Source organism: Pogona vitticeps, chromosome 2 (assembly GCF_051106095.1).
Source record: "Pogona vitticeps strain Pit_001003342236 chromosome 2, PviZW2.1, whole genome shotgun sequence".
Taxonomy (NCBI): Eukaryota; Metazoa; Chordata; class Lepidosauria; order Squamata; family Agamidae; genus Pogona; species Pogona vitticeps.
Genome location: NC_135784.1, coordinates 87,845,791 through 88,101,302, shown reverse-complemented (window position 1 = coordinate 88,101,302; position 255,512 = coordinate 87,845,791). Strand labels below are relative to the sequence as shown.

At 41.4% G+C, this 255,512-nt stretch overlaps 9 protein-coding genes across 20 annotated transcripts; 2 read left to right on the top strand and 7 right to left on the bottom strand.

The window, feature by feature from the left end:
• Positions 1–16,036: 16,036 nt before the first annotated feature.
• On the bottom strand, positions 16,037–94,332 carry RNF145 (ring finger protein 145). The gene is made up of 11 exons (XM_072989980.2): positions 94,139–94,332; positions 78,799–79,012; positions 56,582–56,690; positions 44,415–44,506; positions 34,926–35,161; positions 27,732–27,907; positions 26,653–26,793; positions 25,700–25,882; positions 22,958–23,105; positions 21,607–21,963; positions 16,037–17,760 (listed from the first exon to the last, which is right to left on the bottom strand). The coding sequence occupies exons 2-11, from the start codon at positions 78,980–78,982 to the stop codon at positions 17,323–17,325; spliced, it is 2,064 nt and encodes a 687-aa protein (XP_072846081.2). The 5' UTR covers positions 78,983–79,012; positions 94,139–94,332; the 3' UTR covers positions 16,037–17,322.
• On the bottom strand, positions 61,573–65,618 carry LOC144586787 (uncharacterized). The gene is made up of 2 exons (XM_078385599.1): positions 62,908–65,618; positions 61,573–62,405 (listed from the first exon to the last, which is right to left on the bottom strand). The coding sequence occupies exons 1-2, from the start codon at positions 63,176–63,178 to the stop codon at positions 61,699–61,701; spliced, it is 978 nt and encodes a 325-aa protein (XP_078241725.1). The 5' UTR covers positions 63,179–65,618; the 3' UTR covers positions 61,573–61,698.
• Positions 94,333–108,205: 13,873 nt separating the features above from the next.
• On the top strand, positions 108,206–135,864 carry UBLCP1 (ubiquitin like domain containing CTD phosphatase 1). Of its 12 annotated transcripts, none has more exons than XM_072989976.2 (12): positions 108,206–108,298; positions 114,843–115,022; positions 115,982–116,073; positions 118,948–119,033; positions 119,129–119,244; positions 122,046–122,144; positions 123,400–123,437; positions 125,783–125,881; positions 127,202–127,318; positions 131,161–131,288; positions 132,390–132,467; positions 134,811–135,864. In XM_072989976.2, the coding sequence occupies exons 2-11, from the start codon at positions 114,869–114,871 to the stop codon at positions 132,460–132,462; spliced, it is 1,002 nt and encodes a 333-aa protein (XP_072846077.1). In that variant the 5' UTR covers positions 108,206–108,298; positions 114,843–114,868; the 3' UTR covers positions 132,463–132,467; positions 134,811–135,864. The 12 variants fall into 12 exon arrangements, with proteins under 12 accessions (XP_072846077.1, XP_020646882.1, XP_078241721.1 ...); XM_072989978.2 differs by having other exon boundaries at positions 108,253–108,302; XM_072989977.2 differs by having other exon boundaries at positions 108,255–108,442.
• A 3,798-nt stretch (positions 135,865–139,662) lies between these two features.
• Positions 139,663–144,851, bottom strand: LOC140704443 (ovomucoid). Its single transcript, XM_072989975.2, has 4 exons — positions 144,720–144,851; positions 142,751–142,770; positions 140,736–140,854; positions 139,663–139,867 (listed from the first exon to the last, which is right to left on the bottom strand). Exons 1-4 carry the CDS (start codon positions 144,781–144,783, stop codon positions 139,822–139,824), a joined length of 249 nt encoding a protein of 82 aa, XP_072846076.2. The 5' UTR covers positions 144,784–144,851; the 3' UTR covers positions 139,663–139,821.
• Positions 144,852–169,290: 24,439 nt separating this feature from the next.
• On the top strand, positions 169,291–175,292 carry LOC110077997 (serine protease inhibitor Kazal-type 6). The gene is made up of 4 exons (XM_020791672.3): positions 169,291–170,808; positions 172,997–173,019; positions 173,918–174,027; positions 174,919–175,292. Exons 1-4 carry the CDS (start codon positions 170,637–170,639, stop codon positions 174,965–174,967), a joined length of 354 nt encoding a protein of 117 aa, XP_020647331.3. The 5' UTR covers positions 169,291–170,636; the 3' UTR covers positions 174,968–175,292.
• A 7,183-nt stretch (positions 175,293–182,475) lies between these two features.
• LOC144586786 (ovomucoid-like) lies at positions 182,476–185,702 on the bottom strand. Its single transcript, XM_078385591.1, has 4 exons — positions 185,503–185,702; positions 184,525–184,553; positions 183,384–183,493; positions 182,476–182,684 (listed from the first exon to the last, which is right to left on the bottom strand). The coding sequence occupies exons 1-4, from the start codon at positions 185,558–185,560 to the stop codon at positions 182,639–182,641; spliced, it is 243 nt and encodes an 80-aa protein (XP_078241717.1). The 5' UTR covers positions 185,561–185,702; the 3' UTR covers positions 182,476–182,638.
• Positions 185,703–197,172: 11,470 nt separating this feature from the next.
• LOC140704125 (ovomucoid-like) lies at positions 197,173–200,930 on the bottom strand. The gene is made up of 4 exons (XM_078385590.1): positions 200,219–200,930; positions 199,226–199,254; positions 198,079–198,188; positions 197,173–197,379 (listed from the first exon to the last, which is right to left on the bottom strand). Exons 1-4 carry the CDS (start codon positions 200,274–200,276, stop codon positions 197,334–197,336), a joined length of 243 nt encoding a protein of 80 aa, XP_078241716.1. The 5' UTR covers positions 200,277–200,930; the 3' UTR covers positions 197,173–197,333.
• Positions 200,931–211,705: 10,775 nt separating this feature from the next.
• On the bottom strand, positions 211,706–214,940 carry LOC144586785 (ovomucoid-like). The gene is made up of 4 exons (XM_078385589.1): positions 214,723–214,940; positions 213,727–213,755; positions 212,581–212,690; positions 211,706–211,917 (listed from the first exon to the last, which is right to left on the bottom strand). The coding sequence occupies exons 1-4, from the start codon at positions 214,778–214,780 to the stop codon at positions 211,872–211,874; spliced, it is 243 nt and encodes an 80-aa protein (XP_078241715.1). The 5' UTR covers positions 214,781–214,940; the 3' UTR covers positions 211,706–211,871.
• Positions 214,941–240,250: 25,310 nt separating this feature from the next.
• On the bottom strand, positions 240,251–251,861 carry LOC110077930 (double-headed protease inhibitor, submandibular gland). Its single transcript, XM_078385588.1, has 6 exons — positions 250,629–251,861; positions 250,175–250,200; positions 247,041–247,165; positions 245,642–245,690; positions 242,666–242,781; positions 240,251–240,389 (listed from the first exon to the last, which is right to left on the bottom strand). The coding sequence occupies exons 1-6, from the start codon at positions 250,678–250,680 to the stop codon at positions 240,335–240,337; spliced, it is 423 nt and encodes a 140-aa protein (XP_078241714.1). The 5' UTR covers positions 250,681–251,861; the 3' UTR covers positions 240,251–240,334.
• Positions 251,862–255,512: the final 3,651 nt, after the last annotated feature.

The window sequence follows — 255,512 nt, the reverse complement described above, 5'->3', positions numbered from 1 at the left end:
GGGATTCTCAAGAGCCTCCTCCAGCACCACAATTCAAAGGCATCAATTCTTCGGCGGTCTGCTTTCTTTATGGTCCAGCTCTCACTTCCGTACATCACTACAGGGAAAACCGTAGCTTTGACTATTCAGACTTTTGTTGGCAAGGTGAGGTCTCTGCTTTTTAAGATGCTATCGAGGTTTGTTATTCGCTTTCCTCCCAAGAAGCAGGCGTCTTTTAATTTCAGGGCTGCTGTCACCATCTGCAGTGATCATGGAGCCCAGGAAAATAAAATCTGTCACTGCCTCCATATCTTCCCCTTCTATTGGCCAGGAGGTGATGGGACCAGTGGCCATTATCTTAGTTTTTTTGATGTTGAGCTTCAGACCATTTTTTTGCACTCTCCTCTTTCACCCTCATTACAAGGTTCCTTAATTCCTCCTGGCTTTCTGCCATCAGAATGGTATCATCTGCATATTGGAGGTTGTTGATATTTCTTCCAGCAATCTTAATTCCAGCTTGCAATTCCTCCAGTCTGGCCTTTCGCATGATGTATTCTGCATATAAGTTAAATAAGCCGGGGGACAATATACAGCCTTGTCGTACTCCTTTCCCAATTTTGAACTAATCAGTGTTTCCATATCCAGTTCTAACTGTTGCTTCCTGTCCCACATATAGGTTTCTCAAGAGATGGATAAGGTGATCAGGCACTCCCATTTCTTTAAGGACTTGCCATAGTTTGCTGTGGTCCACACAGTCAAAGGCTTTCGCATAGTCAATGAAGCAGTAGATGTTTTTCTGGAACTCTCTGGCTTTCTCCATAATCCAGCGCATATTAGCAATTTGGTCCCTAGTTCCTCTGCTCCTTAGAAATCCAGCTTGTACTTCTGGGAGTTCTTGGTCCACATACTGCTGAAGCCTACCTTGTAGGATTTTGAGTATGGGAAATGCTAGCGTGGGAAATGAGTGCAATTGTATGGTAGTTGGAGCATTCTTTGGCACTGCCCTTCTTTGGGATTGGGATGTAGACTGATCTTTTCCAGTCCTCTGGCCACTGTTGAGTTTTCCAAACTTGTTGGCATATTGAATTTAGCATCTTAACCGTGCCATCTTTCAAGATTTTAAATAGTTCAACTGGAATGTCATCATCTCCACTGGCCTTGTTGTTAGCCAAGCTTTCTAAGGCCCACTTGACTTCACTCTCCAGGATATCTGGCTCTAGGTCAGCAACCACACTATCCAAATCTTTCTGGTATAGTTCCTCTGTGTATTCTTGCCACATCTTCTTGATGTTTTCTGCTTCTGTGAGGTCCCTACCATTTTTGTCCTTTATCATGTTCATCTTTGCACAAAATATTCCTTTAATATCTCTGATTTTCCTGAACAGATCTCTGGTTTTTTTTTCCTATTATTTTCCTCTATTTCTTTGCATTGTTCATTTAAGAAGGCCCTCTTGTCTCTCCTTGCTATTCTTTGGAAGTCTGCATTCAATTTTCTGTAACTTTCCCTATCTCCCTTGCATTTTGTTTCCCTTCTCTTCTCTGCTATTTGTAAGGCCTCGTTGGACAGCCACTTTGCTTTCTTGCATTTCCTTTTCTTTTGGATGGTTTTTGTTGCTGCCTCCTGTACAATGTTATTGTTGTAATATCAATCTGTAACATGCCTTTCTCTTTAAGGGTTAACACTGAAAGAACCTCATGTGTTTCCTGTGACTAATTAGGCTTATAAAATTAGTCTGTTTTACCCTCTTTCACACCCTCTATCTTGATGATGCGAAGATACGGAGCAAGGCAGAAGCTTTTGTGTTTGCCTGTCGGCGTTACCTAAACTGCTGTTGCTTACTCTGTTCAATTACTTTGGTATGTAATATACTTTTAGTGTTGTATTTATTTCTTAGGGACTCCCGTTTACCCTTCCCTAAGAGATTTAGATAAAATATATTTGAACCACTTATCTCAGTGTCTTGCAGCCTCATTATTTTTCTCAACAGTTATGAGCCTCTATCCAAAGTTCTTCAGGCACTCTGTCCACCAAATCTAGTTCCTTAAATCTGTTCTTCACTTCCACTGTGTATTCATAAGGGATGTGGTTTAGATTATACCTGACTAGCCCAGTGGTTTTTCCTACTCACTTCAGTTTAAGCTTGAATTTTGCTATGAGAAGCTGATGATCAGAGCCACAATGAGCTCCAGGTCTTGTTTTTGCTGACTGTATAGAGCTTCTCTATCTTTGGCTGCAGAGAATATAGTCAATCTGATTACAGTATTGCCCATCTGGTGATTTCCATGTGTAGAGTCGCCTCTTGTGTTGTTGGAAAAGAGTGTTTGTGATGACCAGCTTGTTCTCTTGACAAAACTCTATTAGCCTTTGCCCTGCTTCGTTCTGAATTCCAAGGCCAAACTTTCCTGTTGTTCCTTTTTTCTCTTGGCTCCCTAATCTAGCATTCCAGTCCCCTAGAATGAGAAGAACATCTTTCTTTCGTGTCAGTTTTAGAAGTTGTTATAAGTCTTCATAGAATTGGTCAGTTTCAGTCTCTTCGGTTGGTGCATAAACTTAGATTATTGTGATGTTGAAAGGTCTGTCTTGGGTTTGTATTGACATCATTCTATCATTTTTGAGATTATATCCCATTACAACTTTTCCCACTCTTTTGTTGACTATGAGGGCTACTCCATTCCTTCTATGGTCTTCTTGCCCACAATAGTAGATATGATAATCATCTGAATTGAATTCGCCCATTCCTGTCCATTTTAGTCCACTGACACCCAGGATGTCAATGTTTATTCTTGCCATCTCCTGTTTGACCACATCCAGCTTCCCAAGGTTCATAGGTCTTACATTCCAGGTTCCTATGCAGCATTTTCTTTGCAGCATCGGACTTTCCTTTCACTTCCAGGCATGTCCACAGCTGAACATCCTTTCGGCTTTGGCCCACCCACTTCATTAGCTCTGGAGCTACTTGTCCTTGCCCTCTGCTCTTCCTCAGTAGAATGTTGGACGCCTTCCGACCTGAGGGTCCCATCTTCCAGCATCATATCTTTTAATCTTTTGTTTCTGGTCAGGGGGCTTCTTGGCAAAGATACTGGAGTGGCTTGCTACTGCCTGCTCCAGGTGGATTGCGTTTAGTTGGAACTCTCCACTATGACCTGTCTGTCTTGGGTGTCCCTGCACAGCATAGCCCATAGCTTCTCTGAATGACTCAAGCCTCTTCGCCACGACAAGGCAGCAATCCATGAAGGGGATATGGATATGGGAGTCCAACTGTATAGTAAATACAGTTCATTAGAGACCAAAATGTTACAGGGGAGAAAAAGGGGGGGAGGGCATTTGCACAGAGGTCATTACGTTCCATCTGCCACCCCTTCATTGGTTAAGCAACCAGATATACACCCAATTTTGTAGCCAGTGGAAGATAAGGGGTGCAGACATGAGTCTGAAGAATGGGGTGGACTCATTCTGTAATCACTCTTATTCAGTCATATAAGCAAACAGGAGTCTGGCCATTATATTTTTAAATAAATATATATATGAAAAAGAGACCTTGGGGTACATTTACAGCTCTGACAGATGTTTACTGATGTCTCTCTTCCTATCTTCAGACATTCCTTACATGGTGGAAAGAAGATGAAGCATTTCTAAGCTAATAGCCCCTTTCCTGATAGTGTGCATGCCTCTGGCCCTGCCCTCGCAATATACACACATGCAGAACAATGCTTGCATCGTGGTATTAGAGAAGGTTGGAAAAAGTCTCTGGTCTTCTTGGCCCATACTGCTGGAAACCTAAAAGGTTAAATGATCTGCCTCTGCATTAGAAGTAAGCAAAGTGTTGTGCCATGTTGATTTGAATGTGTTTTTGGTATTGATTTTGTTTAACATTTTTAGTGTGGTATGTGAGAGTTCGGCTGGACGGTCATGTGGTACTTCCTCATTTCTAATAACTTCATCAGACACAGACACCATTTACAATGGTAACAATTGAACATTTGTTTTATAACTGTTGAGTAAATAGTTATCATGAACTGGAATGCAGTCTTTCTCTCTTCCCTCCAACAGGGCGGGAAGGGGCTTCCATTCTTCTAAAATGAAAGGTTTCCCAAAACTCAAGTTCCATGGGTCCGGCTGCTTGATAGGTGACCATTCTTTCATTGTCATCCCTCTCTGTATAGGCAACAGGGGCACAGATGTCTCTCCCAGGAAATCTTTCCACTTGGGTTGCTCCCCGGGGTCCAATACCTCCCAGGTCTTCTCAATTCTGACCTTTCTTCATCTCCCACACTCGCCATCCACTCCTTTCCCTTCTCTCTTATTCCACCCTTTCTTTCTCAGTCTCTTCCTCCTCTGTCTCACCTCCGCTTCTCCCCAGTAAGATCATCTAGGAGGAATCACCCCTCTCCTTCTATGGTCGGCTTCCTCCCTGGGTACTTTCAGCCTCTCCCACTTATGAGTCCAAGGATCTTGTAGCCAGATCCATTCCCAACCTGGAGATAGTGTTTCTCCTTTTCTTATTTCTTCTTCTCCCCCTGCTTCTATCTCCTCCCTCCCTTTACTCCCCTTTCCCGCCTTTTCTAACTGCTCTCCCCTTACTCCCATCTCCCCTCAAGCTCTGGGACACTTCTTCATCTTCCGCCTCTTGGAGGGACTCCTCTGAGGTTTTCTCTGAAGCCACCATGAGCCCAGAGTCCCCTCCTCTCTGTCTCCTTTGTGAGAATGGATGATGCTCCAGCAAGCGGTGACACCGTCTCACCTCCTGGCTCACATGGTAGCTGTTATTTTTAAAATATTTGTATACTTACTGATTTTAGTTTTAGATTTTGTCTTTTCAAAATGAAAGTCACCATGGGTCCTCCTCCTCCTCCTCCTCCTCCTCCTCCTCCAAAGTATTTTTCCCCCACCTTTCTCCTTGAAAAGGACCCAAGGTTGCTTACAAGAATGAAAGACAACATTTAAAGTTAAAACAATGTGTATATGACAGTAGTTGGATGGCTACTGCATTTTGGACCTGATGAAGTTTCCTGACACTTTCCATCGGCAGCCCCACATAGAGCACATTACAGTAGTCCAGCCAGGAAGAAACAGACGTAACTGGTGTACTGGTTTTAATTGTGCAAAAGCACTCCTTGCCACTGCCATGACCTGGGCATCCAGGCTCAGGGATGAATCCAGGAGCGCCCCCCAACCTGTGCACCCCATCCAGTACTGGCTGCATCCCTGTTCCTTGATCTGCCTTTTGACTGACCAGGAGCACCTCTGTCTTGTCTGGATTAAGTTTCAATTCATTCACCCTCACCCAGTCCATTATTGATACAAAACACTGATCTAGAGATAAAGCAGCTTCCTTGGATTTAGTTGGCAAGGAGAGGAGAAAGGTGGGGTAAAAATAAAATAAAATAATCACTAGAACTGAAATTGTGCCATTATTCAAGATATGTGAGCGAGAAATAGGACTTGGAAAGGAAGAATGTATTCATGGCTTAGCAGTGCAATCACAAAACAAAACAAGGTGAGAAAAACTCCTCCTAGGATTACCTGATATGTGTTTGTGTTTAAGAGTAGGCGATAGGCTTGTGTTTAATAATCTAAGAAATGCTCATCTCTTTCTGTTTCTAGCAGAAGTACGGAGCAACTAATACAATTTTGGTGGCAGGTCACAAATAAACTGGAGATAAGTAGTGGCATTTATGTTATCATTCTAATCAGTGCCTTTCACTTGAAAAATAAGCAGAAATCTCAGAAACTTCAGGTTACCTAGAAGGACATCCACTTGCTGGACAGCTCAGTGGTTTAGGTAGCCAGAGGTTGGGAGTTCAATTCCTCACTGTGCCTCCTTGGCAGGGGCTGGACTTGATGATCCACAGGGTCCCTTCCAGCTCTGCAGTTCTAAGTTGGTGATGATGATTATAGTTCATTGTTTTGCTTCCAAATACCAAAGTATGACCTTGGATGATCTGCTAAATGTTACTTTGGACTATTGGATCCCTTTATGGGGAGAAAGGCGGCCATAGTATAAATAAGACAAACAGATTTATAAGAAAAACTGCCAAAAATCAAAGCAAAATATCTTCATAAGGAACAATATTCTTTAAAAGCTATCAGCAAGTGAGGCAACACAAACACAGACGCTAAGAAGTGCAGCCTTGGCCCTATGCTGTTCCCCAGGCAAATATGGCAGCTTAGTGTGGTATAGTTCAATCTGTGCAAAACAGGGAGCTGTAGCGCTCATGAAAGCTGGGGAATTGTAACTGGATGCCTGAAGGCAACCCCCAGTGCCAATATCAGTTACTTGGCAGGTATTGCACCCAGTTGCTTGTGGGCAACAGAGGCAGCAGGTAATAATGAAAGATTGAAAGCATTTAATAGGAGGGGGAGGGGAAGCAGTGAAGTTTATTTATTTTATTTTATTTTATTTTATTTATTAAATTTATACCCCGCCCCTCTAGACCATGTCTACTCGGGGCGGTAAGTTTCATTTCCAGTCCACTTCACACATATGTCAGTGCAGTCTATGCCCTTCAACACACACCATGAAAGATCTGGTGCTAGATGCCCGACATGCTTTTGGTGGTGCCTGTTATTGGGTGAAAATTATGTGGTGAATTCATTAGTGGAAGGAAGGAAGGAAGGAAGGAAGGAAGGAAGGAAGGAAGGAAGGAAGGAAGGAAGGAAGGTTGATTGATTGATTGATTGATTGATTGATTGATTGATTGATTGATTGATTGATTGATTGATTATCAGATGCAAGGAAGAAATGGGGTCCATGTATTTTAAGTAAAGGTGGTTGTTTTATGACACATCAAGATGATGGTAGGTTGGTTCCTGTGAAATATCATTTGCAAAGTAACCCAATGGTGGTGGCAGGTGTCGCACTGTTTTCCAGTGGGAATGTATTTCATGGTGCCTGTGTGAATCCACTCCCTGCCCCACTTGTCTCCATTAGGAAAGAAATGTACTGTATTGCATAGTAGAAGGAATGAAGTCATCTCTAGGACAGGCACAGTTCTTGGCCTTTAGGGGAGGCAGGAGGACCCCTCTCAGGTTCTCTGGAAGACACCCCACAGAGCATGCCAATTCAGGCCCAGCCATCAGTGGTCTATTTAGGCCCATGGGTTATTCAGGAGGAGGACTCTGTAGAAGGAGCGTCATCCTGAGAGCGGAGTAGCACTGCTGTCGTATCTGTTGACTCCTCAACAACCTTCGGCTGTTTTTAGGATCGCTCAATTTTTTTCTGCCGTGCAATTGGTCTGTTTTTTAAAGCTCACCTGTGGAAAAAATTGCATTACAAGTGAAGGGAAACAGAACTGCAAATAAAGTGTTTGCACTTCAATTCCAATTTATATTTTTCAAAGCCAGGACACTGCCAAACACACTTGGTGTTTATACCGAATGCGATATAATAAACATACCATTTTATTACATTTCCTCCAAAGCCTCAGCTATTTGCATCTGAAGGAACCACGCACCACTTTAAACTGGTCTCCAAAACCATGGGGCCATCTAATGGTAACAAGTGGTAATATTTTTTAATGTAATCCCTCGTTTAGTTCTGTCAATGTTTTTTTAAGTGAGTGTGACAATTATAGAAATAGAGGAAAGTACACAACTCAAAATCAGTGAGCTTTAGGTTCAAACTCTTCACAGCATCAACCTGTTAAATTCCTGGGGATGCACGTGGACTTTTAGAGATAACTCATACATTGTTCACATAATGCTTTCTCCTTACAAACCAGCATACCTGTGGATAGAAGGGAGGATGTATTAGCTCAGTCACAGACATACATGCTAGACATAGATGAGTCTTTCACTTCAGCCCACTTTATGAAAAAAAAAAGGGAGTAATTTCTTTTTCTTCACTGAAATCCCCAAATATGACTATAAAAATAAATAGATCAGTGTCATTCCAATGCACTTCTGCCTCATACTTCTTAATTCTTACACCCATTCCATCCTACTTCAGCATTAACATGTCACTTGAATAATCATACAGTATATAAGTAGGCAAGTCTGATGTGCTGTCTTACAGAATGCAAGATCTGAAGGATAATCGTGTTTGATCTTCACATACGCTTTTCCAGGAGATACAACTAAGGTCAGTTTGCAAACCAGAATTAATGAAGATGGAATTCCTGAGTTACTTTTCATAAAACACACAAATCTCATGCTAATTTTGTGGGAAGAAGTCATAGGATGGTTGGGGGTTAGTTTCAAAAACCTCAAAAATTCAAAAGTGAAAACATTTGAAAACATTTCAAGAGATGATTTACCATCACATGCTGATGTTTATGACTGAGAGAGAGAGAGAGAGAGAGAGAGAGAGAGAGAGAGAGAGAGAGGGCAGGAGGGCAGGCATAGGATTTCCTCAAGATTCTTGAGGGCAATTTGACAAAACAAAGTTCATTCTAATGTTTTTCTTTACTGGTGACTTTTGATATAATTTTTAAAGTATTTTCCAGATGACACATTTTTTCCAACTGCGGGAGAAATATAGTATCTAGCTTAAGATCAGTTTAACTGTACAAATTGACTTACTGTTTATGTTTTTAACAGATAATTGTTATTATTTTGTGTGAGGTGGGAAATAGTTTATACTTACATATTTATTCTTTCTCAAGGACATCAATATCCTACAAGAACATATAAAGATTAAAACCTCAAGGAAAGTAATTTTTAAAATCAAGCAATACAAGATTCTGTGTTTCTCTAGGTATTTCTTCCAGACGTTACATCCCTCAGATGGGAGACCAACTCAAGAGGACTTCAAACTTCTATGTAGCATGTACCAGATAGTTATACAGGTAGTAAGTAAGTACTTCACAGATGATGAGGCTTGTCCATCATCTATAGTCTGGTGCAAGACAATAATCTGGAGGTTTTTGTTACACCTTTTTCAATACTTGTTCATGTATTGTTGTAGATATGGGAAACAGTATAGAAATAGATTAAATAAATAAATAAATATGGATTCTGCTGTAATAAATAGAAAAAAATAAAAAGAAATAACAGGCAAACTCATTTATTGGGCAGTGGCAGGATTGGAGTGAGAAGAGGGTCACTGAGAAATAGGATACTGTATATCTAAATGTTTGACAGTTTGCAGAAATACAAATTTGTTTTGGAAATATGAAGGCGAGTTCTCCTTGAAACAAAAACTTGGAAAAGTTACTTCTTTCAACTGTAAGTTCCAGAAAACTTCATCGGCTCTGCAGTCTGGAGGATTCTGGTTGTGGTCGGTAAAAAAAAATAACTTGCCTGGGTTTTGCCTAAACATTTCAGAAAGGATGAAGCACGCGTTGTGTCCCCAGACTGTTGAGTATCAGCTGGAGTGAGAGAGAGAGAGAGAGAATGGATGGATGGATGGATGGATGGATGGATGGATGGATGGATGGATGGATGGATGGATGGATGGATGGATGGATGGATGGATGGATGGATGGATGGATGGATGGATGGATGGATGGATGGAATGCTCTCCTTCAGTCTAGAATCTCCTGGAGGAAGTTATGCTTGACTCACCTACTTAAAAGCATTCTTGTCAAGAAGGGGTGAAGTGATGCTGCAACATTTCGCTTGTTGGTTCCACTTGTTTGATTAATGAGCTGGACCATCTATGAGGGATTCAATTTTTCCAGCTCCTAGAGGAATCCCTGAAGACTAGCATCTTCCCTTTCAGTATGGAAACTAGCCATCCCCACCCTAGGACTTCAGGTGATAAGCAAATCTTCCAGTAAGAACTGTCCAACAGAAGGTAGGTTTCTGGATTTACCCAAGGGCTTGTCAAATTAGATTTAGCAATAATTTGAATGGAGAATAAAGGAAGGACTGTAGCATCTAATAACATCAGCAACCTCTTTCTTGTCTTCCTTTAAAACAAGTCAGACTGTTTAGCATGCCTTGGGAAAGTGATTTGACAAAGATAAAGACAATAAAATGGACATATATAGCTAAAAAGAATTTGCTTCCAGTCTTCAAGGCGGGTGGCGGGGGAGATTGTTCCTTAGTATCACAGGCAGCGATTTCTTATTTTGCCTTACTTATCAACACTCGCTTCCTTACAGGCAGGGCCTCTGAGAAAATAATTTCCATCTTAAAAACAAACAGAAGCTGGGACAGTTTATGGAGGAACCCATCTTTCAAGGACATTTCCTTTCCAACTGCACAAGACAAGCTCTGAGCAGGAGAAATAAATAAAAATGTAATCCCCCTGCATTCCAACTGGGACTTCTGTTTTCTTTTCTCAGCTTTGAAGGCAAAAGCTAGAAGAGGTCTTGGAAAAAGAAAACATTTTCTCCAATCTGCAAAGGAAGTTATGTCCACCATATCTCTCTTCCTTTAAGCAAGGCCTGAAAATATCACGGCCCCTTCCCCTTTGGACTGTGTTTCACATCTGTTCCGACAAAAAGCTTTGATATTTAGCAGTAGTCATACCAGCGACAAAGGTTCAGAAAGTAAGAACAGAATACTCCTCAGCAGGGTATGCTAAAGGTCCCTTAGAGGGATAAACATTCCACTGGCCCTAACTTTACAGCTACTGATGTGTGGGATGAAGTGGGCGCTAATCTAATTCCCAGAAGACCTGATCCATTTAGGCCGTGGTGAGGAATACTGGAGTTTGCAGACCAGCAAAATCTGAATGGCCACACTTTGCTCAGCCCTGATCTATAATTAAAATTGGCAAGTTCTTAAAGTGTTTGTTTGAATACAATGAAAGACAGGGGCCCACCCAAGGCAGAAAGCAAAGGATGAGATCGGGCATTAGCCTGATGTTGTTATGCACCGTCAAGTTGCTTTAAGGTGACACCATAGTCTTTGTTCTGTTTGCACTCAGGCAGTAGCTCCTATGAACATTTAACATCCAGATAATCAGATTTTAAAGGTATGGGAGATGTCTAAGGAGTGGTTTATCATTGACAAACCTGCCTCTGCCCCATGAATTTCCATGGCTGAGTTGGGACGTAGGTTTCCCAAATCCCAATCTGACACTCAGTCCACTACACCAGTGGTCCCCAACCTTGGGTAATCCAGGTGTTCTTGGACTGCAATTCCCAAAAGCCTTCACCACAACAGCTATGCTGGGCAGGGTTTCTGGGAGCTGCAGTCCAAGAACTCTTGGTTTACCCAAGGTTGGGGACCACATGGGCTCTTAGGGCTTTTTACTATCTTCTGCATTAAGGAGGGGACACAGTCCTGTCTGATTAATTCCCACTGGCAGGAGGTTCTCAAGGTCTCAGGGTGAAGAAGGATCATTCCCATCTGTCTCACCTTTAAGGTGGCCATTTGTTCCATAGAGAACACCCCTCTAACTGAAAGGGGAAAGGGGTGTGTGTGTCTCTAAGTGATCTGTCAAAAGTTGACCGCTGGACAGCAGACCGAAGGGCAGAAAGTCATGCTAAGAGGAGATGGAAGAGTTGCTACAAGAATAAAACAAATATCTGGCCATCTTCACTGTCCTCTGTCCTCCACCTTGGCCACAGAGCATCCTCATTTTATACATTCAGGAGAAAGTTAACAGCACGGGCCAAGTATCTGCATTCCAAGGTCCCGGTCCCATCCTCCATGAATCCTCAAGACCATTGATCACACAGTGCATCGAGGAAGCATTTTTCTTAATACTGTATGTTTACCCTGAAACACCAATCTGTAGTAGCAAAGAGACATAATCAATGCCAACAAAGGTCAATTCACTTTGACCAGCAGCTGTCTCTTGCCATAGGTGTAGGATAGGTGAAGAACAAATGGCTGGCCTGAATCCTGGAAAAATGAATGCCCCGTAAGAGAACCAGGAAGAAGATAATTGGTCTACACTGACTGGACAGCAGTCTTTCAGAAGGAGCAAGTATGCGAGGCCCCACCTTTCCCTAGGTAGGGTGATTCCCACACTTCCGGCAGCAGAATGTGAATGGCATGAAATCAAGTGCTCACCCACCCATCACTGGTTCAGAGGGCTTTTTACAAGCTTTAGCTAGTGCAATAAGCTTAGCCACAGTCACCCATGCACCCCTAAAGCTGGATTACTGCAATGTATTTTGCAGAGGGCTGGGCTTGAAGCCAGTACAGAAAATAATGGCTAGGATGCTCACTCAAGTGGTCAACCTCAAGTAAGCAGACTCCATGGGTCACCCAAGCAGATGGCACTAGCTTCCAATATGCTACCAAAACAGATTTAGGGCTTTGTTCTTAAAACTCTGAACAACTTGGGACCAGTTTAGCTGAATGTCATCTTTCTTCCATATTGTTCTGTCCACCCACAGACATTAATGGATGAAACACTCTTAGAAGTGCCAGAGGCATCAACTGCCCACCTGGCAATCACAAAAGAGAGGGTGTTTGCAGTGATGGCATCTGTGCTTCCTAATAGTCTCCCTTGGGTGTAAGTCCAGTCCTGACAATCATTGCTTTGTCATTTGCTGAAAACCTATTGCCTTAAAAAGCATTTCCTGACCATTGCAAGATTGGATTTTGAATGCTTCAGATCTTCATCTAGCTTTATTGTTGCTGATTTTTGTATTCTTTTATTCTGCGCTGTGTTGGATATACTGTATGTCCCTTTTATTTCACTAAATTCCACCAGTATGCATGAAGTGCCAGATCAAACCAGCAGAGGGGGCTTGACATCAGTTTATGTGGCATGGTTAAATCACTTTCCCAGTTGTATTTTTTACAAGCACCTCATCATTGTTGTTTTTAAGCAGAGTGTTTTTAAAAACCAGAAACAAAGAAACAAATAAATAAAACTACTTCGTAGCTATGAAACAAATTAAAGTTGATATGGTTTTTGCTTTTTAATTAGAGATTTTATGTTTTTATTTTTATGTGCTTTAATGTTGTGAGCCACCTAGTGTGTCCCTTCACTAGGAGAAAGGTGGCCTACAAATCAGACAAACCGCTCCATACATCTACAAATCTGACTTAAGATAAGCATCTCAGGTGGCAGAGAAGGAACAGATGGATCTTGTTGTACTCTGGCTCCCGCTTCAGCCGCTGAGGCGGTGGGCAAGGGCCAAAGCAGATAAATGGGATCTGCCGGAAAGTGAGCAGCCACTCTACTCCATTTCTCTACACAGTCTGATCCTATATATCAGGGGTGGGCAATTAATTTCTATAGGGGGGCCACATGAAAAATCTGAACTGTGTTCGGGGGCAACCGATCAACTTGTAGACAAAAAGCTATAAATGGTTTTGATGTTCAATTTGTTCAGTGAGAGAAATCCAGTCTGTCTTGGGCTTGAACACCGGACTGGAGCGACAACCAGCGGGCCAGACAGGAGCAGCCCGCGGGCCGTATGTGGCCCTTGGGCTACACTTTGCCCAGGTCTGCTATACATGACCATGCAGTTCACTTTTCTTTCTCACCTCAAAATAAATAAATAAAATAAAATAAATCACCCACACAACCCACCAGCATCCCATGCCTTCTGAATGTGCTCCCTAGAGACTGGGATACTCTCTTCTCAGGATTTTGAAACCGTTTTTGAACCTCTGTCACAACACTATCATCAGGCCTGTTGATGCCTCCTGTTTTGTGTATGAATGTAGATTTGACAACGTAAGGATAAGTAGCATCTCTATTGAGGGCCAGTGAGCCACTGTGGTGTAGTGGACAGAGTGACAGACTAGGACTCAGGAAACTCTGGGCTTAAATCCCCAATAAGCCAAATAAACTCTTAGAGGGGTGGCAATGATAATGCCACCCCTTACCTATCTCAAATGCCTTGAAAATCCCATTAAGGTTGCTGTAAGTCAGATGTGACTTGATGGCAGGTAACACAACCTGACAACATCTCTCTTAGATTATGTCCTGTTAGGGTTAAGATGGCAGTCTTGGCCTTACTGAAATGGAAATAATCCTGCTTTGCTTCACAGAATTGTAAGGATAAACCACAGCCCTGTCCTTTCTGCAGGGTCTTCGTTTGATGGAAACAAGCTAGGAACTTTATATTGAAAGCTACAATTCGCCATGCCTCCATACTTAGCCTTGAAACGATATGTAATGTCCACCACAAGCTTGTAATGTAAAATGTAGACTGAAGATGCCACTGGAGATTTTCATCCTTACACTGACTACCACAAAGGGGATGAGAGAAGGAAAGGTATAATATAGTTCTGAAAATTAATTTGACTAAAAATAAAAGATCTGGCCATTTATATTGGGTTGAACACTGAATGATTTGTGCTAGGCGACCAAAGTGTAGTTTTTATGCGAGGTAGTGAATAGACGAGGAGCTTTGTATTCGTCTCCTGAAGGAGACGAATATGAAGCTCGCCACCACAGGTGGCCAGTCCAGTTGAACCCTCCCCCTCAAACCAGGCATCCACTTATCTCTTACAGAAGGGCACAGGCAATCGCAGAAGTCGGGCTGGGGCTTACCTGCCTCCCTGTGCTGCTAACCAATCAGCAGCTAAGCAGGGAGGCTTGTCATCCCCTCAGGCGGGTTACTTCCATGATTGGCATGGCATGAAGGACAACGGCCCCATGTGCCACAAGCAATAGCTGGATTCCCAGTTCAGGAGTGGGAGGGTCCAATCAGACTGCTCAGTTGAGCTGGCAAGCTTCATATCTGTCTTCCCCTGGAGACGAATACGAAGCTCCCATCTCTAGCAGTGAACATATATCTCGCTCTTATCAAGCTGCACTACAAGCAGAGAATCATACCATGTTCCATTATCATTGAATGTAGAAATGTAAACCCTGTCCAGGCACTACAGAACCTATTGCTATGATCATGCTTCCCCCTCTGTTGTTGCATTCTTCACAGTGACAGACCTGGCTCTGAAGGAGGGAGGTTCCTGCTTCCAGGCAGGCTCTGTACAGAAGCAAAAAACCCTGGAAAACCTGGGTTTTGGCTTGCATGTATGTGACCAGGTCTGTCCTCTCAAGAACCAGTGCCGTAACTGTGAGGAACACAAATGAGAGGGGCGGGTTAGTTACTCACCTTCAAGAATGTCCCAGCATCAGGATGGATACCACCTGCATAGGACTTCACTTGCATACGTGAGCCAGCCCATTTTTTTTCACACTGAGAGAAGGGCAGGGCTAGGGAGTCACCTCTGAGCATGCTGTGTACTGCCTGAATAGGGCTCTGGGGAACCAAGAAAAAGAGTCTAGCCCAGCCCTGCCACTAATACATCGGCTGTATAAACAAGGAGTTCTATTTCTGTACAGTCCCAGAAACCTCCAGCTGACCAGAGACACAATCTTCACAGTCTGGGAACAATTGTCTTTGAGACAATAACCCCCTTTTCAAAGCTCAATGAGAATTAGGTTGGACTGGTGGTGACAAATATAAGGAGAGAAATATCATTTTGTGATATTTCTTAAAGAAACACTTACCAGGATATTTTCAGCGGTTTTCTCTGTGTATGGTAGCAAAACACGCCAGAAAGTAATTTTAAAAAACCCCAAAGTTCAAAGGAGCCTGCTGGAACAGGTAGATTCTATTTTAGGTGTTACATTCTACAGTGAAACTGTGGCCAGGCAGCCCTACTGACTAATGTGTACCTCGGGCAAAAGAACAAATGTATACCTAACCTCTCGCCTTGTGGAATAACAGGGCATGGGAGAGGTTAATTTTTTGGACTGCCACTTCCAAAATCCCTGAGCCAGCATGACAAGTAGTGAGTCTTCCAAAATCCATGTAAGAAAGGAGGCCACCTAGCTTTTAATGTTAAGAGATGGCTTCCAACTCTTCATCCCAAATGGGTCAAACCATGGGCATAGGTCAAGCTCGTTTATTCACAAACATGGTTTGTGAAGAAAACCTCTACAGTGGACTTACAGACAGCTCGACTTACAGACTTTTCGAGTTACAGACTTCTCTGGCCGCAAAATTTAGGTTTGACTTGCAGCCAGAGAATCGAGTTACAGACCAAGAAAAGAACAAAAGGGAACAAACGGCTGGTTACGGATTAATCGATTTTCAATGCATTGTAGGTCAATGGTGCCTCAACCTACAGACTTTTCCACCTGCAGCCACCGTTCCAATATGGATTAATTCCATAAGTAGAGGGTCTACTATACTATGAAAGAACAAGGCAACCAAATGTAAAAAATAAAAACAGAAATAAAAAAAATCTTCAAATGTAGTTTATTGAGACATTCAGCTATGTCTGCCAGTCTACATCCAAACCCACTACCAAAAAAATAAAATAATGAATGTCCACAGGTCACATTTGGAACAACAACTCTTGAAGGGGGGAAAAACACTTTTGAGCACCAAGCCTAGTGTATAAATAAGTGACTGGTTCCTTTTTCATATCAAAATTCACATAAAAAAATTGCCAGCTTCCAATCCCACCCCCGCATCGCTAGCTCTACCTGAAAGCCATGATGAATGTAAAAATTTCAGTACACACACATTGTTGTCAAAGGAGAAAAAGGTGCAAATCCTATTAACAGCTTCAGGCGCGGCATTTGCGGCATTTGATCATACATTTAATGTACTCATTCCCAAAGGTGCAAATATTGCCAGGAGATTTAATACTGTGTTTGCTTTAATTCAGCTACCAATATACTACATGGAACTGAACAGCACCAAGGGGCTTCAATCAGTGACCTAAAACTCCTCCCACTTCTCCCCTGGACTCTTTCGCAGAGCAGAGAGAGAAAGTTCACTGGAGCTCTAGTTGATTTCACGCAGCCCATTCTGCTCAGAATGTTCAGTAACCAAAAGGAAGGAAAAAAAGAAAAAAGAAAAAAAAGAGAGAGGGATCCTAAACATTAACGCATGGACGACTCCATCATAAAAAGTCAAGAATTGCTATAGATTACATGGATGCAAATGCCCAACCGAACATGCCCAAGCACCACATCCGACATACTGGAGTGCTGCCCTGTTCAAACACAATCCTTCTACTTGATTTGTATAACTTCCAGCTTCTTCTGGAGTTTTGCCAATATCCTTGACTGAGCTCCATTCATTGCCGAAAGACGAGGCCAAGGATACAAAAACAAAACAAAACAATTTTTTTTGCCTCTTCTATCCTTCCGTTTTATTCCTCTTTCTAGTATCAGCCACACTGCCTTTTGTCTCACCTGACTCTTTCAATCCCACCTCCATCGATCCTTGTGTTTCTAGCCCTTCCTCCACCTATTTCCCTTCCAGAAATACTTAGTTTTTTGATTCCCAAACTCTGCCCTTCTACAACAGGGTGGCAGATTCTAAAGTCGTTTCCAGTGAAATCCACTGGCAGCCCTGTAAACCAAGCAGCTCACAGAAATCAGCATGGGATCTCATAAATACATTTTGGCCAGCATTCTGAGAGTTAAACCTGTTCATGACAGTAAAAAGGGTCGGATTCTGATAGCTAAGCCAGGAGGACCCGGAGTGCTTATTCATGTACCAGCCTCTCCTAATTCAGTTCTGGATGCAACCTCCTCCCGGGTCTTGCGTCACAGTCTCTGCCTCGTCTTCAGCCAGCCCTTTTGCAGCCACCTGTTGCTGGCTGGCCTCCCTGGCAGATGCATCGTCCAGACTGACAGAGCCATCCTTGGCATCGGCAGGGTCCTGCCGGGAACCTAGCCCTTTGACAGCTTGTTCACTGTCCTCAGCTTCACGGCCTGGCCTCTCCTGGCGCTCCACGCCATGGGGCTCAATGGCTTCTTGCTGGGCAGTATTTTGTGCTGCTTCGGGATTTGGTGGCGGCATGGGCTCCGATCCCAGTCCCAGAGTCTGAGTGGTATTTTTAAGTTGGCAGTGACACAGAGGGCAGGTTTCTTGCACATAGAGCCATTTCTTAAGGCAGCCCGCATGAAAGAAATGGCCACAAGGTGTGATGATTGCCGACTTCATGTCCTGAAAGGGAAAAGCACAAGAGACACATAAAGTCCAGTTGCAAATGACAACTCCTAATGCTCAACAAGGCCCAGGTAGACTAGTCAAGGAAAGCCACGGTGACCCAGCTGGCGAAATCAACTGTTATTGTTTATTCACAAACAGAGTAGACTTGCTTAACACCCATCTGTGTTAATAAAAGAGAACACAAGGATTGAAATATTGTTATAGGAAAAGGTTGTGAGGGTTAGACCAGGGTTACGAAACCTCTAACTCTCCCAATGTTTGGAGTCGCAATCCTTGACAACCAGCTGTATCATTTAGGATAGTGGTTCCCAATCTTGGGTTCCCAGATGTTCCTGGACTCAAATTCCCAGAAGCCTTCACCACTAGCTGTGAAGGCCAGGACTTCTGGGAGTTGCAGTTCGATCAATCATACTTATGCTTAGCCATGGTTAGGAGAAGCAGTATACTGTACCATTTTGTATTAGTTCACCACGGTAGCTATTAAGATACTTATACGCATAAGCCCTGACCTTGACTCACATAAGGAAAAGAATGTGTTGAATGTGTTGTTACAAGAATTAAGGAAAACAAGAATGGGGTGAGATGGGAATGGTTCCACATGAGACAGCAAGGAGAGAAGCCTAAGCATAAAACAGTGGGCAGAAGTCAGTTGTACCAGCCAGATGAGGAATGAAGATAAGGTCAACAATACATGATTAGTAAGATATATAAATGCTAAAACATCTGTAAACTCTGAGACCCACTTGTCAGGTATTAACCCATGTGTACTCCTTATTTTGCAGAATAAATAATTACATAATAACAAGTTATTTTAAAGGGGGTATTCAAACTGTTATTTTATTTTCTCAACTCCAAGGTTGGAAAACACTGATCTAGGGTTTCTGGGAGTGGAAGCCCAAACAATCAGAAGGTTCCCCGTTCTTGGTGAATTTTTGGGCAGTGTAATAGCTACACAGAATGCATTGGGTTAGGAGCTACAAGGCACAGCAGAACTGTGCAGATCTGCACGGAACAGTAAGAAAGTGCTCATCCAGTTTCTTACATTATCAATTTTCACTTTAAGTCATATCAACGGTCCATTCACCATAGGGGTAAGCAACTGGTGCTCTTTGGATATATTGAACTGTAACTCCCATAAACCTAAATCAGGGACCATGGGGGCTGCAGATGAAACCCATGGGGGGTGCCAAATTGACCATCCTGGATCTAGTCCATCCAGCTAGCCAGTTCTATATGATCTTATTCTGTTAACTGAAATATTTGTTGTTGTTTAGTCGTTTAGTCATGTCCGACTCTTCGTGACCCCATGGACCAGAGCACGCCAGGTCTTCCACTACCTCCCAGAGTTGGGTCAAATTCATGTTGGTCACTTCGATGACACTGTCCAACCATCTCTGTCGTCCCCTTATCCTCTTGCCTTCGCACTTTCCCAACATCAGGGCTTTTCCAGGAAGTCTTCTCTTCTCATGAAATGGCCGAAGTATTGGAGCCTCAGCTTCAGGATCTGTCCTTCCAGTGATGCCCAGCAAAACATGATGCCCAGCAAAACAGTGTCTCCAAGTTCCAGGCAACCCATTGGGAGGATACACTCAAAAACCCCTATGAGATCCAAATGAGGACACTTTCCCTGTCAGGTTCTTGGCATAAACTATCTAACGACATAACCAAAGCAGTTTCTGTCCCATAAAAAGGCTTGAACACAGATTCCAACTGATTTAGATAATGCACCATATCCTGATAATCTCATTTTGCTTGAGATGCCACCACATTACTTGCTTCATCACTTTGCCAAAAAAGGAATATTGATGATTGCCTTAAGATTATCTCAACACAGTGGATTTTAGAGAGATTTTTATTTAAAAAAAAGAGTTCTCACTCTGTCCAAGTTCACATTATTTTAGCAACAGCTGAAGCGTATAACCACTACCCTTACCTGTTCATCCAGTCCCCCTGGTCACTTTTACAAGCTAGGATGGCAAAGGGCAAGCGCCTGCACCTTTCAGCATTTGTAGGCAGTACATATTGAAAAGAACCACTATAGCTAAATGCAGCAGCAACGAAGGCTACAATCACTGGACCTGGACCTGTATTGATTGTGGCATCCAAATTAAAATGGATCCAAATGATTTTATCTGCAAAGCATTGTGCAGATTGGTCATAATGAGCTGTCAAGTGATCCTTACTCTCTTCTCTTGGGACAGAACATAATATGCCCCTGATCACCAGGAAGTGCTCTGTGGGGTGACTCTGTGCAAATCCATTACAGAAGCAGTGGCAAGAAATTAAAAGGCTGTTCCTTTAAATTAATTCTAGCCATTTAGGCAAGCCTATGTAATGAAGTGAAAATTAGTCAGGAAGTGACTTTTTCGTATTATGCTTTAAACACCTTCTGAGAGGGTAACTGGTTGTGTATACCAGTGTTCTTATATGAATAATACATTAAAGGCTATTTGAATCAAGCCTTCCATGTGTGTTTTAGTTTCAGTCTAGGGATTGTGAATCCTTAGCCTTACAGGTTTCTAACAGCAATATGCTCTGCTTATATATAAGGATCCAGATTTGATGGTAACGCCACTTGAAATAAATTTAAACAGGAATCTATGGGTGTCAGGTAGTCTTGCTGGCTAATCAACAATTTATTGTTTCCAGACCGTAGCCCTCCCTAAATGGTGGGTCTGATCCCTAATCTCATGCAATACTTTCTGAACTCGCGCTGAGGGCTGCACCCTTCCAGACATCATGGTTAGAGTGTCAATTGTGGGACTGTGTGGTTTTCCTGCATCTGGGATCATGCTGTGACACCAAAGCAGCAGGCCTTAGCCTCCCTTGGAACTGGAAAAGGACCTGGGGATTATCTCAGCATTGCACTTTGTGGCAATTTCCTCTGAAGCCCCTAACCCCCCCGGCCTTCACGAGGTTCTCGCTCTTCTTCTTTCTTCAGGTATTACTGCTTTAAAACCTAAGTCATTTATTAGATCAGGGAAGTTAATATATGATTAATATTCAATAGATAAATCACAGGCTGCTAATCACTTATATTTGAATCAAATTAGTCACGACTTCTAAACTCTTTTAACTCTCTGTTCCATTCGTCGTTCTTACAGATCTCTAACTCACTCTTAGTTCACTTTTAAGTTTCACACAGTCTCTCTCTCCCAGAATCTCTCACAGACTCCATACACAGGTATATATATCCAGCCCCCTCCCCCCTTGGCTCCGTCCACTCATTGGCTCCTTCTTCACTATTCTACCGTGACGGACAGGTGAGGGCAGGGCTGTTCACTACACACATGTTGGGAAAGAGTGAGGGCAAGAGGAGAAGGGGCTGACAGAGGACGAGATGGTTGGACAGTGTCATCGAAGCGACCAACATGAATTTGACCAAACTCCAGGAGGCAGTTGAAGACAGGAAGGCCTGGCGTCCTCTGGTCCATGGGGTCACAAAGAGTCCGACACGACTTAACGACTAAACAACAACAACGAGAATGGTTCAGTCTTCTTTCTCACAGATTTAACAGCTGGGAGGAGGAGTTTGGAATTTGCACTCATCAGGTGGCGGCAGCAGTGGCTGCTGCAGGAAGTGGGCACATACCACACTCTGGCAATTATTCTTCTACATCATGTAACATGCAATGTGAGCATATACCTGGAGCTTGCTTCATTTGATTTTTCACTCCTTCGCACGAAGGAGCCAGGCCATCCTGCCATTTGCAGTGCTAACCTTGTAAGGGTCTGAACTAAGCAATTTCCCAGTGCAGTACATTGATGGCCCAGTTCAACATACCATCTTAGCCCTTCATACAAAATATTACAAGGGGGAGACCGAGTTCTTCTCCATACCTGGTAGCAGATGGCACAGATATCATTGTGTTGTTCCAGCTGGTCTTTGGTAGCTGTGGGCAGGGACTTGATCTTATTCACAGCATCCCTGCGGAGAAGAAAGCTTTTCCATCCCAACTGAGCACGAAGCCACACATTGTAATAGGAATGAATGAAGATGATCATGGAGCCCATCACAGTCCATTCTCCAAAGATGGTTTCTGATACGCCATAGGCCACAACGCAGAGTGCCACCAGGAATTCTAACAAGCGATAGGTGCCGTTCACATAGTAAATGACATCGTCCATGTTTTCCACAGGCTCTTTCCTGAACTCCTCCACCATAAACAAGACGTAAATGAAAAGTGTTCCAAGTACCTGGGAAGAATCACATCACCTAATTAACAGGCAAGCTACAAGACTGCAACTTTTCAATATTTAGTTTGCCCGAGTTTTAGGAGATGCCCAATTTGTAAATAAGTACTGTAATGTGATGCACATACTACAACACTCCCAGAAATTACTCCCTTCATTCAAACTGAATACCTCCAAAGAGCTGGATACGACATTGGCAGCTGTCGCTGTTTGTGGTCCTTAAACTGGTGAAACACCTACGTAACTCATATCAATAAACAAAATGGTTGTATACATTTTTATTTAACAAGACACAAGTGCGACATTTTGTTTGAACACTTCCATGTATTTGGGATGGAAGACTGTATCTCAACATCCAGAGTTTCAACACTCACATTACAATGTGTTTAGGATTAATCCATAGCCTAAAACCAGCTGCCAGTCCCAACCAGAGGGGACCAACTGAATAGCATTTAAAATAAATGTTGACCTACCACTCAGAAATTGATTTCATATATCAACTTGAGTTGGAATTAGCAACTGGATTTAATCCCATATATCTAATATTACTGCCTGCAGAAAAACTATTTTAATGCACTGATGCTGTACTTTTTTTAAAGTGTGCTCTTAAATTGGTTACTAACTCTATAGTGTTCTAAAACTATAATTAATATAACTGCATTTTAACATCATAACTTCTTGCCTGATTTTTAAAAATCTACTTGCTTTTTATACTTGTACCTGTTTTAAACTAGTTCTTAGCTACCTTGAGTCCCTAGGAGAAAAATGTGCTAGTAAGTCAAATAAGTTAGAATTTCAGAATTATTGCATGCACTGTGGCAGCCATTGATCCCTTGTAATCTATGCTGTATGATCAAATATGCTTCAACAGGAATACAAATCGTCTTACTTCATAAAACAAAGATGACAAAGATGGGAAATTCTGCTCTGATACTTTTATTCCGAGAGATAAATCATCAAGAAGCTATTATGCACGAAAGTAGCTATTGTGCCTTACCTGGAGAGAGGTGAGAATGCTGCTAGAAATAATGATTAACAACCAGAAATCCATGTGGAAAAACTGACAGATCATGTAGGCCATGTATGCTGGGAAGACCAGTAAGAACAAGCACAGACTCACTGCACGAAAATGTTTCCAGAGGCTCCTGTAAAAACAAGGCCATTTAAACAGTTGGGTTTTTTTAAGTGGGCTTTAAACCACACACACACACACACACACACACACACACACACACAGAGAGAGAGAGAGAGAGAGAGAGACAGACAGACAGACAGACAGACACACACACACACACACACACACACACACACACACACACACACACACAGGTCAGATGTAACACATTAGGCATTCTTTAAAGTGGGCTATCACAATCCCTACAGAACATTTTGACTGGAGCAAGAACATTGTAACCTTTTTTCCTGAAGATACAGAACTGTCAAGAACAAAAAGACACCATTTTTTTGAGAAACATTTGTGAACTTCAGGGGCAATCCCACAGTGACACCAGTAAATGCAATAGTGCTAGCTCCAGAGTAAGTTCATCAATGAATATTGTTCATATGAGTTGCTTGAGAATGCACACAGATATCATCTCAATTTCAGAATAACAGCTTACATTCAGCACATGTACAGTTCTGTGTATATGACCTGACTCATGATTTACATGTTTGAACATATGAGGAAGGAAAGTACTGTATGTTGCCAGTGTCCCACTCTGTTCCTCTTTTCATATTAATGTAAGAGTCTTAAAGGCAGAGTGCTCACTAACCATGGAGTCTGTCTCTATAGGGGTCTCTGGGTTACACCCAGTATTTGTTTATTCATATGGAAGGCCATTTCTTCACCTAGACAGTGAAGTGACAGAATGCTATATTCCTTGCATTGGTAATGCAGTATTCAGATTTTTTTTTTTATTAACCAACATTAGAAATGAATTTTAGGGCCCTGTATAAAATAAGTTCTTTTTCTCAAATTAAAGGAAATCCTCATATTAATGCTATAGCATCTTCTGGCAAGAACCCACCCAAGGAAACTATAGACAGTATATGTCAGTAAAATAGAGTTCTTACTGCTTTTGACAGTCAGCCTTCCATTTCAGCTGGGGAGAGAGTGTTCCTATAGCTTTCAGAGCATGATTATTAACTTAGTAACAGTGTTGCGTTGCTTCTTACTCGTGATCTCATTCAGCTGAAGACAACTAATTTAATTTACATCCTCCTGAAAGAGTTATTACTCCTCAGGAGTAATGTATGCATGAAATGCAGAAACCCAGATACATCTACCAGGAAAAAAAAATCCAGCACTGACTTAAAACATATCTTGCAGGAGGACTGACATATCTTTTTATCAATCATTCATGCGACTATCAGGGTAAGATATCAGGATCTTTACATTTATAAAGCCTACACTGAAGCACCATCTACAGTCTTGCCCAGATTTTCTTTTCACAGTCTGGTTTGAACAGTGCAGAGCGGATTGGCACTGTTCAAACCAGTCTGCTGCCACTGGGTCCAACTTAGAGAAGCCAGCTAGCCACCGTCCAGCAGCTCTTCCCCCCCCCCCTCTGCTGATAAATTTAGCATTAACTTGGTGCAGACACCTGCGCGGGTCACAAGTAATCTCTAAGTGAAACAGACAGGGGATATAAATAAACTTTCTCTTACTTAACAGGTCTCTTTGGCCACAGAGAAAAAAGTGGAAGGCAACCTGCTCAGAAGACTGGCAAGGTACAAGAATTGTTACCACTTAGCACGGCATTTAAACCCCCCCCCCCCCACCTCCAACTAATGAATTGGGTCATAAAGAAACACCAAACTAATTTTGGACTCTAAACAATTTCAAGTTTCAGCCTTTCTTTTTAAGTTTCTTTTCTCTCTCTCTCCTTCTTTCTAATTTATTGCATTCTGCTGCTATCCCACATTCTGATGCGTAACCACGCACATCCAAATTACCTATTCTGTTACATCTTCTTATTCCTCTCTGTGGGTGATTTCATCCACACTGTACCATGATAAATGAACTCAATGGATTGTTTCACAAAGGTGTACAACAAATACACAGGCATCCGTGTGCTACAAATACATTTTGGTAGGTGTTTAGAAGAAGTGATGAGTCAACTCTCATGACATTATGGTAACAGCGTATACAAATTTCCTTAAAAACTCAGTAACTGCTAAGCCTGAGAAACTATTCCTTTGTATCAGAAATAGTGCCAGGCAGAGCAGACTAAACCTCACTGAGTAGGCTGCATATTTTACATGTAAGGTTATCTCCTGTTGCAAAGATTTTAAGCCTCCCAGACAGGGACAATTATTTCAGGTGTAGACAGGATTGTGTTTTGGGTTCCGGTGGTTTCTCCTCTACTCACAGACAGCAGTTTCTTGTCCCTTTTCTTGGTTTAAGACAAACCACTGTATGCTATTCCATTTCCCAAACTGATAGAACTATAGCCTGCGCTTGCTCTGCAAATCCCATAGTTTGTCCTAAAGAGGCACTAAACAGTGGCTTGTCTCAAACCAGCAAAGAAACTGTCTTGTGCAAGAGAAGGAAAGGGGCACATGACTTTGAAGCTCATGAAAAGTTTGTTCTTGCAGCACAAGCACAACACGAGATGCCAAAATGAGCTCACAATTTGCTGCTTCTGTTTCGCTTAAATGGCCCACAATTTAATGGACTTACTTCCAATACCACAAAAAGTGAAAGACAGACGCCAGCATTAGGGAATACACGTCTTACTTGTCTCTTGAAGCTCCCAGAGCGAGGACAATGGGATCGGCAATCTCCAGCATGGACTGCAGGATGGATGCCACCACAATGAAGAGGATAATACTGAGCAGGAAGGCGCGGTGAACAACTTGCAGCTCAATCAACCCAGTTTGCACAGCCAGGATCAGCAGTGTAACTCCTTCTGTCATCCCTCTTTGCAGTTAAAAATTAAAAAAAAGGATAAGCATCAAGAGTCAACCCTTGAGAGCTTGACTTGACTCAATTCTAGTACCACACTACTAACATGAAGCTGTCTTCTTACACTGTTCAGTGTTTCTGTCTTTTGTACACACTCTCAGTTGATGGCTTTCCTATAACCAGGCTGTGCATATCAGCTGTCACCTTCAACTCCCTAACAGAGGGCTGGTTTCTTGATTTCAAGTCTCTTTTCATAAGCTCCCTGCATAGCTCTGGGCAAGTCATTATATTTCAGTGTTAGATATTCCCCCTACAAGCCTTGTAGTAGGGTAGTTAAACTGCAATACTGCAGTGAAGGCTCTGCTCATGACCTGAGTTTGATCCCAATGGGCTCAGGGTAAATCCCAGAGTAACTGGCAGCCTTTTGGTATCAAGGTTGGGGTGTAAAAATTCCAACCAAGCTCCCAGCATCCTTGAGATTGCAGCCTCAAGAGGACTGAAATTACCTCTCACAGATATGGGCCATCAATTTTGGGCCTCTTGTCTACAATTTTTTGCAGTATCCATGAAAGGGTTGTGCTCAGCTTGAGGAAGTGGAGTTTCCCCACAAAAGCTTGCAATTTGTATGACTGCGTAGTGCTCCAATAAAAGGTATCAGCCACTCAAATGTCCGATTATTAAAATATCTCATTCTAGTGTGTGAGGTACATGCCTTAAAAACTATGCTGTACACCAGCAAAGCTTAATATATGAAAAATATTGTATGTCCTTGCCATGCAGTTTACCTATTCATAGCCGGGTCATTCATGAATGCTCGGTAGCCTTGCAAATAAAACTTGCAGAGGGTGAGGACGCCAAGTGCCACGAAGGAGACGGTAAACACCAATCCCAGAAGAGAATAGGGAGTGCTGCAGCATTCTGCAATACTGCGAGGGCAAACATCCAGAGAAATAGAGAAAATAGATGAATTAAAAATGTTGAACTGTTATGGTACATTCAAAGACTTATGGCATAGATGTGAGAGGTCCGTGCCTCCATGGGACTTACAGTCTGTAGATCTAGCAGAGTAAAATGAGTCTAAAATGTGCTGACTGAGAACAAACCACACATACAACATGTAGCAATGCTTATCATAAGGTGATTAACATTGGGCTCTGTCACTATCTAGTAAAATTAGCACGCTCTTGGGCTGCTTCTCTACTGGCATTTCATGATAAATTATTATTTAAGAATCCAAAAGAAAAATGAAGTCTTCTTGTTCACTCACTGACATTTCAATTTTTCGTTAAAAAAAGTCAATAAAAAAAGCAAAGCTAAACACAGGCATTATCTGCATCACTTCCCATTTGGCCAAACATTAGAAACAGGTTGCTTATTGGTAGTTGGGAATCCATGATTACTTGCCTTATTGTGTAAGTTTCTACATCTGTTCTTTCTTTATTGAGTCACGGGCTGTACATGACTCTAAAGACGGGATGGACTGGATGCGCACATGTGTGTTTTTTTTTCATGCTGTTATTTTATTTGTAGTGTTAAGATATTTCTCTGCCACCCACTTTTGGTACCTCTGGCTCGTCTGTCTGACAACAAGCCTTCTCCGAGATCTCCCCATAGTGCAACCTCTAAATCATTTCACCGCTGAGGAAAAATAAACTAAAACAAGAACTCCCAACACCCCCACTTTTTCTAGATCTAAAAATGAGTCCTGTAGTTAGGCATGCATATGCCCTGTGGCGCATGATTCATCCCAAGTCTAGCATTTTGATGGTGGTGGCATGCACGATCCTACCTACAGCTGCCTTCTCTTCTCATTTATAGCAGTTTTTCTGACAGCAACAAATGGAAGATTTTAGGAAATCTTTACCTGGTTAGGAAAAGAAAGAGGAGCCTCTCCCGTGAGGCAGGTTGATCCCGGGTGCTGAAGTAAGAGTAGATCTGAAGCGCAAACAGTACAAGCCAGAAGACCATGAAAAGAACGGGCACCACCAGCTGGTTCCACAGAGACATTCCGAGGGCAAGGAGGCCGTACACTTCAACCACCTGGACAAATGGAAAGAAGGGAAGGTTGGGTTTATTTATTTGCTTCCTCCTCTTCTCTCCTCTAAAACCCTCAGTTACAAAGGAAACATTCAGCGTATTCTTCACTCGGAGTGCAAGTGGCGGTGGAAGAGTTTATAATGCTTCAGAATCGGAAAAAGAAATCAGTAGACACCAACTCTTTGTTGCTACGGTCTTCCTGACAAAGTGCTTTTAAAAGAGCAGGCACGGTACATCAGAGCCACCACCTCCTCTTTTGTTTTTGTTCTTTTGCTGATTAATCAACATTGTAATGCTAATTATCAAGCTGCATACATGGCAGTCTTTTGGGATAGTTGTGGTATTCACAGCACACTTTTGTGACTTGATACTTTATTGACCCTCGCCCCCGCCCCACTAAATAATAATAACAGGTGACTCTCATGCTCAGTGCAGTTTCCACTGATACGGAAATTTCGTATACCTTTGAACTCTGTAGTTCTCTCCAAGCAACAACAGTACCAAGGAAGTGTGGAAATAAACTAAAGGAAAATAAAAGCAAATTGTTTTTTTTTCTTGGATGTGTAACAATCTATGGGGGTTCGACTCAATGGTCTCCAACTCAATTATTCTGTGATTCTATGCTTGGCTTTATGAGAGTTTTTGAATAGAAACATGATTTGAGATGCTACACAAAACATCCAGGAGAAACTCAGGGGAAAAGGGGGTGAGGCTGTTTTCTTTGGGATCCACTAGATTTTGAAAAAAATATGTTCAGAACTGCTTGTTTACATGTTTGTCTGAACACACATGAAGACCTTTCCAGCTTCTTCAGAAATGCTTCCTTGACTGAGGGACAAAGATGCACACAAGTCATCAGAGAGAACTCAGAACCAAAGTAACTAAGGTAAGTGTTGACTCACCAAAGTCCCACTGAGTCAAAGAGTGTATTCCACTCAACTAGATAGATACAGTGGTGGTCTGTGGAACTAATGTTATCACTCCAAAGAACTGCAGTGCACTAGAAAAGACAGCTGCAAGCAATGCACAATATGTAGATTCAAAATTCTACTTTGGTGCATTTTTTATTCATCTGGCATTCGAAGAACTCTATTGACAGCAATGTCACCTCCAAATTTCAGAAGGAAGCCTACGAGCCACATATTGATTTACGCTGAATTAATTCAAGCTGAGCAAAGGCAACTGACCCTGCAAGCGAGAGCAACTGGAATACAAAGTCAGAAAATCATTTGTTCAGCCAAGCTTGGACAAGATGGGACAAGACAAGTGCTGAAGGTAGCCTACACATTTGCCTTAGCTTATGAATGCACACACCTCATTTGGAGTTTTTAGTTTTCTTATAAAGACCCCTATTTCATTGTCACCTTTATAAGCTTTCTTATTTCAGAGGAAGATTCTGATTATAACATGTTATCAGAAAAGTTGTTGTTCCCTCAACCTACATTACATTAGATTAGAACCTTAATACAAAACCAGTGCAGAACTACAATTATGTTCTGAGTGTAAGAAAATTGTCTGAGACATAATTGAGAGCCAAAATTCAACTTAGTGGCAATCACCTTCTTTTATAACACTATTTTGTTATCTGAAGAATATATTACACACTGCTATTCTTAATCACAGCTCACTTTTTAATCAGATTCTCCATTATACAAACAGTAGGTTGCAAATACCTTCCAGATTGTTCACACATCGTGAATATGTTAATGCCACTATCTGTACAGAGAACTGAAGCAATGAGTACTGCTTCTCAAGGCCCGTTCTTCAAATGCTCAGGGAATTTAGGATTTCATGACGGGGCTTCGGATTTCACACACAGATAGTGTTAGAAAGACAGGTTATATTTACTGCCTTTAAATTAATCAGAACAGAGGTACTCTAAATCATTTACAACATATTGGCCATAATGAGACTTTCTGGAAAGGCCTTGCGGTGTGATTCATTTACTTCTAGAGGCATGTTGGAACGTGGCTGCCTGTAGAGGGGCCCTCTCAGTAATTACACAGCGTCTCTAATTTCTTCCCCAAAGAATCGTGTCTATGTCCATCTTTCCTCAGGTTTCTGAGGAAAGGTATGTTGTTTTTGTTTCATCAGGCAGATGGAATACTATAAAAGGAATAAATGTCAGGTTGCATAGCGTCTTGCTGCTGTTACTGTAAAACACCTACACACACAAATAAAATGTAATAAATGCACAATAAAATGAACTCCCCAAGTGCAATGACTGTTTTGAAACTAGCCAATAGGACTGCATCAACGCTGCTCTTCAAATACAAGGGCAGGACACAACAAATAAAATGAAACTGTGAAGAAAGGAAGGAGAGTAGGAAAGTCTGCCAGTCTCTCTGATCCAATGTAAGATGTCTTTGTGGTATTTTTCATCCCTTGAGACGCAACTGTCACTCCTGAGGTAACGGGGGGGGGGGGGAGGGGGGAGAGGACATTATTTCTTCCTTCATCCTGCCAGAAGGCTTATCAGTCCAGTTTGGTAGCTTCTTTGATAAGGGCCCTGCAATTCCCTGGGAGGGTCTGGTTGATATATATGATTTAGCATTTATATTGCAGGCTGTGTGTTTCCAGTCTCCAGAGAATTTTACATCCCTTACCTTTGCATCCTGCTAAGAGGTTGCCTAGCCCAAGGGACAGGCCACGGAAGTCTGCCTCTGCTGGAGCTCACTCCTTTTGTCAGATTCAGCAGTGGCCCCCATCTCCTGCAGCCGACCTACCAGTGCCATTCAAAAATCTCCTCCAGAAAGTTGAAAACCAACAGCAGATGGAGAAAGTCCCCATGCTGCCGGAACAGGGCACTGAAGTATGTCATTGAATCTTGGCCAGTGTTGTGTTCAGAACCCAGAGACGGTCTGAAGCGAGAGAGCCATATCTAAGGTCCAGCTAATGAATCTGTGGCTATGGGTAAGATGAAGAACAGGGCCCTTCCATCTCCCAGCCCACACTTGTTGAGGGAATAAAGGAAACTAGCAGAATCACAGAATTGTAGAAAAGAATCAACGGTCTACTACCCTACCAAAGCAAGAAATCCCACAGCTAAAGCCTCCCTGACATGTGGGTGTCTACCTTTTGAGGAAGTCTGTCCCACAGAAAAAGTATGAACACGTGTCATCTAGATGCTATCTTAGAGCTCTCCTTCACACAGCCTGCCCACAATTCAAGCAACAGTAGATGTGGGGCCTTTGTGAATGAGATCATAAGAGTGTAAGCCACCCTAGAATGCAGCCCACATCACGACAACAAATGTAAGACTATTAAGATCCAATATTAAGTAATCCCATTAACACATTATCAAGTGATGACAGTCCCTATACTTAATGTTTAATTGGCATATTAATTTCCCTTTAGATATTGGGAATATAGTTCATTCTTTGAACTAAGAACGGAAAGAGCTTTGCCTTCTTATGCCCATTTTTGCACACTCGCATATAAAGAAAGACTTGTTACCAGAAACAGAACAACTTGTTAATTAACAAGTTGATGGTTATTTATGTCTCTTCAATGCTATAGCTGCATTCGAAAATGCAGGAATTTAATTATTAGCTGTTTCAGTGTTTCGTTAACTTCACAATTTCGTAGATACATAGTATTTGGGGGGGCAAGGATTCACCACATACATACGGAGGGAGGAGAGAAGGGGCAATGCTTAGGAACAGTTATCAGGCTTCAGATCCAGCACAGTGGAATTTGTGTTGAAATGTGACATTGTGTTTAGTGAATATTTCACAAAGGGAAAAAAACAGTTTAGGTGATGAAGATAATAGGAGCACTGAGACTGCTACTAGTTCATTGCATCAGGCAAAACTGAAATATACTGTATAGTATGTAACTGCAGTACACTTTGCAATAATCAAATTAGCAGTCTTAGGTCAAGCTAATACTTAGATTCATCACTCACAAAACCAGAAAAAAAAAATGCAGAACATTTCACATCAATTCCAACACACTTGTGTGAGCAATTAATTTCAAGTCACCAAGACCTGAGTAATTTTTACACACTCTAGCCATAGATGCAACTGCTGAAGAACTAAAAAGAACTAATGAAAGTGTTCCCTGGAAATGTCCACTAAATCATAACATATCCACAAGATCCTCTACCACCACAAGACATACCATGAGCTTCTTCTATTTAGACAAACTGGGAAAGTCTAGACAACCCACCATATTGCATATTGGTACTACCACTGTTGGTGTATCTGGATACAGACGTTGTTCTCAAACCATAAATCTCAAAAAGCCCTGGCTATGTAAGAAATAGCTGCCAACTTCTCAAGGAAATAATAGTCCATCTACAGCTTTTCCGATGGCACCATCGTAGTCATGATGGATGTACAAGCACTTCACAGATATTTCTCACAAAGAGATATCTACAAACCATCTACCCCAACAACAACAACAACAACAACAACAACAACAACAAACGACAACAACAACAAAACACTGACCATGCCACCAAGCCATTTTACAAGCACACATAGCTGTTTTATATGCACACATGATATCTTTGGAAATGACATGTGTCTCCAGATCAGCTATGGGCCCATGGCTGGCTGCACAGTATGCAAACATATTCATTTCTGATCTGGAACAATGCTTCCTCAATTCCTGTATCTAGAAAACTCTCCTCTGAGATTCATAGATGACATCTTCACCATCTGGATTTACAGCATGGAATGCTGGAGAAATTGCACAAAGACTTAATAACTTTGAGCCTTCCATCAGTTCAAGCCTGGACCAGTCCACACAAGTATACTTTTAAGATACCACGGTGCAACTGCATAAGGGATCTACCAACACTATTGTTACACTGGAAATTCACCAACAATTACATACATACATGTTTTCAGCTTCCACCTAGAATGTGCCGCCAAGTCAATTCTTACAGCCAAGCTCTCTAATATAATTGGATTTACTCAGAACCACAAGGTTCAAATACATGGAGTTAAAAGAGGCAATCCTGAAACTGCAAACCCCACTCAACATTGTGAAAAAGCAAGCTGACAGGTCCAGGCTGGTGCCTAAGAACAAACTGTTCCAAGACAGACCCAAGAGAAAGAATGTAGAAAAAAAGGAATCACCAAGGAGAACAACAAGAACTGACTAGATAAACAAGTTGCAGTGCATCTCTAATTGCCTCAACAGAGATCAAGGCTTCTTAGAGCACTACATATATTAGTAACTCAGCTTTCTATAATATTGTATAGGTATAAAACAGTTGTCTCCCTTGACAAACTCTGGTCCCTGTGAAAGAAAGGTCTATTGATGTTCCTGTGATAGTCAGGTCTATCATGTTGGCTAGGACATGCTAACTGAAGAGGTTAATAGTTGGATAGTCCCTTTCCCTCTGTTAATGAGCCATTGCCACTTTCTTTATTGCTTGTATTATCTCACATGGTCATAGGGATATGTTTAGGTATAGAGGACATGGTATTGCACTCATATCCGAAGAAGTGTATTCTAATCATCATCATCATCATCACCATCATCTTAGAATTGCAGAACTGGAAGGGGTCATAAGGATCATTGACTATAGCCTCTTTCAAGGGGACACAGTGGGGAATCAAACTCCCAACTACCCAAAAAAACACACCTCACAATGAAATAAAATTGTTAGTCTTTAATGTGGTGTAATATTTTGCCTTTTCCCCTCTTTTTCTCTTTCCTAGACAGACAAACATGGCTAATTCTTTGGATGTTTAACTATTATTAGTTATTAATTTATTTAAAATATTTATACTCTGCCTTTCTTCTCAAGAGCACCCAAGGTGACTTAAAATATTAAAACAGACAAAAAAACTAAAATAAAATCTTGCAATATTAAAAGAATGAGAAGATATCAAATTAAAAACTAGAGGTTAAAATTAGTTGCCAGCCATTCTAGAAAGGCATTTAAAAAAAAAAACCCTCTTAGTGTAAGAGAAAACAAAAGATATTTCAATACATTTTACATATTAGGTTGTATTCTGCATGATGATGAATTTTTAAAAAGTAGTTCAGATGGTATTTGTAGTACTTCCAAATGCAGTTTTTAATTGAGCCTGTCTGTCTGCAGCACGGAAGGTTGCGGAAAGCAGCAGAAAGGAAATGGCAGGTGTTCTCAAAGGAAATTGTTTAAAGTCATAGGAAGTCACTAAAGAAGAATCAAAGGCTTCCTTCTAAGGCAACCTATTTTAACCTATTTCTTCTTTGAAACCATATAAATAGGGGTGGGGACTGTGGGGAAAATTCTCCTTTTGCATAGAGATTAAATGCTTCGCACAAATGTCCTGCATGAGATCTCTTTCAACCAATCTCCTTCAAGTGCAAATTGCCTTTTCGTTTAACTAATTTCCCTTGCAACAGCCAGTCACAAAGCCTGCCTGGAGAGGAAGGTCTCCACCTACTTATGTAAGGACAACAAAGACGGGGCCAGCCTGGCCTCCTGTGGGGGGGGGGGGGTCTCAGAGTTTGGGAGCAGCAACAGAGAAGGCAGTTCTCACCAAATGCACTTGTGAGGGTGGCAGGACTGAGAGAAAGGCCTCTCTGGTTATTTTTTTAAATACATAAAGATTCCTTAAGGGACATGTGTAACCCAGATCATTTTCTGTGCTGGCTGATTTAAAGGCTCAAAATCTCTCTTCAGAGGGTGCAGAAATCAGTAATCTGCAAAGTAATTCCCATACTCCAAAGTACCTTTTCAGGCTTTTCCCATAGATCTTTTTCATTTATTCTCCAAAATCTCCCATATCTCATCACATCAGGTTTTATCTTGTACTCTCTTAGTGGTTTAGGTATCTGGTTGGGGAGGCAGAGGTTGGGAGTTCGATTCCTCACTGTGCCTCGTTGTCAAGGGATGGTCTTGACGGTCCATAAGGTCCCTTGCAGCTCTGCAGTTCTAAGATGCTGATCTAACTCTCAGAAGTCTGAACACTGGGAGGAGCACTTCATTTCCACTTACGCCATCAACAGAAGTTATGAGAAGTACATCAGGCCAACAAATAAAGCCAGCTTCCTTTTTTGAAGCCTACATTACCTGGACAAGTTCTCTATATGCAGATTTTGCCAAGTTGTACGGGACCAGAAGATTGGATGCCAGAAAATAAAGGACTTCCAAGCCGGTGAAAATCATTGCAAATTTGTTAATGATAACAATCGTTTCCAGTGGGACCAGGCAAAGCCGTGCCAGCAGAGGGAGCATGTGAGCAGAGAAGAGCCAGATCTGTTTGGTTTTCATGACACAAGAGCAAAGGGTGCATACCACAAGTTGACCTGCAGAATGAACAGAGAGAGAGAGAAAACCACAGTATCATTATGGGGCTCCTTTCCTCTGAACAGTCAGCAAACAGTAAAACATCTAGAAGACAGCCTGAAATGCATCTTCTGGAAATACACTGAGCTTTTTACACTGCAATGACAACAAACAACCAAGTTCCAATTCGGATTCTTTTTAAAAACTGCAACACTGCTGAATCTAAAACTTTGAAATCTATACGCAAATCTGAATACATTTCCTAAGAATTGCTCAGCCAGTTGACAATGTTTAACAGAAGCAAAACAGCTGCATACTGGGTGAAGACATACAACAAACATAACAAAAATAGAATGACATAGTGATTCTAAAGGCCTGCCTGACTCATTACAGGCAAACTACAGAGGTGTACATCCTGCAGACAACACAATCTTAAGTAGAGCTGACCCAGAATTCTCATTCAGCTTGATGGCATTTACTTTGAGTGGAGGAAGATCACTCTCGTGTGCAAAAGGTTTCAGTCTCTAACCCCAGGCATCTCCATGATGGGCTGGAAAAGACCCTGCCAGAAGCCGCAGAGGGGAGACTGCCAGTAGACAAAACTGAGCTAGATGGACTGTTGGCCAGCTGCCTTCCCATGTCGATAAGTGTGCACAAGACTGCAGTCCTACAATCTGGGTACTGTAGAACTAAACTGCTGTCTGCTATGTGACCTTATAGTGTATGTATAGGCTTTTAAAGAAGAAACATTTACCATGGTAGCTTCTGTTGCAGATGCAACATATATAATTATTACAACATATGTAATTATTATGAATGCATGAATCACATTCCATCATGACCAATGATATCACTCTAATGAAGTATGTTGTGCTAGTCAGAAGGCATTAAACAAGAAGATTAATGTGCCTAAGACACATCTTACTCCTGGCCTATGAGGTCATATCCAGTATATTTTTATGAAGTCGCCAGGCTTCTAACTTTAATAATTAGAAGGCGTCACCCATGCCTCTTGCTCAATAATAACTTGAAAATATGGCAAAACATAAAAGGTAGAGAAGCCAGGCAGTGAAACAGAAAATGACAATGATGTACTGAATCTTAAGGCAACGTGTTTGGACTGCTAGGACTGGGTCTTTGTCTCGCACTTTTTCAAGAAGGTAGCCAGGATCCACTTCATTCTGGGCAAGGCTCCTTCCAAGTCACCAGGATTCTCTTACATAATCAGAAAAAAAACCCAACCATAGTTAGAGAAACAGGAGAACATCTAGACTGAATAACTTTCTAAGGCCTCTCACCAAGTTTTATATCCAAAGAAGCATGATGTGTTACTAAGATGGATATGGCAAGTGTGTTCTCTTAACCACTTTATGCATACATGTAAATGATAGCGCAAAATGAAAATATTTCTAAAGCGCTTGACTTCAACTGTATTTATAGTACTAGAACGCATTTTAAGGATAAACTGATTATTTTTGGCTACTAAACAACAAGCGACAATCCCATTTGTTCTTGTGTTGAAAATGTTTTAAAATTATTTGTAAAAGAATATTTTTTTTAAACAGGCCGATATTGGGAGTGGGCAGCTTTTGAAGAAATAGTTTCATTTAGATATGTCAGAGGAAAAAAAATGTTTTTCAGATAAATCAGTTCACATTCATGTTCCAATAATGAAGGTTGCAAAAATCAGTTCACAGAAGTGATAAATGCCCCAACTGTGGAGACATTTATTTAGAAGACAGTCTTATAGGCTTTTTTCTTTTTTAAAGGACTGAGTGGTTTGGCCTCCCTCTCCTCTCTAAAATCTTATTCTGTTCTTCTCATGTGCCAAGAAACCACATGTAGCAGTACACTACAACTGTCTTAAAGCATTACACATTAAGCCTTTAAAGGGAATAAAATCCTTATGAGCTAAAATCCATGCCATCAGTGACACAGGAGCACCAAATTGCCTATCATTGCTTCTCCCCATCAGGCTGTGCAATCTTTCTTTCCCCAGGTGGTGATCTATGCCACTCAGTGGTATCTATGAAGAGTTAGTGCTGGCATCTTCACAGAGTGCTGTCCTCTGAAGACGCCGGCCACAGAGACTGGCGAAACGTTATGAAGAACAACCTTCAGAACACGGCCAAAGAGCCCGAAAAACCCAGAACAACCAGTTAGTGCCTAAACTCATCTTCTAATCTCATCCAGAAAAATAGGATGTTTCCTCATTTCTATTCATTACTGAGGACTGGCAAATGTTCCAGTTAAAGGTGCAATGTATGACCTTGAACTTAATAATGTCAGATTTGCATCCCATTAGTAACTAGAATGCAGAATATAGCTCACACAATATGGGTGACAAAGCCAAGCATGAGAATGAGTAATCTAAAAGCAAGAGATCAAACTAAAGTAATTAAGCAAAGAAACCAATTTAACAATTTCTTGATTTCTTCTCCCATTGCTCAATTTCATATATTTTTATTTGCAATTGTCCAGTCTGAGGTACAACTTCAAAATCAAATCTAGGGTACAGCAATAGACACACATACACCCACATATTATATAGGAAGATCACACCAAACAGTTAAATAATTGCAATATATAAAATAGAGAGAAATTGAAGTATCTGTTTAAGATGTTCAGCACAACTTCTTCAAAACATATGCACTCATAACTTCCCTGAACTACACATACCTCCCTTTGCTTTCAGGTGCAGCACTTAAGGTAGGGCTCTGAAGTGTTATCAGAATTTCCTGCATCACTCCTAAGATGGAAAGCTCTTCTGAAGTACACTTGAGATCTCATTGCCTTCTGCAGTGAGAATAATTGTCAGAATAATGGCGGCTGGTTTTCTGCCTACTAAAAAACCATGCTCCCAATGAGCTGCACCTTCTAGCTAATCACTGAAAAGTGTGTGTAAATCCTCATTTGTTTTGGCCTCATAGGCAATGGGGGAGAACGACATTATTGTCCTTGCTCACTTTTGATGGAGTTTGCACATTGGTGAGAACACTGTTTTGTGCAAAAATTGCCTACTTCGCACACTTTCAGATATTGCCCTTTTCACATATTGTCACTGGCTGCTTAGTATGCTTCTGTGTTTGTGCTTTGCTTCAAAAGAGAAGGTGGCTAAAATCTTTTACACAAATGACAGGGACCTAGAGGTCTGTTAAGAGTTCTTTGTCTCACTCTCAGGACCTTAGCATCCCTCTTTGAAGTGCTTGCTCTGTGATAGCCAAAACTGATAAGAAGAATTAAGCAAGTATTTTTCTATCTCTGCTGATGAAACGCTGATCTCCTCCCCCACTCCTAAATTTTTAAGAAACAACATTCTGCCTTCAAGGAAAACATAAAATGTGGCTCTGTTCATATTTTGTTTTCCAACAGTAGGGAGCACTGCTTCAGAAACGGACGTCAATCTTTTAAGCCATCCAGGAACATTTTCTTAGTACGTATTCAGACATAACTGCCGCTTCTTAATAAATTACATTTTTGTAACATTACATCTTGACTAGAACAAAACCAGAATAATCTGCACCTAATCTCCTTTGCAATTCTATGTGAGGTTTATCAAAATCGGTCAAGAAAAAGACTGGTTAACAAAAATTAATAGCAAATGCCCACCAGTTAGCCATTGCCCTCATGTGCACTATAGAATTATCTATGAGCAAGTGAGTGAATAGTCTATGCTCCTGTTATCTAGCAGCAAATCTGACTCAGAGAGAGAGAGAGAGAGGAGAGAAATAAACATTGTCTTAGGCAAGTTAGGTGTAACTCTTAGCTAGCTAACAGTTGAGTACCTTTTTAAATGCGCCTTTCACTACTAAACTATTATGAATGCTGGGAATTAAGATTTTAAAAATTATTTGCTCTTTAATTTTAGGATAGAAACCATGTGTTTTAATTGTCAAGTCCTTGCCCCTCAACTATGGCACTTCAAGACTTTAATCGCAGATGGAGGCTAGTTTGCATTGACTTAGCTTATCATTATGTGAACTAAAAAATATCAGCACAAAACACTTGTACATTTTGACTTTTTTAATTGTCTCACTTGAGAAAATATAAACAAACATCCCAAATGTAAATATCATTGCTGTGTGGACACTGGAACAAGCGGAGACAGATTTGATAATGAAAAGCTGTTCTGTTTCATGTACAGTACTTAAACAGGCTACTTTTGCAGAATTAATATCCTAACAGATTCTTGGCCGTATCTCTAGCAGTCTACCTGCCGACTCCCACAAAATAAACTTAACGTGTTTATAAACATGTTTTTTAAGTGTGGGGGGAAAGTATATGGCCAGAGAGAAGAGGAGAAAGAGACTCTGTGTGTGTGTATGTATGTGTGTGTGTGTGTGTGTGTGCGCTCGTGTGCGTGTGTGCGTGCGTGCGTGTGTGGTGACGCTGGAAACTTTCTTGACCACACAGCAGAACTGCTGCATGTAAACAGCTTCCTTGTCAGCCAGCTCTGAACCTCACCACTCATGCAATGGTCCCATTGAGATAGCTGCTCGGGTTCCAATCTAGACAAACAAGTAGGTGCTAATCTAGATCTGAGCCTGAACATTGCAATGGACAGAGCCATTCATTCATTCATTCATTCATTCACTCATTCATAATATTTTTTACCCCGTCTTTCTCCTTAAAAGGACCAAAGGCAGTTGGTATGTGGTGGTAGGGAGTTTCTGCATATTCTCTGATGCATGGACAATGGTGCAGGGTGCAGTTAGCCCAGGTTGCCATGATGTAATAATAACAAAAGTTTTTTTTTTTTGGTCTGGTTTTGTTTTTTGTAGAGTCCTAGGAACTGCACCATGACAAGCTAAAACTCAGAACTCTTAGCACAAGGTAACCAGTTGCAGTGTTACCAGTTTTGGAAAGAAGGGTAGAACCAAGGTTATGAAGCTGATTCAAATAAACAATGGGGAAAAACTTTATTTAAGGAAAGGGAAAATGCATACAAAGGCTCCTGGTAATGTGAATCAACATATTAGCCCCTGAGTCCAATAAACAGTAACTGGAAGTTTATAAAAGTTAGAGCTGATGGCATTTCATAATCACCCCATGCCCTACCCCAAGGTGAGAAGTTCAATTGACCCTCAGTCAAATCAGTAAACTCTCACAAAACCAGTAATGGTTGAAAGACCATACAACCTTTTTATTCTTAATGCCAAGTACATTTGATGTTTTCCTCTTAACTAAATGTACATCTCAGCAAATGTAAGATGGAAAATGGATGGGAAAATACATTTGTGAAACTGAAAAAAAATAATTACACATTTTCAAAATTGCAAATGTCCCTATTCTTTTGTTTTCATAAGGCCAGAAGCAGTGGGTGTTGAGAAATTAGCTCATAAAGGAGAGCAGTGTCACCTTTCATTGCTGCATGAGAACAGATTCTGCAGAGAAAACTTTCAAATTTCCAGCTCCTTCCTCAAAAAGCACCAAATATCTATCAGTACCAAAACAAAACAAAACAAAACAAAACAAAACAAAACAAAACCCAGAAAAGTGAGGCTTCTTCAGGAAGGCCACATGCCACATTTACGGTAAGTGAGCTGTTAAAAAATGTATTGTCAGAGGGTAATACATGTCAAGCCAACTGACTCCTAGTCAAGCCGACCAAACCATTCCCATGAAGGGGAGCAGACAAATGGCTTTGAAGCTGTAGGGCTGCAACATTTTTCCCTTTTGAAAGATGGCTCATTAAAAGTCAAGTTGAAGACACAACAAAAAAATATATTTGTGAAACAAGCAGTCCCTGGAGTACACTAGCAAATTCTTTGAACCAGCTGAAATTGATTTTTCCTTTCTATAAAGAACTGAGTTCGCTCATTCATTTTCATAATATTTATATTTCTGTTCTGTGCTGAAATATAAGATGACTAGGATATTTAGTTATTGTGGATTGGAAAGTTATTTGAAAAATTTCAATCGATCATTTAATTTTTAAGCAGCAGCATACTAAACAACTCAACAGTTAGGATGCTTCATACACAGTAAACCAGGAGTAGATAATTTTCCCATGTCTGAGTGCCCTCATCTGCCCACCCCTGGTCCTTAAGAAGACTGGAACCAAGCTCTCCACCCTCAAAATATTTGTCTGTATTTTATCTCCACTGAAAAAAAATCGCCTTTGCACCTTCTAGGTACCCTTGAGTCCCCTTATGTTCTTGGACTAAAACTTCCAGAAAGTTTCACCAATAGTTGTGTTGGCCTGGATTTCTGGGAGTTGCAGTCCAAGAAGATCTGGGGAACCAAGGCTGGGAACCACTGTTCTAGAGAAAAGCAATACACTGTTGAAGACAAAGTGCTGGACTAAGGCTCACAACACCTGGAGTCAAAATCCTCACTTGGTCAGATTCAACAGGGCTTTGTTGCAGCGAGAGTGGTCGGATTTCGGGAGGCTCCTGAAACTGACCGATACAATTCGGTTTCGACCCCTCCAAACTTGGGGGGGGAAGGACTTTCGCTAGGAGAAGTGAAAGTCTGAAGCAACAGAACCTGACTGAGAAGTGAGGTGGCCCAGGAGATTCTTGGATTGGACTCTTTGGCACAGAACTCTGAATGCCCCAAGACAGAGAGCGGAAAAGTACAGGAGGATTTTGGAAAAACAATCTTCACCAAACTTGAAGTGACTTGTTTTACATATGGAACTGCTAAGGACCTAATACAGTGAAGAGACTGGGTGTAATCTGCAAGAGAAAGTGACTAGACTTATATCTGGCCAGACCAGCAAACACTCCCCCCCCTTTCATTTGAGGCTTGGTTGAAAGAGAAAGGAAGAGGGAGGGAGAAAAAACAGTTTTGCTTATATTGTGGTAATAAAACCCGAGCCCACAGGACAATATAACTACTGTATAAACTACTGATGGATTGAAATCTGTGAAGCAGCCAGAAACAGTCTTGGGAAAAGCCCTTCCTCCTGCCAACCTTCTGCCCCAAGCTACTATTGTGAGTAACTACTGTGGTCACTACCTGCTAGAAAGACATCCAGATACTTAATGGACTGCACCAGATGAAAACAGAGATGGAACAGCTATTTGAACAAATTAAAGACACAGGGACACAAATGGAATTTACAGTGAAGACAGAGAAAGAAATGAAACTACGACAGAGAATCAATCTTTTAAAACCACACACAGAGCCAGACAATTTTATTCTTAAACCCCAGAAGGTTCTAGAAGAAAAATGTGAAGATACAAGGCAGCAGTGAGCCAGTTTGTCAGTCCCCCTTATGGGGATGCCAACAGCAGAAGTGCAGCAAATAGCAAAGTTTACTATGAGCTTCGATATGAAAAGGAAAAGAATCGAGATGATGGGACTCATGCTGTGGCAGATGAGGCAAAGGAGACAATATATGGAGTGGATGAAGCTCTTGAGAATGGATGAGTGGTCCATAAGATGAAAAAAGAAAGACAACATAATAAGAGGGGCAGAAAATATTGGTTAGAATATGCAGATAGAGTAGTGGAGATAAACATTGTTAAATTTAAGAAGGTATTTTTGGTGAAGGAATACAGTGGGGTCTTGACTTAAGAACGGCTCGAGTTAAGAACATTTTGACTTAAGAACCACCCTCATAGGAAAATATTGACTTGACTTACATACTTAGATTTGAGTTACGAACTGAAAAAAAACCACGTGGGAGGCAGGGAAAGTGCAAAATTTGAACTGTCAGTTAACTGTTGGCCAGTGAAAAGGGTGCCTGTCTGCTTCCTCACTCCTCCCACCGTTTAGAGAGTGGATTGGGAGTCTTCAGACTGCCTGGTACTGCCTGGACTGTATTTTCCCTGCCTTCCCTGAACCTTTCTTGACCTAAGACAAAAAGAAACAAAATATCCCCCTCTAGTGGCCGAAGGCGGAATAGCAGCTTCCCATAGTTTCTATGGACGGAAAAGAGCAGATACGGATCAAATGGTTCTCAATGCATTCCTATGGGAAATGCAGATTTGACCTGAGAACTTTTTGACTTGAGAACCGCCTTCCAATACGGATTAAGTTCTCAAGTCAAGACCCCACTGTAGATGATACAATAAACACAAACTAATGGTTATAACAGTGATTTAGAGCAATAGAGCAATTTAGAACAATAGATATAGGATGGCAGAATAATATTAAACCTATAAAACTAGTAAACCTAAAGATAAAAAGAAAGAGAAAGTCCAAGAAAATGGAAGATTAGAAATGATAAATATTATGGAAAATTGTTATAATATTTTTCCCCTCTTTGTATGATTTCCATCTTTTAATACAATTGTATAAGCAGATGTAAGACTACTTTTCGCTCTCTGGAATTTTACCCTTTCTTACCTTTCCTCCCCTCTTAGTTGACCCCCTATTTGTATCTTAACCCCTATCCCTATGAAAATGAATAATAATGTATTATCTCCCCCAAAGGAATTTTTAAAAAAATTCTCGAAGGCTTCCACAGCCAGGATCTGATGGTTGTTGTGGGTTTTTTGGGCTCTTTGGTCGTGTTCTAAAGGTTGTTCTTCCTAACGTTTCGCCCAGTCTCTGTGGCCGGCATCCTAAGAGGACAGGAGTCAGAGCACGGACAGAGTTCTGACTCCTGTCCTCTGAAGATGCCGGCCACACAGACTGGTGAAACGTTAGTGAAAAAAACCTTCAGAACACAGCCAAACAGCCCAAAAAACCTACAACACCCCCCAAAAAAATCCTCACTTGGCCATAAAAAATCCCCTACCTAAGGAAAAATGAATAAAAACCAAAACCAAAATCATTGGGTATGTGTGGGGTAAACATCTCACATACCTCAAAAACCCTAGCAGGGTTGTCATGAGTCAGAAGAGATGAGGACATTTTTTTTTAATTTATGGAAAAGGGTTTGGATGGTGGCAGATGAGAGGTGAGGTGGAATGAAAGTCCCCCTCCCCAAAATGGGGACTATTGCTATAGTACCTGGTGTTCACTCCACACAGCTGAGCTGAGATCACAGTGTGGCAGAAGAAGAAACATGAGCAAACAAGGAACACCCTTTTAAAGATGACTGAACAAAACGTTTGCCGAAGACTGAGGCAAATTGGGCAAAATCCCAACATGGCTTATGAACTGTGCAAATCGTTCCTTTATTACAGCTTTCTAGTATTCAAAAAGGTAACATGCAGTTGCGGTCCATTATAGCAAAGGTAGAAGAAAATGTTCTTCAGACTAGTTATGCTTTTGGTGATATAGTTTTATTACTAAATGTCCTAAGCAACAGTATGTTATTCCAAAATAGCAGCAGACTTTATTTCTTGGAAGACAACAATATATATGGATACTCACCAATTAAGGCTGTCATAAAACGATTCATGGAAAGAGGTTCTAAATACATTGGCCCTTCATAGCCAGATTCCAGTTCGCTCCTCACATAATCCCTGAAGAACACAATGAAATATATTAGCATACCTTTTAAAAATGGAGGTGAATAATCTTTTAACTTTATAGATGAAAGACCACTCTCTGTAAGCAGTTTTGCTTTATAGAGAGGGAAAATGATGCCAGGCATGTGCTAACTTCACACAGAAAATACTTCAAGGTTCAAACTGATTTTCATGGATTATTCCTCCAGCAAATTGAACTGTTACCTTCTCCCCTTGTTAGCACTACAGGGCTTTGTGAATTTTCCATACAAGCATGTACAGAAAACCAATCATGTGCTTGCCTGCTCACTTTGTACACTCCTCCCTTTGTGTGCTCAGTTTCAACACTTATATGGCAGCTTGCAAATGCAATTACTATACATCAGACCTGGGCAAAGTGCGGCCCGCGGGCCACATACAGCCCAAGAGGCGCTCCTGTCTGGCCTGCCTGTCGCTGCTCCTGTCCGGTCCGCCCATCACCGCTGAGTGAGCCGGAGCTCCAGCTCCGATCACCCAGCACAGCAGTAATCAAAACTTGTGAGATCCGACGCTGGGATCTTGCAAGTTTTCGCTGTTACTGTTGAGCCGCAGGCTGCCAGAAGAGATCCTTGCACAGGCGACATGATGGCACATCACATCACCTGCCCAGGATAGAAGACTGTTGGAGAGGAAGGCCGCGGGGGGAACGAAGGACAGGTGAGTTAGTTCAGTGTTGGGTCCCCCCCCCCCCCGTGGTGAACGAATTAAAAGGCTGGCATAGTTAACTCCCTAAAAAGTTCAGTCTTGTAGTTCATTCACCACAGGACCTCACCCAATGGGGGTCTATTACTACCCACAAATTGGGGGCCTATTACTACCCACCCCCAAACACAGTTCAGATTTTTCTTGTGGCCCCCTACAGAAATTAATTGCCCACCCCTGCTATGCATGAACCACAATAATTGCTGTTTAATTTCTGCTTACTAGTCGAGGAATGAAACCAAGATATCAACATCTAAGGCAGTGAAAAGCAAGAAAAAGGGAGCATGAGAGCAGGCACATCATTTATTTTCAGAGCAACTACAGCTTTTTGGTCCAAGATGATTATATCTGAACCTGGTCAATGTTAAGAGGAAAAATTATACAGCTGGCTATTTCACCACAATTGTGCATGTCTGGAAACCACTCTTACATCCAAGCATCCTAAAAAGTGGTGGTCGCTCAGTCTTTAGAAATGGTGATATACTCATTTTGCCAACAAATTACTCTAGAAACATTCAGCAAAACATTCTATGTGAAGCAGTCTTCAGGGAATCTGTAAGTGAGCTCATCTTTGAATTTTTCTTCTTGTAAATTAAACCATATGCCGTGTCTTTTGTAAGTCTAGAAATTTATTCAAATTGAACGCCAGCCATTGAAAAGAGAATTACAAAAACCTGATGTTTGCAACTAGCTCAGCCATCCTATTATATTTTTGAAAATGATGTCAAACTTATTTTTTTCTTTTAAAAAAATCAGCTTTATGACTCATGCTTTCTTCTTGTTTTGAGAGTAGGAGCACAAACATTGAAACTACTGCTCTACCATCAAGCAGAGCAACTTTCATGTAAATATGACATCTGTATCCCAATCAAAAATATTAAATATTGAAGGTGCTGCAGCTTCAAATAAAGAAGCTTTGAAACCAAAAGGGTTGGACAAGACAAGGGAAGACAGCACTCCTGATCACGTTGGCTAGAACTGACAGTCCAGAAACATCTGAAGCCATATTTTTTTCCAGTCAGTTCTTCCACATTACATACAATCTTTTATACTGTGTACAGTGGAATCTTTACTTACAAACATCCCTACCTATGAACAATCCAACTTACAAAGAGCTCCATTCGCAAAATTTTGCTTCTACTTGCGAACGGAGCTTCAACATACGAATGAAAAAAAGGCAGGGGAAAAGGGCGGGAAATTTAAATTTGCTAACCGTTGGTGGCGAAGACGCTGCTTCTTTGTAGCTCTTTCGCCTCAATGGTTAGGAAAAGGGAGGCTCAGCCTCCCGGGCTTCCAGCGTTGCTGCCGCAGGCTTTCCCGGGGCTCGTCCCAAGCGCCATGGTGGCGAAGAAAGCGTGCTGCGCAGTGGGGGAGAAAGGCACCACTTGCAGTGAGCCCTGAGAAAGTCTCAGAGACACCCTGGCCTGGCAGCAGCAGCTGGAGCCCAGGAGGCCTCCTGGCAGCGGCGGTCACGGCGATGGAGGTAAGGAGCTGCCTTTTGCTTCTTTAATTTTTTTTTTGTCTTTTTCAGGGTGGGATTGGGCTGGTGGGGTTATATTTGTTTATTTTTGGATTTGTTTTGTTTTTTTGCAGCCCCAGGGACTTGCAGTGGTTTTTTTGGGGGGGTATTTTTTATTCTTCGGTCGGAACAGATTAATCGGTTTTCAATGCATTCCTATGGGAAATGGAGCTTCTACTTACGAACGTTTCAACTAACGAACATCGTCTGGGACAGATTAAGTTCGTACGTAGAGGTTCCACTGTATAGTTCTAGAACCTTTCTCTCTCCTACATCTAAGGGAAAACATGTATAGGAGGCTAGAATTTTAAGCACAGAACAGTAAGATGCTGTTGAACCATTCTCATGTTAACCCTCATTAACACCTCTCAAGTTTTTTTCCCTCTCTTTTGACAGAAAATTGTGATCTATACATTATTTCCCTATGAATGGAGATCAACCTGAACAACAAAACAGCTAGCAGGAAGAGTACTGAGCGCATGCCTCTTTAGCAACCCTCTATGCTGTTTAAGATTACAGCTCACTCCCCCAAGTCTGTTTTTCCAATGAGGGACAAACAAATGAGGGGGAAAATTTGTGGTACTAGATTGTGAAATTTGATCTTCACCCCTGAGAGAAGAATGTGATCTTCAAAAGCCTGGCTTGCAAAAAACAGAGCAATATAACCATTAAACCAAACAACTGATGGAACAGTTATGAGCTATAAACCAAGAGAGATACCAACCTTTGTCTCTATTCAGCACTGAGAGATACAATATTAATTTTATTACTTGTTTATGCAGGCGTCTCTCTAGTCCATTTATCCTGCATAGCCAACTGCATAGCCAACTCTAATTCTGTTCTTGGACCTTTGCCAATCACAGAGATGGAGAGGGAAATACTCTAGGTTTGCTCAATAGCAGTGTTTTCTTATGCACTCGCCACACATTACGTTTATCTTCTACATGACCAAACTGAAGTATTCTGAAGTAGTACACACTTCAAGCATTTCTTCCATATACCTGTGACACGTTTGCTACTTCACTGCAGATATTTAAGTAATGACTTGACACAAGTACATGGAGATTATGCTGAAGTGACTCTCTTTAGGTCACAACCTGAAATTAAAATGCATGAGACGACACAAAAAAATCTAGCAAATCGGTTGTGGTGGTACATGTTGTCCTTCTTCCCTCCTTATTACACACTTTCTCTGTGTGTTCCTTTAGCTAAGAGTCAGTGATCTCACATTCGGGAAATCCATTTTGGGGGTGGGCAGGGAGGATTTCCTATGAGCACTTTTATTCCCTACCCCTGTTTTTTTTTTTTAATTTCTCCCAAAAGAAGAGGAATATTAACACTATTATCCAAATGAAATGACTGCAGCTGTACGTGGGGCTGCTGTTGAGCAGTATTCAGAAATTTGATTGAGACTGCAATCCTATACTGTAACTGCCTAGATCTCGGCAAGCCTCATGGAATTCATAGCTGTAGTTTTAGAAGAGGTAGCCATGTTAGTCTGTGCTGGCAAGTTAGGCAAAAGCAAAACAATTTTTAAAAAATAAATAAAGTAGTCTACTTCTTCAGCCATGGCCACAAAAGCTCACATTAAAATATAGCAATTAGCCTTTAAAGTGCCACAACATTGTTGTCACCTTCATTTATTTATTTTTTGTCTGGCATGTCATGGCATTCAATGAGACTTCTAACTTCAGATATCTAATCTTGGGCATAACTTTCGGATTGGATGCTGGAAACCAATAATCAAAAGCTTCATTTTTCTCCCCTGCACCTCCGTTTTACATTCTGAGACTCTCTAAGGCTCCTTTTTTGACCTGGGGAACCTTTGGGAGTTCAAGGATGGTGACGGGAGTCTTGTAAGTGAAGAATTACTGCCAGATTGCCAGTGGTGAGCAATCCCCATCGCAATGGCATACAATGTGCAGTGATCCAGCAGCAATTTTTTTACTTAGCCCTCTCTGTCCTGAGGCTCCCAAAGGTTTCCCCAGGGCAAAAAAGGAGTCCTACAAAGCCTGATAACCTTTAAAAAAAGGGGGGGAGGAAGCTTTTAATTAGTACAAATTACATTTTTCAGGTGCCTGATCCAAGTCATGCCAGGTGCAAAGTTACAAAAGAGAATTTTGCCCATTGTATTGTTAGTCAAATGTACATTAGAAAATATAGTTATTTTGCTCAGTGGGACTGGCCATCTGACTGCTGGTCCCTTTCCATCACTGTCTGTCCATCTCCAGTCACAAGTCAAAGCGATGGCGCGTACCTTCAAAGCCCTGGATGGCTTGGGGCTTATGTACATGAAGGACCAACTTTCCCTTCAAAAAAGCTGTCTACATACAGTGGTGCCTCGCAAGACAAATGCCTCGCAGGACAAAAAACTCGCAAGACAAATGGTTTGGGCAATGGGGGGGGCGGGGTGGTTGATGATTCACAAGACAAATGTTCCTATGGCCGTGCTTCGCAACAAGAATGGTTTCCGTTTTTTGTTCCTGCCTCATGTTTGCTGATTTGTAAATATTTTTCTATGATGTTTAAAAAGTTAAAGTTTTTTGACTGAAATTTTTAAAATCATCTGCACAATATTTATGGCTTTAAAGAGCACTTAATAAACCCTTTGTAAACCAAATTTGACTTTTTTTCTGACTTTTTTTACCCAAAGGAACGCATTAATTAGATTTCAATGCATTCCTATGGGAAAACGCGTTTCGCAAGATGAATTTTTCGCAAGACAACATTAACCACAGAACGAATTAAATTCATCTTTCGAGGCACCACTGTATAAGAAAACCTTCAGAAATTCTACTGTGGATAATCATGCCTTCTGAAATGAAGGCAACAGCAACTGAGCAGGAAGATCCTCACATGCCTCTGCCCCAGAATGCACCCCTACAATGGAGGCTTCCTGTGTTCTTTCTAGCACCAAGCCTAGATCTCCCCATCATGCCTTGCAGAGCTTTTAAACAAAGGCTGAGGAACATGTGGCTCTTCAGATATCCTTGGACTTTCAGCTACCAGCATTGCTGAAGCCAGAAAAGAAACGGCCAGTGCACAGAAAGGAAACAAGCTCACTGCTAAAAACTGAGATCTTACTGAGTCTGCCCAAAACTGGGATCCTGAGCTGACTCTCAATAATAAGACAGTCAAAAAAGTTTGGCAACCACTGCCATACTCATATCTGTAACAAACAGGTATAACACAGGGGATCAATACTGGCTCGAGAAAATCCACATCCCTATGCTATATGGATCAGGATACTTTGTCATTCCAGTTCCATGCATCCAGCACTCTTCTCTCATTGTAATAGCCATTACAGCAATAATACATGCAAAACTCCTTTAGATATTTCAGGAAAAGCCACTAAATGATGTTTCCAGTATAGCAACAGCTAAACTGCACTCCAAATTAGCTAAATAATAGCGCTACTTATTAAACTGCCATTAAGGAGCACTTGAACACATGGATTTAATATTAAAAAATATACATCTTGCTTCATTAGCACTTCTTTTACCCTGTTATTGCAAATAGGTTGCTGATCAGCCTCATGGAGGCATAACGCTATTATGTAAAAGAGGTGGTGGAAAGAACTGCATGATACTGCAGCCAAGGATGCATTAATGAAGTCTTTGAGCATAACCCTGCCCTTTATTGCAGGTAAGAGTTCACAAGGAGGAGGAAGAGGCTCTGCAAACCCCGCACTGTGTCCCAGAGATCATGGGCAGTGGAGAGATTGGCAAACCAGCCTCTGCTATCCCAGATACCATCCTCTGGGAAGCAAACAAAACTTCCTTGCTTCTTTGGTCTGCTCAACAACTAACACTAACTCATACACAGACCACAGCCTGACCACTCAAACTGGCAGCTTGTGAGCATGACCCCATACATTTTCCCGGATGTGTGAAACAGGTAAGTCCGTTATCTGCCCACAGAGGCTATACAAAGATGGCAAGAACTAACAATGACAGAGAGTAGTAACCTTGCTAGAAGAAAATGTAAAAATCAGGGGGGCAAACCCCAACGGAAATACACAGGGCATGCACTTAATGGCTGAAATTCTGTTGTCTCGTGTAGGAAGTCAGAAAAAGAGTAGGCCCACTGAAATCAATAGAAATTATAGTGGAGTTGACACTCTAAATTGACAGGTCTACTTTAGTTGTGGCTTTCTACACCAAGCAACAGGATTTCAGCCAATGGAACTGTTACATGCTATGCAGGTTTGGATCCTGAGAAATGTAGGTTCAAGGGGTTATCTATTTATCTAAGCCTCTTGAGGGGAAAAAAAAACTTCTTAGCAGTCAGATAGTTTGAGGAGGATGTGAAGAATTGCCAGAATTGGACAGTGTCACCTTCTGGAAGTAGGATTTGCCCTTCCTCAGTGGTGCCTCTGCTTGAACTTCAGCCATCCCCTTCTTCCTCCTTATGCCACATTATGCAGCAGGGCGCCCTGACCTTTGGGAGAAGCTTAGTTGGGCAACAGAGATGAGGATGATGTGAAATGTATCTTTCCCCTAACCCACCCTGCCAGTGTGTTTGAAGATTCAATTCAAATCATCAATAAAGAAACTTATAATGTTCTACATCAGGTCCATGCACGAATATTTCAGACACAGTCTGACAAAATGTTATTCTTCAGCAGTGACAATGGTAAATCCAGTCATCATTATGCACAGTGAGTAATACTACCAACTGATAAAGGTGCTTGAATTTTGCATGTAGGAAGGCAGCAGCATCCTTGCCTTTATATGGAATGAATGGGGCCTGATTGTGCTCCCACTTTAAGACGAGAGGACTCTTTTAAAACAAGCACACAAGTTTAACCACAATTCCAGTGTGGGTTGCTTCTTTCTTTCTAACACCTATACATATTATTAGATGCCAAAATAGTTGACATCGTCATGCATAGAGGAGACAGGGTTACCATATAAACAGCAAATTTGCTTTGGAAAAAAAAAGACAGAAAAGAGCTATCTGGCATGATAAAGAAAGAAGAAAGAAGATATGAAGAGAGGAAGAGGACAAATAGATGGTGATCAGATTGTCCTTCATAAAGCACAAAAGGGAACAAGAAAGGAAACCACAAGCATTAAATAGAATTATCCAAAATGGGAGATAACCTATTGTAGGAGATCATTTTAAGAGGTCTTCACCTGCTGAATTGGATGGAACAATATAAGGAGTAAGGAAAGTGAGCAAGGCCGAGGATGTATAAAAGTGAAAGTGAGAAAGGGCTGGAGTTTTGAAAAGGAAGGGCTGGTCTCACAAAAAGACATGGATAGTTAAGATCAATTTCAAACCTGTGAGGCTGAGGAAGAGGCCACATCACTAGAAGTAAACAAGTAAACAAGGAGAAAGGCATCTGGGCAGAAAAATAAGCAACTCTCTTGCCACAAAATGTTTGAAATTTGAGAGGGAAACATCAGAGACTATTTTTGGAAAAGTAACAATTATGGGGTATAAAAAGAGACTGATGATCTAAATATATATATAATTAGGGAAAAATAGGAAAGTGTGGTATGGAGAGGAAAATGGCACTACCTTGACAGAAAAAGAAAATTCAACATTTAAAAAGCTTAATGAATGAGCCAGGTTTCCACTGTGAATAAAGCTGTGATAAAAGAGAAACTGGCAAATGCTTGGGATCAACATGACTGCTGAAGGCAGACTTCTGAGCATGTCCTATTTTGTCAATACTTTGATAACGACGAATCCGCTTGACAATGAGGTTTTTGTGATCGCTTTTGCGATCGCAAAACAATGTTTTAATGGGCAAAATTTGCTTCCCGACGATCGGTTCCCTGTTTCGGGAACCAATTCTTCACATTACGACTATCAAAAGAACTGATTGTCAGGTTTCAAAATGGCCGCCCACTGTGTAAAATGGCTCCCCGCTGTGCTTTAGGATGGATTTTTCGCTGCACAGGCATTGGAAAATGGCTGCCCTATGGAGGATCTTCGCTGAACGCTGAGGTATTTAGCCCATTGGAATGCATTGAGTGGTTTTCAATACATTTCAATGGGCTTTTTTATTTCGCTTGATGAGGATTTCACTTTACAGCTATTTTGCTGGAACAGATTATCCTCGTCAAGTGAGGCACCACTGTACTTTTGAGTATTACACTTACTATGTAATCTCTACATGAGGTTAGCAGAACCTCGGCAAGAACAGCTTTATCAAAACAGGCTGACAAAACCAAAAAGTATTTCCAGACACAGAAGAGACATATTAACATGCTTCCGTGTGCCTCTGTATAGCAGGCAACCCGCCTCCCCCATATATTTTCATATAAGGCACTGTGGGTTGAGGTGAGGTACTGACAGACTGGCAGCTCTTGGTCTAACCATGTTTGAATTATTCTAATCCTCCTTGCCCAATCTGAAACCTACCATCTCTGAGCATATTCGGTAGCCCCCATTTTGGAGCTTGCTGTAAACAAGGGACTTGGCCCACACATCGATCCATGGAGTTTGGAACTTCTTTTCTGAATCACTCAGTAATGCACAACCTGATGAAGACTTGTTTAGAGTAAAACAAGAACAACAACAACAGTCTCTCTGTGTGAGATTTTAGTGGTCTAGTAAAGGCATTGCCCACCCTTGTCTTTGGCTTACATACAAGGGCCACACAGATTTCTTTCCTTTTATTAACTGGCTGTAGATTAATGGTAAATATGGGTTGCCATTACAATGAATTATAGGTCAATGCAAAATAGAAATAAAAGGTTAAAAAAATATGGTCACACCTTAAACACTAATTTCTATATTTTTTAATGTGAGCTTTTGTAGAAAGTTTCACTTCATGAGACATCGGATGAAGTGGACATGCCCACAAAAGCTCACATAAAAAAATATAGGAGTTACCCTGTTTCCCTGAAAAGAAGACCGAACCTGAAAACAAGACCTAGTATGATTTTTCAGGATGCTTATAACATAAGTCCTACCCCCAAAATAAGCCCTAGTTAAGTGAAAGCCCACCCTCCACTATTGTGCAGCAACCAGAAGAAGATGACGTGACTGTACAGTGGTGCCTTGCAAGACAAAAACAATTCATTCTGTGAGTCCCTTCGTATCGTGAAAATGATTATCTTGCGAAGCGCGGCTTCCCATACAAATGCATTGAAATTGCCTTCAATGCATTCCTATGAAACACCTCGCAAGACGAATGCTATTTTTTCATCTTGCAAGCATCACTGCAAGACGGGAAAAAAATCATATTGCGAAGCACAGACATAGGAAAAACCATCTTGCGTTTTGCAAGTTTTTTTGTGGCACGAGGCGTTTGTCTTGCAAGGTACCACTGTATTTGAATAAACATAGATTGTACATGAAAAAAATAAAGCATCCTCTGAAAAGAAGCCCTAATGCGTTTTTTGGAGCAAAAATTGATATAAGACCCTGTCTTATTTTTGGGGAAACAGGGTAGTCTTCAAGGTATCACCATATTTTTGTCTTTTTTAACTTTTTGTTTCTATTTTGCCTTTATCTATAACACTTTCACAGACTAACATGGCTACCCCTTCTACATTACAGTAAATAAACATAAGTCTCATGTTCTCTCCCCCACACCCTCAGCAGAGCCAGGGAATCTTAAGTTTTCAGGTAACTACAATTTATTGTTAAGTCTGAACCCTAAACTGTGAATAACCCAAACTACGGCTCATGAATATAAGCTAAATTTAAATATTCTCATCTACTGTTCACTTGTCTAAGCAAACCAGTATTAAAACTAACCATAGTTCGTTCATGATAAAATAAAATAATAAACTGTGGTTTGTCAAAAACAAAAGCAAATATTTCTAATCTCTGCTTTATGGCCATAGCAGATGAGGAGAGTGATGGAAAGACTGTGGTGAGTCTGGGACTCATTTAGGTGATGAGCCTAGCACCTGAGAATAGATTATGTGACCAAGAAGAAAAATGGGCCCAGTTTCAAATAGGACAGAAAGTATTAAAACATATTACCTAGGGAGTTCTTGAAAAAGCCAGAAAAGAAAAAGAAGTCACATTTTTTCTCAACTTACTTTGCGAGTATTCATTTTAAAATTCTGTCTTGTATACAACAGTATAATTAGCAGAACTGCCTTGTTTCTAAAACCATTTACTTTTTAGTTTCAGTTCCAAAACATTTGCTGGAAGAGAAATTCTGTTGATTTTGGAAGTCAACAGACTATTTTCCAGACAACATTTTAAAATACCAATTTGACCACACAGAACCCTGAAAAGAACTGGCTCCGATTCTAGATTCCATTTATTTCCACTCAAAAATCTGCAACAAAAAGTTTGTCAGCTTCAACTCATAGTCTAAATTAAGAGCTAAATCCTTCTTGAAAGAGCTGAATATAAGCAGAGACATTCAGAAGGCAAATAAGAGCTTTATTATAGCCAATTCTCCACTCTCAGCTATTATCTAGCTTCAGACTTCAAGGTCTGTAAAATCCTTATCTTAGCGACCAAACTACAAACTAATATGTAAATATCAACAATAACTGCCATAGCATTTACACTTTATGCTCTGGCCACCTTCCCAGCTGCCCTTTCCCACATTTCTGTTGAATAATGAATCCAACGGCAGGTTCACAAGCAATTATCATGCTTTGGCTTAATATACTGCTTTGCCTAAAGTAATTTTAGTGGTTCAACAGCAGCTCAGCATGGTTTTGCCCATGCCATTACCATATATGAATTTCTTGTTCTCAAAGGGAAGATTTCTGGAATTAAAAGTCACTGCTTATATGTCTAGTCATGGGAAAAAGGACATTCTGTAGTACAGGATCATTCCTTCAAGTGCCTCACCCTATGCCTGGCCACCACTGAAGCAACCTACTACATTACACATCATTTTTTCCCATTCCATCCGAGTACAGTGGTGCCTCGCTTAACGAGCGCACCGCATAACGACGAAATCGCACAGCGATCCGTTTTTTCGGATCGCTAATGCGATCGCTTAACGTTTTTCCTATAGGGCACAATTCGCTTTGCGAAGACCGGTAAGCGTTTCGCTTACCGATCTTCGCAAAACGAAGCCAGACGATCAGCTGTTCGGCGGCCAAAATGGCCGCCGGAAGCCCGGAAATGGCCCAAAATGGCCACGCGCAGCGTTTTTGCGCCCTCGTTAAGAGAGGCGAGGGCGCGAAAATGGCTGCCGGCCATTACGAAGCTTCGTTGAACGGTGAGTATTTGGCCCATCTGGAACGCATTAAACCATGTTTAATGCGTTCCAATGGAAATCCCTGCCCCGTTCAACGATGCTTCAGCATAGCGAAGGTTAATCCGGAACGGATTAACCTCGCTATGCGAGGCACCACTGTATTATTATTTTTAACAGGATAATGGCTTATTACAGGTCTCTCTCTCTCTCTCTCTCACCCTAATCTATAACTCAAGGTTGGTGTCAGGATAAAATGGAGTGGTAGGAAACAATATTCACTGGCTTAAGATCCTTAGATGATACAAATTTAAGAAACAGATGCTCTTGTAAATATTGACAGAGCTACGAACACCAAGAGTTAGTGCAGTTCAGTGGGCTGGACTGGGCTGGATACAGAGCTAAGGGACTCCTAGGAAATCACCTGGAAAATGTGGGGTTGAGAGGACTATGTGCCCTTCCCACCGTGCAGTCTGGCACAAGCTACACAACCCCAGAGTGCCACCAAGAGGAGGCCTGGCAAACCATTTCTGAATAGCTTATATCCACCACAAGTTAGAATCAGCTTGATGGCATATAATTAATATTTGAAAAACAACAACAACAACAACAACAACAACAACAACAACAACAACAACAACAACAACAACAACAACAACAAAAGCATAGAGGGAATATCAGTTCCTGCTAGGCTTACCTGGAGATCTGATGTCCAGCATACAACAACACTGCAGTTAGAAAATACAAGTAAAGTTGAACCAGGTGTTGTCTGGGCAAGGTTAGGAGCACAACACTTAAGATATAACCTGGAAAAGAAATGGAAATAATTCACAGCTAAATGCATGATTCTTTACAGAAGATTTTTCATTCTTTTCAAACTGAAAATTGAAGACCATGGTTAATAGCAATTTTTTTAAGGGCATGCATCTTAACATCTTGTTAAGAGGCTGATAAAAGGCACACCACACCAGACCTGTGACTGGGCAACATTTGGTGCTGGACTACAACTCTATTTAGCTACCAAAGCAAAGGGTGGGGGATGCTGGGAGTTGCAGTTCAAGAGCTGGAAGTCCATCGGCTGACCATGCCTGTGCATCTGGACATCCATAAAAGATCACCTGTGAAACACACCAACCTCACTTTATACAGACGTGTTGCGGGAAGGGAAGAGAAGGTCACCTCCTAAACTCCTGCATTAAATTAAAAACACTCCTCTTTCAAGCAGCGTTGGCTTGTTCTCTGTTCATTTATTGAACAGTGTTACTTGTACCTTCCCACCAGTTAAAAACCCATAGAGCCTTAATCTGTGAGCATTTAGAAGAAATATAGAAAAAGCAGAATTAGAACAAAGAATCTTATGGCAAAAAAGGTCAACGTTGTTGTCAACTACAGTTCATTTCATCAGCTACAGGAAGTGTAATGTTAAACAGGCAAGCATAGAAACGGACACCAAATATATAGGACCACAAAACCCATAATTTTTTTGTCAGCATTTTCAAGATGCCTCAATACACTTTGTTGGTTTTCTCACAGAAGACATATGGCTACCACTCTGGAAATTACAGTCAACCCTCGACTTACAAACGGCTCAAGTTGCAAACATTTCGACTTACAAACCACTCTGATAGAAAAATATTGACTCGACTTGCACACTTAGATTCGAGTTACAAACCAAAAAAAAGTGTTTGAGGTGGGGAAAGCATGAAGTTTGAACTTTCAGTTAACCGTTGGCCAGTGAAGAGGGTGCTTATCTACTTCCTCGCTCTTCCCAGCGTTTTGAGAGTGGATTTGGAGACAGTCTTCAGACTGCCTGGTACTGCCTGGTACTGCTGGTATTGCCTGGTACAGTGCGGTACGGACTGTATTTTTATTTTTTGGCGCTTTTTTAATTTTTGATTTTTGGATTTTTAAAAGGTGTTCCCTCCCTCCTTTGCTGCCCCCCCTTTCCCCAAAAGGTGTTTGTATTGGCTTGTCTTGATTTAAAAGGTGCTTTTCAAGGTGATCTGTTGTCTGAAAGGTGCTTGGTTTTTTCCAGAAGGTACTTGTCTTGGCTGAAAATGTGCTTTTCAGGGTGTTCTGTTGAAAAGGTGTCTGTTCCCTCCTTCTCTCCCTTATTTCTTTCCTTTTTTTAAACCTAAGTCATCTTAGGTTAAAAGGAAAGAAAGAAATTCTGCCCCTAGTGGTAGGAATGGATTAACCGGCTTTGCCTTAGTTCCTATGGGAAATGCCCCTCAACCTAAGAACCAAAAACAGCCGGAACAGATTAATTGGTTTTCAGTGCATTCCTATGGGAAATGCTGATTCGACTTACAAACTTTTTGACTTACAAACTGCCTTCCAATACAGATTAAGTTTGTAAGTCGAGACCCCACTGTACTGTACTGAAAAAAACAACTAGGGTCTCCATTCTTTCACTTGAGACAGCATTTTCCTGCCAGTAAGAGAAGTGTCTTCTACCCTGGAAAAGTAACCTTAATTCTGAAAAACAGTAAACCAGAACCCAATTTTGAAACAGAAGACTTTGTAACTGACTTATTTGCCTACTCTCTGCTTTGCATCACCCACATGGATATTATAACAGCTACTCAGCTGTAGATGTCTGGAAAGAAAATGATTCTGCCATATGTATGCCAGTCATTAGACCATATACATAAAATTCCTTAACATATTGGGTCCCTTTGAGGAGAAGGCTGGCATAGAAATATTTTAAACAAATAAGTTACCCATCTTCTTCAAATTACTTATAACCAGAGAGCAATAAAAGCAGATTACAGTAACCATCTGAGGATTCATCATAAATGGAGGGTCCATGTGACTGCTTTCTCCCTGCAAACTGACAGCTACCAATCGCCTATGGTGATGATGATGGTAAAGGCCTCATTGAAATGTTATTTTGAAAGCGGCCTTCATTTTCCACAGAAATACTTTTAAAATGTCAAGGTTTTTGGAAGCAAAGCCTAATTCCCACAGACAATAATATAACAGAATGCACTCACACGCAATGGCAGAAGGCAGCAATTACATACGAGTAGTTCTTACAGCATCATTCAGTCTGTTCATTGTATAGAATGATGGAGGGCAGGGTTTCACTTAACTGGGGCTTATTTTGGGGAGTAGGGCTTATATTATAAGCATCCTGAAAAATCATACTAGGGCTTATTTTCAGGATAGGTCTTATTTCAGGAAAACAGGGTATCTGAAGGGCTACCTAAAGCAGGGATGGACACCAAGCAGCTTGCAAGCTACATGGGACCCCCACACAATATTTATGGCCTGAAAACCCCCTCCCATGGAAATATATGTACTGTATTTAAAAAGCAAGTGAAAATTAGTGCCCAAATGTACTACAGAAAAATCAACGATTCAGCTTCTAGTTAACTTATTTTCACTTTCTGAGTGAGTAAACATTGTTTGTTGTTGTTTAGTCGTTTAGTCGTGTCTGACTCTTCATGACCCCATGGACCAAAGCATGCCAGGCCCTCCTGTCTTCCACTGCCTCCTGGAGTTGGGTCAAATTCATGTTGGTTGCTTCAATGACACTGTCCAGCCATCTCATCCTCTTGCCTTCACACTTTCCCAACATCAGCGTCTTTTCCAGGGAGTCTTCTCTCCTCATGAGAAGGCCAAAGTATTGGAGCCTCAGCCTCTCAGGCTTGATTTCCTTCAGAATGGATAGGTTTGTTCTCCTTGCAGTCCAGGGGACTCTCAAGAGTCTCCTCCAGCACCACAGTTCAAAAGCATCAATTCTTCGGTGGTTAGCCTTCTTTGTGGTCCAGCTCTCACTTCTATACATTGCTACTGGAAAAACCATAGATTTGACTATGCGGACCTTTGTCGGCAAGGTGATGTCTCTGCTTTTTAAGATGCTGTCTAGCTTTGTCATCACTTTCCTCCCAAGAAGTAGGTGTCTTTTAATTTCGTGGCTGCTGTCACCATCTGTAGTGATCATGGAGCCCAAGACAGTAAATTCTCTCACTGCCTCCATATCTTCCCCTTCTATTTTCCAGGAGGTGATGGGATCAGTGGCCATGATCTTAGTTTTTTTGATGTTGAGCTTCAGACCACTTTTTGCGCTCTCCTCTTTCACTCATTAAGAGGTTCTTTAATTCCTCCTCAATTTCTGCCATCACAGTAGTATCATCTGCATATCTGAGGTTGTTAATATTTCTTCCGGCAGTCTTAATTCCGGCTTGGGATTCATCCAGTCCTGCCTTTCACATGATGTATTCTGCATATGGGTTAAATAAGCAGGGAGACAATATACAACCTTGTCATAGTTTGGCGGCGGATGAAATTGGCAATTATAGACCCGTCGCCAACGTTTCTTTCCTAAGCAAGGTGGTCGAGAGGGTGGTGGTCGATCAGCTTCAAGCGCTCCTGGATGAAACAGACGCCCTGGATCCATTTCAGTCGGGCTTCAGGCCGTGCCATGGTACAGAAACGGCATTGGTCGCCCTGTGTGATGACCTATTGAGAGATGCCGACAGGGGCAAAGTGTCCCTGTTGATTCTCCTTGACATCTCAGCGGCCTTTGATACCATTGACCACGGTATCCTCCTGGGGAGGCTCTCCGAGTTGGGAATAGGTGCTCTGGCATTGGCCTGGCTCCGTTCCTTCTTGGAGGACCGTCCCCAGAGAGTTCAGCTTGGGGAGAGAGTCTCGGCCCCGTGGAGCCTCAACTGTGGGGTTCCACAGGGGTCGATTATCTCCCCAATGCTAATTGACATCTACATGAGGCCGCTGGGTGGGGTCATCAGGGGGTGTGGAGCTCGGTGTCATCAGTATGCTGATGGTACTCAGCTCTACATCTCCTTTCCACCCACCGCAGGAGATGCCGTTCTGTCCCTTCAGCGCTGCCTGGGGACTGTACTGCAATGAATGCAGGAAAACGGGCTGAGACTGAACCCGGACAAGACGGAGGGGATTGGGGATTTGGGAAACTCCATCTCTTTTGGGGGGGTGACTCTGTCCCCCAAGGATGGGGTCTGCAGTTTGGGGATCCATCTGGACCCGGCGCTCACCATGGAATCACAGGTGGCGTCTGTGGTCCGCTCCGCCTTTTTTCATCTCAGGCGGATAGCCCAGCTGTGGCCCTACCTTGATGTGGGGGCGCTCACTACCTTGGTGCATGCGCTCGTAATCTCAAGATTAGACCACTGTAATGCGCTCTACGTGGGGCTTCCTTTGAGGCTGCTGCGGAAACTACAGGTGGTGCAGAATGCGGCGGCCAGACTACTCAGTGGAGTCAGAAAACTCCAACATATCTCACCCACTCTGGCCGCATTGCATTGGCTGCCCATCCGATTCCGCATCAACTTCAAAGTGTTGACGCTTACGTATAAAGCCCTAAACGGCTTAGGGCCTCGATACTTGGCGGAACGCCTACTCCCACCAAGTTCTACCCGTGTCACTCGAGCGAGCCAGGAGGTGAGGCTGAGGAGCCTAACGCCGAGGGAGGCCCGGAAGGAAAAGACAAGAAATCGGGCCTTCTCGGCGGTGGCTCCTCGCCTTTGGAACAATTTACCTCCTGGGATTCGTGGGGCTCCCTCACTGGGTATCTTTAAGAATCAATTAAAAACATGGTTGTTTCGGCAGGCCTTTCCTCCAGACAATCCCTGATGTTCTTCTTCCTTTCCTCCCCACTGGTTTTTTTTTTCCTTTCTTTGTAAAGTTTTATTATTTATACTGTTTATAGGCGGGATATAAATAAAATAAATAAATAAAATAAATAAATACTTCTTTTTCCAATTTTGAAGCAATCAGTTGTGCCAAATCCAGTTCTAATTGTTGCTTCCTGTTCCACATATAGATTTCTCAGGAGATAGATAAGGTGGTCAGGCACTCCCATTTCTTTAAGAACTTGCCATAGTTTGCTGTGGTCCACACAGTCAAAGGCTTTTGCATAGTCAATGAAGCAGAAGTAGATGTTTTTCTGGAACTCTCTGACTTTCTCCATAATCCTGCGCATGTTAGCAATTTGGTCTCGAGTTCCTCTGCTCCTTCGAAATCGAGCTTGTACTTCTGGGACTTCTTGGTCCACATACTGCTGAAGCCTACCTTGTAGGATTTTGAGCATAACCTTGCTAGCATGTGAAATGAGTGCAATTGTACAGTAGTTGGAACATTTTTGGCACTGCCCTTCTTTGGGATTGGGATGTAGACTGATCTTTTCCAAACCTCTGGCCACTGCTGAGTTTTCCAAACTTGCTGGCACATCGAGTGTAGCACCTTAACAGCGTCATCTTTTAAGATTTTAAATAATTTGGTTGGACTGCCATCATCTCCACTGACCTTGTTGTTAGCCATGCTTTCTAAGGTCCACTTGACTTCACTCTCCAGGATGTCTGGCTCAAGGTCAGCAACTACATTGTCTGGGTTGTCCATGACATCCAGATCTTTCTGGTATAATTCCTCTGTGTATTCTTGCCAGCAATTCTTGATGTCTTCTGCTTCTGTTAGGTCCCTACCATTTTTGTCCTTTATTATGTCTATCTTTTCATGAGAAGTTCCTTTAATCTCCCTGTCACATACAGCACTGATGGTACCTGTCTGTCATGGGTTTGGAGGGAAAGTTCCATCCTATGGGGAGTGGAAGGCGGGACATCAGGGGGGAGGAGCTGTACTGTATATATTTGGGGGAAGTCCTTCGTAAGAGAGCTGACGTGGAGAAGTGGAGTTGGAGTCTGTGGGTCAGACTGGGTACAACTGTTCGTCAGATAGTACATACCTGATAGGTTCAGGTTTCTATCTAGGTAGCCAGAACGGATAGGTTCAGGGTCTGTGCGTTACCTTAAAGTGTTCCGTGGGAACCAATCTGTTGTATGTGTATGATTGGGACTATACCAAGTTCCAGTATCCTATTTACCTGATCCTTTTATTTACCCTGTTTGTTTTTTCAATAAACCTTGTTCTCTTGTTTATTAAAATCCATTCCTGGTCTGGGTGACTTGGTAGAGCGAATGGTTGGTGGCAGCATAACTACAGGGTGGGATACTCCAGTAGGTCTGGGGTTGCTACACTCCCCAATTTTCTTGAACAGATCTCTGGTTTTTCGCTTTCTATTCTTTATTTCTTGGCATTGTTCATTTAAGAAGGCCCTCTTGTCTCTCCTTGCTATTCTTTGGAAGTCTGCATTCAATTTTCTGTAACTTTCCCTATCTCCCTTGCATTTTCTTTCTCTTCTCTTCTCTGCTATTTGTAGTGCCTCATTGGACAGCCACTTTGTTTTCTTGCATTTCCTTTTTTTTGCGATGGTTTTTGTTGCTGCCTCCTGTATAATGTTACGAGCCTCCATCCATAGTTCTTTGGTCACTCTGTCCACCAAATCTAGTTTCTTAAATCTGTTCTTCACTTCCACTGTGTATTCATAAGGGATTTGGTTTAGATTATACCTGACTAGCCCAGTGGTTTTTCCTACTTTCTTCAGTTTGAGTTTGAATTTTGCTATGAGAAGCTGATGATCAGAGCCACAATCAGCTCCAGGTCTCGTTTTTTCCGACTATATAGAGCTTCTCCATCTTTGGCTGCAGAGAATATAATCAATCTGATTTCAGTACTGCCCATCTGGTGATGTCCATGTGTAGAGTCACCTCTTGTGTTGTTGGAAAAGAGTGTTTGTGATGACCAGCTTGTTCTCTTGACAAAACTCTATTAGCCTTTGCCTTGCTTTGTTTTGAACTCCAAGGCCAAACTTTCCTGTTCTTCCTTTTATCTCTTGACTCCTTACTTCAGCATTCCAGTCCCCTAGAATGAGAAGAACATCTTTCTTTAATGTCAGTTCTAGAAGGTGTTGTAAGTCTTCATAGAATTGGTCCATTTCAGCCTCTTCAGCATCGGTGGTTGGTGCATAAACTTGGATCAAAGTGATATTGAAAGGTCTTTCTTGGATTCCTATTGAAATCATTCTATCATTTTTGAGATTGTATCCCAGTACAGCTTTTCCCACTCTTTTGTTCACTATGAGGGCTACTCCATTTCTTCTATGGGATTCTTGCCCACAATAGTAGATACGATAATTGTCTGAATTTAATTTACCCATTCCTGTCCATTTTAGTTCACTGACGCCCAGGATGTCAATGTTTATTCTTGCCATTTCCTGTTTGACGACATCCAGCTTACCAAGGTTCATAGATCCTACATTCCAGGTTCCTATGCAGTATTTTTCTTTGCAGCATCAGACTTTCCTTTCACTTCTGGGCACGTCCGCAGCTGAGCGTCCTTTTGGCTTTGGCCCAATCACTTTATTAGCTCTGGAGCTAATTGAACTTGTCCTCTGCTCTTCCTCAGTAGCATGTTGGATGCCTTCCGATCTGAGGGGCTCATCTTCCAGAGTCGTATCTTTTAGCCTTTTGTTCCTATCCATGGGGTTTTCTTGGCAAAGATACTGGAGTGGCTTGCCAGTTCCTCCTCCAGGTGGGTCGCGTATAGTCAGAACTCTCCACTATGACCTGTCCGTCTTGGGTGTCCCTGCGCAGCATAGCCCATACCTTCTCTGAATTACTCAAGCCCATTCACCACAACAAGGTAGCAATCTTGTTTTTACCTTATTTTAGCTGGTTTAGGAGTTAAGCACTGTTTACTGCTTTTCTTTTTGTGCAAAACTGCAGTTCTGAGCCTTAATTGTTTTAATTACATGAGAAAGTTTTCAATCACAATATTTACTTTTTGAAATGTAATTTCCTTCCTTGTTCACTGAAGACTCTCATATCCCATTATATCTTGATGGCCAATGACTATTTAGGCATCAGAAAAACACAGCTTTGATTTATTTGTATCCAGCTGCCTAAAGAATCCATAACCCTGAAGACATGTAATAGGGGAAATAACAATCTCCAAGGAACACAGAAGGAAGCCAGGAAGATAATACAATGCTTGAAGACTTCCTTGTGCAATTAAGTTCAGGAACGTCAGTTTTTAAACACAAAGAAAAGCAGTAAACAATGCTTAACTCCTAAACCAGCTAAAATTAAGGTAAAAACAAGCAGTAAATTGCTAGTATGGAGCAGACGGGAAAGGCTGAGGAGCACCTGCTACTGCTGCTTCTCCTGATAAGAGAACATAAATAACAACATTACAGTGGCAGAGCATGTTGATATTGTTTAAATATAATTAATAAGTAAATAATTGGTTTTTAAAATTAATCTAGTTAGCCAGTTGGGCACACCCTTCTCACTTTGGCCACAAACCCCACAGGAGCGTGGTCTCCAAGCTGCCGACCAAACTAATAATGGACTCTTGGTCCCCCTAAAATTATTCACCCAGGACTCACTGGGACAAAAAAGAGATGCATGAAATCATTTCTCCTACAAAGGTGTCTCAAAAAGTGATTGGGGCAGAGGTATTGGGAGAGGGGAGAGTTAAACTACCTGTCATTTCCCTGACTGAAATGTTCCTGAAATTGCTATTAGGGTGTGTGACAAATCGAAAAAATGGCCAAGGAGGGCTAACCCCACTTTCTCTTTAGCTTTGTATTAAAATATGTCTAAAACCACATCATCTTTAGGATATCCTGTTATAGCTCTTCCATACAACTTGGGTCAGCAAAACCAAAAGTAAAAATAATTTGGAGAAGAAAAAATGTTTATTTGTAACAAAACACTCCGAACCAATGCTTCATTCCTGATCCAATCTTCCTTCAAGCACAGCAGGATATTTGTTGAAAAAGCAGCTGATGATGCATGTAATCTTCAGAATATTTCACCACGCAAAGCAACCAAAGAATCGATAGTTCATTCAGACTCACAGTACTGGATTATTCTGACTAACTGAATACCACCAGCAAAAGTGCTTAATTCAGTTACTCATCAACAGAACGAAGTTTTTCATTTGTAGTTCTAAAATAAGTGGTTAGGATAACTTTATTTTCTATTTAAAGGGTCAGAATTTTTTTTAGGACAAATGGACACATTGCTGAAATGGGTAAAGATATTTTCTTCTGCAAGGCCTTTTTAGAAAGAAAGAAATTACATAAAATGGCTTTCTTGAAGGCCTTTCATGTTTAAAGAGATTCTCTCTTCACACCTGTCGCTTCTTGTAAGTAAAGCAGTGGCAGAGGGAGCAGGATCAGCTCACATTTCTTTATTCGTTCATTCCTTTCCTTCCTTTCCTTTCCTTCCTTCCTTCCTTTATATGCCTCCTTTCTCCCCACAGATGACCCAAGACAGCTCACAACAATTAAAATAATGTAACATAAAGCAGTTCCAGAGGGAATAAGGTTAGTTTGCTCTCCCTTCTTGTGTGTTTGTCTCACACAGACTGTAAATAACTAGATACTAGACAGACACTCAGATAATGTACCTCCAAGGAGGACTGTAATTTTATGGCTGGCAGCTCTAGTTTCTAATAACAGGGATTTCCAGTCCTATTGTGTTAGGAGAGAGATGCTGATCTAATGCATCATAGTACTTTTGCAGTGTTAGTGATCTTTAATAAGTCTTTAATTCAGGAATATCCAATGAGTACGGGTGGCATGTGTAACACCTGGGTGCTTACATAGAAAATGCAGTTGTGTTCAAGCCCTTTTGCCTTTGGTATTATTTGCTCCACATTCATCATCCACCTCTATCGTAACTGAACTTTATGGGGTGTTTGTGCCACTTTAAAAAATACTTCTGCAGATTTAACATAAAGAAAAAAGATAGATAACAAAAAAAATTTGAACTAAAAAAAGAGAAACAGAAAACAAATATATTACTAACAGCAAATAAAAATGACTATAAACTACTGTAATTTTGTTATATGAATATAGTTATAATGATGACTACATATATCTCAAGTTAAGCATATAGATCAGTGTAGACCCACCATATATCGAAGTAAATGTCCTCATGAAGTTGGTACCTATATGATATATGCTCAAACATAGCTAGTGTTAGAAAACCTTCCTATCATTATATAGCAGATAGTGGGCACTTGTCTTTCCAAGATTGTAGAAGTCTCTTAGCCACCATAAAGGCCCGTAAAGTCCTTCTTCATTGTCCCTTTATTAGACCGCATAGGACAGTGATACATTTTAATAGAACATGAACATTTGCAAACATCAGAGTTCCCCAGTTCCAAATGAGTATGAGAAATGACTTCAAATCAGGGTGGATAAAATTTTTAAAAATCAAATTGATTTAAATCAAATCCACCCTGTTTCACACCAAAATAAATAAGTTACTGGACAAGACCACGTCATATGTCTCAAGGAAGCACTCCCAATAGTATATCTCCAACATCCATTCAAGTTTGACAACCCCTTCCTAAACGACCACTATGGAATTCAATATACTCTGAATATTATTCTTTGTTCAATATAAAATCTAAAGAGATATCCCATATAGATTTGTATATGATTTCCCATTGTTTAGGTTGTATGTCACCTTCTAATTTTCCATTCCATATCTCTCTAAGCTCTTGAACAACTTACCAACATCTATCAAGCATTTATGCACCAAAGTTACAGGATTAGGTTTCTGTATGGATCCATCTTTATAGAAAGCCCAATTCCCTGCCAAAGCCTTATACTGCTTTTCATTTGTCAATAGTTTCCTAGCCTCTCCTTTCTGAAATGTTGCCAGATTACTTGTCTTGGAACTGCTCTCTGACGTGATCTGTTTTCATACAAAACACCAAAGGATGGGAGTGAGATGAAATGACACATATGCTGAGAATGGGAGCAACCTGCTTCTACAAAAAGCAACCTACGTACTCTTCTGAACCCTGACATGTGTCTGAACATTTCTTGGGGACATCTTTCTGCTGTATGTCATATACATAAACACTGCCCTCCCCAAATACTGGCAGGAGGAGGGAAGCCCTAGGGAATGCTTAAATTGTAAAGAACATGCTTCTGCAAAGCTCTGCATCTATCCATCTGAAACCTGACTCAATTCTTCTTGGAAGAAAACTGCTGCTGAAAATTCCACACAGTTCTGCTAAGAAACAAACAGACATTATAGGGAGTTCCCTTAAAAAAACAAAACCAGCAAAACAAAAAACAAAAACATGAACACTGACATCATGGCAGGCATAATTACCTCTTAATGGGTTATGGTGCCTGCAAATTACATCTCGTTCTACTGAAGAGGCAAGAAATTATAGAAATTCGTTGATTTCCAGACATAAAGATTTGGACTTTTTAACAAAAGCTAAGAGCCAAGTTGAACTGAATCAACCTACTTTCCAAACATCTCTATGTATATGTGCTGGAGGTGGGGAGAGGGGTGGATAGGCTCTGTTCATATGCATCTTTGTACCTTTGTGGCCTTAGTGCTTTGTGTTAGGAAAGGTCACAGACTCTGTGTCAGTGTACATGTGTTTCCTGGAGCATAATATTTTTTCCCTTAGGGAAATGTGTGACACAGGTTCAAATATGTGATTTGGCATTTGAGCTTCAAGTCCAACCTCAACCTTGTAATCATTTCCTCGGTACAAAGCATTTACTTGTCTCTCATTGCGAGTCCCACATAATTACAGTTATTTGTGATGGGACCCATGACATTTTCCTAAATTTTGAAAAGCACCTAAGTAAGTGTCAGGAGATCCTGGTGTAAAAGAATGCTGAGAATGACAGAATATGACTTTCTAGAGAGGTAGCTGTGTTAGTTTCCTTCAGCTACAAGAAAATCAAAACCAAAAACTATTATGACACCTTTAAGATAAATGCATTTCTGTACGTATTCAGTGTAGAGACTGCAATTCTCTTCCTTTTCACTGTGAATCCAATGTATGGATTACAATCAATGTTCGCTCTAATTTTCAGCCACACTGGACACAGCTCTGCCCTCCTTGCACACGACTTCACCCACATGCATACGGACCTCGCACCCACCCACCCCGAATGGTGTTCCATCACAACCAGAACCAAAGGGGCTGATACTGACTGCTGTGGGTGAGCAGAGGACAGAGCCCTCCATAGATTGGGGAGGGCAGAGTCACACGGGCACTCGCCGTAGAGGGAACCTTGATTACAATCCACTTCCTCAGACATTTAGAATAAAGAACACCATTGCATCCCCTCCCATATTTTTAAAAGGACAATATGATGTAGTCTATGATTATATTCCAGACGATGCATATCTACTATTATAGAATCACAGAATAATTCAGTTGGAAGGGACCTATAAAGCCACTTCCAACCTCCTGCTCAGTGCAGGAATCCAGATCTGACAGATAGCTGCCAAATTTTCTCTTGAATGCTTCCATCACTGGAGTGCTCCCAGCTCCCGAGTTCATGGTTCCATTGTCATACTGCTCTAACAGTTAAGATGTTTTTTTCCTGATATGATAGGGTACTGCACCAAACACAGATAGCTGCTATGCTTCTCCTTTCTTCTCCCTGCTAATTCTGCCTGTCATTTCTGATATTTTTATGTGTCTGTCCCTACAAAACGCTACGTATGGCACATGCTGTTCTCCTCCTCCCACTCACGGTATTCTCACAATAAATGTGTGAGGTAAGCTCAGCTGACAGGGCATGACTGGATCACAATCAATCATTTGATGAGTTTCATGTCTGACTGGAAATTTGAACCTATGTCTTCCACATCCCCATCTGACATTTCAATCACAACACATCCCACTGGTTTACTGAGAGTTAACTTGGAACACAGACGCTTAGAATTCAATGAGTGGAAATCTACGGTATGAACAAATCAAGAAAGAAATATATTGTCAAATGTGTCTCTCAGGCAAGAACTACACAGGCAATGTTCTAGGAAAAGCCCCAAAACAGTGGAAGTAGCTGAAGGCAACACTGTACTGGAGTTGACTCTAGTTACACTGCTCCCCTACGTACATATAGAGAAGGATGTCACTATCAACTGTCCTGTGGAAGGAATAAAAAATAAGCAAAAGAGGCTATGGCAATCCCAGCTGCCTGCCTCTGCACCTTCTTCCCAGTCATCAGCAGGGCCTGAGTTCATCTATTTCAATTTTCCTCTACTGTGATTTATTAGTGGGCTCTGTTTTTTTACAAGTGAGTCAACTCAGCAAAATCTGCAGACTCAAAAGTGAATAATTATAAAGTGAAGAACTAATTGCCCTGATCTCTGTGTATTCAACAAAGATACAGACTGACCTTGCCTACATACAACGGAGTGTTCTAAGGGTCTGCAGTTGAATTTTGCAAAATTCCTGATCATGCAGAGGGAAAACCTAAATCTACATAGCATGTTCACCTTCACCTGAATAAGTGTATGTGCAAGTAGGAACAGCAGGCATGATTCTGGCACATACACACCCACCCAATAAATTTAGTGTGTGGACAATTCCTGTGTGTAAAGTTTCAGTCTGATCAAGTCACAAACTTAAGCTGCAAGCTAGACCATACTCATGCCCTGAAGAATGGGGCAAAGCCTCTTCATAAAACTCAGCCAAAGCAAACCATTAAAAATGTACAATACTGAAATGAATGGCCAAAGCCAGAAGAGTCAAGGTCACTGCAGCAGTTTTTGTGTGACAATCCGGCTGCTTTTGAGCTTATGCCAATATCTCAGCATTCACTGTACTTTTATGCTTGCTGCAGTTGTAAAGTCACAAGAAGTCAAAATATTTTCTAAGCATTATGTTGTGGATTTCTCTCTTATTCTGCAGAAGCCCCCTGTTCACACAGCCTTCACTACAACAATCAACAACATTGACATCCTAAAATGATTCTATGATCTTCAACATGTTAGTGATATGTGGCAACACCTGCCCAACACGTGATAGTTTTGAGCTTTCTATAGCCTCTCAATCTTTTCTTCTCAAGGCTAAACACTGGCTTGCTACCAATGCTGAACCACAGAACTGTAGTGCTGGAGAGGACCCAACACCTTGTTGATGCAGAATATCCACAGCTGAAGAATCCCTGACCGATGGCCATTTGCCCTCTGTTTGAAAACCTCCAGTGAATAAGGGCCCATCTCCCTCTGAGTTTCCACTGTCAAACAGCTTTTTCCATCATGTTGATCCCAACGTATAATCAAGAATGCCTCTCTTGTAATTGGAGTCCACTGGTTCAGGTCCTGCTCTTTAGAGCAATAGAAAACAAGATTTCCCCCTATATTCATATATTCTAAGGCAGCCCTTTGAATACATGAGCACAGCTACAGCATTTCAATTTCCTCATCTCACAGCTCCCTCAACCATTCCTAATAGAGCTTAGTTTTTGGACCATTTACCGTCTCGGTCATCTTTCTCTGGACACATGCCAGCTTGCTAATATCTTTTTAAAAAAGAAAGAAAGAAATCTGTGTTGCCTCAAACTGGAAACAGCTCTCTAGATGAGGCTTCATCAAAGCAAAAAATAAAAATAAAAAAGTAAAAATAAAAATAAGAAAGAGAGAGAGAGAGAGAGAGAGAGAGAGAGAGAGAGAGAGAGAGAAGCACTATTACTTTCCTTGATCTGAAGAGTACACTTTTTGAAAGTACAGTAAATCTCTACATATGAGCCTCTGGGATGATTGCCTCCGGAAATGCGGTTTCGCAAGCACAAGCCATTTCAGTACCTTTCTTTACAACAGTTATGCTACAGAGGAAACTTATAGTGTGCAAATAAGAGATACTGGGAGACTGGAGAACTTTCCTTAGATGGAAAATGTAACACTTGCACACTACATCAACATACAAAACATGGGAAGACACAAATCATTTACTCAGCAGCACTTCCAAAGATATGCAAAGCCATCCTAAGGCAGCAGTGATAACCAGATCAACAGAGTGGGCATATTCAACCGTTGCAATAAGCTTGGATGCTGTGATAACCTTGGCTTATCAAATTGCCATTGTCAAACCACTTCTCCTTTTGGTCCACAGACCAGGGCGGGTTAAAATACATGATTTTTTAAAAGAAGATTAAAATAATGAACCTTAAATGCTAGGTTTGAAGATTGTTTGGAGTGAAATACATCTGCAGGAGGCTCCAAGTGTGAGAAGGTAGGGACAAGCAGAAAAAAATGAAAGTGAAACCTGAGCAACTTACAAAGTTTGGGATCTTTGTGCACACAGTTGAAGTTTTTTTTCTTTTTAAAAGATATTTTGTTTAACCACTTCAGTTAATAAACATTGATGTTTAAGCAAATACAAGAATATGCACGCTATATAATATTCTTGTTTTAGTTAAATAAAACAAATTGAAACAACTAGTTCTTGAAATATGAGTGATTAACCTATTAAACTAAAATCAGTTCTGATATCGTTGTTTTGCTAATTTGACAAGTTATTATTCTTCTAAATATGAAATCTTCATTGGTTCAAGTATTAAATATTATAAGTACCAGCAAGAACAAGTCTGTACATTTAAAAATCATGATTTACATAAAGTCTTACTGACTAGTGATTTAAATCGTAATTAAAGTGACTTGATTTAAATCAAATCCACCCTGCCACAGACTGTTTATCGTGATGCTTGTACCCAGCAATCATTAGTACTCTTTCTTGTCCTTCTCCTAACGAGCCAGCCCAGGGTGGTGGTGGTGGTCCATGACTTATTTTGACATTTGTTCATCTAGTTTTCCAGTGAAGAATATCAAAATGACCAAACCAAAGATCAAAAGTCCATGATTTGTTTACCTGAAGGCAGGAGTAATTGGCAGTCAAGAGAGTATGCTCGTTCTTCTACAATAAGCTAGAATTGCAATGGAAGGCTGGCTTATCACAATGTTCCTGAACCAGTCTATAGCAGACTTCTCTGCTGTTTCAAACATGATCAATCTGTATAATGCTTTTACTTGGGGCACCAGACATTCACTGCTAGTCTTTACAATCCCTATTCTGTGCAACTACATGACAAAGGTAACTATCCTGAATGACAGGGTTGGCAAACCATAAAAACTCTCTAATGGCTTGCACAGACAGATCTTATCCACCATTGCTCTACAAACACTCAACTCTGGCTACAAAGATAATATATTATCCAAGCTATGCTGTTCAATAGTTTCTTTCAATTATTTCTAGCTGAAGCCCATTACTTCTGAATTGTGGTTTCTAAATGACTAGGATGTGTGAAATCCCTCTCACTCAATTAGCTTAGGGAATTGCATATCAAGAGGAGTCAAGCTGGTGAACCTATCACGCTGACTGACCAAATGAGATTTCCTTAGTCAACATTCCTCATTCTTCTTCTTGTTGTTGTACTTTAAACAGCACCACACAGATTTTATCAACAAACAAGGACAGAGGAGGGAACCGAAACAGATTCCACAGTGAGTTCTGAATGCCCAAAGAACACTTTGGATCTCAAATGCCTTCTCATTGTATTAAATTACTAATTTTCTGCACATATCTCAAGCTAGTGATTGATACCAGAGTTCTTCCCTCCATTGGTATGAGAGAGAGAGAGAGAGAGAGAGAGAGAGAGAGAGAGGACCAAGTCATAAGATTATGAGTTCACTTATAAATAGCTACTCACTAAAATAGAACATCTGAAAATTAAATCTGTCACTCAGTTGAATGTCTGAGCATGGAACAGACAATGAAGAGGTCTTTTAGAAATGTTTAACCAGGACTATTGCTCTCTATCCCCGAGCACACTTCCTGTATGCATGACAATGGGTGAGAACTTTGATTAATGTTGACCAGAGTGAAGGACATGATGTCCCCAATCTTAATTTCCCCCCCCCTCAAAAGAGCCAGATGCCAAATACAGCTAAGGTGAAGTCAAACGCCTGAATGTCTTCCTACACGTGGAAAGCGAGCCTACTGTAGGACTCAGAGGCAAGCAGGGGGAGAAGAACAAGTTGGTAAAAGAAAGAGGAAGTGGCTGAACCATGGAAGACAAGCAAGTTTCAAGAGGACACTTGTTACATATCAAGCAAGGCTTCATCAATCAAAGCTGGACAAAAGTTCTCGTGGTCAACGTAAAAATCAGATTGGAATTCCAAACTGTTCTTTATGGACGCGGCACAGCTGGTGTGGTCAGAGCACCCTTGTCCAATTTCGGCTAACGCACCAATTGTGCTCCTTCCTAGGGAAGAAGAGTTTGACCACAGTGATTCATGGCTTCTGGTTAGACTACTGTAATGTGCTCCATGTGGGACTCTCTTTGAAACATGTTCAACCAGAGATGCTGCAAAGTGTGGCAGCAGAAAGCAGACTACTACGTATGTTCCTAAGGGTTTGTAGCAACCATATGGTCTTTAGGGGGCATATTATCATCTAAAAAATAAAAATAGCCTACCACCTGAAGGAATATGGACTGGTGAATCTAAAACATAAGAAAGACAGGGCTTTCGTCAAAGCGGCTGCTCAACTGTGGAACTCCCTTCCACAGGAGGATGGGCTGGCTCCATTCCCTGATGACCTTCTGGCAGGCAGCCCAGACTATAGTTCGATATTGCCTTTGGCATACAGTATGTAACTGGCTTTTAAAACTGTCTTTCAGAGTTCTTTTAAATGGTTTTTACATTGAGTTAAATCCTTTTTTAAAAAAAAGAATATTTCTTTAATTTTTCAGATCCCATTGCATTGGGATCTGAAAAGCAATTAATACTTCTACCACATAATTAATTAAATAAAGGCCTGAAGTAGCAGAGATCCTTAGAAAACATTTAAAAATAACTAGCAATGAAAAGCCAAACTTTAATTTCAACAATTTACCTTTGACAAGATAGCTAATGTGATATGCTATAAATTACAATGAGCTTCATAGTGTTTTATATGGTGTTCAAGATCAACCCAACTCTGTTCAAACAGGCATATAACCAATTCTTCTCCTAACAATTGCAAATAACCAAGAAATCTGTGCAGGCAAAAAAAAAATGGCTGGGGTGGTTGGAGAAATTGCTCCATTTCTCCCCAATCTCTGTAGTTCTCTTGCTAGCTGCCGAAAAAAGATTTTCTCTTCCTGTACAACCCACACAGAAATACACTAGGCTTGTAGAAGGGGAACAGATTAGAACAGTCCTTCTTTAACACCTTTAGAAGGATCTTTGGGGGGGGGAAGGAGCTAAGAGGACAGCCTTCCTGTCATGGCCTTCCTACATATAGTGCTGAATACCCATCCAAACCCGACTGGAACTACCAGCTACTAACCTTTAAGAAAGAGGCAATGTACAGTGTATAAGACACCCCCACTTTTCTAACCCAAAATTAAGAAATCTAAGTGGGGCTTAGCAAGTGTTGGGGGAAAGGTATCAAAGCACTGCAGAATTGCTTTGATCCCTGCTTTCCCCTCCACTTGTTTTTTCTCTCCTGAGCTTACTTCTATGTATAAGACAACCCTCAATTTTTAGTCTAAAGATTTTAGACAAAAGTATAGTCTTGTACATTGAAAAATACGGTGGTGGTGGTGATTACTACTACTACTACTACTACTACTACTACTACTACTACTACTACTATATTAAATATTATCTGCAGGCTAATACCTTTTGTTGTTACAATGCTGCACTTAAGTGCACCGTAAGCAATTTTAATAGCACACAATTTCTTATAATTCTCCTAAAACCATACTTACCATGAAATCCCCTTTTCCTCCTCTCCTATTGTGTTCTACCCATCATTGCATACCATAAAAAAACACATTTATATCCCACCCTTTCACTTTTTTTCTTTGTGCAAGGGAACAAACCAATCGGAAAGACTTCTATTAATTACTGCTGGGAAATGGTGGTTAATGCCAGAAGGCTAGAAGCCAAGTTCAAACTCCAACCTAGTATCTTAGCTTGTTCTGAAGTCATTACCTTGATTTCCCTTTGTGGAGAAAGCTCAGGATTATAGTTAATGGGCAGTTTTCTTATTTGCACAAAGGAAGAAGTGAAGAGGTTGGGGACATGGCCAAAATACTCAGCCATAGCTTGACTAATGACTGGATCAAGAACACCAAGCTAGCTTCATGACCCAGAAGGGATTTGAAACTAAGTCTACTCACTGATACTCTTGACACCTTTTCCTGTTTGTACCTTTTCTTATCTGCAAAGCTTGGAAAGGTTACTCTTTTGGACTGCAACTCTCAATCTCCTCTAGCCAGCCCACTTGCATGATTCTAGGTTGTTGTGCCCGAAAAACCCACAACAACCACTTTGTCGTTCTGCTTATTTGTTTATATATTCCACCAAGAGCTCTCTCCATGAAATTCATGGTTATTCCTGCAGCTACAAGGGTATTATCATATTCTGGCTAGGTGTAACCAGGCAGAATATGGGCTGATCATGGCAGAACCGTCAAGGGAAGGAGCGGGATGGGAAAAGAGGGATTGAGTTCTTCCATACAGTCCTAAATACCCTCTTCCAAGTCAGATGTTAATCTGCAGCAACCAAAAAATAGTTAACATTTAATCTGTGATAAAAAATCAATATGCCACAGGCAACAGACATGTAAACTGTTAATTAACACATGGCCACAATTGTGAGATTAAAACAATTCCTTGTCCAAACCAAATAACACTTGTTATTTACACACTTAACTGGTCATAGCGGCACAATCATTATTCGCTGAGCCAGGTTTTACGAAGAAGTGCTGCCAAACGTAACGGAATGGCAGTATGCCAGCAATCCATCCTCTGGAAAGCCCAGGCGGTGTTCCTCCTAAATAACTGATAGGCACTGCAGAACTGCCAGTCTTTAATGAACTTCATTCCCACAAATACTGCTATAGCAGCAATGTTCCAGAACAAAGTGAAGGAATTCTAAATTAGTTTGAGTCACTGTTGCTAGGGGAGAGATCAGGGTTCACCTGTGTCCCTCTGCCATTTGTCTGGCTACTTAACACCGACTTAACAATGTTTACTACCACGGCCAGTGGCTGCAAAATCAAAGACATCTCATGAGTAGCCTCACCCTGGGGCACAGGAGGCCCCAGTGCTCTTTGCAATTGGAGCTTCCCATCACAGCTTCATGCCCTCATGTTCCTCTTTCTTCCAATGCCTCTGAACCCTTCCACTTTTATTTTGAGAATGAGCCTAAAGGAATCATTTTCAAGGTGCTGTGGACCTGGTGGCCACTGCAGAGCCATCCGAACTGGTACCAAAAGAGGAAGGCCCTTGAAATAATAAAGAGATATTAAGAAACAATACACTGGGTGCCAGATTTGTGGGCCGTCATGAGATGTGGACCCAAGCAGTTGCCCAACCATGACAGCTGCTGATGCCAGGCCTGCCTCCCTAGGTAGAATATCCAAGGATCAGGAATGATGAGAACTATAGTCCAACATCTCGAGCAGCCATCCTCAATCTTCTTTAGTCATGGCCATATATACAATATGAAAGAAATATAGGATTGGATAAGTCACATAATGATCTTTATAAGGTGATGCACAAATAATTGTTTCCAGTCTGTGGCTCCCTTCAAATATTTCAGGGCACCATATGGCTCCTGCTGAGAACAGCTGATCTAGAGGACCTTGTAAGTCCATACTACAGTGGTGCCTTGCATAGCGAGCGCCCCGTTTAACAACGAATCCGCGTAGCGATGCAGATTTAGCGATCGCAAAAGCGATCGCATTGCGATGTTTTGAATGGGTGAAAATCGCATTGTGATGTTTCCCCAACAGCTGATCGGCAGTTCCAAAATGGCCACTGGATGAAGAAAATGGCCGCCCGCAGCATTTTCGCACCCTGCCCTCGCTTACCGAGGCGGCGAAAATGGTGGCCATATGGGGAATCTTCGCATAGCGGTGAGTTCCCCCCCCCAGGAATGCATTAAACAGGGTTTAATGTGTTCCTATGGGGTCCCCCCCCCGCATAGTGACGTTTCCGGATAGCGACGATTTATCCGGAACGGATTATCGTCGCTATGCGGGGCACCGCTGCAGTCCTAGGCCAGGTTTATTGTCTGAAAGCATTTGATACAGAATAACATGGCTGAAGTTGAGCAGGTTCCATTTTAGTCAGCAATTGAACTGACAATTTTCCAGGAACCTAAGGTATACTTTCTAAAGCAGTGGTTCCCAACCTGGAGCCTCTTGTGTTTCAGACCATCTTCCAAAACTCTCAGCCAGCATAGTCAATGGTAAAGGACATGTAATCCAACAATGTCAAGGATCCAAGGCTGGGAATCAGTGGTCAAGCACTCTACCAATATTCCAAGAAAATGAATTAAGTTACTTCTTTCCTTCCATTTAACCTCATGATCTGCACTTAAGGCAGTAGAACAGAGCTAGTTCACACATGAGAGATATTTACCCAATAAAGGAAACCATAGTTTTAGCTTACAAGACCCAAGCATTAGTATTATTTCCAGGGCCTTTTGAAGGTCATAAACTCATAGGGAACCCATAAGTCATAAGCATTAACATAAGGCACTTAATCCTACTTAACAATGCACAGTGGGATTATGAGATCGCTGAAAGAGAAATGAAGTTTAAAGACTACTATCCTTTAAAATGTGCAGAAGCCAAAATACAGCAAATCAGTTTAACTTTCCCCATAAATTTATTTCTACAGAGTCTAAAGGCCAAATAAGAAAAGTGCTCTGATGAGAGAGGAAAAAAAACAATTCACAATGTATTACACAAATGGGAGAGTCACCCTTAGTCAGCACAACCCATCGAGAGGAGACCTGGGAGCAGCAATCCAACAGCACCTGAAGGGCTACATGTGTCCCTGTATTAAACAACAGTTCAACACTATGGGAGTGAGCCTGGGCAAGCCTTTGGCTCCATTTTGTCTCCTCAGGTTTTCTCTGGCACATCCGAGAGACAGAGTTCAGAAGCATTTGCTTTCATTCCAAACTGCAAACTGCTGTTTTTTCCTAATAATGAAAAATGTGAACAAGCAGCTACCCTAACCGTTAATTTTGGACTCATCTTGTTCAGACAAAACCATAATTTAAACCAACCACAGTCTGCTGCAATTCAGACACAGTCACAAACTAGGAACGGCACAACCACAAATTCCAGCTAAAAGCTTAGCAAAGCCCTCTTTGGATGTTTGGAATTTTCAGAGGGAGGATTTCTCTGAGAATGTTAACAAGACAGCAAACACAAGCTCTTCTCCATTCACAGTATACTTACCCACATAATGCATATTAAGAGCCAAGTACTTGTACTGGAAGAGAGGATTATTGTTCAGGCTACTTCTCTGGATCTGCTGGAAGAAGGAACTGACATCCCATCTGTACAAGACGTCCAAAAGCATGATGCTCGGGACACGCAAGGCCACGTTCAACATAGCTTCCAACTTCTCCTTTGCAGCCATTCTGTTTCCTATTGATGAATATGTACCACCCTGTATAAGGAACAGAAATCAACAAGTACATTTCAGCATACAAAAAGCATCCATGACATCAAAAGACAAGAAGCTGTTTTCTACCAAACTAGGCTATCGGCATAAATCTAGTCAGTAATTGGGCTGAGTAGAGCTTGCAGGAGTGGGGTGGGGCAGGAGGTGGAATCCTTTTTATATCCCAATTCCCAGAATCCCCCATTCAGAATTCTGGAAGCTGTAGTTTTAGAAAGTAACATTTCCAAGCTCTACTCTCCAGCTGATGAGGAACAGATCTTTCTCATCACTTCTTATTAAATCCCTTAATGAAATAAAGTGGAAATCCAGTGTGGGGCTCTCCAGCTACTGAGGAACAGATCTTTCTCGTCACTTCTTATTAGATCCCTTAATGAAATAAAGTGGAAATCCAGTGTGGGACATTCAATGTGCAAAACATGTGCTCTCTCATTGAATGATGACCCTTCCCCACTTCCTGCTAGATCACCCAACACTTTGGTCTAGCTCAGTATTCTTTCTGCTGCCAACTGGCAGCTGGATTCCTCTACAGGCCACAAACAGGGGAAGTAATGACTCAGAAAGACACTGTCTCTAACTTGGGAGGTGCCACTGAGCCATCGTGATTGCCTTTTTATTATTATTAATATGTTTCCTCTTTTAGCACAACACATCTTCTGAGAGTCACCTGTACATTAGCATTTTTTTTGTACATGGAAAATGCTGAGAATCTATCAACAGAGGAACAAATTTTGCTATCTTGTAAAAAATCTAACAGTCAAAATTCAGCAAATTCCTTTTTCTGTATATTCCAGCCAGTAATTGGGTTTTAACACAGGCAATTTCCACACTATGTCTTAAATCCACTTCTTTGCATAAAAAGTCTATTCCTAACTAGGAAAAAAAAATCTCCACCACAATTCTCAGGGACATATGCCCCAAGCTGGCTGGCATGCATACACATACCCCATCAGTCATGGCAGGCACCCTTTATTTGATGGCTAGGAACAGGTTGAAAATTATATGATGTTTGCTAAGCATGAGAATTTCAGCTTGTGTGTCAAACAAAGGAGATCTTCCAGTAATAATTGGCAACAAGAGCAGAACGATGGATAACAAGGGTTCTGTACATTTTGTTCCTTTCTGTCTGTATTTGTGACGTGCCTGAGAAATTCATCCTATCGTTGACATTCTAATTCACTATAAAGTCATGCAAATGAACCCTTCTCTCCATATTCTACACCATATCCACTTTCAATGTGAAGTGAACCCCTCTTTATTGCTTGATAGAATAAGAAAAAAATGGCCTAACTATTCTAGAATAAAATAACACATCTCAATGATGTACTCATTTATGTGCAGAACATGGAATGACCATGCTGTCTGAGGGATTCTGGCGGCTGAAATCCAAATGGCCACATTTTCAATCTGTGTCTACACGAGTGCTTTAAGAGCTACCTGGGTATACACTATCTCCATTTATTTATCTGTTACTCTTGCATGTTTTGTTCTGCAAACTAGCATGTCTGCCTTTTTTCCTTTGTAAGTAACTCAATATTTCTTTGGCTATTTTAGCATGACCTCCAAATCACTTACTTGCCCTTTGATAATAGGGGTCTGAAGATTGTTAGAAAGAACCTGGGACCTTAACTCTGCCTGCAGTGACCTGTATTAACAGAATCCATACCACAATCTGACCATCTGTTACAGTAGAGAGAAAAAACAGTTCACATTTCTGGTGGGCCTCTTTCTCTCTGCCAGTTTCTAGCTTTCTTGCAAAGAGTACAGTACTTGAATAGATAGTATGGTATACTGTATATTCATTGGTATGAATCAGGAAGGCATATGTTCTGTTTTTAAGCACCAGTGCATATTTCGATTACCTGCTATAGACAAGTCTTTAATTTGACCCAACAGGGTTGTCCTTTACATTTTTCTGCTTTGAGAAATTGTCTTAGTTTGCACTCTCATCCTGCGTCCTTTTGGTGGTTAAATATGATTTCAGCCTTCACTGCTGTCAGTCTTCGAGTGACCTTATAAGACAGTGGGTCCCCAAACTTGGATAAACCAGATGTTCTTGGGCTACAACTCCTAGAAACCCTGGGCAGCACAGCTGGTGCTGAAGGCTTCTGGGAATTGAAGTCCAAGAACACCTGGGTTACCCAAGATTGGGACCCACGGCTATAAAAGATGCTCCAGAATTCGAGAGAATTCTGCAGTAATTAGGAAAACACTGTATGAGTAGGTGTTGAAAAGCACCCACTTCCATAAGTGTATCATTCAAAAATAAATGGAAACTGGTGAACAGTAATATTTAGATACCTTTCCCCCTTTAATTTTAAAAACTCTCTTGCATTGGTTAGTTTTAAGACTGCACACACAAATAACTGCTATGTAATTGAAGTTACTTTGCAGGATGTAACAATTTCTAAATATAGAAAAGCTTTTTCAAGGGTCTGACTTAATGTTTTGCCCTCAGTATTGCTCCAGGGTTGTTTCAGGAGAACTTTATGACAGAACTGTATACACTCTTGTGGTGATAGTATTGGTGTGTATGTGGTTCTATTCTTTTTATAGAGATCAGCAAAAAAAAAAAAAAATTAATTACCCCACAATTGGTTTCTATCCCAGGCAGGTATTGTTTTTCATTGCAGTTGAAGACAAACAGGTGACAGCAAAGTCTGCAAAATTCTTAGCAGCTGCTATCAAAATAAGGATTAATTCAACATTCCGAATTCTTACTTCTTTACAAATGTTAGTTACTTGATCTTATCCAGTTTTGTTAGGTATCAGAGATGAGTTATGTAATTTCTTCCTGGTTTTTTTCCTTTTCTTTTTGGTGTGTCGGTTTTATCCTTTGATACCAAATGATGTACTGCTTGCAAAAGCCTGTGGCTGACAGAGATAAACAAACCTGAATGTGAATTTATCTCAAATCACTGAGAGAGCTCCTGTCGTGACAGTTTCTCTCTTTTTCAGAATTCAGCACTACTAGGAGTTGTAACGCCCATAGCACCATGTAGCACAGCAAGGCTGTGACAAAAGAGATGTTTAGGCAACAGTTGCATTTTGGAAAAGTTGCATTTTCGACCAGAACTCCTCCAGACAGAATAATAAACCCACCCTCACAGAACACCCAACTCCCTTCTGCAGATCCACAGAAAGGAAATGCTGGCAAAATTATTTTTAGTGGATTCTATTTTATGTGTCGATGTGAAGTGAGTGTGTAAAAAACTACCTAGAGAAAGCCTTAGAATTTTTAGTAACGTAAGCCCTTACCAAATGTCAAAACCTCGTTCAAATCTACACCATTGAATCTAAGGAAACTAGTACAGGAGCCTATCATGTAGTTATAGCTATTCTGTATTTATTTATTTATTTGTTTGTTTGCTGCACAATTTGAAATTATGGATGTATACGAAATATAGGTAACATTAAAAATAAATTCAAGTGTTAAGATAATTAGACTACTTTTGAACGTAAGCAGGTTATTTCGATAGGGTTATCTTGGCCATTTGCTACATCTTTTGTACATATAGTGGGGTCATAGATTGCATGCACTATGGAACGTCCTCCCGAGGGAGATTCGTCTGGCGCCAATGCTGATGACGTTTCGGCATCAGGTCAAAACCTTCCTGTTCCATAAGGTTTTTAATTGAAATAATATCATCTGTGGGTCCTGATGGCAGTTTTTAGAGCACGGTATTTTTAACTGTATTTTAATTGTTTTATCTTTTTATTGTATTCAAATCGGTGTAAGTCGCCCAGAGGCCTTTGAGTAGTGTGGGTGGCATATAAATAAAATAAAATAAATAAATAAATGTTACATTGATTGAATTTCTCCACAGTCACAGAATTATTGTCCTGTATCTAGGTAGCCCCATTTTAATTGACTATTTCATTTTCCTACTTTGCAAAATATTAGAAGTTGTAGCCATACTAAGATATATTTCTGCTCCCATGTCATACCAAAGAAATCTTGGCACTAAAATCATAATTTACATTAACTTTTCCTGTGAAACCAAAAAAATGTTCAATTCGCTAAATACGAAAAGCTGCTGATAGTAGTATCCCTACATAGGGAGAGGCATATGATGCTTGATGGCAGAAGATAGACAGCATCTTTGTAAATTGCAATTATGTAAAGGGAATAAGCAAGCCTTCATAATCTTGGGAGAAATGCCTATTCCAATACTAGCCAATTGACAAAGCCGTATGTCTCATTTGCATGTGACTGAGATGGAATTAACCCTTTGACCAGCTATATATGTTCTAAGAGCAAGTTATGTATTTGCTAAAGATGAGATGAATTAGATGAGTTGGAAGAAAAATGGTGCTTTCCCCACCAACAGCCTTGACATTTATACTAATCACCAGAATAATAACAACAAAACCCTACTGAGGTGATTAATTTTTTTTATAAAAACCCTAATTTTAAATTGGCAATTATTACTGTAGTTTCTTACAGCATAAAGGTCAGGGTTTCAATATATTTGAATAGTGCAGTTATATATTACAATGGGGTGGGCAACCTCTAAAGTGACTCATGGCCACCCACAGATCTTGAAGGGCTGAACCCACCTACAGTACTGAAAAATATATTTTCTTTTAAAATGACTTTTTGAACTGAAAAGTCCACATAATTTAGCAGCCCAAACTTTTTTTTTAACATTACAGAACTTTTTTGGTTCATGTAGTGTGCCTTTGAGGGCCTTTGGGAGTCATGCTTTGTCCACCCCAAAAGCAGAAGTAAGGTATGTTGATAGCAACTATTAAAATACTGAGGTAAAATGTTAGATTCAATTCTGCTAAGTAGCAAGAGACCATTCTTGAAGCAGTACCTATTTTAAGGAATATCTGATAAGATTTCACCATGAGCAATAATAGATAGTGATTTGCCTGGTTAATTGACTACAGTGCTAATTGTAGACAAAGATGCAGGATATATGTGTACAGTACTTCTTCTTTCTTCCATACTACCTGGCATATCCATCTCCCATGAATTTAGTATGACCTAAATTCTCTGCCTTAAAAACAAGGCACTTGTATGTGCATGATGATGTAGGCTTTGACCCATGGAAGATAGCAGATTGTACAGTGTTAGTGGTCTTTAAAAAGTATGACCTAATCCATCATTCCTTGGACACAGATACTCAGTTGAGGTGGGATGGTAGTGGATTTTTTTTTTAAAATGGTTAAATATCTCACTTGCCTTGACAACTCTATTAGGGTTGCTGTAAGATGGTTCTGACTTGACAGCACATACAACACACAACACACCAATAATCAATTCATCATTCTTCATGGCTCCCCCCCACACCTTTCTCCCATGAGTAGAAGTTGTCAATGTATTTTACAAACAAATAGATTAAAAACACAAAAAATAAAGCATTATTCTAATACTTATTAATAAAAGCATCACCCATCCAGTGAAAACCTCCGCTGTAGCAGATAACCTGAACTGCCAAAGGCCTGCCTCAATAAAAAGCTTTCTGCCTATTGGTGGCAAAACAGGGAGGAAGCCAAGCTAGACTCCCTCCAAAGCAAATTCCAGAGCACTGGGAGTGGTCGCCAAGAAAGCCCTAAGGGATGCGCCAATATTTCATCTTTCAAAGTCATTGTATCTATTGAAACACAGAATTGAAGTGCAGAATGAGAAACAAATATGCTTTTGCTACTGTCTTAAAACATGTAACAATATGCAGTCAACAGGGAAGAACTAAGGCAGCAAAGGATATTCAATTTAGTACAGTGGTGCCTCACAAGATGAACGCCTCACAGGACGAAAAACCTGCAAGACGAATGGTTTTTGTGATTGCTATGGTGCCTCGCAAGACGGCTTCTTCTATGGCCGTGCTTTGTAAGACTAATATTTTTCGCAAGACCGATGTCTCGCAAGATGAAAATAATTCATTCATCTTGCGAGGTTTCCCATAGGAATGCATTCCAATGCATTCCTATGGGAAGCCGCTTTTTGCAAGACAAAAATTTTGCAAGACAGTGCTATTCGCAGAACAAATTACATTTCTCTTGTGAGGCACCACTGTATTTTAAAAATTACTCAAATGAGACATAATAATGGCTCAAATATTTGTTAGGAGACAAGTCTCTGTTCTACAGATTTTAACCTAGGGGATTTTAACCTAGGGCATAACAAATTTTAACCTAGGTGATCAAATTTATACAATTCCATTCCTCCAAAATATATCAATGCTCACTAATTTACATGACTTTCAAAAGAAATCAGAAATCTTCATAGATTATTTTCAATATATGTGCAGCCTTCTATTCTCTTAAAAGGTCAGAGTAGTTAAACTCGTTTAACAAAAACATTAAGCGGTCAATAACACTAAATGATGACTATGCTCAGTCATAACAAAAACAAGATGGCTGTAGCAGTAAGTCCAAACTCAGCACCAACCAATTAGAAATTAAAAGCCTGTGTAAATAAATATTTCGATTGCACCAATATAGATAAAGAGAGATTGTTATGTCCATAAACAGTAGAACCCTGCTGCTGCCTTCTGCTATGGAGAAACAAGACTAGCAGGTCTATTACTAGCAGGTTCTGCTTATGAGCTTGCCACAGCCTCTGGCTCACCACTGTCATGGAACAGAACATGTGACAAGATAGTTCTGTGGTAGGACCCAGCCAGTCCATTTTTTCAATTGCATATACAATAATGAATACTCATCACAAAGTTCCAGAAACTAGTGAGATAAGCATTAAACCCACCCTGTCCAGCATCTCTCTCTGGCAGTCTATTTTTCCTGGCATTTACGGAAGTTTAAAAAGCCAAGAACTGCAGTGAGTAAAGATAAGGAGGAAAGACAGAAACTGGTCAAGAAGCCTCTGATCGCTACGTGTGGTTCACGTGCTACCAGCTGGATGCCCCACGTATACTTAATTCCAGTCATTCCTACTACTTGGCAAATATTTGTAACTCATTCTTCCATGCAGGATCAAAACTAGGGTATATAGAGCAGAATTTGGATTAATCAAAGAGAGGTGTCAGGACCCTATTCAGGCATTATAGTCATGCAGCCCCTGGCTGTGTGATATGTTTTAATTTCGGAGCTCATGCAAGGAAAGACTCAACAGTATCCTGCACAAGCAATTCCTTTTTCCACCCATCACAGCTCCATCACCCGACAACTATCCAATGGCTGGGAGAGAGGTGCTGGAAGCTCCCAGCTGGTGGTGCCGAGGCCAGAACAAACCAACACTATACTGGCCATCCACGGAGTCTCAGTTGTGGTGCTCTCCACCTGAGAGTCCGTGGAAACCTACTGGCAGAACTTGCTGCTCTGTCAGCATTATACTGGACTCAAGTTTAAAAAAAACCAGGGGAAATCTTTGTGTTGGCTTGGTGACTATGATCTCCTGTGCTTCATTATCTTCACATTTTAAGATTGAAATAAAAAGGGATTAACAAAGGAAGCATCCACATAGCAATACTGTAGTTATGATATTCTCAGAATCTGCACCACATTCCAGCTCATTTTTTCCCCATTTCTGGCAGCTCTGTACTGTTAAATGATGATCAATGCATTTCAGAAGGTGTGCAGTCTGAGCTATGGATTTTAATGCATTCAGTACGTCTGAGTATGGAATGGCCTTTTCCAGAAAGCATTTCACCATGGGATGGGAATGAATTAACTTCTTAACTACAGCAGCAAGTTCACCTATGATGGAAGGAGGCATTCTCGCCGTCAAGGCAAGCACATTAGTCAAGGTACCATTTCCCAATTGAGCCTAGAGCAGGAGCTGGAAACTACAATTACTGAAGCTGGATAAATTCATTAACCCATACATGACAGCCTGAAGCTGGGTTGTCCCTCTCCCTTGCCTCTTCAGTATTTCTTAAAGGAGAATCCCTGCGGGGACTACTTACTGTATGGTGCTGTATGTCAAGAGGAACTGCTTGGTATTCAAACTGTGATGTGGGTGACTTAATCTACATCCCTAATAAAACGTGAAGCTCACGGGATAGTCCTTACATAAGTCTCTCTCTCTCTCTCTCTCTCTCTCTCTCTCTCTCTCTCTCTCTCAGCCTCGCCTACCTGACAACATTTTCTCCTCCAAATAATCTTGCAGAAGTGTCACATTTAAAATATTTTTGGCCTGACCTAACTGCTGGGGCTGACGAAAGAAAAACAACATGTTCAGGGGATCTTCGCTTGCTTCAGACATGATGAAGATGTACCATTTAACACATATAGCTAAGAACTGGTCTCCAATGGTGGCCCTGGAGGCAAACAGAAATCCAATCCACAGATTTCGACATAACAGGAAATGACAGATTGCGTGAATCAATCTCGTAGTTAGGGAAGGGTATCTAAGCACAGGGACAACCAGATGATAAATTGTCTTAAATGTCAGTCAGCCACTCACATTACTGTATGTGAACCAGCTGCAAGCATGCACATCCTAATGGTAGAAATTGTACTGCCCCTTGTACAATTAGGCCAGTAGTTTCTAGGTATAGGCTGATGGTTTTAATGAGATCTTGAGAATATGACAATAAGTGTGCATAAACTTGTTGTTTTCAGACGTGCAAACTAAACAGTGGGATATCAGAATAGCTGCGCTTGCCTCCAGGACCAGCACAGGAAATCAGTTTGTAGCTGTACAAACAGGTACCACTGGAATTCATGTAGGCCATGAACTGCTGGATAGCTCAATGGTTTAGGTATCAGGCTGTGGAACCAGAAGTTGGGAGTTCAATTTTGCACTGGGCCTCCCTGATAAGGGCTGGATTCATAAGCTCCATTCTGGCTTTGCATTTATAAGATGATTATTCATTCAATGCCAATGGAAAGCACAAGAAGGTGAACAGGTCAGACTTTTCCAACTTGCTGAGTACTGTCTACTCTGACTGAGAGCGACTTTCCAAGGTTTCAGCCAGGAGTCTTTCAAATCAACATTTGTCTATTGTAATATACCTTGAAGACCCCTATGATGAGATATGTGCTCACGAACACTGGAGGGATGATATGTGGGGGAACAAGCTTGTCTTACAGTACATGCTTTGAAGGCAAGAATGACAATGCTCTAAGTTCTAGAGCATTTTTTCTGCCATTCCCATTTTCCTGTTACAGAGACGCGACTAAATTTTAGTCATTTGTGTTAAATGAGCCACAATATATTCAGAAACATACTACTTGGGCTTCCCAACTTGCCTTCCACTGGAATGTATTACAACTGGCATTATACATTGAAGCATTACTAAACATTATAAATTTTTAAAAGCATTGTAAAAATGTTTAATGACACCTTCAGTGACTTACTATTGTTATTTTTTTTTCTGTGACATGGAAACTAGCCAATATTAGGCCAGAAATCCAATCCTATGGGCCTCTGTAGCAATATCTGAGCATCTGGGATTTTGCTACACTAGGACAACATGAGGAGTTGTAGCAATCACATCTACGATTCTGTACCTTTAAGACAGCACAGCTATATAAACAACAGTCATAACTCACAGATGTCACAAAAAGCAAAGCGGGTACGCCCACAATGAATTGGAAGAATGGATTGGATGGTATAGGCAGGATTTCTCTTATTCAGAACCCTAAAAATATCCCTATCTAGCTAGTTAAAGCAACATCTTTAACCTCTAGTAGCAATCTTTTGTAATACAATTGAAATGGATGATTCTTTGCGGCTATCTGATGAGTGTTCTGCCTGTCTGCCTCACACTATCTCTCTGTGAGGATCAAAATAGTAGTCTCAACAGCACAAAAGGAAACATGCTCTTACTTGAACAAAGATTTGGAAGAAAGAACTTAATTTACTCTAAAGGATCAGATAAACTGTGTCTTAGCATAAAGTGGGAAGATACAAACTATATCTACTACAGGAAAATCTGCTAACTGCTAAGGAACAGTTTCATCCCTTTCTGACACATGCTTCCTGTACCTAGGTCTGGCAGTAGACAATAAATGCAATAGAGAAATCAGCAAGCTGACCAACAGACTACTGACACTATTTTCCAGACAAGGCTCTGAAATACTTCGACTCAATGAAAGCCACCACAGATCCACTTTTGACTGTGCCTGTCAAGTAAGTGAAATATTTCAGGTCTCTAAGGACGCTCCTCTGACATCTTCTCCCCTCTGAAAGAAGGCAGCTCAGAGAAAAGAATTCTTGGGGCCATTTCACAAGCTGCATTGAAGATTCTGATGTATGCATCCTGAAAAGCTCCTTGCCAGTTGTCACTACCAGCAGCTTGTCCAGCAAACTGCAAGAGAGGGAGATGAAACGGGAAGCAGGGCTATTCCACCAATCCAGCAGAAAGATTATGTAGGTTTTCTCCCCTTTCTTCTCTCTTTCCCATCCCCTTTTCCTTTTGGGTCATTTCCTTACAGACAAGGATTACAGTACTTTGCTTTTTGTCTGGAAGCCTATCAGCTAAGCAGTAGGCTAAAAAAATGCTTTAAATAATTAATTAATTAATTAGCTACCTCTTCTAAGACCTGAATACTGTATTTCTCATCTTAAACTTTCCTAAGGCATGAATGTGTTTATTTTTCATGCTTTAGAAGGGTGAAAGTTTAAGATGAGAAATACAATATTCAGGTCTTAGAAGAGGTAGCTGTGTTAGTCTGTGCTAGCATATTCAAGTCTGTATCTAGAGATGTCAGAACCATCCTAGGAAGATGGCTAGGCATTCACCTTCACTAAGAGCTGATTATTTCACCTGGTTCTCATGGAACTTTATTGGGTTTAACCCCCTTCACAGTGTAACTGTCTGGATGAAGCAGCTCACCAAAGGGTACAGATCAAGCTTCTTGGACAAACTTTAATGTGGCTAATATAATTTACATACACAACAAATTCAGAAAAAACAAGCATAAGTTGGTCTTTCATGCATCTCAGAGGACTTTCTAGACATGCTGAGAACCCTCCAATCAGGTATGATGGGAGTTATGATCTGATCTATCTGAAAGGAGCCAGATTGGGGGAAGCTAATTTCAAGTTATAAAAGTTCCTACATATGGACTCTAGAAGTAACATGAGTTCAAGAACTCTTGTCTTAACAAGCAAAGAGCAAATAACTAAATAACTAACTAACTAACTAACTAAATAAATAAATAAAAAAATAAAAAAAATAAAAGTTCAGGATGCAGACCTGGAAGTACAAATCCAGACATTCCACAAAGTTCAAATGAAAAGTGGGAAGAGTACAAAGCTCTATTTTAGTGTGCTGTACAACACACCTGTGATCCTGCAAATATTTGCGGCAAATGACTTTGGAGCATATTCACACTGACATACGCAAGTGACTTTATGTAAATGAGAGGATATTTTACAGATTTCAATGGTATTCTCAGAAATCATTTCTATAATGAATGTGCTGAATCTTGAGCATTACTTGTCTAAAAGAGAGGTGGACATTGTGCAGTCCAACAGGATCTGTCTGCCCTGCTCTATTTGAACTTTGGAGGGTTTTTTATTTAAAAGATGTTACTTTCACCAAGGGGATTCTGGCAACATTATTTCTCTCTCTCTCTCTCTCTCTCTCTCTCTCTCTGGTCATTCCCCCCCCCCACCAAGTGTGGGAAGTATTGGCCCACTGACTTGTAGAGGAGGACAGAATGCCATCCGCACAAAGTGCCTGGCCTGGCCTGCAAAGGTCTCAAAGGATCAAATATTCTACGGTTTCATGAAGAGGATTTTAGCAACTATAAAATTTAATACATACACACATATCTAGATCTATATCAATGTTTAATAGCACCATTTTAATCTTATATTTAGTATTCAAATCAAGCACACACATATTTGGTTCTTTTTTTAAAAAAGTCACTGCAGTCGAGTACTTGGAATTAAATTGAGTATGACTGCATCACACAATGCATTGGTTCAACAGAGTGACTTGAATAAAATAACACTAATCAGAACTCTAAGAGTATGAATAGCCAAGAAGACTAACTATAATAAACAAAATTCAAGGATTCAATGGAAATTCTGCTGAGTATGTTTACTCAAAATATTGTAAAATGCAATAAAAATGAGACCTATTTTAACAGTGCAAGCAAGCTCTTCATTTGAAGATATTCTCCTCAGAGACATGAGATGTTAAAGGAACTGAAAAAAGCTATTTCCATCACCTTTAAGGAGGGGAAACCACCTTCTGGTATCTGTTCAAACATATTTGCTCATTTTGTGCACTTTTGACTTCTCTCCTTATTTCTGTAAGCTCAGGGACCAGACAGAAAAGCATATGGACAACTCAGAGCTGTGATTAAACTATCTGGTTTTTTTTTTTAAAAAAAAATGTGTGATGTAATGCTAAGAAACAGCTAGCTTCTCCCCATTGGGTAGTCATTCATCCCATGTGAGAGTACAGTAATAGGTTGCCACTTTTCTTTTTAAAAGGACCCCTGGGTTTTTATAACAGCTACAACACATGCACAAACACAGCAAATATTACTTTTACAGTATCAAAACCACATTTTCAAAAGCTGCTCTTCTGCTTTCCCACAAAGGTCCCTGAACGCAGGAGTGTTGCTGGGGAAAGAATTAGCAACTCTGCTTCCTTATTAATTTGACACAAACATTTCCTAACTATAAAACAGACAACTTGAAACCTACCAAACCCCTCCTCTCAAGAATAGCTGATGATATGCCACAAGCTAGAGGTGTATCACCAACCACAAATCATTATCATTATGTATCATCAAGTCAATTCTGACTTACAGCAGTCCTTTCAAGTGTTTTCTAGGCATACTTGAGGAATGGTTCACTATTCCCTTCTTCTGTGAGTTTGTGTCTTGCCCAAAGTTACACAGGCTGGCTATATTCCCACAAGACAAGCATAGTCAGGAATTGAATTCCAAACCTCTGGGTTCACAGCCTAACCTAAGTCACTGAGCTATGCAAATTAATATTTTCAGAAATGTAAAAGTTAAGCCACCATTCTCTGACGATCTCTCTCCTTACATTCTACACTGTAAAAACATTACTTCTAAACAACACAATGGCCAGCCTGAACCTATTATTGCAAGTTCTGCTAAGTAAGGTGGGTTTACTCGCAAGAAAGTGTATACAGAATTGCAGTTTTGCAGTCTGCAGTAAGAAATAAAGGGGGGGCAGATTAACATAAACTCTGTACTGTATTATAGCTCAACACTGAACTGAATTACAGTACTTTGCCTCTGCTACATCTTAACAATTCAAAGTCAACATTAAAATAGATGTCTGCATTTACACATTTATAAAGAAACATTGCATAGAAGCTAAAGGAATGACTCTTGTCCCAAATGAAATGAGTTTCACAAAAAAATGCATTACTGAGGGCAAATTAGCATGGGAACAAATGGTTAACAGGTAAAGTACACTTTTCTAAAAAAAAAAAAAGTGTAGGGGCCTGTTACATTATCTTAGAGATACCAACCCAACCTGCTTCTCTCGCACACACTCATGCCTTCCTTTCCTGTACTTGCTGGAGGACAAAGTAATACCCGACATGGAGGCAGCTTTCCAATAGCAACCCATCTGTCAACCTACACTGGGGAAGTGGAACTGAACTGCAGTCCTAAAGAGGTGTTTAAAACACACACACACACACACACACACACACACACACACACACACACACACACACACACACACACACACACATACACACACACACACACACACACACACACACACCAGTATCTGCACCTAGATATATTTTACAGGTTTTAGTTTGAGGGAAAGGGAGGTGCATAAAAGAATGGAAACAGGTGACATCTGAGAGACACATACACAGACAGACAGAGAGCCTGCTTCATCAGACTGAGATAAGTCTTATGTAAGCATTTGTTTTAGGTACCATGAAGCCTGTCTATTTCCCTCTTATTTATTTAATCCTGGGTTTAGCACCAAGTTGTGAAGCATATTTTTTTTGAGGTGGGAGAAAGATTCCCAAGTGTCCCATGCTTGCCCTGCCTGATCAAAAAGCAAGCATAAGGCGCCAAAAAGTTAACGCCGATGACCTCACGGGTTGATCTCAGGGAAGCCTTTAGCGGTGACCAGATCAAGAGGCTTGAGGGGCTAACCGGGGTTTACATCCGCCCCGCTGGCCAAGGCTGGAATGTAAACAGACCGAGAACCATATTAAGAGGAAGCCTGAGGCCCACCAAGGCTGACCATCAAAGCCAGCGGCAGGGGGATTTCCACCACAGCCGGAGGGCGCCTTTGGGGAAGGGGGAGGCCGACCTAAACTCTCTCACACACACCCCGCAGCGGGCTTTTCGGACATAAAAAGGGGTCCCCCCCCCACCTCAGGACTTGTTCCCTTCTCTCCAGGGCCATGGGCACCCACCTCTCCCCCTCGCCCGCCCGCTGCGGACTGCAACCCAAGCCTCTGCAACGTCTTTGCTGCGGATTCCGCCCCCGCCGCTTCTCAGCTCTCCCCCCCCCCGCCCCGAGAGGAGCTCAGCCGCGTTTGAACTCGAGTAACCCCGGCCCAGCTCGCGGGGCCAAAAGCCCGGGCCGCCGGGCAAAGCCAGCGAAGGCACGAACGACTTCCCAGCACGGCTCGGTGTGCCAGTTTCGTGGGTTTTTCTCTCTCTTTTTTTGGGGGGGGGGGAGGGAAGAGAGCAGGAATGAGAGACTACTAAATGGCTTCTCAACTCCTTAAGGGGGCGGGCAGAATGGCTAGGAGGAGGGGAGCGCCCCCCCCCAAGCATTCCAAGAAACCCCAGCAGGCCGGCAAGGCAAGGCAAAGGCGAGGCACCATCCATTTCCACGGGGGTTTTGGGTGGGAAAGGAGGCGAAGATGGAAGGCGTGGGGTGGAGAAAAGCCCTTCGGGAGGGAAGGAGGGCAGGCGGGCGGGCTAGGATTTGAACATGCCTCAGAGGCACGTTGGCAAACAACTAGGAGGTGGGGGCGGGGAAGGGGGAGGCTCCTTGGGCAAAGAATCTGCAAAGACCGGAGAATTAAGGGGGTGGGTGGGGGGTGGATTGTACTGGGGAGGGAAACACGGGGAAGACGAAGGGATATAGAGGGCCATATCAAATAGGAGCCATGGAGGAAAGGGTCTATGTGAGGTAGGATCTCTAAAGCAAGCGGAAGGGGAGGTTCAAAAGGGGGAATCAGGATCGCGGTGGGGAGAGCTTTTGTGAGATTCCTCCATTACCTGGCCGTGCGATCTGTTGCTGCCCCAAGCGGGGTGTGTGTGTGCGTGTGTGTGTGTTGCTTTCTGGTTGCTCCTTCCTTCTCTCCCTCAGGGCAATAGCTGCCGCGGCTCCCTGCCTGGCCTGGCCTGGCGTAGCGGCAACCGATCGGCTCTTTCGAACAGCATCGTCGTCATGGTCGTCCCGTTATGGCTCCAAGCGCCGGTCCCCAGCGAGCTCCCTTTTCCCCTTATTCACGGGCACCCACGGCCCTTCCTCGCCGCGGCGCTTTGCGCCTCTTGCAAGAGCTTCCAAGATCGGCGATCGCCGCCGCCGCCCCCCAATCCTGGCCACTGGACGGCGCATGCGCCCGGCGCCGCCGAGACAAAGTAGCAGGCTCGGCCAGGAAACTGGGGAAGGGCGGGGAGAGAGAGAAAGAGCCATCGCTGGCGGGCCCTCTCCTGGGGAAGCCGGTGCTTACAGATCCCGTCCCCGCACCGAAGGTGTTGGATGGTCATCATCATCATCTTCCACAGAATCCCTCCGGCTGCCTCTCATTCAGAGCCCTGCGGCCATCTTCCTGCTGAACACTCATCCCTGGGATGTAAATCCCCCCCCCCCAGAACGAGACACGGATCTTCACGGTGGCAGAGATACTCTCCTCTGAAGGTGCCGGCCACAGAGACTGGCGAAACGTTAGGAAGAACAACCTTCAGGCCAAAGAGCCCGAAAAACCCACAACAACCATTAGATCCCGGCAGGTTCCCCTTCAGTTCGTTGGGGGGTAACGATGAAGTTGCGAGTGGAGGATTTCAGCAGATGTGTCTTGGAATGCCTTTGAACGGAGTGGGACTTCATCTATTATTGAGCTAGAACTGATTGATTGATTTTTTTTTCTCTATTTCACCGTGTTTTTAAAGTGTGGTAATTGTTTCGATTGACTGTGAGCCGCCTTGAATACCCTATGGGGAGAAAGGCAGCATATAAATAAAATAAAAGTATTGTTTAGTTTTCGCCTCACCATGCCTCCCTAAAAGTACAAGAAGAAATAACAAATCATTTTTTTAAAAAACAGATTTAAAATAATTTAGAAAGCCAATTTTTAAATGGAGCTGGCCTGACTTCCCTTCAGACAGGAGCTGCACAACCAGAGTGTAGCTGCAGGGAGAGCCTCTGTTGTAATCCACGAAAGCTGGTGCTGAAATAAATCTTTTATTCTTTAAGGCAACACAATACTTTGGGGTTTTTTTAAAATAGATTTGTTTTGTCTTTTATAGATATGCTGAAAACAGTCTTTGAAAACTGGGGCCAAGTCAATAGTTGTGACAAAGCATGCAAAGAATTGTGCTAAGGATGGCACTTCCATTTCTGTGGCTGGTAGGAGCAAATCCTTCTGATGCCAGGTCTCTTCAGAAGCTAGGCAAGAAAGCTTTCCTTTCTGCCTTGTGCAGCAGAACACAGGAAATAAGTACAGTCCGTGTGTTGGCACTGGTGCACAGGATCTGCATTTTATATTTTTCAAAGTCCCCTCAGCTGCTCCCTGTGTAGACTTCTATTTGCCTTTCGCAGGGCACTAGTAATGATGAAGAAGCAGTATTCTTGGTCATTTCCTGAGAGGTAGTGAGGCTTGTTTGTTCAAGCATCAAGAAAAACAAACATCTTGGGGCATTTTTATGGCTGGCAAATTTATTTCAGTGTGATTCTAATCCGTTTCTTTACACAGAGTGAAGAAGACAATTGAAAACCATGAGTAGCTTTGGTGGTGATTGTTTTAGGATAGGAGAAAGCTCCACAGTGATGCATTTTCCATTTGTTCATTAAGATGTGCGTTGTGTGTGTGTGGAGGAGCTGTGTATATGTGTGTGGGGGGTGGAGAAGGGAACCTAGGGGTGAAGGACATTAGGTTTTCTTTCAAGTATAGTATATAAATGGTCAAGCTGTTCTTTCCTGTAACAGCTGTAGCACAAACAGATTTATGCAGCAGGTGCTTTTATGGAATCCTGTGGGACATAGGGAAGAATCAGGGTGGATAAAAATATATGATTTTAAAAATTAAAATTGATTTTTAAAATGTAATTAGATTTTTTTATTTGAATCACATTTTAGTTGTCAGAATGCTTCTTTTTTTAAAAAAAAAAAGCTGTGATGCTAGTTTTAATTTGAAATGTGTTATAGTTCAAAGGAATAAGGATAATAAATCCTGTTTCTGTATTGTAAGATAATTCATTTATATAATATTTTCTAAAATGTTTTGCAAGTAAGGCCTAACAGTTCTTGAAATGGCCTTAATTATATATGGTCTCATAGTCTTTTGTATAGTTTATTCAATTTAATCTTTCTGTCTCCCCTAGATGTCAGGCTGGTAGATACCATCAGAAAAATCTGTTCTCAGACTGGCTTTTTGTCTCCAGAAAATAATAGCACTCTGTGGGATAAATAGTAACAAAACTGATTAGCCATGTTTTCCATCCATAACTGACCTTAGGTGTGGAGCCCTTTTTTCTCTTCCTAACAGGGAGACCTAACTAGATCTCTAGGATGGCTTTCTGTATTTTCCTTGAATGCTTCTGTTCCCTTTAGAGTTGACAACCCTAGCTATTATCCCTCTGCAACTTTGCATAGATAAAATCAAACACTTACTTCTTTCTTTGAAGTGCATGCTTTCAGACACTGGAAGTGTGAATGAATAGAAGATTATTGGAGGTAGAGATCCAGGCAGGAACATTGTGAAAAAATGTGATTTTTTTTTAAATGTGAAAAAATATCAAACCGATTAACTTGAGTCTTTCTGAAGAGTGATTTAAACTTTGATCCACGGTGGCAGGAATCAAGTAGGGTTGGACTGCTTCACTATTCGGACTCTGAAGTCCTATATATGATTTAGAAAAGGCTCAGGTTCACAACCTTTATGGCTTTTCCCCCCTTTACATAATGATGTATCATTTGTCTTTTATAGGGAATTCTGCAGACATAAGCTCTAATGTGATATTACTGGTAAATCAAGGTTCTGCCCACAAGCTAGCATTTCTATTTGCCAGTGAGATTGCTGTTGCATTTAATATAGCTGTGTGATTGACATGGTTACTTCTGGGAAAGTGCCCATAACATCACTGTTGATGGCTCACAACTGCCCCAAAGCAATGACATGCCATCTTAGAACCTTATTTTCTTGCTCTGCTGCTTTTCTTTGAAGGATATGCTTTTTTTTTGTTTCACCCTCCAGCATTGAAGTGCTTGTTTCCCATTTGTATTTGTTGCTGTTTAAAGGAGCAGACAGAGTTGTTGTCTCCCACAAACAGTAAATCTCCTGCAGTCACAATGCCCCCCCCCCCATCTTTGAATACTTGTCAAGCAGTCACTGCGTGATGGGGTGCAAGGATATTGCAAAGACAAGAGGTATTACAGTCATTTCTAAAGAGTCATTCCTCTTTGCAGAAATCTACTCAGAGCAAGGATTTGTCAGCACTAAAGGTCTTGTTCTTCCTCTCCGCAAGCACAGTCCTTAAGGTCTTGAATATGTGAGTAAAAATTCACTGTGACTGTACAGTAAGAAACCCTGAAAACTGATATGTCCACTGGCAACCAAGAGGTTCAGGATACTCCAGTAGTCCAGTGAGTGCTTCCTTCTTCGTGGCAAGTTCACATGTGTCATTTATAACAACAAAGAACTACACAAGAATAGTGGAGCAAGTGGGGGCGTCATGTGGGTTGGAAGTGACCAGGTGCAACTCAGGTTGTCCTTGAGAAGATGCATGTCTTTTTGTGGGGAAGTGGAGGGAGAGAGGACCTCCATAGGTTTCCTAGACTGTCCTTCACTGTTCTGTGTGCTGGACTCCTTTCAACCTTAGATTACTGTCCTTGGGTTGCTGACACTGCTTACTTTTTCTCACACCTTTTCTCTTGTCCCTGCCTTGGTTCTCTAGAGATGAAAGGGGCTGCCAGTGCACCTGACATCCCCACCTTAGTTAGCTAGAACTAGGGCTTCTATCACTTGTTCTATCCCAAGTTTATTTCTCTAATAAACACAAGCTTTGTTTTCTGAGAAGTGTAGACATGATTCCTTTACAATGGGGGAATCCTGTTCAGGTAATCATTCCAATCCCAAAGGGCTGAATCCACAGCTTAATGTTGAATCCACACTCTTTCTCCAACAATATATAAGGACTGCACAGAGAGAAATATAGAAAGAACTGTGCTGGATCAAGCCATAGGGCTATCTAGTTTAGTAATCTGGCTATACAGTAGCCAGCCAGTTACCTGTGAATTGATTACAGGATGCTAAGAGTTTCTTGAATAGAGAAGATTACAAAGAAAGGAGTAATGAAGCAAACAAAGACCAAGAAATAAAAACACATAAAATGCAGAAATCTGGAATATGTTGTTCATATAATGAAAAAAAAAGTACAGATTGTTACAACTGACCGTTGAAGGAAAAGTAATCAGAAAAGAATCGTAGAGAAAAGAACTTCTTGGCTGAGGGAGCTCGGAGACTGGTTTGGATATAACACAATAACATTGTTTAGTGCTGCTGCATCCAAAGTCAGAGTAGCTGTGATGGTGTCCTGCCTTTGGTAGGAGATGAACAGGAATAAGGTTATCTGGAGGTTGAGTCATGGCAACTGGACTTCTTTCTCGTTAGGTTGAAACATTTCACTACTCATCCAAGGAGCTTCTTCAGTCTGAGGAGAGTTGGTAGGAGATCCCTGATATATCCTCCACATTGGTTACTAGAGTTGGGGGTATCTGCCTGGCAGGAAGCGGGAGGATGAGTCTCGCTGCCAGATAGAAGAGTGGCTTGCAGACTGCAAGCTCCAAAGTGATAGGAAGGGAATGCAGAGCCCACAGTAATAGCAGAAGATGAGTGGACAGTCCAGCCCCAGGGGGCTGGGCCCTCATTATGTTCATCTGTGTGGGGGTATTCTTATATGAATACCCCCATCTCTATTGGTTACACTTCCCCCTGGTCTGAATAGACTTGTTAGAATTACAAAGGGCTGGGGGTGAGTGGCCATGGCTGCCAGATGGGCAGTATATAAATAAAATAAATAATCCCACTTCTGCAGTCCTTCTCCACCCATTATCATGGGTTGTTAACAGTACTGTAGTTAACAGTGGTCTTTCTGTGTGAGATAGTGTGTTTATTGTCCAGCAGGCTGAGGCAAAGAGGCAGTCCTGAAACCAGCAAAACCAGGGGGCTGGACAGGGGACAGATTGTATTTGTCTTCAGGGTGGAAGGAATTGTCACTCTCAAATTGGTCTCTTCAGCCACACTAGATGCTGTACCAAGTCCTCTATTCAGAGCATGTTACCATAGTCTCTTGAGACTGAAGGATGCCTAATCTAGTGTGTCTAAGGCCTCCACCCATTGAGCGAGGGATTTTCTATATGTACATGCCTTAAGACACAATCTGTCTCCTATTTATCGTGCTGCCCTTTCATCCATCCCCAGAAAGATTAGGGCCACTCACACCAGAAAGACCTATTCAGGCCAGGGGGAAGTGTAACTAACATGGACAATATATCAGGGGTCTCCTACCAACTTTCCTCAGACTGAAGAAGCTACTTTGATGAGTAGCAAAATGTTTTAACCTAACAAGAAAGAAGTCCAGTTCCCATGACTCATCTTCCAGATAACCTCACCTGGATGACTGAGAATCTTCACAGAAAGAATGAGAGGAACCATTAGTCCCATCCTCCTTGAATTTGACTAACTCCTTTTCAAAGCCATTCCAAGATGGCAGCTATCTCTACATTTTGGGGACTGAATTCTACATTGTAACTGTGCAGTGCATGAAGTTATTTATCTGCCCTTTTCAGGAGTTTGTTTAAAGGATTGCTCTCCTTTGGAAGTCTCCATTGGGAATGAGATGGTAATAAAACACTACAGTACTTTGCCTTCAGATCAAATGTGCTTCTGCTTGCCCCTTCAAAACATTTTAGTTGACAGAATATACATGAAGCTGTTACTCTAAATATGGCTTTGGATCTTTGTTTGAGATTCTGGATGGTCCTCCTTTCCCCTGACAAGGCCTATTTTGGGACAGGAAGACTGAAGTTTGACCTTTTCCCTGCATATGTTCCCTCTGGAAACCCCTCTTATTTGAGTGGTTATTTAACAGCAAACATGGCATTTTCTAGAGCAGGGCTTTAACTGGAAAACATGGTGCAGGGGCTAATACTGTTTATATCCAATGAAAGTTTCTCTCTTCTTGTAGAGCTGCATAATATACATATCAATATGAACTCAGGCATGGCCAGATGTTTATACTGTTTATGCAAGTACCGAGAAGGGAAGCATGAAATATAAATCTCCTCTACAACTTCCTTTGTTATATGCTTAGAAAGACATGCACCTTCTTACTTTACACTGGAAAATGGAGGGGCAGAGTTCACTCTTAGAAGATCTACTTTTCTCTTTTAAAGCAGAATTATGAGTTTGATCAACTGAAGTCAGGTACACAGTAGTGGTAAGGTGGTACCAGGAATAAGGAGTAGGTACCCCTGATCCAGATCTTTGTTTTGGTTGATGCCTCCCACTGGCCATGCTAGCTGGGGAATTCTGGGAGGTGTGACTTTGTTTCTTAAAAAGCACATTTTCCAAGTCTGTCTTTGGAAAGTTGAGAGCTGTTTACAGTTCTTTCACATCAAAGTTCATTACTATTTCCCTGCCTCTCCAGCATGTCCTTCATTCCGTGAGCATAATTTAAGATGGGGCTTCAGAGCTGTTGTTAAATGGTTGGGGCTTAGGAGGTCTTGCCATGTCATGCCAATAAGATCTACCCATGTGTTTTGATTTATCTTCTGCCTGTCTGCTCCTGGATTAAAATGTGATAGGGCTGCAAGTCTTAGAAGGACACAGAAAATTATTTTGGGCACAGAAATCCAGAAATATGTCTATGAGAAGATAGAATGATTTTTGCATCTCCCCCATCCCTGTGTCTTCTGTGTTCCTGAAATAGTATCTGTTTGATAAGAAAAATGTCTCAAATATGGAGAGCATTTTTAAAAAACAAAAAACAAAATAATAATTTAGAAACACATACATCTTCCAGTAGAGAATTATAGCCTTATTCCTGAAAAATCATGCATATGTCAAGCATTTTAAAAGCTTCCTGTGGGTCTCATGTTGTTGCTACAGTGCCCACAGTTATAATTTATCCCATTATTAACAGAGCTTTATAGAAATTGCATTTCTCAACTTTCAGCCATCAATTGAGACAGAGTCACTCTCAGTCTCAGAAACAAAAGCTCTGTTGAAGTCTAAAGAATAAAAGCTTGGAGTATGCAGAGGAATCTCATTAAAACTTTCAAAAGGTTTTCTCATAATGGAGAGATAATGTGGCGGCCTGATGACAGTTGCTGGACAAAAGCCATCACCTTAAATTGGTCAGAAAATTAATTCCTTTGAGGAATTTTGAAAGCAGCAGGAACAAATGTTATTAGAGGAAACACAACATATCCTGAAAGTGGATTGAGCAAAAGGCTTGAGTTCTCCATCAAGTTATTTCACGATGAAACATTAAAAAAAACAAACCCTAAGTCCTGTACAGTATTTATGGTACACTTAAAATATGCAGATCTGAAGGACTCATGTATGCCACACATATGAAAAGCTACTGTGTTTCCCTGAAAATTAGACAGGGTCTTATATTAATTGTTGCTCCAAAAACACATTAGTGCTTATCTTCAGGGGATGTTTTATTTTTTCATGTACAACAGTCTACATTTATTCAAATACAGTCCTGTCATCATTTTCTGGTTGCTGCACAATGGTGGAGAGCGGGGTTGCACTTAATTGGGGCTCATTTTTGAGGTAGGGCTTATATTAGGAGCATCCTGAAAAATCTTAATAGGGCTTATTTTTGGGGAAACGGGGTGCTTGTTTCAACTGCAATATCCAATCCCACAAATTCAGGAGATTATAGCACAAAAACATAACATTTCCCATTTCTAAGGCTGGCTGTTTCAAGGGTCTGGACTTACCCTACCCCATGCAGAAAAAGTTTTCAGAGCAAATATTCTTGAATGCCACAGGAACCATCCACAGCCACCCAGTGACACCTCTCTCACTACTGTTGTAGCTAGGAGGAATGCATTTGAATGGCTACAAACTCCTCCACCTTGGCTCTAATCACACCACCTGAAACAATGAGATTGCATTCAGTTCCAAAAAAAAGTGAAATCCCAAAGTGTTTCCTTTATTTGCCAATGTAGTTACCCCCTAAGAGGTGGAAGAAGAATGCACATGGTTCAGGTACTGGCTGGTGCTGTGCCTCCTGATGCTGTTCAAGCTCTCCTATCTATTTTGAGAGTACTAAATCCAGTGACTTGAAACATTCAGATCATTTTCATATTTGTAAAATGTAACTATTGAGTTACTGTTGCAAAATGGGAAATAAAATGTTTTAATTTGTTACTACAATTGTAACATGACCTCTGGAGTTACATTTTATATTTTATGCCAGACACTCGGTGATCAAACATTTTGAACTTGTCTGCATTGGAATTCCTCTCCTTTCTGACTTGAAACATTCAGATCATTTTTATATTTGTAAAATGTAACTATTGAGTTACTGTTGCAAAATGGGAAATAAAATGTTTTAATTTGTTACTACAATTGTAACATGACCTCTGGAGTTACGTTTTATATTTTATGCCAGACACTCAATGATCAAACATTTTGAACTTGTCTGCATTGGAACTCCTCTCCTTTCTGCTTCACTTGTCTTAACAGACTCCAACTAGAGTTCTAGTCCAGGAGAAATAATTTTCGAAAGTGTGAGCTTTTTCATTTTGCTTTCTATTTTCCACAACTTCTCAGGTGGGTGTGGGAGCTTATACTTTGCTTTCCAAGCAAAGGAAAACCCGTGTTCTTATATATGATTGGATATGTGGATGGTAGGAGGATAGACAATCAGGTAAATGTCTCCTCCTTTTCTGTTATTTACATTCAGAGGAACTCCTGTTCTGGGAGCTGTGGCCTCAAACAAGCCCTATTGCTGATGTAAGCTCCATAAAGCTCAGTCATCTTACTGCAAGGTAAAGAGGTATAGGGCTGCAATCAAAAATACTTTTCTCTGTCAGAGAAACTAGAACAGAGGTCTTGGGGCAAAACAGTCCTTTATGCAAGAATATCTGAAAGCAACTGGATAGCAGAACCGTTAACTGCTTAAGTAGAAAAACTATACTTTATGCACATACAGATTTTCCTTCCACCCATTTATTTATATTTGTTTTCTGCAGAGAAAGATACGAGTACAGACACTCAGATAACGATACTGACACTCAGGGTGATAGACTTTCATTTTGAATTTTATACTTTGCTTCAAAGTAAGGACATAAAAATTCCCATGCCAAATCAGATGTACTTCAGTTCATCTACTAGTCCAGTTTACATCACTACAGGAGTCAAATGCCTCTAAAAGGGCATCAGCATGGAGATAGCCAGTTCTCTTTTGTTTATGCTTTGCTCTTATAATTGGGAGTACACTGTCCTTCAACACGTTTAATTTATATAAGTTAAATTTTACACAGCTTTGTTTTATCCTGATTCAGTATATATGTGGTATGCATGTAAAAACATTATCAAGATAGATTATTGGTATTCACCAAGGAAGCATGTTATTAGTAAGATATGATAGTAAGAAATTGAGATTGCTAAAAACAAAAGAAAAAATGTGTCCTTTCTATTCCAGCTGTATTTGCATTAATTCAGTATTACATTAAAAAGCTTTAGGCCCTAACAAACCCACTGATATATGCACATTCCTCCTGTTTGTGTGTGCTGCTCTCAAGCAGCTGGCCAACAGGAAAAGTAGTTCTTTACCCCACATAAGTTGCCCACCCTTGTTGGTTTTCTAAAGACATCTTTTTTAAAGACATCTTATTAAGTCTAAACTTGTTTCACTGGTAAATAGCTAAGTGGCTTAGGTATTTGGCTATGAAACTAGAGGTTGGGAGAGATTCCCCACTGTGCTTCCTATGAGTAAAGCCAGCCTATGTGGCCTTGGGCACCTATCCAGGCTTTGCCACTATGATACAGAATAGTCCCAACTTGCACCAGTATGATCCTCATGAAGAGGATGAAGGTGAAGATGTACTTTAGGTCCTTAAATTGCAAGATGTTAATGATAGGATGTTTTGATGGTCATAAATTTATAGGCTCATCATAAGCCAGAAACAAACTGACAGCATGTAACAACAAAAACATACATCTATAGGTAATACTGTTATAATTTTAGAATGCTATAGCTTGCCTGACATAAAACTACAGTACTGATAAGTGGAGTTGCCAGGTTACAGTGTGCTGACCAAAATCTCAGGGAATTGCCGTGCTTCCCCAGGTCTCCAGGCAGGGTGACAAATCTGGCTGGGTGGTTCTAGAGAAAAAGTTTGATTTTATCATGTGTGATGGCTCATCCTCAGCCCTAACCACCACCAGGCTAAGTGGTGAAGATACAGTATCTGAATGCAGGCTGTACACATAATATTTGTGTAAGAGCTGAACAATATGCAATTATTAAGTGACTATTCCCTGTGATTTCACAAAGACCTACTTCCTGGACTCAGGTTTTAGGCCTGGTTTCTCAGGGAATTGAAAGCCGTTGATCTGGCAACACTACCTTTGAGGCAATTCATGTTCCAAGGTAGAGGGGCGCTTCATCCCTCCTTACAGCATTAGTCACCTCTGATGAAGCTCTTGTCCTAAAAGGGATACTCATTCCAAAAGAGAATCCAGTTCATAGGAGTTTTTCCTGTCAGGTTTTTCAAAATATCTTATTTTTCTTTCAGCATAAGACGTCTCCTGAAATATCCTGTCCCCACTGCCACCCACCAGGACTTCATCTCTCTCATAGAGAGCAGTAGTTTAAACAGCAGTTTGAAAATATTCAACATTGTAACAAAAAGAACAAGTTTTATTCTTGCTATAATAAGGCATGCTATTTGGGGGCTGCGAGATAGACTAAATACATATTCCCCATGAGCAAAACTACAGATGTAGAACATAGAATGAGATTCAATGCATTTTCAAATACACAAATTATGCTAGGACTACATTACAAGTGCCATCACTGTATTGTACATAGAATTTTGGTATGCCAGTTGCATATTACTTCCAGATGCAGCACCTGTCCTCCATCATTTATGTTAGTGTAAACTATATCTTAAATTAAGATATCTATGCTTACTTGGGATTACTTATCTAAATACAGTGCGGTTACTGGAGAGGGGGGCACTTCAGGAAACCCCATTGCCTGATCCACAAGCTACCCATGCTTCTGAAAGGGAGTTACAGCTGGTCTGGAATACAGGATTCAAATGCCTAAAGAGGTCTATCCTGAAAGAGCCTATGATTGAGTTCTTAAACAGCTGCACCAATTCCCACACAAAGTTTCTAGTACTGTACTGTGTTTGATCTTTAAAGCTCCATTCAGCCTTGATGCCAGCTACCTGAAGGAAAATGTTTTCTTTGAGAGGTTACTACTGAGGTTACTACCAGTGTCAGAAATCCATTGAGATGCAAAAGAGAGGACAGCTGGCTCAGCAGCAGTGCCCTGTTTACGAAATTACCTGCCTCTGCTCACTTAATCATCTTTCTTTTTTGAGTTATGATTATTTTCAATTACCCTCTTTAGAAATTTTTCCTTACCTGAAAATCCCTGGGAAAATAAAATTTGTTTAAATGTTGTGATCTGAGTGTGCTTTTATACTATGTTAGATCATTCTAAATCACATCCAGTGTTATTACATTACTGAATTTCATCCTTTGTAAGCCAATTTATTACAAGGAAACAGTGCAGAAATAAAATAAAAGCCAGTAAGAGTGCTTCCAGATGGACAGTTCCTAGTGTTACCAATCAAAAAGCATTGATTTTTTTAAAAAAATGTGTCAAATAAAAAGACAAAAGCAGTTCTAGAAAAATCATAAAGGGTCATGACATTGTGTGCCTCCATAAAAGTCTGCGAATAAGGCAGGCTGATTGTGCAATAAAACTGCATCTAGAAGTATCCTGAGTCTGAATAGGTCTCAGTGGGATTTTAGTCTTTCAGAAGTACACATTGGATTGTAGCTCTATGTGAGAGTCTGAGCGTCATATTCTCTTTTACAGAAGCAAATTACATCTGGGATTTACTATGGCATAATGTCATAATAGAACTGGGTTGTTAAATAGCAAGTAAGCATACAGTATGTACAGTATAGCCGCCAGGGTAATCCAGGCCTTCTTGGACTGCAACTCCCAGAAACCCGGCCAGCACAGCTGGCGGCGAAGGCTTCTGGAAACTGTAGTCCAAGAACACCTGGATTACCCAAGGTTAGGAAGAACTGAATCTCTAAGAGCCTCCATTTGTTTCTTAGTTATATTGCCCTTCCCCTTTCCTTCAGTGAGCTCTTGGTACTTGACTTTCCTTTTCAACAACAACATGCTCAGAAAAACCGTTGGGTCAGAAGACAGAGAGCCAATCCCAACGTTACCCAATAAATCTCCCAGTTCCCAAGTACAGTAACCACTACACCACACACTCTGGAAGTTGAGTCGTGGCAACTGGACTTCTCGTTAAGTTGAAACGTTTCGCTCCTCATCCAAGTAGCTTCTTGGGTCACAGATGAGGAGCGAAACGTTTCAACCTAACAAGAAAGGTCCAGTTGCCATGACTCAACTTCCAGATAACCTCGCCCGGGTGACTGAGATCCCTCTTCACATATAAACTACACGGCACCGTTTCACGGAGCCTTCAAACGAAGGCATGTTATTCCTGAATGTTCCTTCGCACAAAATGTTTCTTGAACGTTACCGAAAACACCTCAGAAACTGGATTGTGCCCCCACCCCAACCCGCGGTCCCCTGGCAAGGGTCGTTGCCGAGCTGCGCCCCCCTCCCCCTAGTCCTCGTTATGCCGCCCTCTAGCCGGGAGTAGCGCATTCACACGTTCTCTCGCTCGTTCCGCGGAGCCCTAGGCCCCTCCCCGGCCTCCCGTTCTCGGCGTCGTTGCCCAGGAAACAACTGTCCCTGTATGACAGCGGCAAAGGAAGGTCGGGTCAAAGGTCACCTTCCTCTGCGGGTCTGTGTTTGTTTACGTTGAGGTGGCCTTCGTGTTATGGTTCCGTAAACCTATACCGTGTAGAGGGAACTCGCATAGCCAGGATCCAAACGGGCCGGCCCCTCCCCTTCCAGGACGCGGCCGAAGGAGGACTCGAAGCCTAGCGGCGCGTTTGAAGAAGCGGACCTGAAGCCGCCAGAGCTGACACTGAAACACAGTCTAGTCTTTTAAGATGCATTTCAGCACCGAATTCGGGCTCAAAGGCAGTTGTGGGTGGCAGGGGATGTAACGGACCACTGCAACAGTTTGAGGTATATTGTTCTCGGGAAATTTTTTGGTTAGAAAGTCATACTAGCCTCAGTTACACCTCTAATCTCAACTAATAGTAATACTGGGCTACACTGAAGGTTTGTTTTAGACACTACTTTGTCATTCATACACGTCAACAACATTGGCTCATACTGTGAGGTTGCTGCAAACTCCTTTTTGCCCGATCCCCCCCTTCCTACAAAATGAAGAGCCAATTTCTTTGGCATACTATCTGTTTCGAACTGCATCCCGGCAAAACTGGCGGGGACTGGTCTCCAGGCAGCTGCACCGTAAAAGTCCTTTGTCCAGCCCGTCCCCAAACCTGCGCTACGCTGCGAGGTTACTGCGGATTTTTTTAGCACTCGCTGACGTTGCAGCGCGTTTGTAAAACGCTCACCCTGAGGCTTGCTAACCTGCAATACGACGGGGTGTCTTGGCATGGAAAGCAATCTTGCCTAAGCAGGACTGTTTTTGGAAAAAAAAATGTATTCGACACTTTCAGGATGCTGATAAAAGTTTTCACACACGAAACCAGACCTGATTTTTAAAAGAGAAAAGAGTTCTCTTTCTTAATGCTTTTTAATCGGGGTGCAGGAGGGAACATGCTGCCGCCCTGGAACTGAAGGCTTAGAGATTTTTTTGCCGCCTCGGGGGACGTTTAAAAATGGATCCGCCAACGTGAACTCGAAAATCATGCACACTGGGGCTGGGACGTCTCACTCTCTCATTCTTACCTCTATGTTTTCAACCGACCCGCTCGTCACATTCAGGGATTTCACCGAGGACTTCCGGTTCGCGCGGGGCCCACTTCTGGTTATCGGGACGATCGCTTGGTGGGTGAGAAGGGGCTGTGGTCCTTCTTCTTTGCTTGGTGGAGCCGGAGCTGATGCTGCTCTTGCAGGCCCAAAAAGAGAGCGAGAGAGAGCGAGTGTTCCTTCCCGTTTTAGATCACCAGAGGCCGGTGATGACATTAAGGGGTAAACCTTACAACCAAGGAGTGTCCTATAGTCTCCCCACCAGCAATGGACGTGGTAGCCCAGTCTCTGAGAGGTCTCTTATGCTGTAACGGCTGTAGATAGTAATTCGAGGGTTGTTAAGCCCTATTGCGCTTCTTTCCAAGGAAATCTGCATTTAATGGGGTTTTAAGCTTTATATTATATTAATTATATCATAGCACTCTGCCTTCACAGGAGTGCTAAAGTGAACTGATCTATGTTTCTTGTACTATAGCACATACTGCAGTATTCTTGTGGGTAAGAGGTGATGGAGAAGTGCATAAAGAGAAAGTCCTCCCTGGTGTGGCTTGTTCTGTCATTTTGTTTCTGTTTCAGGAAACATAGGAGGTAAGACGGTTAGAATGTATCAGCCAAGATTGCCCGCACTGGCTGGGAATTGCTCTCTAAAATTTGAGACAAAAAGGCCACTCCTGAATGATGTTGTCACAAATGGAACAGGGGATGTTTTTCCATGCAAACTTGTCTCCATAACTGAACTGCATCTGAAAGGAAATGTTTCCCTGGCAGGTGTTTTCAATGAACTCAGTAGAACTACAAGATCAGGATTTGCCTAATCTGATTCTTAAAACTGAAAATACTTTACTGAAACAAGGTATAGTTTCTGAATTCAAGTAAACTTTTAGAAGACGGATAGGCAGCTCCCATAATCCTTCAGCATTGACTGTGCAGGCTATGGCTGATGGGTGCTATAGGCCAAAAACCTTCACAGGACTATGTTGTAGGACACAGTGGTCCAAAATCAGGGTTGGGTAATATCTTTATAGCATTTCCTAAAATATCCTTAAAAGAGACATTTCTGAGTCCTCAGGAGCCTGTGGGATGATAGGTATTCCTGAATCTGAGGTAAAATGAGAAACATAAAAGTTTGAAAATAATCCTGGCTAGATGTTAACTCTAAGGTAGAGGATGCTGCAGGCTTGACAAATCGGCTTGAGGTGTGATCAGGTCCCTCTTCAGAGATATAACTAGAGGGCTACAATTACCCACATGTGTTGTAGGACATAGTGGTCAACATCCTGTTGCTTAGCATCGTCAATGGCACTAAAGTAGGCTCATTGAGTCATTGGGGATGTGATAAGTGAATTCCTCTGAATTGCATTGATTCAAATGGGTCTACTCTTGTGATTTACTTTAGTATAATAAAGTGGCAGTTAGAGTAGGCTCACTTGAATCAGTGGAGCTTATGGGGTTGGCTCCTTAAACCCCCATTGAGGTGGTGGGCTTACTCTGGGGCAATTTACTGCACCAAACAACAGGATTTTGGTGAGTAAGTATCTAATCTTATATTGGTGGTTTATGTATGTCTTATTGTGTATATCCTGAAGTTTAAGGGTACCCATAATATCAATCACTTTGTAGCTCTGTAGGAATTGAGAGCATTGTTCACTGTGGTAGCAGAATAGAAGTATGAGAACAAAATTGTTGAATTTTAGTTTTTTGGAGGAACTCATTGCCTTACTCATTAGTCTTGGGCACCCAGGGTGTTCCTGTTTTTATCACTGATTTCAATCTGCAAGTGTTTGCACTATAGTGTATATAGCAGCTATGCAACCTTGAGAAAGCTGCATGGTTCTGGAGTGCCACCAGGAGGAGGGTCTAATAACCATGTCAAAATACTTTAAAACTACAGAAAACTGTGAAAGGGTTGCCATCAGTCAGAATCTTGATGAAACATAATTATTAATAGTTGCCTGCAAGCTAAATAATTAACTCTCTGGTTTTTTTCTAGTAGTCCACATGGATATTGCACTTTACAAATATATTCTGCCAGGTGCCATCAAGTCTTTCTTAACATATTGAGATCCTGATAAGGTTTTTAAAGTTTGTGAGATATTTAAGCAGCAGTTCACCATTCCCATTTCCCACAGAGTTTTCATGTTTATGAAAATTGTTGTTGTTTAGTCGTTAAGTTGTGTCGGACTCTTTGTTAACCCGTAGACCAGAGCACGGCAGGACCTCCTATCTTCCACTGCCTCCCGGAGTTGTGTCAGATTCATATTGGTTGCTTTGATGACACTGTCCAGCCATCTCATCCTCTGTCGTCCCCTTCTCCTCTTGTCGTCACACTTTCCCAACATCTGGATCTTTTCCAGGGAGTCTTCTCTTCTCATGAGATGGCCAAAGTATTGGAGCCTCAGCTTCAGGATCTGTCCTTCCAGTGAGCACTCAGGGTTGATTTCCTTCAGAATTGATACGTTTGTTCTCCTTGCAATCCAGGGGACTCTCAAGAGCCTCCTCCAGCACCACAATTCAAAAGCATCAGTTCTTCGGCGGTCAGCTTTCTTTATGGTCCAGCTCTCACTTCCATACACTTCCTCATCCATGACCCAAGAAGCTACTTAGATGAGGAGCGAAATGTTTCAACCTAACGAGAAGTCCAGTTGCCACGACTCAACTTCCAGAGAGTGTGGTGTAGTGGTTACTGTACTTGGGAACTGGGAGATTTATTGGGTAACGTTGGGATTGGCTCTCTGTCTGTCTTCTGACCCAACGGTTTTTCTGAGCATGTTGTTGAAAAGGAAAGTCAAGTACCAAGAGCTCACTGAAGGAAAGGGGAAGGACAATATAACTAAGAAACAAATGGAGGCTCTTAGAGATGACCTTGGGTAATCCAGGTGTTCTTGGACTACAGTTTCCAGAAGCCTTCGCCACCAGCTGTGCTGGCCAGGGTTTCTGGGAGTTGCAGTCCCAGAAGGCCTGGATTACCCTGGCGGTTATACGTACTGTATTTTTCTGGAGCTCTCTGGCTTTCTCTACAATCCTGCGCATGTTAGCAATTTGGTATCTAGTTCCTCTGCCCCTTCGAAATCCAGCTTGTACTTCTGGGAGTTCTTGGTCCACATACTGCTGAAGCCTATCTTGTAGGATTTTGAGCATAACCTTGCTAGCGTGTGGAATGAGTGCAATTGTACAGTAGTTGGAGCATTCTTTGGCACTACCCTTCTTTGGGATTGGGATGTAGACTGATCTTTTCCAGTCCTCTGGCCACTGCTGCATTTTCCAGACTTGCTGGCATATTGAATGTAGCACCTTAACAGTGTCATATTTTAAGATTTTAAATAGTTCGACTAGAATGCCATCACCTCCACTGGCCTTATTGTTAGCCAAACTTTCTAAGGCCCACTTGACTTCACTCTCCAGGATGTCTAGCTCAAGGTCAGCAACCACACTATCTGAGTTGTTTGGGACATCCAGATATTTCTGGTATAATTCCTCTGTGTATTCTTGCCACCTCTTCTTGATGTCTTCTGCTTCTTTGAGGTCCCTCCCATTTTTGTCCTTTATCATGTCTATCTTTGCACAAAATGTTCCTTTAATATCTCCAATTTTCTTGAACAGATCTCTGGGTTTTCCCTTTTCTATTATTTTCCTCTATTTCTTTGCACTGTTCATTTAAGAAGGCCCTCTTGTCTCTCCTTGCTATTCCTTGGAAGTCTGGATTCAATTTTCTGTAACTTTCCCTATCTCCCTTGCATTTTGTTTCCTTTGAGTTGCCTCTTGTGTTGTTGGAAAAGAGTGTTTGTGATGACTAGCTTGTTCTCTTGACAAAACTCTATCAGCCTTTGCCCTGCTTCATTTTGAACTCCAAGCCAAACTTACCTGTTGTTCCTTTTATCTCTTGACTCCCTACTTTAGCAATCTAGTCCTCTCGAATGAGAAGAACATCTTTCTTTGGTGTCACTTCTAGAAGGTGTTGTAAGTCTTCATAGATCTGGTCCATTTCAGCCTCTTCAACGATCGGTGGTTGGTGCATAAACTTGGATTACGGTGATGTTGAAAGGTCTGCCTTGGATTCCTATTGAAATCATTCTATCATTTTTGAGATTGTATCCCAGTACAGCTTTTCACACTCTTTTGTTGACTATGAGGGCTACTCCATTTCTTCTACAGGATTCTTGCCCACATTAGTAGATATGATAATCTGAATTTAATGCGTCCCTTTTAGTTTACTGACACCCAGGATGTAAATGTTTATTCTTGCGATCTCCTGTTTGACCGTATCCAGCTTACCAAGGTTCATAGATCTTACTCCATAGATCTTACTTCCAGGTTCCTATGCAGTATTTTTCTTTGCAGCTTCGGACTTTCCTTTCACTTCCAGGCATGTCCGCAGCTGAGCGTCCTTTTGGCTTCGGCCCAACCACTTCATTAGCTCTGGAGCTACTTGTCCTTGTCCTCCGCTCTTCCTCAGTACCATGTTGGACGCCTTCTGACCCGAGGGGCTCATCTTCCAGTGTCATATCATTTAGCCTTTTGTTTCTGTCTATGGAGTTTTCTTGGCAAAGATACTGGAGTGGCTTGCCAGTTCCTGCTCCAGGTGGATTGTGTTTAGTCAGAATTTTCCACTATGACCTCTCCGTCTTGGGTGTCCCTGCACAGCCTAGCCCATAGCTTCTTTGTATTTACCAAAATACAAAAAGCCAAGGAACACTTCTCCTATGACTTAGGCTTCATAAGAGAATTGCACATAGCATGAACTATTCCATTAAAATGTCTCTAAAAATTTCTTCAAATGTACTTTAAAATTATTTTTGGAAAGTAGCTTTAAAAAGTTATCATTATGCTTAAAGTAATTTTAAAACTACTTGCTTTATTAGTTTTACTGTAACGTGTAACTACTTATCATTTACTCATTACCCAAAACTAATTAGTAATAATTTTGATTTGTAATTGCCTACAGCCAGGTTTTAACAAGAAGATAGAAAGGCAATTTTTTATTTCTTATAGAGTAGTGAGGGCTACACTGGTAACATCCAGCCTATATTACTTTAAAGCAAACAATTAGATAATCTTACAGTCAAGCATTCTGCATTGGCTGAAATGAGAATGGTCACAGTGCAGACTGGAAGTGCAGGCAGGCTTGTCTGTATTATATCCTGATTGTTATGTGTTGTGTTAAGCTTTCCTCCAGGAATCATGTTGCAAGCAGACTTAATTAGACCTTTCAAATGAACTTTTCAATGGTTGGCTGCTTTTGGTATAATGTGTCCTGTAGGTGGAGTATACAAAGCACTTATTTGTGATTAAAAGACTGTTTGTGTATTCTTACTCAGATCTTAAGTGAGAAAGAATCCGTTTTATTTGCTTGCTTATTTTATTAGCAGTTCTGCATATAGGCAACTTGTGCTGGCTGTTTAGTTACGGGTACTGTATTCTTTCTTGAGACTTCTGAGCCTCCTATGATGCTGCATCAGTTTTGGTGCTGGTTTGCATATGGACAGATTACAGTATCAGAAATGCAAATGTAGTACATTATTACGATTGCTTCTTATCTTCTCCCAGCCCTAGTCCAAACTCCCCTCTGGCTATACATATTTACCTGGAAGAATGCCTGGTGTGGGGAGCTTGTGAGTAGATGTGTATAGGATTGGACTATATAAATCTTCCTGTTTATTTGTTTAATTTGTATACCACCCATCTGGCTCCAAATGCCACACTGGACAGTTTACAACTGAATAAGACAGTAATAATATTTATATAAATGTTTTATATTTTTAAATAAATTATATATGTTTTATATTTGTTTATAAAAATTTGCAAAAAGGTATTTCTAGGAAATCATCAACTTTAGACAATAATACTATTGCGATATTTGTACATTTCCTTTCTTGTGCTACAATTTCAGGCTTGATTCATACTTACAATATTCTAGGTTCCAGTAATATGTATTGTGAAGCTTCAGATTTGTTTTTATATCTGTGCAAATCAGTAGGTGAATTTTCTTTCAGATTTAGTCCAGTTGTTTCATTTGGAGCAGCACTATTGGTAGTTATCTCTAACTGTTTCCCATTTTTCACCACATTAAGATATGCATCTAGTAGAGGCAACATTTAGAAGGCATTAATTCATAGGCCTGCCATAAGTTGAAAGCAATTTATATAAATAGCTGTGTTAATCTGCTGTAGCAAAAACAACCAATTTTATCTTAAAAACTAATATAGTTAATCTGGCACAAGCCTTTGTAGATCTAAGAAATGTCCTGCTAGGTTCTTAAAATCTGATCCTCTGTTTGTGTAGAATTCAATGAGACGTGTTTTCAATTAACTTGTACACAATTTGAGCCTGAGCATAGACATTTATTTAGATCTCCAAACTTTTGAGATTGAGGGCCACACTGTATATTGCTCACATTTTTGAGGGCCATAGGAACATCTGTTCGTGCAGCCGCCCCCCTGCCCACACATACGTCTACCCACCCACCCACCTGAAGGGAACGGGCTGGATAAAACTGCAAGGTAGGCTGGATGTGGCCCATGGGTTGCAGTCTGGAGACCCCTGATTTAGACCGTTGTTCCAAGTAGATCAGAAAACAAGATGGAGCTCTGAAATTCATTGACAATCATTTCTTGCTTGCCCACAGATTTATTTTGAACATATGTTGCAAACATGGCTGTCTCTCTTATTATAAAATGGGGTGGTCAAGAATTTTTGATAACCACCTTGTCGGAAGAGGATACAGTGCTGGATTTGAAGCAGTCTCTCAAAGGACTCACTGGGGTACTACCAGAGCGCCAAAAGCTTCTTGGACTTAAAGTGAAAGGTATTTTTCTTTTCCCATTGTTTTCATCGTCAGATGAGATTGTTAAACCAGAGGTTGTTGCTAAATGGGTAAGATGTTGAGACATATCTATACATGTCTACTGAATTAATTTGACATAGGTTTTAAGTATATCCTATCGAACAGATTGGATGAGTTCAGTCCTATGTTAACTAATGGAAAGGTTCACCAATGTGTTAACACACATCTGCAAAGGAAGAGTGGAGACGTGGAAGTACTGTTAAGTGATGGTATGTGTACACTGTTTAAGAGAGAGGCAAAGTCCCACCCAGCATGGCTGAAGATTAAAGGGTGTGTTGCTCTCAAGTCTTCTGTAGTTCAACATTTATGATAGGGATGCCAGGTGGTAGGTGACGTAGAATGAAGTGCTTAGCACTTATCATTTGGGATAGGGTTACCTAAGTTAAATTTGCAACTTGGACATAGAATGGTGGTATCAACAAAACATAGTAGAACTATATAAAAGAAATTCTAGGAACTTTGATCTATGTGACAGTGGAAAAACTTGCCAGAACCAAAGAGGCCAGCCAGAAGTGATTTTTTAAAAGGTCCAACCAAACTTTATATGGCAAGATATTTCCCAGCTTGACTATGACCATTGGGAAGGTCCTGTCTCTAGGATTTCAATTCTAGTCATCCTTTTTTGTGAACTGCTCTGGCAAAAGGTAATCTTGGAAATAGAGGGCATGACCTAAAACGAAAGAAGAATGCTTGAAAATCCCAACTTAACATAGAAAAGCTAAGTGCTAGCATATGGATCCCACTAGTGTGAATGTGTACTAGCAGACAACTTGTTCATTAAGAGACAGTACTTTTATAATGTCCTTAATATGTCAGTGTTTACAATTGTTGTATTGTGAGCATGTGAAAAGAGGGGAAAAACAATTTCAGAGACAATTGTTTGTGTTCACAGAAGAAGCTGTAATCTCTGTATTTTCCAGGCAAACCAGCAGAGAATGACGTAAAACTTGGATCATTAAAACTAAAACCTAATACTAAAATTATGATGATGGGGACTCGTGAGGAAAGCTTGGTAAAATACCTTTTTGTATTAAATGCACACACAAATTTCTACTGTTTAAAATACACTGTGTAAAAATCTACTTTTATTCCCATAGACTGTTGGCAGCCTTTAGAAAGAAGTCAATCAAAAACCTGACTGAAAAAATACATTATTGCTTCAGTGCTGTCTTCAGTAGCTGTTTCCATGTTAATGTTGATCTTCTTGCTGATTTATTGTTGTGCTGATTGTAAACTATTTAGACAGTCACACTATATAAAAACCCTTGTGCAAGTCCATCTCAGTCTTCTCCATAATTCCTCTCTCACTGTTTAAAACATTATCTTCTTAAAACACACTCCTATCCAACCCAGGGAGCTGAGGCTTGGCTGAATTGCATTCAAATCCCTCCCATCTTGGGGTTGTTGGAATTTAGTGCCCTGGCCTAGCTTTGTGCCAGCTCAGTGGCAGAGAGTTCTGACGTGTGTGTGGATCCATCATAACTCAGTGCCTCCCCTTCTCTGCCGCACTTTTGGTGGTTCTGCTGGCTGATTTCAGCCACAGTGCAGCAGTTGTGACCTAAGACTCAAGGCTTGATCCCACTGACAAAACTCCATGCTGTTTTACTAGGTTATCCTTTTTTTAAAAAAGAATAAAATTTTAGCATACACATGAGAGGCATGCACGGGTGGAGCACTGTGCCAGGGCAGTGAGTTTTTCTGCTCCCCTGCCAGAGGTCCATTTATTTTGGGGCGGATTTGTGAACGTCCCATCCTCTTCAAAAAAATTCCTGCTACCAGCTGGGCAGGAGTTTTTTTTAAAAAAAGAAGCACCAGGTGCGCTGAAAAGTCAGTGCTGGACTCCTTGCCCCCATTACTTGCTCACCCCTCACTTGCCTGATTATCCTCCTCCTCACTTGTCCCTCCCACTTGATCACCCCCTTCACCTTCCTGATAACGCCCCCCCCCCGCTTATATGCTGCCTTCTCCCTGCCTGCCTGGTTGCTCTTTTGCCTGTCTGGTCTTCCCTCCCCCCACATGCTTGGTGCACACTCCCTCAGGCACCCATCCACAGCCTCACCCCTTGCCTCTTTCCCTCATATCCTTCTCCCCTTCTCTTTCCATTCTCCCCAACGGCCCCCGTTGGACACACTTGATAGGAGATGGTCGCAGCGATAGTGATGGCAGTGGGGAGCACGTGGTGGCAGCAGGGAGCCTGAATCAGCAGGGTGAGGATGCACACACCACCACAAAGGTTTTGGATTCAGGCTTAGTCCAAATCCAAGAAAATGATCCCTCGACCAGTTTATCCCAGCAGTGGGAACAGGCCCTCGGTTTTGTTAGCAGATATGAGATCAGCCAACATCAAGGGGGTTATGCTGGTAACAGAAGTTTCTGCCTCTTCCAAACCCACTGTAGTCTGTGTATCTTTGAGTGTAGGCTACACTGGAAAGTTCATAAGATTTAGAGCATGACTGCAGCATAGAAAACTGTAGATGCCCAAAAGTGTAAGCACGTGCCTTTTCACTTGCAGCTTCACTCATGAGATTCCCTTCCCCTTAACCTCAAAAACCCCTGTTTGTTAAACTCTCTCCATGCTCCTGGCTTCAGTTCCTTGACTGTATTGCTTAGAGCAGTGGTCCCCAACCTTGGGCCTCCAGACGTTCTTGGATCTCAACTCCCAGAAATCCTGGCCAGCAGAGGTTGTGGTGAAGGCTTCTGGGAGTTGTAGTCGAAGAACATCTGGAGGCCCAAGGTTGTGTACCACTGGCTTAGAGAACTTCAGAAATATTTTCCTTTTTTTTCTCTCTGGCTGTAACAAAATTTTTTTCAATACAGTTAAAATGTGTAGAAAATGTCCTATGTTTTCCTCTATGGCTGCTTTCACTTTCCAGTTCATCTGGCTATATGACTTTGTTCTTTTTTTATTATCGATGCCAACTTTAATTCAGTTTATACTGTCTTCTTGAACAGAAACCAAACTATATTTTGGCTCAGCATAAAGTATGGCTCATATTTCTGAAGGTGCAAACATCTAGCAAAAATGTAGATTTGGGGCAGGGAATGATGAATCATTGCCTAAATGAGGCCCTTCTAAAGGTGCCATCCCTGAAAGAAGTGAGGGGGATGGCATGCCCCCCAACTTTGGAACACCCTCTCTATAGAGATCTGCATGGCTCCGACACTTTTGGCTTTTCAGCGCCAGGCAAAAGACCTTTCTGTTTAGCCAGCATTTTAATTAAATAGTATCCTTTAGCTGGCCATATGAGCACCAGGAATTATTAATGATAAATTGACTTTTAAGATAGGGTATTATTATAATATTGGGTATTTTTAATGGTTTAAATGTTTTTCTAAAGTTTTAATATTGTTGTACGCCGCTCAGAGACCACTGGTAATGGTGCGGTTAAAAAGGTCTTGTAAATAATTAAATAAATAAATACACCCATAATAGCAAGTTAGGATTCTGGTTCATCATGTCTTACTATGAACCCAGAGAGTCAGTCCTCTTCTCTACTCCTACTTAGAAGAACAGATGAACAAACGAACAAAAAATGTTCCATTTATGTGTCATTGGAACCTGGGACCTAGCCTTTTGTGTTTTTTACAAGCCAGGGTTATAAAACAGGGTTTGTACTTGGTTTACAAATCGTGGGTTTTTTTGGGAACTACAAACCAACATCCTAGGGTCTGATGACATGTGAAGCAAACTATTTTGGTTTGTTTAGCCAGTCTTGCTAGCAGAAAGAGCCAGACAGGTGTGAACAGGATGTATATGCTAGCATGAAGCACATTCACAATAAGCCAGTATTCTTTTCAAATGTGTCCATTTCTGGCTTTTGTGCAACACATTTTTGAGGAGAAAACCCTCTAATTGTTCCCTTCCTTTTAATTACCTTTAATACAGGAAGATGTCCTTGGGCCACCTCCTGATAATGAAGATGTTGTTAATGATTTTGATATTGAAGAGGAAGTTGTTGAAGTAGAGAACAGGTGAATTGTTACTGTGTGGAGAAATAACTGAATGATTTCTATATAATAAAATAAAGGTGTAGCAACCATATATTATTCATGTTATTTATATTTAGGGAAGAAAATCTACTAAAAATATCCCGTAGAGTTAAGGAGTACAAAGTGGAAATATTGAATCCGCCACGAGAAGGAAAGAAATTGTTGGTTCTGGATGTTGATTACACACTATTTGGTAAGTGATATATCTTAGGTTCAGTTTTGTTCTGTACTCAGTTTAGTTTTATAACCAGCTTATTTGTTTGATTAATTTATTTCTATCTCTGTTTATTCTTATCCTTATAAAGTAGCTTCTAATATAGTATTTGAAAAAGAAAAAATGTCAAAGCAAATCATTTAACAACCAAAAGGAATAGTTACTCTCTCCATTGCAATAACAAAATTTGCAGCATCTTGAGGATGTATGTGCAGTATATTACAGAAGTAAGTACACCCTCTCACATTTCATAAATATTTTAGTATAACTTCATGCGACAACACTGGAGAAATGACACTTGGCTATAAGTGAGTATATAGCTTGTATAACAGTATAAATGTGCTGTCCCCTCAAAATAACGCAACACACAGCTGCTGGCAACAAAAGTGAGTACACTCCTAAGTGGCAATGTCCAAACTGGCCACAAAGTGTCAATATTTTGTGTGGCCACCATTATTTTCCAGCACTGCCTTAACCCTCTTGGGCATAGAGTTCACCAGAGCTTCACAGGTTGCCACTAGAGTCCTCTTCCACTCCTCCATGACGACATCACACAGCTGGTGGATGTTAGAGACCTTGCGCACCTCCGCCTTCCATTTCAGGATGCCTCACAGATGCTCAATATGGTTTAGGTCTGGAGACATGCTCGGCCAGGCCATCACCTTTACCCTCAGCTTCTTTAGCAAACCAGTGGTCATTTTGGAGGTATGTTTGGGGTCATTATCATGTTGAGATACAGCCCTGCTGCCCAGTCTCCAAAGGGAGAGGATCATGCTCTGCTTCAGTATGTCACAGTACATGTTGGCATTCATGATTTCCTCAATGAACTGTAGCTCCCCAGTACCGGCAGCACTCATGACACTCCCATTACCATGCTTGACTGTAGGCACGACACACTTGTCTTTGTACTCCTCACCTGGTTGCTGCCACACGTGCTTGACGTCATCTGAACCGAATAAGTTTATTTTGGTCTCATCAGACCACAGGACATGGTTCCAGAAATCCGTGTCCTTAGTCTGCTTCTCTGCAGCAAACTGTATGTGGGCTTTCTTGTGCATCATCTTTAGAAAAGCCTTCCTTCTGGGATGGCAGCCCTGGAGGCCAATTTGATGCAGTGTGTGGCATATGGTTTAGCACTGACAGGCTCACCCCCACCCCTTCAAACTCTGCATCAATGCTGGCAATGCTCATATGTCTATTTCCCAAATCCAACCTCTGGATATGATGCTGAGCACTGGCTCTCAACTTCTTGGGTTAACCATGGCAAGGCCTGTTTTGAGTGGAACCTGTCCTGTTAAACCATTGTATGGTCTTGGCCACCGTGCTGCAGGTCAGTTTCAGGGGTTTGGCAATCTTCTTATAGCCTAGGCCATCTTCATGTAGAGCAACAATTGGTTTTTTCAGATCCTCAGATAGTTCATTATCATGAGGTGCAATGTGGAACTTCCAGTGACCAGTCTGAGAGAGTGAGAGCGATAATACCTGTTCCCCTTTCACACCTGAGACTTTTGACACTAACGGGACTCATGACACCAAGGAGGGAGAACGGCTACTTGGGTCCAATTTGGACATTGTCACCTAGGGGTGTACTCACTTTTGTTGCTAGCGGTTTAGACATTTATGGCTGTGTATTGCGTTAGTTTGAGGGGATAGCACATTTACACTGTTATACAAGCTTTGTACTCGCTGCTTTACATTGTAGCCAAGTGTCATTCATTCAGTGTTGTCACATGAAAAGACATACTAAAATATTTATGAAATGTGAGGGGATACACACTCATGTGATATACTGTATGTATTGCGCAATATGCTTTTGTGGATTCATTTGATGAACTAGTGTTTGTTGTACAAGAAATCTTGGTCTCTTAATATTTTTCATTACCAATGACTATTATTCATCCATTTTTACTGAATCCCTGCTAGATAGACTCAGTATGTGTTTTTAGGATATATATTTCCTTATACTTACGAGGTTACTGTGAGGACCAACGTATGTAGAAAAACCTGATTTTTGGCAAAAACTTTGGGAGATTCTGAATATTTGGACCAGCTACATAGAGAAATCTTGATTCAGACTTCTGTTAACATGTATGGGAGCCTGAAATCATTGGCTCTGTCCAGTCTTCATGTTCAAGATTATGGTTAATAAACTGTAATTAAATTATAGTCCTCTGTTCCATTTGTAATGAAAAAGTGTAGCTGCTTAATTAATTAGTAGGCTAACTACAAATTGTATGCTGACACTAATACATAGAGGAAGAACGTGAAGAGGCAGGATGGGATAAGAACACGCATAGTAGCAAGCTGGAAAAATGATATACAGAAGGGACAGAGTTCTTGTTGCTTTCGACCATGAATGGGATCATTTATTTTTCATGTCATCTGACATTATTGCTCAGGTGAAGAAACTTTTCACTTGTCTCAGATCATGTCTTCATTTAAACTGTGCTGGGGAAACCTTTGGCCAAATATCTTCTGTATGTACAATTCTCTTTTTCAGTCCAACCTGTAGTGCTGCACACCTGGAGCTCTTCAAAGAGGTTGAAAAGATTAAAATTCTTGCCTCTCAGGGAGCAGGGGTGGGCCAGATTTAGCCATTGTGCTTCCCTTTCTTTACCAAACAGTTGATTTGTGAAGTTTTAGCCTTACTGCAAATCCTCCAGGCAGTCCAGTTTTGGGTGTTCTATACATATTGCTTTGGGGTGGGGGGGTAGGTCTGTAACAGAGCACAAATTAGAAGAAAATGCTGAACCACTGAAATAGGCTGAATTTCTTCTCAGACCACAGGTCATGTGCAGAAACTGGGGTTGAGCTGATGAGGCCATACCTTCATGAGTTCCTGACATCTGCTTATGAAGATTATGACATAGTTATTTGGTGTAAGTTGTTTACCTTGCATATCACAATTCTTCTGATGTCACTGCTATTGTTATTTACAACACAGACATCCCCTTTAGAGATGTCATCAGATTCCATGGCTCTTGATGCTCATCTTTTCTCCTCTGTTAAATTCCTCAAGTCACCTGTCTGATCTCATTTGGCAGTCGTAAGAGGTGATTAAATGGAAGCTTTAATTTGTGTAGAATAGTAAGCACAAAATCCCTGTGCACATGCAAACATCCACCATAACAACTGTGATATAGCACAGTATTCTCTGGGGAAAGTTGCTCATGAACCTTTTCTGGCAGTTAATGTGTGCTGCAATTTAAAGGGGTACTGTAAGCCAAGTAGCCCTTGGGGATGCTTAGTGGACTCTTTAGCCATTTCCCTCTAAATGGTGGATCCCCATTTTTCTCAGAGACTGTTTACGAAACTTCCAATAATTTAATTTCAGACAAGATTTGTTATATTGCATTGTGGGAATGTGTGTGTGTGTGTAGATGAACAGAATAATGCAAATTTGACTTTGGAGTATGTGCAATTATGTGCATGGTTCTGCGGGTCTAGGCTGTGAGATGCAAAATGCTGGCTGAAATCTATCAGTAAGCCTCGACTAGATCCACTGAAGCAATGAAATTTAATGGAGGAGTTGACTCACCAGATTCTCCACTGATCTGATGGGCCTACTTTAGTTGTGACTTCCCACTAGACTTTAGCCACTGTATAGGAGTTACTGCACCAGTTTATTAAGATGCAATTTGTTTTGTGTTCTTGTTTTACAGAATTAGCTCTAGTCTTTCCCATTGATCCTACTTTTGTCAAACCAAATGGTTAAGCAGAGTATTACTGTGCTGCACATACATATTTTAATTTGTTTCTCATTAGTAAATAAAATGCCACGTGCATTCTATTTCAACAAATTTAGAGTAATTCATGGTGTTTTTTTTTAAAAAAAAACTCCTCTGATACAGGGTCGTGTGGGATTGGCAAGTGACTCAGTTCACACAATCAGTCTGCTTGAACAGATTAGATGACCTGCTTGCCATGAATAAGGAGTGAGTTGAGCAGAACTAAAAACCATTACAGGTTATAGGGGCATTGCTGTATCTTAAAAAGATTGGATTATGTAGTCCATGAATAACAAGTAACTCATATTTAGGAAATGATTATGTGATAGGAAAAATATGTTTTAATAACAGCATGTCTATTCATCTGTGCTTATACGCTTCAAAATTCCTTTCTCCTCCTTTTCAGCTGCTACTAATATGAAGTGGATTGAAGCTAAAATGAAAGTAAGTTCAATGAATATGTGTTTTGGCTCGTCTATGAGATTTGTTTGCTAGACTTTTCTTTGAATGCTCTGTACCCAAAAAGTGTGAAGGGTCTTTTAACTGTAATGCAGAATTCTGTGGCAAGTGCTAAGGTGGCATCATCACATTTGGCTTGGATCTTAAATTCACATGAGGGGACCTTTGCTTTTCGGGTGCTCCTACTGATGGATCTGTGAAAGTAGGAGGGTGTTTCTGATGATGCCCCAGAAGCCCCACTCACCACTTAAAAACCGAGGTGAGGGAACTTCAGATCACTGAGGACTGTGGAGAGAAAGAAGAGTACTGGGTGAAAGACTCCTCCCTTTGTTGGATCAGTGCCCTTTCTGTGAACACAACAGGCCCTTTCATTCACAGAGACAACTCAGATGTCCCAGTCAGTCGGAACAACTCCCTGATTTGTCTTGAGAAAACTGTTCCACCATTCACGTAGGGCATTTAGTTTAATAATGATGTAAAGAGCAAATTTGCCTATGACATCATGGGGACTTGTATTTTGAAAGAATGTGCCTGGCAAAGTCTCTTGTTTCATCTTATTACATCTCTTGTTTCAAAGAGATCTTCAGCTGCTAGGTAACTGCCAAACTGAGAACCATAAAAACACAGCCCTGTATCCTTTCCCACCAGACTCTTTGCAGCATTTCTGTGGCAATTTTTCCCAAAGGGTCTATAGGTGGGTAGGGAGCAAGAGAGAAGAGGAAATTTGCTTCCCTCTGCTCTGCTCCTCTCTCCAGTTCATGTTAATTGCCTGCCACATGTGGTATATTCAGTGGCTGAAATTCTATTGTTTAGCATAGTAAGTTGCAACTAGATTCCTTTTGAATCAGTGGAACCTGTGGAGGAGTACACTCACCAAATCTCCACTGATTCAGTGGGTTTACTCTAATGTGACTTATTATGCTAAGCAATAGGACTTCAGCCAGTGAATTAATGTAATATGCCCATGGTTTTCAAGGGCAGTTTCCCACGGTGGACCTGCACTGATAGAACAGTGGAATGCAATAGAAGAAAGAGGAAGCGATCTTATCTCTCCTCTGCTGCTCCTCGTGTGCTCCCCAACTGGCAAATAATGTGTGTGATGGTTCTTGTCTTAGCAAATATGATGTATGAAAATTTACACTCCTGCTAAGAACATAGGACGTTGCTTTACATTGAATCAAGCACTTGCATATGATAGTTCAAGATGATGTTTGGTATAGGCCAAAATCCTGTTGGGCATGGTCCATCCACTCAATAGGGATGACTTCATTGGTAGCAGCAGATTGCCTTGGACTGAACGTTTCCTTTTGTGATTTCAGGGTGCACATGACTTTGTATACAAGCCCTACTTGCTCCAAAAAAAAAAAAATTAAGCATTTAATCAGCAACAATCTGCTGCTGCTATTGATGCCATTCCCCACTGTATAGTTAGAGCTGAGCAGCAGGATTTCATACACTGTAATGTAGGTGTAGGAAGCTCAATAACTAATACGATTTTTTAAAACAAAGTTGCCACAGCACTGGGATTTTATCAATTAAGTTGGTAAGTTTATCAGGTCTGAAATACTGTGGATGGCTATGAGCTTTTGAATGTAAAAAGCCCAGTTTGGTTCCCTGTGCAACATGCCGCTGAGCCCAAAATGTGCTCCTTCCATACCAATATCCAACCCCCATGATCTGAACACACTTTACTTTTGGAAGCATTTTTCAAAAACTGAAACAATACTAAGCTGTACAGCTGCAGACAAGATTTTTTTCTAGCCCCAAATAACTTGTTTTCCTTTGGAGATTTAGTTTCTAGAAGTAGCTTCATGTCCCACAAAGTTAGTATATTTTTAAATAGCAACCCCTTTGAATTCTTGAATGTCATTTTCTCGGACAACCTATCTATTTTACTATTGCTTCTGAGGCTGAGTGTAATGGGAAGTGAAATGGAAAGTGAAATTAAAAATTAAAAATGGCAGTTCTTTCTTTGACCAGAATACTGTAGCTTAGCAAAGGCAGATAGTTCAACAGCTTTCATGGGTAAGAATGCTATCTTGTTTTTTCTTGCTATTTCAGAAGAACAAGACAGATCCAAACCTGCCTTTTACACAAAGCAACTATTTTTATGCTCTAAGATTGCATTGAGTCATAGCAAGTTGTAATATAGCTTTCACCCCATCGTAATAAATCTCCTTGGAGAGTAGAGTAGATGTCTATTTTTAGCATGTCCTGTTTTTGTCCTTTAGTGTTGTCACTTAACAAGGTTAGGCTTCAGAAGTTGCAGTGGTGGAGTACCCAGTGTGCAACATGTCATCACGTTTTGTTGCTGTTGTTTTGTATTGCAGGAGCTGGGAGTGAGCACCAATGCAAACTACAAGATCACCTTTATGTTGGACAGTGCTGCCATGATAACTGTGCATACTCCAAGACGAGGATTAATTGATGTAGGGACATTTCCCCCCCCCTTCTATATGGGATTGTTTTCTTTAGGTTTAGAAGAATAACATACACTTTTCTAAAAATGCAGAATTCTAATGTCAATGGCTATCTATTGCAACATCTTCCTTTGAAGCAGAAATCTTTGCTCCTCAGAATCCTTCCTTAAAAGCTTAGTGTAAGCTGTTTAGACCTTAAACAAGCTGTGAACAAGTACTGTGGAAAAAAGTCTCCAAAGTAACAGTTTAATCTTGGCAAGATGCCTGAGTTACAACAGTCCTAGATGACTTGAATTAGTGTGCTAAGCCATGTGCAATAATAGAAATGTAGCTTGGTTTCCTTACTTGAGTCTTCTGAGGTTGCCCAGATCAAGAGTGACAAAGTGTATCGAGACAACTTGAGTAACCAAATGAATCTCTAGGGAACTTAAGAAATCAGATTCTTTTCTCACATGCAGCTTGGTATATTTGCTCAGATCTGTTCTTCAGGAATCTTACTATATGAACCATAGTAAACTGCATGCTGAGGAGTTTACATAGGTTTGATCTTGGTGATGATGGTGAACTGCATTTGAGAAACTAAGCCTACTTTAGGGAAGCATTAGAGATAGTCCTTCCACAGATGTATCTAAAATGTTCCTTAATGTATAGCAACCATTCACAATAGGGGGCCCCAGAGGTCCTGGCACATTTGAAGGGGGCTGCAGACTGGAAACAAGTATTCATACACAGCTTAGAAGGTTTGCTATGCAACATATACAATCCTGATTCAGTCTATATTTCTTTCATATTGTGTTTATTGCTGTGATAAAAAAAAGGTTGAGAAGGGCTGCTATAGAGCAAAAAGAAGAGCAACGCTAGTTTAACTTGAATATTTTTGAACTCACTTTCTTTCATTTCATGAAAATTAAAATGATTTTAACACTTTTGTACTTTTCTTCTGAATGTGTAACACAATATTTTTATTAAAAGAAACTGAAGTTATCACTTGCAGCAAAGCATCTCCCTCAGAGGTAGTGGAAAACCTACATTTATCCCAGGTCTTCCTTAGATCCCCCATTTTCAGGCCATCATTCCTTATTTGCAAAATGGAAATATTCCTGTGCAATCCTGCCTGCTGGATCAGTATTTAGCTTCACTGAATTAAGTGGAGTTTATTCCCAATTGATACTGTTACAAACATTTTCTTTTCCAAACATTGATTTTTTTAAGGTGTGGAGAAGAAAGATAGTAAATAACTTTATATGGCAACATTAGAAAAATAAATAATTGACTCTGGTGTTGAGATACTATTTTACATCATCATTTCTACTGGCTTTGCTTTCATAGGTGAAACCTCTTGGGGTCATATGGGGCAAATTTTCAGAATACTACAACAAGAAAAATACTATTATGTTTGATGACATTGGACGGAATTTTCTGATGAACCCCCAAAATGGACTAAAGGTAATCTCTAAAGTTCTTGCGAAAATGCTGTCTGTGTAAAGGATGATGTTCAGATAGGTTCACATCTGGAAAGTTATGTCAAAGATAAGGGGTTTTACTCACTTATATTTCACTCATTGGACACATCTGTCATCCTGTCTGCACTATTGGTATAGGATTGTAAGTTATGCAACTTGGACAATCACACCACTGTCTATGTGTCTCCTTCCTCCATCTTTGCAGTTGGTTTTGTCAAGATCTGTGGTTGCTTACAAAGTTTTTGATGTGACAGTGTTTGAAGGAGCTGCAAATATCTTGCTATAGAGGGCGAGTTCATCGTTTAGTAGAATAATACATTAAAACAGCATTCTGAAATGAAGAGATGATAGTTGGAATTTATTTCATGCATAGTGTCCAAAGAATTTTACTTCTCTACCCAGAAGTATGTTATGATGCATTGGGTGGAATTTATTCTCAGGCAATTAGCCATAAGGTTGTAGTCTTATCTACTACAACAGCTACTATATTTATGCCCATTGTGCTCAGCAAAAATTGTCTTCAGTGGAAATCGTTTTCCTGTTTGTGACATTAGTGATCAGTTAAAAGATGGCTTAGGGTGCCTTTGCTGTAATAAAAAGCCAGTGAGAAAGACTTTTTCAGGGGCTTGAGAAATACCTTGGTCAGATGGGGAAAAATTTGATCTGAATGAAATTAATGTACTGTGTGTATCAAGTTTTGAAGTGGCTGTCAAAGTCATATGTTAATATTTTTCTGTCCCTGTATTCCCTGCTTCCCAAATATCTCAGGGCTTTTGGGAAGTGTTGGTCCTAGAAAAGATGTCTTGACTCTCATGATGCTAGTTCTTGTCCCTGTGAAATCTCCCTCCTTTTTGAGAAATGGTAAGAGGCAAGTGCAAATTGCTTTAAAAGTACTGCTCAACTGGATGGAGACTTGACAAAGTGTGATGCTGACAGAATGGTATCATTGCCTTCTCTTGGGAAAACAAGAGCCAGCGTGCTGCTGAAGCTCAGGCTTTACTGACAGCAAAACAAATTGGAGGTGACTGTTTATGAGAAATGTTGCTATAGAAGGAATCAAGATCAGATCTTCTACCACAGGCAACAGACTTTAATCAACAATTCCATGAGGGATTAACTTATTGTCTGGAACCCTTTGATAAATGTGACAAGCAGTGTGTTGGGATAAATTTCATAAGCCTCTCAGAAGGACATGGTCACTACTGCATATTGCTACAACAGCGATGTAGTGGTCATCCTACTTACACGTGTTTTTTCCCCTAAGAATTAAGCACACATGGGTCATTTTGTATCCTCTTGAAAGGAGTAGCTGAATCCGCAGGCCAACAGCAATGTGGGATAAAACAAAAGGCTGTAATACCAAAGAGTACCAGCAGAGTACATGCTCTGAAAAGAAAGAGACCCAGGTCCTTACTCATTCAACTTAAATCCCACTGGGTCTCAAATATCGTATTTTTTGCTCCATAAGACGCACTTCCCCCCCAAAAAAAGTTTGTGTGTGGGAAGTTTGTGTGTCTTATGGAGCGAAGCTGGCAATTTCACCCCACTGGCCCTTTGGGGGGAGCCTCGCAAGGGTCCGTGTGAGCCTTCCAGGACCCTTGCAAGGCTCCCACCCACCCCCCACGGGGCCAGCGGGGGCAAAATCGCCGGCTTCTAGGACCTTTTCTGAGGCTTGAAAGGCTCAGAAAAGGTCCTGGAAGCTGGCGATTTCACCCGCGCCTGCCCCGTGGGGGGGTGGGGGAGCCTCACAAGGGTCCAAGTGAGCCTTCCAGGACCCTTGTGATGCTCCCCCCACCCCCCACGGGCCCAATGTGGTTAAAATCGCCACCTTCAGCAACTCTTCTGAAGCTTCCCAAGCCTCAAAAGAGTCCCAGAAGATGGCGATTTCGCCCCCTCTGACCCCCAGGGGGGCAGGGTGAGTCTCTAAAGGGTCCTGGAACACACTCTAGGACCCTTTAGAGACTCACCCTGCCCCCCTGGGGGTCAGAGGGGGCGAAATCGCCACCTTCTGGGACTCTTTTGAGGCTTGGGAAGCTTCAGAAGAGTCCGAGAAGGTGGCGATTTTGCCCCCTCTGGCTCCCGGGGGGGGGCAGGGTGAGCCTCCAAAGGGTCCTAGGGTGTGTTCCATAAGACGGACCTCTCCATAAGGCTCACCAAATTTTTAGGAGAAGAAAACAGTTATTAACTGTTTTCTTCTCCTAAAAATTTGGTGTGTCTTATGGAGAGGTGCGTCTTATGGAGCAAAAAAATACGGTGCTTGGCAGGGGAGATACCGTGATGATGAGGGGGTCTCAAGTGACAGTGTTGTGGCAGACCATTGCTTGGTTTCTTCAGATGCCCTGACAGTCTCAGCAGACAGTATAGGGTTGGTTATAAACAGTGAGTTGTCTTATGCAAAATCTTGAATCCTATACCACTTGTGGTGCAGTGGTTAAATTGCTGTACTGCAGCCAAAACTGTGCTCATGACCCAGGGTTCAATCTCAGGTAGCCGGCTCAAGGTTGACTTAGCCTTCTATCCTTCCGAGGTCGGTAAAATAAGTCCCAGTTCGCTGGGGGAGGGGGGAATGTGTAGCCTGCCTAATTAACTTGTAAACCGCCCAGAGAGTGCTTGAAGCACTATGGGGCAGTATATAAGCAGCACACTTTGCTTTGCTTTGCTTATGCAGTCACTATCTAATTGCATTTGATTACCAGTGGTTGAGAGGAAAGTTCCAGTTGTGTTGCCCTCATACATGTGGAGGATAACAGGACCGCCACTATGATAAACAGTTTAAAGCAATAGAAGTATACAGTATAACCAAAAGAAACAACAAACAAAAAATTATTTAAAACAGATCAGAGGATGCAACTTATTGCTGATTGAAAAGTCTTTGCCCTCTAGATTTGCATATGCTGTGTTTGTTATTAGCCAAAATTATTGCCTAGCACAGTGGTTCTTAACCTTTGTTACTTGGATGTTTTTGAACTGCAACTCCCAGAAACCCCAGCTAGCACAGTTGGTGGTGAAGGCCTCTGGGAGTTGCAGTCCAAAACTCCTGAGTAACCCAAGGTTAAGAACCAGTGGCCTAGCATAGCAAATTGCATTTGAGTAAACCCATTGAATCAACTTCTGCATGAGTTCCATTGATTCAAATGGGCCTACTCTAGCTGTGACTTGCTATGCTAAAGTCCTTTCTTTGCCTCACCTTAAAGGGCCTGTTGGAAAACTGCTGATAGCTGATGGATTTGCCTATGGTCCGCCCCTTTAAACAAGGCAAGGACACACACACACACACACACACACACACACACACACACACACACACACACACACACACACACACACACACACGGTCTATTAGCTACAGAGGCAATAATGTAGTTTCTCAGTGCAGAGTGCCAATGTTCTGAGCTCCCATCACAAGAGAGGCCTGACAAACTTTTCAAAGCAAACAAAGAATTTACTAATTTGAACAGAAAAGATCTTGAGCTGTGGATGTTGTTGGAAGTGGCTCTGTCACTTGTAAAAATATTATTTATTTATGGTCCAACAGCTTGATCTATTGAGCTGCAAAGTGGATATGGATAGCATACAGAAGAATGATAAAAAAAACTCAACCCCTAAAACACATCCTTGCATGGAATCTGTAGGAGTTGCTAAATGTCTGTGTAGGCATCTGCTAGAAGAGAAGGGTGCAAGTTGCCAGGATTTAGGAAGGAGCAATAGCCAGAGAAACCTGTGCTACAGAATAAGGTAGCCTAATCTTTTTAATGAATGCTAACATGTTAGGTTCAATCGGTCTTTTTTAAAGTGTCATTTGCACCTGTTTTTTTTCCTCCACAGATAAAACCCTTCATGAAAGCACATTTAAACAGAGATAAAGATAAAGAGCTTTTAAAACTTACTCAGTATCTCAAGGAAATAGCAAAATTAGATAACTTTTTGGAGCTGAACCACAAACATTGGGAAAGGTAAGGACTGAAATGCTGTTACTGCCTGATGCTGTATCACAGCTGGGTCAAATGGCCCTGCCTCTAAGCCTGAACAAAATGGTTATGAACGTTAACCAGAGGTCAAGAGACATGCATTTCCTGTAGCAATTGTTACGAGAACTGCAGTCTCTGGCCTTCATTGACAATGTTAGAATATATTCTTAAAGTGGCAGCTCAGTTTATTTGACATTTTGCTTTTCTAGATAACAGATGTTTAGGGAAGCAGAAAGGATAGTTGTCCTATATTCAGGCGAATGGGAGTTTCATTCATGGACACACAGCCAGCCATGCATGCTAATTTTGCCCACTCACTTCTAGCCTTGTATTAAGCAGCGAAGTCTGGAAAATGATTGAGCTTGGAAACATTAGTTCTGGACTAAAAATCTCAGAATCCCTAGGCATTCAGGCAAGTTGACTGGGAGATTCCGAAAACTGTCATTTTAAAAGTGTCTTTCCCAGTTTTTGCTCTGACTGTATATCGTTACAGCCCTTCCTGGAACAGGGCTTTCCAATCCCCAGGAAGTGTTTTAACTGTGTACAGACAAACATATACACATGAACTCTTGAACAGAGTTCAAGCACTACCACCCAGAACAGTGCTATGTACTAATAGGGTGATATGTAAATATATGTAATGAAGAAATATAAATGTGTGAAATTTTCTGAAATGGCTTTTATTCATACTTTTCCACTCAATACAGGGAGTTTTAGGAGGTGAACACAGAGTGGTTGTTCTGAATTCCTGAATACACTAGGGCTGAAGCCATAATACTGTACAATGAAATAACCAAAACAATTGGTGTAACCATTGTGCCTGTTACCAGGGCTTTGCCATATCATGTAATTTCATACATTTATATTTCTTTATTTCATACATTTGTCTACCACCCTATTAGTGCATAGCACTCTTCTGTGTGGCTAACAAGCAATAAAATCAAGTAACAAAAAAGAAATCAAACAATGGAAATCATTAAATCAAGAACAAATGACATCAGCTAATATCACAGCTGATAAAAGGAGTAACCACAATGTTCTTGATGGCTTCTGATGTCCTCAGCAGTGTATGTGATTTTTTTTCAGATTTGGGTTGGAGATGCCTGCAGTTCTCAGAATTCTACTAACTGCAAGCAATATACATGGTGTGGCAATCTAAATTTGGTACTTGAGATTTACTTGTACCCTTACTGTCCAGCTCCTTCCTGTCCTGGATCCTATATAGATGTGGTCTCTAGAGTTACTCACTTCTCCCCTTACCTGCAGGGAGCTCCTTTCCTCCCTCTGTTTGTACTACCATACCGTAACAACAATTGAAAAAAGGAGAAGACAAAAAGATTGATAGGTCCATTACATTAAACAAGCTACTCCACAGAGGAGAGCTGGCTTCATAGAGACCCTGTGAAATAAGGGTCAGCTGGCAGTGGTATTTGCACTACTCACTGCAGCAATAAGTAAAAAAAGAAGCAAAAAGGGAGATTGTTGTGGGGTTTTCGGGCTCTTTGGCCGTGTTCTGAAGGCTGTTCTTCCTAATGTTTCACCAGTCTCTGTGGCCAGAGTGCTGTCCTCTGAAGATGCTGGCCACAGAGACTGGTGAAACGTTAGAAAGAACAACCTTCAGAACACGGCCAAAGAGCCCAAAAAACCCACAACAACCATTAGATCCCGGCCGTGAAAGCCTTCACAAAAAGGGAGGATTTGAATGGACCCTGAAACCCTCATTGTTGTGAGATCATCAAAACTCAACATTGTTGTGACATAAAGGTCAGCAGATTTATCCATTGTATGCCTGTACAAAGCTCTTCTATACAAATTTACTCAGTATTCTTCCACAAGTCATACACACTCAGTTCTAACAGTTAAATACTAAAAAGTAGATTTTAGCTAACTGACATCTGGAGAGTGATGGAACTCCCTTATTTTGTCCAGCAGCCCAGCACAATGTTCAGGGGACTTCTTGGGCTTCACTTGTCACTCACATTTTCCTTTGGCACCAGCAGCTCTGTCTGTTGGCACTGTGTATGCTTTCCATTCCTTTTTCCTCCATTCAAATAGCTGTGATGCTTTTCAAATGTATCAACACTGTAGGTGTAACAGTTTGCACCAAGTGTGACCAGAAATTCTTCAATGCATCCTGTAGTTGCCCTGTAATTACAGGGGTACCTCTGATTCGGCCAATTTTTGTACTTTGGTCAGAGGATGGTGCCCATCTGTAGTGTTTTGAGATCTCAGATACCAGGTTGCTGAAATCCATCTTTACATACTTGGTGTGATTGTACTGGTTGGATCTTAAATTGAATGAAAATGGTAATTTCAAAGTTTGCTTCCCCTGCTACAACATTAAGTTGTGCTATCCACTCAAAGCCTATGGAATCATGGAGAACTCTTTTTCGGTGATATAGGTTTTTAATGAGGCTCAGCCAACAATTTATGGGACATCAGATTTTGTGTATGTCATTTTTTTTTTTTTAAAAAAAGATCCTTCTAAATCAAAGCTGCTTCTATTTTTCTAAGGCTTACAGAAAATGGAAAGTAACAGTGTGCGTATTTCAGTATTTGTTTCAGCAAAAGTGTCACTGTCTTGCATTGTCTTGCCCAGATCATCTTACTGTATAATCAGTATGTCAGTCTCTAAGACACAAGTAGGTAATTCTAGACGTATATATAGGCTACAACTCCCTCGACATTGGCTATAGCATGTGTAATGTGTAGGGCTGCTAGGAGTTTTAGCCCCCTCTCCGAAAACTCAGAAAGGCCATTCTAGATACCTAGGATTCTGTTGTTGTTGTTTTTTTACCACTACATAGATTTCTGGAATATAATTATCCATCCAATTGAAAATTTACACCATCGTAAGTGAAATGGTGTAACATGGGTCAGTGAATAGCCACTAAGTATGCCCTTGATGGAATTCTGAGTCATTGAGTACTAAACCACACAGTACTATGTGAATTTGTGGACTACACCTCCAACAGTGTGCAGGAATTTCTCCACCTGACTTCTGAAGTCTTTAATCAAGAAAACAAAGGTGTTTTCAAGACTAATGAATTCAGATTCCAGCAACCATAGAATTATAGAATGATGAAGGTGGAAGGGGCCTATAAGGCCATTGGGTCCAACCCTCTGTTCAGTGCAGGAAATCAAAGGATATTTGCCAGGTGGTTGCCTACATTTCTCTTGAAATTTCTCAGATGACCATTGTCATCCTGTGCAGAAGACAAGGGAAATGGGTTGGCCAGGGATTAAGGTCTGTGGGAATTGCGAGGGATTATGGGTAGTCTCTGCCTGTTAGGCTCTGTATGGAATCCTCTACAAAGAAACACTACCAAATCCATAATCTCTTGTAGTCCTGCTTCAGGGAGGATATTTACTTGGACTCTGACCATCATGGTAATAATTCTACAGGTTGTAACAGCACAGTATTCTTGACTATGTACTACATGTTAATGCAGTTTCCTCAAATGTCCAATCATATTATAAATATTGAATATTTGGCTTTTTCTTTAGGTACCTTTCAAAGAAGCAAGGACAATAGCTTTAATTTGTGACATGGAAACCAAACAGAACATAGAGACCCTCTGACCTCTCCTCTTGTCTAATCTAGAATAAAGTAGTGCTGGACACTGACTTAAAGAGCAGAACGACTGCTTATACCTGGTCTTCCCTTTGGTTTGCTCTAGTTCTGCGTGTCTCTCTCTCTCTCTCTCTCTCTCTCTCTCTCTCTCTCTCTTTCTCTCCCCCTCCCCCTCTTTTTTGAAGACCAGCACTGACAGCAGAATGGAAGACTGGCTCATCTTTCTTGCATTTATTTCGGATGTTATCATTTAGAACCATGTCACTTTTACTGCTTCTGTAGTATTCTCCAAGTTTTAAGAGGCCATGTTTTTCTAACGGAGGAGGGGGATGGAACAAATGTCAGACCAAAAAGAAAAAGAAAAGAAAAAAACACTTCCAAACAGAGATGTTTATTTTGAAGCTACTTTTGGCATTCTCCGTTCTTGGAACAATTTCCTTTTCCTGTTATGGTATTTAAATCTATGAATTATAAGCTGTCTAATTATGTATTAATATGTGAAGTTGTTTCCTTTGTGCAAGACAGTTTTAAGGAAGGCAAACACCACTAGAGGGCGAATGTGCCTTTATGTGTAGATCTCGTCTGTGAAACTGTTAGGAGAGGAGGAAGAATAAAAAAAAAATACTTTAATGTCTGGTTGAAAAGTATTCTTTTCTTCTTAATAAAAAATATTTCTAACCAGAGGAAAAGTTTACACCTGAAGAGAGCTAAAGACTGAAAGAGCTCAAAGCACGAAATTAGTTATACTTTGTCAGGATACAAGCTCCCTTGATCGCAGTACTCAGCCACAGCTGTTCTAAAGTATCACGCAACTTTAACCTACACTGTGAAAGTGTGATGTGCTTACTGTCTCGCATTGCTGGCAGTCCCTCATCATCCCATTCTTGCATTTGAAAGGCAGCCTTTCAAATCCAGGTAGTTTGTATTGTTCTTAAGGAACTATAGAGGCTGCGCCAAGAATAATAAAAAAATGCTGTTTCTTAAAAACTATAGTCTCTTGTTCTCCAATTTCATTGTCATGCTCTCAGGTTTCTCTTAATCTTCAAAAATGGGGCCATGTTACTCTGTTTCAGCTCAACAAAAGAGAAAATAAAAGTTTTGTAGCACCTTTAGGACTGACAGATTTTAGTGTGAGCTTTTCTAAATTGTAGTCCAGAAAAAAATCCACAAGAGCTTGTGTGACAGTAAGTATGAGCTTTCAAAGTACCACAAGACTTGTTTTCTCTTTTTCAGTTTTGTCTGATATGAAAGAGATAGGATTTTAATTTGTTGTATTAGTTCATGATGTATAGGATACTCCTTAATAGCATCTACCAGGGTAAAGTGTTTAAGATTCTGTGGCAGCCCATGAGTTTCCAGGAAGGCAGTACTACTTAAACACAAGGTGTTTGTCTTGTTTACATGGTAAAAAGCTAGTGATGTTTGCTGCTGAAGCAGCAAATACAGTGGCCACCCTGATTGTTGACTTATAATACATAAAGTATACAGGTCCCACACTTAAGCTTGTGAGCACCTCCTTTGCATGTTAAAAAGTGGCAATTTTGTCTCTATGGTAAATCTGATAGCTCATCCATTGCTGCCCCTGGAAGTTATTCACCCTTGTTGTAGAGCAACAGGAAATGTGATAAAAATGGTAGATTATCATAAACACTGTGTCATGTGGTGAATAGAGTGATGGACTAGGACTCAGGAGACCTGGGTTCAAATCTCTGCCCAGCCATGGGAACTCACAAGGTGAAACCCCTATAAACATTGTTGTAAGTTGGATGTGACTTGATGGCAAATAACACACATATCATAAACACATGATATGGTAATTGATATGGCCATTCATGCTGTGAACCTATGGATATAAGAACTGCTGCAAGATGATTTTCTAAAGTCAGCTATGTGGAAATGGGAATATAGACCAAGGTAGCCTTCCCCTTCTGAAGGGGAAGATATGGAGGCAGTGACAGGTTTTACTTTCTTGGGCTCCATGATCACTGCAGATGGAGACAGCAGCCACGAAATTAAAAGATGCCTGCTTCTTGGGAGAAAAGTGATGACAAACCTCAACAGCATCTTAAAAAGCAGAGACATCACCTTGCCAACAAAAGTCCGAATGGTCAAAGCTATGGTTTTTCCTGTTGTGATGTATGGAAGTGAGAGCTGGACCATAAAGAAAGCTGACCACCGAAGAATTGATGCCTTTGAATTGTGGTGCTGGAGGAGACTCTTGAGAATCCCCTGGACTGCAAGGAGAACAAACCTATCAATTCTAAAGGAAATCAACCCTGAGTGCTCCCTGGAAGGACAGATCCTGAAGCTGAGGCTCCAGTACTTTGGCCATCTCATGAGAAGAGAAGACTCCTTGGAAAAGACCTTGATGTTAGGAAAGTGTGACAGCAAGAGGAGAAGGGGATGACAGAGGAAGAGATGGCTGGACAGTGTCTGCGAAGCAACCAACATGAACTTGGCACAACTCCGGGAGGCAGTGGAAGATAGGAGGGCCTGGCGTGCTCTGGTCCATGGGGTCACGAAGAGTCAGACACGACTAAACGACGACGAGCCTTCTGTATTCTTAAGTGAATAGGTATTCTCCAGGTGGAATGTAGAATTCTGTGGAAACTGCCAGGGAACTTTTTTTTCTTCACAATATCAGTACCTTTTCAGCTTGACTCATTAGTGACTCGTGGTAGTCACATCTAACTCATTAAGCCCATTGAGCCTAATACAACAGTCCATTCAGATGGCTGGCACTTTTGTGTATAAATTTAATTGGAAGGTGAAAGGTTTCAGATGTTATGAAGGGTGATTACAAAATAGCTTCTTGAGTCAGATGCCTTTCATTGAGTTAATTGCATGTAGGAGCCCTTTGCCTTTAGGTAAGATTGAATCAGTTTTTGGATAAATTATAATAGGAATGTGAACATGCACATCACTAGATGTCCTATGTGCCTGAGCTCTCACTAGATATCCTACTCTAGTTGTCTGTGAACATTATCAAGCTGCCTTTTTACTGAGACCATCTAACCTACTATGATCAATTTCTTTCAACTGAAAGTGGTTACTCAACACTTTGGGCAGAGACTTTTCCCATCTTTTCTGTCTAAAATAGATTAACTGCAAATGTCAGAGACTGAACATGAGGACTTCCTACATCACTTGATATGTTGCTTTAATAATTGCCCTATAGCTCTCCAAATATCTCCCTGCCCTGCCCTTGAACCTGCAAAAGTACTGTTCTTGTTGGTGAGCCTGTTCCACACGTGCTCAGTATGATAAGAAATCACTGTTTTCCCTTTTGAAAGACCTTCAGGACTAGTATTTTGTAAGAATACAGTCTATTCTTACAAAACAAAACAACAACAAAAACCAGGTGGGGCCAACCATTCTCTTTCATGATAAGCAAGATTGGCCTTTGCAGTCTTGGGTTTTCCTGTTTCTGAATAGGGGATAAGACACATTTGCTTTTTAAATAAAAATATTAAATGATAAATTATAGCAAAATACTTTTAGAAAATCATCCCCAAATTTGGCACAGAGCAAGTGCAGACTGTCTTGTACAATTGTGCCAAATTTGGTGCTGATCTGAAACCCCGTTCTAAAATTGTACATTTTTGTTTGGCCTGCCCTCATTTTAAGAACTGTTTTATAGAATGTTGATTTGCCTTGCCAGCACAAGACTCTCATGCAGCAATAATTCATAGAAAAGTTGAAGTACACTTAAAATAGTTGCTGCCTTTTGAATAGCAGCCACATAGGGCTTAATGGAACACTGAAATTCTTGGATCTCTTTAGGAACACTGACAGTGGAAGTCAGTATCAAAGCAACAGATACCAAATATGATTGTCTTAATTCCTTCAGAGAGATTAAATATTAGTATCCAATTATTGCAGGGACCTTTATTATAGAAACCTAGTGTGGTGGTGTAGGTAGAATAGAACTCAGGAGACCTGAGTTAAAATCCCCACTCTACTGTGGAAAAGTGTGTGTGTGTGTGTGTGTGTGTGTAACAAGTAAAACTACTCCATAAATATCTCAATTGCCTTGGAAGCTATAGTGCAGTCAGTATAAGCTGTTTCCAATTGGACAGTGCACAACACACAACTTTTATTCTTCTCTTCAGTCATGTTCTCAGAATGACTTACAAAAATGATTAAAATGGTAAGATGAAATTGTACTAAGCTAAAATGTTGCAAGCAAAAGAAAGAATTTTAAAAACTAACAAATTCCAATGGATTATAAAGCAACATTAGTAACATTGTTCCTGAAAATCCTGAAAAAACATAGAAAATCCCTCTGCCTGCTAACTTGAAGTAGATGACAACTAAAGCTTTCAGAAGAAAGTGTCCCACAACTGTATTACTACTGAGAACTTTGTCTCCTAATTATTCATCTCACTTCAACTGCAGGAAGCAACTGCAGAAGACTCATTGCTGAAGATCTGAAGGTGCAGGGCAGCCTCTTGCCACTCTTGGTTGCGGATGGTTTTGGAGTGCCATTACATTCTGTGTTCTTGAAACTAGCCTTCTAGGCTTGGCCCCAAATAGAGCAAGAAGTTTAACCTATCACTCTTTGAAATACATGAACTAGTTCACATTGCCATTTAATTAACCTCCCCCATTAAACCATGAGGTCCAGAATCTAAGTAATGTAACCACAATGCTGTAAAGTATTCCATTCCCTTGTTTAGGCACAGATTTGATGTACCACCATACATGTTTCCATAGGAACAGCAGTAGAAACCCCTTTCTGAATCCTATTGAGAGCTTTTTATTGAAAACCAACAGATTGGTCAATTTGATTTTTTAAAAATTTTATTTTAAACCAACAGACCAGTTTCATTTAAGATCAGGAACAGCTTGAAGAGAATATGGAGTCAAGTGGGATAGAATGGCTCATGGAGAGAAGAGATTACTGCAAAACTTGTTTCCTCACAGACGGTTAACGGCAATGGCTCAGCATTTCCCATAATGCTTAAAATGAATCTTCCCTTGACTTGCCCTGAGAAGAAAGCAAGAAACCAAAAATACTAGTATTAATACTTAATGTTTGTGTTTCACTCATGCTCCTTAACTGTGACACTTCATCCCTGGAGATGGGAGACTGATGATATATGAATGGTTACATCTCCACAGACTCAAATGTTGATAGTACTGTATAACATTTAAACCAGAGCTGATGACGGAGTATTTGTAGGGTGCACCATTTAACCCCTGCCCTGGATATACATGTGGACTGAGGCAGATTCTAGAAATGAACATTTATTTCCAAAATGTGAAGCTATATAGTTACTTTAGTCTTCCAGGAGTTATAGTCCAAAAACATCTAGAGACCCAATGTTGGCAATCACCGTTCTAGACCCTCCAGAAGTGTTCCTGCATGATGGTGGGGGGGACCATAGCCAGCAGGGAACCAAGCAGTATCAAAGAGTCTCCTGCCACCTCAAACACGGTTGCCGTGCCATGCAGAACCCAGAATTGTCCAGGGATCTTGCTCACTTGGGGACCCTCCATTCATATACAAGACTCTTCTCTTCCAACCAGTTTTTCATTTGGGTGAAGTGATGACTGCGGGGGTGGAGCTTGTGCACACCTTTCTTTGCATGTTTATTTCATCCAAGTATTGAACACTGAATAGGTTTTAGATCAATTTAACATTCTTGCTGAGCCTTAGCTGGGGTCAGCAACTTGTGGCCCTCCTGATGCTGTTGCTTTCTAATTCTCATCAGTCCATATAGCATGTCCAGTGGTCAGGGAGTATGCAGTTATAGTTTAACAGCAGCTGCAGGACCACAGATGCTTTAGCTTTGAAATGTGATTTAGTCTTTGAGGAGGAACACACTATTTAAGAGCAATATTTTGGTACTTACACCACCGCGCTGCAAAAGAGACATTTGTTGATGTATGTTTGGCCGTTGACACCACAAATTGGGAAATACTCCAAGGTACATCTTGTAGGTTTGGGCTTCTGGTAACCATTGCAATCGAACTGTATAATGGATAAAATCTCTCTTAAAAATCTTACAACTTTTCAGAATCCTTATTTAACTACTAACTTGAGCTCTTACTCCTGTGAAAAGTATACTATATTTGAAACAAACATTTTATGGTTTGAAAATGTTTGAAACAAACATTTTATGGTTAAAAGTCTTGGAACAGAACACTGTAAGTAAAATGTTATGGATTAATGTTTGATAGAAAGAGGGCAGCTAAATTTCTCATTAGACTTTTTGCCAGTATCCCACTGCATCTGCAAAAATCTGCAGCCCCTTTCCCTCTTGCAGCCCCACCCCGATGTATCTTAAGAGCTATTTCCAGAGACCTGGAGCAGGTTTCCAAAACCACAGAGAGCAGCAGCTGAAATAGCAGGGGGTGAGACAAAAATGCAAATTCTGCTGGTGTCAGATACCACCTTTAGGGCTTGTTTACACAGGCTCTTTACACATCTAAACTGCGTATTCGACCACAAGCAATCCCATTTGGTTCGCTTCCTTCTACTGGGAATTTCTGGTATCACGAAGTGGCTTGTGGCACAGTGGTTAAACTGCAATACTGCAGCCAAGCCTCTACTCATGACCTGAGTTTCAAAACCTGAAAAATTCCTCCTAGAAGCAGGAAGAGACAGGAGGGGACAATGAGGTGCTTCCCCCCTTTTTTTTCTTTGATTTTTTTAAAGGTCTAGTTGAGATTCTGCCCGCAGCTGAATCCACCACCAAGATTCAATTCCCCTCTTTCTCTAATTCCTTTAAAATGCTGTCAAAGGTAAGCACTATCACTGCATCTCATGGCAAGGAATCCTATTAGCAAAGCCTTTTCTGAACTTACAGGCAGTTGACATTTTTAGGCAACTCTTTATTTAAACTCTCTTTTATCTCTTCTGTCTTAATTCAGTTCTGCAGAATCAGACCTTCTTTGCTATTAACAATACATAAGGCATTCCCTGTAACTAAAATCCATTTGCATATTCCAGTGGCAAGAGAGTAACTGAACATATAAGCAGCTGTCCCTACTAAATCTGTACATTGTAAATCCACGAGTCTTTATTTTAGCTCCATAGAGGATCTATATTTTAAAAATGTGGGTGTTTATTGTTATACTGTAATAATCAAAGTATATTATACTATATACTTGAAAAGAGTCTACTGCTAAGAGATGAGACATAAGATAATGGAGAATGATTAAATTTTACCCCATTGTGTTCATAATGCATTGGATTACATTGGGACAGAAATTACTTTTTCCTGCTTACTAAGAGTAGCTGGATTCTTCAATGGGACCAATAACGACCAAATCAACAGTATTTTATTTGACAGCTTGACATACTGGAAAGCAGAACAATTTGCAGTTTTAAATTACTGGGAAGCAGCAAAGAAATGCCATGCTGACTTCAACACAAAATATTGCTTTGTCAGAGTCTTAGCAGAATGAACTGATGTATACCTTTACATTATGAGATACAGCCAGAGTCCTTGATCAGTGTCTGTACAGACATATAGTACATGGCTATGAATTCACAGTGAAAATATGAAGTTCAAGATTTGGGACAGAGCATGGGAAGCTCACTGTTTTGGATGACACTACCCCAAAATCTTCTTGGGAAACGTTTTGGGTATCAGGGTCTTAAATGAAAACCTCCCCAATTTTCTCAGACTTTGCTGCTCAAAGGGCCACTTCTTTCTCTGTGATCTTATCAGTGAGATCAGGTGTATGTGAATTCCAGGCATAGCAGCGATATCTGAAGCACATAGTATGGATTCGCGTGTATGACAATATGATCACACTAGTATTAAGCTAGTTATATAATACACAGCAATCTTGCTCATGAATCTTATTGCTATCTAAATGATTGAAAGGAAACAGCAGTGAAACCAACAGATGGACTCACCAGGGGTTCATGAGGTACACCTGCAACAGAGAAAAGAAGAGAAATATATATATATATTTATATATTCACAATCTTTTAAACTAAATCAAAAGCTGTGAAAAAGTTGTTCTGTGATTGTTCCTGTTGTGACATGATCACCACCACCATAAATAGCAAGCCACAGTAACGCATTGAGAGTCATTGGGCCTGAGAAAACCCTTGGAGTCTCACGATGCAATAGTTAAACTGCAGTCAAGACCCTGCTCACAACCTGGGTTCAATCCTAGGCTCAGGTAGCTGGCTCGAGGTTGACTCAGTCTTCCGTCCTTCTGAGGCTGGTAAACTGAATACCCAACTAGCAGGGGAGAGGGGGCATGAAACCTGCAAAAATAAAAATTGTAAACCTCCCAGAGAGAGCTTTCTGTATTATGGTGTGGTATATTAGCAGCATGCCTTGCTCTCTCTCTCTCTCTCTTTTGCTTTTACTTGCATATTTTAAGGGGTACCGTGTAAGGCTGATTTCCATGGTCATTTCTAATATGGTAGTTCTCTGTCCTTTATGCCCTTCTGGGGGCTAACACTATACCGCCTAGAGTGGTCTATTGACTAGATAGGCGGGATATAAATAAAATAAATAAATAAATAAATAAATAAATACCAGGAAATGGTCCTTAGAAGGCCCGTGACAGACACAGGTGCATGCATGCCTTCACATTTGACACACTGCAGGAAATACAGGGATTGTCACTGTGCTCATTGAATGTGTGCACCATCAGCCTCCACATGGCTGCTGTTGCGTGCGGTCATAAAATCAGTCTGGGAAACAATAAGCCAATACCTGAAAAGCATTACAGTGTCAGTATGACTGTGCAGATGTCTTTGGGAACAGTAAAAAGGGGTTATCTATTCACCCTGGTGCTGCTCTATAAAGATTTCTGTGCTCATATCGGCTTGACAAGTGCTGCTTGGTAATTAGTCAGAGCAAGCCCTCTAGTTTTGGTTTAAAACAATTTGCACAGTGGTGGGAGCAACTCCTTGCACTTACTGCCACTCGGCAAAGGCTTATTTTTATGTTTGACATAATGAGTGATTACTATGGCTATGACTTGTTATTTCCCTCTTTCTCGCAACATCTTAGAGAAGCCACTACAGATCCCATCACAGGATAGAGGCAAGCACATATTTCCTCCCTTTCCATATCAAGCCTTTAGGTATGGATATCTTTCATAAAGTAGGGGGAGTCTTTTGTGCACTTAGGAAAACCTGTCTGTATATCCCAAATATTATCAAGATTGTGTCACTGCGATCCCAGGAAGGCAGCCCCAGGGCCATAGGAAAGAACGGATCTCTTCTAGAGGACTGTGATAAAACCAGATGCAGCAGCAACATTAGATGGGGAGCAACAGTCTCAGTTCCCGTGCCCGATCCTGGCCTGTCCCATGATCTCGGCCCTTCTCAACCACCACAGAACTTTCTGCAGTAGTCAGTGCTGAGTTTATATATCAGCTAAGGAAGCTTCAGACCTGCAATGCCTTAGGGGTGTTTTCTGCTAGTTCCCTGCACCTTTAATATTTTACCCTAAGTAGTGGTAAAAATAATAATAATAATAATAATAATAATAATAATAATAATAATAATAATAATAATAATAATAATAATAATAATAATAATAATAATAATAATAATAATAATAATAATAATAATAATAATAATAATAATAATAATAATAATAATAAAGCCCCATCAATTGCAATGAGAGATGTTCTGTCATCTTTCGGTTGCGGATACAAAATAATTGCATGTGTTGTGCAAATACTAGGGTCCCCACTTCTGCCTTTCTTTTTCTCTCATATACCCAGAAGTCAGTTTTGCCATTTTGGCAACTCCATCCAATATTTCAAGAATCACTCTTTTTGAGCTGCATGGTCTAAGAGCTGGCTACATCTAAGCAAAGGCAATGGGTATTACATGGTTCTCAGCGCACACTCACCTGAGGCAAAGAAGCTGCACAGGAGTGCCAGAAGAAGGAAGGCTAGCATAGTTGCCACTTTCATGATGCCTAGAGTGTAAATTCGTGCTGCTGATGCTTTTTTGAATGTCCACCTTTCAGATTTCTCCAAGTTGTGGCACCCAGGTATATATAACCAAGAAGCCCTATTTCCCTCAAGCTTGTGGTGATGAAATCTTGCTTTCTCCCCTAATTAGGAGCAAACAATAGAAACCCAAGGTGTTTCTGCTCCTGACCAATTTGTAGGAACAAGTGAGACAATTACATGCTGCTTTGTTCTGAGTCTTGAAAACATCTGAAATATATAATTGAAATCGCTTGGCCATTTCCCATGACATGCAGCTGAGAGAATTGAAAGCGAAGGGTGGGGAGGACCCTCCCCCAACAAAAACACAGCATTGCTTACAGCTATCTAGGTGCTGGGCTGTCACAACAGCATTTGACAGGAGGAACCATACTCCACATGCTGATTAAGAGTGAAAGCTATACAGAAGCAACCCGCTTGGGTGTGTGCGTCATAAATGCCCCCCTCTGCCAATCCATCAATGAGAACCAACGATCTAATAACCTAGTTCTGAAGCCTGCTGCCGAGCAAGTTGAATGCTGGGTTCTAAGGGCTGATGTTGTGTCCACTGGCAGAAATGACACAATTGACTGCAGCCCAATCTTGACCCTTGATGTGTGTTTGATTGTTCAGGCTAATTTGATGTCCAGCCTTGGTAACAATGTATTGGTTTGCTCCATATCATCTTGCACGTCATCATTTTGTAATCATCTTTCAGATGCAATCAGCTTTCTCAAGGTGTTACTGAGCAGCTCTTTAACATTTGGAGATGAGTAAGCCACTTGCTACAGAATAACGGGTAAAATACCGAAATCCCTTTCCCCGAAACAGCTAGTCCTTTCTCATCCTCCTGGAGAACAGCCTTCAGAATTACAGTAGCGTAAAGAATCAAGCCCACACAGTGCCATAAGCAGGAAGTGTAACAGACCAAAAGCAAAAACAAAATTAAAAAAATAAAGAAGGCAAAACCATTGTAACATCTTAAAGACTAACTGCTATATTTTAATGTGCACTTTTGAGGACAAGTGAGTAAGTAGGAAGAACACACAACAACAACAACAACAACAACAACAACAACAACAACAACAACAACAACAACAACAACAACAACAACAACAACAACAAATGGAAAGGTCTGGTCACCTAAAGAAGTAAGCCAAGTCAAGTTAATTCTGTCTCATAAGAACCATTTATTGTCTCTCTACCTCATGTTGTCATCAGTTTAGCTAAAGATTATGCACCATAAGGCCTGCTAAAACACAAATAGAAAGCAGGTTGCCCACTTTTTAGCCCCCTTGAATGTGAAGAAGGTTGTATCCAGGCTTAGTTACGTTAAAGTAATCACCTAAGGCCCATTTGTTCCAGCAGATCTTCTTTGCTAATAATTCTCACCAGGGACATGTGTGGCAGATGAGATTATGTGCTCTACCACTGGTGTGGGCTTGGTCAAGTTGCATGGTCCCAAAGCATCCTAAAGATGTCTCCACACTCTTAATTTAGTCCTCACACCTTAAGCCTGATCTTGTCTGAATCTCTCCTGAGCTGTAACTTTATCTGCTCCACGCAACTAAACATGCAGCTTTTTGACAACAGACTTGATGGCACAGGACTATAAAGAGTATTCTCCTTGACAAAAAGAAAGTTGTCTGGCAAAGCCTGACCTGTTTGGTGGGTTTGTTCAGTCCTAAGAAGTTCTTCAGTTGGCCCGCTGTTAGCCTTAGAAAAGTGGCTGAGTTGGAAAGGGATCTCAAAATTATCTCAGCCCCCTTCTCATGACAGTACTGGACTTTCAATGCTGGAGAAGGAGCCAAACAATAAATGCACACAACTACGTGGATGGAGTATAAAATTTGACACAGTTTTATTGGTTATAGCTGATGAGGCATGGCACAGCGCAGGGCACTGGATGACCCATGTGCCATCTAATAAACAAACCGACTCCCCATGGCATTCATTTTACCTTCCTCTACCTGATGTGTTTCTTCACCAAATGACAACTATCTGCAAATCCTTGCATTGGCTTCAGACCTGCCTTTTAACTTCAAACAAGGACTCCTTCCCCGTGAATATCCTTTTCACCGAAAGCCACCAAACAGCTAGTGTTCCATTCCCACTACTGTTTAATTACTGCTACAGACAGGGGCCTGAATTTACACTGCTCTTCTCTAAAGAGTAAGAAAAGGGAACCCAAAGCCTAACTTTCTCATAAGCTTCTGTCGTGTTCTGCATAGAATTGGCCATCTACAAAAAATTATCTGTTTGAGCACTTCTGGGCATTGGGAGTGGGCTACCGACTGTCTTCTGTATGCCTTCCTAGCAGTGGTTCGGATGACACGACCACCCAGCACATTTCAAGCATATCAGCATGAGGAAGGCTCATCTAGTATCTTAGGCTTTCCTCTTAAGAATCATCTTTGGGAATTTGGATTCATTCACACCTTGTCACAGTTCTCTTCATGAACCCCTAGCAGATGCACCTTCCACATGACAATGCCTTTTGTGTGATTTGGCACTGCAGGAAAGATGATCTCTTAGTGAGGCAAGACAGTGAGGTGGCTTTCTTCCATTTCATCCAGAGTATTTTGACCTATTATGATCTTCCTTTCAAGATTTTATATATCAATATATTTATCAATATTGATATTATCTGCACTGATAGGCATGGCTGGTCTTTTGACTGTAATAAAGGTTTACCTATCTATCTGTCACTGATAGGCCTTGCCAATGGGTTTCATTTCCTATTCTATAGCACCCCATCTCCCTTTCAGTCTGGGTTTTGAAGTGGCATGCAGTTTTAACATGGCTCACAATTTGGACAGTTTCTAGTTTGCCAGAGCACCTGTCTCTCTCTACACAGTGCATTCATTTGAAAGAAATAATCTCCTCTTGCTAAGTAAGAAGCTTGGTGTTTCCTTGGCATAGAATAGAACTTAAACTCTTGCTAGTCCTTGTTTTTGCTGGCATTGAAATAGACATATCTGTACAACCATGGGAAATTGCAGGCTTTCTGACACAGCATCAGGCAGTACATGCACGTGCATAAAGTTCTATGAAAACAGCTTCAGGAGTTTCTGGGCACCTTTGCTTGGCAGACGTATAAAATCTATGTGAGATTTCATAAATTATCTCTATGATGGCCTGAAAGGGTAGTGTCAGCCCTACCAGTATGTCACAGAAAGGATCACCAATGCTTTCTCTTTGTAGGAGGAATTGCTCAAGGAGTTTCATCTCATTGTGGTGATTGCACTCTCTGATACAGGCATAACACGAAGGCTTATTCTGGCGCTACAGGAGATTTAGTATTTAGAATCATAATACCCTAGATAAATTGACGGAGAAGGGGATAACCAAGACCCTCACCTTTCAGGATTTCCTCCCCAACCATGTATCTTAAAAAAAACAAAAACAAAGAAAAAACCCAACAAACCCTTTCTCTTCCTATCTCCCTATGACTGAAGTCCGTGTAATACCATGCCTTCAAATTCCATCCTAAAGAAATGATCAAAAAGAATACCATGGCCAGTGATATAAAAAAACCGGTGAGAGGCCCAGGAAAAATCAGTGAGGCTTTAGTACTTATTTTATGGTGGGGTTTTTTCCTTTTTTTAAAAAAAACTTATTCTATATGGCTTGTTTAACATGCTGGTTTCTAAATTTAATAACAAACTTCTCAGCATACCTTTTCTTTGCTATGCATTCTTCCCCCCCCAAAAAAAATGTATGCTGCTTATGCATACATTACTATTCACAGTATCATTGAAGCTACCAACATGAATTTGACCCAACTCCAGAAAGCAGTGGAAGACAAGGAGGGCCTGGCCTGCTTTGGTCCATAGGGTCACGAAGAGTCGGACACGACTTAACGACTAAACAACAACAACTATTCACATGAACATTAAATACTGTTCCCTCACCTCCCGAAGGAAGGAAGAAAGGAAGGAAGGAAGAAAGAAAGAAGTAGCAGTGGTTAGCAGTAATAAAAGCCCTCAAGTTTCCACAGTACTGCCTCAAGAGAAATGAGGAGACTTTGTGTCTGCTGGATTCTGAAGTCCTGTGCTTTGTCTTCCTCTCACTAGGAAAAGCGGATGAAGTCACCAAGAATAAAAGCTGAACAGTTGACTGGGAAAACAGATTAGAGGACATGTAGCTACTCACTTCACTTCATATATTGCATCACCATCAATAAAATGGTCCCGTCTTCCTTCTGTTTCTCCTCTGCTAGACAGTGATTATTGTGAAATAGCTGAAGTTCATTTTTTCAACCAACTAAGCTCAGCATCACCCTGGATCCTACTTCTGGCCACTCCACCTACATTTGTGTTCTGTTCTCCGCCTTACTCCTCTGGCCTGTTTCATCCCACATTAAATGTCACATACATTTGGGAAGTGTGCAAAAGACTATAATGAAAATTGTTACTAGTAACAAAGCCAAACTGTACACAAGCAGTAGCATCTTGAGCTGCAGTTCTCACAGAATCACAACTTTTCATGTGGAATATTATTCATTAAAGAAGCTTAACACATTAAAAAACTTCTGTGCATATTAAATCAGCATATCGAGAGACATTCATTTCCCCTGAGAAACTGAAAGATTTCTGAGGGTAAGATATTCTTCCTGTGAATTCAGTGAGCCAATAATCTGAAGAAGTTCAGTCCAACAAGACCAACAAAAGGCAGTAGCCTCTCCTGCTGATCTTCCCCAGCCACTACTATTCAGAAGCAAGCTGGCTTTGCCCCTGGAGACAGTAATTAATAGCGTCTATTAAGAACTACATTCTAAATGGATGGAGTTTTGAGCTTCAGTGGATGGGCAAAGTTCCTTGCAGGAAAAAAGGGTTTAGGAGCCTACAGGTCTTTACACATGCTTGCTCAAGATGTGTCTTGCTTCCCAGAATTTTTGATTTAGATCCATGGAAGTTCACCCCGAAATAAATCTATTAGTCTTTAAACTGCCACACTATTTCTCCTTTTTTCCTCTTTGCATGTCTTCTTCCTCCTTTAATGTTACCAACATTATGCTGCTAAAGTACTTGATAGAGTGTCCATACATTACAACTTAACCATGCGGTAGTGTAAATTGAGGTCTTAATAAATATTCATTTCAAACATTCCAGCATGTGAAAAGCTAGGCATTTTGAAAGTACCATAATTTCTACCCAAGACTGATTTTGCAGTCTTTTAGAACACATGGGACCAACATGAATTTGACCAAACTTTGACCAGACCAAACTCCGGGAGGCAGTGGAAGACAGGAAGCCCTGGTATGCTTTGATCCATGGGGTCACAGAGAGTGGGACATGACTTAAAAACTAAACAACAACAACAAGGGAATTTAATAATTTTGAGATTCCAGGAAAAAACAATTATCACCCCTTCTTAGAACTGGAACAATTTGGGAAATAAAAGGGAACTGTTTCAAAAGTCTGTAAAAAGAGAATCTTAAATGTTCCAAATCTTTCCAAATGAATTCCCTATGGGGAGAAAGGTGGCACATAAGATTAAAAAAAATGAATAGATAAATGACAGTTGCTTAATCTATAGGATTAATTTTTCATTTTCGGCAAAACCCAAATTGAAGATGTGATCACACAGGCATATTTGGGACCCTTTGTGGTGTGATCTGCTGCAAGCAATTTCCTATCACCTGATATATGGGAGTGATTCAGCCCAATCCCAATCCTTGCTCAGCAGTAGGGCTACTAGTTTTGGTGCCAGGCTGGAATGATTTCCCAATGGATAAAAGGGAGATTGCTCCTGGCAAAGTGACCCCTTTCAGTGCAAACAGATGGATATCTCTCCCAGCACCTGATCATACCCTTAGCCAATATTCTTCCTTTTGCACGAATATCAAGCTATACAGTCATGGCCAAAAATATTGGCACCCTTGCAATTCTGTCAGAAAATGCAATCCTTCCCTCAGAAAATTGTTGCAGTTGCAAATGTTTGGGTACTCACATGTTCATTTATTTGGTTTGGGTTGGAACAACACACACACACACACACACACACACACACACACACACACACACACACACACACACACACACACACACACACACACACACACACACACACACACACACACACACACACACCAGAGAAGAAAAGTCAAATCTGATACAATCTCACACAGAAACCCAAAAATGCAATGGCCAAAATTATTGGCCCCCTTAACTTAATATTTGGTAGCACCTATGGGAAAAAATAACTGAAATCAATCACTTCCTGTAACCATGAATGAGTTTCTTACATCTCTCTCCTGGAATTTTGGACCACTCTTCTTTTGAAAACTGCTCCAGGGCCTTCAGATTTGAAGGATGCCTTTTCCCAACTGCTGTTTTGAGATCTCTCCACAGGTGTTCTATGGGATTCAGATCTGGACTCATTGCTGGCCATTTCAGAACTTTCCAGTGCTTTGTTTGTAACCATTTCTGAGTGCATTTTGAAGTGTGTTTCAGGTCATTGTCCTGCTGGAAGACCCATGACCTCTGATGGAGATGCAGTTTTCCGACACTGGCCACTACGTTGTACCCCAAAATTCTTTGGTAATCAATAGATTTCATGATACTGTTCACACAGTCAAGGCATCCAGTGTCAGAAGCAGCAAAGCAACCCCAAAACATCTTTGAACCTCCACCATGTTTGACTCTAGGGACTGTGTTCTTTTTTTTATGCCTCATTTCTTTTTCTGTACACAGTGCCATGAAGCTCTACTTTTGTCTCATCTGTCCACAGTACGTTCTCCCAGAAGGATTGTGGTTTTGTCACATGAGTTTTGGCATACTCCAGTCTTGCTTTTTTATGCCTTTGTGTTAACAGTGGTGTCCTCCTGGGTCTCCTACCATAGTGTCCCTTTTCATTCAGATGGCAACGGATAGTGCGAGCTGACACTGTTGTACCCTGTGTCTGCAGATCAGCTTGAATTTGTTGGGAACTTAATCTGGGTTCTGTCTCCACCATTTGAACAACCCTTCGTTGTAATTTTTCAGTCATTTTGTTCTTCCGTCCACGTCCAGGGAGGTTAGCTACAGTGCCATGGGCTAGAAACGTCTTGATGATATTGCACACAGTGGACACAGGAACATTAAGATCTCTAGAGATGGACTTGTAAACTTGAGATTGTCTATGTTTTTCCACAATTTTTTCTCTCAAATCCACAGACAACTCTTTACACTTCATTCTTTTTTCCATGCTCATTGTCAGACACAACACAAAGGTTGAGTCAACTTTTCTCCATCTTTACTGGTTTCAAGTCTAATTACTATATTGCCCACACCTCTTACTTGCGAGAAGTGTGTCTAAATACAAATTAAAGGAGCATCACATGCTAGAAAAGCAATTATTTCTTACAATTTGGACAGGGTGCCAATAATTTTGGCCAGTGCATTTTTGGGTTTCTGTGTGGGGTTGTATCAGATTTGACTTTTCTTCTCTGTATTTTTGTGTTGTTCCAACGCAGACCAAATAAATGAATGTGTGAGTACCCAAACATTTGCAACTGCAACAATTTTCGGAGAGAAAGGTTGCATTTTCTGACAGAATTGCAAGGGTGCCAATATTTTTGGCCATGACTGTATATAACATACCTTCAGAGCTGTCTGGATAGCTCAGTGGTTTAGGTATCTGGCATCTGGTGGCAGCAACTCCTTCCCTACCACCAGACTATTTTGATCTATCCTTAAAAGAACAAAGGAAGATATTTCTGATAAATTCAGGAGAGATAACTGTTAAACTAATGAAGCAAACTATCTTTCTTGCAAGAACAGAGACTTGTTCTGCTTAGTATTATTGATATAATTCAGCTAACATTTTTGTTGGCTTTGGCACTGGAGGGAGGAAAAGCAAGGAGTGAGTTTCACTTATATTGGTTTAGGAGCTCCTCGAGGCAAAGTCTCCATTTATTGCCTCACTCTTTGCCTTTCAGCTTCAGCTGCCAACATATTGCACAACAAAAGTTCATCTTACAAGCTCTATGAACCATTGTCTCTTGTACAAACACATAAATGTCACTCTTTTGGCAGCCTGCTTGGTCTTGTTCCTGTGTGGTGGTAGCAAGTCTTTCCCTACCAGCAGACCATTCTGAGGTATCTTTGAAAGATCGAAGGAAAGATATTTGTGATAAATTCCAGAGAGATAACTGTTAGATCAGTGAAGCAAACTGTCAAGAATAAAAAGAAAAATATGAAGGCGGGGGGGGGGGGACAGAGAAAACAAATCATATACACCGGAGTGAATAAAAGAAAAAGCCAACAACACTGGGTGCAAGTATACATCAATTTACCTTGCAGCGTGTACTGGAGTTGTTTTTGATGCATTCCCCCCTCAAGTCTGTGACATAGTACTAATAATGAGTAAGTCTGCTCTTTTTTTCATGAAATTTCATTGTTTTTGTTCAGGCAGTTTCCATGGCCATAGATATGCTTCTGGTCTTTGCTTTAGTGTAGTGGCTCCCAGCCTTGGGTAATCCAGATGTACTGCAACTCACAGAAACCCCAGCCAGCACAGCTGGTGGTGAAGGCTTCTGGGAATTGCAGCCCAAGGACACCTGGGTTATTCAAGGTTGGGAACCACTGCTCCAATGCTTCGGTGTTTTTCAGGCGAGTTCTCTCTTTCACAGGTATTCACAGGCTGATGACTGTCATGTAACTACTCTGAGTCTTCTGGAAAGGTCTTCAGTATTGAAGACATTGCCAACCAGATGTGGAGGCAAATACTCTCCTCCCTTTAAAAAAAATATGTAGAAAGCAATGGAACCTTTAGAGGGAATTGACAAGATGGAGAACTCAGCTAAGTGCATTGTATTATGTGCCATCAGGAAATAGTATACTGAAAAGTTCGTTACCAGTAACAAAGCCCAAACATTGATCTGCATAAGCAGTAAAATTAGTAACATTAATTTAGTTAAAATGTATTATTCTATAGCACTACAGTGAGACCAAACTGCTGGAACATGTCCAGTTTGGAAATAGATTGTAGGCTATGATTCATCAACCAGGAGACACAAGTGACAGCCCTTCAGCTCATGGGAAAATAGCTGCCAGTTAAATTCCTGCTCCTGTACCTTCATCAACAACTGGACCATTACTGCAATAGCTCCTGCTTGGTACTGCTACTGTACTTTCACATTACTCCTCACCCTGCCAGACACCCGAGTTACAGCTGGCTCTTCACCCCTTCAAGAACTTTTCAAAAACAGCTTTGATGAGGTTTCTTAAAGCATTACTGACTGTGCTTAGTTAGCTGTGAAAGGCTCAGAGCAGACAAAGTACAAATCTCATCTAAAGAAAGTCTACAGCCTAAACTCCAGCCAGTCAGATACGCTCACAGGAGTAGAACCACCAGGGAATCGGAAGAGTTGCTAGAAATAAATAGTGTAAGTACCATGGCAGCTTCTTCTTTTTAAATAGGAAACTAGGCCATGAAGACTTCCAGCTGGGTCTTTCTCCAGGTGAGCCAAACTTAGGTTACCTGTAGCAGTGGTACCCAATGTTGGACCTCCAGATGTTCTTGGACTACAACTCCCAGAAGCCTTCACCACCACCTCTGCTGGCCAGGATTTCTGGGAGTTGAAGGCCAAGAACATCTGGAGGCCCAAGGTTGGGGACCACTGACCTGTAGGGTCAGTCTCCGAGGTGGAACTCCAAGAATGGAGAATTCTGGGAGCTGAAGTCTAAAAAATCCATATAGCACATCCCTGTACTTCCTCCACATAACATACTTCACAGGGGTCAAAGTCAAAAGAAGGAGAAACATAAGATGTCACCTTTAGCTCCTTGGAAGAAAAACAGAACATAGATTACAACAATGTTGGAAAAAAAAAACCCATACATGGTTACACTGGAATATTTACTGCATAACCTAGGAAGAATATTGCAGACTATTATGTCTCTGATTTCACATCTCATTATTTAGTAGGTAGTTTTAAGTAGAACAAAATGAATGGACAAATCAAACCAAAGTACAGTCTACTGTACTTTGGTAGATGACCCTCTTGAAAAGATGATAATGCTAGAGACGATTAAAGGCAGCAGGACAAGACAAGGGCTGCAAAAGAGATGGGCCGACTCAATAAAGCAAGCCATGGAAGTCTGCTGCATTTTGGGGTACTTTTTGTACCAGCCAGTACAATGTAGTGAGGCAGAAATGGTCCCATGCCATTAGGGTCCCATGCTCACTTCTCAGTGAGTTGAGGAAACCCAAGACTTACTAACCCAACTTGAATCTCTTATGGCATTCCCATGTGGTCAGAAAATAGAGTAGAAGTTTCCCAATGCATTTTTAAAGAAAGTGATCCGGATGAAGGTTAAGCCAGCTTTGACAACTTGCAGTTGTCCAGATGCTGTTACATTGCAACTCCCCGTATTCCTTGCTAAAGTTGACTAGGGTTGCAAATTGTCCATATTGGCTTAAAGCAGGTTTCTTTTTAAATGCCATGGATTCTTTTCTTATACCAGTGTGTAAAAGAGTGTTTTACTCTATTACACACCAGGGAGTGATCAGTATAAAAATCAGCAATCTGATAACTGTGTGTGATTGTAATACTAGGAAGGCTAGAGCATCTAGACAGGGTCAAATCGAGCTGATGCCAATGCTTCGATCTTGGATGTCTCCAAGAGACTGTGTTGAAGCTTCGTATTAAAAAACGTGTTGCTGACACAAAGACCATAATAACAGGAAAACACCAGCAAGCATTGGCCATTTTCATTCATCTTCCCAATGCCAAAACAGTTTAGACAAGTGGGCCAAGAATTGTGATCAGCACCAACTCTAGCATTAAAGTCTTTGAGAATGAACAGTGGTTCTCTCTTGGGGATTTTTTTGATAGTAAGCTACCAGATAGTAGTAGAATTTGTCTTTGACTTCTGTTGTGGACAACAGTGTTGGTGCATATGCACTAATGAGGGTGACCAGTAACGCTGATGAGTGGAGCTGCAGAGACAGGATTCTTTCACTCTCCAAGTAGGTGGAACAATGGATCTTAGCAGAGTATTTCTAAGTGCAAAGCCAACACCATATTCCCTGGTCTCATTCAATGGTTTTCCCTGTCAGAAGAATGAGAATTATTTTTTTTGGTTGACAGATCCAGAGTCTGGCAATCTCATCTCTTGCAGGGCAACAATGTCCATCTGCAGCCTACTCAGTTCCATGTAGATGACAGCTGTCTTGCGTGTGCCCTCTATTTCCTGCAGGTCACCAGAAAATCCAGGGGTCATTCTCTGAACATACCAGGTGCCCAACTTTAGGGCAGAAGTTTTCTTATGATTGTTGCATGGTGCAGGGTTATTGATCTGCTTCTTGGCTTTCACCTTAAATCTCATGCACCCCATGGGGTTAACAAACTGTGACGAGGCAGCACCTTACTGGCTGGGGGCTGCCCAGCTTAAGGTGAGTGGTAGCTACCTAGTGAGGTGCAATGACCTCTCCCATGGTCGGAAGTAGCCCCTGACATCACGCTCTACACCAATCAAGCAGAGACTTATAACCGGTAAGTGCTCCTTCCAGTGTTGATGCTTTATGCAAAGCTGGAGTGTCCTCTCCAGAGCATGAAGCCTGGGTAAAATAATATGGAGGATAGGATGTTACCCAAGCAGCAAATCCCCCCTCTCCACATCACTGAAATAGTCCAATGGAAAGGCAAGAGCCAATATGGCTGGTTCCAGCAATGTCGTAGGAGTTGCTAGAACATCACAAACTGCCACAAGGACTTTGGCTCTGGATCTTGCCTCAAGGTTTACTCCTGAGGCCTTTTCCACCAGTGGATATAGCCACAAGGCAGTGGAGGTTTGAAATTGGAGTTTTCCTCCTCTTAGATGGGCTGCCTTCCAAGGCTCATGAGTCCCACCTACCCAGGTGCATAGATTAAAGTGCTTTTGGGGCATGGAAAGTTTAGAAGGGATAGAAAAAGAAGGGGTGGAGAAGAGTTCAGGTGAAGTGGAAGGGGAAATGGAAAGGAAAGGAGTTTCGAAGGGGCAGGAAGGAAATGGGGTGGCAAGGTCCCTGGAAGGGGTGGAAAGGAAAACTGTCAACAAAGGGATTGTATCACATGAAAAAGAAAGGAAGACCACATATTGACATCAGCAAGACGTGTGATCAAAGAAAAGTGGAGGAATTTGCCCAAGCACTTGGGGAAACTCTTCCAGTCCTGGCTGATACAAATGCACTTGATAGGAATATTTCAAGAATGCTGTTTATAACATCACCTTGTCTGCATTTGGCATGAAGACCAAAAAGATGGCAGACTGGTATAAAGCCCATTCGGAGGAACTGATGCCAGACATCGAGGAAAAGAGAAGAGCTCTAGCAACATACAAAGCCTGTCCTAGTGAGTACAATTTGCAGGTTTTTTGATTTGCTGGAAGCAAAGTTCTACAGGCTGCCAGGAGATGTTCTAATGATTATTGGTCTCAGCTCTGCTCTCAAATACAGATAGCAGCAGACACAGGTAACATCAAAGGAATGCATGATGGTATCAAGCAAGCTTTAGGTCCAATACAGAAGAAATCTGCTCCCTTGAAGTCTGCTACAGGCGTCATCATCCAGGACCAAGGACAGCAGATAGAACGCTAGGTGCACCACTACTCTGAGCTATATTCTGCAGAGAATGCAGTAACTAAAGAGGCGTTCAATAACATTGAGTGCCTGCCTGTCTTGGAAGAGTTGGACAGCAAACCAACTTTAGCACAAATAAAAGAGACTGGCGAAACATTAGGAAGAACAACCTTCAGAACATGGCCAAAGAGCCCGAAAAACACACAACAACTATTCTAACATCTGGCTTTGACAACATGGATTCTGTCAACAAAAGATCAGAAGTTTCATTTGTCATCAGCAACATGTTGAAGGAAACTAGATAGTGTTCACTTTTGCAGCCATGAAAATTGTATTAATCTTTGAGAAATATATGAAGAATTTGCATAGTCATTTGATTGACAGGGAATGTTGATACATACATTCTTATCTTAGATATTGTTCTTGTGGACCACAATTTATTTATTTATTTATTTATTTATTTATTTATTTATTTATTTATTTATTTATTTATTTATTTATTTATTTATTTATTTATTTATTTATTTATTTATTTATTTATTCTATTTATATCCCGCCTATCTGGTCGTTATGACCACTCTATATATGGTCAGCATACTCTGAAGACTCAATCCCACATGGTCCAGAGTGAACTCCACTTGCTCCTCACTGAAAGACTAGTTGCCAACTTTACTTGTATTCTGGGCTCTAAACAAAAAGGAAGCTGTAAAATTATTGCTACTCAAGACCTTTGTACTCCCTTAGTTCCACACCCAAATGTTACTATGGACTCTTTCATCATAAAATCTGCAGAAACATTTGAGCTGTGTGTGTCTACATATATCAATATGCGAGGAAGGCATGAAAAGACATACTGCGCCTACCAGCACAATCCAAGACTCACCTACAGCCTGGGCAATTGCAGTCACCTTGGACAAACCCCATTAAGAGGATCATGAAGGCCCTTGGAGGTTTCCTGCTCCTCACTCTGATGATGTTCTTCCTCTACTCAGGTGAGCTGCATTTCCCATGGCAAGGTTCCCCTTTTTGAACAGATTTGCTTTTTACAACTCGATTCCCATTATACACTTAATCTCAGAAAGGAATGACAATAATCTCTAGACATTCTCAAGGCCTTTTCTATATGAAACGTTTCAAAGGTTTCCATACAAATATCTGAATTAATTACTGGAAGACAATTGTCCGAATGGGTTGCCTCTGTCACATGGAGATACTTTGTATCTGTGCAGTCCATTCTTCAGTGTTCTTGCCGCTCTCTATGCTGTGAGCACGATCCTCTTAAAGCCAGCACTGACCTTTCCTTTCTTGATAGCCTCCACATGGTAACTGTGGTGTCCTAGGTTTCCCTAAGGAGAACCCGGCACTCGGTCAGAGAGTTTGACAGGCCACTTACCTACCACCTTTGTCCAAGACCTCAGCAGTGCATAGAGTAAGCCCTTTCAACAAGTCTGACCTTAAAAGAACACTTTACTCTTAACCAGTACTTTGCAAGCCCAGACACATGGGCTTTGTGATTCCTTAGAACTCACAACAGCTCAGTTAGGTAGGACTCTTAAAGATAGCTAGTTTGTGGCCCACTCCACACCCTGGATTTAGCCAGACCCTGCTGTTTAAGAGACCAGTCCTTTTGTAGAATTTTTATAATTAATTTTTATTAGAAAAATAGAGCTTCATAGAATCACTTTATATCGCACAAGCTTTAGCATAAAGAATATATTCAAAGATTATTACAGTTAAATAAAATAACTATTTCCCATTAAAATAATAAACACTACTAAGCTGAACTAAGCTATAGTGGGTTAGCTCCACCTACTTCTTTCTCTTTACTTACATCATCTCTCAATCAAGCTCCTTTCTCTCCCATCATCATGGAATCGAAATCCAGAACAGAACAACACTCAAATCTCCATTCACATAACCTATCATCCATTTTCTATATTCTCTAACTCCTCCCTCCTTTTTGACAATTCTGGCCGTTAACCAATTAGCCTCAAGGGGCTGTAACTCCTCCCTCCTCCCTTAATTCCCATGGAAGTCCTGGTGTTTTATTTCTTCAACAATTAACTCGGAATGTTGAGTCTTCCACGGGCCTCTTGGTTTGGCCTTCGGGCTTATCTCGAGCCACACTGTAACAGTCTTCAGAAAAACATTATCAAAGCACTTAGAAAAACACATTCCAATGTCTCTCAAATCATCTTCACACAGAACATGTTTGACTCCATCTTACATTTCTCTGACTACATATCCCATCATCATGACAGCAACTATAACCTGTTAAGGGAGACCAAGTGGACTTTGGAGCATGCATCATACAGCTAAAAGTTCCACTGATCTATGGGATTGGCTTCCAAGTAGATTTTCAATCAGTGGCATGCTTATTTTGACTTGCCTATTGATGAAAGAATTATCCAGAGATCTGTCTCTCTGTCACCTGCCAGTCACTAACTGTAAACAGCTATTACAGTCCAAAAGAGGAAAGAGAGGCAAAAGAAATGGTAGATGAAATTCTGAATTTCTATGAGCTGCTGGGGTGATTTTAATTCCTTTTCCATTTTCACCCTTCCGTTCCCACCACCTTTCCTTCTGAATCATACTAATAGGAAGGGAGTAAACTATGTACACTTCAGGTTTACATCCTTGCAGGAAATCCATCTTTGCTTACAAACCTCACTGGAACATAATGGAGAGGGCTTTCTGGTAAATGGCACTGTACTTTGCTTGCCATCTTGAGAACAGTAGGATGACCAGACCATAAGATGCCTTTTAGGTTTCAGCCTAAGCTGCAGGCTGGTGAACCTCACTGTGACTCTCAGTCTAAAGTCATTTTCTTGTATTGAAACGAATGTCTCCCATTGAACTCTTATGGATTTACTATAGTTACACATAGGATGTTTTGTTTTCAGATGCTGCTGTTGAAATGAGAGATCTAACAGTGAGTATTCATTATGTATTCTTAGCTTAGAGCTAACTTTTGTACTTCTGACCCTTCTAAATTAGAACAGAAATGGTTAAAACTAACTAATTGCATGTATTGGTTGAAATCCTGTTGCCAGGACTTAAGTAAGGCAACAGTTTCATGTTGATGTAAAACAGCATAGGGGACAAAAGAGGTCCCTGAAGGACCCCACAGGCAAACCCCACACCACCTTCTGAGTTCTCCCTTCCAAGAAGGACCAGTGCCCTTGTAGAACAGGGCCTCCACCCGAGGGAGACATCCCTCCCACCCGAGGGAGACATGGCCCAGGAGGATACCATGGCCAATTACTGCAACATGTCATGATGGTATCTCAACAAGGGACAGAACTGCTAGTTTTATGGTGCAATTGTGTGATGGTATCTTTTACTTAAAGATATGGGTCTGTCTGCTTAACTCAGTGGAAATGACTCAGCTGTCATAGGATGATGTTCTGAAACTCAACTATTTAATTATTTCTGAGAAATGGTAACGTGAAGTCTTTTTTTTTTTAAATGTAACCGTAATTTTAACTATGTTCTGAAGTTCTTTATCCAAGAACTGGGTTTCCTGCATTCAGAGTGATCTTTTACCACTGTAATACTAATCACAATTAAGGCTGAGCTAGCATGGTGACGGAGAATGTTAATGCTTTCCAGCTACTTTCTGATCAAGAAAAAACTAATCCCACTTGCATTGGCTTTGTCTATAGGTCTATTGTCGTGGGTATCCAAGACAAATATGTACTATGGAGCATGAAGCTCATTGTGGTTCCGATAACAGAATATACAGCAATAAGTGTATGTTCTGCAACGCATATGTGTGAGTACATATTTCATTCACAAGGTGCATCTGAAAAGAGGAAATACCATATTTTTCTGCATATAAAACAACAATTTTTCCTTAAATAATTAGACAACAAATTGAGGGCTGTTTTATAAATGGAAGGCAGCCGCTTTTCTGTGTCTTTTGCGAAGCCACAGGGCTTAGCAAAAAGGGAGGGAAGGCTCCCTTCGGATAAAGCAGCTGTTTGGGGTTAGAAAAGGGGGGTTCGTCTTATACATTGGGTCATCTTATAAACAGAAAAATGCGGTAACACTGCACTGTATACTGACTATTTAAAAGAAATGTTACAATTGATCCCAGTTTTAAGAATGTTTACTTTGAAAGAATGTCATGATCAATGAAGCTCAGAAGCATGTGTTGTGTCTGTGTGTGGGGTGTCTTTCCACCTTTTGGTGCCACCAGGAAACATATCAGTAGTGAAAAAATTGAACAGATTTCACCTTGCCTTGTTCAGAAGGTAATCCAAAATGGTGAACAGCCTGGGTCCAACTGAAGATGAACCAAGTCCAAACCACTTTCAGCCTAGTGATGCTGGAGATTACCTAGGCTTACCCTTCCACAAGTCTCACTGTTTGCCAGTATTGCAGCTGTATCCCTGAATTTGAGAAAGTTTAGATCTAGAGGGCCTCTGTTCTTCCCTCTAGTTACAAGTTAGTTACAAGCCATGATGAGGATGTATAATCTCCAGGCTTAGAAGGAAGGTACCACAAAATGCCAGATGCAGGGGAGGGGTATCAGGAGACAGGTCTCTAGTTGTCTCATGTGCTCCCAGAGGCATCTGGTGGGGCCCCTGTGAGATACAGGAAGCTGGACTAGATGGGCCCTTGGCCTGATCCAACAGGGCTCTTCTTATGTTCTTATGTAGCTGAATTTAGGCATCAGAGCAGGTCTGCCACCAGATCACTTTACTGACTCTACACAGATGGCTGAGATCAGGTGGCAAAAGAGGTTTGTGCCTAATGCCAAGTTTTCCTACTCTAACACTGCCATGTAAAGTTTTCTTTCTGTTTACTGAATAATGTGAACATTTGCAATTTCTAGATTCTCATACTGAGTTCCTTTCTTGACTTTCTCTCACCAGTGATAGTGGAAGAAGACTTAGACTGAAAGACTTGAGAGACTGCTGATAATCTGAAGCTGCACAAGAATAAGAATGTTTATGATAAAGAAGAGCCATCCCTCTTTATCTCTTGCTTACAGAATCACTTCTTTCTCTTGTTAACTGATGTGAATCTTGCAGCATTTTTATTTAATTTATCAATTAATGATCTAAACTGTATTATCTATCTGGGATAAAATACATTTCATACATTAACACATATATTCAAGATTATTTCTTCCTTTTTTGACATGCAGCATAAAAACATTGACTTTCAGTGTGAGTATCTCATCAGACAGAGTAAGGAAGCAGGCTTAAGGTAAAAGACATTTACCTCTCCATACACATTCTCTGAAGTACAGGTGGGCACAAACCAAAAAATGAACCAGGAAGGTCAAGGAAAATCACTGGTTTGGTTGGTTCAGATTCCTCCAAACCGGAGAACCTGAACTGACATGAACCACAAGCTTTTAAGCATTTCCCCGAACCTCCTGGTTCGTTCCTGCCACCCCCACAGCCTGCCCCAGCCGTCTTCCCACTGCCCCATCACCTCCCTACCTTTTGGTGCCATTTCTTCTTCCTCCTCCTCCTCCTTCACTGCTGCCATCTTGAGAGCCTGACTGGCTCCTGAGGCTGGCTGTCTCTAAGAAAAGAAAGAAAGAAAGAAAAAAGCCTGGCTAATATTATGATTATTATTTTTAGAGACAGCTTGGCTCCCTCCGCACATGCGCACCCGCCATTCACCACAAACCACAAATTTCCGAACTTTTCCTAAAAGGGCCATGAATCAGTTTGTTGGTTTGTTTGGGATTAAAAAAGAAGAAGAAGAAGACAGGCCGGTGGCTGCCTCTAAAAAGAAAAAGAAAAAAGTGCAATTGGTTCAGTTGATCCAACCCTTAGCTGAAGCACCTGGGTCTTTAAAAACTAAAGGGTGAAGTTGCACAACTGAGAAGTGGAGCCCCACCCAGCAGGGTTGAAAATTAGTAAGTACGTTGGTGGTGACCCAAAGTAGCTTACAAAAGAGTGTTTTAATCCACAAATACATACTAATTAAGATGTAACACTACAACACACCAATATTTTCAAAAATTATTTAAAAACTATAACCAGATTTTTTTTAAAAAAATCCACAGCCCTCATCCCAGTTGCCTACTGACTACCCAAAATTCTCTAAAGAAATAGGTTTCCAATTGCCAGCAGAAGGAAAGGGGGTAGGCAGTCAAATCTCATAAGGAAAGGCATTCAGAATATCTGGGTGCAGCCACAGGAAAACTCCTCTCTCAAGCCCTCACTAAATGTGCTCGCAAAAGTGGTAAGTCTTTTTCTTTATTACAAGGGTGGGTGATGTCAGTGTGCTTAGGAACCACATGCATGCCCTCAGACCTCTACTGTGGGCTGCACCAGGCCTAGAAATGGTGAGATAGATAAGCAAGAAAAGAGAAGCACCTGGACTGGCATGTTCTATTTTTATTTGGAGATGAAGGATCCCTTCCAAAGCCCCTAAGCTTGAGGGTCTTGGGAAGGTAAAACTTCATTTGATGTCATGTATATTTCTAGAGGATTTTTAAAATGACAGACAGACAGGAAGGAGTCCCCCTGTCACAATCATATCTGTTAGGTTTAGAGTATTACAGTTATATGGGGCACCAAGTAGGATCTATCAAGGGAATGTATCAAGCAGGCTTTAGTTCCAAAATGGAAGAAATCCATTCCTTTGAAGTCTGCCACAGATGTGATCATCCAGGACCGAGCACAGCAGATGGAATGCTGGGTGCAGCACTACTCTGAGCTATATTCTAGAGAGAATGTAGTAACTGAAGAGGTACTAAATAACATTGAGTGCCTGCCTGTCTTGGAAGAGCTGGACAGTGAACCAAATTTTGCAGAATTAAAAGCGGCCTTAGATTCCCTCACCTCCGTCAAGGCACCTGGAAATGATAACATCCCTGTTGAAGTGTCGAAGTGCCGTAAAGAGACCATAACCACCGAACTGTATGAAATCTCTTGTCTTTACTGGAGCGAAGGTGGAGTACCACAGGACATGAAGGATGCAAATATTGCCACATTGTATAAGAACAAAGGAGACAGGGGAGACTGCAATAAGTACCATGGCATCTCTCTTTTCAGTGTCGTAGGGAAGCTGATTGTTGTGCTGAAGAGGCTCCAGGTGCTTGCAGACAGAGTCTATCCAGAGTCACAGTGTGATTTCGAACTAATAATCCACTACTTACATGGTATTTTCCCTCAGACGGGGAACAATGACAGCCACTCTTTGCAGCCTTCATAGATCTTACGAAGGCCTTTGATTTGGTTAGCAGGGATGGCCTTTTTAAAATCCTTCCCAAGATTGGATGTTCACTTTGACTCCTTAACACATCAGGTCCTTTCCTGAGGAAATGAAAGGCACTGTAATTTTTGATGGCTCAACGTCAGATCCCTTTGACATCCGAAGTGGAGTGAAACAGGGCTGTGTCCTCGCGCCAATCCTGTTTGGGGCCTTTTTTGCTGTCATGCTGAAGCATGCTTTTGGAACCACATCAGAAGATGTCTATCTCTGGACTAGATCAGATGGAAAGCTCTTTAATCTCTCTAGATTGAGAGAGAAGACCAAAGTCCAGCTAAAATGCATGCAGGACTTCCTCTTCATCAATGAGGCAGCAGTTGCCCATTCTGCTGAAGACCTCCAACAACTCATGAATCATTTTAGTAAGACCTGCCAAGATTTTGCATTAACAGTCAGCCTGAAGAAAACACAAGTCATGGGCCAGGGCATGGACTCACCTCCCTCTATTACCATCTCTACACAAGAACTAGAGGTTGTTCTTGACTTCATGTACCTTGGCTCAACAATCTCTGACACTCTCTCCCTAGATGTCGAGCTAGATAAATGCATTGGCAAGGCAGCTACCATGTTCTCTAGATTCACAAAGAGAGTATGACTTAATAAGAAGCTGATGGCACATACCAAGATCCAGGTCTATACAGCCTGTATCCTGAGCACACTCCTGTACTGCAATGAGTCCTGGACCCTTTGTGCACGGCAGAAGAGGAAGCTGAACATGTTTCATATGTATTGTTTCCGATGCATTTTTGATATCACTTGGCAGGACAAAATTCCAAATAGAGTAGTCCTAGAATGAGCTGGAATTTTTAGCATGTATACATTACCGAAACAGCAATGTCTACGTTGGCTTGGGCATGTCGTGAGAATGGCTGATGGTCAGATTCCAAAAGATCTCCTGTATGGAGAATTAGGGCAGGGAAATTGCCCCAGAGGGAGACCGCAGCTGCAATACAAGGATATCTGCAAGTGGGATCTGAAGACCTTAAGAATGGACCTCAAGAGATGGGAAACCTTGACATCTGACTGATCAGCCTGGAGGCAGGTGGTGCAGCATGGCCTCTCCTAATTTGAAGACACTTGTTCAGAGGCAAAGAGGCAGCCCCCAAACCAGCAAAATCAGGGATCTGGACAGGAGACAGATTGTATTTGTCTTCAGCGTGGAAGGGATTGTCACTCTTGAATTGGCCTTCTCAGCCACACTAGAGGCTTTTCCAAGACCTATTCGGACCAGGTTGCCATAGTCTCTTGAGACTGAAGGATGCCTACACTTCAAGTAGGATCTCCATGTCATCGAAGCTAATGGGTCTAAGTACTTTGCTGAGAGCTTGGGGGGTTGGTGGTGTAGAACATCTTCTACTATCAAAAGCTCCATGTTCTTGCTAAATCCAAGGAAAATGTTGTATTCAAGCCAGAAAATACCTCAGAAAAAACCTGTAATTTGAGCTGAAAGCCCATCAGAGAGGTGACTAAGGCAACTTTTCTGGTTAATGAATTCATACTTCAAAGGAATCCTGTGTTTAACTTTTAACGACCAAAGAATTATGTTTGCACATTCTCAGAGTGAAATAAGCTCTTGTTGTAATATGGGACCTTTTTATTAGTTAAAGATTACCCTTGTTGCTCTATGTTCATTGCTAACATATCCTTTCGATATGTTTTAAATGTTTTGATATTTTAATTTGTTTTATATGGCCATTTTAATTATTAGTTGTTGAAGAATTTTAAATTGTTATTTATATGCTGTTTTTAATTCTTGTTCTTTTAAACGATTTGTGAGCCACCTTGAGTCCCGCTGTTGGGAGAAAGGCAGCACAGATATTGATGCAATAGTAGGAGACAAGCTTCAATAAATTAAATTAAATTAAATGAATATTTTTCTGCTCTTGGTTGTGAAATATTTCTGAAGTCTGCTGCTGGCCTCAGACACCTGGGACTCCAGTAAACAAGAATCTGGAGTAAGAATTGTCCCACCACCAAGAAGACAGCTATATCTCTCTCCAGATCTCCCTTGAACTTCCACTTGCTCTGCCAATATTTATTGTCCTGGGGTGGAGAAACTCTTAATCCAGGGCATCCTGGAATCCCAGGCTAGATCAATGAATAAATCTATTACAAACATATTTTAGAAGCTAGTTTCAAAATTCTGAGCACAATTGCCTGGGGCATTCTAATTAAGAATAGCTCACAGTTGCTAATTCTGTTGAGTTTAAATCCCTTATTCTTTGCCCTTCCTTATCTCAGCAGATTTAGTGATTTGGTTCTATTAAAATCAAGTTTAGCATGTTTTGAAATGCTATAAAAAAGAGTGTAAGCATGGTTTAACATGAGGTGTAATCAGTTTTTTTACTCCTCTGCCAGAGGTCCATTTATTTTCATGTGGATGTGTAATTGATTCATTTAAATTAATTCATCCTATGTGAATGCCTCTGTCCATGTTAATTTTTAAGTAGTTCTCCCACTGGTTGGCTCTCACAGCCACAGCCCTGATGTTGTTTTATTTTTATTTTCAAATTCCTCCCATCTGAGACAGTGCTATACCAGATAGCTACAATAAAAAAAATTAACAATGAAACCAGAGGTTTGCTCTGTTTTCTGTAGGGCCCACTAGTCATCTGTTTGATGGCATGTCAAGAGCTGTTCAGCAGCCAGACAGGTGCTTTCCAGCTCCCTGCAGCAGTTCTCTTACCCCGGCTTAGAGCCAGTCTCAGAGGGAAAGTTGGAACAGCCACATTTTGGCCAAAGAATCAGGAGTGTTAAAGAGGGCTCCTCTCTTGGGCCTGGCAAAAGTTCCTCTCTCTTTTTTGGCTTGGCTGCCTCCTCTTTGGAGCTCAAGACTTGGGAAACCACTGACCTGGCTGGGAGGAAGGGAGGAAGAAAGAGGAAGTGGTGTTGGGGTTATGGTGTTTTGCCTGCCTGTCTTCCTGCTGCCAGTTCTGGGGTTTGAGTGCTGGCTCAGTCAAGAGACTCCTCCTTGGGTTAATCTTGCCTTATCCATCCCTCCACCCCACTACCTGGGACTGGAAGAAGTTATGAATGAATGAACAAAGGGATTCCTAAATACTTAACAGCTGGGCTTCTTCTCCACCCTCCCACTTTTAATTTAATGTATTTTTTTCCTAGAGCACCACAACATGGATTAACAGTGCCGTGACCCAGATTCACCGTGATTAAAATGCCGCATGACTGCCACATGACTTAAAACCAATGTAATTAACACCAGTACCCTATGTCAGTTTCTCTGCTCAAATTGGGACTAGCAGTAGGGTACTGGGGTGAGTGTTTTAATTCACTCTTAGTTGCACTTACAAAAATCATGATGGAGGTATCAAAGAGTTGCTTAGTGCAGGGCTCTGCAAACATTTTAGAGTCAGTGATCACATATCCGCATGTGGAAGAAGTCAGGAGCTGCATGCTGCCAAGCAAGAATGAAGCCCAAGTCAAGAATTAACATACCAGACCCATAAAAATAAACTGACCCATAAATAAATAAACTTCTCCCCACCCAAGTGATCTTGATTAAAATTGTTATTTCCCTTGTGGAAAACATTTATAGTATCTTTGCTACATCAGGATTGTTTGGGGACAATGTTGAAAGTCTTGTCCACTCCTCCCCACACTGTTACAAATCCAGACCCAGATCCTTGACACAGGTAACAGATCCAAGATGACCATCCCTTCTCTACTATTTTGCTGATGGCCATTCCTCTGAAAAGTGAGGAAAGGGGAACGGATGGCTCCTGGGGCACCATTGATGGACTCAGGCTTCTTTTGTGCCTTAAAGGAATCAACTTGATTAGGGAGCTGCCAGTGTAACCAAGGGGCCTATCTTTTATCCTGGAGCTGCTCATTACAAGACTTGCCCAAGACAAAACATCAAGACATGACTCATAACCTTACACAATGAGTTGGGGGAAAAATAGAACATCACTATTCTTGCATAGATGTGTTCAAAATAGACTGTTTAGAAACATCTTAGGCCTTTTCACTATTATAGAATCTTTAATGGGCATGGCGACTGCTGAGAAATTCACAAAACCTTGATATTTGACAGTATCCTTCTTTTAGAAGCAGCTTTGGGTAAAGAAATGTTAACTATTTGTTGATCATCACAGATTCATCAATGGAGAGATGCAAAGGTTCATATTCTCCAAAGGAAGAGTCTGATTTCGACCCATGGCACAGGAAAGACCTGAAAAACAGGAGCTGCAGTGTCACATGTCCTGACGTACTGGAAAACATTTGAAACCACCAGGCTGATGGTAATTTCCCTTGCCAATTTGCAGGAAGTTACCACTTACAAAACTGCAGTGGATTCTATGGCAATTTGCAACAAGAGATGGATTTCCAAAAGATAACGCAAATGTTGCAAAAGCAGCATGCCCCTTTTGCACAACTCAGGAAGTCAGTCCTTAAAAATCACTCGTTGATGGTCAGAGTTCATAGCTGCCCAGGCGTTCTTGACTACAGTTCCCAGAAGTCTTCACTACCAGCTGTGCTATCTAGGCTTTCCAGGAGTTACAGTCAAAGCACACCTGGATTACCAAAAGGTTGGAAATCACTATGCTATAACAACAGACGTGCCTCAGTTGGGGGGCCATTTTTAAAGATTTGCCATGAGCCCAAGAGTGCATGGCTAAGGGAGTTAGGGCTAAAAGGTTTCATTTGGGCATTTGATTTTTGCAGATGGCATGCTGGGAACAGAATTGCTTCTCATGTCCTCTCCCTTCCAAGAGGACATAGGGGACTTTTATATATATTTAAATTGGTCTCTAGAATCCTCAAAGGGAGTTTTTGAATTAACCTTTTTTTTTAAAAAAAAGAAAAGAAATTAAATCCTTTTTTTCAATTAATAAGAACACACTGTAGTAAACTGTGCTGCAGACAACCACTTCATTTGTGCACAGTAAAAAGAAAATCGAATGCCCAAATGAAACCTTTTAGCCCTTACTCCCTTAGGCATGCACTCTTGGGCTCCTGGCAAATCTTAAAAAATGGCCCTGAGCCACACTAACACAGTGTTGCTCATCCCTGACCTATACTGGCTATCTTGTGGAAGGCACCCTTGAAGTCTGTGTTTTCTTTGACAACAATGGGACTGCCTGACCTCCTTATTCTCCAGGACCCAACATACTGTAGAACACACTCTTGCTCTAAAGTTCAGCAGATTGAAGATAACAGGGAGTTAAGGGATCATTTCATGTCACTTGACCAGTGAATTCCAGCTGAAGAGCAATGTAGAAATGCAAAAAACAGACAAGATCCCCCCTCTCTGTTTAGGTTTAGATGGTAGTGAGCTGGGCAATTTCAGGAGTGATCAATTAAGATGTCTTCCCTCTGGAGAATTAGGGATCTCAATATTTTCCTGAATTTCCAATCATGTTCTGGAGAAGGTTTAAGGACCTGAAGCTCCTAGTGTCCCCCTTCTCTGGATTAAGGCAGATGAAATTCCATTGTTCATCTTACTATGCCTAATGGAATGATGGAATTATACTGTCATGAGAAAGAAAGAAGATTCTTGGTAGATATGATAGAACAAGAGACAAGCACCCATTCTTTATCTCTCTGCATGGCTGCTTTACAAGCTTTGTAATTTACTTCTACTTGTGTACAATCATACAGTACCAGCACATGAACTGACAAGTGATGAATGGAGTTCTTGGAGATGGATACCCAGAGAGAGAGAGAGAGAGAGAGCGAGAGAGAGAGAGAGAGAGAGAATGAGAGAGAGCAGATCTATTAGAAACCTTTCGTAATTGCTGGGACGAATGCCACCTCTTTTAAAGGATGCTGTATTATGCTGTTCCTTAGGGGAAATCACTGGATATACCAATGTACCATTCTTCAGCAATATAGTCAAACAGGAGATACCATTCTAGCAATTAGCTTTCCTGGATCATATTGCTTCTTCTTCCCATGTTGCATCCTTTGTACAGATATGTAAACTGCAATTACAACACTCACCACATTCCACTGTAATGTCAAACGTCCATTTTCTTGAGGTAGGTAGGTTTCATAATCAGTGATTCAGGTACTTGCATATATATATGAAAGAGGCTTGGCTGAGATGTGAAACATTACCACCAACTGTCACTGGAAGCTGCAAAACGTCTCCTCAGAAGATTGCCAGCAGAGACTCAGTCAGGATAACACCCTCTCACACAAGCATGAAAGTGGCATATATTCTCCTGGCCCTGACCCTGTTTGTCTTGTACTCAGGTGAGTCCATGTTTCGGTTCTTCATCCCACATATTAAAACAATAATCCATGATCCTTCTAAGACAGTGGTGGGCAACCTGTGCCATTAGACAGCAAGACTCAGGAGGCCCCATCATCCCTGCCAATCCTGGTTATGGCTGATGGAACTGCAGTTCAACAATATTTAGAGGGCTGCATGTTGTGCACCCCTTTTCTAAGGGATTCCTCATGCAAAATGAGGCCAAGTATTGAGAACCATAGTGAATGCAGAGGCTTTCAAACATTAACACCCTCTTCTGCCTGCACCAATCACAATGGTTTTGGATAGCCATCCCACATGGTTGCCACAACATTCAGATTGTCCTTGGGTAGAATTAGATACTGTACTTAGGTGGAGGTTAATCTAAGGAGCAGTCCCTGATTTCAGACAGAGGAGAGTGCAACATCTTTAAAAAGTAGATTAGTATTATCAATAGATTGAAGATTTTCACTGACTTTGATGGATTCTTTTTGTTTTTATTTTTTAAATGTATATTTTATTCCTTTTTATAGAGATAGGGGTTACGGTACAAATAGGGGGCCAGGTAAGAAGGGGGAAAAAGTAAGAAAGCATAAAATTCCAGACAGTGAAAAGTATTCTTACATCTGCTTATACAATTGTACAGTATTAAAGATGGAAATCATACGAAGAGTAAAAAAAAAACTATTTTCCATAATATTTATCATTACTAATCTTCCATTTTTTGGACCTTCTTTTTCTTTTTATCTTTAAGCTTACTAGTTTTATAGGTTTAATGTTATTCTGCCATTTCATATCCATTATTCCAAATCACTGCCACAACCATTAGTTTGTGTTCATTTTATCATGTATTACTTCACCCAAAAATGCCTTCTTACATTTAACAACATTTATCTCCACTGCTCTATCTGCATATTCTAATCAATATTTTCTGCCCCTCTTATCATGTTGTCTTTCTTTTTCCATCTTATGGACCACTCATCCATTCTCAAGAGCTTCATCCACTTCATATATTGTCTCCTTTGCCTCATCTGCCACAGCATGAGTCCCATCATCTCGATTCTTCTCCCTTTCATATCGAAGCTCATAGTAAACTTTGCTATTTGCTGCACTTCTGCTGTTGACATCTCCATAACGGGGACTGACAAATTGGCTCTCTGCTGCATTGTATCGTCACCTTCTTCTTCTAGAACCTTCTGGGGTTTAAGAATAAAATTGTCTGCCTCTGTGTGTAGTTTTAAAAGATTGAATCCCTGTTGTAGTTTCATTTCTTTCTCCATCTTCACTGTAAATTCCATTTGTGTCCCTGTGTCTTTAATTTGTTCAAATAGCTGTTCCATCTCTGTTTTCATCTGGTGCAGTCCATTAAGTATCTGGATGTCTTTCTAGCAGGTAGTGACCACAGTAGTTACTCACAATAGTAGCTTGGGGCAGAAGGTTGGCAGGAGGAAGGGCTTTTCCCAAGACTGTTTCTGGCTGCTTCACAGATTTCAATCCATCAGTAGTTTATAGTTATATTGTCCTGTGGGCTTGTTTTTTTTATTGCCGCAATAGAAGCAAAACTGTTTTTTATCCCTCCCTCTTCCTTTCTTTCAGCCAAGCATCAGATCAAGGCATGGGAATGGTTGCCAGTCTGTCCAGATATAAGTCTAGTCATTTTCTCTTGTAGATTACACCCAGTCTCTTCATTGTATTAGGTCCTTAGCAGTTCCATGTATAAATCCTGCTGTACTTTTCCGCTCTCTGTCTTGGGACATTCCCAGCTCTGTGGCAAAGATGATGCCCACTCAGTTCTGCTTCCCGATTGCAACTTCGAAAAGAGGCCAATCCAGGAAACTCCTGGGCCACCTCCCTTCTCAGTCAGATTCTGTTGCTTCAGACTTTCACTTCTCCTAGCAGAAGTCCTCCCCCTCCCCAAGTTTGGAGAGGTCGAAACTGAATTGTATCGGTCAGTTTCAGGACTTGCTGCAACAAAGCCCCACCCTAATTGATTCTTTTAAAATGTCCTGTCAATAAACAGCATTTAACTTAATTTTGTATATTGTGAAACATAACTATGTGTTCTCTGAAGGAAGTATTACATAAAATGTGTTTCATTTTTCTGTGATGAAGAGAATGTTCTCCAATGGGCTATTATTTGGTATGCAAGGCTGAGTTACACCTTTGACACATTTCTTGTTTTTATTCTAGCTCCTGTCATCAAAGCCAAAAGGGTGAGTACCAGTGATGTCTTCTTATTCCAGTGCTTCTCACACTAAAGTTTTTAAATATATGTTTTCCTTGCCAGAAAGTCCTGATACTTGGTACCTCATAATCTTTTATCTAAATCACTGAGGCTTCATATCATTTACTTTGTGACAATAAAATAAGTCTTGCAACCCAAAGCCAAAGAAGACTAAGGGCTTGTTTACATTTACATTTGTCTCACAATAAGCTCCATTCTAAATTGAACCAATCTTGTGGTAATCACATAGTATTTGGATTTGTGTGTGGCACTCACACAGTATTTGGGTTTTCCCTCTTGAGAAAATGTCTAATCTTTTTTAAAGCTGCTTTGTCTCTCAGTTGAGGGGATACACTGCCTTTTAGAATCATTGCATTTGACAGTGTTGTCCTGTGTCTTCCCACTTTGTTCTCATGATGTCCATTCACCCCTGCTGCTGTGGAAAGGGAGAGGGGGAGGGGGAGGAGAGGGAGAGAAAAGGGAAAATATCCTACAACAGGAGTGGGGAGTGGTTGTAAAAGAAGGACAGGCGGTGTTCTTCCCTTCCCTTTCAGACTCCCTGCTTTCTTTCCATGGCTTGTGGCTCTTGTTGCTGGTGCTGCCACTCCCACCACCTCCACTGGTTACCCAAAAGCACAATCTGCAGCAACAAAGGGGTTTGCGTATGTGGAAACAACTGAAATAAATCAGGCGGAATGGTATTTTATGTTGCTTTTCAATCAGAAGACACACTTCCCATGCAAAATAATTCATGCTTCCATTTATGTCATAGAGAAACCTTATTTTAAACTATTTTTTAAAAAGGAGAATGTGATACTGCAGCAGTTCTTATTGTCAGTAGAATCAAGCCCTAGTTGGCCCTTAAAATGGTGTTGTTTTCTTTTCAGGTTAATTGTTTTCGCAAGCCGGAAACTGTGTGCACAAAGGAGTATAATCCCCACTGTGGTTCTGATGGTCAGACTTATGATAACAAGTGTTTTTTCTGTAATGCATATATGTGAGTATAACTTTCACTTATCATGCACCTTCAGAAAAGTTTCTCTACACAACCCCTTATCTTGCAGTCTACTTTACATTTCAGTTAGGTTGTGCTATTCTCCCTGCAAATATACTTATGATGGCAACAAGCTATCAGTCATAAGAATTGGAATGTTTTGTGTTCTTGTTTTTCTTTTTGCCAACACAGCTTATCATAGGCATCCTTCAGTCTCGAGACACTATGGTAACATGCTCTGTATGGAGGACTTCGCTGCTGTATGCGAAGCTGGAGTGTCCTCTCCAGAGCACAAAGCCTGGGTAAAATAATATGGAGGATAGGCTGTTACCTAAGCAGCAAATTCCCCTCTTCACAATGCTGAAATAGTCCAATGGAAAGGCAAGAGGCAATACAACTGGTTCCAGCAATGTCACAGGAGTTGCCAGACCAAGAACTGCCACTGGGACTCCAGCTCCAGATTTTGCCTTGAGGTTTACTCCTGAAGCCTTTTTCATCAGTAGATATAGCCACAAGGCAGTGGAGGTTTGAAATCAGAGTTTTCCTTCTCCTAGATGGGCTGCCTTCCCAGGCTGACGAGCCCCACCTACCTGGGCCAACTCAGCTAGAGAGTTGGCAATTAAAAAACAAAACAAAACAAAACCCCACTGCACACACAGATATTTTTAGTTAACACCCTTCACTTAATAATAGAACTGCAGAGCTGGAAGGGACCCTATGGACCATTGAGTCCAGCCCCTGTCAACGAGGCACAGTGGGGAATTGAACTTCCAACCTCTGGCTCTGCAGCCAGAGACCTAAGCCACTGAGCTATCCAGCAGTTCTAAACCTGTTGACATAAGGAAATCTACAACATCTGGATTTTCATTCTGTTTTTTGTTTTTCTCTCACCAGAGCAAGTGGAAGAACACTTAGACTGAAGTACCATGGAAAATGCCGTTAAATATGAAGATGCATAGGACTAAAACCCGGAATAGCCGGCTCACTTGATGTTTCAGCCAAAGCCTCGCAACAAGGAAATCCTTCGGGTTCTGCTTTGTTTTCCAGTGCATATCTTCAAAATGTCTTATTTTCATTGGCTAAAAGCCTATCAGTGTGAAGGGTTTGTGTAACTTCACATAGCTAATTAGAGTTAATTGGTGAGATACTGAGACATATCTTGGGTGTATGTCTGGTCAAATGAGCAACAGTGCAGATCTTCTTCAAACACCAATAGGACTCTGTCCATTTATTAATAAAGCAAGCTAAGCATCCTGCTCTACCATGAAGTATTTCTTCTGGATCAGATTTCTCTCCCCTTGTGTTGACTTTATTTCAGGACCATGCCTGTTGGGATACAATGGACTACTGTCAACAAAGAATCCATTGAGTCTGGTACTGTACAATGGAATGACTTTGTAAAACACCTGTGGTGCATACAGGTCATTGGTATGGTCCACCATAGCTTTCCAAGGTGCTACCTCTGCATTAGGTGTGGGAGGAAAACCATACTTTTTCTCCAGGAGAATTGCCTTGCGACAGCTGGCCATCTGGCAAGTTTCAGGAGCACAATTTAAGAGGGGAAGATACAAACACAGATGTGCTTTCTCATGCAGCAAACATGGGGTATGATAGCTATTGGGTAGTCTTTCAGGGACCTTAACCTAAATGGGAAAGATCTTACACGCAGCAAACCATCCCCTCATGTTTATTTCCCCATTTCAATCATGCATGTCTGCCTACATAGCTTATTCATGGAGGGGAGACATAAAATGATCACTGCTAATGGGGAGATAGGTTTATACTGCCAGAGTGGCACCGTTTTTAGTAGTGTGTTCGAGAAGCTCCTTGTTCCAGTCTCAGCAGTCAGGAAATTCAGGCAGGGACAACAGACTTCTAGCACTTTTTCCCCTGTGAAGAATGTTATGTGGAGGAAGTATGAAAGTATGACTGGTTTTGTTGTTTATTTGTTAAGTCATGTCCAGCTCTTTGTGACCACATGGACCAGAGCACACCAGGTCCTCTTGTCTTCCACTGCCTCCAGGAGTTGGGTCAAATGTATGTTAGTAGCTTTGATGACACTGTCCAGCCATGTCATCCTCTGTCGTCCCCTTCTCCTCTTGCCTTCACTCTTTCCAAACGTCAGGGTCTTTTCCAGGGAGTCTTCTCTTCCCATGAGATGGCCAAAGCCTCAGCTTCAGGATCTGTCCTTCTAGTGAGCACTCAGGGTTGATTTCCTTTAAAATGATGAAATAAAACAGATTAAATATAAAAAAATTAGACACATTAGAAGGATATATTAGCAATGAACGTAGAGCAATTAGGACAATTTTTAACTAATATAAAGTCTATATATTACAGCAGGAGCTTCTCTCATTCTATGAATCTGCAATTCCAGTTGCTGGTGATTGGTCTTCAGGACTTAACGCACAGATTTCCTCTTAAGTGACTTCATTAAAGTGAAAAGTTGCCTTATTCAAGTCCCAGCAATGTTAATGGACTTTCAGCGCTCATTACAGGTTATTTCTAAGGTATGTTTCTAGCCTGAATTCAGCAGCTTCCCTGTATTTATCAAGAACATGAAGCTTCTGTTAGTAGAAGAGGTTTGATGAATACTGTACACATTACAAATCCTGCCTTTGTTTAGCATATTTAAAATCGATTAAAAAAATTCAGACTACACAATGCACAGGGAAGCATGGATTATTTTTTACTAAGTATATTTTTGATCGGAAAGCAAGGTGTTTTAATCAGCCATTTATTTCATTTCCTTGTGAAATCTATTTATTGTGAATTGTTTCAAGCACATGTGAATACCCCTGCCAATGTAAATTGTGCCTGTGGAGTTTGTCAAGTAACGGATGCCAGGAGCACAGGTTTCGGGCTGCAGGGAAAGTATGCAGTCTGAGTTGTTTTATTTTTTTTCTGTCTAAAATAACAAATTAGTTAAATAACAAAATAAAACAAATGGATTATTTAAAATAACACTGGCAGCGGTGAGTGGCTGTGAGAGGCAGGAAGATATTGCAAACTCATTCCATTTGAGGCTTTGTGTTGCACCCTCCACCTTGCACTTCAAGCCAAAGAGAATTATGGAATAGAATTAGAAGAATAGGATTGGCTTGTGCCCCAAGGCAAGCAGAAAGCATAGCTTAGGTTTTTAAAAACATCAGAAAAGAGAGCCAGCAAAGAGAGAAGAGTTGGGTGGGGAGGAAGTGCTCCCTTCTTCACAATCCTAGAAGCTGCTAGGCTTGTCAATTTATCTGAACAATTTTTATTTCCTCTTGTCGGACGCAGCTGCCCATTCCATTGCTTTGTCTCCTTCTCCATCCCCTCTGTGTGTGTACATGCCTCTATCTCTTTGTGAGTGAGTGCTCAGCTTCAGGGAAATCTTGCAGTTGGATTTGTTTTATTTTTTTCCTGTCTGTCATATTAAACTAGTGCTATTCCAGTTTGAAAGAAATAATAATAAAACATATTTAAAACAACATCACAGGAGCTTGGGTCTTTTAATTTTGTGGCTATTCTCACCATCTGCAGTGATCATGGAGCCCAAGAAAGTAAAATATGTCACTGCCTCCATATCTTCCCCTTCTATTTGTCAGGAGGTGATGGGACCAGCAGCCATGATATTCATTTTTTTGATGTTGAGCTTCAGACCACTTCTTGCGCTCTCCTCTTTCACCCTCATTAAGAGGTTCTTTAATTCCTCCTCATTTTTTGCCCTCAGAGTGGTATCATCTGCATATCGGAGGTTGTTGATATTTCTTCAGGCAAACTTAATTCCAGCTTGGGATTCATTCAGTCCAGCCTTTTGCATGATATATTCTGCACAGAAGTTAAATAAGCAGGGAGACAATATATAGCCTTGTCATACTCCTTTCCCAATTTTGAACCAATCAATTGTTCCATATCCAGTTCTAACTGTTGCTTCCTGTCTCACGTATAGATTTCTCAGGAGATAGGTAAGGTGGTCAGGCACTCCTACTTCTTTGAGAACTTGCCATAGTTTTTTGTGGTCCACACAGTCAAAGGCTTTTGCATAGTCAATGAAGCAGAAGTAGATGTTTTTCTGGAACTCTCTGGCTTTCTCCATAATCCAGTGCATGTTAGCAATTTGGTCTCGAGTTCCTCTGCCCCTTCGGAATCCCGCTTGTACTTCTGGGAGTTCTCAGTCCACATACTGCTGAAGCCTACCTTGTATGATTTTGAGCATAACCTTGCTAGCGTGTGAAATGAGCGCAATTGTACGGTAGATGGAGCATTCTTTGGCATTCCCTTTCTTTGGGATTGGGATGCAGACAGGTCATAGTGGAGAGTTCTGACTAAACGCGATCCACCTGGAGCAGGAACTGGCAAGCCACTCCAGTATCTTTGCCAATAAAACTCCATGGACAGAAACAAAAGGCAAAATTCTTAGGGGGTGGAGATTTTCAGAGTTGCCCCTACCGGGCTTGGTCATTTGAGGAGGGGACAGGGCTGGGTTTGTGGAGGGGACAGTGGCACCCCCACCAAGGCTTTATTGATGTCTGGCTGCCACACCACTGGGTACACTGTATTTCACTGTCTGTCCTGCGTTAGAGCAGCCCAGCATCAGTCATGGCTGGAAACCCCATGGGCACACAAAGTCACCCCCTCAGGCAGTGGAAAGGGGGTTTGAGGCTGAGACTCCACCCTAACCCCACTCCACCTGAAGGCAATGTGGGCAAGGCCCTTGCTGCAGGTCCCACGTGGTTGCATCCCAGCATCTGCCACCTGAGGCAGCTGCTTTGCCTCCACATGTCACAAGGAGAGAACATGCAACTGGCTGCCTCCCCATTGCTCCCTGGAGGTGCAGCCAGCCAGCTGATCCTATCCAGGTGGCCAGAGAGCTGACCACTGTTAGCTACCGAATAATGACATGAGTGGGGCTACCGAGGTCTGAGTCTCTGGCTGGCCCTGCTATTGATGACCAGATGGGGAGACAGGCACAGACACACCCTGGTGCATTGGAGCTGCAGTCTAGGGGGCACAATAATTGCTTTGCCCCTGGTGCTGGCAACCCATGTCATGCCACTGCTCTGATCAAAATTGGTGACTGCTGCATATCCACCATGCCTACTAGATTATGTTTTCCAGTACAAGTTAGAATTGCAAAACAGGAGACCACAGGATCATATATGCCGGTTGTTCTTTGCAAAACCATATTTGAGTAATGCGTTACATTTTGTGGTTATTTCTGCAACTGTGGCAGAGCAATTTACGATCACAGTGTGTGTGCAATGGGGAGGAGATACAACTCAGCAAATCAATATAATCAACAATATGAGCACCTTAGTGTCGCGGTTTGGTATCTGTCCTGAGGCATTTTGGCACACAGATTTACCAGGAGGTCAGAGGGGAAGGCCAAAAACAGTCAAGAAGGTGCCTAGTACAAGGCAGACGCACCAGATTAGAGCATCATAAGTCTTGCCAGCCATACCACCATCGATACTACCACCACACACACTGAGCTGTCAGTAAACTATTTAGACCCATTAGCTTCCATGAGCTGGAGATCTTACTTGGTGCCCTATATAAATGCAATACAGTACTCTAAACATAACAGATCTCATTGTGACAGAGGGACTCCCATCTCTCTCTCTCTCTCTCTCTCTCTCTCATTTTAAAAACCTGTATCTCCCTTTAGAAGTCTACAAGGCAATTTGAATACAATGAAGTTTTGTCTTCCCAAGTGGGACCTTTAGAGCATCTACTAAAGCAGATCAAGAAGATAGAGGTGTTGATTCCAGTTTGGCTGAATTCTTCTCAGAGGAGGGCCCTGGAACAAATGACATAGAGGAAACTGAAGCCACTGGTGATCCAGGTGTCACAGAGGGGGTTGCAGAATCCAGGCCCAGAGTCTCAGAGGACTTGCTTCCAAACCAAGAGAATAGTGTCGGACAACAGCACAGGTCACACAGGAACCAGTGCAGTGCCTGGCTCCAAGGGAGGTCTTCTTGGAAGAGCTGAGCCCTGGTGGGCCACAGGTCAGCTTAGCTGTGGAAGGCTCAATTGAAGCCCAAAGAAATTATTGCAAGTGTTCTCTGCTAGTCCCAGAAATCTGACATTCCATCAGAATCTTGAACCTTTTGACTGCAGGTGAATGACTTAGTCCGTATCTTGGTTTTCTTTTGTGTTTTTGCCATTTTGTTTGTTAGCTTCTTTTATCTTCAGGCCACCTGGCCTTGACATTGCTCCAAATACTGTCCCAACTATCCTCTGTTTCAGCGGACAACCTGGTAGGACTATGCTTTATGGCACAACTTTGATTATTATTTTGGCTTGCATTTTGATCATTATTTTGCCTACACTAGAGAACAGAACATGCCCATGCTATATATTTATTTCCACATATCAGATGGGACAGGACTGTGATTGTCACGACAGAGCTGTCCTTCAGAAATTATGTGGCATATACAGTACATACGGAAGTCCCCCAAGGCGGGAACTGCCTTGCAAATTGTGTGCATAATGTGGTGCTGGTAGGGAGAATCTCTGCTCTAAGAGGTGGGGATGCATTACATTTTAGTCTCTCCAATCCCAGGTTGTGCTGCCAGCTTCCCATATAATGTTATTCATTCGGCTGCCTGAGTTTGGTCTCATGATACTGGGCAAAATGAGTAACTTTGTACTGTTTATCTGAATTAATAGCTTGCAAAGTCTCTGTCCTGTTTTTCCATATACTTCATTATGATGCTCAAGCAAGATCCCCGTGCAAAAAAAGCATTTCACTTTTACAAAGTTTGCCTTTTGTAATCATCATCATCTTAGAAATGCAGAGCTGGAAGGGATCATATTGGTCACTGAGTCCTGCTTCTGTCAAGGAGGCACAGTGGGAAATCCACACTCCCAATTTCTGGCTCCTCAGTCAAATACCTAAACCACTGAGCTATCCAGTTTTCTATTAGGACAGGCACATCCAGACAGCAGGAGCAGACTTACTCCCTTTGCTGTACATTTGGCACAGTTTTCATCAACAAAAGAAACAAAATTGCTAGACACCCCTGGATTAAAATGCAGCTGATGCTTACATGCCAGCAGTGTCTCCAGGTGCATAAAGCCATGAGGGTTCTGCCACAAAAACTTGCAGCACAAAATGGTAAATGAGTACAGTGCTCTAGCCAATTAGCGATGACGACCTTGTCAAAAATATTCCCTTCTGTTCCCACTCTACTCCTTCCATTTTAGTCACATAGTCTTGAATTACTTGAAAGTAAGGGGTCCCAGGTGAAGCTGTAGCATCCAGGACAAGAAACCGCAGAGGAACAAAGTGCCTCCAAATATTTGGACCCTTGAGAGAGAGTAGCAGGAAAACACCCATAGCTCTCAGAGCACACACTCTGGGTGGTCTGGAGTGCAGTATAGCAGTTTATGCACAATGCCATGAAGGTCCCTGAAGCGGCAGGAAGCTCAGGCCTGGTGTCAGCACAGGAGGCAAGGGCTTTTCTGAGCCCAAGTGTGAAAGGAGGGTGTCCTGGTGAAGGTGTGCTCTCAGTGGGGGGGGGGCTTTCTCAGGAGCAGGAGCCATTTTGGTAGTGAGAGTTTCATTGACTCAAGTGCCCTCCTCCTGAGGACTTCATATGCTAAAGGCCTAGGGCAGAATTCTTTGTAGAAGTGAGACCAGTGCAGTTTCAATAGTCACTGTTTTGGGACAGAAGAGTTACTAGAAACAATGTCTAATGATATTTGGGCTTTGCCCACCACAACTTAAATTTCTGACTCCTGTTGTGACTCCTGTGCTGTGTGTGACCTTTTACAACTTGCTTGTCCTTTTCTACTTAGATTGAGCCATCCTTCTAAGACATCCTTGAGCTGTCCCACATCTTTCTGGCTCAGTGGTAGGGCCTGCATTCTTTTTGGCATGCTCGTTGTTTAGCCTGTTGAACCAGGAGATAGCAGCCTCAGCTTTCAACTGCCTATCATGGCTGCAGATTTCGAGGGAGAGTAAGAGAGGGAGGGAGGGAGGGAAAGGAGAAAACAAAACCACACTGATAAAGGGAGTGAGGAATGATGTAATTTTTTAAACTTCGCCTGACCCTCAAACAATCAGAAATGATTAACTGCAGCTGTTCAGATTTCACGGGATTGTTTGCTATTTGGATGGAAGGAACATGACAATTTGCACCTTGCTTCTCCCCCCCCCTCCCCTGGTCTAAAAAGACTTTTTGTAGCCTTTTGATCCACTCTACACCCAAAACAGCCAGCCTCGAAAGGTCCTTAGGCCCTTCCAATAATGTGTGTGGGAATAGAAGATCTTTTACTCTTTGCCTACTTCCTTATTCTGCCTAATGAAATGGCTACCCTGTGAGTAAATGTTTTTATCCTGCACACCAGAAAAACAGAAAAGCAGTAACTTGGAATATATGTGTTAATGGACGGCATGTATTTCAAACTTTAAAATGCTATAGAGAATTATTTGTTTTTTAAAAAGAGAACCCAAATAGATAATGCTGTTTAGATCATTTATTTATAAATCAAATAAAAATGCTGGAGGGTTTTCATCAGTTTACAATTGAAAGAAGTGATTCATTTCTAGTGATGCTGTAAGCAAGGGATAAAGAGGGATGGCTCTTCTTTGTCATAAATGTTCTTATTCATGTGCAGCTTCAGATTATCAGCAGTTTCCCATATGTTTCAGTCTAAGTCTTTTTCCACTCCGACTGGTGAGAGACAGCCAAGAAAAGAACTCAGTGTGAGAATCCAGAAGATGCAAAGTTTCACATTATTCAATAAATAAAAAGATTACTTGGCACTGCTAGGTTAGGCTAGGTCAGGATTAGGCACAACAAGCCTTTTTTGCTTGAAGAACTCTCTTCTGTCAACTGAACTCGGACATCTGCCAGTAGAATAAACTGGTGGCAGACCTGCTCCGCTGCCTTAGTTCAGCTAATAGAAGAGGTGGGGGTGGAGAATGGGCAGAGAGAGAGAAAAGCAGAGGTCCCCTAGATCTTACCTTACTCAAATTCAGGGATGCAGCTACAATACTGGCAAACAGTGAGGCTTGTGCAAGGGTAAGCCTAGGTAATCTCCAGCATCACTAGGCTGAAAGTGGTTTGGACTTGGTTCATCTTCAGTTGGACCCAGGTTGTTCACCATTTTGGATTGCCTTCTGAAGAAGGCAAGGTGAAATCTGTTCAATTTTTTCACTACTGATATGTTTCCTGGTGGCACCAAAAGGTGGAAAGACACCCCACACAGAGACATACACACGCTTCTGAGCTTCATTGATCATGACATTCTTTCAAAGTAAACATTCTTAAAACTGGGATCAATTGTAACATTTCTTTTAAATAGTCTGTATACAGAGCAGTGTTGTTCCCTCTTTTCAGATGCCCCTTGTGACTGAAACATGTACTCACATATATGCCTTGCAGAACAGGCACGTATTGCCATATGTTATGTTATCGGAACCACAAACAGGGACATACTTCGAAGTACATATTTCTCTTCGAGACTGATGACAATAGACCTATAGACAAAGCCAGTGCAAGTGGGATTAGTTTTTTCTTGATCAGAAAGTAGCTGGAAAGCATTAACATTCTCCGTCACCATGCTAGCTCAGCCTTAATTGTGATTAGTATTACAGTGGTAAAAGATCACTCTGAACTGTGAATGCAAGAAACCCAGCACTTGGGTACAGAACTTCAGAACATAGTTATCATCATAGTTACATTTTTTTAAAAAAATGACTTCTCAGAAATAATTAAGGAGTTGAGTTTCAGAGCATCATCCAATGTCAGCTGAGTCATTTCCACTGAGTTAAACAGACAGACCCATAAAGATATTTTTACTTAAAGATACCATCACAACTGCACAATAAAACTAGTGATGATGTCCTTGTTGAGATGCCATCATGAGATGTTGTAGTAATTGGCCACGGTATCCTCCTGGGCCATGTCTCCCTCGGGTGGGATTAGGAGGCCCTGTTCTACAAGGGCACTGGTCCTTTCTGGAAGGGAGAAGGTGGTGTGGGGAGGGGGGAAGCAACTCTTGTTTGATGCCGTGGCCATTGGCCTGTGAGGTCCCTCACGATTCTCTTTTGTCCCCTATGCTGTATCAACATGAAACCACTAGGAGATGTTGTCTGGAATTACTTATTATAGGAAGAAAAGAGTTACATCGCATAAGAATGATGATGTCCCCAGCTGCAGCTGTTTTTCAGAAATTAAACATTTCTGATCCTCTCCCAAATATCCCAAGGCTTCTGTGGGATCCCTTTAATTGTGGGTAAATTATTGGGAGCTGCAGAATGGAAAGTGAAGTGTCAATTTTAAAAATAGTAATTCCAGCAGCTTCTCCATGATGGAGTTTAGACCATTTCTGTTCTAATTTCGAAGGGTCACATATTCAGCAAACCTCTTTATGTAAATCCAAAAGTAGTCCTTAACATTCTCTCATACTCTGTCATATAGAAAAACAGAATGTGTGGCTTTCTGCAACATTAAACTGGTATCCATTTGTTTAAGCTACTGGAGGTAAGAATACATAATGAATACTCACATCCGTATATGTTCCTTCAAAAGTGGCATCTAAAAATAAAACATGCTATGTGTAACTATATATTGTACAAAAAATCCATAAGAATTCAATGGGAAGCATCCGTTTCAGTACAAGAAAATGATTTTAGAGAGTCACAGTGAGGTTCACCAGCATGCAGCTTAGGCTGCAAGCTAAATAGCATCATTTGGTCTGGGCATCCTACCATTATCAGGATGGCAGGCAAAGTACAGTGCCATTTACTGCAAAGCCCTCCCCATATGTTCCAGCAAGGCCTGTGAGCAAACAGGGATTTCCTGCAAAGATGTAAACCCAAACCTTACATAGCTTACTCCCTTCCTATTGGTAGGATTCAGAAGGAAAGTTGGGGGGGGGGGAAATGAAAGGCTAAAAATAAAAAAGGAATGAAAATCTGCCCAGCAGATCATAGGAACTCTATCATTCCTTCAGCCCACTTTGCCTCTTTTGGACTGTAATGCCTGTTTACCCTTAGTGACTGACCAGGTGACAGGAAGACAATGAAATCTGTGAGTGATTCTTTCATTAATAGACAAGTCTAAATATGCTGCTGCTTGTTTGCATAAGACTGATTGGAAACCTACTTAGAAGCATTGATCAGTGGAACTTGTGGCCATACAATCTGTCCTTCAACTTCCATTCGGTCCCATGTGGAGGTGATCAGGAAAGGCTTTAAGAGGATTGTGCTCCCAGCATAGAGAGTGGCAAGAACACTGAAGAATGGGCTGCACAGATACAGAGTATCTCCATGTGACAGAGGCAACCCATCCGGACAATTGTGTTCCAGTAATTAATTCAGATATTTATATGGAAGCCTTTGAAACGTTTCATATAGAAAAGGCCTTGAGAATGTCTAGAGATTATTGTCATTCCTTTCTGGGATTAAATGTATAATGGGAATCGAGTTGTAAAAGGCAAGTCTGTACAAAGAGGGGAACCCTGGCCATGGGAAATTCAGCTCACCTGAGTAGAGGAAGAACATCATCAGAGTGAGGAGCAGGAAACCTCCAAGGGCCTTCATGATCGTCTTAATGGGGTTTGTCCAAGGTGACTGCAATTACCCAGGCTGTAGGTGAGTCTTGGATTCTGGTGGTAGGCGCCTTCCTCGCATATTTATATATGTAGACACACACAGCTTAAATGTTTCTGCAGATTTTATGATGAAAGAGTCCTTTCCAAGGTAACATTTGAGTGCGGAAATAGGGGAGTACAAAGGTCTTGTGTTGCAACAATTTTGCAGCTTCCTTTTGGTTTAGAGCCCAGAATCCAAGGAAATTTGGCAACTAGTCTTTCAGTGAGGACCAAGTGGGGTTCTCCATGGACCACGTGGCATTGAGTCATCACAGTACATATATATTGTGGTCCTCAAGAACAATATTCAAGCTAAGAATGTATGTATCAACATTCCCTGTTAATCAAATGGCTATGTAAATTCTTCATCTATTTCTTAAAGATTGATACAATTTTCATGGCTGCAGAAATGAGCACTATCTAGTTGCCTTCAAATCTGTTGTTGACGTCAAATTAAACTTCTGAGTTTTTGTTGACTGGATCCATGTTGTCAAAGCCAGATGTTAGACCTTGGTCCCTTCAAAGGGGAATAATGAGATAAAGTAGCACACAAGTGAATGTGATATTTCTTTTCTATTGTTGATTTAAAAAAAAAACAAATTAGCAATATTGGCTGAATGTACAGGAAGTCCAGCATTGTTGCGATCTATGTTCTGTATTTCTTCCAAGGAGCTAAAGGTGGCATCTTATGTTTCTCCTTCTGTTGACTCTGTCCCCTGTGAAGTATGTTATGTAGAGGAAGTATGACTGGTTTTGTTGTTTATTGATTAAGTCATGTCCGACTCTTCATGATCCTATGGACCAGAGCACACCGTCTTCCACTGCATCCAGGAGTTGGGTCAAATTCATTTTGGTAGTTTCGATGACACTTTCGAGCCATCTCGTCCTCTGTTGTCACCTTCTCCTCTTGCCTTCACACTTTCCTAACATCACAGTCTTTTCCAGGGAGTCATCTCTTCTCATGAGATGGCCAAAGTATTGGAGCCTCAGCTTCAGGATCTGTCCTTTCAGTGAGCACTCAGGGTTGATTTCCTGTAGAATTGATAGGTTTATTCTCTTTGCAGTCCAGGGGACTCTCCAGAGTCTCTTCCAGCACCACAATTCAAAAGCATCCATTTTCCAGCGGCCAGCCTTGTTTATGGTCCAGCTCTCACTTCCATACTTCACTACTGGAAAAAGTATGACTGGTAGGGATGTGCTATTTGGATTTTTTAGACTTCAGCTCCCAGAATTCTCCATTCTTGGAGTTCCACTTCAGAGACCTACCCTATAGATAACCTAAATGTGGCTCACCTGGAGGAAGACCTAGCTGAAGAAGCAAAAGTAGGATACAAGTTCGATATTGATACAAAGCTTATTTTATTACAAAATGAATTTGAGATACAAAATATCTTTGTTATATTGCAAAATAATCACTACCATATCTAGCAGAGGAGACACAGAAGGAAGATAGAGGCTTTTTTGTTATGAGAGCAGGAGCAAGGCATGAAATTAAGTTCAATATCTGGATTTCTTCTGGTGCGATTCAATTTTTCAGTTTCAGCATTGTCCTCAGTACTTCATCCAAAGCCCTCTACCACATCTAGTGTTGTGAGGAAGGCAAAGCATAGAATGTGAGAATCCAGAAAATGGCAAACTTCATTACTCATAAAACAGAAAAAAAATATATTACTGACTAGGGTCGGGTGAAAAATACAGGAGCTGTTCAATTGTTGCTATATTCCATACTCGCTTTAGCTACTGATATTTCCCTTCTTCAAGCATCATTGTTCACTGGAGTCAGAAAATGCTGTGGAACTAAGTTTAAGAACTGAATTTTAACAGGAAACTGTTTGCCTTAAACAGAATATAAACTCAGGAACAAATGTGTGATTGCATGAACATGTGTGTGTTGCTTTACAAGTGATTAAGCAGCTGAGAAAAAACCTCTTTTGTGCTCACCATGAAGATATCAAATGATGTTAACAAAAGATAAGAAGGGAAAGCAGAATTGTAAAACCTTGCTGATTTACATTAAACCCTTCAAGATGGAATATTGACAATTTAGAATCAAATTAGTTGAAGCAACTAGCTCATGTTTAGAAGTGGTAATCCCTCAAGTGGTAAAAGATATTTGTGTCTGGAGCTGCCTTCATTCGCTTGAAACATGTTTTCCCAACTCCGCCCCTTCCTGGACAAAGACTACCTCAGGACATTGGTGCACTTATAGGTTATTTCCCGCATCAACCACTGCAATGCTCTCTATGTGGGGCTTTCCTTGGGTCTGTTCCACAGACTGCAACAGGTCCAGAACATGGCAGCCAGACTAGTGACTTGTGTGCACAGGTTTGATGACATCTTCCCTGTCTTGGCTCACCTACACTGGTTACCTGTCACCTCCCAAACCAGATTCAAGGTTTTGTTGATCACCTATAAAGCCCTTCATGCTTTCTAAAGTCCACTTGACTTCACTCTCCAGGGTGTCTGGCTCAAGGTCAGCAACCACACTATCTAGGTTGTCCAGGATATCCAAATCTTTCTGGTATAATTCCTCTGTGTATTCTTGCCGTCTCTTCTTGATGTCTTCTGGTTCTGTGAGGTCCCTCCCATTTTTGTCCTTTATCATGTTCATCTTTGCACAAAATGTTCCTTTAATATCTCCAATTTTCCTGAACAGATCTCTGGTTTTCCTTTTCTATTATTTTCCTCTATTTCTTTGCATTGTTCATTCAAGACAGCCCTCTTGTCTCTCCTTGCTATTCTTTGGAAGTTTGCATTCAATTTTCTGTAACTTTTCCTATTTTGTTTCCCTTCTCTTCTCTGCTATTTGTAAGACCTCTTTGGACAGCCACTTTCCTTTCTTGCATTTCCTTTTCTTTGGGATGGTTTTTGTTGCTGCCTCCTGTACAATGTTACGAACCTCTATCCAAAGTTCTTCAGACACTCTGTCCACCAAATCTAGTTCCTTAAATCTGTACTTCACTTCCACTGTGTATTCATAAGGGATTTGGTTTAGATTATACCCGACTAGAAAGCAGAACACCGAAGAATTGATGCCTTTGAATTGTGGTGCTAGAGGAGGCTCATGAGCGTCCCTTGGACTGCAAAGAAAACAAACCTATCAATTCTAAAGGAAATCAACCCTGAATGCTCACTGGAAGGACAGATACTGAAGCTGAGGCTCCAGTACTTTGGCCATCTCATAAGAAGAGAAGACGCCTTGGAAAGATCTTGATGTTAGGAAAGTGTGATGGCAAGAGGACAAGGGAACGACAGAGGATGAGATGGCTGGACAGTGTCTGCGAAGCAACCAACATGAAATTGACACAGCTACGGGAGGCAGTAGAAGATAGGAGGGCCTGGTGTGCTCTGGTCCATGGGGTCACGAAGAGTCGGACATGACTAAATGATTAAACGACGATGATACCCGACTAGCCCAGTGGTTTCTCCTACTCTCTTCAGTTCAAGCTTGATTTTTGCTATGAGAAGCTGATGATCAGAGCCACAATCAGCTCCAGGTCTTGTTTTTGCTGACTGTAAAGAACTTCTCCATCTTTGGCTGCAGAGAATATAATCGACCTGATTTCGGTATTGCCCGTCTGGTGATTTCCATGTGTAGAGTCGCCTCTCGTGTTGTTGGAAAAGAGTGTTCATGATGACCAGCTTGTTCTCTTGACAAAACTCTATTAGCCTTTGCCCTGCTCTGTTTTGAACTCCAAAGCCAAATTTACCTGTTGTTCCTTTTCTCTCTTGACTCCCTACTTTAACATTCCAATCCGCCAGAATGAGAAGAACATCTTTCTTTAGTGTCAGTTCTAGAAGGTGTTGTAAGTCTTCATAGAATTGATCAATTTCAGTCTCCTCAGCATTAGAGTTTGGTGCATAAACTTGGACTATTGTGATGTTGAAAGGTCTGCCTTGGATTTGTATTGAAATCATTCTATCATTTTTGAGATTATATCCCATTATAGCTTTTCCCACTCTTTTGTTGACTGTGAGGCCTACTCCATTCCTTCTATGGGCTTCTTGACACAATAGTAGATATGATAATCATCTGAATTGAATTCACCCATTCCTGTCCATTTTAGTTCACTGATGCCCAGGATGTCGATGTTTATTCTTGCCTTCTCCTGTTTGACCACATTCAGCTTACCAAGGTTCATAGATCTTACACTCCAGGTTCCTATGCAGTATTTTTCTTTGCAGCTTCAGACTTTCCTTTCACTTCCAGTCAGGTCTGCAGCTGAGTGTCCTTTCGGCTTTGGCCCAACCACTTCATTAGCTCTGGAGCTACTTGTACTTGTCCCCCGCTCTTCCTCAGTAACATGTTGGACGCCTTCCGACCTGAGGAGCCCATCTTCCAGTGTCATATCTTTTAGCCTTTTGTTACTGTTCATGGGGTATTCTTGGCAAAAATACTGAAGTGGCTTGCCAATTCCTACTTCAGTGTTTAGCTGGAACTCTCCACTATGACCTGTCCGTCATGGGTGTCCCTGCACGGCATAGCCTGTAGCTTCTCTCAGTTACTCAAGCCCCTTCGCCATGTCCAGGGAACAATCAATGAAGAGGTTTTGACATATTATTCCTTATTTAATTTATCAATTCCAGATTTATTTATTTATTTATTTATTTATTTATTTATTTATTTATTTATTTATTCCCCACCTATCTAGTCATTTTGACCACTCTAGGCGACTTACAACATAAAATCTGTGTGCCTTTCTCCCAATAGTGGTACCCAGTGATTCACAAATCATTAAAAGAACAAGAGTTAAAAGCATGATATAAACAACAGTTTAAAAATTATTGAACTATGAAAATTGAACTGCTGGATAGCTCAGTCATTTAGGCATCTGGCTATGAAGCCAGAGGTTGGAAGTTTATTTACCCACTGCACCTCCTTCAAAGGTCTGGACTCGATGATCCATAGGGTCTCTTCCAACTCTGCAGTTCTAAGATGATCATATAACACAGATTAAATATTTAAAAAATCATTTAAAACACATTAAAAGGATATATTAGCAATGAATATAGAGCAATTAGGACAATTTTAACTAATATAAAGTCTATATATTACAGCAGGAGCTTCTCTCATTCTATGAATCTGCAATTCCAGTTGCTGGTGACTTCAGGACTTATGCACAGATTTCTTTTGAAGTGACTTCATTAAAGTGAAAAGTTGCCTTATTCAAGTCCCAGCAATGTTAATGGACTTTCAGCTCTCATTACAGGTTATTTCTAAGGTATGTTTCTAGCCTGAATTCAGCAGCTTCCTTGTATTTATCAAGAACATGAAGCTTCTGTTAGTAGGTTTGATGAATCCACATAAAAATCCTGCCTTTAAATTGTTTTTAGCATATTTAAAATCGATTAAAAATTTCAGACTACACAATGCACAGGGAAGAGTGGATTGTTTTTTTACTAAGTACTGTATATTTTTGATCGGAAAACAAGGTGTTTAAATCAGCCATGAGTGTGTCATTTATTTCATTTCCTTATGAAATATATTTATTTTGAATTGTTTCAAGCACATGTGAATACCCCTGCCAATGTAAATTGTGCCTGTGGAGTTTGTTAAGTAACAGACGCCAGGAGCACAGGTTTCGGGCTGCAGGGAAAGCATGCAATCTGTTTTAATTTTTTTTCTATCTATAATAACAAATTAGTTAAATAACAAAATAAAACAAATGGATTATTTAAAAGAACACTGGCAGCGGTGAGTGGCTGTGAGAGGCAGGAAGACATTGCAAACTCATTCCATTTGTGGCTTTGTGTTGCACCCTCCACCTTGCACTTCAAGCCAAAGATAATTATGGAATAGAATTAGAAGAATAGGATTGGCTTGTGCCCCAAGGCAAGCAGAAAGCATAGCTTAGGTTTTTAAAAACATCAGAAAAGAGTGCCAGCAAAGAGTGAATAGTTGGGTGGCGAGGATGTGCTCCCTTCTTCACAATCGTAGAAGCTATCTGATCAATTTTTCTTTCCTCTTGTTGGATGCAGCTGCCCCGTTCCATTGCTTTTTCTCCTTCTCCATCCCCTCTGCGTGTGTGCATGCCTCTACTTCTGTGGATGAGTGCTCAGCTTCAGGGAAATCTTGCAGTTGGATTTGTTTTATTTTTTTCCTGTCTGTCATACTAAACTAGTGCTATTCCAGTTTGAAAGAAATAAAAATAAAACAAATTTTAAAACAATATCACAGCAGCAGTGGCAAGTGGTTGTGACAGGCAATCTGCATGAGGGTGAGTGGGCACAGCACAAAGCCTCAGATGCAACCATTTTAAAAGCCCTCAATTGATCTACAGCACAGTTTAAAAATGTATTAAAGATTTTCCCAAGAGAATGCACAAACCACTCCAAAAACCATGTGACTATCATGGGATTTGATTCATTTTTATAGTGTAACCATGCCTTTGTTCACCTCTCTGTGATTTTAACGGTCTTCCAGCTCTATTTACAGTTTATTTCTGACAGAGTTGATAACATGCCAGGGGGCACTAATGATTACATTTTCCAGAGAGATGAAGTTGCTCAATGAGTTACCAAGGAAGGAGACAATATTTGATAACAGTTATATTATATCAAGATTGTTGCAAGATATATACATACAGCTTTGTCCTTATTGAATCCAATGGTCATACACAGAGTTCAGTCCATAAATCAATTCTATAGTCAATGTCCTTGTAAATCAGTTCAGCAGCACTTCTCCTCCTCCACGATCCATGACACCACCACACCAGGACACCACCACCACACCAGCAGATTGTGTGTGCTGTGAGGCTGCTGGCTTTATTCCAGGTTCAACCAATCCTTGGTTTCTCTCACAGCTGATACAAGCCTTACTACTTACATCTTGTATCTACACAGCTGTTTAAATCATTGCTTTAGAGTCTTCCTTTACATAGATCCTAACAAATACTTACATAATATAGGGCTCTTTACAACTGTTTTACAAAACTCTATTAACAATTCCCATCATGTTTATATCAAACCTGTCAATTTCTGAGATATCCTTCAGGCCTGAATCCAACATCAATGTGGGATTTATTAAGAACATGGAGCTTCTGTTAGTAGAATAGGTTTGGTGAATAACATGGTTCACAGCCACATTTTATGAATGCATACAGCGGTTAATCCCAGAAGGAGTGTGGCTGGAAGTGAGGCTTCAGGTACTGGATAGCTTACTGTTGAGAAAGTAAGTTGTTCTGGATGCCTCATTTAATTCCTTCCAGCTTGAAGGGACATTTGAGACTACCCAAGGACCAACTGAAGGAGAAGATACACATCACAAACTATCCTGCTCTGAAACCATCCCGCCCTGCTCATTTTGTTTCTTTCTCTTTTTTTAAATTGACAATTTAGGATAAGGTAGGGAATACAAAAAGTAAGGCAGGATATGAGGGAAAGGAAAAGGAAACAGTGGGAGGAGAACATAAAATATATTGTCATCCAATCTATTCATCTTGCCATAACAACTCGATTTTCCATTTTTCTACTATATAGGTGTCCTCCAGTTTCTAACTTACATTTACATCCTCATTTTAATCTATGTTATTCAAATACCATCTGGTGATTCAAGCCATTTATATAATAAATCCCATCGTTCAGTTGCCTTTTGTGTTTGACAGTCTGTCAGCACTAAGATATCCATTTCTGCAGCTTCCCGTATCTTCTTGATAAGTTCCTCTTGTTACGGTATCACCGATTTCTTCCAATTTTTAGCATAAAGAATTCTGGCTGCAGTGACTATGTATATAACTAAGTAATTCTTCGTCTTATCTATATTATTTTTCCCCCTCTGCCCCATCCAGGATGCTCTCCACCCTATTTTGCCCTCCGCCGTTTGTGTTTTTGCCATTTTCTTTGCTAGCTTCTTTTATCTTCAGGCCACCTGACCTTGACATTCCTCCATATATTGTCCCAGCTATCCCCTGTTTCAGCGGACAACCTGGTAGGACTATGCTTTATGGCACAACTTGGATTACTATTTCGGCTTGCATTTTGATCATTATTTTGCCTACGCTAGAGAACAGAACATGCCCATGCTATGTATTTATTTCCATGTATCAGATGGGACAGGACTGTGATTGTCACGACAGAGCTGTCCTTCAGAAACTATGTGGCATATACATATGGAAGTCCCCCAAGGCAGGAACTGCCTTGCAAATTGTGTGCATAATGTGGTGCTGGTAGGGAGAATCTCTGCTCTAAGAGGTGGGGATGCATTACATTTTAGTCTCGCCAATCCCAGGTTGTGCTGCCAGCTCCCCATATAATGTTATTCATTCGGCTGCCTGAGTTTGGTCTCATGATACTGGACAAAATGAGTAATGGTTGTTGTGGGTTTTTCGGGCTTCTTGGCCGTGTTCTGAAGGTGGTTCTTCCTAACGTTTCGCCAGTCTCTGTGGCTGGCATCTTCAGAGGACAGCAAACTGTGCTTTGGGTAAGGCTTGAGAGTGGAGTATTTATGGCTGTGAGAAGGCTTGTTTGTGAGAAGGCTATTGTCCTATCAGGAGATGGTTAATTAGTATGTTTTGTTATGTTTTGTTGTGGCTGTATTGTTTTGATAAGGAGGGGAGATTATCTGTCCCTGCAGTTGATGGGTGTCATTAGCTGGTGTTTTGTGTGTAGTAATCCCCTGACCTTGTGGCTGGGTGGAGTTCGTTGACCTTTTGCACTCTGTGTTTTTGAGAGCTGGGAGCCAGGTTTTGTTGAGTTTCAGACTTTCCTCCTTCCGGTTGAAGTTTTGTTGATGCTTGTGGATTTCAATGGCTTCCCTGTGCAGTCTGACGTAATGATTGCTGGTGTTGTCCAGTCTTTCAGTATTTTGAAATAGAATTTCATGTCCAGTTTGTTTTAGGGCATGTTCAGCTACTGCAGATTTTTCTGGTTGTTTTAGTCTGCAGTGTCTCTCATGTTCTTTGATTCTGGTGTGGATGCTTCGTTTTGTGGTTCCAATGTATACCTGGCCACAACTGCAAGGTATCCGGTATACTCCTGCAGTGGTGAGGGGGTCCCTTCTGTCCTTTGCTGACCGTAACATTTGTTGTATTTTTCTGGTGGGCTTGAATACTGTTTGTACGTTGTGTTTTTCCAGAAGTTTCCCCATGCAGTCTGTGACCCCTTTGATGTATGGCAGAAATACTTTGTTTGTGGGTGGCTGTTTTTGTTCTTCAGTTCGGTGTTGTTTTCTTGGCCCTAAAACAAACTGGACATGAAATTCTATTTCAAAATACTGAAAGACTGGACAACACCAGCAATCATTACGTCAGACTGCACAGGGAAGCCATTGAAATCCACAAGCATCAACAAAACTTCAACCGGAAGGAGGAAAGTCTGAAACTCAACAAAACCTGGCTCCCAGCTCTCAAAAACACAGAGTGCAAAAGGTCAATGAACTCCACCCAGCCACAAGGTCAGGGGATTACTACACACAAAACACCAGCTAATGACACCCATCAACCGCAGGGACAGATAATCTCCCCTCCTTATCAAAACAATACAGCCACAACAAAACATACTAATTAACCATATCCTGATAGGACAATAGCCTTCTCACAAACAAGCCTTCTCACAGCCATAAATACTCTACTCTCAAGCCTTACCCAAAGCACAGTTTGCTGTCCTCTGAAGATGCCAGCCACAGAGACTGGCAAAACGTTAGGAAGAACCACCTTCAGAACATGGCCAAGAAGCCCGAAAAACCCACAACAACCATTAGATCCCGGCCGTGAAAGCCTTCGCGAATACAAAATGAGTAACTTTGTACTGTTTATCTGAATTAATAGCTTGCAAAGTCTCTGTCCTGTTTTACCATAGACTTCATTATGATGCTCAAGCAAGATCCCTGTGCAAAAAAAGCATTTCACTTTTACAAAGTTTGCCTTTTGTAATCATCATCATCATCATTTTAGAAATGCAGAGCTGGAAGGGATCATATTGGTCACTGAGTCCTGCTTCTGTCAAGGAGGCACAGTGGGAAATCCACACTCCCAATTTCTGGCTCCTCAGTCAAATACCTAAACCACTGAGCTATCCAGTTTTCTATTAGGACAGGCACATCCAGACAGCAGGAGCAGACTTACTCCCTTTGCTGTATATTTGGCACAGTTTTCATCAACAAAAGAAACAAAATTGCTAGACACCGCTGGATTAAAATGCAGCTGATGCTTACATGCCAGCAGTGTCTAAAGGTGCATAAAGCCATGAGGGTTCTGCCACAAAAACTTGCAGCACAATATGGTAAATCAGTACAGTGCTCCAGCCAATTAGCGATGCCCTTGTCAAAAATATTCCATTCTGTTCCCACTCTACTCCTTCTATTTTAGTCACATAGTCTTGAATTACTTGAAAGTAAGGGGTCCCAGGTGAAGCTGTAGCATCCAGGACCAGAAACCAGGGAGGAACAGAGTACCTCCAAATATTTGGACCCCTGAGAGAAAGAGTAGCAGAAAAACACCCATAGCTCTTGGAGCACACTCTCTGGGTGGTCTGGAGTGCAGTATAGCAGTTTATGCACAATGCCATGAAGGTCCCTGAAGCGGCAGGAAGCCCAGGCCTGGTTTTAGCACAGGAGGCAAGGGCTTTTCTGAGCCCAAGTGTGAAAGGAGAGTGTCCTGGTGAAGGTGTGCTCTCAGTACGGGGGGCTTTCTCAGGAGCAGGAGCCATTTTGGTAGTGAGAGTTTCATTGACTCAAGTGCCCTCCTCCTGAGGACTTCATATGCTAAAGGCCTAGGGCAGAATTCTTTGTAGAAGTGAGTCCAGTGCAGTTTCAATAGTCACTGTTTTGGGACAGAAGAGTTACTAGAAACAATGTCTAATGATATTTGGGCTTTGCCCACCACAACCTCTATTTCTGACTCCTGTTGTGACTCCTGTGCTGTGTGTGACCTTTTACAACTTGCTTGTCCTTTTCTACTTAGATTGAGCCATCCTTCTAAGACATCCTTGAGCTGTCCCACATCTCTCTGGCTCAGTGGTAGGGCCTGCATTCTTTTTGGCATGCGCGTTGTTTAGCCTGTTGAACCAGGAGATAGCAGCCTCAGCTTTCAATTGCCTATCATGGCTGCAGATTTCGAGGGAGAGTAAGAGAGGGAGGGAGGGAGGGAAAGGAGAAAACAAAACCACACTGATAAAGGGAGTGAGGAATGATGTGATTTTTCAAACTTCCCCTGACCCTCAAACAATCAGAAATGATTAACTGCAGCTGTTCAGATTTCACGGGATTGTTTGCTATTTGGATGGAAGGAACATGACAATTTGCACCTTGCTTCCCCCCCCCTCCCCTGGTCTAAAAAGACTTTTTGTAGCCTTTTGATCCACTCTACACCCAAAACAGCCAGCCTCGAAAGGTCCTTAGGCCCTTCCAATAATGTGTGTGGGAATAGAAGATCTTTTACTCTTTGCCTACTTCCTTACTCTGCCTAATGAAATGGCTACCCTGTGAGTAAATGTTTTTATCCTGCACACCAGAAAAACAGTAAAGCAGTAACTTGGAATATATGTGTTAATGTACGGCATGTATTTCAAACTTTAAAATGCTATAGAGAACTATTTGTTTTTTAAAAAAGAGAGATCCCAAATAGATAATGCTGTTTAGATCATTTATTTATAAATCAAATAAAAATGCTGGAGGGTTTTCATCAGTTTACAATTGAAAGAAGTGATTCATTTCTAGTGATGCTGTAAGCAAGGGATAAAGAGGGATGGCTCTTCTTTGTCATAAATGTTCTTATTCATGTGCAGCTTCAGCATGATCTCAAGGATTTCAGTCCAAGTCTTCTTCCACTCTGACTGGTGAGAGACAGCCAAGGAAAGAACTCAGTGTGAGAATCCAGAAGATGCAAAGTTTCACATTATTCAATAAATAAAAAGATTACTTGGCACTGCTAGGTTAGGCTAGGTCAGGATTAGGCACAACAAGCCTTTTTTGCTTGAAGAACTCTCTTCTGTCAACTGAACTCGGACATCTGCCAGTAGAATAAACTGGTGGCAGACCTGCTCCGCTGCCTTAGTTCAGCTAATAGAAGAGGTGGGGGTGGAGAATGGGCAGGGAGAGAGAAAAGCAGAGGTCCTCTAGATCTTACCTTACTCAAATTCAGGGATGCAGCTACAATACTGGCAAACAGTGAGGCTTGTGCAAGGGTAAGCCTAGGTAATCTCCAGCATCCCTAGGCTGAAAGTGGTTTGGACTTGGTTCATCTTCAGTTGGACCCAGGTTGTTCACCATTTTGGATTGCCTTCTGAAGAAGGCAAGGTGAAATCTGTTCAATTTTTTCACTACTGATATGTTTCCTGGTGGCACCAAAAGGTGGAAAGACACCCCACACAGAGACATACACACGCTTCTGAGCTTCATTGATCATGACATTCTTTCAAAGTAAACATTCTTAAAACTGGGATCAATTGTAACATTTCTTTTAAATAGTCTGTATACAGAGCAGTGTTGTTCCCTCTTTTCAGATGCCCCTTGTGATTGAAACATGTACTCACATATATGCCTTGCAGAACAGGCACGTATTGCCATATGTTATGTTATCGGAACCACAAACAGGGAGATACTTCGAAGTACATATTTTTCTTCGAGACCGATGACAATAGACCTATAGACAAAGCCAGTGCAAGTGGGATTAGTTTTTTCTTGATCAGAAAGTAGCTGGAAAGCATTAACATTCTCCGTCACCATGCTAGCTCAGCCTTAATTGTGATTAGTATTACAGTGGTAAAAGATCACTCTGAATGCAGGAAACCCAGTTCTTGGGTAAAGAACTTCAGAACATAGTTATCATCATAGTTACATTTTTTAAAAAAAATGACTTCACGTTACCATTTCTCAGAAATAATAAAGGAGTTGAGTTTCAGAGCATCATCCAATGTCAGCTGAGTCATTTCCACTGAGTTAAACAGACAGACCCATAAAGATATTTTTACTTAAAGATACCATCACAACTGCACAATAAAACTAGTGATGATGTCCTTGTTGAGATGCCATCATGAGATGTTGTAGTAATTGGCCACGGTATCCTCCTGGGCCATGTCTCCCTCGGGTGGGATTAGGAGGCCCTGTTCTACAAGGGCACTGGTCCTTCCTGGAAGGGAGAAGGTGGTGTGGGGAGGGGGGAAGCAACTCTTGTTTGATGCCGTGGCCATTGGCCTGTGAGGTCCCTCACGATTCTCTTTTGTCCCCTATGCTGTATCAACATGAAACCACTAGGAGATGTTGTCTGGAATTACTTATTATAGGAAGAAAAGAGTTACATCGCATAAGAATGATGATGTCCCCAGCTGCAGCTGTTTTTCAGAAATTAAACATTTCTGATCCTCTCCCAAAGATCCCGAGGCTTCTGCGGGATCCCTTTCATTGTGGGTAAATTATTGGGAGCTGCAGAATGGAAAGTGAAGTGTCAATTTTAAAAATAGTAATTCCAGCAGCTTCTCCATGATGGAGTTTAGACCATTTCTGTTCTAATTTCGAAGGGTCACATATTCAGCAAACCTCTTTATGTAAATCCAAAAGTAGTCCTTAACATTCTCTCATACTCTGTCATATAGAAAAACAGAATGTGTGGCTTTCTGCAACATTAAACTGGTATCCATTTGTTTAAGCTACTGGAGGTAAGAATACATAATGAATACTCACATCCGTATATGTTCCTTCAAAAGTGGCATCTAAAAATAAAACATGCTATGTGTAACTATATATTGTACAAAAAATCCATAAGAATTCAATGGGAAGCATCCGTTTCAGTACAAGAAAATGATTTTAGAGAGTCACAGTGAGGTTCACCAGCATGCAGCTTAGGCTGCAAGCTAGATAGCATCATTTGGTCTGGGCATCCTACCATTATCAGGATGGCAGGCAAAGTACAGTGCCATTTACTGCAAAGCCCTCCCCATATGTTCCAGCAAGGCCTGTGAGCAAACAGGGATTTCCTGCAAAGATGTAAACCCAAACCTTACATAGCTTACTCCCTTCCTATTGGTAGGATTCAGAAGGAAAGTTGGGGGGGGGGAAATGAAAGGCTAAAAATAGAAAAGGAATGAAAATCTGCCCAGCAGATCATAGGAACTCTATCATTCCTTCAGCCCACTTTGCCTCTTTTGGACTGTAATGCCTGTTTACCCTTAGTGACTGACCAGGTGACAGGAAGACAATGAAATCTGTGAGTGATTCTTTCATTAATAGACAAGTCTAAATATGCTGCTGCTTGTTTGCATAAGACTGATTGGAAACCTACTTAGAAGCATTGATCAGTGGAACTTGTGGCCATACAATCTGTGCTTCAACTTCCATTCGGTCCCACGTGACATAGGTACCATGTGGGGGTTAACAGGAAAGGCCTTAAGAGGATTGTGCTCCCAGCGTAGAGAGTGGCAAGAACACTGAAGAATGGGCTGCACAGATACAGAGTATCTCCATGTGACAGAGGCAACCCATCCGGACAATTGTGTTCCAGTAATTAATTCAGATATTTATATGGAAGCCTTTGAAACGTTTCATATAGAAAAGGCCTTGAGAATGTCTAGAGATTATTGTCATTCCTTTCTGGGATTAAATGTATAATAGGAATCGAGTTGTAAAAGGCAAATCTGTACAAAAAGGGGAACCCTTGCCATGGGAAATTCAGCTCACCTGAGTAGAGGAAGAACATCATCAGAGTGAGGAGCAGGAAACCTCCAAGGGCCTTCATGATCGTCTTAATGGGGTTTGTCCAAGGTGACTGCAATTACCCAGGCTGTAGGTGAGTCTTGGATTCTGGTGGTAGGCGCCTTCCTCGCATATTTATATATGTAGACACACACAGCTTAAATGTTTCTGCAGATTTTATGATGAAAGAGTCCTTTCCAAGGTAACATTTGAGTGCGGAAATAGGGGAGTACAAAGGTCTTGTGTTGCAACAATTTTGCAGCTTCCTTTTGGTTTAGAGCCCAGAATCCAAGGAAATTTGGCAACTAGTCTTTCAGTGAGGACCAAGTGGGGTTCTCCATGGACCACGTGGCATTGAGTCTTCAGAGTATGCTGACCATATATATTGTGGTCCACAAAAACAACATCCAAGCTAAGAATGTATGTATGAACATTCCCTGTTGATCAAATGGCTATGTAAATTCTTCATCTATTTCTTAAAGATTGATACAATTTTCATGGCTGCAGAAATGAGCACTATCTAGTTGCCTTCAAATCTGTTGTTGACGTCAAATTAAACTTCTGAGTTTTTGTTGACTGGATCCATGTTGTCAAAGCCAGATGTTAGACCTTGGTCCCTTCAAAGGGGAATAATGAGATAAAGTAGCACACAAGTGAATGTGATATTTCTTTTCTATTGTTGATTTAAAAAACAAAAAACAAATTAGCAATATTGGCTGAATGTACAGGAAGTCCAGCATTGTTGCAATCTATGTTCTGTATTTCTTCCAAGGAGCTAAAGGTGGCATCTTATGTTTCTCCTTCTGTTGACTCTGTCCCCTGTGAAGTATGTTATGTAGAGGAAGTATGACTGGTTTTGTTGTTTATTGATTAAGTCATGTCCGACTCTTCATGATCCTATGGACCAGAGCACACCGTCTTCCACTGCATCCAGGAGTTGGGTCAAATTCATTTTGGTAGCTTCGATGACACTGTCGAGCTATCTCGTCCTCTGTTGTCACCTTCTCCTCTTGCCTTCACACTTTCCTAACATCACAGTCTTTTCCAGGGAGTGTTCTCTTCTCATGAGATGGCCAAAGTATTGGAGCCTCAGCTTCAGGATCTGTCCTTTCAGTGAGCACTCAGGGTTGATTTCCTGTAGAATTGATAGGTTTATTCTCTTTGCAGTCCAGGGGACTCTCCAGAGTCTCTTCCAGCACCACAATTCAAAAGCATCCATTTTCCAGCGGCCAGCCTTGTTTATGGTCCAGCTCTCACTTCCATACTTCACTACTGGAAAAAGTATGACTGGTAGGGATGTGCTATTTGGATTTTTTAGACTTCAGCTCCCAGAATTCTCCATTCTTGGAGTTCCACTTCAGAGACCTACCCTATAGATAACCTAAATGTGGCTCACCTGGAGGAGGACCTAGCTGAAGAAGCAAAAGTAGGATACAAGTTCGATATTGATACAAAGCTTATTTTATTAAAAAATGAATTTGAGATACAAAATATCTTTGTTATATTGCAAAATAATCACTACCATATCTAGCAGAGGAGACACAGAAGGAAGATAGAGGCTTTTTTGTTATGAGAGCAGGAGCAAGGCATGAAATTAAGTTCAATATCTGGATGTCTTCTGGTGCGATTCAATTTTTCAGTTTCAGCATTGTCCTCAGTACTTCACCCAAAGCCCTCTACCACATCTAGTGTTGTGAGGAAGGCAAAGCATAGAATGTGAGAATCCAGAAAATGGCAAACTTCATTACTCATAAAACAGAAAAAAAATATATTACTGACTAGGGTCGGGTGAAAAATACAGGAGCTGTTCAATTGTTGCTATATTCCATACTCGCTTTAGCTACTGATAATATATTTCCCTTCTTCAAGCATCATTGTTCACTGGAGTCAGAAAATGCTGTGGAACTAAGTTTAAGAACTGAATTTTAACAGGGAACTGTTTGCCTTAAACAGAATATAAACTCAGGAACAAATGTGTGATTGCATGAACATGTGTGTGTTGCTTTACAAGTGGTTAAGCAGCTGAGAAGAAACCTCTTTTGTGCTCACCATGAAGATATCAAATGATGTTAACAAAAGATAAGAAGGGAAAGCAGAATTGTAAAACCTTGCTGATTTACATTTAACCCTTCAAGATGGAATATTGAGAATTTAGAATCAAATTAGTTGAAGCAACTAGCTCATGTTTAGAAGTGGTAATCCCTCAAGTGGTAAAAGATATTTGTGTCTGGAGCTGCCTTCATTTGCTTGAAACATGTTTTCCCAACTCAGCCCCTTCCTGGGCAAAGACTACCTCAGGACATTGGTGCACATATAGGTTATTTCCTGCATCAACCACTGCAATGCTCTCTATGTGGGGGTTTCCTTGGGTCTGATCCAGAGACTGCAACAGGTCCAGAACATGGCAGCCAGACTAGTGACTGGTGTGCACAGGTTTGATGACATCTTCCCTGTCTTGGCTCACCTGCACTGGTTACCTGTCACCTCCCAAACCAGATTCAAGGTTTTGTTGATCACCTATAAAGCCCTTCATGCTTTCTAAAGTCCACTTGACTTCACTCTCCAGGGTGTCTGGCTCAAGGTCAGCAACCACACTATCTGGGTTGTCCAGGATATCCAAATCTTTCTGGTATAATTCCTCTGTGTATTCTTACCATCTCTTCTTGATGTCTTCTGCTTCTGTGAGGTCCCTCCCATTTTTGTCCTTTATCATGTTCATCTTTGCACAGAATGTTCCTTTAATATCTCCAATTTTCCTGAACAGATCTCTGGTTTTTCCTTTTCTATTATTTTCCTCTATTTCTTTGCATTGTTCATTCAAGACAGCCCTCTTGTCTCTCCTTGCTATTCTTTGGAAGTTTGCATTCAATTTTCTGTAACTTTTCCTATTTTGTTTCCCTTCTCTTCTCTGCTATTTGTAAGACCTCTTTGGACAGCCACTTTCCTTTCTTGCATTTCCTTTTCTTTGGGACGGTTTTTGTTGTTGCCTCCTGTACAATGTTACGAACCTCTATCCAAAGTTCTTCAGACACTCTGTCCACCAAATCTAGTTCCTTAAATCTGTACTTCACTTCCACTGTGTATTCATAAGGGATTTGGTTTAGATTATACCCGACTAGAAAGCAGAACACCGAAGAATTGATGCCTTTGAATTGTGGTGCTGGAGGAGGCTCATGAGCGTCCCCTGGACTGCAAAGAAAACAAACCTATCAATTCTAAAGGAAATCAACCCTGAGTGCTCACTGGAAGGACAGATACTGAAGCTGAGGCTCCAGTACTTTGGCCATCTCATGAGAAGAGAAGACGCCTTGGAAAGACCTTGATGTTAGGAAAGTGTGATGGCAAGAGGACAAGGGAATGACAGAGGATGAGATGGCTGGACAGTGTCTGCGAAGCAACCAACATGAACTTGACGCAACTACGGGAGGCAGTAGAAGATAGGAGGGCCTGGCATGCTCTGGTCCATGGGGTCACGAAGAGTCGGACATGACTAAACGATTAAACGATGATGATACCCGACCAGCCCAGTGGTTTCTCCTACTCTCTTCAGTTTAAGCTTGATTTTTGCTATGAGAAGCTGATGATCAGAGCCACAATCAGCTCCAGGTCTTGTTTTTGCTGACTGTAAAGAACTTCTCCATCTTTGGCTGCAGAGAATATAATCGACCTGATTTCGGTATTGCCCGTCTGGTGATTTCCATGTGTAGAGTCACCTCTCGTGTTGTTGGAAAAGAGTGTTCATGATGACCAGTTTGTTCTCTTGACAAAACTCTTTTAGCCTTTGCCCTGCTCTGTTTTGAACTCCAAAGCCAAATTTACCTGTTGTTCCTTTTCTCTCTTGACTCCCTACTTTAACATTCCAATCCGCCAGAATGAGAAGAACATCTTTCTTTAGTGTCAGTTCTAGAAGGTGTTGTAAGTCTTCATAGAATTGATCAATTTCAGTCTCCTCAGCATTAGAGTTTGGTGCATAAACTTGGACTATTGTGAGGTTGAAAGGTCTGCCTTGGATTTGTATTGAAATCATTCTATCATTTTTGAGATTGTATCCCATTATAGCTTTTCCCACTCTTTTGTTGACTGTGAGGCCTACTCCATTCCTTCTATGGGCTTCTTGCCACAATAGTAGATATGATAATCATCTGAATTGAATTCACCCATTCCTGTCCATTTTAGTTCACTGATGCCCAGGATGTCGATGTTTATTCTTGCCTTCTCCTGTTTGACCACATTCAGCTTACCAAGGTTCATAGATCTTACACTCCAGGTTCCTATGCAGTATTTTTCTTTGCAGCTTCAGACTTTCCTTTCACTTCCAGTCAGGTCTGCAGCTGAGTGTCCTTTTGGCTTTGGCCCAACCACTTCATTAGCTCTGGAGCTACTTGTACTTGTCCCCCGCTCTTCCTCAGTAACATGTTGGACGCCTTCCGACCTGAGGAGCCCATCTTCCAGTGTCATATATTTTAGCCTTTTGTTACTGTTCATGGGGTATTCTTGGCAAAAATACTGAAGTGGCTTGCCAATTCCTACTTCAGTCGAATTGTGTTTAGCTGGAACTCTCCACTATGATCTGTCCGTCTTGGGTGTCCCTGCACGGCATAGCCTGTAGCTTCTCTCAGTTACTCAAGCCCCTTCGCCATGTCCAGGGAACAATCAATGAAGAGGTTTTGACATATTATTCCTTATTTAATTTAATTTATCTATTCCATATTTATTTATTTATTTATTTATTTATTTATTTATTTATTTATTTATTTATTTATTTATTTATTTATTATTCCCCACCTATCTAGTCATTTTGACCACTCGAGGCGACTTACAACATAAAATCTGTGTGCCTTTCTCCCAATAGTGGTACCCAGTGATTCACAAATCATTAAAAGAACAAGAGTTAAAAGCATGATATAAACAACAGTTTAAAAATTATTGAACTATGAAAATTGAACTGCTGGATAGCTCAGTCATTTAGGCATCTGGCTATGAAGCCAGAGGTTGGAGGTTTGATTACCCACTGTACCTCCTTCAAAGGTCTGGACTCGATGGTCCATAGGGTCTCTTCCAACTCTGCAGTTCTAAGATGATCATATAACACAGATTAAATATTTAAAAAATCATTTAAAACACATTAAAAGGATATATTAGCAATGAACATAGAGCAATTAGGACAATTTTAACTAATATAAAGTCTATATATTACAGCAGGAGCTTCTCTCATTCTATGAATCTGCAATTCCAGTTGCTGGTGACTTCAGGACTTATGCACAGATTTCCTCTTAAGTGACTTCATTAAAGTGAAAAGTTGCCTTATTCAAGTCCCAGCAATGTTAATGGACTATCAGCTCTCATTACAGGTTATTTCTAAGGTATGTTTCTAGCCTGAATTCAGCAGCTTCCTTGTATTTATCAAGAACATGAAGCTTCTGTTAGTAGGTCTGATGAATCCACATAAAAATCCTGCCTTTAAATTGTTTTTAGCATATTTAAAATCGATTAAAAATTTCAGACTACACAATGCACAGGGAAGAGTGGATTGTTTTTTTACTAAGTACTGTATATTTTTGATCGAAAAACAAGGTGTTTAAATCAGCCATGAGTGTGTCATTTATTTCATTTCCTTATGAAATATATTTATTTTGAATTGTTTCAAGCACATGTGAATACCCCTGCCAATGTAAATTGTGCCTGTGGAGTTTGTTAAGTAACGGATGCCAGGAGCACAGGTTTCGGGCTGCAGGGAAAGCATGCAATCTGTTTTAATTTTTTTTCTATCTAAAATAACAAATTAGTTAAATAACAAAATAAAACAAATGGATTATTTAAAATAACCCTGGCAGTGGTGAGTGGCTGTGAGAAGGAGGAAGACATTGCAAACTCATTCCATTTGTGGCTTTGTGTTGCACCCTCCACCTTGCACTTCAAGCCAAAGATAATTATGGAATAGAATTAGAAGAATAGGATTGGCTTGTGCCCCAAGGCAAGCAGAAAGCATAGCTTAGGTTTTTAAAAACATCAGAAAAGAGTCCCAGCAAAGAGTGAATAGTTGGGTGGGGAGGATGTGCTCCCTTCTTCACAATCGTAGAAGCTATCTGATCAATTTTTCTTTCCTCTTGTTGGATGCAGCTGCCCCATTCCATTGCTTTTTCTCCTTCTCCATCCCCTCTGTGTGTGTGCATGCCTCTACTTCTGTGGATGAGTGCTCAGCTTCAGGGAAATCTTGCAGTTGGATTTGTTTTATTTTTTTCCTGTCTGTCATACTAAACTAGTGCTATTCCAGTTTGAAAGAAATAAAAATAAAACAAATTTTAAAACAATATCACAGCAGCAGTGGCAAGTGGTTGTGACAGGCAATCTGCATGAGGGTGAGTGGGCACAGCACAAAGCCTCAGATGCAACCATTTTAAAAGCCCTCAATTGATCTACAGCACAGTTTAAAAATGTATTAAAGATTTTCCCAAGAGAATGCACAAACCACTCCAAAAACCATGTGACTATCATGGGATTTGATTCATTTTTATAGTGTAACCATGCCTTTGTTCACCTCTCTGTGATTTTAACGGTCTTCCAGCTCTATTTACAGTTTATTTCTGACAGAGTTGATAACATGCCAGGGGGCACTAATGATTACATTTTCCAGAGAGATGAAGTTGCTCAATGAGTTACCAAGGAAGGAGACAATATTTGATAACAGTTATATTATATCAAGATTGTTGCAAGATATATACATACAGCTTTGTCCTTATTGAATCCAATGGTCATACACAGAGTTCAGTCCATAAATCAATTCTATAGTCAATGTCCTTGTAAATCAGTTCAGCAGCACTTCTCCTCCTCCACGATCCATGACACCACCACACCAGGACACCACCACCACACCAGCAGATTGTGTGTGCTGTGAGGCTGCTGGCTTTATTCCAGGTTCAACCAATCCTTGGTTTCTCTCACAGCTGATACAAGCCTTACTACTTACATCTTGTATCTACACAGCTGTTTAAATCATTGCTTTAGAGTCTTCCTTTACATAGATCCTAACAAATACTTACATAATATAGGGCTCTTTACAACTGTTTTACAAAACTCTATTAACAATTCCCATCATGTTTATATCAAACCTGTCAATTTCTGAGATATCCTTCAGGCCTGAATCCAACATCAATGTGGGATTTATTAAGAACATGGAGCTTCTGTTAGTAGAATAGGTTTGGTGAATAACATGGTTCACAGCCACATTTTATGAATGCATACAGCGGTTAATCCCAGAAGGAGTGTGGCTGGAAGTGAGGCTTCAGGTACTGGATAGCTTACTGTTGAGAAAGTAAGTTGTTCTGGATGCCTCATTTAATTCCTTCCAGCTTGAAGGGACATTTGAGACTACCCAAGGACCAACTGAAGGAGAAGATACACATCACAAACTATCCTGCTCTGAAACCATCCCGCCCTGCTCATTTTGTTTCTTTCTCTTTTTTTAAATTGACAATTTAGGATAAGGTAGGGAATACAAAAAGTAAGGCAGGATATGAGGGAAAGGAAAAGGAAACAGTGGGAGGAGAACATAAAATATATTGTCATCCAATCTATTCATCTTGCCATAACAACTCGATTTTCCATTTTTCTACTATATAGGTGTCCTCCAGTTTCTAACTTACATTTACATCCTCATTTTAATCTATGTTATTCAAATACCATCTGGTGATTCAAGCCATTTATATAATAAATCCCATCGTTCAGTTGCCTTTTGTGATTGACAGTCTGTCAGCACTAAGATATCCATTTCTGCAGCTTCCCGTATCTTCTTGATAAGTTCCTCTTGTTACGGTATCACCGATTTCTTCCAATTTTTAGCATAAAGAATTCTGGCTGCAGTGACTATGTATATAACTAAGTAGTTCTTTGTCTTATCTATATTATTTTTCCCCCTCTGCCCCATCCAGGATGCTCTCCTCCCTATTTTGCCCTCCGCCGTTTGTGTTTTTGCCATTTTCTTTGCTAGCTTCTTTTATCTTCAGGCCACCTGACCTTGACATTCCTCCATATATTGTCCCAGCTATCTCCTGTTTCAGCGGACAACCCGGTAAGACTATGCTTTATGGCACAACTTGGATTACTATTTCGGCTTGCATTTTGATCATTATTTTGCCTACGCTAGAGAACAGAACATGCCCATGCTATGTATTTATTTCCATGTATCAGATGGGACAGGACTGTGATTGTCACGACAGAGCTGTCCTTCAGAAACTATGTGGCATATACATATGGAAGTCCCCCAAGGCAGGAACTGCCTTGCAAATTGTGTGCATAATGTGGTGCTGGTAGGGAGAATCTCTGCTCTAAGAGGTGGGGATGCATTACATTTTAGTCTCTCCAATCCCAGGTTGTGCTGCCAGCTCCCCATATAATGTTATTCATTAGGCTGCCTGAGTTTGGTCTCATGATACTGGGCAAAATGAGTAATGGTTGTTGTGGGTTTTTCGGGCTTCTTGGCCATGTTCTGAAGGTGGTTCTTCCTAACGTTTTGCCAGTCTCTGTGGCTGGCATCTTCAGAGGACAGCAAACTGTGCTTTGGGTAAGGCTTGAGAGTGGAGTATTTATGGCTGTGAGAAGGCTTGTTTGTGAGAAGGCTATTGTCCTATCAGGAGATGGTTAATTAGTATGTTTTGTTGTGGCTGTATTGTTTTGATAAGGAGGGGAGATTATCTGTCCCTGCGGTTGATGGGTGTCATTAGCTGGTGTTTTAGGGCATGTTCAGCTACTGCAGATTTTTCTGGTTGTTTTAGTCTGCAGTGTCTCTCATGTTCTTTGATTCTGGTGTGGATGCTTCGTTTTGTGGTTCCAATGTATACCTGGCCACAACTGCAAGGTATCCGGTATACTCCTGCAGTGGTGAGGGGGTCCCTTCTGTCCTTTGCTGACCGTAACATTTGTTGTATTTTTCTGGTGGGCTTGAATACTGTTTGTACGTTGTGTTTTTCCAGAAGTTTCCCCATGTGGCCTGTGACCCCTTTGATGTATGGCAGAAATACTTTGTTTGTGGATGGCTGTTTTTTTCTTCAGTTCGGTGTTGTTTTCTTGGCCCTAAAACAAACTGGACATGAAATTCTATTTCAAAATACTGAAAGACTGGACAACACCAGCAATCATTATGTCAGACTGCACAGGGAAGCCATTGAAATCCACAAGCATCAACAAAACCTCAACCGAAAGGAGGAAAGTCTGAAACTCAACAAAACCTGGCTCCCAGCTCTCAAAAACACAGAGTGCAAAAGGTCAACAAACTCCACCCAGCCACAAGGTCAGGGGATTACTACACACAAAACACCAGCTAATGAAACCCATCAACCGCAGGGACAGATAATCTCCCCTCCTTATCAAAACAATACAGCCACAACAAAACATACTAATTAACCATCTCCTGATAGGACAATAGCCTTCTCACAAACAAGCCTTCTCACAGCCATAAATACTCCACTCTCAAGCCTTACCCAAAGCACAGTTTGCTGTCCTCTGAAGATGCCAGCCACAGAGACTGGCAAAACGTTAGGAAGAACCACCTTCAGAACATGGCCAAGAAGCCCGAAAAACCCACAACAACCATTAGATCCCGGCCGTGAAAGCCTTCGCAAATACAAAATGAGTAACTTTGTACTGTTTATCTGAATTAATAGCTTGCAAAGTCTCTGTCCTGTTTTACCATAGACTTCATTATGATGCTCAAGCAAGATCCCCGTGCAAAAAAAGCATTTCACTTTTACAAAGTTTGCCTTTTGTAATCATCATCATCATCATCATCTTAGAAATGCAGAGCTGGAAGGGATCATATTGGTCACTGAGTCCTGCTTCTGTCAAGGAGGCACAGTGGGAAATCCACACTCCCAACTTCTGGCTCCTCAGTCAAATACCTAAACCACTGAGCTATCCAGTTTTCTATTAGGACAGGCACATCCAGACAGCAGGAGCAGACTTACTCCCTTTGCTGTATATTTGGCACAGTTTTCATCAACAAAAGAAACAAAATTGCTAGACACCCCTAGATTAAAATGCAGCTGATGCTTACATGCCAGCAGTGTCTAAAGGTGCATAAAGCCATGAGGGTTCTGCCACAAAAACTTGCAGCACAATATGGTAAATCAGTACAGTGCTCCAGCCAATTAGCGATGCCCTTGTCAAAAATATTCCCTTCTGTTCCCACTCTACTCCTTCTATTTTAGTCACATAGACTTGAATTAGTTGAAAGTAAGGGGTCCCAAGTGAAGCTGTAGCATCCAGGACCAGAAACCAGGGAGGAACAGAGTACCTCCAAATATTTGGACCCCTGAGAGAAAGAGTAGCAGAAAAACACCCATAGCTCTTGGAGCACACTCTCTGGGTGGTCTGGAGTGCAGTATAGCAGTTTATGCACAATGCCATGAAGGTCCCTGAAGCGGCAGGAAGCTCAGGCCTGGTGTCAGCACAGGAGGCAAGGGCTTTTCTGAGCCCAAGTGTGAAAGGAGGGTGTCCTGGTGAAGGTGTGCTCTCAGTACGGGGGGCTTTCTCAGGAGCAGGAGCCATTTTGGTAGTGAGAGTTTCATTGACTCAAGTGCCCTCCTCCTGAGGACTCCATATGCTAAAGGCCTAGGGCAGAATTCTTTGTAGAAGTGAGTCCAGTGCAGTTTCAATAGTCACTGTTTTGGGACAGAAGAGTTACTAGAAACAATGTCTAATGATATTTGGGCTTTGCCCACCACAACTTAAATTTCTGACTCCTGTTGTGACTCCTGTGCTGTGTGTGACCTTTTACAACTTGCTTGTCCTTTTCTACTTAGATTGAGCCATCCTTCTAAGACATCCTTGAGCTGTCCCACATCTTTCTGGCTCAGTGGTAGGGCCTGCATTCTTTTTGGCATGCTTGTTGTTTAGCCTGTTGAACCAGGAGATAGCAGCCTCTAGCAGCCTCAGCTTTCAACTGCCTATCATGGCTGCAGATTTCGAGGGAGAGTAAGAGAGGGAGGGAGGGAAAGGAGAAAACAAAACCACACTGATAAAGGGAGTGAGGAATGATGTAATTTTTAAAACTTCCCCTGACCCTCAAACAATCAGAAATGATTAACTGCAGCTGTTCAGATTTCACGGGATTGTTTGCTATTTGGATGGAAGGAACATGACAATTGGCACCTTGCTTCTCCCCCCCTCCCCTGGTCTAAAAAGACCTTCTGTAGCCTTTTGATCCACCCTACACCCAAAACAGGCAGCCTCGAAAGGTCCTTAGGCCCTTCCAATAATGTGTGTGGGAATGGAGGATCTTTTACCCTTTGCCTGCTTCCTTACTCTGCCTAATGAAATGGCTACCCTGTGAGTAAATGTTTTTATCCTGCACACCAGAAAAACAGAAAAGCAGTAACTTGGAATATATGTGTTAATGGACGGCATGTATTTCAAATTTTAAAATGCTATAGAGAACTATTTGTTTTTTTTTTTTAAAGAGAGATCCCAAATAGATAATGCTGTTTAGATCATTTATTTATAAATCAAATAAAAATGCTGCAAGATGTTCATCAGTTAACAATTGAAAGAAGTGATTCGTTTCTAGTGATGCTGTAAGCAAGGGATAAAGAGGGATGGCTCTTCTTTGTCATAAATGTTCTTATTCTTGTGCAACTTCAGATTATCAGCAGTCTCGCAAGTATTTCAGTCCAAGTCTTCCGTCACTCCAACTGGTGAGAGACAGCCAAGAAAAGAACTCAATGTGAGAATCCAAAAGGTGCAAAGTTTGACATTATTCAATAAATAAAAAGATTACTTGGCAGTGCTAGGTTAGGCGAGGTCCGGATTAGGCACAACAAGCCTTTTCTGCCACAAGAACTCTCTTCTGTCAACTGAACTCGGACATCTGCCAGTTGAGTAAACTGGTGGCAGACCTGCTCTGCTGCCTTAGTTCAGCTGATAGAAGAGCTGGAGGGGGAGTGGAGAATGGGCAGAGAGAGAGAAAAGCAGAGGTCCTCTAGCTATAATACTGCAAACAGCGAGGCTTGTGCAAGGGTAAGCCTAGGTAATCTCCAGCATCACTAGGCCGAAAGTGGTTTGGACTTGGTTCATCTTCAGTTGGACCCAGGCTGTTCACCATTTTGGATTGCCTACTGAAGAAGGCAAGGTGAAATCTGTTCAATTTTTTTCACTACTGCTATGTTTCCTGGTGGCAAGACGGTGGAAAGGTACCTCCCCCCACACATTTCTGAGCTTCATTGATCATAAAATTCTTTCAAAGCAAACATTCTTAAAACTGGGATCAATTGTAACATTTCTTTTCAATAGTCTGTATACAGAGCAGTGTTGTTCCCTCTTTTCAGATGCCCCTTGTGATTGAAACAAGTACTCACATATATGCATTGCAGAACATACACCTACTGCGATATGTTTTGTTATCGGAACCACAATGAGGTTGGTACTCCATAGTACATGCTTCTTTTGGATACTCATCACAATAGACCTAGACAAAGTCAGTGCAAGTGGGATTAGTTTTTTCTTGATCAGAAAGTAGCTGGAAAGCATTAACATTCTCTGTCACCATGCTCGTCGCCGTTTAGTTGTTTACTCGTGTCCGACTCTTCGTGACCCCATGGACCAGATCACGCCAGGCCCTCCTGTCTTCCACTGCCTCCTGTAGTTGTGTAAAGTTCATGTTAGTTGCTTCGATGACATTGTCCAACCATCTCATCCTCTGTCGTCCCCTTCTCCTCTTGCTGTCACACTTTCCTAACATCAAGGTCTTTTCCAAGGAGTCTTCTCTTCTCATGAGATGGCCAAAGTACTGGAGCCTCAGCTAGCTTTGCCTTAATTGTGACTAGTATTAGAGTGCTAAACGATCACTCTAAATTGTGAGTGCAACAAACACAGTACCTGGGTATAGAACTTCAGAACATAGTTAAAATTACGGTTACATTTTTTTAAAAAAAAAAGTCTTCACATTTCCATTTCCCAGAAATAATTAAATATTATGTACTGGTCCTTCCTGGAAGGGAGAAGATGGAGTGGAGCAGTGGCCCAGCCGGGGGGGGGGAGCTACTCCTCTTTGATACCATGGCCATTGGCCTGTGGGGTACCTCACAACCCTCTTTTCTCCCCTATGCTATTTTACATCAACATTAAACCACTAGGAGAAGTTGTCTGGGATTATTTATTATAGGAAGAAAACAGCTAATTATCTATAATCTTGTTCCCAGAAGTTAGATTGCATAAGGATGATGATGTCACCAGCTGCAACTGTTTTTCAGAAATTAAACATTTCTGATCCTCTCCCAAATATCCCAAGGCTTCTGTGGGATCCCCTTCATTGTGAGTAAATTATTGGGAGCTGCAGAATGGAAAGTGAAGTGTTAATTTTTTTTAAAAAAGTCATTCCAGCAGCTGCTGCATGATGGAGTTTAGACCATTTCTGTTCTAATTTCAAAGGGTCACATATTCAGCAAATCTCCATTTGTTTAAGCTACTGCAAGTTGAGGTAAGACTAAATAATGAATACTCACATCCAGATCTATTGCTTCAACAGTGCCATCTAAAAACAAAACATGCTATGTGTAACTATATTGTACAACAAATCCATAAGAGTTCAATGGGAAGTATCCATTTCAATACAAGAAAATGACTTTAGAGTCACAGTGAGGTTCACCAGCATGCAGCTTAGGCTGCAAGCTAAATGGCATCATTTGGTCTGGGCATCCTACCGTTCTCAGGATGGCAAGCAAAGAACAGTGCCATTTCCCGCAAAGCCCTCCCCATATGTTCCGGGAAGTCCTGTGAGCAAAGAGGGATTTCCTGCAAAGATGTAAACCCAAACCTTACATAGCTTACTCCCTTCCTATTGGTAGGATTCAGAAGGAAAGTTTGGGGGGGTTGGGGGGAGAAGGAAAGGCTAAAAATAAAAAAGGAATGAAAATCTGCCCAGCAGATCATAGGAACTCTATCATTCCTTCAGCCCACTTTGCCTCTTTTGGACTGTAATGCCTGTTTACCCTTAGTGACTGACCAGGTGAGAGGAAGACAATGAAATCTGTGAGTGATTCTTTCATTAATAGACAAGTCTAAATATGCTGCTGCTTGTTTGCATAAGACTGATTGGAAACCTACTTAGAAGCATTGCTCAGTGGAACTTGTGGCCATACAATCTGTGCTTCAACTTCCATTCGGTCCCACTTGACATAGGTACCATGTGGGGGTTATCAGGAAAGCCCTTAAGAGGATTGTGCTCCCAGCATAGAGAGTGGCAAGAACACTGAAGAATGGGCTGCACAGATACAGAGTATCTCCATGTGACAGAGGCAACCCATCCGGACAATTGTGTTCCAGTAATTAATTCAGGTATTCATATGGAAGCCTTTGAAACGTTTCATATAGAAAAGGCCTTGAGAATGTCTAGAGATTATTGTCATTCCTTTCTGGGATTAAATGTATAATGGGAATCGAGTTGTAAAAGGCAAGTCTGTACAAAAAGGGGAACCCTGGCCATGGGAAATTCAGCTCACCTGAGTAGAGGAAGAACATCATCAGAGTGAGGAGCAGGAAACCTCCAAGGGCCTTCATGATCGTCTTAATGGGGTTTGTCCAAGGTGACTGCAATTACCCAGGCTGTAGGTGAGTCTTGGATTCTGGTGGTAGGCGCCTTCCTCGCATATTTATATATGTAGACACACACAGCTTAAATGTTCCTGCAGATTTTATGATGAAAGAGTCCTTTCCAAGGTAACATTTGAGTGCGGAAATAGGGGAGTACAAAGGTCTTGTGTTGCAACAATTTTGCAGCTTCCTTTTGGTTTAGAGCCCAGAATCCAAGGAAATTTGGCAACTAGTCTTTCAGTGAGGAGCAAGTGGGGTTCTCCATGGACCACGTGGCATTGAGTCATCACAGTATTCTGACCATATATATTGTGGTCCTCAAGAACAATATTCAAGCTAAGAATGTATGTATGAACATTCCCTGTTAATCAAACGGCTATGTAAATTCTTCATCTATTTCTTAAAGATTGATACAATTTTCATGGCTGTAAAAGTGAGCACTATCTAGTTGCCTTCAAACTTGTTGTTGATGACAAATTAAAGTTCTGAGTTTTTGTTGACTGGATTCATGTTGTCAAAGCCAGATGTTAGACCTTGGTCCCTTCAAAGGGGAATAATGAGATAAAGTAGCACACAAGTGAACGTGACATTTCTTTCGTATTGTTGATTTTTAAAAAACTGAATTAGCAATATTGGCTGAATGTATAGGAAGTTCACACCTTTTGAACACACTCTTTTACACATTGATATAGGAAAGGAATCCATGACATTTAAAAAGAAACCTGTTTTCAGTGGAGTCAGTTTGATTAGTCCTTTCAATTTGTTCTACCTAAAACTACCTGCTAAATAATGAGATGTGAAATCAGAGACATAACCATAGCTGGGAATAGTCTGCAATATTCTTCTTATGTTATGCAGTAAATATTCCAGTGTAATCGTGTATGTTTTTTTTTTCCTAACAGTGTTGCAATCTACAGTATCTTCTGTATTTCTTCCATGGAGCTAAAGGTGGCATCTTATGTTTCTCTTTTTGTTGACTTTGTGCCCTGTGAAGTATGTTATATGGAGGAAGTATTACTGGTTTTGTTGTTTATTCGTTAAGTCATGTCCGACTCTTCATGACCCTATGGACCAGAGCACGCCAGGCCCTCCTGTTTTCCACTGCCTCCAGGAGTTGGGTCAAATTCATGTTGGTACCTTCGATGACACTGTCCAACCATCTCATTCTCTGTCGTCCCCTTCTCCTCTTGCCTTCACACTTTCCCAACATCACAGTCTTTTCCAGGGAGTCATCTCTTCTCATGAGACAGTCAAAGTATTGGAGCCTCAGTTTCAAGATCTGTCCTTCCAATGAGCACTCGGGGTTGATTTCCTTCTAAATGGATAGGTTTGTTCTCTTTGCAGTCCAGGGGACTCTCCAGAGTCTCTTCCAGCACCACAATTCAAAAGCATCAATTCTTCAGCGGTCAAACTTCTTTGTGGTCCAGTTCTCAATTCCATACATCATTACTAGAAAAAGTATGAATGGTAGGGATGTGCTATTTGGATTTTTTAGACTTCAGCTCCCAGAATTCTCCATTCTTGGAGTTCCACTTCAGAGACCTACCCTATAGATAATCTAAATGTGGCTCACCTGGAGGAGGACCTAGCTGAAGAAGCAAAAGTAGGATACAAGTCAGATATTGATACAAAGCTTATTTTACTGAAAAATGAAATTGAGATACAAAATATCTCTGTTATATTGCAAAATAATCACTACCATATCTAGCAGAGGAGACACAGAAGGAAGATAGAGGCTTTTTTGTTATGAGAGCAGGAGAAAGGCATGAAATTAAGTTCAACATCTGGTTGTCTTCTTGTGTGGTTCATTTTTTCCTTTCAACATCATCCTCAGTGCTTCACTCAAAGCCCTCTACCACATCTACAAAGACTACCTCAAGACATTGGTGCATATACTGGTTATTTCCCGCATCAACCACTGCAATGCTCTCTATGTGGGGCTTTCCTGGGGTCTGATCCAGAGATTGCAACAGGTCCAGAACATGGCAGCCAGACTGGTGACTGGTTTGCACAGGTTTGACCACCTCTTCTCTGTCTTGGCTCACCTGTGCTGGTTACCTGTAACTTCCCTGTCACCCCCAAACCAGATTCTAGGTTTTATTGATCACCTATAAAGCCCTTCATCATTTGGGACCACACTGGAGGACAATGGCAGTGCCTCTGTGGGGGTTTGGAATCACAGTTTTCCTTCTCTTAGATGGGCTGCCTTCCAGGTCTGAATGAGTCCCACCTATCTGGCCTGTTCCCTCAAGGCAATGAGGACCATGGCGGCGCCTCAGTGGGGGTTTGAAATCAGAGTTTTCCTTCTCTTAAACAACAACAGTGCACGTAATGACACATTTAACATACCCTCTGCTTTGCCCCTGAGAGCAGCCTAAAATGTATTACTATACATTTATTTAGCCAAATGTTGTCCACAGTTATATGTAAGCATTACAGAAATAACATTCATTGCTGTATGTTCGGTTACTGGAACCACAAATTGGTCTGAACAGCATGTTGCATACTTATCTGGGATAGCTGTGGCAGGAATGCTGAGGAGAAAACAAAGGCATGTTTTCAAGCCTTTCTCCTTCAGGCAACAGGAACACGTTGTTATCATAAACTTTATCAAAGTGAGTGGAGACCGAAGGGCATTTGCCATGGCAGAGGTGTATACCCAGCCCTACAACTGATTGATTGATTGATTGAAAATATTCCTATCCCACCTTTCTCCCCAAAAGGAACCAAGTTGCTTCCTTGGAGGATGTTCAGAAACCCCCAAACCTGCTGTGTATCTGAATAAAGGATGTATAGATTTGAGCCCTGCTGTGTTCCAACCACTTTTCCCCTACATCTATTCTTTATCTCTGTGTTTCCAAATCTCCATTTTAAAAAATAAATCACATTACTCTGTATGGGAGAAGTGGAGAGAATTCATATGACTATGACCAGGGCTCAGCTATGCAGAACTCCAGTTCCGTGACCTATATGCTCAAACATGCACTTACTCTTCCACAGGCAGACCCACACTCATTCCTACAAGTGGAATAATGTTTCAAAAAAGTTTAGAAAGCTGGGCTGAATGGGACACCGAAGAAAAGGAAGGATACTTCAGAACACTAAAAGTCTCTCTAAACAAACAAATCTTTCTCCTTGCCCTACAGCTCTGAGAAATGGCTGCCAAAGTGGCTGTGAGACGAGATACACTGAGCCCTCTCTTGTTCTTCAGTGGCTGAAGCGTCATGGGGAAATAGGGTGGTTTTAAAAGGGATAATCTGTTAGTCGCCTTCCTTTTTGGGGCCAGCAACTCAGTCTACGATTTTACTTAAAGTTTTCTTTTTCCTCAGTTCAGATAGTTTACCGTCTGTAAAAACCAAGTCGAGTATGATGAATCTGTGACAAACCCAGACCTACTGGGATCTGCCACACGTTAACTAAGCTGCCACCAACCATTCCCTATAAGAAGTCACACAGACCAGGGATGGATTTTTAAACAAATAAAAGAATAAGGTTTATTTAAAACAACACACAGGCAAAATAAAATGATCAGGTGAATAAGATATAGTAACGTGGCTTAGTCTCATTCATACAGGCACACAGTTTGGTTCACACAGAACACTTAACTTGAAGCACAGACCCTGAACCTATCAGTTCTGGCTAACCAACAGACACCTGAACCTATCAGGTTGGTACTGACTGACACACAGTAGTACCCTGTCTGACACACCGACTCCCACACCAGCTTCTTCTTCCCAGCTGCTGCTTCGTCTCTCAGCGTCTAAACTTCTCCACACACGCTTCACATATATATACAGTACAGCCCCTCCTCCTGATGTCCCGCCTTCCACTCCCCATAGGATGGATCTTTCCCTCCAAACCCATGACAGACAGGTAACATCAGTGCTGTATGTAACAGAATCTACTCTTGATATTGCTCAACTCCATGTAGGTGATAAGCAGCTCCTTGCTCTGGCACAATGGGTAAGGAAAAGGGTCTCCATTTTCTTTTCCTCTCTTTGGCAAACTTCCTGTATTCTGGAGGGCATAGGAGATACTTAACCTCACAAGTCATCCACAAAAATCCATCTCATCACAAAATTATATACTGTCCTTGACTTAAGGTGACCAGGTACTGCACAACAGATTGTGGGCAAATCTCCCCCTCTACCCCCCCAAATTTCCAAAGTAACATATTTCTTTATTGTATGAATCTCCTTTGTCTAAGGAGATCCCAGTGTCTTGTTTTATAGTTGGTCCAAATCAGACGGGAAGAAAAGAGAAGCCACCCATTCTGGAAACAGAGTCTATGATGACACTGTGTGGCAAGAAATTGTAACACAATGAGACACAGAAAATGTCTCTTTGGTCATCTCATTTTATTTTAAACCAAAGAAGATCTCTCACTGTGGGGTGAAAATAAACATTGCCTTTTGAACACAGCTCCAACATGGCAGGCAAACAAACAGGAGTATTATATGCCACCAGTGAGAAGATGCTTGTTACTTTGACACTATTAACATTTTAAAATAGTACAATGAAGGCGAAAAGCATATTCTTATCTGCATATATTGAGAACAGCACTTTTAAAACATTGTTCAAGGTAATTTTGGGGTGGGGACTTTTACTTTTTAGGCACATTTTTCTTAATGATAATTAGGGTGGTGGAGATGGTAATGACGATGGTGTAAAAGCTCTGAGTCATGGCTAAACATTACATTGAGAAAAAGTACATAAATGTAATATTTTAAATAATGCTCTATGCTCTGAAAGAAAGCAGTCACATCCAAACCTTCTTTGTCTTCATTAAAGTAAGTTCTGATTTAGGTCCCTCTGAATGTATTTTCTGGGTGGTGAGTGGACAGTGTTCATCACGGCCTAGAGACCATGAATGAGTCAGTGGAACAACAATTAAAACATTTTGACCCTAGCTGCTGTTACTTCTTCTTCTTCTTCTTCTTCTTCTTCTTCTTCTTCTTCTTCTTCTTCTTCTTCTTCTTCTTCTTCTTCTTCTTCTTCTTCTTCTTCTTCTTCTCCTCCTCCTCCTCCTCCTCCTCCTCCTCCTCCTCCTCCTCCTCCTCCTTCTTCTCTTACATTACAAAAGCTATCAGCTCTCCTGTATTTTTACCAATATAATAATAATAATAATCACATCCTATCAAGTCAATTCTGACTTACGATGACCCTTTCCAAGTTTATCTCATGGTTACACAAGATGGCTCTTCTCCTGGGAGGCACAGTGCAAAGTCAAACTCTACAGCCAGATGTCTGATTCACTGGGCTATCCAGCCCATCTTTTAAATTGATATACCAGCCTCTAAAGGTACCAACAAGGAACCAAGCAATAGTTTTAGAGTCTTTCCTCCATTTTCTGGAGGCAGAATACACCCAAATCTTTGTCTTCTGCAGTCCCTTATGCACCCTGTCTCTGTGCTGAACCAATTCTTTCTAGGAATGTCTTCCCATCATTTTCCCTTCTTGCAACTTCTTTTGCTGAATGTGAGTTTTAAGGCATATGATTGGGGTAGGGGGGTTAAAGCTTGGGTATTCAAATGTATTTAGGTGAAGTCAACAAACAACAAATTTTAAATAAACACAACTGATTTCTCAGTTTCTTGGAGATAATTTTCTTTGCCACAAATTTGAATATCCTTTATCTGATAGTGTATTACATATTTCAAAAGGTAATGCACAAAAGGGAATGTGCAAAATTAAGATAATATCATTGATTGACAGAAACTTAAAATGAAGATTATCGGGGCAATTCAAATTATTTAGCAAGTTGACAATAACTAATTGAAGGGGGTGTTTCTTAGACTTTTCAACTCCCCTTTTCTGAAATTTAGTCTTGCTGGGACTTCCACCTATATACACAGAATTGCACCCAAGGTTTACTTTTTATGTTCCAGCAGCCACGCGGGGACCACCAGAAACATGGACTGCTTTTTGTTTTTGTTTGTTTTGTGTTGATGTTTCAAGTAGGATTTTATATTTACATGCAGCTTATCACATGAATTGTTACATGGAGGGCAACAGACATCCGTGTCATGTGGTTCTGGAAACTGGCAATGATGGAGTTTCCTCTCTCCAGCTGTTAGTATCAAGTTCACACATCAAACATTTGCATTTTTTAAGGACTTCATACATGGAGTCATTTCTTGAGAAGTGAAGCAGCTCTGAGAATGCTGATGGATCACTGTGTTCCTCTGCGGCATGGAAGACATTCTATGGCCTGAGTTCCTAATGGCTTGTTTGATGAAACAAGGTTCCTTTACAATATGATGAATGACTCACCTGAGTACAAGGCAAAGAGTGCCAGAGCAAGGAGCAGAAATCACACCATCTTATGACTGTCTGACAGAATGTGGTCCACTCTTTTAAGGAGATACCTCTGAGAGTCTACAGGCAAGATAATGTTTTCTGTCTCTGCTACGTCTTCCAGATATGTACCCATCAAATACATATATCGATAGATATATCTGAAAACTAAGGGAGTGAGGAGTGATGTAATTTTTTAAAAACTTCCTTCTGACCCTCAAACAATCAGAAGTGCTTAACTGCAGCTGTTCAGATTTCAAGGGATTGTTTGCTATTTGGATGGAAGGAACATGACAAGTGGCACCTTTCTTCTCCCCCCCCCTCCCCTGGACTAAAAAGATCTTTTGTAGCCTTTTGATCCACTCTACACCCAAAACAGCCAGCCTCGAAAGGTCCTTAGGCCCTTCGAATAATGTGTGTAGGAAAGGAGGATCTTTTACCCTTTGCCTGCTTCCTTACGCTGCCTAATGAAATGGCTACCCTGTGAGTAAATGTTTTTATGCTGCATATCAGAAAAACAGAAAAGCAGTAACTTTGAATATATGTGTTAACGTACGGCATGTATTTCAAACTTTAAAATGCTATAGAGAGCTATTTGTTTTTTTAAAAAAGAGAGATCCCAAATATATAATGCTGTTTAGATCATTTATTGATAAATCAAATAAAAATGCTGGAGGGTTTTCATCAGTTTACAATTGAAAGAAGTGATGCTGTAAGCAAGGGATAAAGAGGGATGGCTCTTCTTTGTCATAAATGTTCTTATTCATGTGCAGCTTCAGATTATCAGCAGTTTCCCATATGTTTCAGTCTAAGTCTTTTTCCACTCCGACTGGTGAGAGACAGCCAAGACAAGAACTCAGTGTGAGAATCCAAAAGATGCAAAGTTTCACATTATTCAATAAATTAAAAGATTACTTGGCAGTGCCAGATTAGGCTAGGTCCGGATTAGGCACAACAAGCCTTTTCTGCCAGAAGAACTCTCTTCTGTCAACTGAACTCGGACATCTGCCAGTAGAATAAACTGGTGGCAGACCTGCACTGCTGCCTTAGTTCAGCTAATAGAAGAGCTGGAGGGGGAGTGGAGAATGGCAGGGAGAGAGAAAAGCAGAGGTCCTCTAAGATCTAACCTTTCTCAAATTCAGGGATGCAGCTGCAATACTGGCAAACAGCGAGGCTTGTGCAAGGGTAAGGCTAGGTAATCTCCAGCATCACCAGGCCCAAAGTGGTTTGGACTTGGTTCATCTTCATTTGGATCCAGACTGTTCACCATTTTGCCTTCTGAAGAAGGCAAGGTGAAATCTGTTCAATTTTTTTTCACTACTGCTATGTTTCCTGGTGGCACCAAAGGTGGAAAGACACCCCACACAGAGACACACACACTTCTGAGCTTCATTGATCATAAAATTCTTTCAAAGTAAACATTCTTTAAACTGTAACATTTCTTTTAAATAGTCTGTATACAGAGCAATGTTGTTCCCTCTTTTCAGATGCCCCTTGTGATTGAAACATGTACTCACATATATGCGTTGCAGAACATACACCTATTGCCGTATGTTATGTTATCGGAACCACAATGAGCTTGTTCCTCCAGAGTACATATTTCTGTTGGATACCCACTACAATAGACCTATAGACAAAGCCAGTGCAAGTGGGATTAGTTTTATCTTGATCAGAAAGTAGCTGGACAGCATTAACATTCTCCGTCACCATGCTAGCTCAACCTTAATTGTGATTAGTATTACAGTGGTAAAAGATCACTCTGAACTGTGAATGCAAGAAACCCAGCACTTGGGTGCAGAAGTTCAGAACATAGTTACCATTACAGTTACTTTAAAAAAAGACTTCACATAACCATTTCTCAGAAATAATTAAGTACTTAAGTACTGGTCCTTCCTGGAAGGGAGAAGGTTGTGTGGAGTGGCAATGGCAGCAGTGGTGGGTTAAGCAACTCCTGTTTGACATCGTGGCCATTGGCCTGTGGGGTCCCTCACGGACCTCTTTTGTCCCCTATGCTGTTTTACACCAACATGAAACCACTAGGAGAGGTTGTCTGGAATTATTTATTATAAGAAGAAAAGAGTTAATTGTCTATAATCTTGTTTCCAGATGTTACATCACTTATGGATGATGATGTCCCCAGCTGCAGCTGTTTTTCAGAAATTAAACATTTCTGATCCTCTCCCAAAGATCCTGAGGCTTCTGTGGGATCCCCTTCATGGTGGGTAAATTATCTGGAGCTCCAGAATGGAAAATGAAGTGTTAATATATATATTTTTAAAAAAGTCATTCCAGCAGCTTCTCCATGATGGAGTGTAGACCATTTCTGTTCTAATTTCGAAGGGTCACATATTCAGCAAATCTCTTTATGTAATTCCAAAAGTAGTCCTTAACATTCTCTGATACTCTGCCATATAGAAAAACAGAATGTGTGGCTTTCTGCAGAATTGAACAGGTATCCATTTGTTTAAGCTACTGCAGGTGGAGGTAAGAATACATAATGAATACTCACCTTTAGATTTCTTGTTTCAAGAGCGGCATCTAAAAAATAAAACATACAGTACTATGTGTAACTATATATTGTACAGCAAATCCATAGAAGTTCAATGGGAAGCATCCATTTCAATACAAGAAAATGACTTTAGAGTCACAGTGAGGTTCACCAGCATGCAGCTTAGGCTGCAAGCTAAATGGCATCCTTTGGCCTGGGCATCCAACCATTCTCAGGATGGCAAACAAAGTATAGTGCCATTTACCAGAAAGCCCTCTCCATTATGTTCCAGCAAGGTTTGTAAGCAAAGAGGGATTTCCTGCAAAGATGTAAACCTGAAGCTTACATAGCTTACTCCCTTCCTATTGATAGGATTCAGAAGGAAAGGGGGGGGGGAATGAAAGGCTAAAAATGGAAAAGGAAAGAAAATCTGCCCAGCAGATCATAGGAACTCTATCGTTCCTTCTGCCCACTTTGCCTCTTTTGGACTGTAATGCCTGTTTACCCCTAGTGACTGACCAGGTGAGAGGAAGACAATGAAATCTGTGAGTGATTCTTTCAGCAATAAGTGTAAATATGCTGCTGTTTTTTGCATAAGACTGATTGAAAAGCAATCTACTTAGAAGCCAATTCCATTGATCAGTGGAACTTGTGGCCATACAATCTGTGCTTCAACTTCCATTCGGTCCCATGTGGAGGTGATCAGGAAAGGCTTTAAGAGGATTGTGCTCCCAGCGTAGAGAGCGGCAAGAACACTGAAGAATGGGCTGCACAGATACAGAGTATCTCCATGTGACAGAGGCAACCCATCCGGACAGTTGTCTTCCAGTAATTAATTCAGGTATTTATATGGAAGCCTTTGAAACGTTCAATATAGAAAAGGCCTTGATAATGTCTAGAGATTATTGTCATTCCTTTCTGGGATTAAGTGTATAATGGGAATCGAGTTGTAAAAGGCAAATCTGTACAAAAAGGGGAACCCTTGCCATGGGAAATGCAACTCACCTGAGTAGAGGAAGAACATCATCAGAGTGAGGAGCAAGAAACCTCCAAGGGCCTTCATGATCGTCTTAATGGGGTTTGTCCAAGGTGACTGCAATTACCCAGGCTGTAGGTGAGTCTTGGATTCTGCTGGTAGGCGCAGTATGTGTTTTTATGCCTTCCTCGCATATTTATATATGTAGGCACACACAGCTTAAATGTTTATACAGATTTTATGATGAAAGAGTCATTTCAACATTAACTTTTGAGTGTGGAAAAAAGGGAGTACAAAGGTCTTGAGTTGCAACAATTTTGCAGCCCAGAATGCAAGGAAATTTGGCAACTAGTCTTTCATTGAGGACCAAGTGGGGTTCTCCATGGACCACGTGGCATTGAGTCTTCAGAGTACGCTGACCATATAGATTGTGGCCTGCAAAAACAACATCCAAGCTAAGAATGTATCAACATTCCCTGTTAATCAAATGGCTATGTAAATTCTTCATATATTTCTCAAAGATTGATACAATTGCAAGAGTGAACACTATCTAGTTTCCTTCAATGTGTTTATTTATTTATTTATTTATTTATTTATTTGATTTATATCCCGCCCATCTGGTATATTTATACCACTCTGAGCGGCTAACAACAACATATATACAAGTGTGGTAATGTAAATCCATAAGCATCGATTATTAAACAAAACATACCAAAAATCATAAATGATAGACAGATAAGAAAGAGAAAAATAAATTAAATTAGATTAAATGCTGGCAGGAGAGAAGGCCTGGACATAAAGCCATGTTTTTAGTTGAGTTTTAAATGTTTAAATGTTTTAAATGGCCGCACGAATCTCGGGAGGGAGATTGTTCCAAAGGCGAGGAGCCGCAGCCGAGAAGGCCTGGTTTCGTGTCTTCTCCCTTCGGGCCTCCCTCGGCGTCAAGCTCCTCAGCCTCACCTCCTGGCTCGTGCGGGTGGTCCGGGTAGATCTTGGTGGGAGAAGGGTTTCCGCCAAGTATCGAGGTCCCAAACCGTTTAGGGCCTTATAAGTGAGCATTAGAACTTTGATGTCGCTATGGAAACGAATGGGCAGTCAATGCAGTCTAGCCAGGGTAAGAGAAATGTGATGGTATTTTTTCCCTCCATGTAGAGTGCGTTGCAGTGATCTAATCTTGAGATTAGGAGCGTGTGCACTAAGGTAGTGAGCGCCCCCATGTCGAGATAGGGCCGCAGCCGGGCAACCTGCCAAAGGTGGAAAAAGGCGGAGCGGACAACCGATGCCACCTGTGTTTCCATGGTGAACATCGGGTCCAGATGTATGCCCAAACTGCGGACCCCACTCACTGGAGCCAGGGTCGCCACCCCAAACGAGAGAGAGCCAACCAAGCCACCAGCCACTGGGGCCCCCACCCTCAGAACTTCCGTCTTGTCCGGGTTCAGCCTCAGGCCATTCTCCTGCATCCATTCCAGTTCAGTCCCCAGGCAGCGCTGGAGGGACAGGACGGCATCACCTGCAGTTGGTAAAAAGGAGATGTACAGCTGGGTGTCATCAGCATACTGGTGACACGATGCTCCACACCCCCTGATGACCCCAGCTAGCGGCCTCATATAGATGTTAAACAGCATTGGGGAGATAATCGACCCCTGTGGAACCCCACAATTGGAGCTCCACGGGGCCGAGACACTCTCCCCAAGCTGAACTCTCTGGGGACGGTCCTCCAAAAAGGAATGGAGCCAGGCTAACGCCAGGCCACTGATTCCCAGCTCAGAGAGCCTCCCCAGGAGGATACCGTGGTCGACGGTATCAAAGGCCGCCGAAATATCGAGGAGGACCAACAGAGACGTTTTGCCCCTGTCAGCCTCCCTCAACAGGTCATCATACAGGGCGACCAATGCCGTCTCTGTACCGTGGCGCGGCCTGAAGCCCGACTGGAACAGATCCAGGGCATCTGTTTCATCCAGGAGTGGCTGAAGCTGGTCTGCCACCACCCTCTCCACCACTTTGCTCATGAAAGAAACATGTTGCTGATGACAAACGAAATTTCTGATCTTTTGTTGAGAGAATCCATGTTGTACATGGAGCTGATAAGTATAATAATAAATTGGAAAGTTACTTGAACATAATAGAAACTATTGATTGAAAGGTACACATATATACATAAATTAATGCTGTTAATATACCGTCAGCAATTCTGGTCATTCTTGGATTTAAATGGTTGATAAGTACATATAACTATTTAATTAGAAATGTTCACGTTGATTATGAAGTTATTGTAAGATATATGTATATATATATATCTTTTTTCTCTTTAAAATATTGATTTTTGTTGATTGCAAAAGCATTGATACTCTGCCATATAATTGGAGTGATAAGGGTGCAGGAAAAATAATCTACAAATTTTGTTGTTGCTGTTGAATAACTATATTAAGACATATTGTTAACAACTTTGGACTTTCATCTATATAGGTAATAGATAAGCATATATAACTCTTAAACTAGAATGTTTCATGCTAAATACAATAATAGAAATTGTTGAGTGGAAGATGGATATTGGTCTAAGATTATAATTCAGATAATGTATGTACAGTGGTGCCTCGCATAACGAGTGCACCGTTTAACGATGAATCCTCATAGCGACACGTTTTTTGTGATCGCTAATGCGATCGCATTGTGATGATCTAAATGGCCGAAAATCACATTGTGATGATCGGTAAGCATTTCGCTTACCGATCTTCGCGTTGCAATGTTCTAAAAACAGCTGATCGGCGGTTCCAAAATGGCCACCGGGTGCACAAAATGGCCGCCTGCAGTGTTTTCATGCGCTGCCCTCGCTTACCGAGGTGGCGAAAATGGCGGCACTATGGAGGATCTTCGCTCAACGGTGAGTTTCCCCCCATAGGAACGCATTAAACGGAGTTTAATGCGTTCCTATGGGGTTTTTCTCTCCATTTAGTGACGATTCTGGATAGCGACGTTAATCCTGGAACGGATTAATGTCACTATGCGGGGCACCACTGTATGTTAATCACTATAAATCAGGAAGGTTTGTAGTGAACTTAATATTCGAAGCATTGATATGAAATATATATGCGTATATATACATACAGATAAAGAATGGAGAATATAGTATGGCTTAAATATGTTAGTAGGGCAATATGGTTTAAGTAGTCAGAACTATATATTGGATATGACTGTATGGAAAACACCTCCCCACATATATGTTTTTGCCTGTTTTGTATGTTTGTGATATTAAAAAAACATTCTCTGTTAATCAAATGGCTATATAAATTCTTCATATATTTCTCAAAGAGTGATGCAATTTTCATGGCTGCAAAAGCAAACACTATCTAGTTTCCTTCAAACCTGTTGGTGATGACAAATGAAACTCCTGATCTTTTGTTGACAGAATCCATGTTGTAAAAGCCAGATGTTAGACCTTGGTCCCTTCAAAGGGGAATAATGAGATAAAGTAGCACACAAGTGAACGTGACATCTCTATTGTTGATTTAAAAAAATTAGCAATATTGGCTGAATGTACAGGAAGTCCACACCTTTTGCACACATTGTTTTACACACTGATATAGGAAAGGGAACATGGCATTTAAAAAGAAAACAGTTTTCAGTCAATACAAGTAATTTGCAAACCTAGTCAACCTTAGCACGGAATATGGAGAGTTTCTGTCTTAACAGCATCTGAACAACTGGAAGTTGTCAAAACTGGCTTAACCTTCATCCAGATTGAGTCCTTTAAAAATGCATTGGGAGACTTTTACTGTATTTTCTGAGCACATGGGAATGTCATAAGAGATTCAAGTTGGGTTAGTAAGTCTTGGGTTTCCTCAACCCACTGAGAATTCTAGTGCCTCCACTGAGGATGGGGGGAGCAACCTTCTGACACTAGAATAAGCCACTTCTGCTTTTTGCATCATGACACAGCCCCCCCCCCCATGGCATGGGACTTTTTATGCCCCACTACATTGTGCTGGCTGGTACAAAAAGTACCCCAAAATGCAGCAGACTTCCATGGCTTGCTTTATTGAGTCGGCCCATCTCTTTTGCAGCCCTTGTCTTGTCCTCCTGCCTTTAATCGTCTCTAGCATTATCATCTTTTCAAGAGGGTCATCTACCAAAGTACAGTAAACTCAGTTTAGTCAATTTTGCTCTTGGAGGGAGTCAGTTTGATTTGCCCTTTCAATTCGTAATACTTAAAACTACCTGCTAAATAATGAGAAGTGAAATCAGAGACATAACAGTAACTGTGAAATAGTCTGCAATGTTCTTCATAGGTTATGCAGTAAATATTCCAGTGTAACCATGTATGGGGTTCCCCCCCCCAACATTGTTGCAATCTAGGTTCTGTTTTTCTTCCAAGGAGCTAAAGGTGGCATAAAGGTGGAAAAGGAATAAAGATCTGATTGGAGTCAGTTTTTGAATGGACCGGGGCTAACAGGCTCAAACTGAACACAGGCAAAACTGAGATTTTGCTCCTGGGGGTCTTCTTGGACAGGGGGGGGTGAGGGGTGGGATTTTCCCTAGACTGGGTGGTGTTGTCCTTCTGGTCAGCAATCAAGTCTGTAATCTAAGTGTGCTGAGGGACCTGGTTCTATCTTGGGATTCCCAGGTTATGGCTGTGTCCGGAGCTGCCTTCATACACTTGAAACATATTTTCCCAACTCCGCCCCTTCCTGAACAAAGACTACCTCAGGACATTAGTGTACACACTGGTTATTTCCCGCATCAACCACTGCAATGCTCTCTATGTGGGACTTTCCTTGGGTCTGATCCGGAGATTGCAACAGGTCCAGAATATGGCAGCCAGACTGGTGACTGGTGTGCACAGGTTTGATGACATCTTCCCTGTCTTGGCCCACCTGCACTGGTTACCTGTCACCTCCCAAACCAGATTCAAGGTTTTGTTGATCACCTATAAAGCCCTTCGTGGTTTGGGACCACATTCCTTGGCAGAGTGCATTTCCCTAAGGCCATCTACCTGACCCACTAGCACTTCCCAGGCCATGATCCTCCAGGTAGCCTCTCCAGGGAAAGGCCAAGAAATCCTCTACCAGATGTAGGGCCTTCTTTGTGGTGGAACTGACTGTTGGTGGAACTGTGCCTGGTCCCCTCCCTCCCCTCCTTTGAAATATCACTGAAACCACTGCTTTTTTGGCAGCCCCGCATGACCCGTTCCTTGCTGCTCTGCATGGTGAAATGCCCATGCCATATTTCATTTTATATTTCCACCACTCAATGTGCTGATTGTTACAGTATTTAGATGTTTTTATTTACATTTATTGTTTCAGTTGATTGTAAACTGCCTGAAGTAGTGCTTTTGTACTAATGGGGTGGTATAATTAATGAATGAATATCCCCTTTTGGTTATTTTGAGCGGGAGAAGCAGCCTCTCTGTGTGAGAAAACATCTTGTGATGCCATAAAGCCAAACACATTTTGTTTGGTATACATTTTTGTGGATGGCAGCCTTGGAGAGCTTACTCAGGCTATAAATGTTTAATAATAATAATAATAATAATAATAATAATAATAATAATAATAATAATAATAATAATAATAATAATAATAATAATGATGATGATGATGATGATGATGATGATGATGATGATGATGATGATGATAATAATAATAATAATAATAATAATAATAATAATAATAATAATAATAATAATAATAATAATAATAATAATAATAATAATAATAATGCCAAATAAAACTGACTAGTCTTTAAGAAGCCACTGGCAATGGTGCGGCTAAAAAATATTGCAAATAAATAAATAAATAAATAAAGAAGCCATAGGACTCTTCACTGGTTCTGTGGCAAAAGTCTACGTCGCAATGTCTGGGCTTACAACAGTGCTAGTTAACAAGAGATGGCTCCTCAATAGCTCTGCACTAAGGAAGGATAGGCTGTATTTCAAACAAAGTGTGGATGGTGACAGTAACACAAACAAGTGGACACTGAAGAGACGGTCCCACAGTAGTTGACTGCATTTTAAATTTTGGAGCAAATAGTTGGTACTATTTTCATTGGCCTGCAGCACAGAGAAAGGATTAAAATCACCATTTTAATTGTTCCCATCTAGAACATTTTTTTTAAAAAAAACAAGAGTGCATGCAATTGGATTGTACAGCATGTTGCATACTTCTTTGGGATAGCTGTGGCAGGAATGCTGCAGAGAAAACAAGGATAGTGACAAAATATCAGAAGGAAGAAAAATTCTATTGTCTTAGAAATATACTTTAATAGTATTAATTCCAAAACCTAATATTTAACAGACCTTGGATGTTATAGACCTATTTCCTTGATAAACCAAGATGAATGTTTTATGGCAATATTAGCAAATAGAATGAATAATTTTATGCTCAGTATATTAAAGTGGATCAAACTGGTTTTATAGTAGGAAGACAGACGGTAGATTTGACTAGATGGGTTTTAAATGCAATAAATGTTATAGGTAAACAAAAATAAAAAGCTGGTACAATAGCCTTGGATATTTTTAAAGCCTTTGATTATGTGGAACGGCCAATAAAGATGTTGGTAGAGATATAAGGATTTGGAAAATGATTTAAAGGTATAGTTTGGGTGTGAGAGCTGGATAGTGAAGAAAGCAGACAGGAAAAAAATTGATTTGTCTGAAATCTGGCACCAGAGGAGAGCTCTGCAGGTACCCTGGACTACCAGAAAGATGATCAAGTGAGTGCTAAATTAAAGCAAGCCTGAAAAATGTCTGGAGGCAAACTTGACAAAACTGAGTTTGTCCTACTTTGAGCACATCATGAGAAGACAGGATTCTCTGGAAAGAACAAGCAGTATTTGAACACATTGGATTCTCTCTCTTCCAGCTACTGAATCCTGATCCAGTTAAGAATAAGGCTGTTTTTACCTTAATATAATAGATGTTTAAACTCAATGGCCTGTATCCCATTCAGTATTTACCGTACATGGAGCTGCAGCTCCACCTGGCAAATCTCCTGCAGGAATTTAATGAGGTACCAGTCACTGGCAGCTCATTAGTTTGGTGCAGAACTTGCAGTGGAGTTCTGGGTTCATCAATATTGAATAGGATAATTGGCTATATTCCTTAAAGAAAATGGTCTGTGTATCACCAAAAACAGTTGAATGGCAGATAACAAATAAAGATCACAAAAAAGACATATAACTCATTTAAACAGAAGAAAAGTTTGGCTAAATTCCTTTAGCTGTACAGCAGAAGTGCAGGGATTCACAGAGCAGAATACCTTCATATTCTACAGAGTAGTCTACCCCTTTTCTCATCAACTTGCACATTCAGTCTCAGTAACTCAGTCTGAGACATTAGTAGTAGAAAGAATAACATGTTAATTAGAATTGAACAGATCAAACAGCAAACTGACGAGCATGATTGCTTTCAGCAACAAACTTCATCAGACTCAAGAGATGGAATGAAACAATGAGCAGAGAGGTAGGGCTCTCTTTGAATTTAAAAGCAGAGAAGGAATGATTGGTTAGTGCTGGATTGATTGATAGTCACCAAGCTCAGAAAGCTCCTTCCCAGCCAAACAGACTAAAGGCAAAATGCAAGTTTCAAAAACTCCAACACAAGTTTTGCTATGGCTAGATTAAGTATTTGGCCCAAGTCAACTCTCTTGCTAACCAGCTGTGTTTCAAAACTACTGAAAAAAATTCAGAGACTATAGACTATATGCTACTTTGCCATCTTGTTAATCAGGAGATATCCTGCTTTGTTTCATTGTTTGAGATGGAAACCTTCAGATCTTGATGGAGACAGTAAAAATGTTTGCACATCTATCTCTAGGGGCAAAACTGTTGAAAGTGAAGCTGCCCTACTTTGGGCACATCATAAGAAGGCCAGATTCTCTTGAAAAGATAGTACTGGTGGATGGCAACAGGAAAAGAGGAAGATCAAATATGAGATAGATTGACTCCCTGAAGAAACCACAGGCTTGAATTCGCAGGAGCTGGGTTGGACTGTTGAGGAGATTATTTTGGAGATCATTCATTCATGGAGTTGCTATAAGATGACGTATAACAACAACTTCAGTCTTGAGCATTATGTGCTGTGACAGACTGTTGGTGCAGGGACATCTGCTGCTCCATATCAGACAGAGACTTGTTCTCCCGCCCCCTGCATGGAGTGGCCAGCCGAGCCAGGAGACGGCGGAGCTACTTCTGTGATTGGCGAAAAAAGTGGGAGGCTGGCGGCCCATTGGTGTGTGAGTGGATGCGCTGGTTCCAAGGGCCAGACTGGCATTAGAGATGGGAATATTTGTACAGTATTCATTTACGAGTGCGAATATCCCTATCTCTATTCACAATCTATGAAATACCCAGAGGGGGAAAAAAGTAGCCTAAGGGAAGTGCTGACACTCATTCCTGTTCCCATACCCAGAAAGCATTGTTTGAGCAGGGAGGGGGTTTGTTGTGACCTGAAATAGTCATGTAGGAAAGGAAACTGGGGGTTTTCTTGGCAAGAAGTCACTAGACTTCCTACAACAGCTTTTCTAGCATCATATGCTATGGGGAAATGGTAAAAGAATTGGCTTTATGTGTTTGTTTCTTTTTTCCCCCCAGGCCACTTTTCTTCCAGTGAGTAAAGTCAGTGTTGTTAGAGGTGCAAGGGTCTCTTTCTTTAGATGAAATCCTGTGTTTTAGAACATACAGCTCCAACTTTAGTTCTCAGACATATTTCATCCCCTCCCCCAACCACAGCTGACAATGGCTCTCCCTTCTTGGGGTTTTCATTTTATTTATAAACCATGCTTGGAATGAATGGACCTTCAAATAGAGGGGTATCCTCTGGAAAGTAGGGCATTTGAGGTCACCTTGAGGAGAGTTGGTCCTGTGGTACAGAATTGCTAATCCACTTGGACAGGCTACAGTGCTTGCATATGGTGGTGTGGAATGAAAATAGTAAAGGGTGGATGAAGGATAAATTTGAGCTGCTCTCTGAATGGTGATAATTATGGGTCTTAGGCTGCCTATATATACAGTACAGTATTTTGATGAATGGATTGGCAAGGTGCCTTCAGTGGACTCTCACCCAGACTTCCTACACTTCTGTCCTTGCAGCCTACAGCCAGCCTGCCCATGAGTCAGACTGAAGTGATCATCTCGGGCAATGGCATGCTGGGGCAGTGACAGAGAGAATTACCACCACTCTTTTCCCTCTGTCTCAGCCAGCTGCTGTCACCAGCCTCTTTCTTTTCCCCTTTCTACTGCTGCCCTGCCCAGGTTATACCCTGGCTGAAGTATAACCTTTCACCCCACAACTCTCAGTGGGAGGAAGAAAGAACGAGGTGGTGGTGGTGATGATGCCTTTCTCTTCACCACCAACTGCCTGCATGTCCCACTTGCTCCTGAGCTGGGTCTGGAAATAATACCTTCTAACCTGGTTCCTTCGGGTTGATGTATTATGGAAAGAGGTGGCCCCAACAGTTCTCTACACAATTCTAAATGCAGCATATATCTTTAAATTTGAAATTTATTCCTTTTAATAGCTTTTTTTAAAAAACTTTCTTAACTCCTTCTCCTTCCCATGCCTGTGCCTAGGGGAGTGGCAACGAAATAAAAGGGAGGCTTGATTCTGCCTGGGACAATGATGAGTAAAATAAGCCTCTGCAGGCAAATGGAGGGGTTTTCATGGCCATTTATGACATGAAGGTGGTCCCACCACCCTCACAGGTGCCTTTGGTGGGGACACAGGAGAGGACCTTCTCTGTTGCTTCTCCCAGACTCTGGAACTCCCTCCTACTGGCATTATCTTTACTTCTGCAACCAGGCAAAGACCTTTCTCTTCAAGCAAGCTTTCTTTCAGTGACTGGCTACCTGAGTTTGATTTTTAGATGGATTGACTGTGTTTTTAATACTGCTTGTGTTTACCATTTGCCACTTACAATTTAAAGTGGTATTTGTTTCTTTCTTTTAAATATTAGTACATGTTTTATCTTTAGCTTTAATATTACATTTTAGTTGATATAAGCTGCCTTTTTATACTCGTTAGTTTTAGCTTTAAATATTGTCTTTCAATGATGTAAGCTGACTTGGGTTCTTTTTAAGGAGAAACATGGGGTAAAATATTTTAAATAAATAAAAATATATCCTCAGGTAACAAATTTCAGGAAGTGATGACCTGTTCAAGGTTGCTAGCGATTTTCTGTTTTCAGTGAGAGCAAACTCTCCTGGCGGCTGCCAACTGGCAGGGTGACTCCCTCATTCTGCCTTTCTGCCTAGAGTTAGAGAATTAGATCATAAGTTCAAAGACTTTCTCCGGCCAATCCTAAGTGGCAATTAGGTAACTAGTGTCCTGTCTGAATTCTCTCAACATTCTGTGTAAGCTTGGTAGTTAATAAAGGAAGTTCTCAGGGCATTGCCATGGGACTCTGCTGGCGGACATTCATTTTCTCTCTAAAGCTAATTGCTTTCCTAATTGCCTGTGATCACCCACTTTCTTTGTTCTGTGATCACCTACATTTGGCGCCCAACGTGGGACAATCAAACAGGCATGAAAAACAAGTCATTAAGCAGAGGATTCAAACAGACTTTTGAAAGGGAAATCAATATTGCGTGAGGTGTAGGCAATCAACACAGCTCACCAGGCCTGGCACAGGTTTCAAAACGTGTCTCCATCCTTAATAGGATCCCGGTGAGTATTCAGTGAATAAACAAACATGATGGGAAATGCCCTTTCACCACTTCAAAACAGACATAAACAGGAATTAATTTATCTCTTGCGCAGAGAGGGTCATCATGATGTCTCTGATCAAGTGGAGGATTTATTGAGAGAAATACATCAGTTTCCTGCTGAGTCCATACCTATCACAAAGGCTATGAAACATGCCATACATCAAATTAATGCAGCATTGTGAAGCACCATGGTACACGGCATTCCTTCTGTTGGTCCCTTGCTGCTGGTTGTTCTAAACATTCTCCAGCTGCCTGCTGGGTTGTTGTGCAGCCCCCAATTTGTCAAGGCCAATGCTACAGCAGAACGGCTTTATTTACCTAACACTGCTCCTCGAAATGTTTATTTTACTCTTAAGTGCAATTGCAGACCTTGTAATCAAGGGATGCCATTATGCCAAACAACTCACACGTTGGGATATCCTGTGTTGTTCCTTACTGATTTCCAAGGCTGTTTCTGATAATTTACTCTCTTCGTCATTACCTTATCACGTTGCTTTTTCAGACTGTGTTGCTGATATGTGTTTCAATCCTCCTCTGTCTTTAAAAAACCTTCTAGCTGCTAAATCAGAACCTTTTTTGCAGCTCACATTCGATCTCATACTGGATTCCAAGATGCTATCTCAGAAGGAAATCATTGTGCAGACTCTGCTCTTCATTCTTTGTGTTCCCTTTTTTCTAATCCCATTGACAGCCATTCCTTTTTTCACCAAAATGCTAAACAACTCTATAAATTTTCTATTCCTTTTTCTCAAGCTCGAGACATCATTTCCTCCTGTTCCATGTCTCCCATTTCTTTTCCTTTTGATACTGTTAACCCATGAGGAACAGATGCCAAATCAGCTTTGGCAAATGGATGTCACTCATGTTCCTTCCCTTTCTCCTCTTTCTTATGTCCATTTACAGGCTACTGTGGAGAGAACACATTGCTCTTTTTTCTCCTTGCAAAACAAACAAAAAACAGAGGGATCAAGCTGCAGGATGTTCCAGATGTGGTGTCAATCACATTGTTCACACTAAATCATTTAACTGTCTCTGCAGGTCAGCACAAGCTGTCGCCAGTAGAGAAACACTTTTGTAAAGAAATCCCTATGGAACAGCCACTGGTGACTTATAAGCAACCTCCTGACCCTCAGTGGGAGGGTCCAGCCCCTTTACTAACATGGGGTTGCAGCTATGCTACTGTGCTTACTCCCACAGGTCCTTTGAGGATCCCAGCTTGGTGTGTGAAGCCTTATCATGGAAAGAATGAGTTGGCGTCACAACCTGCAGGACCCCATTCTGGAATTAAATCCAGTGATGATAACCCTAACCCAGATGACTGTGTGTTGTCGAAAGTGCCCAACCAGACCTAAAAGCACTCATCCCAAAGTTACCTGGTGGATGTTAAAGACACTGAGTGCTGATGAAAAAAGAACTCAAAATCAGCAGCACATCCCAGAGACTTTTGAAACTTTTTAAGCAGCTATTGTCTCTCAGCTGAATGCTAACTCTCTGATGCTGTTGTGCTGTATTCTCATTCTTGGAACTGTTCTAATAGGTTTCGCGGAGGCTTGAGAGGATTTTCATGCCCATCTGCAATTTAACTTATGGGAAAGGCTGGTGGAAATTGTGAATGTCTCTCACTTCTGCCCGCAGGAGGCATATGCTATGCATGGACTACTGGGAACTTGCTTAATTTCTGCCTGTAAAGAACCCTGGGACATTACTAATGACAATTCATTAGGTCTATGGTTTAATGCCACTGTCGTTAAATACCCCAATTCTCATGATGGGGGTGAATAACAAGAATGCTACCCATTGATGCTTTTTTTCTTTACACCCCTTTTGTAGCAACTAATGAAAACACTTCATGTGCCAGAGTAGTCAACTGTGCCTCTGACACATGCATTTCTACAACCAAAGCCACATGGAATTTTACACATGCTGTCAACATTTCTTATAATTGGGCACATATCATCTTACCTTCAGGGTGGTTTTTTACATGTGGTCAACATACTTTTAGCTACATTCCAGCCAATCTGTCAGAAACACAATGCTGCCTTAGTAGATTAGCAATCAACTTAATGCAACCTTTTGCTTTGAGAACTCCTCGACTCGGCTGAGATGGGAAAGCTATCTCTTGATAGTACTTGTAATGGTAAAGTTACTTTGTTATCCAAAGCAAACTATGTTTCACTGGCTGTGTCATTTGTTGGCGTTTTTGGCCTTGCTGTTCATAATTCTTGCACTCTTGCCAACATTGTGTGCACCTTAGCTAAAGCCATTAACCTCACTTCCACTGCTATTGTCCTGCTGAATCAGGAACGACAACTACGTGATGCTATTTTAGACAACCGAGCAGCATTGGATTATCTCATGTTGCGTAATCATATTGGTTGTGAGTCTTTTAATAATCTCTGTTGCTTTAATTTATCTGATAATAGTCATGCAGTGAACAATCAGCTTCCTCAGCTGAGACACCTCGCCAATAACATACAAGTCATACTTCCTTCCTGGTTGGACAGTTTATGGTCACGGCTGCCCCACTTTGGATGGCTTCACACTTTATTAATGTATGCAATTATGCTTTTCATACTCCTTGTAATTTGCTGTTGTTTTATTCAATGTATACCAACCTTCTTTTCCATAATAACTACCTGTTGCAAAGCTTCGCCTTCTCGCCTTCACCATAACGATTTATATGTAGTTCACAAATACAGTGGTGCCTCGTTTAACGAGCGCCCCGTTTAACGATGGATCCGTATAGCGATGGCTTTTTTGCCATCGCTTTTCGGATCACATTACGATTTTGCCTATGGGGAAAAATCGCTTTGCGATTTTTCCCCATAGGCACCATTTTCCCACAGCTGAGCGGCAGGAGCCTTGGAAGGACCACTCCCGCTGCTCAGCTGGGGGAAAATGCAGGCAGTAGCCTCGGAAGGACCCTTCCGAAGGGTCCTTCCGAGGCCACCCCCAGGATTCGCCTGCGGATGCCTGAAAGGCATCCAGATCCTCCCACCCTGCCCCCGCGGCCGGGATCCCTACCCTCGCCAGGGAGGGACTGATCCAAGCGGCGGCGGCAGGATGGGAGGGGTCCGGATACCTTTCAGGCATCCAGGGCTTGGATCTGCCCCCGGCCGGCTTCCCCATCCATGGACAGACTCTCTGGAGTCCGTCCATGGATGGGGTAGCCGGCCGCGACGCGGATCACGGCCGCCCTCCTCCCAACCCCTCACCCCCTTCTCCGACACAGCTGCTGGACTTTGGAAGCCGCTTCCAAGCCCAGCGTCAGCGGCGGAGATGAGGGTGAGGGGTGTGTCGAGAAGGGCCAGGCTCGGGTATTCCCCGAGCCTTGCCCTCCTGTCAACCCCTCACTCCCTTCTCCACCACTGATGCTGGGTCTCGGAAGGGGCTTCTGAAACCCAGCGGCGGCGGCGGAGATGAGGGTGAGGGGTGTGTCAAGAAGGGAAAGGCTCGGGTATTCCCCGAGCCTTGCCCTCCTGTCAACCCCTCACTCCCTTCTCCACCACCGATGCTGGGTCTCGGAAGGGGCTTCTGAAACCCGGCGGCGGCGGCGGAGATGAGGGTGAGGAGTGTGTCGAGAAGGGAAAGGCTCGGGTATTCCCCGAGCCTTGCCCTCCTCTCAACCCCTCACCCCCTTCTCCACCAGCGATGCTGGGTTTCGGAAGGGGCTTCTGAAACCCAGCGGCGGCGGCAGAGATGAGGGTGAGGGGTGGATCGTCCAGAGCCGGGAGGAGGGGGAAGGCTCCGCCACCGGCGCTCGGACGTGCTGGCCGGCATTTTCCCAGCCAGCGCTTCCGAGAGGCCTCGGGGGGAACTGCCGCTCGGACGTGCTGGCCCCGCTGCCGGCAGCCACCCCGCGCCACCTACCCCAGCCGTTCTCGGACGCCTGGAAGTCCGAGAACGGCTGGGGTGGGCGGCTTCAAGCGGTGGCAGCGGCTGCAGGGTGGGGGGGTGTCCCGAAGCCTTCCAGACACCCCAGACACCCTGCAGCCGCTGCCGCTTGAGCCCGCCACCCAGCTGGGGGGAAAGGCCGGCCGGCTCTTGGGAAGGAGGGTGGAGGAGGTCCCCACAGTCCTCCCCAAGAGCCCACCGCCCAGCTGATCGGCGGTTCCAAAATGGCTGCCCGTTTGGTGCCTCGCTTACCGAGGCAGCGAAAATGGCAGCCCTATGGAAGATCTTCGCTGAACGGTGAGTTTTTGCCCCCTAGGAACGAATTAAACAGGGTTTAATTTGTTCCTATGGGGTTTTTTATTCCGTTCAGCGATGTTTTCGTATAGCGACGTTAATCCTGGAACGGATTAACGTCGCTATGCGGGGCACCACTGTATATGAAAGAATATATGCATTTGCTTAAAAGAAAAGAAAAAGGGGGATGTGGGAAAACCCTGTTCAAGGTCACTAGTTGTTTTCTGTTTTCTGTGAGAGCAAACTCTCCTGGCGGGGAGCAGTGGCTGCCAATGGGTGGGGTGACTCCCTCATTCTCCCTTTCTGCCTAGAGTCAGAGAATTAGATAATAAGTTCAAAGGCTTTCTCCGGCCAATCCTAAGTGGCGATTAGATAGCTAGTGTCCTATCTGAATTCTTTCAACATTCTGTGTAAGCTTGCCAGTTAATAAAGTTTTCAGGGTGTTGCCCTGGGGCTCTGCTGATGGACATCTGAATGACAACTTCTTCATTTTCTCTCTAAAGCTAATTGCTTTCCTAATTGCCTGTGATTACCCACTTTCTTTGTTCTGTGATCATCTATAATGGAATAAGTCCTTTGTTGGTGACTGTGTAACCAATTAGCATTGTCTTAACAAATTAGGCAGCAGACACGGTCTACCATAATATTTTCAAGTCCTGTGGTTGAAGCCCTAACACTAGATAGAACCTCAAAACCGTGTCTAGCATAGCAGAGGAACAACAACAATAACAACAGTAAATTAATTTATGTGAAACATGGTGCAACATTAAAAATCCAGACAAAGCACTGCTTTAAGCTAATTTTTTAATGCTGGATTGCATCTCCTGGTGCAATATCTGTTTTCTGGAAACAAGACAAAGAAGACCTGTGTTTACTCCTCCCTGCATTTTCCCCCATGCTTGCGGAATAAAGTGCCTCTGCTCTTCCTACAAAAAAAGAGAAGCCCATTATTAAAATTAAGTAGCCGGAGTTGTGAAACAAAGTTACCCTAAGGTGCACTCATAATTGATGAGATATATTAATTAATTGATTTATTTTAAATATATTTAACCCACCTCTCTCCTTAAAAAGGACTGAAGGAAGCTTACGACAATTAAAAGACAGTATCTGAGATGAGTAACAAACAGTATGCAATGCTAAAAGATTCAGTGAATACAGTACCAAAAAACATAAGCAATAGCAAAGTGCATTTAGTGCAGTTTAGGTACAACCATCCACTGAATTTTTTTTCCTCAGGCAATCAGTCTTTAAAGGAAAGCTTGTCTGAAGAGAAAGGTCTTTGCCTGCTTGTGGATGGACAGCAAAGATGGAGCCAGTCTGGCCTCCGATTGGAGGGAGTTCCCGAGTCTGGGAGCAGCAACAGAGAAAGCTCTCTCCAATGTCCCCACCAAAGGTACCTGTGAAGGTTGTGGCACTGAAAGAAGGTCTCTCCAGATGATCTTAACACATGAGTAGGTTCATTAAGGGAAATGCGATCCTTGAGATAGCTTGGATGCGAGCTGCTTAGGGCTTTATAGGTTATAACGTAAAACCATCACTCTGTGTTCTGTCAGAAATACATTGACAGCCAGTGGAGCTGCTATAAAAAATAGGGGTTATGTGATCCTTGTGTCCAGCTCCAGTTAGCAATCTGGCTGCTGCATTTTGGACCTGTTGAAGTTTCCTGACCCTTGCCATAGGCAGCCCCAGGTAGAGAGCTACACTGAGTCCTTTCCTCTAGCAGAACTGTTTCCTTTGGTGGAAGAAATGGACACCGCTAATGAGAACTGTTAAAGTCTACCTGAGCACAAACCAATATAAGAAATACAGCAAGATGTCTGGGAGAGAGAAAAAGGTCTGAGAATCCATGCAGATTTTATTTTATTTTATTTACAAAGGTTGATAAAAAGAACATCATCTGGATGTAGGGAACTTAAAGGGGTATAAATACACTGACTGGAAAAACCCTTTGTAAACAAGGAAACAACTTCAGAACATAATCTGGCTGACAGTAGGGTTCTGAGATCACATTTTAATTTTTCTCCATTGATTAAACTCCATTAATCTATTGGCTATATATTATATTCAAATTCTGGATAATGACTGAATTAGTTAGCTGTTTCTCATCCTTGCACAAACATACCAAAGTACTAACAGGTACTGTGTTTCCCCTTAAATAAGACAAGGTCTTATATTAATTTTTGCTCCAAAAATGCAGTAGGGCTTATTTTCAGGGGATGTTTTATTTTTTTCATGGACAACAATCTACATTTTATTCAAATATTTTAATTAATTATTGTGACGGCTGCGATGACGTCACCTGCCTATCAATGGTATGCTGGAGCTCTTCTGCCTATAGCGGGGCAGGAGGTGGGACTCCAGGAGGTGGAGCTGTGTATATAAGGGGGGTGAGTGAATGATGTGAGTCAGTTTTTGAGAGTTAAGAGTTATGTAGAGTTAGAGTTGAGAGTTATGAAGAGTTAAGGTCTGAGTGATAGTGTGTATGAGGGGATACTTTATTATTACTGATTGCCTTTTTATTTTAGTTGATAAAGTGATTTACCATTCCTTCTGTTGTTATCAATAAAATACAAGTTTTTATTTTTAAAATCATACATTTGTCTGAAGAGTCTTATGAAGGAGTGGTTGGTGGCAGCATAAAGAAAGTGTGAAAGAGAGAGTGTCCTGACCATTGTGACGTGAAAGAGGAACGTCACAAATATTTAATTAGTTATTTAGTTATTTAGTTATTTAGTTATTTATTTATTTATTTATTTATTTATTTATTTATTTATTTATTTATTTATTTTTTTATTTATTTGATACCCCGCCTATCTGGTCATTGCGACCACTCTAGGTGGCTTCCAGACAATATAAAGAAAGTATATATATATATACCGAAATAAGAAAAGTAAAACAATATAAAACCATAAACAATAAACAATAAAATACAGTTATGTCATCTTCCAGTTGCTACACAATGGCGGAGGGTGGGGTTTCATTTAATGAGGGCTTATTTTGGGGGTAGGGCTTATATTACAAGCATCCTGAAAAATCATACTAGGTCTTATTTTCAGGTTAGGTCTTATTTTCGGGGAAACAGGGTAGATGAGGAAATCCCTAGCAATTTCTTCAAGTCACCTTTCAATTCACATCAATCCAATTCATATTATTCAGTTATTACTTCAGTTAATTAGAATATGTTGACCACCTCTATACTTACAAGGCTGAGCTGCAGAAAGTGCATTCGTTACCATATGTTTTGTTATCAGAACCGCATTGAGGGTTATAGTTCATTGTACACATTCCTGGGTGTGAAGAAAATCGTCGGCAGAAATCCTACAAAGAGTCATGGAATTCTGAATCAGTCCTCCTGTTAAACAAGACTTAGCCCACAATCACAAAATAAGCAGTGCAGTGACGACTATGAGCAGCAGATTGCCACATAGGTTTATTCGTTCCATGGCGGCACTGTTAGTTACCTTTATAGTCATTGCTTTTCAAGGGGTTGCCAAGCTGCTTTACTCTGTATTACTTTCTTTAGGTTTAGTTCTTTCCTCTACAACAGTGGTTCCCAACCTTGGGTCCCCAGATGTTCTTGGACTGCAACTCCCAGAAATCCTGGCCAGAACATCTAGTGGTGAAGACTTTGGGGAGTTTTAGTCCAAAACATCTGGAGGCCCAAGGTTAAGAACCACTGCTCTACAACATATGTTTCACATTGGGTAAGAGTATTCCATAGGCAGACGTATGCCATACTTAGTGTCAGCATGCACAAAAACAGTTACGTACTTTGAAATAAAAAGTTACTTTTGAATTAGTCTCACTTCTTTAGGCAATGAAATTTGTTTTCACTTAGTTCTACACTTTTTCCATTTTTTTCCCACCTGGTTCATTGAATGAATGCTGAATAAATGAAATATTTTTGGTGGCTATTAAGGATTACAATACTTATTTGAGGGCAACAGATTCCTCAGTTGATTTATATTGCTTTCTCCTTTTTTGGTCAGGAACCTCCTAGCTGAGAAAACATTTCCTTCCCTTATAAGAACTACTCTCGCAAGATTCTGTTTCTGACCTTGTCACATTAAAATTAAATTTGTATTTCTAATATACGCATGGAAGAAATCTGGAATAATACGAAACATTGCAGGACTGTGGTTATTGCATCTAATTCAACAGACAGACACAGAGACACACATTTTAGGCCTTAAATACCTGAGGTAAATGGCCATTTTTGTCCCTCGATTAAAGGAACAGGTAAATAAGATGTTTTGGAAGTGTCAGAATGAAAATGACTATGTGAAGATCAGTTAATTACACTTCTCTGTCCACAAGCCAGTGATTCTTCCTCCCGAGTGTCTAAGCTGTATTGATAAACCTGGCCTGTAGGAGCCAAAACAAATTCAGTGACTCTGCAAAACAATCTGCTTGCATCCATAGGAATGTCATAGGATTTGCCACCTCTTGGCATGAGGGAAGAACAAGCTTTTTTGAGCAGAAAACAAAGACAACTGGTTTGTAAACAAAGGAGAGGAGGAGATGATCAGGTGCTACACTAAGGGAATCTCACACATAGGTCTGTGAATTTCTAGATTTGAAAGCTCACTTTTCAATTACATTATATTTATTAAAGCAAATCCATATGGCAGCATGAACCTGAACCCTCAATTGCTTGACAGCAGACATTACATTTTCCACATTAATTATCCCAAGGGTGAATTTTGATTTTAGGTCTAAAGTGTTTTCAACATGCTCAACACCTAGTGTGGTCTACTTAATAGTCTGTGACTGTTTAAAACTATACGTGGGCAGTACCACTAGGCCAGCAAAAAAACTGAATACAAGAGCATAATAATCACACATAATAAATAAACAAGTGAAGCACTATTCGTTAGTCACTTTACAGAAACAGATGTCAAGGCAAACAGCTTTAAAATGTAAGTGAAATAGAAAAATGAAGAAGCAAGTACTAGAGCTGGAAATGGTATGGATTTTTAGGTTAAAATCACTTATGCCTAATGGCCTAGATGCTAATGTGGAGTTTACATGGTTTTCATGAATTATGGGGGCTTGTCTGTATTTCCTATTAGTTGACAACTATTACTTTAAGAGTCACTATGAAAGAAGTTTAACAGCTGCATGGTTATGCCTTGAAAACATTTAAAGATACTGTAGGTGCAAACTGATTAAGAGAGAGGTTTTTTCTCCCTGGGAAGTTCACTTGTACTGACGTTTGTGAGTATATAGTAATAATAACAACAATGATTTGAATTAAGTATTTTATTGAAGGTGTGTGGAATGCAAATTTCTATTTTCTATACTTCAGATTATTTGTGGGTAATACTGAGTCCTAGCACTTTGATGAAGAAAACTGAAATCAAGCTTCTTAGTTAGCAGCAATGGACCAAAGCAACACTAGATTCTGAAGAAAAATTGAGAGAATTTTTAAAAAAAAGCTCTCAAGGAAACTTCAAACCTAACAAGACATGGACTATATGAATTAGGCACCTCTATGAATGTGTTTAGCATTTCTCATGAACTATTTTCTAGACTTCCCAGTGGATATGTATGTATCGATATAGGAATTATACACATCATAAACATACTAGCCTTGAGAAATATTCCTGGCTTCTCTGTGTCTGTATATATCTCAATTAATGTGGTTTGAATATTATAAACTTTAATACTCTATACATGACTCATTTTTATAACATGCATGAGAATTGAAGCCCAGCACAGAGCAGGAAAAAGTTCTCATTTCTGATGTGCAGTGGTAAGTGAGGGAAAGATCCTATCTCAGACAAATAGTGGATGGGAGATGAAACCTGTTGACTGGGAAGAAAGGATCAGGGTCTGGGAAAGAGGGTGGTGGGCTTGACAGGGAAACTTAACCACCTGAATCTAGCCAGAGATTCTCAATGCCTGATATCTATTGATTTTGCTCTCTGCACATATTCTTGCATCTCCAGTCCTTATGGATATACAGTAAAGTCCCCATGCCTGCACGGGACTCCCATCTCATTCCCTAAAACACAAAATGATTTCGGCATAAAAACTGTAAACACCCCCAGAGTAGCCTGGTAGCCAGACAGGCAGTATAATGGTCAAATAAAATAAATGAATAAATTGCAATAAAAATTTGCCATTTGAATTTGGAGAGCTTAACTGCGAACCATTTATTTGTTCGCTGACTTACCGAAATACATTGGTTGTCATGTTTCTTAGCAATATTTACTCCGGATTCCCTGAATGAGGGAAAGAAATGAAAGATAAACTTGCCATTACTTTAAAAGGCTTTATGTAGGTGCCTAGAGGTATAAGTGCCTATCTACACTGAGCATTTGTTAAATTTTCATTCCTCCCTTGATACAGGCTCTACATCCATGTGATGCTAGGCTGAAACTAGTTTTGAAAGAGTCAAAGAGGGACCAAAACACCCAAAACTTTGCTTAAGTTTGCTCCAGCATGCAGTCTGCTCTTGTGGACACCAGTACCATGTTGATGTGAATATGTTGTAGATGTGTGTCATATTTTTTTTTGAGTTGCCCTTATGGGTGCCTTTCTCCCAGTCTGTTTCCATCCCTTCATGCCTCATTGCTGTTCCTGTTTCTTGTGATAACAGCTCCTGCCCGTGTTCTGCTTTTAAAATGTTTTCTTTAATGTTGCAATATTTGCACCACAACACACAAGTTAAAAAAAGGAAAAATAGTAAACCTTAACATTGCAGAAAGCATTGCAGGAAAAAGGTGAAGATTTGAGAAGGATAAGCAGGGCGGGAAGGCAAGAAGGACTGAAGTAATTGGGGAGAGAGCAGAAGACATGTGAGCTGCTCCTGTGTTCTGCTTTTTTATCCCCCCCCCCCGAATATTATCACTTTAAACATAAAAATAAGAACCTTAAAATTAAAATGAACAGCAGAGAAGCCATGAGGAGTTGCGAATGGTGGGTCAGTGCAAGAAGAAGGGAAAGGGAGTGAGTGAGCGAGAGTAAAGTAGGTGTGAAGAGGGTGGAGAAGACTGGTAAAAGGGGAAGGCAATTTGTGTTGGGTGTGAGACCTCAGGCAGCAATTCTAGATGTGTGTAGACAGTGGGTGCTGGGATGCACTGCGTCATTCCAGTAGTTCCAGCAACAAAACCTTCCACATGTGTGGATTCCAATACTGGCATGATCTATTCAAATCTTTAGTAAAACCCCACCAAAACAATCACAGAATGAACATGAACAATGCTACTGTGTAGAGAACCTCTTGGATTCAAGAGCTGGTTACTTAGCTTTATGCATCATTTGTCCGTTCTACATAGCAAAATGGACTTCAGCCAGGGCAATGTGGGGGCCTGCCTTTGCACAGCACTGAAGCTCATTACCTTATGACAAGCCTACAAAGATTTGCTATTCACAAGACAAGTAATCAGTGAAAATGGATCTGAGCCTAAAACCGGATTTCTCCCATATACTGGGTCTATATGACATTGTGAGCATCTTGGGAGAATAGCAGGGTGGAGATGGGGCAGCACATATGAACGTAACACAGTCCTTTCCCAAAGAATTATAGTGATCAGTTCCCCTCGAAAACATTTGGTAGCTGCATTACTTACACTCTCTTCCTACAAAATTCGCATTCGTTGGTATATGTTTTGTCATCTGTTCCACACAGTGGTTTGTACATTCTATTACAGGGCCTAATTCTGCCTTTCGCAACCATAAAAGAATTGCAATCGATCTGGAAAAAAAATTGCATAGGATTTTAGATGAATATTAGTAGAAAATAATTTGACTGGAATATTCAAATGATTTTCAATGAAGGAAAAATTGCAGGATTCCTGATACCTTGATCTTATTTTTACCATGTTATTTATCTTTTGCTATTGTACAATACGCCGGTCACTGTATTTACTGATTTTTGTGGGTCTTTTAGATCTGTGGTATTCCTTCAGACCATCATCTCCATACAAAAGAAAAGAAAAGCTTGCAAGTTTTTTTCATGACTGTACCACAAGAAAACAAAAATTGTATTTCCATGGCAAGAAGTGCGTCCACATGGGACTGAAAATGCCTAATGTGGCCTACGTTCTAACAAGTTACAGCCCCACTATATGTAGGAACAGAACAATTATGTTCTGAATGTAAAGGATGGGGAGCCATGTCAGCAGTAAAAGGGCAACCCACAAAGTGGATGAAGCTACTGTTGGCTTGCATCATTCCTCCAATTGTATATTCACAGAGAGAGAGAGAGAGAGAACACGTGCCCTTCCTCCTTCCCAGACCAGCTTCCTTGATTGACCTATACTGATCCTCTTGGAGGGGATATTTCCTCTGACAAAGAGAGCCAAAGAAGCCCTATCATTCAGCCCTTCACAGATTGTGGGAAGGCTATTACTCGGAGAACAGCCTCCAATACACAGCATGTCCACTGGCCTTGCTAGCGAGGGCTTCAGAGAGATGTAGTCCAAGGGAATAACTTTTCCACATTCTACCATGGGAAAAGATAATCAGGATTATCACTTCCTCATTGGTCTCTTCCTCTTTCAATGCTCTGACAGGGGAAAAAAAAGAGGTTTTTTTTTTAAGTAGTAATGTGAAGGCTATTTCAGCAGGGAAATGTTCACCATCGGGTAGCCTCAGCCTCAGGAGGGGGGGAAGGAGTAAGACGGAACAGTGGTTGTGGGACATCTCCAAATGCAGACAGTCCAGTCAATGTTAATGACCTCACTTTTCCCCTCTGTCATTACTACTCTAAAACGATGGTCCAGAAGCTTCCCTACTTGCACAGATGGTGGGAGAAAACTGTCCAGTGCCAGGTTGTTCTCTCAAGCATAGTGTGCTCCAAAGTCCCAGCCCCCAGTCCTCTGCCGATGCCCACGTGGCAACTACTGACAATCTGCCAGTGTACACCTACCCCTTCATGGTCATCATGGCCGATAGGTAAAGAAGCCTGGTTTTCAAGCAGGTGTTTCCAGAACAACACGTTTATTATTTCTGAAGAGTCTTTCAGCTGTGAACTGTGTTCCGTACTGTGTATGAAAGGTCATTCTAATAGAGTTTGCTCAAGATAAGGTGGCTAGCCTATGTAATCCTGACTGCCATACAATGGCTTCAAGAGAAAATGGACTGGGACACAGTTTGAAGGGAGCCAAACAATATTTCAGAAAATGCCTGTAAGGTTTTCTTAAAGCATTTCCTTAAACTAATAGAAATAACTCATTAAAATTTAGACAAGTTTTGCCTGTATGGTTCTGAAAGATTAGTCCTGTAAGAAGGCAAAAGATGATTGCTAATAACCTGATTTTATGTTTTATGCCCTGATTTTGTTCACTGCACCTAAAGCAAGTCCTATAATCAGTTGGACTCTGCCAATGCTGGTGGCAGCAGCAGTTGGCATTGCTGAGTCCTCACTCCATTCATCTCTTTGATATCATAAAATCCACTCTGTATCCCCTAAGCTAGCCTGCTGTGCTTAGTGGCAATGCAGGACACTGCATCACTCCCAGTGCTGGTGTAAGAGCAATGTACCACGGAGTTTGCTTCCAGAATCTTACCCTCGCTTCTTGAGCTACCCCCTTCCCAGTTTTGCCCAAACCATCTTATGAACCTTATGCCAGTGAGAGACAGACATCTTTGACAATATCCTATACAACCATTCATATTCTTTAATTCCCATCCTTGAAAGACCTGAGCATTGAGGTCTTCCTGAAACCAGTGCTTTCCCTTATTTCTCATGCTTTCAAAAGGCAGTTTGGGGACAATCTGAGTGAATCATCTCAACATTTCATGGGAGTGCTTCCTGTTGCAGTCATATAGCCGTCAGAACTTCCTTTATGGATTCTCCCATGCACCTTTGTGAATTACAGAGAATTCTTGTGAGTTACAAAAGTGCACAACATGCTTTTTAAAGGGCACAAATAAATGGTTCAGGAGTGGTGTGAAGGTAAGAGGGCTGATGGATTGTTATGGCTCCCAGTCCCATAATTCAGGATGATGGGGCTTCTCTAAGTTGTGAGACTGCCTTTCCCTCTGAAAGTCCAATGCATAGTCATGAGCCGCAATACAAGAGCTTTGTTCTATATGAAATTCTTGGGTGGCTCTACATAACCAAGCATGGCATGTTATAGATGAACTGAGGGTGCAAAAGCCATTTTTCATATTCAGCCACAAGGATCAGCCTAGCCACAGTTAGGATGGTACTGGATTTCACTGGGCAGGTGGTTTTATAGACTTGTGAATAGCTATTTTTGCCCATGACACATTTTCTTCCAGGGAGATGATGAAGTCCACTATGGAATTTTCTATTTGACCTGCTAGGGGGCTAAAGAATTGGAGTCATGCAGAATCCTGTCTGTCTGTGGCTAACCTATAGTAGCTACCCTGTGTCTAGCAGTGGATACCACAAATGAAGATGTCTCGAGTTTGGTTTTCTGTTTTCCTTAACAACTTATTTTCCTTGTTTTTCCACTAGGCATTACAAAAAAAATGAGCACAATCCAAGCGGAAGCTGTTTTATACACACCAGACTGAAATGGCAATGATCACACCCTTCCACAGCTGTAAGTCATTTCAACTACACCAAGGTAATGCTTGAGGGATTGTGTCAGATTTTTGTCGTCATTAAGTAATATGTTTGGTAACTATAAGACACATTCTTCTCTCGTCTACTGAAGACGGATGATTTGTACACTATTCTTATGGCACCGCAAGCTACCGATAGCTACAAGAGCATCCCAGTTTGACTCACCTCGCCTGCATCTCGACTGATGACACCTGGGAAAAGACCAAAAGATGCATTTGTGTTATGTCTTTGAATGCTCTTGAATTCTGAGAGTTAAGTCTGGTTGGAGATTGCTAGCTGGTGACCTTTGTAAAATAGGGTCAAATGAATTTCTGAACTAAAATATGCCCTTTTAAAAGAAAGAAAATTAATCAAGCCTTATGAGACTTCTGATACGTTACAGTGTGAGATGCCTGTATAATTGCCACCTTAATGTTAATTAAGGTATTAATATTTCTGATTGTGCATCATATATATATAAAGTAAGTTAGGACTTTGCAGGAGAAGGGACACTTCTCCCTTGTGGACTCCATCTTAAATAAAAAGAGCAAGAACCACTTCCCCCCACCTTTCCAGAATATTCAGAGTCACTGCATGACAACCATCATCCTGGGAATACTTTTGTGCAAGAGAAACTCACCTGAGAAGCACCAAAGTGCTAGAACAAAGACAACAAATGTCCCCATGGTCATGGAAGGAATGATGGTTTAACCGTCTTCTGGTATTCTGAGAGGAGCTGATCTCAGAAGCAAGATTTCAGGTGTACATGCAGCATAAGCAGATTTATATACACACGTGTTTACATTAGATATCCTAATTATACAATGCTTGGCAGACCACATGAAGTTGCGTAACAAATGATTGATTCCCTGCCATAAGGAAATATACTGTAAATTGAAATAAATGTATAGTATATTTAATATCCGTGGTGCGGAAATGCCACTGGAGAAGGATATTTGACCCACAGTTGAACCCTGATAATACTGAATAACCACTGACTTGTCTCTAATATTCCCTTCTTATGCAAGATGTTGGAACAGATTGTGGCTTCTCAACTCCGGAAGTTCCTGGATGAGATGGGGTGTTTCATGGTTCACTTTGGGATACTTCAAGGAAACATGCCTGCCCATAATGAAATGAAACACTGAACTATTATTGGCACTGGTGATTCGTACATGGGCTATAACTTGGACATCCCAAATCAATCTTGACAAGACTTGTGAGGAGGACAGTCAGCACAAGGGTCAGTCCAAGTATGATAAAGATTGCCAGCTGCTAAAGACCACTTTCTTGAGGGGACCTGCTTTGAGGGACCATAAAGCCGTCCCAAAGCCAAACTTCACCAAAAATTGACATGGGGGTGGGGAGGAGAGTCCCCTGAAGAGTTTCTGGGAGTTTGGCAACTCTAACTCAAAAAGGAGGCAATTCTACCACTCCTGAAATTCCCAAATCACACAAACCACAAAGCAGTTCATTTTTTGGGAAAGTTTGTGAAAGTTCATGGTTTGTAGTTTGTGACTAGTAACAAACCACAAACCACTATTTTCCCAGTTCGTGTACATCTCTGTTCCTGGCACAATTTTTGCATTGTCCATCCATATGATTCTCATCCCAAGGGGAACCAAATGTGTAAGGTTTTGGAAACTGAGGACCAAAATTCTTCCTCAAGAAGAGCCATTGACTCTAGAGATATTAAACAGAGGAGGGGACTTTTTTTAAATAAATATATACATATAAACATTCAAAGACTTATTGAATTTGTTGTATGTATGTATGTATGTATGTATGTATGTATGTATGTATGTATGTATGTATGTATGTATGTATTTATTTATTTATTTATTTATTTATTTATTTATTTATTTATTTATTTATTTAACTTATATGCCACCCACACTACCCAAGGATCTCTGGGCTGCTTACATTTGAAATAGAATAAAAAGGCAAAACAATTATAATGCAATTAAAAAATATACTCCAAAAATTGCCATCAGGACCCACAGCTAATATTATTTCAATTATAAGCCTTCTGGAACAGGAAGATTTTGACCTGGCGCTGAAATGTCATCAGCGTTGGCATCAGACGAATCTCAGTCGGGAGGGCATTCCATAGTCTGGGGGCAGCTGCTGAAAAGGCCCTTTCTCTACAAGCCATCCCTCTTATCTCCTTGAGGGAGGGCTCTTTCAAAAGGGGAAGGAGGCAGTTCTTCAGGTATCCAGGGCCCAAGCTGTTTAGGGCTTTATATGTCAAAACAAGCACTTTGAATTGGGCCCAGGCAGCAACTGGTAGCCAATGTAATTTAAACAGAATCGGCGTGATATGTTCCCTTGCGGCCCTACCATTCATCAGGTGCGCCTCGATTCTGGACCAGTTGCAGTCGCCGGACCTTCTTCAAAGGCAGCTCCACGTAGAGCACATTGCAGTAATGTATACGAGATCTTACCAGTGCGTGTGTAACTGTAACGAGACTCCGCTCATCCAGATAGGGCCGTAGCTGGTATGATTTCCACAGCTGAAGGAAGGTACCTCTGACCACGGAGTCCACCTGGGTTTCCAGTGTTAGACTGGGGTCCAGAAGCACCCCCAGTCTGCAGACCCTGTCCCTTAGGGGGAGTGTAACCCCATTCAGGGCAGGGAAATGGCCCTCCAGCCTGTCCGGTGAAGCATCCACTAACAGCACTTCTGTTTTGTCTGGATTGAGTTTCAATTTATTAACTCTCATCCAGTCCATTATCAGGTCCAGACACGAGTTCAACACAGAAACTGCCTCACCTGGATTGGTGGAAAATGAGGGGTAGAGCTGAGTATTGTCAGCATATTGCTGACTTCTCAGCCCAAACCTCCTGATAACCTCTCCCAGCGGTTTCATGTAGATGTTAAACAGCATGGGGGACAGTATCAAGCACTGAGGAACCCCATGACATAAATGCCATGGGGCAGAGGAACTGTCCCCAAGCACCACCCTCTGGACACAGTCAGCCAGGAAGGAATGGAACCATCATAAAGCAGTGCCCCCAACTCCCAACCCAACCAGCCTATCCAGAAGGACACCATGGTCAATGGTGCTGAAAGCCGCTGAGAGGTCCAGGAGTATCAACAGGGTCACACTCCCCCTGTCTCTCTCCCGGCAAAGGTCATCATACAGGGCGATCAAGGCAGTCTCCGTACCCAAACCTGGCTGGAAACCTGATTGAAATGGATCCAGAAAATCCATTTCATCCAGCAGCACCTGGAGTTGCCCGGCCACAACCTGCTCCAACACTTTGCCAAAATAAGGGATGTTTTCCACTGGTCAGTAGGTAACCACCAGCCTTGGGTCCAAGTTAGGCTTTTTAAGGAGTGGACGAATTACCACCTCTTTCAAGGTGGTAGGGACCACACCCTTTCTCAAAGAGGTGTTCACGGCCTCCTGGACCAAGATGTGAACTCCCCCGGCCGATCTTCCAATTAGCCAGGATGGGCAAGGGTCAAGTGTAGTGGTGGTAGAACAGAGCGATCCAAGCACCCTGTCCATATCCTCAGGTCTCAACAATTGAAATTCATCCATTAATACATGACCTAAGCAAGTATTAATGGATGAATCCTCTGATTCTGTAGTAATGGTGGAGTCCAACCCACTGTGAATCTGAGTGATTTTCCCCTCAAAATGAATGGCAAACTCATCACAGCAAGCTGATGAGCAGTCCGGGACCTCCACCAGATTTTCTAGTTGAAGAAGATCCCGGACCACCTGAAACAGCTCTGCTGGTTGACATTCTGAGGAAGCAATATGGCTGGAGAAATAGTGCCATTTTGCCAGCCATGCTGCCATGAAATAGGCCCGATAATGGGCTCTAAGTCGTGTTCGATCGGACTCCCAGCAGGATTTCCTCCATCTGCGCTCCAGCCATCTCCCCTCTGGCTTCATTGCCCACAGTTCAGAAGTATACCAAGGAGCTGTCTGGGCTCTGCGTGCAGGGAGAGGGCGCTTAGGCGCAATCGTGTCAACTGCCTGAGTCATCTCCCTATTCCATAGGGTGACCTGAGCTTCGACAGGAGCGCTGACCATATCAGACGGATAATCCCCCAGAGCATTCAGGAAACCATCCAGATCCATTGGTCTCCGAGGACAGACCATCTTAATAGATCCCCCACCCTTGGAGAGGGAAGAAGAAGCTAATAGACTAAACTTGATCAGGAAGTGGTCTGACCATGACAATGGGGTCACAACCAGCCCCTCCACATCCAAACCACCATCTTCCAGTCCCATTGAGAAAACCAAGTCCAAGGTATGGCCCTTCTCATGTGTCGGGCCGATGACACATTGAGACAGCCCCATGGATGTCATGGTGGCCATGAAGCCCTGAGCCGCTCCAGTCAAGGCAGCCTCAGCATGAATGTTGAGGCCCCCCAGCACCAACAGCCTGGGAGTTCTCAACACCAGGTCTGAGACAACCTCCGTCAGCTCAGGCAGGGAGACTGTTGGTACGCTGCAGGGTCCCTAATCTGTCTCGCAAGCCCAGCACACAAGGCCCTCAAGACCTCCTCTCAAAGGGATAGGAAGCCTGGTCAAGGAGATAGAACTCCTATAGACTATAGCAACTCCCCCTCCCCGACCCTCTGAGCGACATTGGTGCTGGACTGAGTACCCAGGCGGACACAGCTGGGAGAGGGGAACACCAGGCAGATCTCAGTAATGCATGCCAGTTCAGCACCCTCATCCAGAATTACATCATGGATGAAGGCAGTCTTATTTTGTACTGACTTGGCATTCATCAACAGCACCGTGTGGCTTGAGGGTTTGCTGATATGGTCACCTGATACTATCTGGTTGGGGGTAGGACTAGAAGAGGGGATAGATTAAGATAGCTAACCTCTCTTCTCCTATGTAGGCATGTTCTACCCCCACTGCCATTCCTTCCCCTACCCAGCACCACCTCAATGGCTGTCCCCTCCAATGCTCCCCCTTCCTGTTCCCTCAAATCCACCATGGGTCTCTATTAATTGATGTCAATTAATAATCACATTTAAAAAATAAATAATAAATAATAAGTAAAACCCTTCTAAAGCCCCTTTTCTCTCCCCCCCCCCAAGCCAGGTGGCTGATGTTGAGAGGGGGGTGAGGCAGCCAGGAGTTGCAGGTCCCAGTCCTGCAAAAACAGAGGGAGACTGAGCCAGCTCCCTTGGAAAGAAGTTGGCAGCCAGCAGGAACCCAACTACAGTCCCCCTGTCTCTCACACAGTGAGCTGTGGCCGGCAGATAGTCTTCAGCTGAGTGCAGAAACGCTGATCTGGTGCTGGTCCAGGAATGCTGCACTTACTAAGAGTGCAGAGGTCTGTTACTGAGATAACTCCAGGCATGCTAAGGATACAGCCAGCACTCAGTGGCAGAATATCAGCTATTAATACAAAGTAGCCCACAGATAGTTTTGTTCAAGTCCAAGTTGGGTTGGGAGCCAAAAATCCAGAGTAGAAAATTTGATTCTTCCTCTTCCATCATCCAGAGTCTTCCTACACAACTCCCCTCATCCATGGACCCAGTTCC

Excerpts from the sequence above, each read along its gene's own strand:
- LOC110077930 (XM_078385588.1), bottom strand. The coding sequence starts at position 250,680 with ATGACCATGGGGACATTTGTTGTCTTTGTTCTAGCACTTTGGTGCTTC. Across the intron at positions 247,166-250,174 it reads TCAGTCGAGATGCAGGCGAG|ATCGATTGCAATTCTTTTAT; the intron begins GTGAGTCAAACT and ends TTTTTTTTCCAG. Across the intron at positions 240,390-242,665 it reads ACTTTCTGCAGCTCAGCCTT|GAAGAGCAGAGGCACTTTAT; the intron begins GTAAGTATAGAG and ends CTTTTTTTGTAG.
- LOC144586787 (XM_078385599.1), bottom strand. The coding sequence starts at position 63,178 with ATGGAGGCTCGTAACATTATACAGGAGGCAGCAACAAAAACCATCGCA. Across the intron at positions 62,406-62,907 it reads AGATCTGTTCAAGAAAATTG|GGGAGATTAAAGGAACTTCT; the intron begins GGGAGTGTAGCA and ends CTGTATGTGACA.
- LOC110077997 (XM_020791672.3), top strand. The coding sequence starts at position 170,637 with ATGAAAGAGGCTTGGCTGAGATGTGAAACATTACCACCAACTGTCACT. Across the intron at positions 170,809-172,996 it reads CCTGTTTGTCTTGTACTCAG|CTCCTGTCATCAAAGCCAAA; the intron begins GTGAGTCCATGT and ends TTTTTATTCTAG. Across the intron at positions 173,020-173,917 it reads CTGTCATCAAAGCCAAAAGG|GTTAATTGTTTTCGCAAGCC; the intron begins GTGAGTACCAGT and ends TTTTCTTTTCAG.
- UBLCP1 (XM_072989976.2), top strand. The coding sequence starts at position 114,869 with ATGGCTGTCTCTCTTATTATAAAATGGGGTGGTCAAGAATTTTTGATA. Across the intron at positions 119,034-119,128 it reads GTTGTTGAAGTAGAGAACAG|GGAAGAAAATCTACTAAAAA; the intron begins GTGAATTGTTAC and ends ATTTATATTTAG. Across the intron at positions 123,438-125,782 it reads GGATTGAAGCTAAAATGAAA|GAGCTGGGAGTGAGCACCAA; the intron begins GTAAGTTCAATG and ends TTTGTATTGCAG.
- RNF145 (XM_072989980.2), bottom strand. The coding sequence starts at position 78,982 with ATGGCTGCAAAGGAGAAGTTGGAAGCTATGTTGAACGTGGCCTTGCGT. Across the intron at positions 44,507-56,581 it reads GCTGGACATCAGATCTCCAG|GGATTATGTGAGGAGCGAAC; the intron begins GTAAGCCTAGCA and ends TGTGTTCTTCAG. Across the intron at positions 25,883-26,652 it reads AATGACCCGGCTATGAATAG|AGGGATGACAGAAGGAGTTA; the intron begins GTAAACTGCATG and ends TTAACTGCAAAG.
- LOC144586786 (XM_078385591.1), bottom strand. The coding sequence starts at position 185,560 with ATGAAGGCCCTTGGAGGTTTCCTGCTCCTCACTCTGATGATGTTCTTC. Across the intron at positions 184,554-185,502 it reads GATGTTCTTCCTCTACTCAG|ATGCCACTTTTGAAGGAACA; the intron begins GTGAGCTGAATT and ends TTTTATTTTTAG. Across the intron at positions 182,685-183,383 it reads CTGTTCTGCAAGGCATATAT|TCGGAGTGGAAAAAGACTTA; the intron begins GTGAGTACATGT and ends GTCTCTCACCAG.
- LOC140704125 (XM_078385590.1), bottom strand. The coding sequence starts at position 200,276 with ATGAAGGCCCTTGGAGGTTTCCTGCTCCTCACTCTGATGATGTTCTTC. Across the intron at positions 199,255-200,218 it reads GATGTTCTTCCTCTACTCAG|ATGCCACTTTTGAAGGAACA; the intron begins GTGAGCTGAATT and ends TTTTATTTTTAG. Across the intron at positions 198,189-199,225 it reads TTGAAGGAACATATACGGAT|GTCTATTGTCATCGGTCTCG; the intron begins GTGAGTATTCAT and ends CTTTGTCTATAG.
- LOC144586785 (XM_078385589.1), bottom strand. The coding sequence starts at position 214,780 with ATGAAGGCCCTTGGAGGTTTCCTGCTCCTCACTCTGATGATGTTCTTC. Across the intron at positions 212,691-213,726 it reads TTGAAGCAATAGATCTGGAT|GTCTATTGTGATGAGTATCC; the intron begins GTGAGTATTCAT and ends GACTTTGTCTAG. Across the intron at positions 211,918-212,580 it reads ATGTTCTGCAATGCATATAT|TTGGAGTGACGGAAGACTTG; the intron begins GTGAGTACTTGT and ends GTCTCTCACCAG.
- LOC140704443 (XM_072989975.2), bottom strand. The coding sequence starts at position 144,783 with ATGAAAGTGGCAACTATGCTAGCCTTCCTTCTTCTGGCACTCCTGTGC. Across the intron at positions 142,771-144,719 it reads GTGCAGCTTCTTTGCCTCAG|GTGTACCTCATGAACCCCTG; the intron begins GTGAGTGTGCGC and ends TCTCTGTTGCAG. Across the intron at positions 139,868-140,735 it reads CTCTTTTGCAGCGCGGTGGT|GGCAAGTCAAGGGAAGATTC; the intron begins GTAAGTACCAAA and ends CTTTCTTCTCAG.